The sequence below is a fragment of the Nicotiana tabacum genome, chromosome 18 (genome assembly GCF_000715075.1).
Source record: "Nicotiana tabacum cultivar K326 chromosome 18, ASM71507v2, whole genome shotgun sequence".
Taxonomy (NCBI): Eukaryota; Viridiplantae; Streptophyta; class Magnoliopsida; order Solanales; family Solanaceae; genus Nicotiana; species Nicotiana tabacum.
In genome coordinates this window covers 134,907,143-135,195,500 of record NC_134097.1, presented here as the reverse complement: position 1 = coordinate 135,195,500, position 288,358 = coordinate 134,907,143, and the positions used below count along the sequence as shown (strand labels likewise).

The 288,358-nt window shown below is 39.2% G+C and overlaps 2 protein-coding genes across 6 annotated transcripts; one reads left to right on the top strand and one right to left on the bottom strand.

Moving 5' to 3' along the window:
- Nucleotides 1–27,447: 27,447 nt before the first annotated feature.
- LOC107791324 (dof zinc finger protein DOF2.1) lies at nt 27,448–29,767 on the top strand. The gene is made up of 2 exons (XM_016613363.2): nt 27,448–27,668; nt 28,861–29,767. Exons 1-2 carry the CDS (start codon nt 27,636–27,638, stop codon nt 29,683–29,685), a joined length of 858 nt encoding a protein of 285 aa, XP_016468849.1. The 5' UTR covers nt 27,448–27,635; the 3' UTR covers nt 29,686–29,767.
- A 200,731-nt stretch (nt 29,768–230,498) lies between these two features.
- LOC107802979 (interactor of constitutive active ROPs 3-like) lies at nt 230,499–236,451 on the bottom strand. Of its 5 annotated transcripts, none has more exons than XM_016626568.2 (4): nt 236,250–236,451; nt 234,444–234,547; nt 233,431–233,722; nt 230,499–232,264 (listed from the first exon to the last, which is right to left on the bottom strand). In XM_016626568.2, the coding sequence occupies exons 2-4, from the start codon at nt 234,461–234,463 to the stop codon at nt 230,687–230,689; spliced, it is 1,890 nt and encodes a 629-aa protein (XP_016482054.2). In that variant the 5' UTR covers nt 234,464–234,547; nt 236,250–236,451; the 3' UTR covers nt 230,499–230,686. The 5 variants fall into 5 exon arrangements, with proteins under 5 accessions (XP_016482054.2, XP_016482062.2, XP_016482069.2 ...); XM_016626576.2 differs by having other exon boundaries at nt 236,057–236,260; XM_016626583.2 differs by lacking the exon at nt 236,250–236,451 and adding an exon at nt 235,464–235,964.
- Nucleotides 236,452–288,358: the final 51,907 nt, after the last annotated feature.

The following is a 288,358-nucleotide window of genomic DNA, read 5'->3' as shown; positions in this document are numbered from 1 at the left end:
GCTGCTGGATCAATTGGCCCAATAACATCCATGCCCCATGCAACAAAAGGCCATGGCGCGGACATCGTATGTAATTCTGATGGTGGAGCATGAATCAAATCTCCATGTATTTGGCATTGATGACACTTACGCACAAAATTGATACAATCTCGCTCCATCGTGAGCCAATAATAACCTGCTCGGAGAATCTTCTTTGCTAGAACATACCCACTCATATGCGGTCCGCAAACTCCGGAATGCACCTCAGTCATGATAGTTGTGGCCTGCCGTGCATCTATACATCTCAACAAACCGAGCTCTAGCGTTCTTTTGTACAGTACTCCTCCACTAAGGAAAAACCCACTTGCCAACCGTCGAATTGTTCTTTTCTGATCACCGGTGACCTGCGTTGGATATACTCCCGCTTTGATGTACTCTTTGATATCATGGAACCACGACTTTCCATCGATTTCCTCTTCTAACACATTACAGTAAGCATGCTGATCACGGACTTGAATCTGCAATGGATCAACATAGGCCTTATCTGGATGGTGCAACATTGACGCCAAAGTAGCCAAAACGTCAGAAACCTCATTATGAATCCTTGGAATGTGTCTGAATTATATGGCTTGAAAACGCTGGCAAAGCTCATGCAGACACTACCGATACGGTATAAGCTTCAAGTCCCGTGTTTCCCATTCCCCTTGAATCTGGTGTACCAGTAAGTCCGAGTCACCCATGACCAAGACTTCCCGTACACCCATATCCACAGCTAATCTCAATCCCAATATACACGCCTCATATTCTGCCATGTTGTTTGTACAGTAGAAACGAAGCCGAGCTGTAACGGGGTAATGCTGACCTGTTTCCGAAATAAGTACCGCACCTATTCCTACGCCTTTCATATTGGCGGCCCCATCAAAGAAAAGTTTCCATCCCGACTTCTCAGCTTGTTTTAATTCTTCAATGTGCATTACCTCTTCATCAGGGAAATAAGTTTTCAAAGGCTCATAATCTTCATCAACGGGGTTCTCAGCCAAGTGATCGGCTAATGCCTGTGCTTTCATGGCAGTCCGTGTCACATAGACAATGTCGAACTCTGTAAGTAAGATCTGCCACTTTGCAAGCCTTCCTGTGGGCATGGGTTTCTGAAAAATATACTTCAACGGGTCCAAGCGAGATATAAGGTAAGTGGTGTAAGATGACAAGTAATGTTTCAATTTCTGTGCCACCCAAGTTAGGGCACAACATGTCCTTTCCAGATGAGTATATTTGACCTCGTAAGATGTGAACTTCTTACTGAGATAGTAGATAGCCTGCTCCTTTCTGCCCGTAACATCATGCTGCCCCAGTACACAGCCGAATGAACTGTCCACAACTGTCAGATATAGAATCAAAGACCTCTCTGGTTCTGGTGGGACCAACACGGGTGGTTTTGACAAATACCCCTTTATCTTATCAAAAGCCTCCTGGCATTCATCAGTCCATTTGGCCGCGACATCTTTCTTTAACAATTTGAAAATTGGTTCACACGTTGCCGTGAGCTGAGCAATGAACCTGCTGATATAGTTCAGTCTTCCCAACAAACTCATCACCTCGGTTTTGTTTCTTGGAGGTGGCAACTCCTGAATAGCTTTGATCTTTGACGGGTCTAATTCAATACCCCTCCGGCTAACTATAAATCCCAACAACTTCCCAGATGGCACCCCGAAAGCACATTTCGCAGGATTGAGCTTAAGATTGTACCTGCGAAGCCTTTGAAAGAATTTTCTCAAATCTCTGACATGGTCGGATTGCTGTCTAGACTTCACGATCACATCATCCACGTATACCTCGATTTCTTTATGTATCATATCATGGAAGATAGTTGTCATGGCCCTCATATAAGTTGCCCCAGCATTTTTCAAACCAAACGGCATGACCCGATAACAATACGTTCCCCACGGCGTGATGAATGCCGTCTTTTCTGCATCTTCCTTGTCCATTAGAATCTGATGATAACCCGCATAACAATCCACAAAAGAGCCAATATCATGTTTGGCACAATTGTCGATCAGTATATGGATGTTGGGCAGTGGGAAATTATCTTTTGGGCTTGCCTTGTTAAGGTCTCGATAATCGACGCACACCCTGGTCTTGCCATCTTTCTTTGGCACAGGCACGACATTGGCTAACCAAGTGGGGTACCGTGTAACCTGAATGACCCTTGCCTCAAACTGCTTGGTGATCTCTTCTTTGATCTTCACACTTATGTCTGTTTTGAACTTTCTCAACTTCTGCTTGACAGGGAGGAGTGCTGGATCAGTGGGCAATTTATGAACCACCAAATCGGTGCTTAGACCCGGCATATCATCATATGACCATGCAAAAATGTCTTTGTACTCATGCAATACTTTAATTATCTCCTCCTTGAGTTGTGGCTCCAAATGAACACTTATTTTAGTTTCCCGTACATTGTCTTGGTCCCCTAGATTAACTGCTTTTGTGTCATTTAGGTTAGGTTTGGGTTTTACTTCAAAGTGACTTAATTCTTTACTAATTTCCTAATAAGCTTCATCATTATTACAATCCACCCCATCATCACACTCGATCTCTTGTATTATTACTTCTGAACTAGATTGGCTTTTAAAACTGGGCCGAAGATTCCTCATGCATGTCATGTCATTGATATCAGCATAAAAAGAACTATACAAAGAAAAGAAAAGAAAATGGAAAGAGAATTAAGGACGAAGAAAATTGCATTTCATTAAACGTAAAGACAACAAGGTTTTACCTCATCCAAACGGACGGAACATAACAACTGGATTACAAACCCTGGAATAATCTAGGTGACAAAAAGGAAAAAGAAACCCACTACCACGACTCCCTCTGAACTGGAAGAGGAGTAGCTTCCCAATTGTTGATGTTAGCACGTGGTCCGATGTACTGTATGTCTGCTCTGCTTGACCCTTCCCCGGCCTCAACCATATTTAATTCAGCAAATACTTTCTCAAACACCTTATCCAAATTCCCATCCGCCTCAATTAACGAACCTGACATCTTTGCCAATGACTGTTTCTTAATACTCGGTCTGATGAAGGACCTGGACAATCGAGGAATTGGTTTAGGGAGAACCCAAGCTTTCTTCTTTAACTTACGGGCCTTTCTGACATCTGCCGCTGTTGGTTTGAACAGTAACCCGAAGGTGTCCAGATTTTTGGGCAAAGACACAGGTTGAGTAATGCCCTGCAGTTCAACCCCCAAACCCTTCCCGGGCACGAACACGTTATTCAACATTTCTGACACTACCATGACGGTCGCAGCTGACACCCTGGGACATGTCATGCTTTTACCCTCAGGCACCCTGCTCACCGAAACCGTGTCGAGGATCTGATACACCCATGGCCCCTTATCATCTTCGGTCTCTATAAAGGGTACAATGGCATCATTCATGGCGCATGTGGGATCTTCCCCATGTAACACAATTTCTTGTCTGTCCCACTCGAATTTGATCATTTGGTGCAGTGTGGAGGGCACGGCTTTTGCCGCATGAATCCACGGTCGACCCAACAAAAGATTATAGGATACTGCAGCATCCAACACCTGAAATTCCATCGTGAACTCGACTGGGCCAATAGTCAATTCGAGTACAATATCCCCTACTGTGTTTGTTCCCCCTCCATCGAACCCTCGAACACAAATGCTATTTTTGCGGATTCTATCCTCATCAATCTTTAACTTGTTCAATCTGGATAACGTGCAAATATTAGCGCTCGACCCATTATCGATTAGTGCCCGAGTAACCATTGAACCTTCACATTTGACCGTCAAATAGAGAGCCTTGTTGTGTTCTGTGCCTTCCATAGGCAATTCATCATCAGAAAATGCTACCCTGTTCACTTCAAAGATCTTGTTGGCAATTGTCTCTAAATGGTTTACTGAAATTTTGTCAGGCACATGAGCCTCATTCAATATCTTCATTAAAGCTCGGCAATGCTCATCAGAGTGAATTAATAATGACAACAACGAGATTTGGGCCGGTGTTTTTCTCAGTTGCTCAACAGTGGAATAATCTTGTCCTTTCATCTTTTTCAGAAACTCTTCTGCCTCTTCTTCCGTTACAGCTTTTTTAACTGGCACTGGATTGTCTTTTGCGCCTTTAGCTTTTCTCAACTCTTCGGGGGCGAAACAACGTCCCGACCGGGTCAGTCCCTGTGCTTCACAACTTTCTTCCTCAATTTCCTTTCCTTTGTATGTCACCACTACCTTGTCATATTTTCAGGGTACGGCTTTGCTATCAACCATGGGTAACTGGACTACCGGTTTTATGACAACCGGTTCTACATAGGCTCCTTTCACAACTACCACGGGCGCGGATACTGACCTTGGTACCACTATCTTGACTGGCTCCTACTTTTTCTCGGCCGCAAATGGTCCTCTCCCATTACTAGCACTGGCTTGTCTTTTATTGCTTTTAACTGAACCACTGGCCTTGCACTCACTGTCTTTTCTTTGGTTTCCGTAGAACGAATCACCATAACCACCTGCGAAGGTTTCTTAGGCTCTGCCCCCTTATGTATCAGTTCGATCATGTTGGCCTCATAATGCACTGGTAACGGATTTTGATTGATGTTCGGGGCCTCTGGAGCCTGTACCTCAATACGACGATTATCAATGAGCTCTTGGATTGCATTTTTCAACTTCCAACATTTTTCAGTATCGTGCCCCGGCATCCCTGAGCAATACTCGCAGCTAACAGAGTGGTCCAGGTTTCTGGGAAGAGGATTTTGTGCTTTGGATTCAACTGGGGTCAGCATCCCCAACTGTTTCAACCTGTGGAAGAGAGAAGTGTAAGATTCTCCCAGCGGTGTAAATGTTTTTCTGTTTGGGGCCTTCTCATTTCTAAAAGCTTGGTTTGGGCAGAAGTTGGTTCCTGGTCTGTTAGCCCTGGGAGGTGGATAGGTGTTTTGTGGGTGTGGTTGTGTATTTTGGAGACTTGGTGTACGCCATTGCGAGTACACTGGGGGTTGAGTGTAGGTCTGGGCGTAGTGAATAGAAAAGTGTGGTTCTGGTGGTGGATAATAGTGTTGCGGTGGACCATATGGGGTATATTGATAGTTTGGGTGGTGGGGTCTGGGTTGGTTGTAGTAGAGTGGACGATTATTGTGCCTGGACCAAATATTAGCTTCAATTGTAGCAACTTCTTCTTTCTTCTTCTTCCCCAGCACACCACCAGTACCGCTTTGGATGGCCTGAGTGGTTGCTTTCAACGCCGAGTAGCTCAAGATCTTGTTAGATTTCAATCCTTCTTCAATCATGGCTCCCATCTTTACCACTTCATTAAACGACTTCCCGACAGATGTCACTAGATGACCAAAATAGGTAGGTTCCAATGTTTGCAAGAAGTAATCTACCATCTCACTCTCCCGCATGGGAGGATCAACCCTTGCAGCTTGTTCCCTCCAGCGGAAACCAAACTCTCTAAAACTTTCCCCAGGCTTCTTTTCTAGTTTCAACAATGACAGACGATCAGGGACTATCTCGAGGTTATATTGAAAATGGCCAATGAATGCCTGGGCCAAATCATCCCATGTATACCATCGACCGGGGTCTTGCCTCGTGTACCATTCTAGCGCTGACCCGCTCAGGCTTTGCCCAAAATATGCTATCAACAACTCATCCTTTCCCCCGGCCCCTCTCATTTTGCTACAGAAACCACGCAGATGGACTACTGGGTCACCGTGCCCCTCATATAAGTCAAACTTCGGCATTTTAAACCCCGCAGGCAACTGTACATCAGGAAAAAGGCACAAATCTTTGTATGCGACACTAACTTGGTTTCCTAAACCATGCATGTTCCTGAAGGATTGCTCCAGGCTTTTGACTTTACGAATCACCTCCTCTTGTTCTGCATTCTTAACCGGTTTCTCAACTTCTCCCGGGATTTCAAAATGGGGAGATGAGGTATATGGCTCAGGCGCTTTGAAAGTGGGTTCGGGAGGGTAATATTGGGTGTCGTGAGCTTGGAATAGCGGCTCACTGGATGATCTATGTAGTGGAGCTGAGGGAGGTGCCACAAAGACGAGAACCATGGGTGGTGGAGGGTTTTGTTTGGAGGGTGGAGCTGGGGGAGCGTATGACGTGGTACCATAACCCTGGGCCTGATAAGGGAAAGCTGAAGATGCGTGGGGAGTGATAGGCTCCTGAGCTTGAGCCAAGGGTGGGATGTAATATGGGTTGGCAGGATATAGTGGTGTTGGGTGTCCCTACGACCATGCATGATGCATTTCAGCCATTTGTGCTTTTAATTTCCTCATCTCTTCTTTCATAGCACCCACATCTGTTACCTCAACCTCATTCGAAGGGTCTACGATGCTGATTTCCGAATCCTGCCCTGTCATTTTTACTTGATCTTTCAACCGGATGTTGTATGGATGAGTTGCCAGAATTAACCACCGGCCTGATATCGCACATTTAGACAACCACTTTGTTAGCGATTAGGTCTTAACAGATTTAACAACTACACGTTGGCATGAATGCACCTATACAATTATTCCTTTCTATTATGCGTTTGCCCGATTGCATGCGTCATCCCGACATGCTTATTTGTCCTTTTTAAAGTACTTTGGGAACCCCTGTATTTTTTTTATGGCGGCCGAATCTTATGTGGATTGCCTACGTATCACGTCCCCGCGTGAATCAGACCGGACGTAGTTCTGCCACAATGTAAAGACACACAAAATTCTTTTGGAATCATTTAATTCGTCAAATTTTTTACTATTACAAATTACTTCAAACAAGGAACAACAATAGTACAGATTCCAAAGTTTTTAAACCGACTTGATTAAAAGAGAAAGACAACAGCATATGGGAGGACAAACAAGACAACTAAACAAGACTCGAAAAAGATTAAAATTCCAACTTAGGGGTCCGCAAGGCATCATTCGGCCTTTCCGCGGCTCTTGGTGTAAGGTCTTTCTGCAAGCTCTTCAACTCATTCATGATCCGGTGGACGCAGCCCATGATGGAAACAAGGAGGGTTTTCCGAGGTATTTGCTCACATGCCAGGCATCTCATGTAGATGTAGTGCCCAATCTCATCAATTCTTCCTCGAATGTTGTCCCTTTCAACGAACAATTGCTCTATTTGCCGGTTCTTTAATCCCAGTGCTTGAGCATTGTCGGCAAGTTGATCCTGGAACATCTCCATTTGTCTTTCCATTATGGTCATCGCATCGTAACAACGTCTTCTGTCGGCCTGGGCATCTCGTGCTTGTTTGAAGATCCGTTCCTGAAGCATGGAGTTTGTTTTCCTTAGTATCCCGATGCTCATTTTATAATCCCTTATGACTTGTTGCAGACGCTGCCTCCGGGCCATTGTACCTTTTGCCCATCTGACCTTCATCCTTGCTATGCAAGCTTCTGATTGCTCCAACTCTTCTCGGCTTTGGCTAACCTGATTTCTCAAATCTGCTATCAATCTTTCGTCGAAGCGACGTTTCTGTCGGTCAATGTTACTCTTGCTGGCTTGGAGAATGCGGGTCTTTAGTGTCTGGTTCTCTTGGGCTAACTTGTTCTTTTCACCCCGCTCGGAGGCGACTTGCACGTTGTTATCAAATATAAGCCTTTCAACTTGTTGCTTTAGCTTCCCGATTTCAGCCCGGTAGCCTTCCTCCCTTTTTAACCAACCCCACTGTGTATGTGATGATTCCTCAAAGTCTTGGATGTGAGCTCTCTTAGTTGGTCTTTGATGCTCAAGCTCTCTTCTGTACCACATGAGGTATTTTGGCGACACTTCGCCCTTGGCCCAATCTCGTACACAAGTATCTACCTTCAGGGTTTGACATTCATTCCAGATTCTCCGAACGACCGCTTCAGGGAACTGCCCACCAAGTCCGATTTCGATCACCTCGCTACTGAGATCTTCTTCCTTCAGGATTATTTGGTATCGCCCCAACTGTCTCAACACTCTGCATGGTGCGTAGGGCTGGATACTTTGGAGACCCATTAATAACAAGTAAGATTCGGTGGCTGACATGTGTATGACTTCATCTATGGGTAGCCACCCGAACGCCCACTCTATCTGGTTTGCTGAAACAGAGCGCAGTAGCGTGACCCATTCGGCGACCTCTTCCGGCAAACTGAACCCGTCGATCCTGGTTGGAAACTCTTCTATACAAGTCTTTTGTGATGACCCATATTTCAGAAATTGAGGGCGATGACATAGATGCTCTATCATCCACATTTACAGTAGTATATTACATCCCTCAAAGAAGCTTCCTCCGGTTTTGCAAATAGTGAGTGCGCGGAAAATTTCTGCTATTATCATTGGTGCCAGAGTGTTGTTTTCTTGTCTGAGCAGAGTGTTGACGACCCCAGCGATTTGTATGTTAATTTTTCCATCCCTTCTAGGGAACACCAGAAAACCCAGAAAGGCTATCATAAAAGCAATACATCTATTCCTCTCCCATTTCAACCGGCTTTCCCCACTGCAGATCTTACTCACGGGATTGTTGAACCCTCCCAGATGACTGTACCTGTCGTACAGAAATGCCAGACTGCAAAACTCCTTTGATAACTCTGGGTTATGTACCGTTCTGCGGATCTTTACGATATCCAGGAACTTGTGTATGGTCACGGTTCTTGGTGCAATAAGGTACTGTTCTTTCATAGGGATTTTAGGACATCCAATGTACCCTGCCAACTCCTAAAATGAAATTAAAGCCCTGATAATGTCCCCTCGCGGATCGATGTCCAGCAATCCAACCAAATTTCCCAAGTACATTTTGACTGTATCTCGCCCCGATTCTTCTAGGTCGTTCCACCACATGCGTAAGCCCAAAGGAACTTTGTTTATAATGGCCTCACATGGACTCTTACTCGTGCTCATTCTGCACATTTATTAAGGGATTTAGACAAAAGCAAAATCTTTATTTGACTCATAAACGAATTTTCCTATTTTTCTTTAATTTTTAAAAATACTGACTTTTTTATTTTTATTTTAAAAACACGGCCTTCTGACTCTTCAAGGATGAAGATCTTAAAGCTGTAGGGATTTAATCAGCCGTAAGGTAAAAAAAACAAAGGTGGCTGCTTATGCAGAGTCAGCCTTTCAGCGCCCCTATAGGAAATGTTCGGCAATTTTTGCAACATGGCATAGCCTGACTCTTCATTTATTTTTTGGCATTTTTGTAGATAAATGAATAAATAAATAACAACATTTAAAACAACTTTTTTTTTATTTTTAATGGTAATACAAGCTATTGATTCTTTATTTATTTCTTGGCATTTTTTTTAAATAAATAAATAAATAAGTAAAAACATTTAAAAACAAGACCTTTTTATTTTTATTTTTTGTTATCTTTCACGATAATACAAACTTTTTGTTTTATTTTTTATATATATTTTTAAAATAGGCAATTAATTCTCTACACTATTACTACGTCCCTTTTTTTCACAATTTTTGATATTTCTGATTTTCCAAAGCCGGTCAGCATGCCAGTCTAAATCAAATAAACGCATAAAGTAAACAGGATGCAACAGGATGGTCTTTAGATTTCAGGTTGCTAGTCCTAGACGGACTCAACTCCTGTGTTGAGCCCCCTAAGTCAGATGCAACGTGATGCAAATAACCGTTTTTCCTACTAGGGATTCGGCATGAAGTCATGTTTTACTAAGTTTCAACTGGGCTTTGTTCTAGACCTGGCTTACCCGAGCAGATAACTCGAGTCGAGGAGGGGGCTACGTACCGGGGACCCGCAGGGTCATCCGGTTTTGTAACTTATCCGAGCCTCTTTCTTATTTCGGGTATTGACACTAACAGAATTGGGAATCTCGACCAGCGAGCTTCTCCCCGGAGGTAAGAAGAGAAGGGTTTCAGCACAGTTTATATACAGTTCACATAATATCAAAGCGGTAAAGGCAATTAATTAGCACATTTAAGCCAAAATATGTAAATAAAATTAAATAAATAAAAATTATTCTAAGCTCAACTTCTAACCCTGAACCAGTGGTTCTGGACAAGAATCCCCAGCAGAGTCGCCAGAGCTGTCACACCTCCTTTTTTTGCCCCGCGAGGGTACGAAGGGAGTTTTTTCCAATTAAAGGACGATCGAAACGAGATTTATTTATTATTTTCAGAGTCGCCACTTGGGAGATTTAGGGTGTCCCAAGTCACCAATTTTAATCCCGAATCGAGGAAAAGAATAACTCTGTATTACAGTTCGCGAACCAGAAATCCGGATAAGGAATTCTGTTAACCCGGGAGAAGGTATTAGGTATTCCCGAATTCCGTGGTTTTAGCACGGTTGCTCAATTGTCATATTTGGCTCATTTATCTGATTTTAAACAATTAAGAACTTATATGCAAATTTAACTTTTAAAACCGCTTTTATCATTATTTATTTTATACAAAATTGCAACGTCGCGAAAACACATCTCGAACCACACCACAACCAGTGCACACGCGATTTGTTGACGCATTTTGACTTCGTCAAGATCGTGATTTGGGTTACATAAATGTACACCCGTATTTAAGAAAATAACCTTATTAAATATGCGCAAAAATACTACGCGTTATGGTACTATTAGGTAGGACTGTGAATTTTACTAAATCGCCCATCTCGGAATCTAGATATTTTCTTATATTAAAAAAATAAATAAATAAGATTGGAGGACTGCAATTTTTGTATTATTTATATTTATTTATTTTTTAGCGAGATCCTCCCTTATTTTATGAATACCCTTTAATGACTACATCTTTATTATTACTAAGTTTGTCTATAATTATGAAGTCAATCTCTACATACTTAAAAATAACCTATTAATTACTAATTTAAAACAAATATTAATGGAAAGTAATATTACTAAAATTATAATTACAAACAACATGGAATTGTCAAAAAATAAAAATAAAAACTAATTATCCCATAGTTGGATTAAAATTCATATTGTTAATATGACTTAAGCTTATTGAAATTAATTATTTACAAATACTGAAAATTGAAAAAAAAACTTGATTACTAAACCATATTTCTAAAAATTAAACAATTTAACCTTAACTAACCTTGTTTTAATTCACATCATGTCCTAATACTTGATTCGCAAACTAATTCATGTTTTAACTGAAATTAACTACATGATTCCGATTAACTTAACGTTGACAAAAAAACCTTATGAATAAGGAACTTAGTCAATTTTTGCCAAACTGATTCAATAACGCCATTTTTACGTTATTTCTTCTATTTTGATTATTAAACAGTTTTAATTAGTAATCAGGCTTAAATATATTTTCTAATAATCCGGTTAAGGCGTTATTTAATATATCGCTATAACATGCCTAGTTATGCCAAATGACAGTGATTTACAGAATAATAATACATGAATAATCTAAATACAATACAAAAAAAAATTAAAACTAAATTAAAAATTTAACACTCCATTCTTCATTTCGGCTTACAAAATGCCAAAATTACAGTCGTGTACCTGATATTGTCAATATAAGAAGAAGAAAGTCAGCAACGTAATACGTAACACAACAACAACAACAATAACCAGCAATAACCAGTCAACGAAAGCCCCAGTGACAGATTTGAAAAATTCAAAATAAAATCCAGGAATGCCTAAAATAACGGACAGAAACCAAGGGAAATTTTCAGATTTTTGAAAGGCTAGTTAATCTTCAACCCTTAATTTCTACACCTGTATACCAGAATATTTATCAGGTGTGTACTACTCTCTCTTCTAATTTTCAACTTTTTTTTTATTATTTTCTTTGTATGTTTTTTCTTTTCTTGAGAGTTTCAATGTTTTTTCGGAATAAATGTTCAGCTCTTTTTTTTCCTCTCTAATCTGTTCTCTCTCTATTCTCTGTTTGTGTTTTTATATCTGTCCAAGACCTCCTATATATATCACATTCCCAAACCCTTTAATTAACTAATAACTCAATACTTTTTCCTACCAAACCCATTATTCTTCCCACTCATCCCCATTACATTAAATAAATGTATCAACCCCACCCCATTATATTTTATCCCCCATGCCTACCATAAACAAATACAAGATTCCCCTCCACTACATTTTGTCTTGTCCCCCATTAAATTAAACAATTATATCAAAAACCCACCCCATTATATTTTGTCCCCCATGCTTAACATAAAGAATTACAAAATGTTCAATTACCAAACTACCCCTCCGACCTTATTGCAATTACCATTTTACCCCTGAACGTACTACAAATTACCAAACTACCCCATCAGCTATAACAATCAATTAATCAAACTTAACCAAAATATAGACAATATGATCAATTTCTAACAATGTTCAAACAACAAATCACATGAACATGATTTCTTCAATATTTCAACAACAAATCACATGAACATGATTTCTTCAACATTTCAATAACAAATCACATGAACACAAATTGAACAACAAAGAACAACTAAAATTTGATTGAACAATATTTTAGCAACAAACAAACCTATTTTCAGAATCAACAACAACAACAACAAACAAGTATATTCAGATTTCTAAATTCAATAATATTGAACTTAAAATCAACTTTAACAACATTACAACAAACAATTCCTATATTAAACTTAAACAAGATTATGAGACAAATTCAAGAAATAATCTTAAATGATAAACAAGAAATCAAACTATACAAATTTCGGATTCAAGATCAACCAAACATAATATGAACATGAATTAAATCTATTTTTAAACAACAAAACATGACGGATTCACATGATTAAACCAACATACTTCCCTATTACAAATAAATTATTTTAGGCAAATAACAAAACAAAACTTAAGAAGAAACAATTATGAATTTAAACTTGAACTTAACAATATTAACAATTTCTGGAAAAAATACATAGAACACATGAAACAAATTAATTAAACTTCAATTTTTATTTAACCAACATTAAACTAACAACTTTTTAACTAAACAATAAACAAGAACGATAAAACAAACATGAAACAAACTGAAAAAATGAATTAATCAAAGTTCCATTTGAATCTGAAAATTTAATCAACAAAACATATGAGCAAAAATAGAAAATTATTTCAACGACGAACAAACAAAACAAGAATTGAATCATTTAGGGATTTTGGATCCGGAAAATATCAAACAAAAATATGGACAAAATAAAACTTAGAACAACTAACCGTAAATGACCAACGATGAACATTGAACGAACTCTAAATGAAACCAACGAAATTTTGACATAACGAAGAAGATCAAGCAAGAGCCGAAGCAGAAACGTGAAGCAGCAACAGCTGGTCGACGCCGAACAGCAGCAGCAATGGCGACCATGGCAGCAGCAGTCTGTCGAGGAGGACGACGGGGAGAAGAAGCACCGGCAGAAGCACCGGGGGCAGCAACGGAACAGAAAACAGGAGCAGCTTGCTCGTTTGGAGAACGGAGCAGCAGCGCGACGGGTTGACGACGAAAACACGAAGAAGAAGTAGCAGTTGAACGCAACAAGAAGGAGAAGCAACTGAACGTAGTAGGGGAAGCTATGGATGAGCTCAAACTCGATGATGACGAAGCTTGATGGAGGAGGGCAGCTATGGAGTTGTTGGTGCGTGTGTGTGTGAGTGTGACGGGGTGAGGGGGAAGGGCTGGAGGGGGTGGTCGTTGGGTGAGGGGGTAGGGCAGCCATGGTTGCTAGGGAGGGGAGCTTAAGGAAGAAGATAGGGGGGGTGGCGGATGGCGGATGGTTTAGGGTGTTTTTAGGGTTTTTTTTTTCTTTTGTTTTGTTTTACAAGATAGGGGGTGTTGGGTATTTGGGTTATGGATTAGGTCGACCCAGTTCGAAATAGACTGGGTCGTTTGGGAAGATTGGGCCATTTTTTGGGCCTGTGGCTTGAAATCGAAGAAGAGACCCAATTCCGACTTTCTTTATATTTTCGCTCTCTTTTCTTCTTTTATTTCTCTAAAACTAAATTATAAAAATACTTAAATTATTATTAAGAACTAAATTAAGTTATAAAAGCGCAAATTAACTCCCAATAACAATTAACGCACAATTAAGTAATAATTAAGCATAAAATTGTATATTTGGACATTACATGCTAAAATGCAAACGATGCTTATTTTTGTGATTTTTATTTTTTGTAAAACGAACTTAATTACTAACAATTGTAGAATTAAATCCTACATGCAAAATGCGACATATTTTTGTATTTTTATTAATTTAACAAATAAACATGCACAGACAAAAATACAAATAGTGACACAAAATATCACAAAATATCACAAAAATTGCACACCAAGAAAAATTATTTTATTTTTTTTGAATTTTTTGGGAGTAATTCTCATATAGGGCAAAAATCACGTGCTTACAGATGGAACAGGTCCATCAGGAGGACCATGCAACAATGGAGTTTCAGACCCCCAAGCCCAAAAATACCAAGACTTCTTCCAAGAAGTCTTCCTCTATGTCTGAGGCTGCTAAACCTTCATTGGCCAAGAGGACAAGGTCTGCATTAAAAAGCAAACAAGTTAGAATTTCTGAAGATGAGGAATGGAGTGGTGAAGAAGAAAATGAGTCTGATGGTGAACAAGACGAGCTGGCCAAGTTTTGCAAAAGGAAAATTTTGAAGGGAAGATTGTTGAAAGATTTGGTAGAACCAGGAATGGTTCGTTTGGTTGACACCTTAGCTGCTCAGGGCTGGAAGGACATGGTCCTTCAGATGGATGGGAGATTGGCCAGAAATGAAATCATTGAATTCATGGCACATGCTGAAGTCAAAGATGCAGAATTACAAGCACAGTCAAAAGAGTTCAAGTGACATTTGATGCAGAGAAGCTGGGAGAGATTCTAGACATCCCTACTGAGGGATATGATGATTACACCAGACAGAGATGGCCAAGTCTGGATTCCCTTCCATCTGCCCTTACAATCACTAGGAGATTCTGTGATGTCGAAGAAGTGAATGAGTCCAAGTTTGTCCACAAGAGTGAAATGAAGCCACAACACAAAGTCATTTTTGAGTTTGTCAACAAGTGCCTACTACCCAGGCATGAGAGAAGACATATTGCAAATTATATGGACTTAGATCTGATGGAGTGCCTTGAAAGTAAAAGGCAAATTAACTGGCCTGCATTCATCATCAAGCTACTGGACAAGTTTATCAATGGCTCCAAGGCTCATGCTACCCCCTATTGCTTTATTCTGACTACTGTTCTAGATAGGCGTAATGTGCCTCTAAAGAAATGGGTAATGGCCACAAGCAAGGATTACTTTGGAATTAATACTCTGCTTACTTGTGACAATTTAGTCAATGCCATCCCAAATGAACCTGGTTCATCTAAGAAGACACCAATCAACAGTAAAGTCAGGGCTCTTATTCAGGAAAGTGAAGCCAAGGATGCTGAGATAGCTAGGCTAAAGGCTCGTTTGGCGGAGGTTGAATCTGAGAGGGATGCTCTCAGAATTGAGCTTAAAAAGGAAAAGGAGAAGAATGATGGGATTTTTCACAATATGTTGAATCTTCTCCAAGCCAAAAACCAACCCTCTAGCTCCCCCAAGCCTTAGGAATTCTAGCTTTTATCTCTTGAACTTATCTAGTACCTTCAGTGACCCGGATTAGGGATTTTTCTATCTTTTTGCTCATGGTTTGAATATTTTTGCTTTCTGGTTGGATTGTGGTAGCAACATATCTTCTATCAATGATATCTACTGTATTTGCTCTTGTTGATTGTTAATATTTCATTGATAGTTTAAATATGGTTGCTTGATTACTGATGATTAATCCATGGTTGCACTTGCAGTTGCCCCAGTGGCCATGAGTACTTATTAAAATCTGGGACTCACACTTTTTTATGCAACTTTTAGATGATGCCAAAAGGGGGAAGAGATATTGTGCTTTACATATTCGAATAAGTGATATTTATAACCTAATTTAACCTGGTCCTTGATGATAAGTGAATTTTCTAAACTTTGCATTGATGGTTAAATTGAGTTCTTACAGGGTCTAAGTGAGTAAAAAGCACACCGTTTGTCATCATCAAAAAGGGGGAATTTGTTGGCCCAAGTAAATGTGAAGTTTTAAAGACTGACAAAAGGAACTCAGACATGGACCAGGTCTATTTTGTGAAGCACAGTCGTGATCAACCCAAAAATGTGAGATGCACGTGAAGGAGATAAATCTAACTTATTAGAAGTAATATCTTCTGATTTGATCGAAAAGGTTACATATTGGATAAGAAGAGAAATACTCCTTACACGAAGAGAACATAGATTAGGAAGAGGATAGTGTTAGAGTATGAGATCAACTAGAACTCTTCTACCATACAAGAGTAGCATCTATATCCCAGTCAATCTCTAATTACTAACCCATTAAATATCAGTGTTGTTCTCTTTCACGCATAATGCACATAAGCAGAAGTTAAACGTAAATTGAGAGCAAAATAGCAAGGCAATTTTGCAAGCAATTTATGTGTGATTCAAGCGTGCAATCCTGAAGCTACTTGACCCAAATAGAAGAACCAGTTCCAAGCGTCTATCTTTTATTCTAATTCAATTGTAGTAGATGATTTTATATTGTACCTTTCAGATTTTATAGAAGCAATTGTATTAGGTACTTAGAGTGTTTAAGTTAGAGTTAACTTGAAGTTGTCGCAACAGTTGAGGCTGTGTGCTACAATAGGATTAGAGTTAATCCTAGGTTTACAAAAGATTTTTTGTAAATGCAGTTTTTGGCTCAGTGATTTTAGTGGAAGTTTGGGAAAATCCTATTGAGTAGTAGGTCATGATTTTTTTTCACCTTTTGATCCAGGTGTTTTTCATGTAAAAATCTCTGTGTTATTTATTTTCTTTACTTATTATTCCGCAAACAGTAGTAGTTGGAACACATAGAAGAACCAGGTCCTTCTATAATCAAGTTAAGCGAAAATTGGGTACCACACAAATCACTCCATTTTATATGGTATTGAAGTATAAAACATCAAAAATGGCGGTAGGTTTATGGGAAAACACTATCGTGCAGAGGAGGTGAAGGAATTTGAAAGACAGGACATGACATGCAGACTTTGAAAAGTCAGATGATGTGGCAGTTGAATTAATTTTATTAACCTTTTTGAGAAAGCATGCAAAACAACACATTACTACTAACTTGTGGTACATGAACCTGATGCCCGAACAGTTTTTTGAAAAAGATTTTAGCAGCTCTTCTTTCACAATTCATAATTGTACCTTTAGCTTCTATGATCGTCATGCGTGTTTACCTGCAACGGTGATGTGCTTAGGCTTGGCCAGAAAATACTTTAGCTAGTTTTACCTGAAGAAGATTTTCATAGCTAATTGATGAGGTATCAGGTTATCAATTAAGCTTCAACAGCCCCAGCTTTACCCTGTTTCTTTCGAAATGTTCCTTGCTCAATGCCTTTAGAGAAGATATCTGCAATTTGATGTTCTTGTGCAGCAAACTCTCATACAGATAGGCCCTTTTTATTATTTCTAAGACAAATGTATCTGACATCAATGAGTTTAGTCCTCTTGCTGGACCAGGTTCTTTTCCATGTTAAGAGCGTCTGTTTCAGCTGTTTGAGAGTACCGCTGGGTTGTATTTCCTCGTACCCCATGAGATGATCCAATAGAATGAATCATTGAAGATGTGCTCTTCTTGACTGCCAGATAACTTTGTTTCCTTCAAAATGATGCATTTCCTCATGGTAACTGAAATTTTGATTAGTAGGAGAATTGAGAAAATTAAGTGGATTTCCCTGCACTTCTTGTTCTGCTACTTGTGGAGTCTCTTACACTACATATCCAACTCTTCCTTCAGCTTCAGTTGATAATAATTGAAGTATGAGGTTCCTCTAGAGAAGTTAAAGAAGATGTTGCATTGTTTTTACCTGTCTCCTTCATCTGACTTATCATATTACCCTTGCCATTTGAAACATCACATATTTCTCAGGAACTAAAAGAGGTTCATTATCTTGATCGTTACTATTTCCTCCCTTGTTAAAAGAATGGGTCTTGTTGAATAGCTCATGACCACTTTCTTCCACCCATTGTGCTCTTTTGTTGCAGACTTTGTAGACTTTTTCTTTAAGAGGAATATCTCAGAAGGATTCCTTCATCACTTTTTGCATTAGACTTCTCAAGCTGGTCCTTTCTATTATTGAGATCATAGCATTTGCATCCAAAGATTCTTAGATGAGTTATCTTTGGTTTTCTTCCGTTGAGCAGCTCATGGAGGATTTTGTTTAGGAGGAACCTGATCGTACACCTGTTCACCAAGTAGTAAGCAGTGTTTGTTGTTTCTGCCCAGAATTCTTTGGCGATTCCCCTGTCGATGAGCATTGTCCATTCCATGTCTTCCAGAGTTCTGTTCTTCCTTTCAACAACACCATTTAGCTGGGGAGTCCTTGGTGCTGAGAAGTTGTGAGTGATCCTATTCTCATTACAAGACTTATCAAATTTTGGCTTTGACATATTCTATCCCGTGGTTAGATCTGATACGTGCTTCCTTCAGTTCCATCTCCACTTGGATCTTCCTGAAAAGTGTCGTAAATACCTCAGAAATCTCTTTCTTTGCTCTAACAAACAGTGTCCAGGTGGATCTTGAATTTGGCAGCCCACGAACCAGGTTCTTCTGAATCAGTTCATTGAGAAGTGAGAACTTTGCATGTCCCAATCTTTTAAGCCAAGGTTTTGCATCATTGTCAACTGCCTTTAAGCAGCTCATATCACCAACTTGTAGAGATTTAACGTCAGCAAAGTAGATGTTCTTGTTCTTTTGGTGACTAAGACCACTTCACCTGTTACCAGATTGGTAACTGTGCGCATTTTTTATAAGGACTTTACTTTGCTCCCTTTAACACAGATTTGAGAAACACTCAAGAGACTGTACTTCAGGCAATCCACATAGTACACGTTCTCAATCGAGTGTGACAGAGACTTTTCAACTTTTGCAATCACCGAGAATGTACTTTTTTTTATTTCCACAGGATACATTCCCTTTCATGTAGGGCTTTCAGTGAGAGATAATCCATGGTGTTTCTAATCATGTGCTTTTAGCATCTACTGTTCATGAACCATTGCAGTGTGCTTCCTCTCACTGTTCCCTACACTATAAATCGTGGGATAGATTTAGGAACCCAAATAAGTTTGGTCCCTTGTTATGAGAAAAAGGATGGATAAGAGCTTTTCTAGTCCATGAAGGCAAGATTTATTTCTTGCAAACGATATCCGGTCCCTCTTTAGTAGTCACTTTTTCAGTAATTTTCTGAACAGATTGGACCTTGGTCCGGCAATTTTCTTTGAAGTGCCCATTGTTCCCACAGTGGGTACAAAGCCAGTTATCCGAAACTGTGACATACTTGTTGTGAGGGTTGTAAGGAGTTTTCTCCTTTTGAAACCCTATTCCCTGCTTGTTTCCACTATTGTTGAAGTACATGGCAGTGATAACATCTGAGGACAAGTTCCACTTGAGAGATTTTTCAAGATTATTTTTTACTTTCTTTAGTTAAGCTTGAAGCTGCCTATTTTTCTCAAGTTCACCACATAGACTAGTTTTAACATCATTCAATTCCTTTTCAAGTTTGATGTGTGACTCACTGGCTACTTCTTTCCCTTTCTCAATACTTGTAGGCCTGAGTTCTGATGTGAGTCTCTCAATAGTTTCCTCTAGGTCAGTGATTATCACTAAAAAGTCATCCCTCTCTTGCTCAATAGCTGCAATTTTCTCTTCTAGAGTGTGTTTTTCATTGCTAAAGCCTTCTATGGTTTCCTTCAAATCAACAACCACTACCATGAGGTCTTCTCTCTCATTTTCTACACTATTTATTATTTTTAGTCAAAACTTCCTTTTCTTTTTCAAGATTAGCTATGGTCTCATTTAGATCCACTACACAGACCACCAGATCATCTCTAGATTGTTTAACATCTCCTAGATTTATGGTTAAGATCTCCTTATCATTAATAAGGCTATAATAAATATCAATTAGAACATTTGCTAATGACCTTAACTTCTTAGAAAAGTAGGATTTCAGATTTCTCTAAACATTCCTGAAATTTACCTCATCATTTTCATCCTCTTCATCATCGTCAGACTAAGTTACCAGCGCAAACAGTGAGTCATATTTCATTGCTTCAGTTTCCACTGCCATCATGGAGCTATTTTCTACATCTGGTTCCCTTTTTGATTCACTGAGGAGTCTCCCCAAGCAGCAAGAGCCTGCTTCACAGTATTGTCAGTTGCACTTTTCGACTAAATTGTTTGTCTAGAACCAGGTTCCTTTTTGCTACTTTGTCAGGGTTTTGTTTGTATTGCTCCTATTTCAGAAGTGGACAGTCTTTGATGAAATGCCCTGGCTTTTTGCACCTGTGACGGAGATCATTGTTCCTTGCCTTACTTGAACTGCCCCTCTTTGGTATACCACCATTTCTTCGAACCATCATTTAAAACCTTTTAGTAAGATAGGCCATATCACTATCTTTTTCACTTGAGTCACTGTTTTCAGCCTTGAGCACCAGATTATTTTCCTTCTTTGGCTCTCTCCTTTCACTGTATTTCTTTCTTTTCATCTCGTATGTCTTCAGATTACAAATCAGCTCATCCATGGTTAGAGTTTGTAGATCTTTAGCTTCAATGATGGCATTCACTTTACTCTCCCAAGAACCAGGTAGAACACTAAGAATTTTCCTTACAAGCTTGTTTCTGGGAATAACATCTCTAAGTGAATGAAGCTCATTTATAATGGATGTGAATCTAGTGTGCATATCCTGCATAGACTCATCATCCTTCATCCTGAAGAACTCATGCTCGGTGATGAGCATGTCAATCTTGGACTGTTTAACCTGAGTAGTTCCTTCGTGTACGATTTGCAATGCTTCCCATATTTCTTTGGCAGAATCACAAGTTGAGACTCTGTTGTACTCATCAGGTCCTATACCACATACCAAGATTTTCTTGGCACGATAGTTCTTTTCTACGGCTTTTCTGTCAACATCACTGTACTCTTTTCTGTCTTTCGGCACCATTGGTCCAGTTTCTCTAAGCTTCTTCATAGGAACACGTGGACCATCATAGATGATGTCCCATAGTTCTGAGTCTTTGGCCATTATAAAATCATACATACGAGTCTTCCACCAACCGTAGTACTGACCATTAAATCTAGGAGGTCTATAGGTTGATTGTCCTTCCTTAAAGTTGGGTGGAGCAGCCATTGAGATCCTTTCTAGGTGTTAACCTTTTAGAAAGAACCTGCTCTAATATCAATTGATAGTTTATATGAGTCCCCCAATGATAGAGTGCCTGGTCCTCTATGAGTTTCTACTGAGAATACTAATGACGTAGTAAGTAAAAGAGATACGGGATTTTTACGTAGAAAAATCCCACTCAAGGGGACAAAAACCACGACCTACTTGTAGTCTTTCAAATTTACTAACTTGTAATCACACTATTACAAGCCACTTTGTAATGACTCTATTACAAAGACTTCAATTCAACTAACTTGTGATACTCTTACCACAAGCCACTTTGTCACTCTCTAGTTACAAAGACTTTAACTTATGACTAACTCTAGTCACAACACAAACTTAGAAGGTTTGTAATTTTGGGTTTCCTAAAACACAACTTCTAAGAAAGTAAGATAGGAGTTACAATGAAGAATAAATAACAAGATTACAACTCAACTACGGATACACATAGACTCATTGTAAAACTGATCTTTTAGTGGAGTTGTCTTCTTGTTCTTGAGACACTTGTGACTTCAATGCTGGATCAACACATGCTTGAGTAATAGTGTTAGTAGGTCGTAAGGCTAATTTTAAGCTAGATAGTGGATTGATGTTCACTGTAGCACTATTTGACCTTGAAGGTTAAGTTAGTGTACCATGAACTCCATCTGCTTGAGAGAATATCATTAAATGCTCAATTGAGTATCTTGTGCATTGCACCATGTTGTTATACTACCAAAGACATCATAAGATTGATGTCAATTCTTGGTACATGCTTCTTCCCAGTGGGAAGTGACTGCTGCACTGTCGTGTGTACAGTTGCAGGCAATCACTTTCTGCAATTGCGTTCCAGCTGTATAGTTGACTTGTACTTCTGTCAGAGAACACCAAGGGATCAGGTCCCTGTCGTGTTCCTCTTTGTAGCAGTTCATTAGCTGGAGTACAGACTGAACTTCGTTCATTTGAAATGTATACCAAGTGAGTCAGGTTCCCTATCTGGTTCTTAACAATAAGTTTGTTAGATCATCAAAACATAAAAAGCATAAGGCAAAGACATTGAAAACCCATCAATTCTACATTTCTTAGCTTTTCTGTTATGTGTACCAAAGTCTCACATTCATAGTTAAAAAGATTGGGAGTCTACACATAAGATGTAGGGTTCTCTTAATAGTGTGAGGTCTTATGAAAACCCATGCGAGTTTGGCCCGTAGCAGATAAAATATCACACCATATTAATAGTACCTTTGGGATGGTTGAACTCAACAACTGATATAAGTTAGATTCAGCAGGACGAATATGACGATAGTTGAGTGATGGCGTGTGGCTTAATTTACTTTTCCTTACGAGCTTAGAGACACACATACAAGAAGAAGCTAGTTGGGTGTGCAAATAATGTTCATACTGGTAGTTGGAAAGATTGCGAGCATGCATTTAAGATATAGGGATCTCTTAATGTTATTAATTTTTTTTTGGAAAACGGAACGAACTTGACCTAAAGCGAGCAATATCACGTCATATTAGCTGGTTTAGCCCAACATTTTCCTATACAATTTAGTTAACATGTTCATAAGTATGACGAAATTTCCTATTTCCGATCTCAAATATTATTGACAATTTTTTTACTTAAATATAAATGAAAGACAAGCAAGCTTGCAGAAAAAGAAATGTCCCGATTGTCCATTACAAGGTATGATGGGGAAGCAGTGATTAACACAGAAGAAGAAGAAGAACACATGTCCAAGGATAAGGAAGCACAATATTGAATTTAGGTAGAGCAGTATATTTGTTCTTCTCGGATTCGCCAAGGTTGTTTTGATATGAGTATGATGAGTACTATATTTGTGTCATTTCGTTTTCTTCAAGCACAAACTTGCCCACACCTATATATGCAGCAGCTAGCGTCGTCTGTAACCTTTAACAATTGTACAAGGCAACGTGGCAGTAAATTGAGAGTAAACTTTGTTTGTAAACAATGAGGGGGAACATAATAAAATAAAGAATAATAATTGTGACATGAATTATGTAGTGTTATAATGACAACATTATAATGAAAACATTTATCATGATATATGACACCAATCTCTATGCACGATACATCTCAGGGTTGCTGAGCATGTTTCATGAAAAACATTTATTTGCATCCGTTGTTTATATCGAGTAAATGAATGCATAACAATTGTTATGCATATAAATTATTTATTACTTAATCACGGCTCGATATTTTAACTTAACCTATAGGTGGCCGTGTGGAGTACTATAATCATTTCAAATTGCAACATATCTCTCTTTTTGGTTGGTGCAAAGATAATGTTAGTGTTTATGCACTAGTGTAATACTTCCTCTCTTTTCTTTTTTCTGCTAAGTTGATGAAAAATAATAAAGCCATACGTGCATCCTTGTTTTCTCTGTTATAAAAATATCAAGGTTTAAGATCAAATCACGCATGTGGTAATAGTTATAAAACAATTAATGCTGACAAAGCTAGGAATTTTACTAAGGGTTATAGATATATAAAATTTAAACACATAAAAAATGGGGAGTCAACAGTTATATATACATAAAACAAAATTTCACCTGTCCACAACAGTGTAATTTTCCGGCGAAACGATATCAATAAACACCCCTTAGCATAAGGCGACTCTGCCACTTAATGGAATTGATATGTGTTCGCACTCGCTTTATCACTTAATCATAATAGTTAATCCCTCCGTTTCATATGAAAAAAGAAGAAGACTTTTGAAACTTGTGGTCTTAAAAGTTTAAGGGGTAAAAAGTTTGTGGGGCCATGATATTTGTGTGACTATAAAAGCTTCTTATTAAGGGTAAATGTGTAAAATGAAAGAGTTTAAAGTTGAATTATTTTCAAATTTAAAAATGTATCATTTGTTTTGGAACAAACTAAAAAAAAATGCCTCATTTAATATGAAACGGAGGGAGTACAATATAATTTGATGCATGGATTTGAGAGTAATTTTTTCCTATTTACCATGTAGTAGGTGACATAGTCATAAAACCCAAAGGTGATTTCGTCCCTGCTCGACGGATGACTCTTGCAGTCAAGCTCCCTTTTGCCCTTTGCACTCGAGGGCCAATCTTCGTCCGGCCTGAGGAGAAGATACGAGTTTGATTCCCGCTATCTGTCCAAGATCCAAGATAGTTGGCAGTGAACTTTTAGTGATTCTATCCCTCTCCTATATTTTTTTTTTCTTTTCACTCACAAAAAATGATAGACGAGAATTAATTACTAGTTAACATGTTCAACCCTAAAATAAATTGGCAAAACAAGAAGGTGCGGAGACACCTGTGACTTGTGATCATTTGTCCATTTCAATATTACCAACTTCAAATAGGCAGCCACTATTAACAATATTCTTGTTTTTTATGGACCCCATTATGCGGCCAACAATCTCTTCTTTTTCTAAATTATTTATCTTGTTTATGTCTTTAGTCTTGAAGTGAAACCCATCCATACAAATACGATTGAAAATTCTATTTAGGGAAAAGGATCCGATTTGTTCCGGTATTATTGAAAATTGAGTAACTTTTCTCCTCCATTAAACTTTTATCTAATATTACCGCCGTCTTCCAGGAAAAGTAGTCGTTTTTACCTTTGACTGCTACCAAAGCTCCGAGCTAAGGGTAATTTTAAACCTTGGTCAAAATTTAGGGATACAATTTGATTTTTCTCTCTCGAAAAATAAGACACGTGGATCCATCCATTTAGTTTGAGCTTCATTTACGAGACAAAACTATGAATAGATCAAAGTTTTAATGAAGGCAAAATTCAGCAATCTTGGTTAGTACAAGGGCAAATTAGGATCTTTTCCTCCTTTTTAAACCATTGGGTGCAAATTTCGCAAATTACCATTACAATCCTTGTAATAGATCTATAATTCCTCTGTTTCAACTCTTTTTAACCTTTTCGGAGTACGAGGTTGGAATTGACTAATTTTTGATATAAATTCGAATATGAATTCTTTAAGTTTTTTGAAAAATAATTTACATATTTGGAAACTACATAAAAATTACTATAAATCGCAATAGTTAATAATTTAAAATATTTAAAAACTATTTATGAATAAACTCTCATTTGACTCCCTAAATAGTACTAATATTTTTATTTTCCTTAGACGGTGAGAGTATAATATATAATATATCGCAACATTTTTATATATATTGTTCAAGTCAAAAATAGATCGACGAATGCTAACATATATTCTCTTTACCTTTTCCATTTATTTTAATTAACCATACCCTAAAAAAGTTCTGGGCTCTTCATTCTTTTATCTTTTGGATGGGTTAGGAGAGACCGAGAGGGTGAGGATAGATCAATTATTTAGAGCCAAAACGATGTTCCATCTTTCTGAGAAAAAAATTCAACATCATTTTCTTGTGAGGACTTTTTGACGAGAAAAAGAATCTTGATCGCGCGTTAGGGCTTTTGAAACTTTATCATCACATTATTTGATGAAACACAATAAAATAACATTTATGTACTTTCAGTTCATAAATGTAATTGTTGTACCTGTTTGGGCAATACCGAAAAACTTTAGTTTGAACTATAAACTCACTGTTTTTCCCCCTATTTCGTCACTTTCCATATAGTAAAGCAAAAAAAAAAAAAAAAATTAACACACACACATATATATGCAAATGGATTTTTTTAATTAAAAAAAGAAGAAGATATTCTTAGCGTAACAGAAATGACATGAGCAAGACAAAGAGATCTTTCAAAACAGGACAAAAGATGAGATATACATCGATAACATAGAAACATCATTTCCCTCTTCTTTTAGAAAATTCTTTCCTTTTGTCCCTTTAAACATTACCGAAATATTCTCATTAAATAATCCCAAGAAGAAGATCATAAACCGAGTAATTGGCGTATGGAAGGGATCTAATATCTAATGTAGTGCGTAAGCGGGGACCAAAGAATTGGGCAGCTCCAGGCAAGATTGGCCCCACATATATAGTTGCATTTCACACTCGAGTGGGTCCCATATACGTAGTTGAAATTACGGATAAATATTCCTTTGAGTAAATAACTTAGTATTTAATCGAATACATCATTTATGGTTCCTGAAATATGGGAGCCAACAGATAATATTGAATTAATTCTAGAAAATATGTACATATATAAAATATCTATTGGTGGAAACAGGGGCGGATGCACGTATTCCCAAGCAGTGTCACGTGACACCGCTTCGTCGGAAACACATACTATATACATACAAAGAATACTTAACAACATATATATTTGTTTCCAATGACAACACTTGACAATTCACATTTTGTGGTCCATTGGTTAAGCATGTCTTTCTTTTGTAAAGGTCGGGGATCAAACCTCAAAAGCAACATTAATTCCTTAAACTTTTTAGCCTTTTTTAGCCCCATTGTTTGGAAATAGCATGGACGAAGCTCTCATAACATTCTAAGTGATAAATATTTCTATATTTCTATTTCTATAGATTTACTAATCCTAAACTTTGTAAAGGACTACGTAATTCTATTTCTACAGAAAAATTGTATTGTTCTTTTTTATTTCCTTCAACATAGATGAAGAATTAAAAGATAGAATATTTATGTTTGTGGTGAAATTTCTTTAATTATTTGCTATCTATAATTAGTAGCTTTATAATTCAATATTCGTTTTAGTTTTTAAATGTGACACCGTTTATGAATAATTCTGCGTATGCCACTAGGTGGAAAGATCATGGGTTCATGTGCACCATTATTTTAACAGTAAATCTGCCCCCAGATACCAGATTTCAGCTGAAAAATAAAAGCTTGTTTACCCGTGATTTTCTTAGATGGTTAAGATTTTTATACTCTTAATTAAGATTTTGAGATTGTACTCTGGGAATGGCTGATCTTTTTGTAGGAAATATGCTTTGTCATACAATTTATTCAACATAAATGTAGATGAATGGAGCTATAGTAAATTTTGCAAATCAAATACTTAAAGAAAAAGAAACCTTTGTTCTTAAATTGCGTATGCATGCAATGAAGAAAACAAAATGAAAAATGTAAAAACTCTCACTAGAAATTTCCATTCTCTCTGGCTATCTATGTCTGAATATAGCTTTAACTGCGTGCTAAGATGCCTAGATACACACATTTCTCGTACACTTCCTAGTAATCATTACGCTATTCTATTTCTATTCTTTTTCTCTCACCCACAATCCCATACTAAGACAGGTACTGACCCTCGCCCCCCCTCCTTTAATATCTCTCTGTCCTTCACTTTTTTTTCTCTATATATACACAAAGAGATTGAGAGAGACGGCTACAAGCTTTTCTTTACTTTTGCATTAGTTGTTCTCCTCCTTTTCTCTGTATACAAATCAACCCCTTCTGGTTTTCTTGAAGTTTCATAGATCAATCAATTGTCTATTTCTTTCAAGAAAAAACCAACTTGGAGATTTTGAGTTGTAAGTTCTTTTGATATTAGAGAGGTAGAGCTGATTAATGTGTATGAATGGATCCTTCTAATGCTCACCATCACCACCAGGTAAATATTATAGAGAGAGATGTATAGTAGTGTTACCTTTTTTTGGTTAAACAAATTAGTGTTACCTTAAGTAAACAAAATGATGGTTTCTTTCTTTCATTCTTTGTTTTGCTTATTTTACTAGGACCTTCTATTATTTGCTTTTTTCTTCCTTTTTATTTGTTCATGCCTCTCTGTCGTGTAAGGTAAGACTGCGTACGTTAGATTTTTGTGGCTCAATTCTTTCTGGGACCTCGCATATAACGTAGCTTAGTACAGGATGTACTATCCTTTATCTCTCTTGTGTGTATGATTTTGTATGTATGTTCTTTGTTTCTTTCTATATTTTTTCACTTTGTTCTTGTCTTTTTTAGAAGAATATGGGAAATTGTGGGCAAAGCTAAAATCAGATATGTATACCAATATATGGAGTAAAATTTGTAGTTAAATCCTACAGCAAAAATACTAGCTTTTCTCAAGATTAGAGCACCAATTCTTTTAATTCACTTGATCTCTACTACTCTTTTTGCTTTAATTTTAGTTTTTAAGTTCTCAATTTCTATGAATTTAGTTAGTTTGGAGTTATATCAAAGGGTTAGTTCTAAATGTTTTTTCTAAACGCTTCAGAATTTGGAAAAATATCTAGTGTAAACTAGTACTACATTTTATTTCAAGTAATTTCCTCATAGCTTCAAGGAGAAACAAGAAAGGTTTTCTGAAAATGAAGATTTCATTTCCACAATAATTGTGAAAAGGAAGAAAACTCAAAACTTTGTGCTCTACTTTGCAATTCATGAAGGGAAAGAATAGAAAGATCAAATGAACAAGTTTTCAATTATTTTCAGTTTTACTAGTTTTCTGTTAGAGAGAGCATGCATGTTTCAGAAAATTAAAGCAATGTACAATTTTCGAGTTAAAGTGATATTTTTAATGTAAAAGCAGGTATCCATAAATCCTTGAAAACATGTAAATTTAATTTCTTTGTAGTTCAAATATCCGTACGAACATCTTTTAGCTAGGTATTTCAAATTTTGTTTACTAGTGATTAGGAGTTCGTATATGTTATGTGTTGTAAGGGTTCATCGCAAATTAATTAGTTTTACGATAATTTGTTAACCTAATGCAATCCTCCTTATATTTATAAGCTTGCGATCAACAATGTAAGTAAGTTTAATTAAACTCTAATCTCTCTTTTTAATTTGTGATTTTACAGGAAATGTCATCTCAAACACTAGAAAGCATGTTGGTATGCACAAAGCAAGATCAAGAAAAGAAACCAAGGCCAGGTGCAGAACAAGCACAAAAATGTCCAAGATGTGACTCAACCAACACAAAATTTTGCTACTACAACAACTACAGTCTCACTCAACCTAGATACTTTTGCAAATCATGTAGAAGGTATTGGACCAAAGGTGGTACACTACGAAATGTTCCAGTTGGTGGTGGCTGTAGAAAAAACAAAAGAATATCCTCAAAAAGAAGCCAAGATCAGTCTTTGACTAATAGCCCTAATAATCCAATATCTTCTATCACACCAACTTCTTATGATTCTTCAAGTGATTTAAGTCTAGCATTTGCTAGACTTCAAAAACAAGCAAATGGGAATTTGGGAATTGAAGAAAATGATAATATGTCAATGATGTATAATAATCATGGGAATAATATTGCCTCTACTAGCTTTCTTGATACACTAAGGGGTGGATTTCTTGAAACCCCAAATGGATTTCAGTACCAAAATTTGTACTATGAGAATAATATGGGGCAGGTACAAAATGGAGGAATGGGAATGAATAATGCGAATGAAGAAATGAGAATGAATTATGATCAAGAAATGAGTGGAGGCAAAATTGTGAAACAAGAGATGTGCAATATAGCAAGAGAAGGTGAGAATAATAGAATTTTGTGGGGATTTCCATGGCAAATTAATGGAGAAGTGAACAATATGGCTGATTTTGAAGCTTCAAACAGAGGGCAAAATTGGAATACTGGATTTGGAGGTTCTTCTTGGCATGGACTTCTCAATAGTCCACTCATGTAGTTGTTAGAAGAAGCTCAATCTTTGCAAAGGAGGAAAAAAATAGAATTTCTTTCTTGGATCAGATAGTTTTAATCTTAATTTAAATGTCTTAAGGGTTTTGTATCAAGAGTTTTGATTCAACTGAGTTATTAATCTCTATGTGTTTTTTTTTTGTTTGTTTATGGGCTGTATCTGTTAGGCTTGTTTGTCTAATATTGGTTGACAAATTAATGAAACTTAAAATTTGTTCTTTATTTCGAAATACCTTTTTTCATTTTATATGGTACTATTCTTTAATTTGAGTGTGTTCCAAAAAATAATCTCTCTATATATCTAAAAATTTATTAACTTAGAAACTTTTCATATTACACTTATTTATAGAAGCGCATCCAGGATTTAAACTCTATGGTTCAATTTTTATAATTTTTAGCATTGAACTTATTATATTTTTAAAATTATGGGTTGTATCTACTATTTTTATAATTTTAATGAATTTTTACATATAAATTTTTACTTTGTATCGAAAGTTATGGATTCAATTGAATCCATAACTAGCACACTACATCTGCCTCCGACACTTAATGAAATATTTCTATAACTATAGATGTCATGACATGTTTAATAGCTAACTACACATCTAGGGTAAGTTTGGTATGTGATAAAATTTCATATTCAATTATACAAATGAAATAACTGACATGTTTTGATATGAGTTATGTTGGTTGGGTTAAGGAAAGTGAGAGTGACAGATATAGAATCAGACATTGATGCTTCACAGTTGGATCTGTGGTTAAATCTGAACTCTCTGAACACTAAGCTTTCACTAGCAATTGCTGGTACTATTGTACCTTGTCTTCATATGATAGATTATTAAATGGATAGCTTCTTTTCAAGATATTCTATGATGATTGTGTCTTATTTTTAGGTAGATCCGAGATTATTTTATATAACTGAAAGAATATTATGGAGGAATACTTAATTAATAATAAGGGTTGTTGGGAACTCCTCTCGTCCTTCTAAGCTTTGGAATTTCAGTGTAGTATGAACTGTATGAGTAGATTTTTCTCTCTTGCCAGACCAAATCCTACTTCAAGATTTGAGCGTGACAGGATTTATAATATTTTATGCTATATTTGTATAATTTTTCTTCTGTATGTTTGCTAGTATTTGTTAATTGGAAACTTGCTTTAGACAACTTGACTTCAAGATTTTTGAAATGCCAACTTTATTCTTCATTCTTAGCTTTTTTCCCAACCTGTTAGAACCCAATGAGATTCGAATGTGGAAACAATGAGAAAGAGAAGAAGATCGTCCCACATTAGAGAGAGAAAAATTGGATCAGCAGAATTGATCAGTTCACTCTCTGGAACCTTCTATTAGTTATGTAAGATCCATTTACAAAGAATAAGTTGAGAAAGAAAAAATGATACAAGGCCAACTACAACCCAATATAAATAACGAAGCCCAAATACAACCAAAGCCCAACTAAGCCCAACTAATATTCTAACACCCCCTCAAGTTGGAGGGTGGTTTGCCACACCCAACTTGCTCAAGATGGATCGGTGAGCCACTCCAGGAAGAGCTTTAGTTAACATGTCCGCAAGCTGCAGTCTGCTAGGTACAAAAGATAAAGAGATGAGACCCTCATGAAGCTTTTCCCGCACAAAATGACAGCCAAGCTCAATATGCTTGGTGCATTCGTGAAAAACATGATTTCGAGCTATATAGATGGCAGATTGACTGTCACAATGAAGGGGAACTGGAACAATCGAAGCAACAGACAACTCATTGAGCAATCTGGTCAACCATGCCAACTCCGCAACGACTCTATGCATAGACCTGTATTCTGCTTCAACAGAAGAGAGGGGAACAGTTTGTTGTTTCTTGGATTTCCAAGTAAGAAGGGACCCCCCCAAAGTAGAACCAAATAACCACTAGCAGATTTGCGAGAATGGGGACAAGTTGCACAATCAGAATTGCAGTAAGCTTGAAGAGAAAGATCAGGATCATTAGACATAAGCAAACCTTGACCCAAAGTCCCTTTGACATATTTAAGCACATGAAAGGCAGCAGTGAGATGAGAAGAAGAAGGAGTATGCATAAATTGGCTTAAGAATTGAACAGAAAAAGCAAGGTCGGGTCTAGTATTAGTGAGAAAATTCAGTTTCCCAACCAACTTTCTGTAAAGTGTAGGATCAGGCAAGAGTTCCTCAGAATTGGCTTTGAATTTCATAGTAACATCCATCGGACTAGCTACAGGAGTGCTATCCAAGTAGTTGAACTCAGTTAAGAGATCAAGAGCAAACTTCCTTTGACAAACGATCACCCCTCCAGGTTCTGATAACACTTCCAACCCAAGAAAATAGTGAATAAGCCCCAAATCTTTTATTTTAAACTGATGGTCCAGAAGAAGTTTGAGGGAAGACATTTCTTTTTCAAAATTCTCACTCAACAAAATGTCATCAACATAAACAGCGACAATAGTAATAAGACCATGACCAGACTTAATGAAAAGGGAGTAATCATTTTTAGAGACTGAATAACCCACGGAAATAAGAGATTCACTCAACTTGGAATACCATTGTCTAGAGGCTTGTTTTAAACCATATAATTTTTTTTAATTTGCACACCATATTGCTCCCAGAAACCATCATACCTTGAGGAATTTTCATGTACACCTCTTCATCTAAATCCCCATGCAAAAAGCCATTGTTGATATCTAATTGAAACATATTCCAACCCTTCTTAACAGCTACAACAATGATTGATCTGATTGTGGTCATTTTAACAATAGGAGAAAAAGTTTTTGTGTAGTCAATTCCTTCTTATTGAGTGTCCTCTCTAATGACTAATCTTGCCTTAAATCTTTCTATACTCTCATCGGCCTTATGTTTAATTTTATATACCCATTTATGAGAACGTGTTTTTTGCTTCACGAAAACTACTCCAAAAGAAATCGAAAATAAAATAAATTGCCTTTGGGTACAATTTTGAGAATTTTGCGTGACATTTTGGATAATTATTTTTGTCTGTGAATGTTTACCTTGTTTTAATTAATTGAAAAATACCAAAATACCTGTTGCGTGCATATTTAGGATTTAATTATGCATTTTTTGAATAAATTAAACCATGTCCTATTTTAAAGAATGAAAATCACAAAAATATGAATTTTTGGTAGCTTTGTCATTTTTATTGTTTAATTGTGTGATTATATTTTAATCAATATTTGATCTTGTGTGTTAATTATTGTTAAGGGTTAATTAATATCTTTTTAAAATAATCTTGGTTTTACAATTTAATATAGGAATTTTGGTTTTTAGGAATTAAAAGAAAATGAAAGGAAAAAAGAAAAGAGTGAAAATTGGGCAAAATCGGAACTGGGCCGTTTTATTTTGACCAAAATCAGGCCCAAACAGATGCCCAGACCGGTCCAAATCTCACAGATGTTCGAACGACGTCGTTTCAATGGCAATCAATCACAGCCGTTGGTCCTGCATGATCCAACGACTCAAAAGTCGTCTCCCTTACCCATTCCCTGGCCCGACCCATTACCCGGTTCAAATCGACCCCCTACTTAAACCAAACGACGCCGTATTGGTTAATCCCCTTGATCCTAGCCGTCAATCTTCATTGATCCAACGGATCACATCAATCCCTTCAATCTAATGTACCAAAATACCCAGACCCATTACCCCTCTCTCATTTCCAAACGCCCCTCCCTGTTCAGTCATCTCTCTCAGAGCCGACCCCTCGAAACCCTAGAGCCGCCACCCCACACTTTCGCCTAAGACCCGGCGACAACGACGCCTCCGGCCACCCAAATAACATCCCTGAACCCTCTGACCACCCTCGTTACAGATCCGCTAACCGTTTACCTCGAATCAACCCCCAGCTTCTCGAATCTTCAATCGAAGATTCGAGCAGAACCTAAACCTACCCCAACCAGTCCCAAACTCCTACCGGACATCTCCCTGACCTCCCCCATCACCAAACCACCATTGGTTTGGTTCGAATTAGACCAGAACCGTTCGAACCCCATATCGAACCCCCAAGAACCCTAGAAAACCAAAAGCTGAAATCTGTCCAAATTAAAGGAAGTTGGGTGTCCAGTGGACCTTAGTCGAAGTGTTCTCAGTTGAGAACACTCGATTAAGGTCCGTTCGACCTCAATAAAAGATCAGAGTCAGAGTCCAAGTCAGGGTCGTCCAATTTCTGAGTTCAAAGGTATTTCTTCTGTTTCCCTGTTTGTTTTCATGTTTTGTTGTTTGTTTGTTTAAGATGAGTTCAAATTCATTTTTTTATCGATTACTCTTTTCTTTCTCCAATCAGACCTTTTATTTTGGTCCAATTTTATTATTGCTTCTGTTTGTTGTCGATTGTTATATGTTATAATTTGTGTAATCGATTGAATAAGTGTCGTCGATTAGTCTGGTATGCTTGAATGTTAGATTAGCATAATAATAGTTTAATTTTTGGTTCATTCCAGTAGGTTTACCCTCCTGTTTATTTTCTGTTCTAATTTTGTGTGGAAATAAGCCTGTTGGTATCATTTGTTTCAAAGTGTTCCAATTTCCCTTTCTCATTGTTATTCACCATGTTTTTTTTTCATATAAGTCAGTTTGTTTTCATTCAGTATGTTGACAGTGTTCATTTGTTCTTGTTTAGGTTTAAGCTAGAAGTGTGTTAGTTTAATCATTGAATCTTTATTTTTGATGATATTTGGTCTGAATTGAGTTTCAAGCTTAAATTGTGATTTGAGTTTGATGAATCTTAATGTTGTTCTGATATGAATCTGATCTTGAATGTTGATATGAATCTGACCATGATGAACTGATTCCTAAGTGTTGTCAATCGGGAGTTAGTCTCATATGATTTGATTAGTCAATTGATTAGGAGGATTGGATATAGCTGATGGGGTAGAATGGTAATTTCAGTAATTTCAGGGACTTTAGGAGGGTATTTTGGGATTGAAAGGTTGGAAATTGGTTTAAGTTTAATATTCTAATAGTAGAGTATTAAAGTACCAATAAACTAATGAATTGTTTAGTAATTAGTGGGGAACAAGGTTTAATCGCATGAGAAGTGGATTAAATAAGTTAAGTCACCCATAACCTTGGATTAAAAAAGAGAAAAACAGGTAGTAGTGGCTGTCAGGGAATATCATGGGTACAAATACTTTCCTAATTAGCTAAGTGCTCCTTAGAGCTGGAAAGGGGCTGAGGTTTGGGTATAAATAAGGGTCTGGACAGAATTAAAGGGGAACCTTTTAGTCTGGTCTGGCTTTTCTCTTGGGCAGACTTTAGAAGAGAAAAAGCAATCTGAAAAGAGGGAGTTTTGAGAGTTCTTTGAAGAAGCAGTCTCAGACAGCATTTTAAAAGCTAAGACATTCAGTTTTTTTTTTTAGAATTCTGGGGAGTTTAAGGACAGAAAACCAGAAAAAATATAGGGTTTCATTGCATTCATAGGTGTAAGTTGAATTCTGGACAGTGATTCTCATTACTGCAGTGGTTCAGTAGCCTACTGATTGAGTTTTTTTTTGGTTTAATCCCTGTAAGCACGTGATTTTTGACCCTCCCTGAGAATTTTCACATTTTTTGCATGAATATGTGAAATTGGGTCTAATATAGCCATTTTAACTATTTTTACTTTATTTCGTTGCGAAAAGAAAAATCACAAAAAATACATATATAAATTTTAGTTTATGCATTTCTCATAAACGGGGAAAAAATAAAAAATTGCACTTTATTTTTGTACTTTATATAATTTCGAAAATTACAAAAAAATAGTTTTATTAATATTTTGTAGCTATTTTAAATCTTGAAAAATATTAAGAAAATAATAATATAGTTTTGTTTTAAATAATTTATTTTAGTAGCTATTTTCCTTACATAGGACTAGTTAAGCAACGTGTTTTTATTTCTTGGGTCCGGGCAAAAGAATAATATTCGGGTTCAAACTACCCGGTTTTAGGCCTAATTTCGGACCTGACCCATAATAAACCGTGTCCAGGACACATGGGGAACTCCACCACGCGTGGGGGACATAAACCTTGAACCCCACCACGCGTGGGGCTCATTTTTCTTGGCAAAGCATTACAAAACACGGACAAGGGGGACCAACAAAGGGACTTTTTGGAAATGGGAGAGGGACTACTGTGCATCGTTCTTCTTTCTCTTTTGAAAGAAGAAACAGAAGAAACTTTCATCTTCCTCGGCAAAAAAAACTGAAAAACCAACCAGTCCCTCTCCGTCTCGCCACCTCCGTCGAACAACCAAACAGGCTCGTCGACCACCGCTCGTCGCAACCAGTCCATCACCTTCCCCGTCACCTTCTTCCTCCTTTTGAAAACTAGAAAACCCATACCCCGAAACCACCTGCGTCCACCCCCGTCGTCTTCCCCACCGTGAAACCAACATAACCAAACAGAAACCAATCGCAAACCACCCCCCCTAACGCCTGAACACCACCGGACAACCCCGACCGGAGCTGCTCCACCATTTTCAGCTTCGCTGCATTTCCAAGCAGCTGGTTCTGCATGCTTTCGCGTCGCACCCCCCCCTCCCCCCCGTCGTCAACAAACACCCAAAGCTAAGCCCGTCAGCATCCCCCCTGGCGTCGACCTTACTACTGTCGGCATTGTCGAGCAGCTGTTGGTTGCCTCGATTCGACTTTGGTCCGAGCTTTCTGTTTTTCCGGTGAGTTTGCTTTTGCTCGTCGAGGTGTTTTGTCCGAGGTTTCATCATTGTTCTTCGTCGAGTGAGGTCCGGTTCGAGTTCCGTAGGCGGCACTGTTTGTCGTTTTAGAATTGTCGAGGTTCGAAGGTTGGTGTTCTTCGTCCTTTGTTTCATTTCATTCGTTTTGCATATTATGGTAATAAAAAAAAATGAGAATATTCGATATTTATGAATGTCAACAATGCAATTTTTTGTTGTTGCGTAAAAATGTTTATTCTAAGTTTAGTTACTGCATGCTTAAAGTAAATGTGAGCATATGAATGAGGTTATTCGATTTTTCATTTTTACCATGGATATTATTACCTGTTAGAATCGTTGCTTTTTTTTCTGTTTAACCTCGGATGATTTCATTGGTAAAAAATCGTAGTTGCCTTAAGTTTGCCCTCAAATAATAAAAACGAGATGAGCTTCGCCAAATAAAAATGTACAGATTGTGGAGCCTTCACAAAATATGTGTATTAAATACTTAGATTCTGGGACGGGCCGTTTAGCAAATCCCGCGGCCCTACCAAAAATAATAATGCGCTAGTTGCTTTAGGCGCGCCTTTAATAATGTTATCTCCCTAAACTCGGGTGCACATTTATGTGACCCAAATCCAAATCTCAACGGAGTCGAAATATGTCTCTAGTCACGGGCACATTGATTGTGACGTGGCCCGAGATGCATGTCCATGACGTTGCAAATTCCTTTTAAAAAATAAGAATGAGATGAGCCTCGCCGAATAAAAACACAAATTGTGGGGCCCTCAGTAAATACTTGTTTAAAATTACTTAGAATTCAGGAGGGTCGTTTAGCGAATTTCACGGCCTCCGCAAAATAATAATGCGGTAGTCTTTTTAGGCGCGTGTTTAATAAGATATGTTCCGGATTGTGGGTGCATTTCATGTGACGCAGTCCAAAGACATGTTTTAAGCGATGTTCACATTCTTAATAATAATAATTAATAAAGCGGTTAAAAGATAAAATTTGCACATGGTTCATAATTGTATTAAAAATCAGATAAATAAGCCGAATATAACAGTTGAGCGACCGTGCTAGAACCACGGAACTCGGGAATGCCTAACACCTTCTCCCGGGTTAACAGAATTCCTTATCCGGATTTCTGGTACGCAGACCATAATATAGAGTCATTCTTTTCCTCGATTCGGGATTAAAATTGGTGACTTGGGACACCCTAAATCTCCCAAGTGGCGACTCTGAAATAAATAAACAAATCCCGTTTCGATTGTCCTTTAATTGGAAAAAACTCCCTTGCGCCCCATCGGGGTCGGAAAAAGGAGGTGTGACAGCTCTGGCGACTCTGCTTGGGATTGTAAACCCAGAACCACTGGTTCAGGGTTAAGAATTCGAGCTTAGAATAATTGTTATTATTTGGCTTTATTTATTATCTGATTTTTACATGTTTGAGCCTAATGTGCTAAATGCTGCTTTTACTGCTTTGATATTACGTGAACTGTATATAAACTGTGCCGAAACCCCTATACTTTCTGAGTCTTCTAAATCATGAAGAAGGGCATACTTCGTATGACTTCTTTTCTGTATAGCGTCAAATCCCAATTTAGAACGAGGTTCGGATAAGTTGCTAAGCCGGTGAAACTTCTGTATTCCCGGTACGCTGCCCCCCCCCCCCCCGGCTCGAGCTGTCCGCTCGGGTAAGCCAGGTCTAGAACAAACACCCAGGTTTTTGAACCTAGTATAACAAAGCCACATGCCGGATCCCTAGTAGGAACGTTTATTTGCATCATGTGCATTTGACTTAGGGGACTCAACATAGGGGTTGGATCCGTCTAGGACAAACAACCTGAAAATAATAGACAATCTTTCGGCATCCTATGTGCTACATGTTGTATTTAGTCAAGGGCGTATGGGTCATTGGGTCATTTCCAGCATGATGTTATTTTAATCAAAACATGGGGAACATTTGTGGAATCCAAGAAGCCTTGGAATTCCCTATGTCCCCCACGCTTGCTTTTTGGGAAAGCACATGGGGAACATTTGTGGAATCCAAGAAATCTTGGAATTCCCATATGTCCCCTACGCTTCATATGTTGGGAAAAGCGCATGGGGAGCATTTGCGGAATCCAAGAAGTCTTGGAAATCGTTATGTCTCCCATACCACATTTTTGAAAGAAATAATAAATATAAAAAATAAAATTACAAATAAAACAAAGCATGAAAATTCAAAAAGATTTTGTATGTTTTCATTATTTTCCACAGATTAAAAAAAAATCGTGAAAAAGAGGAGAAAAAATGACAGTGTAGAGATATAACTACTTATTTTTAGAGAAAAATCAATGTCCGAGTAGTATCGAAACTCTGCCGAAAATGAAAATGAATGTCTTATTAGTTTGTTATATTAAGATCAAAGGAAAAATAGAGAAAAAATCATCATTGTTCTGTCTTGTTTTTAAAAAAATATAGAAAAGAAAATAGTTTGTTTTGCCATAAAAATGAAAATAAAAAAAAGGTTTTGTTTTAAAATGGGATTTTATTTATTTATCTGTTTATGAAAATGTCAAAATAAAAATAAAAATAATAAAATAAAAAGAGTTGGGCGTTGAAAGTAGTTTTATTATTTGTTGCAAATATATATATATATATATATAAAATCCAAAAAGTTTTTCTTTATTTCCAAAATATGTATATATATATCTTTATCTGTTGCAAGAACATTTGTCTTACCAAAAGTTTTTAGAATCCCAATTTTCAAAACAAATAATCCAAAAATATTTTCCATTATTGACTTCTTTAGAAAGTCTTTCTAGTTGTTTCTTTAAAAAATAAAATAAAAAAAATAATAAAAAAATATATAATATAAAAAAAAACAAATCCGAAAATATTTTGATTCTTCTTTCAAAAATTGAAAAGAAAATTCAAAATTCAAAAAAAATATTTTAGAAGCATTTCTTATATTAAAGGTAAAATTCCGAAAAATATTTTCTTCTTTTCTTTAGAATAAAAAAAACAAAAATTCAAAAAAAATATTAGTCTTTCTTTTAAAAAGAAAATCAATCAAAAAATAATATTTCCTTGCTTCTTTTAAAGTAGTTCTTTTAAACGAAAATTCAAAAAAAAAGTTAGTTCATCTGCTTATTATTATTTGCCTACTTATTCTCATTTGCCCGAACTACGCGGGTTTGATTCTCACCGGATGTGAGATACGTAGGCAACCCTCATCGGGTCCAACCCCCCCTTTTTTTGCTAAAAAACAAAAAAACAAATAATAATAATAATAAAAAAAAATAACATGTCAAGTTTTTATTCATAAATAAGTCGGGCGATGTCCAACTTCCCCTTTTACAAAAAAAATAGCAAAAATATATATGTCAAATTTCATAAAGAAATCGGGTGACGCTGTTTTATCAAGACATAGCCGAATGTTCCCGAAAGGGACGCCGGAAGGCTGACTTTGCATAAACAACCACTTTTGGGTCATTTTTTAAGACTTGGTCCAGTTGACCCCCCACAGCCTAAAAATCTTCCTCCCCGAGACGTTGAAAGGCCGTGTTTGCAATATTGACTTTTCTAATTTGAAAAAAGATAAAAAAGAGTTATAAATAAGTCAGGTGATGCTGTTTTGTCATAAAAAAGGCCGAATGTTCCCGAAAGAGACGCCAGAAGGCTGACTTGGCATAAACAGCCACATTTGGGTCATTTTGAGATATGGACCCACACAGCCTTAAAAATCTTCGTCCCCGAGGCGCTGAAGGGCCGTGTTTGCAACACCAAGTCTTTATTATAATTTGAAAAAAAAAACAAAGAGTCGGCGGTCAGGTGAATACCGTTTGAATTTTGTCATAATAAGCCGAGCCAGCTTCGGCCGCGTTTTAAACCGTTCTTGCCGAAATAGCCTTAGAGTATCTTTCATTTGTCGAAAGATTATTTTCGTAAAAGAATGGACAAATTTGTAAAGTGTCATAAAATAATCCTCCCCGGCCTCAAAATTTATATGAAATTTGGAAGGGGCCACATTTGCAAAGAATAACCGTCTGGTTGCATTTGGCAAACGGGGAAAGGAACTGGCCGTTCGTTTTTGAGTTTGTAATTGTTGATTAGAGTATGCGAATTATTTTGAGTTTCGAGTCCGTTTGTTGTCTCTTGTCAAAAGTCTGTTAGTTAGTTTTTAAACTTTTGCAATCAAGTTTGTTTTAATTTGAAAGTTGGAAATTCCAAAAAAATGTGTGTTTATTATTGTTTATCTTTTATTGGTCCGAACTACGCAAGGTCTAATTCATGCAGGGACATGATACGTAGGCAATCTCCATAAGATTCGACCACCACTAAAATGAAAAAATAATAAAATAAAATAAAAAGAAAATAAAATAAATATATAATAATAAATAAACAAAAGAGAGTGTGGAAGATTTTCAGGGGGGCACAATTGCCTAACTGCTTGGGTACATTTTTGATATATGATTGTCTGTCCAATGCCCTAATACTAACGTGATGGCTTCCCTTTGATGTGTCCATATCAAAGAGTGGTTGGTTGTGGTAACTCCTCCCTGCAAAGCAAAATTAAAGGACAATGGCTCAGAACCGCAGAACCGAGTGGGTCGGTACTGATGACCGACAACAATTGGTCGAACGGAACAACGGGTTGGTAGAAGAAGTGAAAATGCTGAGACAGCATGTGGCAGATATGTATCAGGCATGGATAACAGGAAAAACACCACCCCCTCCACCGCCAAGTCTCTTGAACTCGGTCAATTCCCAAGCACCCAACACCATAATGGAAGATCCCCCATACTCTCCATCCCAACCCACTTATGGCAGCCTTCCCAGCTACCCGAGTAGCTCCATCACTCCTCAATGCTTCTCCGCTCCCCAACACCACTTCTTTCCCCGCCATACTTCACTTTCCAGGCACCCGGCTCCACAAAATGCCTACCTACCTACACAAGCCTACCAAAAGCCACCTGGATCAGGTTTCCGGCCCTGTCAACATGCAAGAATGAAGAGGTTGCTGAAACGAGGAAAGGCTCTCACCCCCATCGGGGTATCTTATGCCAGTCTGTTTGAAAGGCTAAGGCATGCTGGTTTGATTGAGCCACTCCCCGCATATACTATAAATCCGCTTGCAAGGAGCTTTGATCCGGCAGCACGATGCGCCTACCACTCCAATGTCATAGGGCACAACATTGAGAGCTGTCATAGCTGGAGAAGGGAAGTAGAGAAAATGATCCGAGAAGGGCGGGTTGCGATTAATAACAGTGACATGGAGCACTCGAACCTCCTCGAGAATTTGCCGACGGAGGTTGATGAGGTTGAAGCTGGTAATGGTCTCGGCAGTATTGATGCAAAGCTCAGTGGCTAAGATGCCAGTTCTTGATAAAATCGGAGGCCGCTCCGTTCCTGGTTAGCAAGAGAGAAGCTGTTGGTGGCTTATTTTGTTGTCATTTCTGTTGTTCGGATTATTCTTAGGGTTGTAATCCGAGTATTGTCTTGTGTCAAACCTTCCTATCTTTCCATTTTGTCATATAAGTTTGTTTAAGTTTTGTCGAGGCTGTGTTAGAATTTTATTCTGGTTGTTTTGTTTGTCTTCTCATTCAAACCATTTCACCGGTAATCTAATGCAAAATCCGGTCCTTTTTATTTCCAGTTTTCTTTTGTTTAGTCCTTTTATCATTTTTATTCAATGCCGATTCTAGGGACATGACATGCGCACCCAGTTTGGGCCTAATCTTAAAAGTTAATCATAAAACCCTGGGAAGGTGATCAAAGCATTTAAAGGAAATAAGAACGGTTTGAGATTATTTGGAGCCCGAGTCATGTGGAACTGGGGCAAGTTAAACACAAAGAAAACCGTTAAAGAAAGATTCGCCTAAATTGGCATGAGGGTCATTCATAATAATGAGAATGAGAGTGTCGCCCAACGGTGCTTTAGAAGTGACAAATGACCAAATAGATGTTGAATATAATTGTCAAGTCCAGCACCATCAGAAGAGACTACGAATTTAAGTTGTGTTGTTTGCACTTGGCATGTTTTGAAGACTGGAATGACGAAGGCATTTTGTTCTGTTACCCAAACATTTTATCCTTCGTTACCCCTTTTGAGCCTTATTTATTTTCTTTCATACCCCTCGTTCGGAATTAGTAGCAACGAATAAAATACGCGAGCATGGCAGGTAAGAGAAAAGAAAGAAAAGAAAACAACAAAATGGAAAAAGAAGAATAAAAGAAAAAAGAGAGAAAGAAAAAACGACAAAAAGAAAGGAGAAATGAAAAGAGAAAAGAAAAGAAAAGTGATAACAAAAAAGAAAAAAGAAAAAAAAAGTCAAATGAAAAAGAGGAATTGGGAACTACGTTTGACCTGATTCCTCGAAGAGGATACGTAGGCGCTTCACGACACGGTCATAGTTTTGAAAAATGAAAAAAAAATCAATTAAAATATCCCCAAGCAGGAAACTGGTGCAAAAAGTTGCGTTTGATGTAAATAAATCTAATTCCGAAGGTTGTAACTAATAACCCAAAATTAATGCATTTTTGAGCCTTTTATACCCTTTCTTTCTAGCCCTATCCAAAACCCACATTACGGTCCAAAGAAAGACCTTCCGATCAGTCTTCAAAAGATGCTAAGTCAGACAAATGAAGAGTCTTACCGGCGAACATAACATTCTGTTCCACAGCAGAAAAGACTCTAATCTCCAGCAGAAAGAGTCATACCGGCGACACTCCAAATCCCCAGCTGGAAAGTGATACAAATGAGAGAGTCTTGTCGGTGAAAACCTTCACAGGCACCATAAGGCGATGAAAGCTGAGAGAAAAGCCAAAAATGAGAGAGACTTGATAGTGAAAACCCTTCGGGCACTACAAGTCGAATAAGATTGAGAATCAGAGGGGGAATCGCCAATTGAAGATCTTGAAAGATGATTGACGGTAAAGGATAGGCTCCATATGCATGTCATGACCATTAGAGTCGGTTTCTGCATTTGATATATTTTTATTTATAGTTTCTTTTGTAAAAGAGTCATCGTTTCCTTTGTCTTTTATTTTGTTTCTGTTATCTTTCTCCTTTCATAAAAAATTTCCCCAATAGAGTCTGTCCGGTCAGAGCAAGTATGAAATGACTTCAAAATATGCCATCAGCTTTCCAAGATGAGATCTGACTAGTATATCCAAATGGTATAGTCAGCGAGGAACAAGCGCGAGGCCAGTGTCAAAAAAGATATCCCCAGCAAAGGGAATTGACAAAAGGATTGACGAGCGTCAAGAGAGATATCCTTGCCAAAACCAAGGTTATAAACCTCAAAGGCCAAGGCCCATGAACAGAGCAAGGAGAGCAGTGACCATGATTTGGCGAAATCCATACTAGACTGAAAGGTCGGGGAAAATGCCAGTTTCCAAGCTATGCCACAAAAGAAGAGGGATATCCCCCAGCAGGAAGGGATTATCCCCTGCACATAATATCATCCCAACAAGTTGTTGAATGCAGAGCAAGGAAGGAGAAAGGGAAAGTCATCCCAGTAGGAGTATCACAACCAACCACCATGTTTTAAACTAACAAATTTTGTTCGATTTGAAACAGGTAAAGGAAATGGCATTGATGCCAGAACTGCTTGCCACAAGGGATATTATCAAACTGGGGCAGAAAATTTTCCTTCCATTTAGAAAATTTTCTGGAAGTCAGGTACCCTCAGCTGATAACATTTTACCCCCAACAGGTAAGTAAATAATTCCCCAACAGTATTATCCCTAGCAGTTGCGAGGAGTCCAACACAAGGTTGGAAAGTCGGTATCCTCAGCGGTTCCTTTCGGGGAAAGGCAAAATGACTCTCAAGGGAGGTAGTCTTCGAAGGAAGAAGCTATGAATAATATATAAAAAAAAAAGAAGAATAAAAAGATAATAATGAAAAAAAGAGGGAAAATTCATCCCAATCCCCAGCAAGTATTCGAGGTAAGACATTTTCAAGTCTTAAGGATATTTTGGGTTCATCCGCCCTCAAACAGGATCTGTCGGGTTCATCCGCCCTCAAATAGGATATGTCGGGTTCATCCGCCCTCAAATAGGATATGTCGGGTTCATCCGCCCTCAAATAGGATATTTCGGGTGCATCCGCCCTCAAATAGGATATGTCGGGTTCATCCGCCCTCAAATAGGATATGTTGGGTTCATCCTCCCTCAAATAGGATCTGTCGGGTTCATCCGCCCTCAAATAGGATATGTTCGGGTTCATCCGCCCTCAAATAGGATATTTTGGGTTCATCCGCCCTCGAATAGGATATGTTGGGTTCATCCGCCCTCTTAAGGATATTTTGGGTTCATCCGCCCTCAAACAGGATCTGTCGGGTTCATCCGCCCTCAAATAGGATATGTCGGGTTCATCCGCCCTCAAATAGGATATGTCGGGTTCATCCGCCCTCAAATAGGATATTTCGGGTGCATCCGCCCTCAAATAGGATATGTCGGGTTCATCCGCCCTCAAATAGGATATGTCGGGTTCATCCGCCCTCAAATAGGATATGTTGGGTTCATCCGCCCTCAAATAGGATATGTTGGGTTCATCCGCCCTCAAATAGGATATGTCGGGTTCATCCGCCCTCAAATAGGATCTGTCGGGTTCATCCGCCCTCAAATAGGATATGTCGGGTTCATCCGCCCTCAAATAGGATCTGTTGGGTTCATCCGCCTTCAAATAGGATATGTCGGGTTCATCCGCCCTCAAATAGGATATGTTGGGTTCATCCGCCCTCAAATAGGATATGTTGGTTTCAGTCTTTATTTTCAAGTGTTGAAGTTGGGAGCCCGCCCAGATAACAGAGGCATAAATTCAGTCTTTATTTTCAAGTGTTGAAGTTGGGAGCCTGCCTAGATAACAGAGGCATAAATTCAGTCTTTTTATTTTCAAGTGTTGAAGTTGGGAGCCCGCCCAGATAACAGAGGCATAAATTCAGTCTTTATTTTCAAGTGTTGAAGTTGGGAGCCCGCCCAGATAACAGAGGCATAAATTCAGTCTTTACTTTTCAAGTGTTGAAATTGGGAGCCTGCCCAGATAATAGAGGCATACATTCAGTCTTTACTTTTAAGTGTTGAAGTTGGGAGCCCGCCCAGATAATAGAGGCATACATTCAGTCTTTACTTTTAAGTGTTGAAGTTGGGAGCCCGCCCAGATAACAGAGGCATACATTCAATCTTTACGTTTCAAGTATTGAAGTTGGGAGCCCGCCCAGATAACAGAGGCATACATTCCACGTCTTTACCCATAGGAGATGCATTTCCTCCTAAGTTTGTTTTAGTTTTACCCATAGGAGATGCATTTCCTCCTAAGTTTGTTGTACCCAATAGGAGACGCACTTCCTAAGTTCAATTTTGCCATAGGAGACGCACTTCCTAAAGTCCAGTTTTACCATAGGAGACGCACTTCCTAAGTTCAGTTCTACCAATAGGAGACGCACTTCCTAAGAATAGGTTCACCAATAGGAGACGCACTTCCTAAGTTCAGTTTCACCAATAGGAGACGCACTTCCTAAGATATGTTTCACCATAGGAGACGCACTTCCTAAAGTTCAGTTTCACCATAGGAGACGCATTTCCTAAGCAAGTTTCATCAATAGGAGACGCACTTCCTAAGTCAGTTTCACCATAGGAGACGCACTTCCTAAAGTTCAGTTTCACCATAGGAGACGCACTTCCTAAGTTCATTTCACCCATAGGAGACGCACTTCCTAAGTTTAGTTCTACCAATAGGAGGCGCACTTCCTAAGTTCAGTTTTACCATTAGGAGACGCACTTCCTAAGAATAGGTTCACCAATAGGAGACGCACTTCCTAAGTTGATTTCACCAATAGGAGACGCACTTCCTAAGCTAAGTTTTACCAATAGGAGACGCACTTCCTAGATCCATTGTACCAATAGGAGACGCACTTCCTAAGAATAGTTTCACCCAGTAGGAGACGCACTTCCTAAGAACAGTTATCCCCAATAGGAGACGCACTTCCTAAGTTTATTGTACCCACAGGAGACGCACTTCCTCAAAGTTTAGTTTTACCAATAGTAGACGCACTTCCTAAGATATGTTTCACCATAGGAGACGCACTTCCTAAAGTTCAGTTTCACCATAGGAGACGCACTTCCTAAGCAAGTTTCACCAATAGGAGACGCACTTCCTAAGAATAGTTTCACCCAGTAGGAGACGCACTTCCTAAGAACAGTTTTTACCATAGGAGACACACTTCCTAAGTTAAGTTTCATCGATAGGAGACGCACATCCTAAGTTCAATTTTACCATAGGAGACGCACTTCCCAAGTTAAGTTTCACCGATAGGAGACGCACTTCCTAAGTTCAGTTTTACCATAGGAGACGCACTTCCTAAGTTCAGTTTTACCGTAGGAGACGCACTTCCTAAGTTCAGTTTCACCAATAGGAGACGCACTTCCTAAGAATAGTTCACCCCTAGGAGATGCACTTCCTAGTTTGATTCATTTTAAGTTCGACCATAGGAGACACAATTCCTAGTCCAGTTTTTGAAGTTTACCCGTAGGAGACGCACTTCCTAATCGAGATTTTATTCATAGGAGACGCACTTCCTAGTTCTAGTCACTGAAGTTTTCACCCTTAGGAGACGCACTTCCTAGTTTAGCTCATTCTGATTCAACCATAGAAGACACACTTTCTAGTTTGAGTCATTGAGGTTTTTATTTTAGCAGACACATTTGCTAGCAAGAGTTTTGGTTTTACTCATAGGAGATGCACATCCTAGCCTAGTCTTTAGTTTACTCTCATCATTGCATCAGTAGTGTAAGTGAGTTACGATTTTGCTAACGACTCACAAATCTTCCCAGTACAAACTGGGTTAGGAAATTTTGTTTGTTTTGTTTGTTTTGATTGTCAGGGACCCGCCTGTAGAACGGAGGTTGTTGTGTGTCGAAGATAGAAGAAGTCAGGAATCCGACTGTAGAACGGGAAAACATTTTTCAAGATCAAGCAGTGACCCACTGGAAAGCAGAAGGTTACAACAAAAATCCCCAGCACTCAATCCAAGATAGAAGCAACAAGAAGCTCGCCCCAAGAATGCAAGTCAACAGTCTGGGATGATCAACAGAAGCTGGTCACCAAAAAACAAAAAAAAAAAAACAAGAAGAAAAAGCTAGTCAAAAAAAAAAAAAAAGAACCCAAATTACGGAAGTGGAGAACAAATGTGGTCTGCTCAAGAACTAGCACCTACAACTAGCAAGTATCAAGGTTCAGATCCAAAGTCTGTATGAAGCACCATTCAAGACTCAAGACCAAGTTTCAGAAGACTTAAGAGATAGGAATCCTTGTAACTAGTAGCTGATAGGCTTAGTTAGTCTTTTTTCAGTTTTCATTTTTGTTGTAATGACAGGACCGCGGATCGGAACCTCAACGGAACGGCACCTCGATCGGCTCTCCACCTCGGTACACTTCACTATCTCTCTCATTCCCGAACTACACGTGGCCTGATTCCTGTATAACCAAGGATATGTAGGCAGCTCAGATACCAGGGCTCGGTCACATTCCTTCCCTTTCCTTAAGTGTAGTCCGTCCAAGTAATGGTCGGGTCAAAAACACGTCTAGTCGTTCTTTGTCGGAAAACTCTTCGTGTTTCCAGTCAAAGAGGGGCAGCTGTAAGCACGTGATTTTTGACCCTCCCCGAGAATTTTCACATTTTTTGCATGAATATGTGAAATTGGGTCTAATATAGCCATTTTAACTATTTTTACTTTATTTCGTTGCGAAAAGAAAAATCACAAAAATTACATATATAAATTTTAGTTTATGCATTTCTCATAAACGGGGAAAAAATAAAAAATTGCACTTTATTTTTGTACTTTATATAATTTCGAAAATTACAAAAAAAATAGTTTTATTAATATTTTGTAGCTATTTTAAATCTTGAAAAATATTAAGAAAATAATAATATAGTATTGTTTTAAATAATTAATCTTATTTTAGTAGCTATTTTGCTTACATAGGACTAGTTAAGCAACATGTTTTTATTTCTTGGGTCCGGGCAAAAGAATAATATTCAGGTTCAAACTACCCGGTTTTAGGCCTAATTTCGGACCTGACCCATAATAAACCGTGTCCAGGACACATGGGGAACTCCACCACGCGTGGGGCTCATTTTTCTTGGCAAAGCATTATAAAACACGGACAAGGGGGACCAACAAAGGGACTTTTTGGAAATGGGAGAGGGACTACTGTGCATCGTTCTTCTTTCTCTTTTGAAAGAAGAAACAGAAGAAACTTTCATCTTCCTCGGCAAAAAAAACTGAAAAACCAACCAGTCCCTCTCCGTCTCGCCACCTCCGTCGAACAACCAAACAGGCTCGTCGACCACCGCTCGTCGCAACCAGTCCATCACCTTCCCCGTCACCTTCTTCCTCCTTTTGAAAACTAGAAAACCCATACCCCGAAACCACGACCAAACGACCCAGCTCCCGCTCCACCGTGAAACCACCATAACCAAACAGAAACCAGTCGCAAACCCCCCTAACGCCTGAACACCACCGGACAACCCCGACCGGAGCTGCTCCACCATTTTCAGCTTCGCTGCATTTCCGAGCAGCTGTTTCTGCATGCTTTTTCCGTCGTCGCACTCCTCCGTCGCCTCCCCGTCGTCAACAAACACCCAAAGCTAAGCCCGTCAGCATCCCCCTAGCGTCGACCTTACTACTGTCGGCATTGTCGAGCAGCTGTTGGTTGCCTCGATTCGACTTTGGTCCGAGCTTTCTGTTTTTCCGGTGAGTTTGCTTTTGCTCGTCGAGGTGTTTTGTCCGAGGTTTCATCATTGTTCTTCGTCGAGTGAGGTCCGGTTCGAGTTCCGTAGGCGGCACTGTTTGTCGTTCTAGAATTGTCGAGGTTCGAAGGTTGGTGTTCTTCGTCCTTTGTTTCATTTCATTCGTTTTTCATATTATGGTAATAAAAAAAATGAGAATATTCGATATTTATGAATGTCAACAATGCAATTTTTTGTTGTTGCGTAAAAATGTTTATTCTAAGTTTAGTTACTGCATGCTTAAAGTAAATGTGAACATATGAGCAAGGTTATTCGATTTTTCATTTTTACCATGGATATTATTACCTATTAGAATCGTTGCTTTTTTTTTCTTTTTAACCTCGGATGATTTCATTGGTAGAAAATCGTAGTTGCCTTAAGTTTGCCCTCAAATAATAAAAATGAGACGAGCCTCGCCAAATAAAAGGGACAAATTGCGGGGCCCTCACAAAATATATGTATTAAATACTTAGATTCCGGGATGGGTCGTTTAGCAAATCTCACGGCCCTACCCAAAATAATAATGCGCTAGTTGCTTTAGGCGCGCCTTTAATAATGTTATCTCCCTAAACTCGGGTGCACATTTATGTGACCCAAATCCAAATCTCAACGGAGTCGAAATATGTCTCTAGTCACGAGCACATTGATTGTGACGTGGCCCGAGATGCATGTCCATGACGTTGCAAATTCCTTTTAAAAAATAAGAATGAGATGAGCCTCGCCGAATAAAAACACAAATTGCGGGGCCCTCAGTAAATACTTGTTTAAAATTACTTAGAATTCAGGAGGGTCGTTTAGCGAATTTCACGGCCTCCGCAAAATAATAACGCGATAGTCTCTTTAGGCGCGTGTTTAATAATTTACTTTCTTAAGCTTGGGTGTGCATTTCATGCGACCCAAATCCAAATCTCAAAACATCAAATAAAATGTTCCGGATTGTGGGTGCATTTCATGTGACGCAGTCCAAAGACATGTTTTAAGCGATGTTCACATTCTTAATAATAATAATTAATAAAGCGGTTAAAAGATAAAATTTGCACATGGTTCATAATTGTATTAAAAATCAGATAAATAAGCCGAATATAACAGTTGAGCGACCGTGCTAGAACCACGGAACTCGGGAATGCCTAACACCTTCTCCCGGGTTAACAGAATTCCTTATCCGGATTTCTGGTACGCAGACCATAATATAGAGTCATTCTTTTCCTCGATTCGGGATTAAAATTGGTGACTTGGGACACCCTAAATCTCCCAAGTGGCGACTCTGAAATAAATAAACCAATCCCGTTTCGATTGTCCTTTAATTGGAAAAAACTCCCTTGCGCCCCATCGGGTGCGGAAAAAGGAGGTGTGACAATCCCAACTCTATTGAGTCTGTTCGTTTTGATATTTGCTGTTGCTATTGGTTTTGCAACGTGTTCTGGGCTGTGGTCGAGTTGATTCTGGGTAAAAATGGGTCTTGAACTGTGAGGGTTGCTGTTTGTATTCTTGGTTGCTGCTGTTTGCTCTTCTGTTGCTAACTCCTCCTTCTACTCGATTATATTTCCAGGTACCTTATTGTCTCTAATGCCGTGAAGTTTCATTCGATGTATCTGAACGATTATGAAACCAAATGACGAGGCACTGCTATCATATGAATTTGTTGCTGTATTTCATTATTAGTATAGCTTGTAGTTGTAGATTTCAAATATGCATTAGTATCGATTAGAATTTCTGAAACTTGTCTTGTAATTAAACTAGAGAGATTGTGGATTATTGATTATATGACCTTGAATCTGTATTGGACTGTAGGAGTTGCTCGGATTTGCTATAGTTGATTTAGTTAACTGTTAATAGCCAACTATTATAGCTTCCACATTTAGGGTGCTGGGATCACAAACTGGTACAAAATTAGACATGACTAATTGCGCGAATAATACGGTACAGTAGCTAATCACCCCAACAAGTTAAGCTTTTCCTTGATTGCCCGTGTTAATTCCTAGCATGAACAATGGCTCTAAATCTGGTAAACACATGAACTCAAGCTGGTAATTTTGGTTAGCATAAGGGCTGGGGTAAAAATCAGAATAATTATTCTTTGAGTTTAAGTTAGTTCATCAAACTTGATGGTTTAAAACTTTTAGTGAAAACTTGTGCACATTAAACTGAAGTATGGTTTAATTTAACGGCTGGGGCTTGACAGCCCCTTTGCATAAAGTATAAGCTTCAGGGCCGAAACAAATGGCCCAGGCGTGGGTCTGACATGCATATCCGTTTGGGGCCTGGACCCATGTCTGCGATTGGTCCAGTTTTGTGTTGGGCCTGGATTATGACTCCTTCACGTAGACTGTTTGGAATTTGCAGATCTAGATGTAGTATTTCTTAAAAATATAATAATTAGTTAGGCAAGTAAAAATAGGAAAATCACCATAGCTTTTAGGTTTGCCTTTTGAATAATAAAAATGAGATGAGCCTCGCTAAACAGACAAATAAACTACGGGGCCCTCATTAAGTGTATATATAAAATACTTGGATTTCGGGACGGGCCGTTTAGCGAATTTCACGGTTTTTCCAAAGTAATAACACGCTAGTCTCTTTAGGCGTGTATTTTAATAGTGTTACTTCCCTAAACTCGGGTGTGCATTTATGTGACCCAAATCCAAATCTCAACAGAGTTGAAATGTGTCAATAACCACGGGTGCATTGATGTGACGTGGTTCGAGATGTATTTTCACGACGTTGCAATTCTCGTTAAAAATAACAATGATAAAAGCGGTAAACAGTAAAAAAAAATTGCACATAGGTTCAACATGTATTAAAATCAGATAAACCAGCCGAATATGACAGTCGAGCGACCGTGCTAGAACCACGGAACTCAGGAATGCCTAACACCTTCTCCCGGATTAACATAATTCCTTACTCGGATTTCTGGTTCGCGGACTGTAATACAGAGTCAATCTTTTCCTCGATTCGGGATTCAACTGGTGACTTGGGACACCATAAATCTCCTAAGTGGTGACTCTGAATCTTTAAATAAAATCCTGTTTCGATTGTCCTTTAATTGGAAAAACTCCCTCTGCGCCCTTTAAGGGGGCGCGGGTGAAAAAGGAGGTGTGACAGCTCTGGCGAATCTGCTGGGGAACGAACCCAGAATCTCTGGTTCAAGGTTCAGAATTCGAGCTTAGATAAATTGTTATATTTGGCTTTATCTGATTTTGTTACATGTTTGGGCCTAATGTGCTAAGTGATACTTTTACCGCTTTGATATTATCTGAACTGTATATAAACTGTGCCGAAACCCTTCTCTTCTTACCTCCGGGGATGTGCTTACTGGTTGAAACTCCCTATTCTGTTAGTGTCATACCTTGAAATAAGAAAGAGGTCGGACAAGTTACTAAGCCGGATGGCCTTTTGGTTCCCGGTACGTAGCCCCCTCCTCGACTCGAGTTGTCCACTCGGGTACATAGTCTAGAACAAATACCCAGGTTATGAACCTAGAATAACTCAGCTTCATGCCGGATCCCTACTAGGAACGTTTGTTTGCATCATGCGCATTTGACTTTGGAGGCTCAACACAGGGGTTGGGTCTGTCTAGGACAGGTGTACCAAAACGACGAAAGACCATCCTGATGCATCCAACTTGCTGCCTGTGCATTTGTTTGCTTCGGACTTGCGTGCTGACCGGTTTTTGAATACTTTGAGGAAAGAGAGATAGAGGTAGTTTATCGCCTATTCTGAAAAAAATTAATGTCCAAATAACGTCGAAACTCTGTCGAATTTTTGAGAAAATGAAAAAAAATGGTTTTGTTTATGAAAAATGGTTTTATTTGCCATTAAAAAGAGGCTTGTTTTCAAAAGAAGTTTGTTTTATCTACCCGAACTACGCCGGTTTGATTCTCACATGATGCGGGATACGTAGGCAACCCTCACCGGGTCCAACCTCCCCTTTACAAAAATGTCAAAATTTTAATTTTCGTCATAAATAAGTCGGGTGACGCCGTTTTTGTCAAAATAGCCGAATGTTCCCAAAAGGGACGCCGGAAGGCTGACTTTGCATAAACAGCCACTTGTAGTCATTTTTTTGGATTTTTGACCGGTTGACTCACCCAGCTGCAAAATCTTCGTTCCCGAAGTGCTGAAAGGCCGTGTTCGGAACTGGATCTTTCTTTTAATCTGTGAAAAATTAAAAAATAGCCAATTGTTTGAGTCAAATAAATTTTATTTTTTGCTTAATCACCTTAATAAATGTGCAGAATGAGCACAAGTCAGAATTTACACGTAACAATTGTGAACAAGATTCCTTTGGAGTTGCACATGTGGTGGGATGACTTGGGCGAATCAGGGCGCGACACAGTCAATCTATACCTGGGAGGCCTCACTGGGTTGCTGAAGATCAATCCTAGAGGGGATGTCATAAAGGCCTTGGTCGCATTCTGGGACCCGGCTCACAACGTATTTCACTTCTCGGATTTTGAACTTACCCCAACATTGGAAGAAATAACCGGATATATCTGGGGTCCCAAGGTTCCTCTGAGACACCAGTACCTAATCTCTCCAAGGGTCGTAACCGTACATTGGTTCCTAGACTCTTTGAAAATAAGTAGGGGGTCCACAATCCAAACTTGGCAGCTGGTTTTTGTACTCTGCGGTTTATATACAATAGATACGGCCACATATGGGGGTTAAAAAAGCCGGAAAACAAAATCTGTAGCAAAGGAAACCGCCTTAAGTGGGAAGAACATAAGTGTTTTGCATTCATGGTAGCCTTTCTGGGACTCCTGGTGTTTCCTAGAAAAGACGGGAACATTGACGTACGAGTATCTGGGGTTGTCAGCACTTTGCTCACTCAGGCCAACAGCACCCTCGCACCCATGATAGTAGCTGAAATCTTCCACGCTCTCACAGCCTGCAAAGCCGGGGGAAACTTTTTGAGGGGTGCAATGTGTTGCTGCAGATGTGGATGATTGAACACCTATGTCGTCATCCTCAATTTATGAGTTATGGGTCGACAAAGAAAACATGCATAGAGGAATTTTCTACGAGGATTGACGGAATCAGCTTACCAGAAGGGGTCACAAATTGGATAGCACGCCTCCGTTCTGTCACTGCGGGCCAAATAGAATGGACATTTGGATGGTTGCCTGTAGATGAAATCATATATATGCCAGCCACTGGACCCCATTTCCTTTGATGGGACTCCGGAGTATTCAGCCCTATGCCCCGTATCGAGTCTTGAGACAGTTGGGGAGATGCCAAATAGTTCCGAAAGATGAAGATCTTAGTGGCCAAGTAGTCGAGATCGGGCCCAACGGACAGTTTCCTGAAGCAGCAGTCCGACAAATTTGGAGCGAGTGTCAGTACTTAACGGCCAATACATGTGTACGTGATCGGTCCAAGGGTGAAGTTTCGCCGGGATACCTTGCTTGGTTTAGGAAAGAAATCGAGTTTGGGAGACCGGCCAAAAGGCCCCATATCCAGGAGTTCGTCCAGGCGTCGCAAGAACAATGGGATTGGTTGGCTAAAGAAGAGAGTTACAGGGCAGAAATAGGCAAGCTGAGACAACAGATTAGAGACTTGGAATTTGAAAATAGTCTGCAAATTGATGCCGATCGGGGAGAAAAGAGCAAATTGGCCCAAGAAAATGAGGTGCTGAAAGCCCAAATCCGACAAATAAGGAGAGATGCTGACAAACAACAAAGGAGTCGGTCGGATGAGCGGTTAATAAAAGGATTGAAAAAGGAAATCGGTGAGTGCCGGGATGATTTGAATAAATCTGAGGAAACCATAGCACAACTCCAGGCGCAATGGGCAAAGAGAACGAAAGAGCGCACACAGTACTTACAGCAGGTGAGGAAAGATTATGAAAAGACCATTGTCAGTCTAAAAAGGAAGGTGACCACCCTAGAGAGCAAGGCGGCTAAACAAGCCAAGGCTTTTGAAATCGAGAGTAAACACTGTTATAATCTGATGGCTTCGATGGAAGATGAGATACAGCAGTTACGGAAACAACATCTGCATGATTCTCGGGTTTCGAAGGCTAGAGGGGATCAGACAAAATGCCTACTCCTAGAGAAAGATCGAACCAGGAACAAGATCCTGACTATTGCTCATGCTATTACCAGAAAATGTCGGGAGTGTGAAAACATGACCCGCACTACCTTCTTCTCGGTGGCGATGTTATTTGTGAAGCAGATCATGTATGAATTGGAATAGCTGGAAAGGAACCTTACACCTAAACCCGCGGCGAGGCTGAATGACGCCCCGCGGGTGCCAAAATTCAAAACTCTGAAACATTCATAGTTTGAGCCTGTATTTTCCTTGTCTTCGGAGTCTGTTGTCCGTCGGAGTTTGTATTTCCCTTTTTGGCATAAAGTCTGTAGTCTGTATCGAGTCTGTCAATTTCCTTTCAAAAAATGTTTTGCCTTGTAATAAAACGTTTTGCTAGTAAATGTTGGAAAATCAAAAATGGTGTCTTTATTTTCCACACTTGTGGCAGAACTACGCGCGGTCTGATTCATGCGGGGACATGATACGTAGGCAATCCACATAATATTCGACCACCACTAAAAAGAAAAAGAGAAAGGCAAAGTGAATAAAAGAAAGGAAAAGAAAGAAATAAAAAGAGAGATAAAGAAAGTTTCAGAAACACTTAAACGAGTCACAAACAAAATAAGCCGGAATGATGCATGCGGTCGAAGCAAAGACATGTTAGAAATGGTTAAACTGCTTAGGAACATTGCATCCCCCAACGTGAAATTGCAATATGTGTTAAACTCTGACGCTAACAAGTTTGTTGTCCTTCCAGAGATTTCAAACCAGTTAGTTTGTTAGAACGTTCTGGCAGATTACCATTACCAAACAAGATCCAAAGGGCCCATACTAAAAAGCATGACTAGTTCAGACCAAAGTGTCAAGGATGAGAGGACGGAGAATCAAATGCTGAAGGAGGAAATGGATAAGATGAGACAGGAGATGAAAGAAATGCAGCTGGCCTTAGCTAGGGTACAAAAGGTGCCTAACCCTCCCGTTATTCCCACTCTCCCACCAGGACACACGCCGGAATACCCTCCCCTCGGCCCTTCAACAAACTTCCCCAGTCACCAATACTATCAGGGAAGAAATTCCTATGATCCCCAAGCTTCACAACCCAATCAAAACCCTCCTCCACCAAATGTTCCTGTTTTCGTGGCACCCCCACCAGCCACGCTGCAAAGATCATCCAGCGAGCCGTTGTTTCCGGCTCACAATAACCAATATTACCCCCTGAACTAACCTTCAAAGCACCGAGCCTCATACTTATAATACTCACTTCGAGATCCCGGTAGAGACTGAAAAGCCGGCTAGGAGCCCAGAGCAAGACGAAGTGCTTCGAAAGTTTAAAAGCCTGGAGAAGTCCTTCAGGAATATCCATGGGTTAGGCAACCAAGTCAGTGTGGCCTACAAAGATCTGTGCCCATTCCCCGACATTCAATTGCCGGCGGGGTTCAAGATGCCAAAGTTTGATCTATACGAGGGGCACGATGATCCAATGGCACATCTGCGAGGTTTTTGCAGTAAGATGAGAGGGGCCGAGGGAAAAGACGAGCTGTTGATAGCTCATTTTGGTCAAAGTCTAAGCGGGTATGCACTGGAATGGTACGTAAGACAGGATCCTAGCAGGTGGTACACCTGGGACGATCTGTCACAAGCCTTTGCAGGCCACTTCTAGTACAACCTTGAGATCGTCCCTAACCGTCTCACATTGCTGAAACTTGAGAAGAAGCCCGGGGAAAGCTTCCGAGAATTTGGATTCCGCTGGAGAGAGCAGGCGGCAAAAGTTGATCCTCCGATAAGAGAGGGGGAGATGGTGGACTACTTTCTGCAGACTCTGGAGCCAACTTACTTCGGTCACCTGGTGACGTCAGTTGGGAAATCTTTCAATGAAGTAGTAAAAATGGGCGGTATGATTGAAGAGGGACTTAAGTCCAACAAAATCCTGAGCTATTCGGCGATTAAAGCAACCACTCAGGCCATCCAGAGCGGCACGGGAGGTGCGCTCGGAAAGAAGAAAAAGGAAGATGTCGCAACAGTCGAGGCAGGTACTTGGTCCAGATCCAGAGGTCCCCCCTCACTACCAACCTAGACCCCATCACTCAAATTACCCACACATTCCATACGGCCCTCCACAGCCCTACTACCCACCACAAGAGCCACATTTCTCTATCCATCATGCCCAAACTTACACCCAGCCCCCGGCTCGCCCGCAATGGCGTGCGATGGCTCCCCAAAACACATATCCACCTCCACAAAGTACATATCCACCTCCCCAAAACACATATCCACCACCAAGGGCCTACAGGAATCCTTCGGGACCAGGTTTCCGCGGGAATCAGACTTTCAGGAATGAAAGGGTGCAGAGGCAGAGAACATTCACTCCGCTAGGAGAAACCTATACTACTCTGTTCCACAAATTGAGGCAGTTAGACCTGTTGAGTCCTGTGGTGCCCAAATTACCAAATCCCCTTCCCAAAAATCTGGACCACTCGGTAAGCTGTGACTATTTTTCAGGGGCTCTCGGGCATGATACTGAGAAGTGTTGGAAGTTGAAGACTGCCGTACAAGATCTTATTGACACAAATAGGATCGAGGTCTAGGAGCCAGAGGCACCTAACATCAATCAGAACTCGTTGCTAGCACACCATGAAGCCCACGTGATCGAACTAGTGCACGAAGGTTGGAGGCTCAAGAAGCCCTCACAAACGGTAATGATGATCCGTGCCAGTCCGAAAGAAAAGTCGATTAGTGGAAAAGCGGTAGTACAGTCGGAAAGGGTAGAAGGAAAGCCAGTGGTGGTAATGGGGAAGAGTTCGTCTGATGTTGCCAAGAATCTAGAGCCGGTCAAAGTAACGGTGCAAGGGATATCAAGCAAGCCAGTAGCCATGAAGGGGGCATGCACAGGACCAGTTGTTATCAGGCCAGTAATGCAGTTGCCAATAATCAGCAAGAAAGTTGTGCCATGGAGCTACAGTCAAGTAATGGTAATGCATAAGGGGAAGGAAGTTGTGGAGGAAATATGTGAGACACAGGGGTTAACTCGTTCGGGAAGGTGTTTTTCTCCCACAGAGTTAAGAAGGGCCAATCCAGTAGTGACAAAAAATCCAGTTACCGAGGAAGAGGCGGAAGAATTTTTAAAGAAAATGAAGGCGCAAGATTACTCCATTGTGGAACAGTTGAGGAAGATCCCGGCACAAATCTCATTGTTATCGTTGTTGATCCATTCAGACGAGCATCGCCGGGTATTGATGAAAATTCTAAATGAAGCACATGTTCCGGATAAGATCTCTGTGAACCATATGGAGAAAATAGCAAACAAGATTTTCGAGGTCAACAGGGTCACTTTTTTAGATGATGAGTTGCCCGTGGAGGGTACAGAACATAATAGAGCCCTTTATTTGACTGTGAAGTGTGAAGACTCGGTAGTCACTCGAGTACTGATTGATAATGGGTCCAGTGCCAATATCTGTCCTTTGGCCACATTGAACAAACTGAAGGTCGATGGTGACAGGATTCATAAGAACATCATCTATGTTCGAGGGTTTGATGGTGGTGGTACAGACACAGTGGGTGACATCATACTTGAATTAACAATTGGTCCAGTCGAGTTCACCATGGAGTTTCTAGTGTTAGACGTGGCAGTGTCATATAATCTTCTGTTGGGGCAACCCTAGATCCACGCCGCCAAAGCAGTGCCTTCTACATTACATCATATGGTCAAATTCGAGTGGGATAGGCAAGAGATCGTAGTACAGGGGGAAGACAATGCAAGCGCCGTAAGTAATGCCATCGTGCCCTTCATAGAGACTGATGATGATAAGGGACCGTGGGTTTACCAGGTTTTCGATACGGTTTTAGTGGACAAAGTTCCCGAAGGTGAAAGCATCCCACTTCCCAAAATAGCAGCTGCAACTGTCATGGTAGCCTCAAAGATGTTGAAAAATGGGTTTGTGCCAGGCAAAGGTTTAGGGGCTGATCTTCAGGGTATTGTTTAGCCGGTTTCTTTGCCCAAAAATCTGGATACCTTTGGGTTGGGGTTCAAGCCTACAGCCGCGGATGTGAGACGGGCCCGCAAGTTGAAGAAAAGAGTTTGGGTCCTTCCCAAGCCAATCCCGCGCCTATCCAGATCATTTGTCAGAGCAGGTATCAAAAAGTTGTCGGTCCCGAAAGTTCTTGGACCACTGATTGGGCCAGATGGAGATTTGAATGAGGGCTTTGAAAGGCTGTTCGCCGATGTCAACATGATAGAAGCTGGAGAAGGGTCCAGTAGGTTAGATGTATAGTTTGTGGGGCCTAGGGCAAATATCAACAATTAGATGGCTACTCCCCTTCCTACCCGGAAGGAGTCTTGGTAGTGGGCTCTGATTTTTCTTTCTTGTCTTTTTGGATTATTCCAGGGTTGTAATCCAGTTTTGTTTTGTATTTGGCAAAGTGTGAAACTCTGTTATCCCGTATTTTAATAAAGTGAAAGCTTTTGTTCTTCTTATTTTGTTTTAACTTTGTTTTCTTCTTTTCTCTTTCTGAACAGTTCTCTTTATATTGGTTCTAATGACATGGCATGCACAACGGATCTTCAACCCAGTCTAAAAAATCAATCTGATTCTGAACTAATTGTACAAGAGGTCGATTATGATGATGAATCAGAATACGATGAGGATGAAGCCGTCGAAGAGATAAACAGAGAGTTAAGCCAGTTTGAAGAAAAATCCAAGCCCAACTTAAATGACACAGAAGCCATCAATTTAGGGGATGCAGATGATATCAGGGAAACTAAAATAAGCATCCACATTGCACCGAATATCAGGGAAGAACTAATCAAAGAACTTATTGAGTTCAAAGACGTTTTTGCATGGTCGTATGATGACATGCCGGGGTTAAGCACGGATTTAGTGGTTCACAAATTGCCCATTAAACCGGCATGCCCTCCTGTCAAGCAGAAATTGAGAAAGTTCAAAACAGACATGAGTGTGAAGATTAAAGAGGAAGTAACCAAGCAGCTGCAAGCAAAGGTTATTTGGGTCACTCGATATCCTGATTGGTTGGCTAATGTGGTGCATGTGCCAAAGAAAGACGGGAAGATCAGGGTGTGTGTCGATTACCGCAATCTGAACAGGGCAAGCCCAAAGGATAACTTTCCATTACCCAACATCCATATCTTGATCGATAATTGTGCCGGACGTGAGATCGGGTCTTTTGTGGATTGCTATGCTGGGTATCATCAGATTCTGATGGATGAAGAAGATGCGGAAAAGACGGCTTTCATTACGCCGTGGGGGACTTATTGCTACTGGGTAATGCCATTTGGTTTGAAGAATGCTGGGGCAACGTACATGAGAGCAATGACTACTGTGTTTCATGACATGATACATAAAGAGATTGAGGTATACGTGGACGATGTGATCATAAGATCCAAGCATCAGGAAGACCACGTAGCAAACCTAAGGAGGTTTTTCCAAAGACTTCGAAGGTATGATATTAAGCTCAACCCGGTCAAATGTGCATTTGGTGTTCCATCTGGAAAGCTGTTGGGATTCATCGTCAGTCGGTGAGTCATTGAGTTGGACCCGTCAAAGATCAAATTCATCCAAGATTTGCCACCGCCGAAGAACAAGACAGAAGTAATGAGTCTGTTGGGAAGGTTGAATTATATCAGCAGGTTTATTGCTCAACTCACAACAACTTGTGAACCCATTTTTCGGCTACTGAAGAAAGATGCTGCGGTAGAATGGACGGCGGAATGTCAGGAAGCATTTGACCAAATCAAAGGATATTTATCAAATCCACCTGTGTTGGTTCCACCTGAGCCGGGAAGACCGTTAATTCTTTATCTAACGGTCCTGGAGAATTCGTTTGGCTGCGTACTGGGGCAAGCACGACATTACGGGAAGGAAGGAGCAAGCCATCTATTATCTCAGCAAGAAGTTTACAGGCTATGAGGTTAAGTACACTCAACTCGAGAAGACATGTTGCGCCCTAACTTGGGTGGCCCAGAAATTGAAGCATTATCTGTCATCATATACTACTTATCTCATTTCACGCTTGGATCCACTAAAGTATATTTTCCAGAAGCCTATGCCCACAGGGAGGTTAGCAAAATGGCAGATATTACTCACAGAATTCGACATCGTCTATGTGACGAGGACGGCCATGAAGGCCCAAGCATTGGCTGATCACTTGGCTGAGAATCCTGTTGATGAAGATTACGAGCCCTTGAGAGCGTATTTTCCTGATGAAGAAGTGATGCATATTGATGAGTTGGAAATAACCAAGGAACCAGGATGGAAGCTTTTTTCGATGGAGCCGCAAATGCGAAGGGAGTTGGAATAGGAGCGGTACTTATTTCTGAAACAGGACATCATTATCCTGTTGCGACTCAGCTGCGTTTCTATTGTACCAACAACATGGCTGAGTATGAGGCATGCATTTTGGGTATACGGCTAGCTGCAGACATGGATGTCCAGGACGTCTTGGTCTTGGGAGACTCGGACCTCCTAGTGCATCAGATTCAAGGTGAATGGGAAATAAGGGATTTGAAGCTCATACCGTATCGACAATGTTTGCACGATCTGAGCAAGCGATTTCAATCAGTGGAGTTCAGACACATCCCAAGAGTTCATAATGAGGTTGCCGATGCTTTGGCCACCTTAGCATCGATGTTGCTCCACCCAGACAAAATTCATGTTGACCCGTTGCATATTCAGGTTCGTGATCAGCATGCTTATTGCAACATGTTAGAGGAGGAACTGGATGGCGAACCATGGTTCTATGATGTCAAGGAATACCTCAGGATGGGGATATACCCGGAGCAGGCCACCAGAGATCAAAAGAGAGCCATTCGACGACTGGCAAATGGATTTTTCCTCAGTGGAGGAGTGTTGTACAAAAGAACACCAGATTTGGGATTGCTGAGATGTATAGATGCTAGTCAAGCCACGATAGTTATGACAGAGGTACATGCTGGAGTTTGCGGGCCACATATGAGCGGATATGTATTGGCGAAGAAGATTCTTCGAGCATGGTACTATTGGCTCATTATGGAGCGTGATTGTATCAGTTTCGTGCGGAAATGCCATCAGTGTCAGATACACGAAGATCTGATTCATTCTCTGCCGATAGAATTGTATACAATGTCAGCACCATGGCCATTTTTTGCCTGGGGAATGGATATCATTGGACCAATTGAGCCAGCAACATCCAACGGGCATAAGTTCATTCTGGTGACCATCGATTATTTCACTAAGTGGGTTGAAGCTAAACCTTTCAAGTCGGTAACCAAGAAGGCAGTGGTAGATTTTGTTCACTCCCATATCATCTGTAGATTTGGAATCCCAAAGGTGATCATCACGGATAATGGTGCTAATCTTAACAGCAATTTGATGAAAGAGGTATGTCAACAGTTTAAGATTACACACCGCAATTCCACCCCATATCGTCCCAAGGCGAATAAAGCAGTTGAGGCAGCCAACAAAAATATAAAGAAGATATTTCGGAAGATGGTAGAAGGGTCGAGACAATGGCATGAGAAGTTACCATTGGCATTGTTGGGTTATCGCACTACTATTCGTACTTCAGTAGGTGCAACTCCTTATTTGTTAGTATACAGAACTGAAGCAGTAATACCGGTGGAAGTTGAAATCCCGTCCCTTCGGATTGTCGTTGAAGCTGAGATTGATGATGACGAGTGGGTCAAAACCCGTTTGGAGCAGTTGAACTTGATTGATGAAAAAAGATTGGCAGTTTTATGTCATGGCCAGTTATATCAAAAGAGAATGACAAGAGCATACAACAAAAAGGTGCGTCCCCGGAAGTTTGAGGTGGGTCATCAAGTGCTGAAACGCATCCTCCCACATCAGGCTGAGGCAAAGGGCAAGTTCGCCCCGAATTGGCGGGTCATTCATTGTAACTAGAGTATTGTCCAATGGCGCTTTATGTTTAACAGATATCAAAGGGAAATGCGTCGACATGGCTATCAATTCTGACGCAGTTAAGAGATATTATGTATGATTTCTTTTAATTGTAATTGTTGTTTGTTTGCACTTGGCATGGTTTCGGAGAATGAAATGATGGAGGCAATTTGTTCTTCCATCCAAACACTTCAACTTTTGCTTCCCCTTTTGAGCTTTATTTATTCTTTCATACCCCTCTTTTGGAATCAGTAATGAAAATGAAAGAAAAAGAGAAGAGAAAAATATAAAGACAAAAGAAAAGTCACAAGAAAAACAAAGGAATTGGGAACTACGTTTGACCTGATTCCTCAGGATATGTAGGCACCTCACAGCTCGATCATAGTGTAACAAAAGTAAAAATCCCTAAGCAAGAAACTGGGGCATAAGTTGTGTTTGTTATTTTGGGAAGGAAGTTTGATTCCAAGAGTTGTAATGTTTTACCCATCAAAATTATTTTGAACCTTTTGGTACCCCTTTTCTTTTTAGCCATACACAAAAACCCATATTGATGTCCAAAAAAGACCTCCCGATCAGTATCCAAGAAGTGCCAAGTCATGCAAATGGAAGTTGGGAATAACACTCTGATCCCCAGCAGATAAGAGGATCATAAGTTGGAAATGAATTGATAGCCAAGGGAATCCCCAGTAGAGAGAATCTTATCGGCAACACTCCAATCCCCAGCTGAGAAAGAGAAAATAAAATGAGAGAGTCTTATGGTGAAAACCTTCATAGGCACAGTAAGGCGACGAAAGCTGAGAGAAACAAAATGAGAGAGTCTTATGGTGAAAACCTTCATAGGCACCGTAAGGCGACGAAAGCTGAGAGAAACAAAATGAGAGAGTCTTATGGTGAAAACCTTCATAGGCACCAGAAGGTGACGGGAGTTGAGAGAAATGAGAGAGTCTTATTAGTGAAAACCCCTCAAAGGGCACTATGAGGCGACAAGACAAGATTGGCGGAAAGGATCCGCATTTGGCAAAGAGTTGAGTGCCTGTTTATCCCCAGCAAGATGAGGCCGTCCGAAAGATTGATTGATACAAATAGATTAGGTTGATTAATCCGGAATGCACGACAGATCGTTGGGATCGGTTATGTCATTCAGATAAGTCCTTTTCCTTTTCTTCTCCCCAGCATTCGTTCGGAAAGACTTCTTCTTTTTCCATCTTTTGAAATCATCACTTTTCATTTCTTTTGTTTTAAAATTTTTTCCTCCAGCAGTTTGTTTTGAGAATTTTTTTTCAGAGCTTACTACCAGTTGCCAAAACGGTGCAAAGCAAAATGCGAATAAGACATGCCAAAAGATAAGGAGACAAAGCGAAAAGAAGTTTGTCGCAAGACCAAATGATGAATGGGTCTAGATTCCAAGGGGACCAAATTTCTAGGGGAAGTTGGAGAAAAACAGAAAATTAGGAAATTGAAAAGTTATGGATCAAATTCCAAGAGGATCCCCAGCAGATTTGCGAGATACAGGAACAACTCTGGCAGATTATCGACCAAGTTCCGCGATGGTCGGACAACACAGAGCGGGGAAGGAAGAGAAAAGAAAAATCCTCCCCAGCAGGAATATCATCCCCAACAAGTTTTGTAATAAAATGCAAAGCAGGGAAAGGAAAAAGGGAAAAACCATCCCCAACAGGAGTGGCACGACCACTCACCACATTTTAAACTAACAAATTTTTCTTTGATTTGAAGCAGGGAAAGGAAATGTTACTGATAGCGGGGAGACACGGCCACAAAGAAGATTATCAAACTGGGGCAGAAAATTTTCTCTCATTGCGAAAATTTTCTTGAAATCAGATACCCACTTGGGGAAGATGGAAGATAACACAAGTTTTGAAGGAAGTGGAATGCCCAGCAGTTTACGGGAGAAGGCAATACAAGTTTTAAAGAAAGCAATCTTGGAAGAAGCAAGATAACCCAAGTTTTAAGGGTAGTGGTCTTTGAATTAGTATCATCCCCACCATTGTTAAAAGGAGGAAAGTAACTAGTCTTAAAGAAGGAAGATAATTCCCCAGCAGTGTTATCCCCGGCAGGTTTCAGAGAAGTGAAAACACCAGTATAAGGTAAGTAATTGTTGAAAAAGTCAGGAGCCCACCTGTAGAATGGAGGTTGTTAAATTTTAAGTCGTAATAGAAGTCAGGAGCCCGTCAGGAGAATAAAGGTGTTATATTTTTAGAAGCTATTGAAGTCAGGGGCCCGCCTGGAGAATGGAGGTGTTATATCTCAAATTATAGTTGAAGTCAAGAGCCCGCCTGGAGAATGGAGGTGTTATATTTTTAATTTATAGTTGAAGTCAGGAACCCGCCTGGAGAATGGAGGTGATATATTTTTAAGAAGTAGTTGAAGTCAGGAGCCCGCCTGGAGAATGAAGGTATTATGTTTTGGGAAGTAGTGAAGTCAGGAGCCCGCCTGGAGAATGAAGGTATTACATTCTGAGTTGTAGTTGAAGAAGTCAAGAGCCGCCCGCCTGTAGAACGGAGGTTGTTATGTTTTAAGTTGAAGAAGTCAGGAGCCCGCATGTAGAACAGAGGTTGTCATATTTTCAGTTAAAGGAGTCAGGAGCCCGCTTGTAGAATGAAGGTTGTTATGTTTTAAGTTGAAGAAGTCAGGAGCCCGCCTATAGAACGGAGGTTGTTATAATTTTAAGTCGAAGAAGTCAAGAGCCCGCTTGTAGAACGGAGGTTGTTATAATTTTAAGTCAAAGAAGTCAGGAGCCCGCCTGTAGAATGGAGGTTGTTAAATTTCAAGTTGTTGTTGAAGTCAGGAGCCCACCTGGAGAATGGAGGCTGCTTTATCTTTAAATTGCTGTTGAAGTCAGGAGCCCGCCTGTAAAACGGAGGTTGTTATAATTTTAAGTCAAAGAAGTCAGGAGCCCGCCTGTAGAATGGAGGTTGATATATTTTAAGTTGAAGAAGTCAGGAGCCCGCTTGTAGAACGGAGGTTGTTACATTTTAAGTTAAAAGAGTCAGGAGCCCGCTTGTAGAACGAAGATTGTTATAATTTTAAGTCAAAGAAGTCAGGAGCCCGCCTGTAGAATGGAGGTTGTTAAATTTCAAGTTGCTGTTGAAGTTAGGAGCCAACTTGGAGAATGGAGGCTGCTTTATCTTTAAATTGCTGTTGAAGTCAGGAGCCCGCCTGTAAAACGGAGGTTGTTATAATTTTAAGTCAAAGAAGTCAGGAGCCCGCCTGTAGAACGGAGGTTGTTATATTTTAAGTTGAAGAAGTCAGGAGCCCGCCTGTAGAACGGAGGTTGTTATATTTTAAGTTAAAGGAGTCAGGAGCCCGCCTGTAGAATGGAGGTTGTTATATTTTAAGTTAAAGGAGTCAGGAGCCCGCCTGTAGAGCGGAGGTTGTTATATTTTAAGTTAAGGGAGTCAGGAGCCCCCCTGTAGAACGAAGGTTGTCATATTTTAAGTTGAAGGAATCAGGAGCCCGCTTGTAGAACGGAGGTTGTTATGTTTTAAGTTGAAGAAGTCAGGAGCCCGCCTGTTAGAACGGAGGTTGTTATATTTGAAGTTGATGAAGTCAAAAGCCCGCCTGTAGAACGGAGGTTGTCATATTTTAAGTTGAAGGAGTCAGGAACCCGCCTGAAGAATAGAGGCTGATTTATTTGCAAGGTCGCTATTGGAGTCAGGAGCCCGCCTGTAGAACAAAGGAGTACACATTCAAGTCGAAGTCAGGAGCCCGCCTGCAGAACAGAGGAATACATTTCAAGATCAAGTCAGAAGTCAGTAATGCGGAGGGTTACAACAAAAATACCCCCAGCATGAATCCCATTTCAGAAATCAGAAAGAAGACTACAAGAGCAAGTCGAAGATAGATAAGATTCTGTAATCATTAGTTTAGTCTAGCTTTTTGTTTTCTTTCTAGCAATGGTATAATAAGGAGGTCGGAAAACAGTAGTAACAACATGCAACAACAGTAACAGCAACGTTGCAAGTCCCATGGTAGTCCCAACTACCAAAACTTCCCGAACTACATTAACCTGATTCCCTATTAGCCAGGGATATGTAGGAAACCTGTGAAGCAAAGGTTCGGTTAAATCTTTTCAAAAATGCTTCACACAGAGTATTCCAACGGGCAAAAATCGCTCGTATCCGCTCATTTTATCTTTACACGAAAACTCTTTGTGTTTTCGGACAAAGAGGGGCAGCTGTGAGCACGTGATTTTTGCTTCACGAAAATTACTCCAAAAGAAATCGAAAATAAAACAAATTGCCTTTGGGTATAATTTTGAGAATTTTGCGTGACATTTTGGATAATTATTTTTGTCTGTGAATGTTTACCTTGTTTTAATAAATTGAAAAATACCAAAATACCTATTGCGTGCATATTTAGGATTTAATTATGCATTTTTTGAATTAATTAAACCATGTCCTATTTTAAAGAATGAAAATCACAAAAATATGAATTTTTGGTAGCTTTGTCATTTTTATTGTTTAATTGTGTGATTTTAGTTTAATCAATATTTGATCTTGTGTGTTAATTATTGTTAAGGGTTAATTAATATCTTTTTAAAATAATCTTGGTTTTACAATTTAATTTAGGAATTTTGGTTTTTAGGAATTAAAAGAAAAGAGTGAAAATTGGGCCAAATTGGAACTGGGCCGTTTTATTTTGACCAAAATCAGGCCCAAACAGATGCCCAGACCGATCCAAATCTCAAAGATGTTCGAACGACGTCGTTTCAACGGCAATCAATCACAGCCGTTGGTCCTGCATGATCCAACGGCTCAAAAGCCGTCTCCCTTACCCATTCCCTGGCCCGACCCGTTACCCGGTTCAAATCGACCCCCTACTTAAACCAAACGACGCCGTATTGGTTAATACCCTTGATCCTAGCCGTCAATCTTCATTGATCCAACGGATCACATCAATCCCTTCAATCTAATGTACCAAAATACCCAGACCCATTACCCCTCTCTCATTTCCAAACGCCCCTCCCTGTTCAGTCATCTCTCTCAGAGCCGACCCCTCGAAACCCTAGAGCCGCCACCCCACACTTTCGCCTAAGACCCGGCGACAACGACGCCTCCGGCCACCCAAATAACATCCCTGAACCCTCTGACCACCCTCGTTACAGATCCACTAACCGTTTACCTCGAATCAACCCCCAGCTTCTCGAAACTTCAATCGAAGATTCGAGCAGAACCTAAACCTACCCCAACCAGTCCCAAAATCAGAATAATTATTCTTTGAGTTTAAGTTAGTTCATCAAACTTGATGGTTTAAAACTTTTGGGACCACTTGTGCACATTAAACTAAAGCATGGTTTAATTTAACGGCTGGGGCTCGACAGGCCCTTTGCATAAAGTATAAGCTTCAGGGCCGAAACAAATGGCCCAGGCCTGGGTCTAACATGCATATCCGTTTGGGGCCTGGACCCATGTCTGCGATTGGTCCAATTTTGTGATGGGCCTGGATTATGACTCTTTCACGTAGACTGTTTGGAATTTGCAGATCTAGATGTAGTATTTCTTAAAAAGATAATAATTAGTTAGGCAAGTAAAAATAGGAAAATCACCATAGCTTTTAGGTTTGCCTTTTGAATAATAAAAATGAGATGAGTCTCGCTAAACAGACAAATAAACTACGGGGCCCTCATTAAGTGTATATATAAAATACTTGAATTTCGGGACGGGCCGTTTAACGAATTTTACGGTTTTTCCAAAGTAATAACACGCTAGTGTCTTTAGGCGCGTATTTTAATAGTGTTACTTCCCTAAACTCGGGTGCGCATTTATGTGACCCAAATCCAAATCTCAATAGAGTTGAAATGTGTCAATAACCACGGGTGCATTGATGTGACGTGGTTCGAGATGTATTTTCACGACGTTGCAATTCTCGTTAAAAATAACAATGATAACAGCGGTAAACAGTAAAAAAAAATTGCACATAGGTTCAACATGTATTAAAATCAGATAAACCAGCCGAATATGACAGTTGAGCGACCGTGCTAGAAACACGGAACTCGGGAATGCCTAACACCTTCTCCCGGATTAACAGAATGCCTTACTCGGATTTCTGGTTCGCGGACTGTAATACATAGTCAATCTTTTTCTCGATTCGGGATTCAACCGGTGACTTGGGACACCATAAATCTCCTAAGTGGCAACTCTGAATCTTTAAATAAAATCTCATTTCGATTGTCCTTTAATTGGAAAAACTCCCTCTGCGCCCTTTAAGGGGGCGCGGGTGAAAAAGGAGGTATGACACCATTTATTTCCAATTGGTTTCTTTTCCGGTGGAGGAGGTACAATATCCCAAGTCGCATTAGCTTCAAGAGCCTCAAATTCTTTTAACATAGCTTCCTGCCAGGCAGGATGTAGTGCTGCTTGTTGATAAGTTGTTGGCTCAAGAACAATATCTACAGCTTTTATTAAACCTTTGTTAGTTGAACTTAAACTACTGAAGCAAACTCACTTGAGAGAAGTAGGAACAGAAGTTAAAGTGAGTGGAAAAGGAGAAGAAGTAGAAACACACACATAATCTTTCAGAGTAAGAAGGTTGATGATGGTGCCGAGAAGGATATCTTGGAGGAACTTCAGATGCAGTAACTTGAGAAGGTGCAGAAATGTTAGAGAGAGGAATTGAAACAGGTGGAGAAAGTGAGTTAACAGAAGAGGGAGAAGGTGTAGAAATATTTTGGGAAGGAGGAGAATTGTGCTGATGAGAGGAATTAGTAGGACCAGGTATACAAGAGGTAGGATGATCAAAGTTGGAAGAATAGAAAACATCTGGAAACAATGTTATAGGTGAAGTGGACTCAGAGTAAGGAAAAATATTTTCATGAAAAACAACATCTCTAGAGATGAGGATTTTCCTGTCTAAAAGTTGCAGCAGCTTGTATGCTTTCTTTCCAGGAGGGTAACCAAGGAAAATGCATGGAGTAGATCTTGGAGAAAATTTATCTCTTAAAGACTTAGGGACCACTACATAACAGAAGCAACCAAAACTCCTCAAGTGATTATAGGTAGGTTGGACTCCATATAGAATTTCAAATGGGGCTTTTCCAGATAAAATTGTACTAGGAAGTCTTTTATTAAGTAGGTAGCTGTGAGTATACAATCTCCCCAAAAATGAAATGGAAGTTTGGATTGATATAGAGAGCCCTTGCTGTTTCTAAGAGATATTTGTGCTTTCTCTCAACTATACCATTTTGTTGAGGTATATAAGGGCACGAAGTCTGATGTAAAACCCCTTTTGACTGAAAGAATTGAGTGGCTTCAAAACTCGTACCAAGTTCTAGGGCATTGTCTGTTCTAATGGTTTTAATTTTCAGGTTGAATTGAGTCTCAACCATTGCAAAAAATGATTTTAGGACAGAAAGTGCATTCCCTTTGGTGCTTAGAAGATGAGTCCAAGTACCTCTACTACAATCATCTACCAGTGTTAAAAAATACTTGCAATTTCTGTATGTTGCAGTATAATATGGTCCCCATATATCCACATGGACAAGATCAAAAATATGTAAAACATGTGACTGACTATTTTGGAAAGGAATCCGTTGTTGTCTAACAAGTGGGAACACATCACAAATGAAAGGTTTTCTATCACAAGATGGAACATTGATACAAGTGATTTTCTATAATTTGGAAAAGGGAAGATGACCCAGCCTATTATGCCACAAAATGTGTGACTTATTCACATTGGCATTATTTACATGAACAGAAAGTGAAGAAGAAACCGTGGAACAATCAGATTGTAGTCCTGTGGAGCTAGAATTGAGGAGATAGATCCCTTCAGCCATCTTACCAAGTACCAATGGCTTCTTCAGAGAAGGCCCTGTAGGAAGCATGCAACTGAGGAGAAAGTTAGGAGTAATGTGGATAGATAGAAATAAAATTGTACTTAAATGTGGACAGATAGAGTACTTTTGAAAGAGTAACTAATGAGTTAATATGTACAGTACCAATAGAGGTCACTTTCACTTTATATCCATTAGGTAGGGTGACAAGGATGGGAATTGGTGAGTCAGTTATATTGGTAAGTAAATTTTTATCATAGGTCATATGGTCAGTTGCTCCAGAGTCTATAATCCAAGAACCAGGATTTAAATGAGACTTTAAACACGAACAAGTTCCACAACTCATGTGACAGAAACAAGCAAGAATACCTGCAAAATTTGAAAAGCAGAGGGTACTGATTCTGGCCTTAATCTACAACTTGCACTTGTTGAAGGATGTTGATTAGCTGCTTGTATTGGTCTGCGGTTATGGTAGTGGATGAAGTGAGATTCTCAGAGAAATTGTCAACTTTGCTTTCAGGATTGGAATACACATTAGCAACAATTCTCGCATTTTTATTGCCAAATTTGAAGTTCTGTGGATAACCATGAAGTTTATAACACTTTTCTATTAGATGCCCATTTTTTTTTTTGCAATACCTACAAAATAGTTTCTGAGGATCTGAGATTCCTTTTCCATCAGAATTTCCCTTTCGATATTGATTCTGAGTAGGGAAATTATACTTCTGCGATTGATTATTAAAATTATTTCTTGGATTGTTGAAGGAGTATTTGGGTTTGGAGTTAGATCCAAAAGAGAAGGAAGCTGAATCCGATTGAAACACAGGCAGATTTTGAAAGCTCCTTTGTTTCTCATCTTGAATAATCAAAGAATATGCTTTGCTCACATTAGGAAGAGGCTCCATCATTAAGATGTTTCCCCTAGCATTGTTGAAGATTTCATTGAGGCCCATTAAGAACTGCATTAGTTTCAACTTTTGATCCCTCTTCATCATCTTATGTTTACCCCCACAAGTACACTCACAAATACAATAAGAATCTGTGTTTAAGGACTCCATCTCATCCCAAAGTCTTTTAACTTTGTTGAAATAACCACTCACGTCAGATTACCCTTGAGAAACTGAACTCAAATCCCTCTGAACTTCATACATTCGAGTACCATTGGACTGTCCATACCGCTGGTTCAATTCATCCCAAAGTCCTTTGGCAGTTTTGGAATATATGACACTTTGAGAAATATTCGGGTCTAGAGAATTGAGGATCCAACTAATAACCATATGATTACACTATTCCCACTGTTCAAAGAGTGGGGACTCAACAAGAGGTCAAACATAACTATCATTAATAAACCCTATTTTCTTCTTCGCAGAAAGTGCGATAACATCAAACTCTTTGAAAACTAACATAATACCGGGATTATCAGATGGATGCAAATAGAAAGGATGTGGCGGGGAAAATGGGTTCATTATCAAGTTGGAGATTTAGAGACGAATTCTGGTGAGTTTGTTCGTCATGATCACTTGTATCACCCATCGCAAAAAAAAAAAAGCTACACAATCAGAGAATTTGAAAAAAAAATCAATTCACTTAGAACACCTAAAAACAACAGCAACTTCCAGTCACAATTTACTATGAAATACCTCCACGGAACTCCTGGAAAATGCCTCAAATACCAAAACAATTGAACCGCCGATTCTCATATGAAGGAATTCGATCAATCTCTTGACGTGAACTGAAGGAGAAAGTCAAATTGATAGCAAACGAAATTAGGGCAAAAACAGCAATGAAATTGAGAATTTCCTCGATCTAGAAACAAAACAAAAAAAATAAAGAGAATTAACCAAGGAAATCAAAGACACAGTTGGAAACTAGGTGATTTCCATGGCTCTGATACCATGTTAGAACGCAATGAGATTCGAATCTGGGAACAGTGAGAAAGAGAAGAAGATCGTCGCACAGTAAAGAGAGAAAAATTAGATTAACAGAATTGACCGGTTCACTCTCTGGAACCTTCTATTAGTTATGTAAGATCCATTTACAAAGAATAAGTTGGAAAATAAAAAATAATACAAGGCCAACTACATCCCAATATAAATAGCGAAGCCCAAATACAACCAAAACCCAACTATGCCCAATTAATATTCTAACCCAACCTAGCAACTCCCCCCCCCCCCAACTCTTGCCACCTCAAAAAATTAATAGATAAGAATTAAGGTAAAGGGGGTTGAGGAAGGAAGAAAAAATAAGAAATCCAAACTCGAACTCGAATTTGAGACGTACATTATTTCTTTAATATATGCGTTGGTAAAAAATAAAATACACAAAAAAATGTCTAAATTAATCAGAACACTACCTTCAGTAAAAGGGTTCAAAGTCGACATTTTTTATCTGGTTAAATAAGTTATTATATTTAATTATCATTCGTGTAATTTTTTATATACGTCTAAAAACTTGTGCAATTTTCCTATTCGTGAGAGGTGCATGATAACCCATGTTTATTTTTGACATTCATCTTCAATGATATTAAACGCTGCAGGTTACTAAATCCTAAGCTCTAGATTAGATTAGTTAATCAATGTTTGTTTCAATCTTGTCGGATTTCTGAATACTTGGCTTTCTAGTAATGTATATAAGTACACAATCAATTTGCTTAACTAGTGAAGTGATAATCATCTAGTTTGCTTTCACAATTTTTCTGGCTTGATGCAGTTCATAATTGACTATATACTGCCAAAATTGAATCTCTCTCTGCAGTACTTCATCAACATATGACTTTCGTTTTTCACATCTTTGTTTATATATAAAATGTTTGGTATGACGGAAGCATTTATCATTAAAAAATATTTCGTGAAAATATTTTCTTTGGTGTTTGGTTGATGACCGAAAAATAATAATGAATCAACAACAATAACAATAGCACGCTCAGTGTAATCATATAAGTGGGGTCCAGGAAAGATAACGTGTACATAAACCCTTACTCATATTTTGTGAAAATAGAAAAATTATTTTTGATGGATCCTAGGCTCAAAAAAAGTATAAATAAAATAATTTTAAAAAAGATACAGTAGTGGAGTATATCTAAGCACAAAAATGTTTTTTCCATTTATGTTAAAAAGGTCAATCTCCGCCTAAGCCAGATTGAAAATTTCATTCTCGACAGTGCTAAATCCTGACACACTTTGACGTGCCAAGTTGGATGGATTCAATTATGTCTAGTCATTTTCTCCAGAAAAGCAGTGAAATTGACATCCCTACTTGATTTGGTCTTTGATGTGCTAAAATGACTTGTTTCTTCTGAAGTACTAATAATATAGCAAGAAAAATTCCTGCAATCCACCGTCCCGTTGAAATATACTTATAATAGTTCAATAAATGTTCTAATCTGACAGTTGTAATATGTATATCTCCGAGTGGTGATAGGAATTCAAGCATCTTCCCATATGCATTGAACGGATACAAATGTATTGGTCAAAATTAGATCTATTTTAGCGAATGCATACCAACAAGCTGAGGTCGAGGTCGAAATCGAGCACAGTCCAATGGCGAGGAGTCGTTCAAGGAGAGAGACCAATGTCGAGGTCAAGTAGAGAACAAACGGCTGCAACTGTTAGAATATTCCTAGGATTACGAATAGGAATATTCCATTGAATACTCCCCCAAATTGTACTTCTTTAGGGTTTTTAGGGATATCCCTTATAAATAGAAAGAGAGAGGAAACAGAAAGGAGATTCAGAACTTTTATGAAAGAACATCTTGTAAAGAGTTGACTATCAAGAATATACAAAAAGCTTGTCTTGTCTCATCTGTTTGATTCCTTTACAAAATATTCCTCTTTTATTCACAAGATCCAAGAACACGTTGGTTACTTCCATAGTCTACTGTCACGCGCTATAATCAGAAGAAGGAATCTTGCATCCCCTTCAACAATTGGGTGACAAATTCCTTCTTATTACATATAATGTCATTTATCACATTTATTGCATGTTTTCATTATCATATTTATTAACAATTATTAAGCATTAACTTGGCATTCGTTAACTTGAATACGGTCCCATACCGTCCAAGTTGTTGAACGTCAGATCTGGGAATTGTTATTTTCAACTTGGATTCACCCTCTGTCTATTTATTAAATTGGTTTAACAAAAAGGGCTTAAAACCTTTTGATCTAATAATTTGACGCCGTCTGTGGGGATGTCCTAGTAAAAAAGTTTGGTTTCGTCTAGATCTAGAAAAAAAAAAAAAGCTCCATTTTTCTTGTTTGCACAAGCTAACAATGGCAGGAAAAGGAGAGGAAAGACTGAAAGCAGTGATGGGTGTCACTACCAATCTCCTAAGCACCATCAACGAGGTAGACAAGGAAGACAAGGAGAATGCGACGTCGAGCGCCTCACCCAGGCAAAGCGATTCACCTCTTCCTCATGGGAGTGTAACCGCTTCGCATGAGAAGGGAGCTTCCACGTCCACGACGGAAGAAGCGCCGCCCGCAGTAAAAAAGTTATTGGAGGCGTGACTGACAAGTACCCTAAGCAGTATACTCGACAAACCCACTCAAGGGCGAGTAGGAACACCGCATGAGTTGACACTCCAATAACCATCAACGAGCAACACACTCTTCCACCGACAGCTAACACTCACACCGTTGTTGATGCAGGTAACAACGCCCTCATAGCTATTCTGAGAAAAATGGAAGAAATGGAGAATGAGAATAAAGCACTCCGCGACAAAATGAGGGAGCACCAAGAAAGAGTTGATAAGATACCAAACGCCTCAAAACTTCTGCCAAAACGGGATGTCGGTTGGTTCGTGGAACAACCATACAGCGAGGAGGCAGCCTACCATGCCATACCCAAAACCTTTAAAATGCCGCCATATTTGAAAATATATGACGTCATAACAGACCTCGAAGACCATATCATTCATTACGTCACGACGGTAAAAGGCAACGATCTCTCGAAAGAACAGGTACCGTCGGTGCTGCTGAAGAAGTTCGGCGAAACCCTAACAGGGGGAGCCTTAACATGATACTCACAGTTATCGGCATGTTCCATAACGACATTCGAGGAAATGGCCGACAAGTTTGTCACCGCCCACACCGGGGCCAAGAAAGCAGAAGCCAGAGTGAATGACATATTCGCCATCAAACAATAGCCTAGCGAAGGACTTCGGGACTTCCTCGCCCAGTTCAATAGTGTAAGAATGAGCCTACCAAACGTGTTAGAGGGGATGGCAGTAGTGGCCTTTCAAAACGGGTAGAACAGGAACGGATCAAGCGTGACCACAAAATTATTAAGCAGACTCATGAAATTCCCTCCCACCACCTGGGAAGAAATTCACAATACTTACTGCGGCAAGGTGAGAGCAGACGAAGACGACCTCAATGGTCCAACCCAACGGTTAACGACAGTCCAAATGGAATCAAGGAAAGATCGACAAAATGACAACCGAAGAGATCACGCAGGTCCATGCCTCAGTCGGGAAAGGTACCAACCGTACATCAGAACGACCACCCCGCTAATTCCCCCCAAGCTGAAGGAATGTCTAGACCTCAAACAGGGATTCATCGAAAAGAAATAGGTATGCCCCCACTTATATTTGCTCAGAATTTTTATGTTTCTCCTTCAGAAATAGTTTACACCCTAGAGAAGCTCGGTCCCAAGGTAAAATGACCACAAAAGATGAAGTCGGACCCAAATTCTAGAAAGTCGAATGCCCTCTACGAGTTCCATTAGGAACGGGGCTACAAGACCGAGGATCGCATAGCCTTACGACAAGAAGTAGTGAACATGCTCCACCAAGGATATTTAAAAAGAGCTGATGAGCGACCGAGGGAGAGCCAATTTCGCCCGTGGATGAGAAAAACATCAAGGTCCCCCAAAGCCACCCTCCCCCACCCGCATCGTCCAAATGATCATCGACGGAGGCAATGAAGCAACAATCAACCATGTGAAGTTCACCACCACGCACAAAATTGAAGTGGTCGATCACCCATGAACGGTATGATGACCTCGAAGACAGTATCATCTTCGATAAGTCAGATACCCATGGTTTGACCTTTCCTCATTTCGATGCTCTTGTTATTACTTTACGAATTTCAGATACCGATGTAAAAATAATCATGGTAGATGACGGGAGCAGCGTGTGTATTATCCACCCCAGAGTTCTAACACAAATGAGACTCGAGGATAAGATAATACCATGTTGCATAACACTAACAAGTTTAAACAATGCGGTTGAACGAATCTTCGAAGAGATCATATTGCCCGTTCTGGCCGAGGGCGTCACCTTGGAAACAACATTCTATATCATGAGCCAAGACACAGCCTACAACGCCATTATAGGGCGACCTTGGATACATTCCATGAGGGCCATCCCGTCCAATTTATATCAGGTCATTAAGTTTCCTACCCCATGGGGAATATTCAGCATCCGCGGTGAACAACGCAAAGCTCAAGAATGATACCGCATACACTCAATAATTAAGGGGGGATGACTCAGGAGCATAGCAATTACCGAAGTCGGGACCCAAGTCTGACGAACAAACAAACATTATCAAAGACCCCGACATCGTGGAAGTGTAACGACCTGACCGGTCGTTTTGAGCTCTAGCACGTTGCTCGACTGTTTGAGACCATGAGCAGTTTCACTTCAGGTATTATGACTTGTACGCGTGGTCGGAATTGAATTTCGGAAAGTTTGGAGTTGATTTGGAAAGAAAATTCTAAATTCAGAAGCCTTAAGTTGGAAGAATTGATTAAAGTGTGATTTTTGAGTAAACGACCTCGGAATTAGGATTTGAAGGTTCCAATAGGTTTGTATGATGATTTTGGATTTGGGCGTATGTCTGTATCGGGTTTTGGATGACACGGGAGCGCTTCGGCGCCTATTATGGAAATTGATATTTTGGAAGAATTTCATAAATTTGGGTTGAGGTTTATTTCAATGTTATCGATGTCCTTTTGGGATTCCGAGTCTAGGAATAGCTCCGTATAGTGATTCTGCTGTTGGGAGTTCGTCTGGAAGTGGATTCGAAGGTCTATAGGTCATTTTGGGGTCATTTGGCGAAAGTTAGAAATTTGAAGGTTTTTGAGAAGTTTAACCGGGAGTGAACTTTTTGATATCGGAGTCGGATTCTGATTCCGGAAGTTGAAGTAGGTCTGTAATGTCGAATGTGACTTATGTGCAAAATTTGAGGTCAATCGGACGTGATTGATTGGTTTCGACAACGAATGTAGACGTTTGAAGTTCTAAAGTTCATTAAGCTTGAATTGGGATGCGATTCATAATTTCGATATTGTTTGATGTGATTTGAGGCCTCGAGCAGGTTCGTGTTATGTTATGGGACTGGTTTGTGTGATTTGACGGAGCTCGGGAGGCCTCGGGTGTGTTTCAGGGTGGTTACGAATCATTTCGGGCGGTTTTGCAATAACTAATGCTGGTGTCTAGTGTTGTTCTTTGCATTCGCGAAGAAGGATTTGGTTTCTGGGATTTTGTTCTTCGCATTCGCGAAGAAGAAAAATCTCTATTTCATCGGTCTGAATTCGGAGGTTCATATCTCACAATTTATAAGGAATTTGGAGATGATCCAGACTGAAAGTTGTATCCCCTTGTGTCTAGTTTTCAGAAAGGTAAACCATTTAGCATTTAGATTTGTGTACAAAAAGTTATGGCTAGTACACTATATGATGTCCGGGAAGATGAAGAAGAAATTTGTGTTGCACAGGGCTGACTTTGGCAGCTTATATTTCAAAATTGTAGGGAATTGGGAGATGACCAAAACATGAAAGTTGTAGATCTTGGTGTCTAGTTTACAATATGTGCTTTCAATTGTGGGGAACTATGTACGTACGAGGTGACGAGAGTCCGTACGTAACTACTAACTATGCCTATGCCCGGATAGTCTAGGTCTACATTATGCCTTGTTGATATCGTTGTCGATTTATGTTTGTGGGTTGCCTGAGAAGAAACAAGATTGAGGTTGAGTAAAATAATTTCCTTGAAAGAGTTGAAATTTGAAGAATTTAAGATTTAAAAGATTTCATTTGAACTTCGAGATTTCGAAAAGAATTGAGGAATATTATAATAGCTTAAGAAATCTATATGTAACCGCATCGCACGTATGTTTCGTGAGCGGGGTAATTTCTTTAAAAAGTTTCAGGTTGAATTTCCATTATTTTAAAGAATCAAGAACGAGATATGATTTAAATGTTAAACTTATATTTGGTCGCATCGTAGGTATGATTCGCGAGCGGGGTATTTCCTTAAATTTATATTTGACCGCATTGCATGTATGATTCGTGAGCGGGAGCCGCGTCGCATGTGTGATTTGCGAACGGGGAAATTTATAGATGCATCTATGGTTCGTGCCGTTCGACCCTCGACAGTGCACAATTTACATTTATATTGGATCGGGCCGAACGTCCTCGGTGGAATTTATCTGTGTTAATAGAATTGAAAACCCTTTTATAATTTGTATAAATACGTTGTTTGAAAAATCAAATGTTTTAAATGAAGAAAGTACTTGGGGTTCTGTAATATGATGAAAAAATTGTCCAGTTATTTCTTGTTCCGAATTTTATTGTTATCTCTATAAATCATGCATAATTAGAATCTCACATTATTATATTCGGGCCATAGTAAGTGTCGGAGTCGACCTCTCGTCACTACTTCTTCGAGATTAGACTGGATATTTATTGGGTACGCGTTGTTTTCGTACTCATACTACACTTTTTGTACATTTTATTGTACAGGCACATGTATGTCTAGTGCATTTAGTGGCCTTGTGGACGGAGCGACACGGTTGACACGCGGACTTAGACGAGTTGCATCTTTCCGCAGCCAGCAGAGTCTGCTTCAGAGTATTGGTATTTCCTTTTTGTCCAAATTTGTATTCCGGATAATTATCGTATTTTATTGTATTCTTTAGTAAACGCTCATGCACTTGTGACATCGGATTTTGGGATAATTATGGGTTATTCAATGTTGAAATTGGAAAATATTGTTATTTTTCTGTAAAGTTCATCTTTTAGTAGTTAAATTGAAGGATATTTATGATTTAAAAAATATTAAAATGAGAAATAAATTAACTATTTGGTGTTGGCTTGTCTGACAGTGGTGTCTGTCGCCATCACAACCTTTAACGGATTTGGGTCGTGATTTATTTGGAGTTGTTTCTTTCTTGGCAAGGAATAAGAATGGGCCATAAGGTGGGTCTTGAATCATAGAATTTAGGCCAAGTAATAAGTCATGTTAGCTAGCCTATTTATTCCGTAATAATATCTGGTCCATAAATTCAACATCACATCAATCTCAAAGATTAGAAAAATAATTCAAATGCACTAGTTGCTTTAGGAGTAATTAATAAATAAATCATCGTGACTATGGGTACGGTTCCCATGGCATGGTCACGATACGTAAATCCCAATTCGAGTGTGTATTTCATGTGACTCGACTTTACAACTTCAAATAATAATAAAATAAGCATGTTGTAAATCGTGGGTGTATTTCATGTGGTGCGGTTCACAGTGTGTACCAAAACGACAAGTGTACAACATCATGACTTGTTCTAGAAATAATTCCATAAATAAATAAAAGCAATTATAAAGTTAAATGCACAATAGGTTTAAAGTATGTAATAAATCGGATAATTAGGCCAATTATTAATAGTTGAGCGACCGTACTAAAATCACAAAACTCGGAAGTATCTCACACCTTCTCTCGGGTTAATAGAATTCCTTACCCGATCTTATATGTTCGCGGACCATAAATAAGAGTCAATTTCCTTGATTTGGGATTTTAAAATAAACCGGTGACTTGGGACACCATAAATTATTCCAAATGGCGACTCTGAAATAAATAAATAATCTCATTTCGATTAATGTCACTTCAATTAGAAAAACTCCCTATCCCCTCGGGAAAAGGGAGGTGTGACAGCTCTGGCGACTCTGCTGGGGAACGAACTCAGAATCTCTGGTTCAGGGTTCAGAAATCGAGCTTAGAATAACTGTTATAGTTGGCTTTTTTTATTATCTGATTTTTTACGTATTTGAGCCTAATGTGCTAAATGCCGCTTTTTACCGCTTGATATTGCTTTACTGGAAAAACTCACAAGTAAAATTGCAATAAAAACTGATATGTAGACTTCGGACAATACCAAAAAAAGGTTCATGGCTATTACAACACATTTTATTGATGATTCATAGAGACTTCACAACCATGTTCTTAGATTTGTTTATGTTCCTACTCCACATGATAATGATACTTTGTGTAGTGTGTTGCTTAATTGCTTGTTAGAGTAGAATCTTGAAATAATAATTTCAACAATTACAGTTGATAATTCTAGCACAAACAATGCTATGATGAAAACCTTGCTAGATGAGAAATTTTGTAAAAAAAGATTCATTGTTGATGGGTTGAAAGTTACATGTGCAATGTGCTGCACATATCTTGAATTTAATTGTGCAAGAAGGACTAAAGGTGATACAAGATAGTATTAATAATGTGCGTGACAGTATCTTATATTGGATAGGGTCTTCAGGCAGAATCGAAAGGTTTGAAGAAGCTGCACGATTGCTACATATTTCTTGTAACAAAAAGTTAGAGTATGATTGCTCTACTCGTTGCAACTCAACATATCTAACATTGAGAACAACCCTAGAATACAAAGATGTGTTTATGAAGTTGAACCTAAATGACCTTAGTTATCATTGTTTTCCAATCGAATGGCAATGGAGTGCAACAAAAGAAATTTGTGATACATTAAAGCTTTTCTACCATATTACTGAAGAATTCTCAGGGAGTCAATATCCCACTTCTACTCAATATTTTTCTAAAGTTTGTGATATTAAGCTAGAATTGGAAGCATTGGTGAAAAGTTTAAATCCTTTGATTAGCTCTATGGCATCAACAATGTTGTTGAAATTTAAGAAATATTGGAATGAAGTGCATGTTTCGATGGGTATAGCTGCTATCTTTGATCCGAGGTATAAATGGTAAGTGGGGTTTTTCAATGATTTGTAATGTTAATAGTGACTTTCAATTTTTAATACTATATATATTTCTTTTTATGTTTGGCTTCAACGGCGGACAAAATTTCATGTCCAACATTATTTGACAAAGAGGAAGAGCTAGATTCAAGTTGTCTGACTGGTCGATAGAAGAGGAAGAGATTTTATTTGTTGATACAATTTCTTGTGGTTTTGTAATTTGAATTTGATAGATTTTGTTGAGTATAGACCTTGCTGTTCAGATATGTTTGTCAACTGTAAAGGGGAATTTGGGTGTTGTAATTTGTTACATATACCTCCCAGTTATGTTGGTGTGCGTGGTGGATGTCTATACGGTTTGGGGATTGAATGCAATACGAATTCGAATGTCAGCACTAAAAGCAAGCTAGACTAGAAATATGAATCGTGCTTGTTATACTGAAAAGTAAGCGCAAAATGGCACTAATTGGAAAACCCTACTATCAATGAAAAATCGATTGAGATTTCGTAATAAGGTTTCTTCTTGCTAATAAACTTTATTATTATATTGCTTGGGATCTTAGAAAAAACAAGAATTACCTGCCTCGAATTTAAAAGCAAAAAAAATAAAACGCGAAGTTGGTAGAATCTATTTTTTGTGTCCTTTTAAATCAATACTCCTACTTTTTTCAACGTGTCTTGATTTACATGTTGATTGGGGTTCAATATTGTATTTGCTTGCAAATCTTTACACTCACCAGAAAGGTATACATAAACCTCACTCTGGACATTACCATGTTGCTAACAAATGTATCAGAGGAATTTTTCTGTCAAAATCACAGTCCACAAAATTTAGTCTTATTCGTTTTATAATAACTGAAAGTGTAACACCTCAAAATTTTAATAATATTTGCATTCATGATTGAGCATTTTTATAACGAGGAGATATTTTACTTTGCACTTCCTAAACGTGAAATTAACAATATATGAAAATTTCTTACTTTAGGTTGTGTTAATATTGACAAAGAAGCTCCATGGTGTTGCTATATGTAACACTTAATATTATTTTGATGAATTGTTATTAAATACATTATATAATTAAGTTATTGGGCTGCCAACCTTTTGTATTTATCTAAAGATATTAGTAATTTGGGCAGTCACATTTTTCATACTTATCCAAAGTTTAGATATTACTTTGGAAGACTTGTCTTTCCATATCCTTCTTTCTTGTTTCATTCTTGGAAGACAAAGAAACAAAACCACCTACCCTATCTCCTTCTTAGCCTCTGAAAACTTCATGAAACCACCATAAATTTCTACTAAATCAACCAGCAAAATTCATTTTTTTGGTGAAGATCAAGATGCTCCTCTCTTTTGTGGTAAGTTTCTCAACTCGTTTTTACACTAGACAACTATTAGTATTTTCTACATATCTTTTTGTATAGAGCTCCGATTTAAGTGATCCAGGACTTTTTCTGGAAAGGTATTTCATAGATCTATAATTCTTATGAAGGAATCAAAATCTATTTTTGCTGGTATTTACCCAAAAAGGGATCAGAAAATACAGGGCAGGTACTGCCCAGATTTTCAGTTTTAGAAATACTCCATGTGCTACTGTTAGTAATGTTAGCATAACTTTCTGTACACAATAGATATGAGAATGATTCAAGATGTTCTGAAATGCTAAGACATAGATATACAACTTGTATGAAGACTACACAATCTAGTTTATCTGTTTAGATCTTCAAAATTGAGTCACAACACGAAACAATGATACTGTCAAGAATTTCTGTTTCAAACATTTTTGGATAATTTTCAACAATATCATGTTTAGTTAGACATGTTAAATCACTGAACTTATTTAGATATTTGATTATGTATTTAAGTTATATAAATCCTTGAAAAATCAAAGGGAAAGTGTTTGAGGAAGTGGGCGGATTTGGTTTCTTTACGGCGTAGACGATTCGAACGTCCCCAAGTTGTGATTGAACTGTTTTGTGGTAAAACACCAAGGTTTGTGTATAAAATATGTACTCTTTTTGCTTGCTGAATTTTTTTGAAATAACCTAATATTTATTTTTCTTGTCTTCAATTTATATTGTTATATTCGTAGTATTTCAAGTATTGTCAGATATTTGCTAAATCGCCCATTCGTACGGATTGTTTGATCATTTTGCATTCTTGTTGGGACTTTGTCCTTCTTGTGGTATTGACTTTGTCACTCATCTTGGCATGCCTCTTGATTTGAATCTTTTTCCATCTTGACTTTGGATTTATAGTTCGTCTTAAATTATGGAACTTGTCCGTGTTAAGTACGAACTAGGAAGCCATTTTTAATATGGTTCTTGATTCTCTTGACTATTGGGTTTTGACACTACTTGATTTGGGGATTCGGTCCATCTTGATATCTGATTATGCTTAGTGTGATAGTATGATGTATATTGGGCGAAAAATGGATATTTGGTAATCTCTCTTGGATTGATAGCATACACTTTCTCGACTCTTGAATATTGTTATTGATATTTAGAAACACTTCAAAGTTTGATATTTGATATGTTTGATATATTTGTTCACTTGTTTTAAATTATGTTAAATTGAGCTAACTATGATTGAAAATGGGAATTGTAGAATTTAATGACTCCAAGCCCAAAGTTTATACGCCACTAAGCTTTATGCTTATCGATAGTTGTTTTCTATCGTAGGTAATGTACGAGATGAAATCTGAAGACGACCATTATGAAGTAGTCTTTTGGGATCACTTATGGAGATCACATTTTCATATGCACCTTGGTTTTGCATAGTTTTGGGACATGTACATGATATATATATTTCACATTTATGTATGTTATTTGGAGGCTTGTTGGATTTTAAGACCAAAATCTTGTAACTTGAATTTGGTAACTTGTTGCTGTTTTAGGATGTGTTAATAACTCAAGTCTTGTAATATGCTGAATTTACACTTTGTCTTGTAAATATGTACAAAGGAGAAAACTAGTTTCCTTTTTATATACCCAATAATTTGAAATTTATGTACAATACAAACTTGCAGTGATGTTGAATGAAAGTATAAATTTGTTAGGAAGTTGCTTTAATATGTTGATTGTTCAAAAATGGTTATATCACCTTATGTTGATATCTTGACATTGTATTTTATGTAAAATAAAATTATGAAGTATATTATCAAAAAAAATACATATTGCACTTTGAACCTTTTCGCATGGGCCTATTTCTGCTATTAAATTATTCTGAATATTTTTAATTAATATCTTTTTAATATTTTATAAATAATAAATTAGATTTTTTCCTAAGTAGCACCCTCCCAAAGGGGTTGCTACAGAAAGACTATTCAGTCTTATGATTCGGACATTTCAATAACACAAGAATAAGAAATAAACTATGACGACCCGGCCGGTCGTCTTAAGAATTAACTCCCTGATCCCATATTAACTGCTTTTCCCGTATTTATTTTTGCTATTTTGATTTGCCAGGATGTTCGGTTTTGAGTTTCGGAGAGTTTTGGGACACTTAGTCCCTTAATAAGAGCTTAAGTTTTGGAAATCTAACCGTAGCCGGAACAGTGTGAAGAAGGCCTCGGAATGGGATTCCGATGGTTCCGTTAGCTCCATTGAGTGATTTCGGGCTTAGGAGTGTGATCGTATTGTGGTTTGGAGGTCCGTAGCTAATTTAGGCTTGAAATGCCGAAAGTCAAATTTTTGAAGTTTCCGGTTCGATAGTGAGATTTTGATCCGAGGGTCGGAATGGAATTCCGGAAGTTGGAGTAGCTCCGTAGTATTGAATGTGACGTGTGTGCAAAATTTCAGGTCATTCAGATGAGGTTTGATAGACTTTTTGATCGAACGCGTAATTTGAAAGTTTTGAAAATCCTTAGGCTTGGATTGAAGAGTGATTTGTGGTTTTAGCGTTGTTTAATGTGATTTGAGGGTTGGAATAAGTTCGTTTGATGTTTTAGGATTGGTTGGCATATTTGGTTGAGGTCCCGGGGGCCTCGGGTGAGTTTTGAGTGCTTAACGGAAGTGGAATTGGACTTAGGAAGAATTTGGAATTGTTGAACCTGTCATAACCGCACTTGCGAGTGTGGGACCGCAGGTGCGGCACCGCAGAAGCGGCTATGTGGCCGCAGGAGCGAAATTTGGCCCAAGCTCCAGGATCTACAGGAGCGGCTGGGTTTTCGCAGATGCGGTGTCGTAGATGCAGCCAAGCGAGCGCAGATGCGGACCCAGCCCGTTAAGTGACTTTTTGTACCTGCAATGCATTCTTCTGCGGGTGCGGGATCGTAGGTGCGCTCCCTTGACCGCAGATGCGGTAATCGCTGGGCAAAAATATAAAATTTCGAGGGTTTGGTTCAAAACTTGAAAAAATCAAATTGAAGCTCGGGAGAGGGCGATTTTGGGAGGAAATTGAAGAGGAAATCATTAGGTAACGATTCTTTAACCCTTTCTAGTTATATTCCATCAATCTATAGTTAGTTTCATCATTTATTTTCGGATTGGAGAAAATTGGGGAAAAGTTGGAAGAAAGTTCTTAGACCTAGAATTCGAATTTTAATTGGGAATTTGACCTTAGATTTGGATAATTTTGGTATGTATGAAATCGTGAGAGTATGAGGATTCTCAAAATATAGATTTTACCCGATTTTGAGACGTGTGCCCGAGGGGCGTTTTGGATATTTTACCTAATTTCGCGTATTAGCTTAGAATTTAATTGTAGAATCAGTTACTTGAAGTGTTATTTACATTATGCAATTGAATTGAATAGATTTGGGTCATTTGGAGTCGAATACTCGTGGCAAGAACGTGGTTTCGAGTTGATTTTGAGCTGGTTCGAGGTAAGTGGCTTGCCTAACCTTGTGTGGGGGACCTTCCCCTTAGGATTTGGTATTACTGTTAATTGAAATGTCTTATACGTGAGGTGATGAGTGCGTACTTGTGCTAATCGTTGAAAATCCGGTTTTCATTAAGTAATTACTAGTATGTTTCTTTTCCTGTTTATATTACTTGCACTTAAAGGCTGTTGTTAGCTTAGGAAAACATGTCTAAGTGATTTAATTGTCTTATTTGCTTAAACTACTTTATCTGAATTCTGTGCAGCATGCTAGGCTAGAATTTCTTGTTTGCCTTAATATGAAATTGACATTTGCTGAATATTTTCCTGATGTTGCTATGTATTTTTATTTGGGACTACGGATGTGAGATTCCGGTAGCTCCCCTTTGTCTGTTTATTTGGGATTACGGATGTGGGATTCCGGTAATCCCCCCTGTACAGTTATATGGAACTACGGGACTGCACCCGGTAGATTCCCCCAGTAATGGGTATTTACATTTGGGACTACAGAACGGGATTCCGGTAGATCCCCGCGCACTATGAGTTGGACTACGAGACGGTATCCCGGGAGATCCATTGGATATGTATAAATGGGACTACAAGACGGTATCCTGGGAGATCCCCAGTTGTTATTTTTGGTATTGAGCTGTATTTCTTTCTGTGTTTATTTGGCCTCCGTAATAGTTGTTGTTGTCATTCATATCCTGTGTTATTTTTACTGTTGTACTGATTTACACCATTTATTTCACACTGTTAAACCTTATATCTTATTTAACCTCAGTAGGGCCCTGATCTTCCCCGTCACTACCCGACCGAGGTTAGGCTTGACACTTACTGAGTGTCATTGTGGTGTACTCATGCCCTTTCTGCGCATGTTTTTCATGTACAGATCCATATACTTTGACTCAATCCTATCACCCTTGAGGGGAGGGGACTGTTCCAGAGACTTTGAGGTATATCTACCGCGTCCGCTGACCGAGGAGTCCCTTTATACTCTCCATATTGTATTAGCCCTTCTGTATTTCTTGTCCTTGTTAGATATTCTAGAGTTAGACACTAGTAGACATTCCAAGGCTTGTGGTTTCATGAGATTTCGAATTTTGGGAAATGTTGTTAGTTTCGAGAAGTTGTATTATATTTGCCAAGCGGCATTTTAAATACTGTTTTGTTCGGTTATTTTGGCTTTTAATTATTTCTTCCGCAAGTTTTGTTTATTTTCTGCATTTGTTAGGCTTACCTAGTCATAGAGACTAGGTGCCATCACGACAGTTTACGGGGGCGAACTGGGGTGCTGCTTTAAACTCTTAAAATGAGCATCATATTGTGTTTTTTGCTATGTGTTTACAGCTCCTTCATAATTTATGTAGTAATCACTTGGAACATATGAGACAACAATCAAGATTTCCTTCAGCTAATTTTTATTGGCAAAAAAATCACAAAAAAGATAGAATTTATACTAAAAAAAAGTGCAGGCGGTGAATGCGGGTGGAGTGTGGGACGAGTAAATGCGGATTTAAATCCTATGCGGGGCGGGTTGAAATTGTGCGGGTTCAGACAGAACCCACCCGTGCCGCATACCATTCCTATGCACAGACAGCAATGGGAGCAAACACAAAACCATAACTAATCTTGGGCATACCATCTAATCTAAATATGTAACATCTCCCAAGGATTTCACAATTTACTCCTGAACTCCAAATTAACAGTCCTAGTTTGCCATATTAAGAAAAAAAATTCTTGGAAGATGGGAACCCCAAAAGTACTTGCCACTAGAGTTCTGAAGGGAAAAAGGGGTTCAAGAAGGGACAAACAGCACAAAACGGAGAATCCATTGACCAAGCAGATTTACAAAATATTCAAGCAGATTGAGGATTAGTGGCTCAAAAAAGTTGACATTCATTCTGAAAGGATAAACACTAGAGTTTTAAAGATTAGTTGATGTGGATGGAAGAAGTACAAACTTTAAACTTGGCTTACTGGAAACAAATATCATCATGCATAATCTTAATGTGATACACATTAAAAAGAATGTTCTTGATTATATTTTCATAACATGATGAATATCCAGGTAAAACCGAATGATAATGCTAAATATAGAAATATTTGAAAGAAAACCCAGAATTATATCGCGATAAAAATAACCCAATTAAACTTGCTACATGCTGACAAGAATGCAAAAGAAGTGTAGTGTAGTGGGTGAAAGATTTGAGAATTTCTCGGCGTATATGCCTAACAGGGTCAATATGAATAAGCTTAAACTAATTGGAATGAGAAGTCATTGCTATCACGTGTTATCTAGCGCCTAATACCCAAAGCATTGCCTGCCAATAACTGCCATAAATTTTCTGTTAGTTGTTCTCTAATGCTATGGCTATTAGGCATTGCATAAACACATGACCAACATTGCTATTCATACCAACAAATTAAGCTGGTTCATATGGACACATCTAGCCGTGTTAGGCATATATTCGCTAAAATTCTTAAATTTTTTCATTCTCTTAGCTAGCACTTCTTTTGCATTTTTGTTCAACGTTTAACAAGCTATAAAATAATTTTTCTACTTTCATCCCAATATAACTCTAGACAATGATCAAATTCTTTCAAATTTGCTCTAGTTTTGGCATTATCGTTCGTTATTTCTTGTACATTCACACGATGTTAAATATTAAAAACATTCTTCTAGACATGCAACATACCAAGGTTATGCCTGATAAGATTTGTTTTTCATTACTACAGGTAGTAAAATACACTTCATTTTTTACCCACATGATTCAATACCATCAAAATGTACTTAGCATGCCTACTTTTCCTTATTAGTTCAAATAGTCCTAGCTAGATTCTCAAGCTCTGATAAACCCGCAACAAGAACAGCCTTTATTTTATGCTGTGCCGAAAGGACTAAGAGCTCTTATTCCGCAGTCCTTAGCACATAGCAGTCAACGCAATACCGCTAATCTTTTATTGACTTTCTGGAGTCAATATCGCATTTCGCGTGCTTGGTTAGATTTCTTAACCTAATGTAACGAACGACAAGGTGAAAAATAACTCTTTGTAATTCTAGCACTTTTCCTTCAAAATCAACTTTTGTATGTAACAATTCTTTAGCTCTAAATTCTACTATTTGAAACTCGACTGATCGGCTGATGTTTCCTTTTGTACTAATTAACATTTTCTGAAATGCCTATTGTTCTTTTTTGCTAGCATGGACTGTCGGATTTTCCATATAAGCAAAATAACCAGGAAAAAATTATTGCACTTAACCACCAGAAATTTCATTTATTCCTATAATAATCTTTCTGGGTAGAAAGGCTGCTAAATTGCAAAGTTACAGTAACAGATATAGATGTAATATTCCTAATGAAGCTTTCAAATTTATTACTGCAAAATCATTTTAAATGGCCTGATTAGCTGTTTAACATTCCCTCCTTAGCAGCAACTGATATAACAATACCCAGACACAAAATAGGAAGCAATAGTCATATATAAAACCAAAAAAAACCTTAATTAATTTGACATAATCTACTTTGTTAGCAAAAAAATGAGCAAGAGAAAATACCTCAAGGTGGCTGAGGAAGGAAGTGCGGCGAAGCTGAGACAATTGAATCCTGAACAAACAATATTTAAAGCAACTCTTGGGTTCTTCTTCCTTGTTTGGGCCCCAATTGGTAATTCCTTCCGGGCTTCCGGCAATACAAAATTGGTGCATCGTCAGAATTAATTACATTTGCTAGCCAAAATATATATATATATATATATATATATATATATATATATATATATATAAACACACACACACATTTATTTTTAAAATTGGCTAAATATACATTTCTCAATTCCTCTATATCTATATTTTGACCCCATTTAGAAAAAATTAGGAAAATATCTTGTGTCAAAATTTTAAAGCACTCTGGTTAAAATTTTAATGCATAAGTGTCGGAATTTTAAAGTACCAGGAATCTGACGATCATCAGAATTTTCAACCACAGTGTGAAAATTTTTGGTGATTGGCCAGAATTTTGTGGCCAATTGCACAAAATATAGCAACCGCTACAATTTTATGACGATCAATAATTTGTAATATTATGGCAACCATCATAATTATGATGGATCAATAGATCACCATAGATCTGCTCAAGAATTTCTGACCATCACACTCCAAATTCTGACCAGGGGACTATTTTCCCAAGCCTTCTCTTACGGGGTTTAAATTTAACCAATAGCATCAAATGATCCTATTTGTGTCATTCTCCCAAATCCGTTTTGATGAGTTCTAATTAGGGACTTTTTCATATATATACAAGATTTTAAACTTATTTACTCGATTTTGTCTAAGTTTTCATATTTACAGGAAGTAACAAATATTTTTTTACAAAATATATACAAATTCGGTCAAATCTATAATTTATCAACAACTTAAATACACATTTTTTGTACTGAATTCGGTCAGAAACTACAATTTATATACAATTTGTATACAACTTATATACAATTATGTATGTTGTAGATATTTTGTATACCGTTTCTACACTCGACATATAAAATATATACAATTTGTTTATGTCTTCTTTTTCGAGTTTCAATCCAAATTTTCAACCAAAACCACCTAGAATCTTCACTAAATTGTCTCAAAATTGAGATATAAACTATAACGGATACTCCCAATCATTTGTAATAATACCCAATCCAAACAAAAAATAATTTCGTAAAATTTGATTTTCGAATTAAAACTTCGAAGCTTTTTAATGGTTGTCAATGGAGTTTTTAATGGATTAACATAGTTTTCAATTCAATCTACCCGCTTCTAATTAATACTGTTTTGTTTGTTGATTCAAAAATGCTAAAAGAACGATAAGTAAAATGATTCTCTTCATCAGAGTTAATTTCTTTCTTATTTATTTCCTCGTTTTCATAAGATCTAAAGCAAGAACTTTGATAGGTACTAATCTTCTCTCTTTTTTTCACTTAACATTGGTATCGTTTCTTCAGTTAATCCACATGAAGAAATGAATATAAGAATACTGATAGAGAATAAGAGAGAGAGATCACAGAGAAAGAGAGAGCGAAAAGGGAATTCCCTATTCAATTCCTAATATAAAGAAATACCCATTAATACTAATTTTTATATAATTGATAAATTGTATATTAATTTATAATTAAGTTAAAACCTAAACAATGTTGGTAAATAAGTTTCTAATGTAGTACATATAGGTAAAAATCCTTTCTAATTATGGGTTGGGTTGTTCTGTAACCCATTGCTCTCCAAGCCCAAACTATTTTTTGTCAGCCCAGATATCAAAGAAGGGTTTAGTATGGTATTAAAATGATTTCCCTGTTACCATTAATTTTTCTTTATTTTGACTGTGTTAAATTGTTAAATATATTTTCTCAAATAAGATATTAACCAGTGAGGAAAAACTGATTTATTATCATATGCAGCGGAAACAATCCTAGTATCAAAATCACATGTAATCTAGACAACTAGTATATACGGAGTATCACAGGTTACCTCTTGAAGCGTGAATATATCTCTTCTATCACGTGAGCCTTCAGTTCCATAACTTCTTAATGGAATCTCCATCACCCGCACAATCATGATCCTCGAACGTTTCACGGTCTTCTACTGTGTTACCCAACTAATACTCGAAAATAGTAATTTCGTGTGAGCAAACTTTTCTACGAAAAAGGGACTGAAATTCGGCCACCATCATGCTCTCTCCTCTAGGTGGAAAACCTTATGTAACTATAGCACAATTTTTAAGGGTTAAAACTCTTTTCCCAAACCTGTTGAGTTTTCTTTTCCACCAGAAAAAGTATTCCTTTATTTCCTATTACTTAGGCACAGTGGGGACCACATAATTTAATTAACAAGGCTTCCAATTATGGAATTAATTTGTAATTTTCGAAATTAATATCCACCATAATTAATTACGAATTATTCTACTAAAAATTTGTAATTGGATTTCATCAACTAACTATTATTTTGCCAATGTACACTATTATTATCCAATTTACCAGGCATATTGACGCACAAAAGAATCTCGCTTTTTAATAAATCAAAATAATAATAATGTACACATCTAATAATAATTATATCAAGATTAAGAGTATAAGTACATTTAATGGCTAGAGAGTTTATTTTATTAAGTCAGTATAAAATACGTATCTCTACTTGGTCCGTTCAATACATTTAAAATATACTAGCACAAGAAGTTGGAATTAAACCATTCCCATAATCAAGATAAATTATATTTAATCTTGTACTACAATCATTCCTGATGGTTTGTCCAATTCCATCATTAGATTGTGAACTCAAATTTTATACTTATAAGAACTGATGATTTAATTTTCTGTGTATAAGCTAAACTCTATACACTAAATCATCTACTATATAAGAAAAGGACACAGACTAATATATGATCTATTTAAAACTTTACTAAAATTGAATAAACAATTATTTCATAATAAATACTATACCTAAACCAAACCCATGGTTAATAATATATATCCCAACAATCTCCCACTTAGACTTTTAACCATAACAATTATTAGAATATACTATATTCAAATGTATGGTTAATAGTATATGCCCCAATAATCTCTCACTTAGACTCATAACCATGCATCTACAACTTTCTTAGGCATTCTTTTACATGACTATTAAAAGTCTTCACCAAATAAGGTTTTGTTAAAGAATCTTGCCAAGTTATATCTGATGCAATATTTGTCCAGTAGTGCTTTGTCGTAACTATCTAGTTTGGTATTAAACTCTTCAGGAATCCTGTTACCGAAACTATCCCAAGAGTGTGCAACAAACTATGATTTTCTTTGGCATTCTCCCACTATGACGAAGTACTACTAATATTACCTTCATTACCTTACGACATTGAAATATTAGTGACTTCTACTATAGTGTTCACTGTTCAAACATCACTCCCACTCGATAAAGACATATCATGTCTATTAACGTTCTCCCACTACTTAAATGCAATGGAACGTCAATTCTGACGTGTGGATTTTGATGTTCTTGAGCATCTATTTATTTCTTTGCCCAATTCCTGTAAAAGTAGTTTACTTCTAGGAACATGTTTTATTAAACAGTCCTTATCTAGAAAAATGAATTTGTTTTAACAATTGCCTTATTTTTTTTAGAACAATAAAATAAAACTCCATTTGTTTTCTTGGATATTCAATAAACATGCACCTATCCATTCTTAGTTCTAACTTACATATCCGCTTTCCCTTTCAGCACATATCCGGGACAATCCTATATCTGAACATGCCACAGACTGAGCTTACATTCAGTCCACTGTTCTATAGATGTCCCAGGTACTAACTTAAAAGGAACTAAATTCAGAATGTAATTTGCAATTTTCAAGAAATATTCCAAAAACAAATAAGGCAAATCTGAATAACACGTCATTAATCTATCCATGTCCAAAAGAGACTTATTTCTTCTTTCTACTATACTACTCTATTATGGAGTTTACGGTGCAGTCAATTGAGATGTAATCCTTTATTCTGATAAGTAACAAAAGAACTCTTTAGAGAGGTGCTCGCCACTACAATCAAATTGCAGTAACTTAATATATTTCCTTGGTGCTTCTCTGTTTCAAGTCTTAAAATCTTGAATTACTTAATTCATTAAGACATACGGTGCATCAAATAAATATATTAATATTTTGAGTAATCATTCATGAACGTCACAAAAATACTCAAAACTATCTCTTACCAGTATGTTCATTTAACCATACAAATCAAAAGGGACTCATTCTAACTAATCACTAGCTTTATTTTCTTTTGAAGGGAAACAATCTTTAGTCAAATTTCCTTCCAAACATGATCTACAAGTTGATAGTGTCTCTACTTTCAATGAACCTTAAGGTCCATCTTTGACCAACTTGAAATCCTATTCAAATTAATATGACTTGGACAAAAGTACACAAATAAGTTTTACTCAATTTTGAAGAACATATTCTCTTATGAGGTAGACTAATATTGTTCTGTTCAGGAAAGACATTAATATACAATAACAATGTCATGCATTCATGTACCGCACGAGATAAAATGTTTATCAAGCTCAATAACTCAAGAGTTATTCGAAAATAAAACAAATATCCATCTCTTATTTTGCTCAGAAACTGGAATTAAATTTCTTCTAACAAAAAGTACATATATTGCATCCTTTAAATTAATGTCTTATCACTAAAAGAAAATTTTAACAAGTAATACGACAAATTGCATAAAGTCATCATAGAGTTGAGATAAAAATATTAAATAGATCATAATAAGTCAAAATACTGAATATTAAAATTCAGACTGCATTAATATATATAAACATACATGCATCTCGAATAATAAATTTCGATGGGAAAAGAATCTTTCATGCAAAGTATATTATATAATGCAAGAATTATACAATCCAAAAATAAATAGAACCAACTTAGATGGAGAATATACTATTATTTTCAGTCAATTGTATATAACTTTTTAGTACAAAATTTTTAAACACACTACACATATATGTCATACATCTTGAATAGCAATTTCGATGGGAAAAGAACTACTCATCAAAAAACATACATATGTGATGCCAGATTATTTACTCCAATAATTAAAATAGACCTAACTCAGATGGAGAGTATACTGTTAATTTAAGTCAAGTGAACATCATAATCAATAGCTCTAGTTCCATTGATCCAACATGTATACTCAGGTGGAGAGTAAGTACACGATATCAATTACTAGTATTTCACCTAGTGAGCTTACAATAAATTTATCTGATATGGAGGAAGACCTAAAGTCAACGCGTAAATTTATTACTCACTTAAAATTAATAGTGAAAGACCATAGAAATATATTTTTATCACCACTTAATCATGATTGTATTTGAGTTACAAAATTGATTCAACCTTTTAAACTCAGATAGAGAGTTAATACAGGTTATCAATAACTAGTAACTACATCCAGTGAGTTCATAATAAATTTATCCGATATGGAGGAAGACCTAATGTCAACACGTAAATTTATTATTTCACTATAAATAAAAAATGAAGACCATAGGAGTTAAGTCATATCACCACTTTATCACAACCACGAACTTTTATCTGGATTAAGTATTATAATTAAAAAAATGCTCAATACCCAATTTAAATAGTCTTAAAATGCTAAAATTAACGTTTTTCACCACACAACAGTAAGTATTGTTCACTGGGCTATTTTCGATAAACCTACCAAATTTCAGATCAATCTGAGATCGTTAAAATCACAATCTCCAAAAATTGCAACCAAATTTGGAAAATTACCATTTTAAGCATTTTTTAAGAATTTAAAACATGACCTACATTCTTATCATATACCAATTCATTTCAAATTAGCATGCGTTATCATGTTATAGATTCGACATAAATAAAATGATAGAAATAATTACTTTTCATATGTAAATCACATTTTAATCCGTCAAACCTCCAAAAAAACTCATTTAAACGATCTCGAATTGTCAAAATACGATGTGATTCACTCTTGTCATGACCCTAAATCCAGACCCGATCATGATGGCGCCTATCGTGAAGACAAGGCCAGCCGACACAATACCCAATTCATGTCAACAATTAAACCTAATAAAATTTAAGTCATTAACATGGTAATAATCCCAGAATAAATGTGAATAATACAATTTGCACAAACAACATAGCCCGACATCAGGGTGTCACCAGTCCTGAGCATCTAATAACCGATTAAAAGCAGGAAGAGTCTACATAGTCTTTTACAGAACTAAAACAAGAGAAAATAAGATAGGGGAGAAGCACTAGGCTGCGAACGTCGAGCAACTACCTAGTGAACTCCGTACCGCCTGAGCTGGAAGCAATCAACACTCGCTAGCGGGACCCGATGCTCCTATATCTGCACACAGGGTGCAGGGAGTAATGTAAGTACTCCGACTTAGTGAATAATAACAATAAATGAAGACTGAGCGATAAGAAATCATGTAAGACACAATAATATGCTATAGAGAAGTAGTGTAAAACCAGAAAAAGGCAACGGAATAGTGAAATCTTATAAAAACACCTTAGTTAAGAATAAGCTTCTTTAAAAACACCTTTTTAACAGTTAAACAAGTAAATGAAAAGTAGCTAGAAAAGATAAACACATAAAATTCGCCCCTCGGGCACAATGTCAACAGAATCAGCCCCTCGGGCAATAACATGGAACAACACCAGCCCCTCGGGCTATATCTCATATCACAATGGGTACCCTCACTCACTGGGGGTGTACAGACTCCGGTAGGGGCCCCTTACGGCCCAAGCGCAATATCAAGCCATCTCGTGGCATAATCAATAGGCTCTCGGCCTCATATCAAGCTACCTTGTGGCGTACAACTCAGGCCCTCAGCCTCATAATCATAATCAGTACCACACTGTTGTGGCATGCAGCTCGATTCATAATAATCCTCACAACATAGGCCCTCGTCCCTACTCAGTCAGAAATCTAAAAAAACCACTCGGGCACAGTAAAACATGATGCTCAGCCTAAAATATCATTTAAAGTGTTAAACAGAGTAAACATGGCTAAGTTATGAAAACAGTATAATATAGCATGACTGAGTACAGATATAAAATCAAAACAGTGAGAAATAACAGTAAAAATCCCTTAAGGGTCCAAAACAGTTTGGCATTCGGCCCAAAACATGATGATAGCAAACAATTTTCAATCAAATACGCGGTAAAATAGTCATTCGGGATGGACTAAGCCACAATCCCCAATGGTGTACGACCCCATGCTCGTCACCTAGCGTGTGTGTCACCTCAATATAGCACAACGATGTGAAATCCGGGGTTTCATACCCTTAGGACAATATTTACAATCATTACTCACCTTTATCCGGTTCGAACTCTAGCCCGCGATGCCCTTGCCTCTCGAATCGGCCTCTGGATGCTCCAAATCTAACCAAAATCAGTGCAAAAATATCAAAATATGCTAAGGGAACAAAGCCCACTAGAAAGAGATCAAATTACAACACAAATCTCGAAATTGACCAAACCCGACCCCCGGGCCCACGTCTCGGATTCCGATAAAAATTATATCAATATACTCCTTATCACTCCCCGAGTTCATTCATATCAAAATCACCAAAATCCAACCACAAATGATCCCTCAAATACCTAATTTTAGGTCTCCAGTTACAAGCCCTAGTTCTTCAATATTTAGGCTTAAATTCAACAATTTCCATGATTAATTAGGTAGGAATCACACTAAGATCGAGTATTATGTCCATGAATCTTACCTCTAAGTGTTCCCCCTTGATTCCCACTTGAATCCTCTTCAAAAAGCTTCAAAATCGCCCAAAAATGGTGAAAGTTAGCCCCAAAATCGCGGACAATGATTATTTAAACATTTTGCCCAGGCATTCAAATCCTTCTTTGCGAACGTGGTCACAGCCTCACATTCACGAAGCACAAAATGACGTTGACCAAATTTTCCTTCATCGCGATCGCGTCCCAACACGCGAACGTGAAGACCTAGCTTCCCTACTCACCGCGAACATGACTCCCCATCAACGAACGCGCAGAACAAACCAACCTGAACCCAGCTGCTCAACTTTCTCTAGGCGAACGCGACATAACCTCGCGAACGCGATGACTACGAGCCTCAACCCTTCGCGATCGCGGGACCTCATTCGCGAATGTGAAGGCTAACTTCATAGCCTTCCATCCTAACCCTTCGCGAATGTGAGGACCCACTCGCAAATGCAAAGGCCAAATGTCTGCAACACACACACACAATAGTTTTTGCAACTTCCCACAACATGAAATAGTCTGTTTGACCACCCGAAACTCACCCGAGGCCCTCAGCATGAGGCTAATCCCTGCCTCCCTATTTGCATGATTATAATCCTTGACTCCATCCTGCATGATCCCTGCCTCCATACTTGCATGAGGTTAATATTTGTCTCCCTATTTGCATGGGACTAAGCATTGTCCCTTTTCGCATAACTTTTGCTCTATTTCTAGCCCTACCTATTTGCTCTTCTGTCGGGCTAAGCTCCACCCTCCATTTTACAAGAATAATCCTTGTCTTGTTTACATCATATTATTGCATATCATGGGCTGAAATATCGCCAATCTATCCGAAGAAATCATAGTCTAAAGGCATCATCCTCATAGCCGGAAGACACTATGCCATGGCCTGAGGATCTCTCAAACTTGCATATCATTATTCAAAGGCGTCATGGTTCAGAGGCACCATCTTCATGGCCCGAGAACATCATCTCATGACCTGCAAATCCCTCACTAAACAATTCATGGCCCAGGACGTCATGGTTCAAGGACGTCATCTTTAATCGTCCAAAGACAACCTTCATGGTCCGAAGGGAATCTGCATCATGTTCAAATACATGTTTGTAGCATCTTTTATCTGCAGGTAATCAGTAAACAAGTGCTATCCTAGCAGGAGCGATCTTGCTCCAATTCCTTCAACCGTCCCGAGCTTTAACCGCTCACCATAGCCCCTTCGGCATCGCGTGTCCGTTCTCGCAATAATTTCATCGGCATATTCCGCAGATGAATCCAGAACTACACATGTCCTGATTCCTGTAAAACTAGGGATATGTAGGCAACTCAAAGACCGAAGTTCGACCCCTGTCTTTCAAAGCATCCCGTTTGATCAAAATTGGCAATCATTTCTTTACCCAAAAACTCTTTCATCCTTCCCGGGTAAAGAGGGGCAACTATTGATACCCAAATTTTCCCTATATATTTTTAATATTCATAAATACTTTCTAATCTTGCATATATATGCATATATAAGCATGCACAAGGTTTTTATAATTTTAAAGATTTTAAATTGATTTATTTCCTCCCCTTTTTACTCATAAAGTCACCAATAATTATCCCTCAAATTATTGTTGTCGTAGTTTAGTCATCTAAATTCTATATTTATGCCAAAATATTTTTAACATATTTTTAGTGTATTTTTATAATTGCATTTTGCATTTTTAAAGCTAATTTACATATAATTGCAATATTAGCCTTATTAATGCGCAGTTACGTTTTATATGCATAAAATGATCTTCTATATTTTTAAAATATTAAATATCTATTTCAAATCATTTTAGTACACAAAATTAATTTTTAGAAATTATTTATTATTTTATGATAAATTATATAGGAATAAATTGGCTATTTAAAACTTAGCCAAATTGGATTTCAATTATAGCCTCAATTAAACCCAATACCTAGCCCAATTTCAGGCCAAATTACCCAACCCAAACCCTAAACACACCTATCTGACCAGAACCAATTAGATCATGGCCGTTGATCTTTCAGATTAACGGCTCGTATTGATTCTTGCCTTTTTTAATTCTAAACCACTCCAACCCTAATCATTTTCCATATACCGCCGCCCTAAAATCCTCTCTACTCTCAGTACACTCTTAACCTAACCCTAGCCCTTCAATAACCGACCTATCTTCTCCGGTTATCTCCGGTAACCTCATCGTCTCCTAAGCCTCCAATGGCTTCTCTCATGCCATGCCTGCCTTCTCTAAGGTCTTAAAGGGCCCAAGGCCAGGCCGACTTGCATCTAGGGTTTGTCACCTGCCTGTTCTTGGCTGCTCCAGTGTGATTTCAAGCAAAATCACGCTGTATTTGCAACGATCCTTGGGATTCTAGACATGTTCCTTCATCTCTATGTGGGTTTCTTTTGAAACCATAATTTCTTTCTATATCTCCTAGATCTGTACAGATCTAAGATGATTTGAGTTTTTTCCATTAATGTTTTACACTGTCCTTGAGATCCCTTGCAAGAATCATTTATTTTAAGTGTTTTTCACCTCCTTCTAAAACTAGGGTTTTCGGAACTTCTTTTTAAAACCTTGTTTAATTAATTCTTTTGTGTTTAAACTTCTATTTTTTGAATTATTTTAACTGATTCTATGAGTTTTACTACATCTTCAACTCATCTATGTTGAAAGCCCTAATTTTATAGGTTCCTTTGTTTGGTTCTGTGTATCAGCATGACTGACCGATTCTCATTTGAGTATCTGTGACTATCTTGCCTCGAATATGTTTCTACTGAATTTCTTAACCTAACTTACATCAACTCTATATGCTTGTGTTCATCTTGACTATTCAAGACTTGCCTCTTTCTATCAGTGCTGTTTAACCTTCATGTCTGTCTGGTTATTCATATCTTACTCTATTTATATGCTAAAACATTGACTCATGACTCTCTCTTTGATTGATTCTGAGTTCCCTGTTTCTTGGCTTGATTTGAAAATTTTCGTTCAGACCTTCTATTCTTCCTGTTTAAACTAGGATTATTTGCTTATTCATGGGAACCTATGTTATTTTGAGTTCTTGATTCACTGACTTTCTATATGCTGATTCTCGATTATTTTCATATTCTGCAACCTTATTTAGTTTTCTTACCTTATTTGGGTTCGTGTTATTTGCTGATTTTTCACTAACTGTTTTCTTAATTGAACCCTCATGTATTTACCCCTAATTATCTATTTTGTACCTAATGCCTTACTTGATTTCTTTCCTTAAACATTTTCTTCCCATTACCGTTGGTTAATTACCCCTTAATTAAAGGAGTACTTGCATTGTTTTGATTCTGATTAGTATTTGGTTCCATAATTATTGCTGAACTTTGATTCTTGCCTTATTTTCTGCTTATTTTCAAACTATAAGCACCCTTCTCACGAACACATTGGTTCAAAAAGCTCTCTCGCACTCAAAAATTTCTGCTCTCTCTTTGGTTACTTTCTATTATTCTGAGTTAGCAGGCTGCAAGCCAAGGCTAACTATTGTGCTTTCCTATTACCCATTATGTGTTTACCTATGAAGACCCGGCCGGTCGTCTTAAGAATTTATGCCCCGATCCCCCATTAACTTCTTTCCCCAAGTTTATTTCAGCTATTTTGATTTGCCGGGATGTTCGGTTTTGAGTTTCGGAGAGTTTTGCGACACTTAGTCCCTAAATGAGAGCTTAAGTGTTGGAAAGTTCACTGTAGTTGGAACAGTGTGAAGACGGTCTCAGAATGGAAATCTGATGGTTCCGTCAGCTCCGTTGGGTGATTTTGGGCTTAGGGGCATGTTCGGATTATGTTTTGGAGGTCCGTAGCTAATTTAGACTTGAAATACCGAAAGTTAAATTTTTGAAATTTTCGGTTCGATAGTGAGATTTTGATCCGATGGTTGAGATGGAATTCTGGAAGTTGGAGTAGCTCCATAGTGTTTAATGTGATGTGTGTGCAAAATTTCAGGTTATTCGGACGAGGTTTGATAGGCTTTTTGATCGAAAGCGTATTTTTAGAGTTTTTTAAATTCTTAGGTTTGAATCCGATGAAAAATAGGTGTTTTGATGTTGTTTTGAGTGTTTCGAAGGTTGGAATAAGTTTGAATGATATTTTAGGATTGGTTGGCAGGTTTGGTTGAGGTCCCGGGGGCCTTGGGTGTGTTTCGGATGCTCAATAGGTCATTTTTGGACTTAGAGGATTGTATAAAATGCAGCAGGTCTCTAGTTCTGGTTTCCTTCTTTGCATTCGCGAGTGGGGTCTTGCGTTCGTGAAGAGGAGCTGGTGCTGGTGGAAGCTTAACGCTTCGCATTCGCGATGATGGTCCCGCGTTCGCGAAATGGGGAAGTTTGCTACCGCTTTCGCAACAGGGGCATCACGTTCGCGATGAAGGACATCTGGGCGAAGCGAAGTTGTGCTTTGCGAACACAAGGGTCTTCTGCGTTCGCGAAGAAGGATTTACCTTGGCAGATTATAAAATTTCAAAGTCGAGGGTTTAGCCATTTTTATCAAAACTAGAGTTTGGGTGCTCGGATTTGAGCGAGATTTTGAGGGATTTTCCGAGATATCAATTAGCTAATGATTCTTTACTCCTTTTTGCTTGTAACCCATTAATCTAAACGTGAATTCATCATTTAATTTCGGATTGGAGATGAAAATTGGAGAAAAGTTGGAAGAAAGTTCTTAGACCTAGAATTCGACTTTTGATTGGGAATTTGACCTTGGATAATTTTGGTATGTATGAACTCGCGAGAGCGTGAGGATTCTAAAAATATAAATTTTACCCAATTTTGAGATGTGGGCCTGTCAGAATTAAGCCTGTTGTTAGCTTAGGAAATCATGTCTAAATGATTTAATTGCTTTATTTGCTCAAACTGCCTTACCTGAATTTTATGCAGCATGCTAGGCTAGAATTACTTATTGCCTTAATATGAAATTTGCCAATTCTGGATATTTTCCTGTTGCTGCTGTGTATTACATTGGGACTAAGGATGTGGGATTCCAGTAGCTCCCCTTGTCTGTTTATTTGGGACTACGGATGTGGGATTCCGGTAGATCCCCCTTGTCTGTTTATTTGGGACTACGGATGTGGGATCCCAGTAGATCCCCCTGCACAGTTATATGGAACTACGGGACTTCACCCTGTAGATTCCCCCAGTACTGGGTATTTACGTTTGGGGACTACGGAATGGGATTCTGGTAGATCCCTGGTGCATTATGAGTTGGACAACGGGATGACACCCGGGAGATCCTGTGACGACCCGGCTAGTCGTCTCATGAGTTATCGCTTAATTTCCCCCATTTCTACTTCTTTATGTTTCGTTATCCGTATTTTATGTGATCGGGTTGATTAGATTGAGTTCGGAGAGGATTTGGTAAGAAATGAGACACTTAGTCTCTTTTAAGAAGGGTTAAGTTGGAAAAGTCAACCAGATATTGACTTATGTATTAGAGAGCTCAGATGTGAGTTCTAATGGTTCAGTTATCTTTAGGAGGTGATTTATTGCTTAAGAGCGTGATCAGAATTGGTTTTGGAGGTTCAGAGTAGAATTAGGCTTGAATTGGCGAAGTTGATATTTTGGCGATTTTCGGTTGATAGGTGAGATGTTGATATAAGAGTCAGAATGGAATTCCGAGAGATGCAGTAGCTTCGCTGTGTCATTTGGGATGTGTGTGCAAAATTTTAGGTCATTCGGACGTGGTTTGGTTGGGTTTTTGATCGAAAGCGTATTTCGGAAGATTTTAGAAACTTAGGCCTGAATCCGATGTGATTTGGTAAATTTGATGTTGTTTGAGGTGTTTTGATGATTGGAACAAGTTTTAATAAGGTATTGGGTCATGTTTGTGCTTTTGGTCGAGGTCCCGGGGGCCTCGGGGTGATTTTGAATGGTTAACGGGAAAATTTGGGACTTGAGAGATTTTAGAAAATTATTGCTTCTGGTGTTTTCACACCTGCGGTTTGGGGACCATAGGTGCGGTGCCGCACGTGCGAGGGAGGAGGCCGCAGATGCGAAAGTTGTTTTGGTGAGTAGTTTCTGCAGAAGCGGTCAAGGTGGCCGCTTCTGCGAAGCCGCAGATGCGGAATTTCTATCGCAGATGCGATTCTGGCTATTGAGTGAGGGACAGCAAAAGTAGTTGTTTTGACAGCATATGTGGTACATCAGAAGTGGGTTTTGGACCGTAGATGCGGAAAGGCCTGGGCAGAAGGTATATATTTCATCGTTCGCGATTTTTGAAGGGTTTAACCATTTTTGAACTCGGAATTGGGAGCTTTGGGCGATTTTGAAGAGAGAAATCAAGGAGACTTCATTGAGGTAAGTATTTTGGACTTAAAACACACTTATATGGTAATATTTCATGGATTAAGACTGAAATATAAGGAATTAAAGGATTAAAAATGGAGGTTTAGGGCTTGAGTTTAAGAGATCTTAAATTGAGGATTTGAGGGGTCATATGAACTCCAATTCTTGTGTTTTTGATATGTATGAACTCGTGGAGAGACAAGGAATCTAATGATGTGAAAATTTTCGAGAAGTGGGCCTGGGGCTCGGGTTTTGCTAATTTCGAGATTTTTGGTATTTTTCGATTGTTTTCGCTTGGACTTTGTTCCCTTAGCATATTTTGACATATTCGTTCTGATTTTGGATAGATTCGACGCGCCGGAGGCCAATTCAAGGGGCAAAGGCGTCGCGAGCTAGAGTTAGCCGGTTTGAGGTGAGTAATGATTGTAAATGATGTCCTGAGGGTTTGAAACCCCGGATTTGCACATTGTAGTGCTATATTGAGGTGAGACACGCGCTTGATGATGAGCATGGGGTCGTATACTATTGGGGATTGTGACTTGGTCCATCCCGATTGATGATTTTACCGCGTATTTGATTGTAAATTATGTGTTGTCATCATTATTTGGGCTAAATGCCATAATTGGGCCTAGTGCCAACTATTTGAACCCTTCAGGGCTATTTATTGATATTTCCTCACTGTTTTGACTTCTTACTTGAACTCAGTCATGATATTTTCCCACTGTTTTTACTATTCAGCCATTTCTTCTCAGTTTTCAAGGCTTAAATGATATTTTAAATGATGTTTGGGCTGAAAACACTGTTTTACTATATCCCAAGGGGCTTGTGATGATTTTTGGACTGAGTAAGGTCGAGAGCCTATATTGTGAGGAACATTGATACTGATATGAGGCCGAGGGCCTGAGATACATATATACGCCACGAGGTGGCTTTATTGATATGAGGTCGAGGGCCTAGATTTGATGCCACGAGATGGCTTGATATTGCGCTTGGGCCGTAAGGGGCCCCTCCGGAGTCTGCATATCCCTAGTGAGCGCGGGTACCCATTGTGATGTGAGATTTAGCCCGAGGGGCGGACATTATTGATGTTGTGCCCGAGGGGCAAAATTCTATGTGTTTACTTTATTTTAATTGTCTGTCAATTACCTGTTTATTTGTTGTAGAAGTATTTTATTCTACTTTTCATTGGTTTACTGCTTACAAATTACTTGTTTAATTGCTTCATTATAGAATACCTTGTGTATACGTGTTTTCTTACTTTCAATCATTGTTTATATTTATTACTCACTGGGTCGAAGTGCTCACATTACTCCCTGCACCTTGCGTGCAGATCCAGGTGCCCCAGAGGCCGAATGAGAGATTTTCAGTCGTTCAACATTTGCCGGGGATTTTGAGGTAGTTGCATGGCGTCCGCAGCCCTGATTTCTCCCTTCTATCTTATTACTTTTCCGCATTCCTAGACTATCTATGTAGTAGGTTGTTCAGACTTGTATTAGAGGCTCTAGACTTTTGACACTAGATCAATGTGGGCTGTGTAGTTTTTATGTCTTGTTGACTTCCGCATATCTAACTTGCTGATTTACACACTTATTATGATAATTGGTAATTAAACCGTGTTAGCAAATGATTTATTAAGAATGAAAATGAGTTTTGGTTTGATAGTTGGTCCGACTTGCCTAGTAATGTGATAGGCGCGGTGCCATCATGATCGATATTTAGGGTCGTGACAGATCCACTAGGCATTTACATTTGGGGGCTATAGGACGGTATCCTGGTAGATCCCCGGTTGCTATCTCTGTGTTGAGCTGTGTTCCCTTAGTGATTATTTTGCCTCTGTTCTAGTTGTTGTTGCTCTTTCTATTCTATGTTATTTCTTACTATTGCACTTAATTATATTGTCTTGTTCTACACTATTATAATTTGTATTTTATTTAACCTCAGTAGGGCCCTGACCTTCCTCTTCACTACCCGATCGAGGTTCGGCTTGACACTTACTGAGTACCGCGATGGTGTACTCATACCCTTTTTGCGCATGTTTTTCATGTTCAAATTCAGGTACCTTGACTCAGAATTACCATCCTTTAGGCGAGGCGACCGTTTGGAGACTTCGAGGTATATCTATCGCGTCCGCAGACCGAGGAGTCTATCTCCACTCTCTCTTATAGTTACCACCCTTTTGTATTTATTTTGTTTTAGACTATTCTGGAGTTAAAGCACTATGTAGTGATCCTTAGTTTGTGATTCATGGTTTCCGGGTTTTGGGAGAGATATATATTAGATTTGAGAGTTATATTTTGTATGCCTAGCGACACTTTTAAACGCTATTTTATTATATTATTTCTGTTTTAAATTGTATTCTTCCGCAAATTGGTTTATCTTTCGTGTTTTAGACTTACCTAGTCGTAGAGACTAGGTGCCGTCACGATGGTTCATGGAGGGCGAATCAGGGTCGTGACAAGTTGGTATTAGAGCTCTAGGTTCATAGGAGTCATGGATCACAAGCCAGTTTAATAGAGTCTCGCTGATTGGTACGGAGACGTCTGTACTTATCTACGAGAGGCTATGTAACTGTTAGGAAAATTCCACTTCATTTGATTTCCTCGCCGTGCGATATTTTGACATCACAATTCTAAACTTTTGTCTTCTATTCTCTCATAGATGGTGAGGACACGTGCTACCCGAGATGATGAGGCACCCGCGCCCCCTACTAAAGCCGTTAGTGGCCGGGGCCGGGGTAGAGGCTGAGGATGCACACGTGGTGCAGCCAGAGCACCTGCACAAGCTGCCACCGAGATATTACCAGCAATTCCAGCCGGAGTCTAGGAACCTGACACGCCTACTGCTACTACTACTCCAACTCTTTAGGAGACTCTAGCACAATTCATGAGCATGTATACCACTTTGGTTCAGGCAGGGTTGCTTCCCCTTGCTGTAGCTACATCTCAGGCCGGGGGAGGAGCACAGACTCCTGCCGCCCGCACTCTTGAGCACCGAGTGCATGTTGAGCAGGTCCCTGAGCTTATTCCTGTACTGTCTACAGTGCCAGTTCAGCCCAAGTTAGGGCAGCCACTTCCGAGGAGGAGCATCTGAGGCTTGAGAGGTTCAAGAGGTACAAGCCTCTTGTATTCAGCGGTCTAGCATTGGAGGATGCTCTGGGATTTCTAGATGAGAGTTACCGCATTCTCCGTACCATAGGTATATCAGGATCCAGCGGGGTTTCCTTTACTACTTTCTAGCTTCGAGGAGCCGCCTATGAGTGGTGGCGCACCTATGAGTTAGATAGTCCGAATAAGGCTGCTTCACTGACTTGGACTCAATTTGTGGATCTGTTCCTAAGAGAGTATGTTCCTTAGAGCCTTAGGGACGCATGGCACGCAGAGTTTGAGCATTTGCTCCAGGGTACTATGACTGTCTCAAAGTACGCTGTCCGTTACACCAGTTTGGCTAGGCATGTACCAGCCATGGTTTCTACTGTTCGCGAGAGGGTTCACTAGTTTATTGAGGGCCTTATTCCCAGCATCAGGTCTAGCATGGCTCATGAGTTAGATATGGATATTTCTTATCAGCAGGTGGTGAGCATTGCTAGGAGGATTGAGGGTATGCATGCGAGGGAAAGAGAGGAGTGGGAGGCCAAGAGGTCTCGAAAGTCGGGCCATTTCTCTGGTACCCGTGCCCTAGCAGCAGGTTGCATGGTAGGGGTTATATGAGCCGCCCTATTCATTTTGCTCTTCTAGCAGCCAGTGGTATTCCAGCTCCTCCTAGGCCTCAAGAGCCTTATTATGCACCACCGGTATCTAGCGCGCCTTCTGCGCGGGGTGCTTTCAGAGGTCAGTCCAGAAAAACCTAGCCCGAGCCAGTCACAACCACTACGTCCTCCCATAGCTTGTTTTGAGTGTAGTGGCACACGTCATATGGTGAGGGATTGCCCAGACTTGGGAGAGGTGCACCTCCACAGGCTTCTCAGCCATAACGTGCCCCGCAGAGTTCTCAGGCTATGGTTACAGCTCCAGTTGCTACCCCACCTTCTCAGCCAGCTAGAGGTGGAGGTCAGGGAGGTAGAGGTCTCCCTAGAGGGGGAGGCCAGACCAGATACTATGCCCTTCCTGCCCGTACCGAGGCTGTTGCCTCCGATTTTGTTATCATAAGTATTATACTGGTTTGTCATAGAGATGCATCGATTCTATTCGATCCAGGCTCCACTTACTCTTATGTATCTTCTTAGTTTTCTCCGCATTTGGGTGTACCTCGGGATTCTTTGAGTTCCCCTGTTTATGTTTCTACTCCTACGGGAGATTCTCTTATTGTGGATTGTATTTATCGGTCGTGTTTGGTTGCTCTTAGTGGTTTTGAGACCAGAGATGACTTATTGTTGCTCAGCATGGTAGACTTTGATATTATCTTGGGCATGGACTGGTTGTGCCCCATTTTGCTATTCTTGATTGTCACGCCAAAATCGTGACGCTGGTTATGCTAGGTATACTGTGTGTTGAGTGGAGGGGTACTTTAGATCACACTTCCAGTAGAGTTATTTCTTTTCTTAAAGCTCAACGTATGGTTGAGAAGGGGTATGCCGCGTATTTAGCTTATGTGGAGATGTCAGTATTGATATCCCTTCAGTTGATTCAGTCCTAGTAGTACGAGATTTTCCCGATGTGTTTCCAGCTGATCTTCCGGGCATGCCGCCTAATAAAGATATTGATTTTGGCATTGATCTGTTGCCGGGCACTCAGCCCATTTCTATTCCTCTGTATCGTATGACTCTTCCTGAATTGAAGGAGTTGAAGGATAAGTTACAGGAATTGCTTGATAAGGGTTTTATTTGGCCCAGTGTATCACCTTGGGGTGCTCTTGTCTTGTTTGTAAAGAAAAAGGATGATTCTATGCAAATGTGTATTGATTATCGCTAGTTGAACAAGGTTATAGTGAAGAACTATTATCCTTTTCCTCAAATTGATGATCTTTTGACTAACTTCAGGGTGCACATGTGTTTTTTAAGATTGACTTGCGCTCAAGTTACCATCAATTGGAGATTCGAGAGCCAAATATCCCGAAGACTACTTTCAGGACTCGGTATGGTCATTACGAGTTACTTGTTATGTCATTTGGGCTGACCAATGCCCCAACAACCTTTATGCATTTAATGCACAGTGTGTTCCGGCCATATCTTGACTCGTTCGTCATTGTCTTAATTGATGATATTCTGATGTATTCCCGGAGTCGGGAAGATCATGAGCAGCACCTAAGGACTGTGCTTCATACTCTGAGAGAGAAGAAGTTATATGCTAAGTTCTCGAAATGTGAGTTTTGGTTGGATTCAGTGGCATTCCTAGGCCACGTGGTATCGAGTGAGGGTATTCAAGTGGATCAGAAGAAGATAGAGGTCGTATAAAGTTGGCCCAGACCATCCTCAACTAAAGACATTTGTAGTTTCCTTGGCTTGGCGGGTTACTATCGCCGTTTTGTGAAGGGGTTTTCATCGATTGCAACCCCGATGACCAGGTTGATCCAGAAGGGTGCTCCGTTCTAGTGGACGGAGGAGTGTGAGGTGAGCTTTTAGAAGCTCAAGACAGCTTTGACCATAACCCCAATTTTGATACTGCCTACAGGTTCGGGGTCTTATACGGTCTATTGTGATGCCTCGAGGATTGGCCCCTGAGCGATGTTGATGCAGGACGGTAGGGTGATTGCCTATGCGTCCAGACAGTTGAAGATACATGAGAAGAATTACCCTATCTATGACCTTAAGTTAGCTGCCATTGTTCACTCCTGAAGATCTGGCGCCATTATTTATACGGTGTGCCTTGTGAGATTTATACTGACCATCAGAGCTTGCAGCACTTGTTCAAGCAAAAGGATTTAAATTTGTGCCAGAGGAGTTGGTTAGAGTTGCTTAAGGATTATGATATCACTATTTTGTATCACCCAGGCAAGGCCAATGTGGTGGTCGATGCCTTAAGTCGCTGGGCAGAGAGTTTGGGGAGTTTGGCTTATTTACCAGCATCAAAGAGACCTATGGCGATGGATGTTCAGACCCTAGCCAGCCAATTTGTGAGAGTGGATCTTTCGAAGCCCAGTCGGGTTCTAGCTTGCGTGGTTTCTCGGTCTTCCTTATTTGATCGTATCAGAGAGCGGTAGTATGATGATCCTCATTTGCTTGTCCTCAAGCACAAGGTTCATCACGGTGATGCCATAGATGTGACTATTGGTGATGATGGGTATTGAGGATGCAGGGTCGGATTTGTGTACCCAATGTTGATGGGCTTCAGGAGTTGATTCTGGAGGAGGCCCATAGCTCGCAGTATTCCATTCATCCGGGTGTCGCAAAGATGTATCATGATTTGAAGCATCACTATTGGTAGAGGCGGATGAAGAAAAATATAGTTGGATTCGTAGCTCGGTGTCTCAACTGTCAGCAGGTGAAGTATGAGCACTAGAGATTGGGTGGGCTGCTTCAGCAGATAGATATTTCAGAGTGGAAGTGGGAGCGAATCACCATGGACTTTGTAGTTGGGATCCCACGGACTTTGAGGAAGTTCGATGCTATTTGGGTGATTGTCGATTGGCTGACCAAGTCCGCTCATTTCATTCTTGTCTATACTACTTATTCTTCGGAGCGGTTGGCGGAGATTTATATTCAGGAGATTGTTCGTCTGCATGGTATTCCAGTGTCCATTATTTTAGATAGAGGTACTCAGTTCACATCATGGTTCTAGAGGGCCGTTCAACATGAGTTGGGTACTCGGGTGGAGATGAGTACATCATTTCATCCTCAGATTGACGGACAGTCCGAGCGCACAATTCAGATTCTTGAGGATATGCTTTGCGCGTGTGTGGTTGAGTTTGGAGGGTCTTGGGATCACTTCTTGCCACTGGTGGAGTTTTCTTACAACAACATCTATCAATCCAGCATTCAGATGGCACCGTATGAGGCTTTATATGGTAGGCAGTGTAGATCCCCGATGGGCTGGTTTGAGCCGAGTGAGGCTAGATTATTGGGCACAGACTTATTTTAGGATGCTTTGGAAAAGGGTAAAGTGATTCAGGATAGACTCCGTACAGCCCAGCCCAGACAGAAGAGTTACACGGACCGAAAGGTTTATGGTGTTTCCTATATGGTTGGAGAACGAGTTCTGCTTCGGCTTTTTCTTATAAAGGGCGTTATGAGAATTAGGAAGAAAGGGAAGTTGAGTCCGAGGTTTATTGGCCCTTTTAAGATATTGAGGCGTGTTGGGGAGGTTGCTTATGAGCTTGCCTTACCTCCCAGCTTGGCAGGAGTTCATCCGGTATTTCATGTTTCGATGCTCTGGAGGTATCACAGTGATCCGTCGCACGTGTTAGATTTCAGTTCAGTCCAGTTGGACAAGGATCTATCTTATGTTGAGGAGCCAGTGGCAATATTGGAAAGGCAGGTTAGAAAGCTGCGGTCAAAGAATATTGCACCAGTAAAGGTTTAGTGGCGGGGTCAGCCGGTCGAGGAGGCGACCTGGGAGACCGAGTAAGATATGCACAGTCGTTACCCTCATCTTTTCACTACTTTAGGTATGTCTTTATGCTCGTTCGAGGACGAACGAATTTTTAAGTGTAGGAGAATGTGAGGACCCGGCCGGTCGTCTTAAGAATTTACGCCCCGATCCCCCATTAACTATTTTCCCTAAGTTTATTTCTGCTATTTTGATTTGCCGGGATGTTCGGTTTTAAGTTTCGGAGAGTTTTGGTGCACCTAGTCCCTAAATGAGAGCTTAAATGTTGGAAAGTTGACCGTAGTCGGAATAGTGTGAAGATGGCCTCGAAATGGAAATTCGATGGTTCTGTTGGCTCTGTTGGGTGATTTTGGGCTTAGGGGCGTGTTCGGATTGTATTTTGGAGGTCCGTAGCTAATTTAGGCTTGAAATGATGAAAGTTGAATTTTTGAAGTTTCCGGTTCGATAGTGAGATTTTGATTTGAGGGTTGGAATAGAATTTCGGAAGTTGGAGTAGCTCCGTAGTGTTTAATGTGACATGTGTACAAAATTTTAGGTCATTCGGACGAGGTTTGATAGAATTTTTTATCGAAAGCATATTTTTAGAGTTTTTAGAATTCTTAGGCTTGAATCCGATGAAAAATAGGTGTTTTGATATTGTTTTGAGCATTTCAAAGGTTGGAACAAGTTTGAATGATATCTTAGGATTGGTTGGTAGGTTTGGTTGAGGTCCCGGGGGCCTCGAGTATGTTTCAGATGCTCAACGGGTCATTTTTGGACTTAGAGGATTGCAGAAAATGCAGCAGGTCTCCAGTTCTGGTTTCCTTCTTCGCGTTCGTGAGTGGGGTCTCACGTTCGCGGAGAGGAGCTGGTGGAAGCTTAACGTTTCGGTTCGCGATGATGGTCCCGTATTCGCGAAGCTAAGAGGTCGTATGCCTACGCGTTCGTGAAGAGGGTCCCGCGTTCGCATAGGAGGGGGAAGTTTGCTACCGCGTTCGCGATGAAGGACATCTGTGCCAAGTGAAGTTGTGCATCACAAACGCGAGGGTCTTTCTGCGTTCGCGAAGAAGGATTTACCTGGGCAGATTATAAAATTTAAAAGTCGAGGGTTTAGCCATATTTATCAAAATTAGAGTTTGGAAGCTCGGATTTGAGCGAGAATTTGAGGAATTTTCAGATATATCAATTGGGTAACGATTCCTTACTCCTTTTTTCTTGCAACTCATTAATTTAAACATGAATTCATCATTTAATTTCAGATTGGAGATGAAAATCTGGAAAAAGTTGGAAGAAAGTTCTTAGACCTAGAATTCAACTTTTGATTGAGAATTTGACCTTGGATTTAGATAATTTTGGTATGAATGAACTCGTGAATGCATGAGGATTCTGAATATATAAATTTTACCCAATTCCGAGACGTAGGCCCGAGGGGCATTTTGGTCATTTTCCCTAATTTCGCATATTAGCTTAGAATTTCTTTGTAGAATCAGTTACTTGAAGTGTTATTTACATTATACAATTGAATTGAATAGATTTGGGCCATTTGAAGTCAAGTACTCGTGGCAAGAGCGTGGTTTCGGGTTGATTTTGAGCTGGTTCAAGGTAAGTGGCTTGCCTAACCTTGTGCGGGGGACCTTTCCCCTTAGGATTTGGTATATTTGTTAATTGAAATGCCTTGTACGGGAGGTGACGAGTGCATACTTGTACTAATTGTTGGAAATCCGATTTTCATTAAGTAATTACTAGTATGTTTCCTTTCCCATTTTTATTACTCGCACTATTAAGCCTGTTGTTAGCTTAAGAAAGCATATCTAAGTGATTTAATTGCTTTATTGGCTCAAACTACCTTACCTGAATTATGTGCATCATGCTAGGCTAGAATTACTTGTTGCCTTAATATGAAATTTTCCATATCTGAATATTTTCCTGTTACTACTGTGTATTTACATTGGGACTACGGATGTGGGATTCCGGTAGCTCCACCTTGTCTATTTTTTGGGACTACGGATGCGGGATTTCGGTAGATCCCCCTTGTCTGTTTATTTGGGACTACGGATATGGGATTCCCATAGATCCCCCTACACAGTTATATGGAACTACGGGACTGCACCAGGTAGATTCCCCCAGTACTGGGTATTTACATTTGGGAACTACGGAACGAGATTTTGGTAGATACTCGATGCACTATGAGTTGGACTACGGGACGACACCCGGGAGATCCACTGGACATTTATATTTAGGGGCTACAGGTCGGTATCCTGGTAGATTCCCAATTGCTATCTCTGTGTTGAGCTGTGTTCCCTTGGTGATTATTTTGCCTCTGTTCTAGTTGTTGTTGCTCTTTCTATTTTATGTTATTTCTTACTGTTCCACTTAATTATACTGTTTTGTTCTACACTATTATACTTTGTATTTTATTTAACCTCAGTAGGGCCTTGACCTTCCTTGTCACTACCCGACCGAGGTTAGAGTTGACACTACTGAGTACCGTTGTGGTGTACTCATGCCCTTTCTGCGCATGTTTTTCATGTGCAGATACAGGTACCTTGACTCAGACTTACCATTGGTGAGGTGACCGTTCGTAGACTTCGAGGTATATCTGCCACGTCCGTAGACCGATGAGTCTCTCTCCACTCTCTCTTATAGTTACCGCCCTTTTGTATTTAATTTATTTTAGACTATTTTGGAGTTTGAACACTATGTAGTGATACTTAGCTTGTGATTCATAGGTTTCCGGGTTTTGGGAGATATATATAATAGATTTGAGAGTTATATTTTTTATGCTGAGCGGCACTTTTAAATGTTGTTTTATTATGTTATTTATGTTTAAAATTGTATTCTTCCGCAAATTGGTTTATCTTCGGTGTTTTATGCTTACCTAGTCGTAGAGACTAGGTGCCATTATGATGGTTCATAAATGGCGAACCAGGATCGTGACATTACCATCTCTCTACTGGTATGATCTGATTTCGATTCAAGTCTCAAAACCAATATGTTTCTTTTACTACTTCAGTTTATCATGTTGCTAATTTGTTTCTATCTATGGCTCTGTTTCTCAACATGAAATTGACATGTTTACATTACTGCTTAATCTAGCATGCTAGTCTAACCTTCTTAAGGCTTTTCAGAACATGTTCTACCCCCTCCCCTAGTAGTCTGTCTCAACATGACTTTACCCTGCTTTAAATGCATGTCTATTTGTTATCCAGTTTTGATATGCAAGTTGATCGGTCACTTTAAATGGATGATTCTATGATTGTTTCTGGAACTCCTACTGTATTGGTACCAATAGCTATCCCTTAATCCCTTAAACCTCAACAAGAACTGCTATGCTCCTAATACTATGTGCTCTATGTGTCCCCAATTCCCATTCCCCTGTATGAAGGACTATTATTTGAGTATTGCTGAACTTGTTTGACTGACCTGCTATTTGTTTAATTACACCACTGTTTTCAAAAGCTGTTTACCCAACAACTCTCTTGCTTAAATGTTTTTCAACTAAGTCTCTTTTTTACACTGTTTTCCTACTGAAACTCTTTCAAACTATGTCAAGCACTCTCACTCTACTCCTACATCCTTAGGTACTGCCCCATCCAGTTTGTGTAATGACTTGGGATCCTCTTGAGATCTCTCTGAACTCTGGCACACTGAGGTTGGCCCTTCCACACTGCATTTACACAATCATATTACAAAGTCTAGGTGTGAGCATTGCCTGGGATCCTTGAGATCCTTAGGGGACTCTGACGTACCTAGACAATGATATTGTCCATGAAATTGGCATTTGAGGCCATTGGAGGTTTGGGAAATCACTTGGGCATACTTTAGGCTCTCTATAGTGTAACTTCTTCTTTTTCTTTATCTATGTAATTCATTCATCCGGTTTATAATAATTTATAAACGAATATTAGGGTGATTAGTAAAAAGGGGTGGGTAGTTACATATTTGTGGGGTAATATGGGTAGAAACCATGCCTATAGGGTAAACCTATTAAATGGGCCGGGCTGACCTGTTTTTATCTCGGTTCGGCTCGGGTCAGCCCGGTTCAGCCCGACACTATAACATATAGGGCGGGCTGGGACGGGTTGGATGGGGAGCGGGTTTTAGATGAACACATTTTGGATACCAGTGCACCGGAACCCACTAAGCCCGCTAACCCTTTAGCGGGCTGCAATCCAGTTCAGCCCGTTAACGGGTTAAATTTTTTTTATATTTTTTTTAATTTGTGTACCGTTGCTAATAAAATTTAATTAAAAAAATTAGCACAACCCGCCCGAGCTCGTTAAGCCCGAACCCGGACAGGCCCACAAAAACCCGCAAATTCCCAACCCGCTATCCCTAGCCCGCTACCAACCCGGTCCGTTAACGAACTGGTTGGTTTTTTTGTTCAGCCCATCCCAGCCTGCCCGTTAAACACCTTTAATATAGGGTCTCATATTTGCTATGCCTGCTCTACCATGTTAGAAACCATGCCTATATGATTTTATTTATTTGCTATGTTTGCCTCACCATGCTAGAAATCATGCCTATAAGCTTTACAATCGACTTCACAAATAGATATCATACTTAAGCATGTGATCAAGTTCAAGTTTCTGTTCCAATGGTTGTTTACATTTATTTCCACTAGAAATCATGCCTATAAGTCTCTTAATAACTAGATATCATGCTCATAGTAAACAACATCAAAAACTCTATCTATAAATTTAAAATCAGTTTAGTTTAAATAAGTCAGTCTACTTCGAAGTTGGTCTAATCATTGGTTTGTTTTTCCTGAAATGAATTCTTCCAAATACTGCTCTAATTTACTATTAGAAAGCATGCCTATAGGAATTCAAGAGTCCGTTTTAAAAATTTGTCCACTATTTTACTAGATCAAACGTAGTTATCATGCTCTTAAGACATCACTATTCAGCGTGTAGGAAAGCCTATAGGGCGATTTCAAATCTTGCAACTCTGAAACTGCATTTCTGCTACTTGAAGTTGTTCAGATTTAACAGGTTAAAATCAGTAGGCAAAACTGATTAGGGCCTTACTGTCAAGTTTATAAAGACAAGGTTGCATGTTTCTGTGCATTGACATCCACTTAGACGACCAGTTCAGGCCTTTTCTCTAAACAAAAATCTGATCTTGTTTTTGTTTGAGACGTGCTGCCTATGTATATTACTTGTGGAGGTAAACCTGGGGCTTTTTTTCCCTATATTTAGCTGTTAAGTCCTATGTGTTCTTGCATGTCGCCTAGAATTTTATCCCTTTTAAGCTCCTTAGGGGTCGTCTAGAACTGCCCAGATTTAGTGGTCCTAAAATACCTCTAGAGCCACAAGGAAGGGACGGGTAGTGCACGCATAGGCATTGTCAAGGTTATTAGAACGCTTTAGGCTATGACCTAGGGGAGGGAGTTGGGTAGAACAAGATATGATGACTACGCGCTAATGTCACGTGTATCCCCTCATTGAGGAGTATTTACCGGACATTGTGTGGGGTGATCCTGTAGGCTAACCAACCTAGGACCCCTCATTTCTCAAATCGCTTCTGTTTAAAACTTTGCTTTATATGTATGCAACTTGTTCAAATCTTTTGTCTATTATCTGAGTCATACAATATCCAACCTGCTCTTATTTGCAATTATGTGTTTAAAAACTATTTATTTGTTAATGGACTAATTCATAAGTTAAGTTCGACCGGGACCCACTGTTGGGGACCGCGATGGGTTCCTAACACCTTCCCCTCAAGGTTATTTAGATCCCTTACCCTAAATCTCTGGTAATGTAAACCAATCCAAGAGTTAATCGCTCTAGGTGCCCTAATACACCATAATCCGTTAGGTGACGACTCTTCAAATACCCAAATCCCAAAAGGAAACTAGTTATTACCCCCATGAACGTCGGAACTCGGACTTTCTCCGCAGTGGAAAAAAGGGGGCGTGACAGTATGATGACTCTGCTGGGGATACCTTTTAGGATCTTACCATAACGAACTTATCTTTTTACGAATTAGTCCAAGCTTGATTTATCCCGTAACCTTCTCCTTTATTTGAATTAAACTGTCCGTTTCCTTTTAAGCATTTATGATTCTTTATCCCTGAAACTGACTTGTCTCTTTGTTTTTTTCTTCTTGTAACTATCTTTTAATTATTTAAATGCTGTATTTATTTTTCCCAACGTGCAAATACTTGACTACATGTTATTAATTGCGTCATAAATCATGCTCCACATCATATTCCACTCGTGCGTATCAAATCCTATAGCAACACTTTTATGAGTGGTTGCGCTCTTCCTATTTACTACCCTTAAATTCGGAAAGGCTTATTTGCGGTAAAACCAGTCCATCAGTGGTGCAGTTGAAGGCTCCGTGCCTTCCCCCTCGAGTTGTCCACTTGAGGGTACCAGTCCAAAACCCCATAGAAACCTTACTTTGGATAAAATTGTACATGTATCATGGTCAAACCTAGTTGGATCAATATGCTGTCCACGTAATGATCCTTTAAGATAAGCCTAATCCAAAAGTCCATCAAGTTTTCCATAATCCCAATGGACACAACCATGTTATGTGTATTAATTTGGAGAACTAAATGCTGATATGTTGATCATAAATGTATAAATAGTCGAGTTTGGTGAGGGTACGACATAACCCTTTTGTTTTGCAGAAAATGAGGCACGAGGTCCCCAGCTTTGGTATGGTTAGAGCACCCTCACTCTTGCTAGAATGGTGGAGGAATCTTCCATCAAATGACCAAATCAATGAATGGAAAGAGAGGACCGCCAAATCTAGCGAGAAGCTGGAATATCTGGAATATAGCCTGTTGGAATTGGAAGGAAATGTGAGGAAGAGAGTCACCGACTGCCAGAACACCGAGGGAAACGAAGGAGGACATTTGGCAAAAGTATTCTTACTGGTGAACCTACGCGAACTGGAGGATTTGATCAACGAGAGCATTCAACCTGAGGAAGGTCCTTTTGAGACCAAATAGATTAGGTTTACACGCTTTCCAAATGTAATAAGGCCAAGTGCTAGTAGTGACTTATTTTATTATTATCTTAGTATTGTTTTGAGATTCGTCTATTTTTATATTATTAAATAAAGCATTTATTGGAATTTAAAGTTCTCCAAATTTATTTGTCACTGGGCCTACCTCGGGCACAACGAGGTTTCCAAATTAAGATGCGAAATTACATTTCCGCAATATGTGTTTAAATACTGCAAACATTTCAGGATCCTCACTGACTTGTCACCTTTTTGTTTTTGCTTATTTTTGATTATTCCCATCCCCTTAGGTTGGTTCACTCAAACTGGCTTCGCCAGCATACCATACCAGATCTAGAGGCCCACCACCACATCCTCCTCCAAGCAACACAAAGGGCAAAGGAAAGGCAAAAATGAACGACTTAAGTGGCATCCGAAAGGAGAATATTGAGAATGCAGAAACCTCAGATGGCCATAGTACTCCGACCCCGAATGATTTGGTTTTTAGACGGGAACAAAAGATACTGGAACTACAAGGAGAACTTGAGCAAGCTCACAACTTTGCAAACTTTTCACTCACTCTGAATGTCCTGACATCAACCAACATAACACTAAGAACCCAACACCTCCCCAGAACACACAAAACCAAAATGCTACCGCACTAAATCAATATGCAATTACACCCCAAAATATCAATCCGCTGCCGATACCAACTCCGTCACAACATCATCATCAACCGATTCAGTACCTACCAACCACCACTTACCATACTCCCCAAAACACACCACAACCTATTCCCGATCCCCAAAACTCCACCAATGACCATTATTACACCCAAGTCCCTGGCACCCATCAAAGCAACCCTATATATGTGGAAACTGTACCTCACTCTACCCAACCAATTTCCTATACACCGGAATCTCCCGAGAAGGACCTACTCATTAAAAACATGGTTGAATAATTCAAGAAGTTAACAAGCCAAGTTCTTGGTATTGAAGGCAACCAAGGAATAAAAGGTTTGAACTATCAAAATCTGTGTATACAACCGGATGTCCAACTGCCAGAGGGGTACAAACCACCCAATTTCGAAATGTGAAATGGGATAGGTGATCCCAAGGTTCATCTAAGGACCTATTTGTGACAAGCTTGTCGGGGTCGGGAAAGATGAAAAGATCCAAATGAAGCTCTTTATGAGGAGTCTTACTGGGGATGCTTTGTCTTGGTATACCAGCCAAAATCCCAAGAAATGGTCCAATTGGGTAAGCATGACATCAGATTTCATGGACCGGTTCAGGTTCAACAAAGAAAATGCACCAGATATTTTCTACATTCAGAATCTTAAGAAGAAACCTACTAAGACTTTCCGTGAGTATGCTACTCGTTGGAGGTCGGTGTTGACGCCCCCTTTTTCTATACGTGGGTCGAAATCAGGTATACAACATTGGGAGGACAACTCTATTCCCTTTCGAGAATTGGGTCTTAGAAGTTGAAGAGTCTCCACCTAATGATTATAGTGCATTAGGACACTTTTAAGAAAGGTTTAAGTTGGAAAACCAGAGTTCAGGTAAGGGCTAGAAATTATCTTGAGGGGAAGGTGTTAGGCATCCCTCAAGATCCACTAGTATGGTCCTGGCCATGTTACAATTGTGACTTTACAAGTAAACAATCAAGGCTCAAATAAAGACTCGCATATAACATTGCAATTAGGTTGAAAACTTTTGAAGGCAAGTAGAGAGGGCAGAAATTTATGAAAAAGGATTTGAATAGTTTTACAAGAAGAGATGAAAGCAAATAAAGGGAAGGGGGTCCTAGGTTTACGATTAATATGGATCACTTCAATGCAATATCCAGCAATCACTCCTCAGAAGAGGGGTCGCACGTGATATTAGCGCACCAGTCATCATATCCATATTCTACCCTTCCCACCCCGTTAAGGTATTAAAGCGCGAAATGGTATCATTACTTATTGCATGTTATTACCCGTCCCAATCCTATAAATCTAGGAGGCATTGAGACTACTAATCCTATAGGGTAAGGAGTAGGCTGAACCCTCAGGTTTAAAGGATAAAATGCTAAGCGACATACATAACAAATAGGACTGCACATAAGGGAGCATACAAAGACAAATAAAGGCTCACAGATCCCTCCACAAGTAAACATGTAATCAACACGTCTCAAACGCATTTAAGGTCTCAAAGATGGGAGTTTTCAGAAAACAGGAATAGATAACAACAGTTGAGCTTAGCGACAGATAAAAATATCATTAAAGCATGGTTTTTGAAAATCAGGTAGTGACAGTAGCTTAACGAGGTGCTAGAAAAGTATTCAAAATAGCACGATTCTGGGCAGAGAATGGTAACCCAGTAGTTTGAAAACATAATAGAACAAGAATCAGAAAATTAGTGAGAGTAAATAGATGCACAATTTCAAGATTTTGTTTCCAGATAGAGCGGGAGTTTTTTTTTAAAAAAAAACAGAGTGAATCTTCAGCAGGAATGGGAGCAGAAGAGTTCAAAATTATAAGAGGCTGATTGGTCGTAAACCGGTAAAACATGATTAATCGATTCTTATTAGTCTTAAAGTTTGTCTAGGCGTCGTATGTGTTACCTAATTATCTTAAAAGGTGAACATGCATATCGATTTTTTAGTTGTAAGAGGGATAAACAAACAGTTAACCATACTTGTATTATTAGAGTATGTATGCTAAGGAGGCGTTTAACAAATGCAACTCAGACAAATATAAAACCCTAAACAACATGATGTCTGATGCACATATGAGTTCCTAAAACATGATTTCTAAATGCTAATGATTATGAGAATGCAGCAGTAGCCATTATAACAATTGTTTGCCTATTATTAACTGATCATAGTTACGAAATAAATATAACAATAGGCTAAAAGTAAATAATCTAGAACATGATTTCTAATGTGTGAGATGCATGTCCTATACAGGTTATCTATTGCATAGATAAATAAATAGAGTCTTATACGCATGTTTTCTACTTATTACTTAAACTAAGCATGCATAACCCCCATATTCACTATTCAACCCCAATCATTCGTTTAGAAATTATTACAAACCAATGATATCCGAATTACAGTAATAAAGAATAAAATAAGAAGTTATTCTATAGGGAGCCTTCAATCAGGCCCATTCTTCCAACCTCACTCCTTTCAAGTTTCACAACCTTGACATGGTCAGGGTGAGACAAAGCTCCCTAGGGCCCCTGACCAATATCAGCACCCAAGCACTTACCAGAATGTTGGACATGTGCAGTGTGGAATTACAATCCTTGTGTGTCAAAGTTCAGTGAGTACTCAGGGGTACTCAAAGCAATACTCACACGAAAGGGGTAGGACCTAATTTCTAGGAGTAGTGTGAAGTGTAGGAAGAAGAGGGAAATTCGTAGTTCAAAGAGTTCTTTCAAAAATTGGAGAGTTGCACACAAGGATAATGGGTAAAAGGGACAAATAAATCACATAATATCACCAAGAGATGCAGAGACTTGTACAAATTTAGTAGCATGAGTACCCAAAGTCAAAGAGTTTTAAAGGACCTAGAAATGGTCGAATTTAGGCATAATAGTAAGTAGTAACAGAATATAGTCATAACAGGCAAGATTAGGAGCAAACAGTGGTCATGAGCATGCAAGTATCAACAAGCAATCAAGGGGTCAATTACATGTTGCACAACAAAAGCATAGATAGAAAATAATTAGGAATATAACACACTAAAGTAGTAATAACCACATTGGTTTGGAACTTTGAAACTAATCAGGACATACCAGTAATAAAAGAGCACAACAGAATGGAAGAGCCAAATATGAGCACAATGTTAGTCTTGGCTTTCCAGCCGGCTAATAATAGTCAGGAGTAGGGAACAACAACAGAGCAAGAGAGAGAAGTAGCACAAGAGAGAGAGAGAGAGAGAGAGCAATGTGTATTGCTGTGTGAGTTTGTGATATGCAATGTGTTAGTGAGTGTCATGCAAAAGAGAATGGGGGGTACTTATAGTACTGAAGACGAGTAAACAAACAAGGTAGAAATCCATATTTAAGGAACTGGGTATCAATCATAATCAAATCAGTATAAGGACTCCCCTTTAATTAAGGAATCAAAGTCAAAAGGTAATAAACAGTTGTTTAAAAGGAAAGGAATCATAAAGCATAGTATGATCACATAAGGAAACATAATAGCATAAGGTATACAATAAAGACTAGGTACATGATACTTAATTAGGAAAATATATCAGACAAATCAATCAACATATTTGTGCACACATATAGGGCAGAATACTACCTTAATTCTGGAAAATAGTCTCAAATATAATGAACGAGATTGAAAACCTAGGAGATCAGTATTAATTGAGGAAGGTATCCCATAAATTAAGGAAGCAATTCGAAATTAGTATCAAACTATAAGGAAAATACGCAAAATCACAATTTTTAAGGCAAGTATCACAGTTTTAAAGGGAGTTTGTAAGAATCAGTAAAATATCACCACGTAAACAATCAGAGAAATCTTAAGCAAAGAATACATAAGGGTAGGGGAATGAAACACTAGTGGCAAAATTAAAGCAAAGAGCACGGAACTCAGAGAAGAATCCAGAAGAACACACAAACAAGCAAACGCGACAATAATACAAATATAAACCCTAAAGCTAGGGTTTCATCAGACTTAAGCAAAATGTTTAGAAATAGTGCTGAGAATCATGACTTAGTACTCAAAATCGGAAGATAAAGTATTTTCGAAAAGGGGTTAAGAAACCCTAGTTTCCAAAGGGAACAAAAACGTTTAAAACTTGAATAATCGTAAAGATCGAGTAGAGAATAGTGCAAAACATAAAGGTATAAGTTGAAAATCGTTAAAAAATACAGAGATTTAAGAGGTTTTGGTCGATATTAGGGTTTCATAAGAAACCAGAGGGAGAAGTGAGAGAAACCTGGCTGTGAAACTTAGGAACAATGGTGTTTACAACACTACCGAACAAAAACCCATCGGAGAAAGGCTGGAAACATACCCAGGAAAGGCTTCAATGACCGTCTTGCATGGTGAAGACCCACGGAGTCTCATGAATGAAAGGAACCGATGAGGTAAGGCTTCAAGGCGGCTGGTGGTTGAAAGAGGCGAGGCTGGAGAGATGATGAAGGCCATCGGAAAAGAAGAACCAGAAGGTTCTAGAGAAAAAGAGGAGAGGAAAAGACAGATAGATAGAGAGACCGGTTTCGAAAAGTGAGGGGTCAGGGGGTAGGTGAGAGTTTAATTAAGGAAAAAGGATCTGGGCCGTTGTTCTTATTTGATCAACGACTCAGATTAGTTCGGAGTTGGGCTGGGTTAGTTTAGAGTTGGGCTGGGGCGAATTTGTTTGGGTCTTGGGTTAAATTAAATCTGATGGGGGTGGGGTTAAATTGGGCCTAAAATTGAAATAATAATGGGCTATGTGTTAAATAGCCAATTTCCCCTTTTATTTTATATAAAATAGTTAAAATAATTTTGAAAACAAATTAAAAACACTGAACTAATTAATAATATATAAATATTAATATAAAAATACTGAAAATGATTTTATAATTATAAAATATTGTTAATCGTAAAATAGATTATAATTGCAATTATATGCAATTTAGCCTTAAAAATACCCAATAAATTTGTAAAAATATGTAAAAATCACCTTAATTATATTTTGGTGTAAATATAAGAATGAAAATAAATTATGGTGTAAATATAAGAATGAAAATAAATTATTCACAAAAAATGATAATTTTGAGAGCAATTACTGGATTTTGTACGGCTGAAATAGACAATAAACTAATTTTAAAATCTTAAAAATTAGGGAAAAATACCAAAACTCTTGGACATGCTCATATATGCCATTTTGAAAGTATTTGAGTATATAAAAAAATACCTAGGGAAAAATTGGGTATCAACAGCTGCCCCTCTTTACCCGAAAATGATGAAAGAGTTGTCGGGTAAAGAAATGATGACCAATTTTGACCGAAAGAAACGATTTGAAAAGTTTTGACCGAGCTCTGGTTCTTGAGCTGCCTACATTTCCCTGGTCTTACAGGAATCAGGCCATGTGTAGTTCAGGATCCATTGATGGGATATGCCGATGGAGATTTGAAACGGACGAAAGCGATTTTTAGATTGAGAGAGGTTTCTGAAAATCGATAGGCTGCGGGAACCGGAGCGAGATCGCTCCTGATGAGACGATCGTTGCTAGCCAGTTTACCTACAAATGAGCAATACAAACATATATTGTGCATAAATTTAAACGTGATGCAAATTCCCATTGGACCATGAATGCTGTCTTTGGACGGTTAGGATGACGTCCTTGGACCATGACGTCCCGGGCTATGAAGAGCGTAAATAAAAATTCGTAGGCCATGAAATGATGTTCTCAAGCCATGTAGATGATGCCTTTGAATAATGATATGCAAAATATAAAATGGGGTCCTCAGGCCATGGCATGGCATTCTCGGGCTATGCCAATGGTGCCTCCGAACAATGACGCCTTTGGACAATTTGGCGATCTTTCAGCCCATGAAATGCAGAAGGTGGCGATCTTTCAGCCCATGAAATGCAGGATTTGGCGACATTTCAACCGATGCAAGATGTGAATAAAAGGTGGCAATATTTCAGCCATGCTAGGGAGATAAGGTGGCGATCTTTCAGCCAATACAAGAAAATAAAGTGGCGATATTTCAGCCATGTAGGATGGAGACAGAGCTTAGACTCGGAAGGTAGAAAGGTAGTCTTATGCAATGCAGGAAATGCATATGGAGGTAGATCTTAACCTCGGAAGGCAGAAAGGTAGCCTTATGCAAAATGCAGATGGAGACAAAGCTTAGTCTCGAAAGGCAGAAAAGTAGCCTTATGCAGATGATGATGGAGGTAGAGCTTAACCTCGGAAGGCAGAAAAGTAGCCTTATGCAAAATGCAGATGGAGACAGGGCTTAGTCTCGAAAGGCAGATAAGGTAGCCTTATGCAATGTAGAGAAATACAGGATGGAGACAATGCTTAGTCTCGGAAGGCAGAAAGGTAGCCTTATGCAATGCAAAGATATGCAGATGGAGGTAGAGCTTAACCTCAAAAGGCAGAAAAGTAGCCTTATGCAGTGCAAGAATGTAAAAGGACGATTAGTAGTAAGATCTCTTAGCTGATAGCCGATTACGACAATATGACTGCTGGGGAGATTGTGTACGGATAGCAATTGCGGGCAAGTGATGATTCTGAGAAGTTGCATTCTTGGGAAAGTATGCGTACATAAATATACTTAACAATACTGCAAGTCGAGTGCCTGCATCCAAAGAAAAATTGTGAGTTCTGTAAGGGGAAAAGGTTAGTTCGTCTTCCCCGAGCTCTTGACGTTGTGTGTCATTGGGGTAGTGTCGCTAAACAACAGAAATCCAGATAATAGTTATGCATGATTTAGTAAATATAACGTAAGTATATAATCAAAAATAGTTTTCTTTAGATGAACCAACCACTGCGACATGGTTCCAGACATTGCAACCTCTTTCGCTCCGGAATTTTGAGGGTCCTCCTCAAAATTCTGTACCAGTTTACTGGGCTGGCGCTTCTGGCGATGCATGGACTAAAATCAACTTCGGAATTTTGAGGGTTCTCCTCAAAATTCTGCCCCAGTTCCAATAGCGGGGAAAAATGGAATTTTTTTTTTATTAAGATGTGACCGAACCCATAGGGCTGCCTACGTATCCCTTCTTAAATGGGAATCAGGTCAGGCGTAGTTCAAATTACATCATAAAAAGAATCATAAGCGGTTACACATAGTATCGTTCACTGCATCTGAATTGATTGGCTTCGGCCAGACTTCTCCATCCATTTCTGCAAGAATAAGGGCTCCTCCAGTTAGAACCCGGTGAACCATGTACGGACCCTGCCAATTGGGAGAGAACTTTCCCTTGGCTTCATCTTAATGTGGGAATATTTTCTTCAACACCAGCTGCCCCGGTGTAAACTTCTTTGGCTTAACTCTTTTGTTGAAGGCTCTGGGCATTCTGTTCTGATACAACTGACCGTGGCAAACTGCATTCATCCTTTTCCCATCTATAAGGGCTAACTACTCGTAGCGACCTTTTACCCATTTTGCATCATCCAACTCTACTTCTTGTATGATCCTTAAGGAGGGAATTTCTACCTCGGTGGGGAAGACTGCCTCTGTACCATAAACCAGCATGTAGGGAATTTCTCCGATCGATGTACGAACTGTGGTGCGGTATCCCAATAAGGCGAATGATAACTTCTCATGCCATTGTTTGTGCCTTTCGACCATCTTCATTAGTATTTTTTTGATATTCTTGTTGGCTGCCTCCATAGCTCCATTCATCTGAGGCCTGTAGGCTGTAGAGTTCTTGTGTTCGATCTTGAACGTTTCACACATTGCTTTCATCAAGTCGCTGTTGAGATTGGAACCATTATCAGTGATGATTGATTCCGGAATTCCGAACCGTCAAACAATGCGATCGCGAATGAAATCTGCCACAACCTTCTTAGTGACTGCCTTGTATGATGCTTCTTTGACCCATTTGGTAAAATAATCGATTGCCACTAAGATGAACCTGTGCCCATTTGATGCGGCGGGCTCGATAGGTCTGATAATATCCATTCCCCAAGTAGCGAATGGCCATGGTAAGTTTGTTGCAGTAAGCTCATTTTGATGCACCTTTATCATATCTGCATGTATCTGACAGCGATGGCATTTGCGAACATTCCGGATACAGTCTGTTTCCATAGTCATCCAAAAATACCTTGCTCGGAGTATCTTCTTTGCTAAGACAAAACCATTCATGTGCGGCCCGCAGGTCCCTGCATGCACTTCGTCTAATAGCCTGGATGCTTCTTTTGCTTTGACACACCTTAGTAAACCCAAATCGGGAGTCCTCCTGTACAAGATTCCTCCACTGTGAAAGACGTTGCTGTATAATCTACGAAGTGTGAGCTTCTGAATAGCGTTGGCAAGTTCTGGATATTCCCCTGTTGTCAAATACTCCTTGATGTCATGGAACCATGGCTTTCCATCCGCTTCTTCCTCAACGTGGGCGCAATAAGCTGGCTGATCATGAATCTTTACTGGGATGGGATCAATGAAATTTGTATCTGGATGCTGGATCATGGACGATAAAGTAGCTAATGCATCAGCAAACTCGTTCTGGACTCTGGGGACGTGCTGAAATTCTGTCTTTGTGAACCTTTTCCTCAACTCCTGTATGTGATGCAAGTAGGGAAGTATCTTAGAGTTCTTGGTTGCCCACTCTTCTCGAACCTGATGTATGAGCAAGTATGAGTCCTCGATCACTAGCAACTCCTGAACGTTCATGTCAATGGCCATTTTAAGCCCCAAGATGCAGGCTTCATATTCGGCCATATTATTGGTGCAAGGGAACCTGAGCTTGGCGGATACCGGGTAGTGCTGGCCGGTTTCTAATACTAGGACTGCTCCTATGCCAACTCCTTTTAAATTCACAGCTCCGTCAAAAAACAACCTCCAACTATCATAGGATTCTGCAATATCTTCTCCTATGAAAGATACCTCTTAATCGGGAAAATACGTTTTTAGGAGCTCGTATTCTCCATCCACGGGATTCTCGGCGAGATGATCCACCAAGGCTTGCCCTTTGATTGCTTTCTGGGTCGCGTAAACAATGTCGAATTAACTTAGCAAGATTTGCCACTTGGCGAGCTTGTCAGTGGGCATGGGTTTCTGGAAGATATACTTCAGAGGGTCCATTCTGGATATGAGATAAGTAGTGTAAGCAAAGAAGTAATGCCTCAACTTCTGCGTGACCCAAGTCAGATCACAACAAGTGCGTTTTAAAAGAGAATACCGAGCCTCGTACGGTGTGAACTTCTTACTAAGATAGTAGATGGCCTGCTCCTTTCTCCCTGTTTCATCATGTTGTCCCAGAACACAACCGAATGCTCCATCCAATACTGCAAGGTAAAGCAATAGGGGTCTTCCTGGCTCAAGCGGAACCAAGACTGGTGGTGTTGACAGGTATTCCTTGATTCTGTCGAAGGCTTTCTAACAATCATCAGTCCACTTGGTGGCAACGCCCTTTTTCAACATTTTAAAGATATGTTCACAAATGACTGTGGACTGAGCTATGAACCGGCTGATATAGTTGAATCTCCCCAAAAACTCATCACGTCCTTCTTGTTCTTTGGCGGCGACAATTCTTGGATAGCTTTGACCTTTGACGGATCCAATTCTATTCCTCGACGACTCACGATGAAACCCAATAATTTACCAGCAGGAACCCCGAATGCACACTTGGCGGGATTTAGTTTCAGATTGTACCTCCTTAGTCTGTTGAAGAACTTTCTTAGGTCTTTTATGTGATCCCTAGCTTTCTTGGATTTGATGATGACATCATCCACATATACCTCGATCTCCTTGTGTATCATGTCATGAAAGATGGTAATCGTGGCTCTCATGTAGGTGGCACCGACATTCTTCAAACCGAATGACATCATTTTGTAACAGTACATTCCCCATGGCGTGATGAAAGCTGTTTTCTCTGCATCTTCCTCGTCCATCCATATCTGATGATACCTAGTGAAACAATCAACGAAAGACTATAACTCATGCTTGGCGTAGTTTTCAATTAGAGTGTGTATGTTCGGCAAGGGGAAGTCATCTTTCGGACTGGCCCGGTTAAGATCCCGATAGTCAACACAAACTCTAACTTTTCCATCCTTTTTTGGCACTAGCACGATGTTGGCTAACCATGTCAGATACTCTACTACCCCGAGAACCTTGGCTTTGACTTTCTTGGTAACCTCTTCTTTGATTTTCAAACTCATGTCGAGTTTGAATTTCCTGAGCTTCTGCTTTACCGGCGAACATGTTGGATTTGTTGGCAGTTTGTGAGCTACAATGGATGTGCTGAGACCAGTCATATCATCATATGACCAGGCGAATATGTCTTCATATTCCTTTAGGAAATCCATGTACTCTTTCTTTTCTGATGGTGACAGGTGAACACTGATGCACGTTTCTTTGACATTCTCTGTATCTCCCAGATTAACAACCTCAGTTTCGTCCAAGTTAGACTTAGGTCTATTCTTAAGATTCTCAACCCCTCTGACGACCTCTTCTGGTATATCATCCTCTTCTGAATCCATATCCGTTTGTTGCGTTGTCTCGTTGCAAGTCACAATCGTTGGTTCATCGTCAAGGCAAGTAATAGTAATGCTGTGTAAAATAAAGTGAATGATAGAAAAAATAATAAGAGCGAGATATATAATAAACTGAAATGCTTCGATTGAATTCATAATTATTTTGAATATCAGAGCTCTTTTCAAAATTAAAGACAATGCGGAAATAAAATCAGCTAGTAAAAAGTAAAAATGTGATGCATGGTGCTTTTGTTTAGCCTTGCTACCCCGAAGCTTTCCGAGCCCTGGTGGTTCTGATTGACCAATTGCTGAGGCGTTCTCCTCAGATAGGACTCAGAGGAGGAGGAGGTGGAGGGCCCTTGGATCTTATACTGTATGATGATAGTGCCAGAATGCACGAACTAACATTTGGGGAGGGGAATAAAAATAAAAGAAAAACAAAAAAGGTAACAAGTTAGCGCGAATTATGAGGAAAAATGTTGCAGTATTTAAACACATTGTGCAAGAATATAAATCGCGTCCTAATTTGGGTGCCTCATTGTGCCCGAGGTAGGCCTAGCGGCAAATTAATTTGGAGAACTTATAATGCTAAATGCCTCATTTTATTGATAAAAATAAGACGAATCCCAAAACGACACTAAAATAGTGGAAAGTAAAAATGTCACTAATGGCCATTGGCCTTATTACATCATTAAAGCAAAATAAAAGACTCCTAACTACTTGGTCCCAGAAGGACCTTCTTCAGGTTGAATGTTCTCATTGATCAAGTCCTCCAGCTCGCGCAGATTTTCCAGTAAAAATGCTATCGCCAGACGTTCTCCTTTGCCTTCCTCAACATTTTGACAGTCGATGACTCTTTTCCTCACTTTCCCTTCTAATTCCAGCAAGCTGTACGCCAGGTATTCTAGCTTCTCATTAGCCTTGGTGACTCTCTCTTTCCATTCGTTGATTTGATTGCTCGATGGGAGGTTTCTCCACCAAGTCTGCAAGAGTGAAAGTATGTTTACCATACCGAAGTCAGGAACTTTGTCATTCATTTTATGCAAAACAAAAGGTTTAAGACCTCACCCCCACTGGACTCGACTATTTAATACCAATAATCAGCATAACAAGCATTTAGTTCTCCAAATAAATGCACAAAACATGTAGGTGTCCGTTTGGGTTTCAGGGAAACCCGATGGATTTTTGACAAGGCTATCTTAATGAGTCATTATGCAGACAACATAACTGACTCAGCTAGGTTTGACCATGATGCATGTACAATTGAACAGAGTAAGGTTTCTATTGGGGTATTAGACAGGTAGCCTTGAGCGTACAACTCAAGAGGGAAAGGCACGGAACCGTCGACTGCACCGTTGATCGACTAGTTTTACCGTAAATACGCCTTTGCCGAATTTAAATGGTGATAATATTGGAAGAGCACAACCACTCATTATAAGCGTTGCTATGGTATTTGTTTGGCACGAGTGGAATATGATGTTGAAGATGCAGTTTACAAGAATGAAACAAATTGACATGTATTTCCACGTTCATAAGATAAATGATTACAATAATTGCAGTAATTACAACAGTATTGAAATAAAGCAGTAAAGGAAAGTAGTTAGAGGAAAGAAAAGACATGAAGAGCCAAGTCAGTTTCGTAGTGAAAGAATAAAAGACAGTAAATAAAGCAATTAATGAGATAGTAAAGTCACAAGCAACATGCAATGGTAAAAGCCTAAAGAGTCCCCAGCAGAGTTGCCATGCTGTCGACGCCCCCTTTTTCTATACGTGGGTCGAAATCGGGTATACGACATTGGGAGGACAACTCTATTCCCTTTCGAGAATTAGGTCTTAGAAGTTGAAGAGTCGCCACCTAATGATTATAGTGCATTAGGACACTTTTAAGAAAGGTTTGAGTTGGAAAACCAGAGTTCGGGTAAGGGCTAGAAATTATCTCGAGGGCAAGGTGTTAGGCATCCCTCAAGATCCACTAGTGTGGTCCTGACCATGTTACAATTGTAACTGTACAAGTAAACAATCAAGGCTCAAATAAAGACTCGCATATAACATTGCAATTAGGTTGAAAACTTTTGAAGGCAAGTAGAGAGGGCAGAAATTTACGAAAGAGGATTTGAATAGTTTTACAAGAAGAGATGAAAGAAAATAAAAGAAAGGGGGTCCTAGGTTTACGATTAATATGGATCACTTCAATGCAATATCCAGCAATCACTCCTCAGAAGAGGGGTCGCACGTGATATTAGCGCACCGGTCATCATATCCATATTCTACCCTTCCCACCCCGTTAAGGTATTAAAGCGCGGAATGGTATCATTACTTATTGCATGCTATTACCCGCTCCAATCCTATCAGTCTCAGAGGCATTGCGACTACTAATCCTACAGGTTAAGGAGTAGGCTTAACCCTCAGGTTTAAAGGATAAAATGCTAAGCGACATACATAACAAATAGGACAACACATAAGGGAGCATACAAAGACAAATAAAGGCTCACAGATCCCTCCACCAGTGAACATGTAATCAGCACGTCTCAAACGCAGTTAAGGTCTCAAAGATGGGAGTTTTCAGAAAACAGGAATAGATAACAACAGTTGAGCTTAGCGACAGATAAAAAAAATCATTAAAGCATGGTTTTTGAAAATCAAGTAGTGACAGTAGCTTAACGAGGTGCTGGACAAGCATTCAAAATAGCACGATTCTGGGCAGAGAATGGTAACCCAGTAGTTTAAAAATATAATAGAACAAGAATCAGAAAATCAGTGAGAGTAAATAGATGCACAATTTCAAGATTTTGTTTCCAGATAGAGCGGGAGTTTTTAAAAAAAAACAGAGTGAACTTCAGCAGGAATGGGAGCAACAGAGTTCAAAATTACAAGAGGCTAATTGGTCTTAAACCGGTAAAACATGATTAATCGATTCTTATTAGGCCTAAATTTTGTCTAGGCGTCGTATGCGTTGCCTAATTATCTTAAAGGGTGAACATGCATATCGATTTTTTAATTGTAAGAGGGATAAACAAACAGTTAACCATACTTGTATTATTAGATTAAGCATGCTAATGAGGCGTTTAACAAATGCAACTCAGACAAGTATAAAACCCTAAACAACAGGATGTCTAATGCACATAGGAGTTCCTAAAACATGATTTCTAAATGCTAATGATTATGAGAATGCAGCAGTAGCCATTATAACAGTTGTTTGCCTATTATTAACTAATCATAGTTACGAAATGAATATAACAACATGTTGAAAGTAAAGAACCTAGAACAGGATTTCTAATGTGTGAGATGCATGTCCTATATAGGTTATCTATTGCATAGATAAATAAATAGAGTCCTATAAGCATGTTTTCTACCCATTACTTAAACTAAGCATGCATACCCCCTATTCACTATTCAACCCCAATCATTCGTTTACAAATTATTACAAACCAATGATAGCCAAATTACAGTAATAAAGAATAAAATAAGAAGTTATTCTATAGGGAGCCTTCAATCAGGCCCATTCTTCCAACCTCACTCCTTTCAAGTTTCACAGCCTTGACTTGGTCAGGGTGCGGCAAAGCTCCCTAGGGCCCCCATTGGGTCCCTGGCCAATACCAACACCCAAACACTTACCAGAATGTTGGACATGTGCAGTGTGGAATTACCATCCTTGTGTGTCAAAGTTCAGTGAGTACTCAGGGGTACTCAAAGCAATACTCATACGAAGGGGGTAGGACCAAATTTCTAGGAGTAGTGTGAAGTGCAGGAAAGAGAGGGAAATTCATAGTTCAAAGAGTTTTTCCAAAAATTGGAGAGTTGCACACAAGGATAATGGGCAAAGGGGACCAATAGATCACATAATATCACTAGGAGATGCAGAGACTTGTGCAAATTCAGTAGTATGAGTACACAAAATCAAAGAGTTTTAAAGGACCTAGAAATGGTCGAATTTAGGCATAATAGTAAGTAGTAACAGAATATAGTCATAACAGGCAAGATTAGGAGCAAACAGTGGTCATGAGCATGCAAGTATCAACAAGCAATCAAGGGGTCAATTACATGTTGCACAACAAAAGCATAGATAGAAAATAATTAGGAATATAACACACTAAAGTAGTAATAACCACATTGGTTTGGAACTTTGAAACTAATCAGGACATACCAGTAATAAAAGAGCACAACAGAATGGAAGAGCCAAATATGAGCACAATGTTAGTCTTGGCTTTCCAGCCGGCTAATAATAGTCAGGAGTAGGGAACAACAACAGAGCAAGAGAGAGAAGTAGCACAAGAGAGAGAGAGAGAGCAATGTGTATTGCTGTGTGAGTTTGTGATATGCAATGTGTTAGTGAGTCCCATGCAAAAGAGAATGGGGGTATACTTATAGTACTGAAGACGAGTAAACAAACAAGGTATAAATCCATATTTAAGGAATTGGGTATCAATCATAATCAAATCAGTATAAGGACTCCCCTTTAATTAAGGAATCAAAGTCAAACGGTAATGAGCAGTTGTTTAAAAGGAAAGGAATCATAAAGCATAGTATGATCACATAAGGAAACAGAATAGCATAAGGTATACAATAAAGACTAGGTACATGATACTTAATTAGGGAAATTTATCAAACAAATCAATCAACATATTGTGCACACATATATGGCAGAATACTACCTTAATTCTGGAAAATAGTCTAAAAAATAATGAACAAGATTGAAAACCTAGGAGATTAGTATTAATTGAGGAAGGTATCCCATAAATTAAGGAAGCAATTCTAAATCAGTATCAAACTATAAGGAAAATACGCAAAATCACAATTTTTAAGGCAAGTATCACAGTTTTAAAGGGAGCTTGTAAGAATCAGTATAAAATCACCACGTAAACAATCAGAGAAATCTTAAGCAAAGAATACAGAAGGGTAGGGGAATGAAACACTAGCGGCAAAATTAAAGCAAAGAGCACGGAACTCAGATAAGAATCCAGAAGAACACACAAACAAGCAAACACGACAATAATACAGATATAAACCCTAAAGCTAGGGTTTCATCAGACTTAAGCAAAATGTTTAGAAATAGTGCTGAGAATCATGACTTAGTACTCAAAAAATCGGAAGATAAAGTATTTTCGAAAAGGGGTTAAGAAACCCTAGTTTCCAAAGGGAACAAAAACGTTTAAAACTTGAATAATCGTAAAGATCGAGTAGAGAATAGTGCAAAACATAAAGGTATGAGTTGAAAATCATTAAAAAATACAGAGATTTAAGAGGTTTGGGTCGAGATTAGGGTTTCATAAGAAACCAGAGGGAGAAGTGAGAGAAACCTGGATGTGAAACTTAGGAACAATGGTGTTTACAACACCATCGAACAAAAACCCATCGGAGAAAGGCTGGAAACAAACCCAGGCAAGGCTTCAGTGACCATCTTACATGGTGAAGACCCACGGAGTCTCATGAATGAAAGGAACCTATGAGGTAAGGCTTCAAGGCGGTTGGTGGTTGAAAGAGGCGAGGTTGGAGGTGGCCAGAGAGATGGTGAAGGCCATCAGAGAAGAAGAACCAGAAGGTTCTAGAGAAAAAGAGGAGAGAAAGAGACGGATAGATAGAGAGACCGATTTCAAAAAGTGAGGGGTCAGGGGGGTAGGTGAGAGTTTAATTAAGGAACTGAACAAATTAATAATACATAAATATTAATATAAAAATACTGAAAATGATTTTATAATTATAAAATGTTGTTAATCGTATAATAGGTTATAATTGTAATTATATGCAATTTAGCCTTAAAAATACCCAATAAATTTGTAAAAATATGCAAAAATTACCTTAATTATATTTTGGTATAAATATGATAATGGAAATAAATTATTCACAAAAAATAATAATTTTGAGGGCAATTGCTGGATTTTGTACTGCTGAAATAGACATTAAACTAATTTTAAAATCTTAAAAATTAGGGAAAAATACCAAAACTCTTGGGCATGCTCATATATGCCATTTTGAAAGTATTTGTGTATATAAAAAAATACCTAGGGAAAAATTGGGTGTCAACAGTCGGAAGCGGCCATGGTCAGGCCCTCTTTGGACGAAGAACAGATGAATAAATTCTTCGTCAAGGCACAAGATCCACAATATTATGAAAGGTTGATGGTTATCGAAAATTACAAATTCTCTAACATCATGAAACTCAGAGAAAGAATCGAAGAAGGAATCAAGAGCGGGATGGTAATGAACTTTGAGGCACTACAAGCCACTGTAGACATGTGATTTTTGACCCTCCCCAAGATTTTTCATATTTTAGCGCATAAATATTTAATTTAGGCATAATATAGATATTTTAAGTAATCTTGACTCTTTTACTTTATTTTATTACAAGAAAACAAAAATTACAAAAAATAGGTTCAATAATGATTTGTAGTCATTTTTAATCTTAAAAAAAATATATACAACAATAGTATCGTATTTTTATTTTAATATGATATTTGAAAATACCAAAAATAGATTTGTTTTAATGGTTAGTTTTATTTTAATAATTATTTGAATAGTGGTAATAATTAATAAATTGGCCCGTACTTTTAATCTCGTTCGCAGCGAAAGAATAGAACTTGGGCTCGAGCAACCCATTTTTAGGCCTAATTTTGGACCTAGCTCACAGTTGCCAAGCCCATAATTCCTAGGCCCTTACCCCTTAGCCTAAAAACCCTACCAAAAAACCTACAATATAAAAAAAAGCCTAAGAGAAAAAGAAGAACGAAAAGGGCTGAACAAAATAAGCTGAAGGCTGCGCATCGTCTTCTTCACAACTCAACACCAGAGAACGACCCCCACCCCCTCGCGTCTATCTTCTCCAAACACCCCTCTCCCCACTGCCTTTTCTTCAATGGCCACCCAACGACCCCTCGACTTCTCCTCTCCTCACCAGTGGCGAGCTCGCCGTAACACCTCAAATAACGACCCAACACCCAGCTCCCCACCACCCATCTCGTTGACTTTGACCCGCCAGACCTTCCGCGAGTGACACCATATCCGACGAGCTTCACCTTCACACACACACAGTCACGCACATGAACGGAGTGAGGGAACGAGTGTAGGGCAGGTTTGAGATTTCAGAAAGTTGAAAAACAGTACAAAAATGTTTCGTCTTCCTCATCCTTGGTTTGATTCTTAGTTTCCGAAACATGGATGTTTAGCTGAGGTCTGGAGTCATTTGCGAGTTTGAGTCGTGTGGAAGTTGCCGTACATTGGTTCCGGTCTATGGTTATCGCTGTCCATTTTTTCCCGTCGAGCTCGAGCTGCTGAAACTCGACGTTGCTGTAAACGTCACTACTTTTTCCGGCGTTTCACGAGAGTTCACCATCTCCGACCAGTTTGTTCTTACTATAAAACATAGCAGCTTCAGCTTCTTTAACTGCTGCTGGTCTCTTAAGTCGAGCTCAGGTCGTCAAGGTCGTCGAAGTTTCCGACGAGAATAGACCTATGATTCCGTTGCTCGTTTTCCTCCTCCGACACCGCTGTTCTGACAATAACCACCGTTGAAGTGGTGATTCTGTCTTCACTCGCTCCACCGGCGACTGCACATGCACAGTCGAGAAACACAAATCTTTTTCCACAAAAAATAAAAATAAAAAGGAAACTAAAAATACAGATCTGTTCACTTTTTTTTGACTCCATTTGTTTGGGTTTCAAGGATGAATTTTGGTTAAGATTTAGGTTTGAATCCGAGTTTGGTTGAGTTTCCGATGCTAATTTTGGTTCCGTCTGCAGTTCGTCACATTTTTGAGTGTTAAACATTGAAACACCAATTTTTCGGCTATATTGAGGTCCAATTCTATCATTCTCTATCCGCTTTATTCAAGTTTAATGATTAAATGTTTGTTTGGTGATATGGTCCCGTTGTTTGTATAGTTGTTTTTTTTCGTAGTTTTGAATTTGCTTGCATGTTTGTTCGAATTGATTATAGCTGAACATGATTTTGTCACAGTATAGAAACTGGGTGCTATTCATCAATTGAACTATGTCAATTAGATTAAAAGGGCTCGGGTGTACATTTCACGTGACCCTGCCATGATTTTGGATAATAATAATGAAATAAGCATGTTAAAAACCGGAGTATGCGTTCGCGCAACTTTTGCCAAAATTTTATTAATAAAGCGTTATTAATTGTGGTCACGTTCGCGTGACATGATTGTGACATGCCAAACAAATGGGTACACGTACACGTGACTCATTTCAAGATAATTTTCTTAATTAAAAAAGCGGTACAAAGTAGATGCACATTGTAAGCACATGATTTTTTCCCTATGAAAGAATTACTCCCAAAAAAATTCAAAATAAAATGATTTTCTTTTGTGTGCAATTTTTGAATTTCTTAGCATTTTTTCGGATAACTATTTGTATTTTATCCGCGCATGTTTATTTGTTAGATTAATAAAAAAAATATAAAAAATACGTCGCATTTGCGTTTAGGATTTAAGTTTACAATTGTTAGTAATTAAGTTGGTTTTACAAAAATGAAAATTACAAAAAATATGCATCTTTTGCATTTTTAGCATTTAATGTCCAATTGTACAATTTTATGCTTAATTATTACTTAATTGTGTGTTAATTGTTATTGGGAGTTAATTTGCGCTTTTATAAATTAATTTAGTTCTATATGATAATTTAAGGATTTTTAGAATTTAGTTTTAGAAAAATAAAAGAAGAAAAGAGAGCAAAAATATAAAGAAAATCGGAATTGGGCTCTTCTCCAATTTTGAACCGAGGCCCAAAAAAATACCCAACCTTCCCCATGACCCGGTCCATCTCAACACGGGTCTACCCGGTCCGCCTCATAACCCTTCTTCATTTTTCATTTTTTCCAAAAAAAAAAAAAAAACCTACACTAATCAATCCGCCCCCCACCCTCTCTTCTTCTTTGACTCCATCATCCCAAACACCCCAAAACCCCAAGCAACCATGGCTGCTGCCCTTTCCCCCTCACATCCCCATCACCTTCAAACACAACCACCCCAAACCCTAGCCAACCATGGCTGCTCACCTTCACACACACGCACAACCCCTCCATCGACTGCCCTTTTCCCCCGTCGTCGAACCTCCATAGCCATACCAAACGACCCCGCTGCCACTGCTTCGTCTTCTTTATTGCCTCACCACCACGAAGCTCGTTTTCTCTATGTCGAGCTCGAAGCACGTTCATGGCTGCCCTCCACCACCTTCTCCTTCACTGCTGCGTTGTTTCTTCTTCTCCACTGTTGCTACTGCCATGGTTGCGTCGCACGCTGCTGCTACTGCCTCCTTCACTGTTGCGTCACACGCTGCTGCTACTGCCTCCTTCACTGCTGCGTCGCTGCTGCTCCATCGTGCTGCTACTACCAGCTTCACGTCACCATGGCTGGTGCTGCTTCTTCTTCGTTGAAACCCAGCTCCACCTCGTCGCTACTGCTGCTCCGTCACTGCTGCTGTCCGCTGCTTCCTTCTTCAGTTCTTCGATCGTCCGTTCGTGGTCGTTTTCGGCGTAGAAATTGTTTTGGTGCGATAATCATTTCCGGACAGATTTGTTTTCATTCAAGTTCTTCGTCGTTTCGATCCGGTTAGTGGGTTTGAGTTTCATTTTGTTCGTATTTTGTTTTGATATTCTCGGATCTAAAATCGGTAAATGTTTGATTCTTGTTTTGTTCGTGTTCATCGTTTAATTAATTAGTTTTTCAGTTTGTTCATGTGTTTTATTTATTAAAAGAAATTGTTAGTTTAATTTTAATGTTATTAGATTCAAATTGAAATTTAATTAATTAGTTTTTCAGTTTGTTCATGTGTTTTTATTTATTAAAAGAAATTGTTAGTTTAATTTTAATATTATTAGATTCAAATTGAAATTTAATTAATTATTTCTTCAGTTTATTTCATGTATTTTATGTATTTTTTAAGAAATTTTTTAATGTTGTTAGATTCAAGTTGAAATTCAATTAATTATTTCTTCTTCGGTTGTTTTTATTCGTTTAAAAGAATTTAGTTGTAATATAGAAATATGTCAGTTTAGTCGCTTGAATCATCCATGTTTGTTGTTTAATATAGATTTAATTCATGTTCATTTTTTGTTTGAAGTTCGTTTTTAATCTAGTGATTTAATGTGAGTTTATGTTTTAGTTTTTAATTTTTGATTTAGTTTGAATCATGTATCTTTGTTGTAATTTTGTTGGATTTAATTTGAAGATCAATTGATTATTTGAGTTTAGTGATTTGAATCTGTTTATTTATTTTGTTTAAGTTTAATTTGAATTTGAGCTCATGCTTTGAATATATTTGTTTGTTATTCTTGGTGAATCTGAAAATAGGTTTGTTGTTTTAAAAAAAAAACATTGTTCAGTCAAAATAATTCAAGTTGTTTCTTTGTTGTTCATCATTTAGTTTGAATTTGTTCATAAAATTTGATTAGGAATTGGTTATAGCTGCTATATTTTGGTTAGAATTGATTAGCTGAATTGGTTATAGCTGACAGGTTAGATTGGTAAAATGCAGTATTTTTAGGGGTAAAATGGTAATTTCAATAAGGGTCAGAGGGATATTTTTGGAATTAAAAATCTGAACAATTATTTATTTTGAGTGCTTTGTCCATTAAGATTAAATAATTTTTTTATAATATTAAAATAGTACATGGTGGGGGACAAGACATAATGGTGGAGAATAATGCATTTGTTTAATATAAGCATGGGGAACAAGATATAATGGTGGGGAATAATGCAATTGTTTAATATAAGCATGGGGAACAAGATATAATGGGGGGAGGATAATGTATTTGTTTAATATAATGGGGGACAAAACATTAGGTAGTGGGATTAAAAGGGGGATAAGTGGAAGATAGTGGTTTTTTTTAATTTTTAAAAAATTGCTGAAAGATGGTAATAAATAGGGGGACTTGGACAGATTTAGAAGAGGAAGATAGAGGAAAAAAGGGAGAGACAATTATGAAGAGGATTCAATTTTAGAGGGATTTTGAGAGAACATTTTGGGAAGACATTTTTTTTACAAAGATAGTTTTTAGAGAGGATTATTTTTGGAGAGAGGAAGACATTCTGAAAATCGTAAGAGAGTGTTGGAGAGTTTAAAAAGAGAAAACAAAAACAAAGTGAGAAACGTGTTTAGTTTCGGGTTTAATACACGTGTGGGTTGTTGCTGTTTAGTTTGTTTACATACTTTTGGGTTTGTTCTTTTGAGTTGTTCCGTTTCCTTCAAAGTTTTCTGGGCCTTGAATCTGGGTCGAATTGTTGCAGTTGGTTTGCTGTTGCATTGCTGTGTATTTACACTACTGCTGCTTCTACTGATCTTTATCTTCTTTCCTTGCTTTCCAAATACCAGGTACACAAACTGATACACTGGTTCATCTTGTAAGCCACTCGAAGCATGAATGCAAAAATGAGAAAGATTTGAAGTTGTAGTTTAATGTAGTCTTTTCGTTTTTTTTACTGTCTGTATGTAGAATATTCAATGCGCTGCCTATGTAAACTCTTTAAACGACTCACTTTCGAAACTTAACTATAATAACTCGAAAGTATGTAAATAAAGTAGGACCTTTTCTTCATTTACTTTAGAAAATGAAAAATAGAAAATGTAGTCATGCTAAGATTATCCTTTTAAAAATAATGAGACGAGCCTCGCCAAATAAAAAATGCAAATTGCGGGGCCCTCAATAATTGGTCATAATAAATACTTAGAATTTGAGATGGACTGTTTAGTGAATTTCACTGCCTTCCCCAAAGATAATAATGCGTTAGACTCTTTAGACGCGATTTAATTAAATTACATTCTTAAACTCGGGTGCACATTTATGTGACCCAAATCCAAATCTCAGCGGAATCGAAACGTGTCTCTAATCACGGGCACATTGATTGTGACGTGGTTTGAGATGCGTGTCCACGACGTTGCAAATTCCTTTAAAAAATAAGAATGAGATGAGCCTCGTCGAATAAAAATACAAAATTGCGGGGCCCTCAATAAATATTTGCTTTAAAAATGCTTAGACTTCGGGATGGACCGTTTAGCAACATTTCACGGCCCTACCCAAAGTAAATGATACGCTAGTCGCTCTAGGCGCGCCTTTAATAATTTAATTTTCTTAAACTCGGGTGCACATTCATGTGACCCAAATCCAAATCTCAACGGAGTCAAAGTGCGTCGACGACCACGGGTACATTGATTGTGACGCGGTTCGAGATACATTTTCACAACATTGCAATTCCCTGTAAAATTATAATAATAATAATGAAAGCGGTAAAGAGTTAAAATCTGCACATAAGTTCATATTTGTATAAAATCAGATAATCAAGCCGAATATGACAGTTGAGCGACCGTGCTAGAACCACGGAACTCGGGAATGCCTAACACCTTCTCCCGGGTTAACAGAATTCCTTATACGGATTTTTGGTGCGCAGACTGTTAAATAGAGTCATTCTTTTCCTCGATTCGGGATTAAATTGGTGACTTGGGACACCCTAAATCTCCCAAGTGGCGACTCTGAAATAAATAAACAAATCCCGTTTCGATTGTCCTTTAATTGGAAAAACTCTTTCACCCTCGCGGGGGCGGAAAAAGGAGGTGTGACACCTCTGGCGACTCTGATGGGGAACTACAACCCAGAACCACTGGTTCAGGGTTAGAAATTCGAGCTTAGATAAATTGTTATATTTGGTTTTATCTGATTTTGTTACATGTTTGGGCTCAATTTGCTAAATGATGCTTTTATCGCTTTGATATTATCTGAACTGTATATAAACTGTGCCGAAACCCTTCTCTTCTTACCTCCGGGGAGGAGCTCACTGGTCGAGACTCCCTATTCTGTTAGTGCCAATACCTGAAATAAGAAAGAGGCCGGACAAGTTACAAAGACGGACGATCCCGCGGGTCCCCGGTACGTAGCCCCCTCCTCGACTCGAGTTGTCCGCTCGGGTACACAGTCTAGAACAAATACCCAGGTTATGAACTTAGAATAACTCAGCTTCATGCCGGATCCCTAGTAGGGACGTTTGTTTGCATCACGTGCATTTGACTTTGGAGGCTCAACACAGGGGTTGGGTCTGTCTAGGACAGGTGTACCAAAAAATGAAAATGACCATCCTGAGGCATCTTGCTTGCTGCTACTGGTGTATTTATTTGATTCGGACTTGTGTGTTGACTGGCTTTTGAATAATATTGTGAAATTGAGGAAAAGAAAAAAAAAGAGAAATAGCGGTTAGGGAGTTAATTGTTTATTTTTGAAAAAACCCAATGCCCAAATACTGTCGAAACTCTGCCAAAATTTTGAGAAAATGAAAAAAAAAATATTTTATTAGTTTGTTTTACTAAAAAGTAAAGGAAAAATAGAGAAAAAAAGAGTCGTTATTCTGTCTTGTTTTCAAAAATAGAAAAGGAAAATAGTTTGTCTTCCCATGAAAAATGAAAATGAAAAAGAGTCTTATTTTTGAAATAGTTTTTTTATTTGTTTCTGAAAATGCCAAAAATGAAAATGAAAAGAGTCGTGCTTTGAAAATGGTTTTGTTATTTTCTGCCAAAAATGAAAAAAAAAATCCTGTTGTAAAATAGTTCAGTTAATTACCCGAACTACGCGGGTCTGATTCTCACCGGATGTGAGATACGTAGGCAAACCTCTTCGGTTCTGGCCCACCATATTCCAAAAAAAAAAATATTCTCCATTACTCAGTCTTTTAGACCTCAATTAAAGAAAATAATAATACAAAAATATTTCCTTTTAATCTCTCTCAAAATCCAAAATATTTGTTTAAAATTTCAAAAGATAATTCAAAATTCAAAAATATTTTTTTTTTCTTTTGTAGTACTTCTTTCAGAAATTCAGAGTAATAGTCCAAAAATATTTCCTTTTTCTTTAGAAGATTTTTCAAAAAAAAAAGGAAGTTAAAATCCAAATAAAAAATATTTCTTTAGTCGTCGTTTCTTTTCAAAAATAAATAAAAAAAAATCGAAATTCAAAAATATTTTCTCTCTTCTTTGTAAGTATTTTTATTCGAAAAAAAAAGAGTTAGTTAATTTCTTTACTTCTGATCGGCGAACTACGCTGGTTTGATTCTCACCGGATGTGAGATTTGTAGGCAACCCTCATCGGGTCCAACCTCCCCTTTTGCAAAAAAATAGCATATATATATATATATGTCAAGTTTTAATTTCATGATAAAGAAGTCGGGTGACGCTGTTTTGTTAGACATAGCCGAATGTTCCCGAAAGGGACGCCGGAAGGCTGACTTTGCATAAACAGCCACCTTTGGGTCATTTTTTAGATTTGGTCCAGTTGACCCACACAGCCTTAAAAATCTTCGTCCCCGAGGCGCTGAAAGGCCGTGTTTGCAATATTGAGTTTTCTATTTTGAAAAACAAGAAAAGGTCATAAATATGTCGGTTGACGCTGTTTTGTCAAAACATAGCCGAATGTTCCCGAAAGGGACGCCGGAAGACTGACTTTGCATTAACAGCCACTTTTGGGGTCATTTTTTAGATTTTGACCGATTGACCCTCACAACCTTAAACATTTACGTCCCCGAGGCGTTGAAAGGCCGTGTTTGCAATATCGGGTCTTCTATTTTTGAAAAACAATAAAAAGAGTCATAAATAATTCGGGTGATGCTGTTTTTGTCAAAAATAGCCGAATGTTCTCGAAAGGGACGCCGGAAGACTGACTTTGTATAAACAGCCACCTTGGGTCATTTTTTAGGATTTTGGCCGGTTAGCTAACGCGGCCTTAAAATCTTTGTCCCCGAGACGCTGAAAGGCTTTGTTTGCAACACCAGGTCTTTTATTTTAATTTAAAAAAAAAAAGAGTCAGCAGCCAGGTGAATACTGTTTGGATTTTTTTTAGTCAAGCCGAGCCAGCTTCGGTAGTGTCTTAAACCGTTCTTGCCAAAATAGCCTTAGAGTATCTTTCAGTTGTCGAAAGGCTATTTTCGTAAAAGAACGGACAAGTTTGTAAAGTGTCATAAAATAATCCTCCCCGGCCTCAAAATTCATGTGAAATTTGGAAGGGGCCACATTTGCAAAAATAACCGTTTGGTTGCATTTGTCAAACGGAGAAAGGAAGCTGGCCGTTTGTTTTGGAGTTTGTAAATCTTTTGATTAGAATATGTGGGTTGTTTGATTTTCGAGTTTGTAGGTCATCTTCAAACCTTTGAAACCCAGTTTGTTTTATTATGAAAATTGACAATTCCAAAAAAAAAGGGTTTCATTGTTGTTACCTTTCATTTTGGCCGAACTACGCAAGGTCTGATTCATGCGGGGTCATGATACGTAGGCAATCTCCATAAGATTCGACCACCACTAAAAAAAGGAATAATAATAGAAAAAAAAGAAAGAAAAATAAATGAAAGCGCGGGTGCATTGTATCTCTGACAGAACGGTTTAACTGCTTAGGTGCATTGCATCTCTGATATATGATTATCTGTCAAATGCCCTAACACTAACGTGATGACTTCACTTTGCTGTGTTCATATTAGAAAAGTTGTTGGTTGTGGTAACTCCCCCTGCAATGCAAAAAAAGGACAATGACACAGAACCTCAAAATCGAGTGGGTCGGTACCGATGACCGACAACAACTGGTCGAACGGAACAACGGGTTGGTAGAAGAAGTGAAAATGCTAAGACAACATGTGGCAGACATGTATCGGGCATGGATGGCTTGGAAAGCACCACCCCCGCCACCACCTAGCTTCCTGGAATATGTCCTTACCCAAGCACCCAACACCATAACGGATGATCCCCCGTACTCTCCATCCCAACCCACTTATGATAGCTTTCTTAGCTACCCGAGTAGCTCCATCACTCGTCAACGCTACTTCTCTCCACGAGACTCCCAAAGACATGCTTCGCTTTCCCAATACCCAGCTCCACAAAATGCCTATCCACCCTCACAAGCCTACCGAAAGCCATCTGGATCAGGTTTCCGGCCCAATCAAGCATGCAAGAATGAGAGGTTGCTGAAAAAAAGAAAGGCTTTCACCCCTATTGGAGGATCATATGCCGGTTTGTTCCAAAAGTTGAAGCAATTGGACATGTTGAAGCCGATTCATATAAACATGCCAAACCCTCTGTCAAAGAAGCTTGATTTTTCTAGAAGGTGCGCATATTGCTCAGATGCACCGGGGCATGACACAGAGAAGTGTTGGAGGATGAAGGAAGCAATTCAGAAGCTTATTGATGCAGGTGACATTGTCGTGCAAAATCCGGATGCAACAGACACCAGCCAAAGTCCATCGCCTATTCGAAGTGAGATGCATAGGTCGAATATGATTTGTTTTGAAAAGGAGTATGAGAATTCTTCTGAGATCCTTGGAGGTCCGCGCATGGCAAAGTTTTCAGTGCTATCAGAGGTTGTTCTTAAGAACGAGCCCGCAAAGGGAACCCAAAAGCAATTTGTTAAGAACAGTGAGACGAAAGTTGGTGGAGATCCCAGTAAGGTTGATGCCGAATTCAGTGGCTAAGATGCCGAGCTTGGCAATTGGAAAGACGCTCCATTCCTTGGTCCGCCGGAGTAGAGCTTTTGGTGGTTCATTTTGTTATCATTTCTGTTGTCCGGGTTATTTTTAGGGTTGTAGTGCGGACATTGTCTTGTGTTAAATCCTCTTATCTTTCCATTTTTGTCATAGCGGTTTGTGTAGTTTTGTCCAGGTTTGTTTTAGGATTTTATTCTGGTTTGTTTTTGTTTGTTTTGTTATTCAAACCATTTCACCGTTAGTCTAATGCAAAATCTGGTCTTTTTATTATTTCCAGTCATCTTTTTGTTTAGTTCTTTTCTCATTTTGTTCAACGCAAATTCTAGTGACATGACATGCGCACACAGTTTGGACTTAATCTTAAAAGTTAATCATAAAACCATTGAGAGGTGATCAGAACATTTAAAATAAATAAGGACGGTTTGAGATTATTCGGAGCTCGATTCATGCGGAACTGGGGCAAGTAAAACATAAAGAAAACCGTTAAAGACAAGATTCACCAAATTGACATGAGGGTCGTTCATGATAATGAGAGTGATAGTGTTGCCCAACAGTGCTTTAGAGATGACAAATGAAAAAGTAAATGTGTGAATATAATTGTCAAGTCCAGCACCATCAGAAGAGGCTACAAATCTTTGTTTAATTGTGTTGTTTGCACTTGGCATGTTTTGAAGACTAGAATGACGAAGGCATTTTGTTCTGCTACCTAAACACTTTATCCTTCATTACCCCTTTTGAGCCTTATTTATTTTTCTTTTCATACCCCTCATTCGGAATCGGTAACAACAGGTTAGAAAACACAAGCATGGAAGGTAAAGAAAAAGAAAAGAAAAAGAAAAGAAAACAACAAAACAACAAAAGAAAAGGGGAAATGAGAAAAAGAAAGAAAATAAAAAAAATAATAGGTAAATGAAAAAAGAGGAATTGGGAACTACGCTTGACCCGATTCCTCAAAGAGGACACGTAGGCGCCTCACTGCTTAGTCATAGTGTGCATAGCGTGCACAGTGTGCATAATGTAACAAAAAAAAAACAAGAAACTGGGGCAAGGGTTGCGCTTGTGGTAAACAAATATGGTTCCGAAGGTTGTAATTTTGAACCCCAAAAATGATTTGTTTTTGAGCCTTTAATACCCTTTCTTTCTAGCCCTATCCAAAACCCCACATTACGGTCTAAGGAAAGACCTTTTAACCAATCTCCGAAAGATGCCAAGTCATACAAACGGAAATCGGGGATAACACCCCGATCCCCAACAGAGTAAAGGATCATGGATTGGACATGAATTGATAGCCGAAAAGAATCCCCAGCAGAAAGAGTCATATCGGCAACACTCCAAATACCCAGCTGGAAAGTGATACAAATGAGAGACTCTTATCGGTGAAAATTTTTACGGACACCATAAGGCAATGAAAGCTGAGAGAAAACCAAAATAAGAGAGGCTTGATAGTAAAAACCCTTCGGGCACTACAAGTCGAATAAGATTAAGAATCAGATGGGGAATCGCAAAGGGAAGATCTTGAAAGACGATTGACGACAGAGGATAGGCCACATGTGCATGTCATGATTATTAGAGTCGGTATCTGCGTTTGATAGTCTTTTATTTATAGTTTCTCTTGTTAAAAAGTCATCTTTTTCCTTTGTCTTTTATTCGGTTCCCTTTTTGTTTATCTTTCTCCTTTCGTAGAAAAATTCCCCAGTAGAGTCTGTTTGGTCAGAACAAGTGAGAACTGACTTCAAAATCTACCATCAGCTTTCCAATTATGTAAGACCAGATCCGATTAGAACATCTAAATGGTCTAAATCAAGAAGGAACAACACGGAGAGCAATGAGCATGATTTGGGAAATTCATATGAGACTAAAAGGTCGGGGGAAATGCCAGTTCCACTTGCTATGCCGCAAAAGAAGAGGGATATCCCCAACAGAAAAGGCCGCTTTCAGTGACACGAATAAACAGAGATTTGGAGTGTTATCCCCAGCAGATCATCTCAATTAACATGCACGATCTTCAAGTTACATCGGCTGTCATGAAATGCGTGAGGTCAGATAAGGAGACCGGAAAAATGGTTAAGAGGTTTGGGAATGATGAATCGTCAAGAAGGGCGGAAGGTATCAGCCCAAGCTTCAAGATGGACAGACAATGCATAGATAGAGAATGGTTGATGGCATCCCCAGCAGGAGTATCGCAACCAACCATCACATTTAAACTGACCAAATTTTCTTTGATTTGAAGCAGGGACAGGGAATGCTACCGATGACAAAAAGATGCGCCACAAGAAAGATTGGCAAACTGGGCAGGAAATTTTCGTTCATTTCGAGAATTTTCGGGAAAGTATAACACAAGTTTGGTGAAAAGTGGTATCCCCAGCAGTTTTTCGGGGAAAGGCAAAACGAGTTTTAAGGGAGGTAGTCTTCGAAGGAAGAAGCTAACAAAATAATAATAAAAAAAAGGAAAAATAAAAAAAAACAACCAGTTCTGCAAAAGGAAACAGTTTGCAGAGGAATGAAACATCCTGCTTAAAGGAAGTAGTTTTGGAAAGAGTAAGATAACATATTTTACTCAGCAGAGTTATCCTCAGCAGTGTTATCCCCAGTAATGGTACTCAGCGGTTTGCAGTGTTATCCCCAGCAATGGTACTCAGCGGTTTGCAGTGTTATCCCCAGCAGATCATCGAGATGAAGAAGCATCTTCGACAGATTTTCGACCAAGTTCCAAGAGGGTCGGACAACACAGAGTGGGGAAGGAAGAAAAGGAAAATTCATCCCCAACAAAATAATCCCCAGCAAGTTTTGATAGCATAATGAAACATAGAGCGGGGAAGGGAGAAAGGGAAAAACCATCCCCAGCAGGAGTGGCACGACCACTCACCATGTTTTAAAAACTAACAAATTTCCTTTGATTTGAAGCAGGAAAAGGAAAACTTATTAATGGAGAAAAACATGCCACAAGTAAAAGCATCAAAACTGGGGCAGAAAAGTTTCTGCCATTGTCGAAAATTTTCTCGGAGGAACGAGGAAATCAATTCAAGTTTTAAGGGATAGCAAGACAGCACGATTTTTGAAAAAAAACAGTTGGAGGTAAGTCAATTTCAAGTTTTGAGGATATTTTTGGTTCATCCACCCTCGAATAGGATATTTTGGGTTCATCCGCCCTCGAATAGGATATTTTGGGTTCATCCACCCTCGAGTAGGATATTTTGGGTTCATCCGCCCTCGAATAGGATATTTTGGGTTCATCCGCCCTCGAATAGGATATTTTGGGTTCATCCGCCCTCGAATAGGATATTTTGGGTGCATCCGCCCTCGAATAGGATATTGAATTTAATCCTTCCTCCAAAAGACATTTAATTTATTTCGACCCGAGTGGTCCTGCTTGTATAAATATTGCCAAAATATATATTTTCATGTCTTTACAAATTAGGCGCCCACATGTATAACAAGGGAATACATTTCATGTCTTTACCATTAGGCGCCCACCTGTATAACAAGAGAATACATTTCATGTCTTTACCATTAGGTCCCCACCTGTATAACAAGGGAATACATTTCTGTTTTTTCATTTCATGTCCTAGGTCGCCCACCAGTATAATGCGGGAATACATTTCTGTTTTTCATTTCATGTCCTAGGCGCCCACCAGTATAATGCGGGAATACATTTCTGTTTTTCATTTCATGTCCTAGGTCGCCCACCAGTATAATGCGGGAATACATTTCTGTTTTTCATTTCATGTCCTAGGTCGCCCACCAGTATAATGCGGGCATACATTTCTGTTTTCATTTCATGTCATAGGCGCCCACCAGTATAATACGGGAATACATTTCTATTTTTCATTTCATGTCCTAGGTCGCCCACTAGTATAATGCGGGCATACATTTCTGTTTTTCATTTCATGTCCTAGGGGCCCACCAGTATAATGCGGGAATACATTTCTGTTTTTCATTTCATGTCCTAGGCGCCCACCAGTATAATGCGGGAATACATTTCTGTTTTTCATTTCATGTCCTAGGTCGCCCACCAGTATAATGCGGGTATACATTTCTGTTTTTCATTTCATGTCCTAGGCGCCCACCAGTATAATGCGGGAATACATTTCTGTTTTTCATTTCATGTCCTAGGCTCCCACCAGTATAATGCATGAATACATTTCTGTTTTTCATTTCATGTCCTAGGTCGCCCACCAGTATAATGCGGGAATACATTTCTGTTTTTCATTTCATGTCCTAGGCGCCCACCAGTATAATGCGGGAATACATTTCTGTTTTTCATTTCATGTCCTAGGTCGCCCACCAGTATAATGCGGGAATACATTTCTGTTTTTCATTTCATGTCCTAGGTCGCCCACTAGTATAATGCGGGCATACATTTCTGTTTTCATTTCATGTCCTAGGCGCCCACCAGTATAATGCGGGAATACATTTATGATTTTCATTTCATGTCCTAGGTCTCCCACCAGTATAATACGGGAATACATTTCTGTTTTTTCATTTCATGTCCTAGGCGCCCACTAGTATAACGAGGGAATACATTTCTGTTTTTTCATTTCATGTCCTAGGTCGCCCACCAGTATAACGAGGGAATACATTTCTGTTTTTTCATTTCATGTCCTAGGCGCCCACCAGTATAACGAGGGAATACATTTCATATTTTTGCATTCAGGCGCCCACCTGTATAACGAGAGGAATACTTTTCAGTCTTATACTTCAGGTCTGGAAATCAGTAACCCATCGGAAGGCAGAAGGTTACAACAAAAATCCCCGACATAACAAAGCTTAATGAAGGAAGCCATATCCCCAGTAGACCTAGCAAAATGATGAAAACTGGTATTCAGAAAAGCAAAAGGCCAGTGTCATCCCCAAATTCTCGGAAGAAAAGCATCGGAAGAAACACAAGCCGACAAGAAAGCAAGGCAACAAGAACAAGTTGAAGATAGATGAGATCTTATGATCCGTAGTCTAGCCTAGCTTCTTGTTTTCTTTTAAGCACAGTGTAACAAGAAGATCGGTAAGCAGTGATAACAACATGCAACAATAGTAACATTGCAGTCCCATGGTAGTCCCAGCTACCAAAACTTCCCGAACTACATTAACCTGATTCCCTTCTAGCCAGGGATATGTAGGAAACCTTTGAAGCAAAGGTTCGGTTAAATCTTTTTAAAAAAAAATGCTTCACACGGAGTACTCGGATGGGCAAAAATCGCTCACTTTATCTTTGCACGAAAACCCTTCGTGTCTTCGGGCAAAGAGGGGCAGCTGTAAGCACGTGAATTTTGCCCTATGAAAGAATTACTCCCAAAAAAAAAATTCAAAATAAAATGATTTTCTTTTGTGTGCAATTTTTGAATTTCTTAGCATTTTTTCGGATAACTATTTGTATTTTGTCCGCACATATTTATTTGTTAGATTAATAAAAAAAATATAAAAAATACATCGCATTTGCGTTTAGGATTTAAGTTTACAATTGTTAGTAATTAAGTTGGTTTTACAAAAATGAAAATTACAAAAAATAGGCATCTTTTGCTTTTTAGCATTTAATGTCCAATTGTACAATTTTATGCTTAATTATTACTTAATTGTATGTTAATTGTTATTGGGAGTTAATTTGCGCTTTTATAAATTAATTTAGTTCTATATGATAATTTAAGGATTTTAGAATTTAGTTTTAGAAAAATAAAAGAAGTAAAGAGAGCAAAAAAATATAAAGAAAATCGGAATCGAGCTCTTCTTCAAATTCAAGCCACAGGCCCAAAAATATCCAACCATCCCCATGACCTGGTCCATCTCAACACGGGTCGACCCGGTCCACCCCATAAACCCTCTTCATTTTTCATTTTTTCCAAAAACAAAACAAAAAAAAACAAAAAAAAACAAAAACAAAACCCTACACTAATCAATCCGCCCCCACCCTCTCTTCTTCTTTGACTCCATCATCCCAAACACCCCAAAACCCCAAGCAGCCATGGATGCTGCCCTTTCCCACTCACACCTCCATCACCTTCAAACACAACCACCCCAAACCCTAGCCAACCATGGTTGCTCACCTTCACACACACGCACAACCCCTCCATCGACTGCCCTTTTCCCCGTCGTCGAACCTCCATAGCCACACCAAACGACCCCGCTGCCACTGCTTCGTCTTCTTCATCGCCTCACCACCACGAAGCTCGTTTTCTCCATGTCGAGCTCGAAGTTCGTTCATGGCTGCCCTCCACCCCTTCTCCTTTACTGCTGCGTTGTTTCTTCTTCTCCACTGTTGCTACTGCCATGGTTGCGTCGCACGCTGCTGCTACTGCCTCCTTCACTGTTGCGTCGCACGCTGCTGCTACTACCTCCTTCATTGCTGCGTCACTGCTGCTCCATCGTGCTGCTACTGCCAGCTTCACGTCGCCATGGCTGGTGCTGCTTCTTCTTCGTCGAAACCCAGCTCCACCTCATCGCTACTGCTGCTCCGTCACTGCTGCTGTCCGCTGCTTCCTTCTTCATTTTTTTGATCGTCCGTTCGTGGTCGTTTTCGGCGTAGAAATTGTTTTGGTGCGATAATCGTTTCCGGACAGATTTGTTTTCATTCAAGTTCTTCGTCGTTTCGATCCGGTTAGTGGGTTTGAGTTTCATTTTGTCCGTATTTTGTTTTGATATTCTCGGATCTAAAATCGGTAAATGTTTGATTCTTGTTTTGTTCGTGTTCATCGTTTAATTAATTAGTTTTTCAGTTTGTTCATGTGTTTCATTTATTAAAAGAAATTGTTAGTTTAATTTTAATGTTATTAGATTCAAATTGAAATTTAATTAATTAGTTTTTCAGTTTGTTCATGTGTTTTTATTTATTAAAAGAAATTGTTAGTTTAATTTTAATATTATTAGATTCAAATTGAAATTTAATTAATTATTTCTTCAGTTTATTTCATGTATTTTATGTATTTTTTTAGAAATTTTTTAATGTTGTTAGATTCAAGTTGAAATTCAATTAATTATTTCTTCTTCGGTTGTTTTTATTCGTTTAAAAGAATTTAGTTGTAATATAGAAATATGTCAGTTTAGTCGCTTGAATCATCTATGTTTTTTGTTTAATATAGAGTTAATTCATGTTCATTTTTTGTTTGAAGTTCGTTTTTAATCTAGTGATTTAATGTGAGTTTATGTTTTGGTTTTTAATTTTTGATTTAGTTTGAATCATGTATCTTTGTTGTAATTTTGTTGGATTTAATTTGAAGATCAATTGATTATTTGAGTTTTGTGATTTGAATCTGTTTATTTATTTTGTTTAAGTTTAATTTGAATTTGAGCTCATGCTTTGAATATATTTGTTTGTTATTCTTGGTGAATCTGAAAATAGGTTTGTTGTTTTAAAAAAAAAACATTGTTCAGTCAAAATAATTCAAGTTGTTTCTTTGTTGTTCATCATTTAGTTTGAATTTGTTCATAAAATTTGATTAGGAATTGGTTATAGCTGCTATATTTTGGTTAGAATTGATTAGCTGAATTGGTTATAGCTGACAGGTTAGATTGGTAAAATGCAGTATTTTTAGGGGTAAAATGGTAATTTCAGTAAGGGTGGAGGGGTATTTTTGGAATTAAAAATCTGAACAATTATTTATTTTGAGTGCTTTGTCCATTAAGATTAAATAAATTTTTTAATAATATTAAATAGTACATGGTGGGGGACAAGACATAATGGTGGGGAATAATAATATTAAAATAATCAATAATGGGGGGACAAGATATAATGGTGGAGAATAATGCAATTGTTTAATATAAGCATGGGGAACAAGATATAATGGGGGGAGGATAATGTATTTGTTTAATATAATGGGGGACAAAATATTAGGTAGTAGGGATTAAAAGGGGGATGAATGGAAGATAATGGGTTTTTAATTTTTAAAAATTGCTGAAAGATGGTAATAAATAGGGGGACTTGGACAAATTTAGAAGAGGAAGATAGAGGAAAAAAAGGGAGAGACAATTATGATGAGGATTCAATTTTAGAGGGATTTTGAGAGAACATTTTGGGAAGACATTTTTTTTACAAAGATAGTTTTTAGAGAGGATTATTTTTGGAGAGATGAAGACATTCTGAAAATCGTAAGAGAGTGTTGGAGAGTTTAAAAAGAGAAAACAAAAACAAAGTGAGAAACGTGTTTAGTTTCGGGTTTAATACACGCGTGGATTGTTGCTGTTTAGTTTGTTTACATACTTTTGGGTTTGTTCTATTGAGTTGTTCGGTTTCCTTCAAAGTTTTCTGGGCCTTGAATCTGGGTCGAATTGCTGCTGTTGGTTTGCTGTTGCGTTGCTGTGTATTTATACTACTGCTGCTTCTACTGATCTTCATCTTCTTTCCTTGCTTTCCAAATACCAGGTACACAAACTGATACACTGGTTCATCTTGTAAGCCACTCGAAGCATGAATGTAAAAATGAGAAAGATTTGAAGTTGTAGTTTAATGTAGTCTTTTATTTCTTTTACTGTCTGTATGTAGAATATTCTATGCGCTGCCCATGTAAACTCTTTAAACGTCTCACTTTCGAAACTTAACTATAATAACTCGAAAGTATGTAAATAAAGTAGGACCTTTTCTTCATTTACTTTAGAAAATGAAAAATAGAAAATGTAGTCATGCTAAGATTATCCTTTTAAAAATAATGAGACGAGCCTCGCCAAATAAAAAACACAAATTGCGGGGCTCTCAATAATTGGTCATAATAAATACTTAGAATTTGGGATGGACTGTTTAGTGAATTTCACTGCCTTCCCCAAAGATAATAACGCGTTAGACTCTTTAGACGCGATTTAATTAAATTACATTCTTAAACTCGGGTGCATATTTATGTGACCCAAATCCAAATCTCAGCGGAATCGAAACGTGTCTCTAATTACGGGCACATTGATTGTGACGTGGTTTGAGATGCGTGTCCACGACGTTGCAAATTCCTTTAAAAAAGAAGAATGAGATGAGCCTCGTCGAATAAAAATACAAAATTGCAGGGCCCTCAATCAATATTTTCTTTAAAAATGCTTAGACTTCGGGATGGACCGTTTAACAAAATTTCATGGCCCTACCCAAAGTAAATGATACGCTAGTCGCTCTAGGCACGCCTTTAATAATTTAATTTTCTTAAACTCAGGTGCACATTCATATGACCCAAATCCAAATCTCAACGGAGTCAAAGAGTGTCGACGACCACGGGTACATTGATTGTGACGCGGTTCGAGATACATTTTCACAACGTTGCAATTCCCTGTAAAATTATAATAATAATAATGAAAGCGGTAAAGAGTTAAAATCTGCACATAAGTTCATATTTGTATAAAATCAGATAATCAAGCCGAATATGACAGTTGAGCGACCGTGCTAGAACCACGGAACTCGGGAATGCCTAACACCTTCTCCCGGGTTAACAGAATTCCTTATCCGGATTTCTGGTGCGCAGACTGTTAAATAGAGTCATTCTTTTCCTCGATTCGGGATTAAATTGGTGACTTGGGACACCCTAAATCTCCCAAGTGGCGACTCTGAAATAAATAAACAAATCCCGTTTCGATTGTCCTTTAATTGGAAAAACTCCTTCACCCCTCGCGGGGGCGGAAAAAGGAGGTGTGACAGCTCTGGTAAAGTGAGTAATTAGACAATTTAATAAGCCAAGTATGATCAAAGCGACCGTGCTAGAACCACAGAACTCGGGAATGCCTAACACTTTCTCCCGAGTTAACAGAATTCCTTACCCGGATTTCTGGTTCGCGGACTGTAATACAGAGTCATTCTTTCCTCGATTTACATTTAACCGGTGACTTGGAACACCATAAATTATTCCAAGCGGCGACTCTGATTTTTATAATTAATCCTGTTTCGATTGTCCTTTAATTGAAAAAACTCCTTTACATTTATTCCCTTTACGGGGTATAGTAAAAAGGAGGTGTGACAGTTCTGGCGACTCTACTGGGGACCGAACCCAGAATCGCTGGTTCAGGGTTCAAGAATTCGAGCTTGTTAACATGATTTTTACTTGGCTTTATTTATTGTTGATATTACTGTATTATGTGAACCTTTTGTGCTAAATGCTATATGCTTACTGCTTTGATATTGTTTGAGTTATATATAACTGTCTTCTTATACCACCCATTTGAGTCTTCTGGAAATGGTGCATACGTTCGTGTAGCCCACTTTTTCTGTAGAAATTATACTAAATAGAACGAGGCTGGGAAAGCGACAAGGCCGGGTAGACTTCAGTGCTCCCGGTACGTCGCCCCCTCCTCGGCCCCAGTTTTCCGCTCGGGTACCCCAAGTCTAGACAAAAACCCTAGGATTTAAACCTAGAAAAACACAACCTCATGCTGGATCCCTAGTAGGAATGTTTGTTTGCATCATGTGCATTTGACTTAGGGGACTCAACATAGGGGTTGGGTCCATCTAGGACAGGTGTACCTAAAATAACAGATCATCTTGATGCATCCTATGTGCTACATGTTGCATTTATTCAAGGGTAAAAGGGTCATTTGGCGGACCAATGATAACTGAGGGTAAATGAAGAAGTGAAAAAAAAGGAAAAAAAACAATAAAAAAAGAAAGAAAAAAGAAAAAAAAAAGAGAAGGGGAAGTGTGAAAATAATGCAAGTAGGGTCTAGTTATGTTTTTGTTACATTTTTAAGAAAAAAACAAAAAAAAACATGAAAAATTCAAAAAAAAAAGAGAGAAAAAGAAAATCCAAAAAGATTTTGCATGTTTCATCATTTTTCAAGAAAAAGCAAGAAAAAAATGTGATTTCTATGAATTAGTTGTTTTTTTATTATTCTCGCCCGTATCCAATTTGCCCGAATTACGCGAACCTGATTCTCGTCTCTCGGGGCGGGATACGTAGGCAACCCACATAGGGTCCGGTCTTCCTAGTAAATCTTAAGTTCTTGTCTTTGCGGGGTCTTAGCCAAATTTTGCACTTCTAGCCACCTTTTGGCCAAATAAGTTATTTTGCAAAAATAATCCCTATTATGTCTTGCATGTGTCTAATAGGGAGTGTTATTATCTCACATAGTGTTGGTTAAAGTTTTCTCATATAGGTGTGGATTTATTTACCGAAGTTTGAGCATGGCAGACACCCCGTGACCATCCGGTCAGGATCGCTCAGTCAGAAGTTGCTTAAGGAGATTTGTTTTATTTTTATGTTTTAAGTCTGTTCTTCATTTTATGTCATCTTTTACTTTCTAGTTTTGTACAGTAATGTCAAGTCTTTTGTTATTGTATTTTCTGCTTTATATTTGAAAAAATGTGTTATAACTCAAAAATCGAAAAAAGAGATGTTGCATTTATATTTCCGTTATAAGTTTTCTTTAGAATGCTAATTCTAGAAATGAATTTTTTTTTGAGGTTATTTTTCCTTTAGGCAATTAATATCTAGGATAAAATGAGTTATTTTCATGTTTCCTTTAGTATATTAGGACCAAAATTCAAAAAAGAGAATTTTATTTTAGTACTTCTTTAAAAGCTTTCTTTAAGGTGTTAATTTTAACATCCAAAAGATTTTCTTTTGAGATGTTTCTTTGGGAAATTAGTGAAAATGAAAAAAATCTTTTTATTTTCATTAGAACTTTAGGATATTGTACATAGAAAAATACTTTATCTTTTGTTTATCATTAGAATTTCCCCTTTAGGTAATCAAAAACTGAAATCCAAAAATATCTTTTATCTTGCTCATTTCTCACTTCGAAATCCTTCTTCAGGGATATCAAATGCAAGTTCAAAAAAGATTCTCTTCTAGGGTTTGTTCCTTAATAATTTCCGTAGAGTATTTGTTTCAAAAAGAAGAAAAATTCAAAAAAAGGGGTTTACTTCTTTTATTTCTCTTTTCTCACCAGATTGTCAAAAAAAGGAAAAAAAGAACGTTGGTTTATTTACTTTATTTTCGATCTTCCAGAACTACGCAAAGGTCTGATTCATGCGGCGTCATGATACATAGGCAACCTACATAGGGTTCGATCGAATCATTTTTTTTATTATTAAAAGAAAAAAAAAGAAAAAAAGGAAAAAAGGTGTAATTATTGGATGTGAGATATGATAGAAGAAAGGGTGATGATTTAAAAAAGGGAAAATGGGCAAGCCAGCAAATGCTGGAAAGGCAAAGAAAAGAGAGGTTGAAATGAACAAATTGGGATGATACCAACTGATCTTTGTACCCTCGAAGTCATTTTAGAACCGATAACTGTGGCTAGGTGCATTGCACATAAATGTGAGATTATCTTATGTTAAATGCCCTAATGCTAACGTGATGACTTCATTTTGTTATATTCATATCAGAAGGGTGGTTGGTTTGTGGTTTTAAAGTGGTAACTCTTCTCTACAACACAAGTTCAAAAGGCAATGGCAGACAACAACATAACTGAGTTGGTTGATACCGGCGCTCGAAAACAGTTGGTTGAACAGGACAATGGGTTGGTTGAAGAGGTGAGGATGTTAAGACAACACATGGCAGTCATGTATCAAGCTTGGATGACCGGGAAGGCACCACCCCCGCCACCACCTAGATTGCTAAATACTACCCTTACCTGAACACAGGTCACAGTGCCAGATGATCCCCCATACTCTCCATATCTACCCGCTTATCACATCTTTCCCAACCGTCTTAGTAGCTGCATCACTCATCCTCCAATTACCTCTCCCCAAAATCGCCCTCCTGTCACATCTACTATCCCCGATGATGAATACTCATTCAAAGCTCATGATGCCCAATATTACCCCTTAGAGGTTGCCCACAAGGTTCCCAACTCATACAAACAGGGTCCGCGGGATGGATCTCATTTTGTAAATGAAGAGTTCACAGGAAGAAAAGGGCGAGATGGGATACCCAGGAGGCTGAAAGGCATAGAACGGTCTTCAAAGAACAAGCAAGGAACAGGAGACCAAGGTAGCATGTCTTACAAAGAATTGTCTATGTCCCCCGACGTTCATCTGCCTGCGAGGTTTAAAGTGCCAAAGTTTAACTTATATGAAAGGTGTGGGGATCCGGTAGCCCATTTGAGGGATTAGTGCAATAAAATGAGAAGTGTTGGCGAGAAAGATGATTTGTTGATGGCGTACTTCAGTGAGAGCCTGACTGGGGAAGCCTTGGAATGGCTAATTGTCAAGATATTGGTAAGTGGCCTAAATTGGGTGACATGACTCAAGATTTTGTTCGATACTTTCAATACAGATCAGGTGTTACACCAGACCGCTCCTCCCTATCTAAAATGGAAAAGAAGCTGGAGGAAAGCTTTAGGGAGTTTGGGCTCAGATGGAGGGAGCAAGCTGCTCGAGTCAATACCCCGATTGGTAAAAAAGAAATGGTTGAGCTTTTCCTACAAGCCCAGGGGCCCACCTACTTTAGTCATTTGATCCCGGCCTTGGGAAAGCCTTTCAAAGATGTGTTAAAAATAGGGGAGCTAGTGGAAGAGGAAATCAAGTCAGGCAAAATCATGAGTTGTTCGAAATATATTTAGAACACCCAGTAAGCTTGGGTAGAGGAAAGAGAAACAGAAAAGATGATCCGATTGGCTTTCTCGATCAACACTTCCAGCCTCAACATCGTCCCCATGGATATCTTGATGCACCATATGATCCTCTCCAATGCCACTTCTCTCCACGGAACTCCTAAAATCGTACATCACTCTCTCAGTACCCAGCTCCACAAAATGCCTATCCACCCCCACAAACCCATCGAAAACCCCCTGGATCAGGTTTCCGGCCCAATCAAGCATTTAAGAATGAAAGGTTTTTGAAAAAAGAAAAGACTTTCACCCCATTAGGAGTGTCATATGCCAGTTCGTTCCAAAAGTTGAAGCAATTGGACATGTTGAAGCCGATTCATATAAAAATGCCAAACCCTCAGTCAAAGAAGTTTGATTTTTCTCAAAGGTGCGCATATTGCTCAGATTCCCCGGGGCATGACATAGAGAAGTGTTGGAATCTGAAGAAAGCAATTCAGAAGCTTATTGATGCAGGTGACATTGTCGTGCAAAATCCAGATGCAACAAACATTAACCAAAGTCCATCGCCTGTTCGTAATAAGACGCATATGGTGAGTATGATTTGTTTTGAAAAGGAATATGGAAATTCTTCTGAGATCCTCGAAGGTTCACGCATTGCGAGGTTTTTAGTGCTATCAGAGGTTGATCTTAAGAACGAGCCAGCAAAGGGAACCCAAAAGCAATTTGTTAAGAACAATGTGATGGAAGTTTGTGAAAGTCCTAGTAATGTTGATGCGGAATTGAGTGGTTAAGATGCTGAGCTTGACAATTGGAAAGACGCTTCTGTCTTTGTTAGCCAGGGAGGAGTTTTGGTGGTTTATTTTGTTATCATTTCTGTTGTCCGGGTTATTTCAGGGTTGTAATCCAGATACTATCTTGTGACTCAAACCCTTCTATCCTTTTATTTTGCTTAGTTTGTTTAGTCATAATAGCCCGTTTAGTGTTGTCTAGGTTTGTTCTATGTTTGTAACCCCAGTTTAGTTTGTTTGTTTCGTTGTCTAAACCCTTTCACCATCTGTCTAATGCCATTTTCTGTTTTCCGTGATGTCTAGTCATTTTCGTTTAGCTCTCTTTTCTTTTTATAGTTCTTTTCCTATTGACTCTAGTGACGTGACATGCATGCGTAATTCTTAGCTTGGTTTTAAAAGTCAGTTTAATCACGAAACAATGAAACAATATTGAAGATGTAGGGACATTTGAGGGAAATAAGTAAAGGCATTTTGAGATCACTTCAAGCCCCAATTGTGTGAAACTGGGGTAGATAGAACATAAAGAACCCCTATTGAAATGCATCCTGCCGCATCAATTTGAAGATAAAAGCAAGTTTGCCCCAAATTTGTAGGGGGCCGTTCGTTGTAATGAGAGTGAGAGTATTGTCCAATGGTGCTTTGTATATAATAGATGTAGAAGGCGAATGTGTGGATACGGTCATCAAATCTGGTGCAGTCAAAAGATGTTACAAATATTTTCCTTGATTTGTTTAATTGTGTTGTTTGTACCTGGCATGTTTTGAAGATTAGAATGAAGAAGGCATTTTGTTTTGCTATCTAAACACTTTATCCTTCATTACCCCTTTGAGCCTTATTTATTTTTCTTTCATACCCCTCTTTCGGAATTAGTAGCAAAGATCAGAAACGCAAGCGTGAAAGATGAGTAAAGGAAAAAGAGAAAGGAAAAAGAATGAAAAGAGAGAGAAGAAAAAGAAGAAGAAAGAGAAAAGAAAAAGAAAAAAAAGAATAAGAAAGAGAAGAAAAATAACAACAAAAGAAAAGAAGGAAAGAAGAGAAAATGAAAAGAAAAGAAAAATCACATCAAACAAAGTAATTCCTATAACTTGAACTACGTTCGACCTGATTCCTTTTTAAGGATATGTAGGCAGCCTTACGATTCGGTCCCATCAAAATATAAATCCAAAAGTCTCCAAGCAAGAAACTAGGGCAAAAGTTATGGTTGTTGTAAGAAATCTTATTCCGAAAGTTGTAATTTTGAACCCATGTGAATTGTTTTGAGCCTCTGATATCCTTTCTTTTTAACCCTATCCAAAAGCCCATGTTACGGTCCAAAGAAAGACCTTCCGATCAGTCTTCGAGAGATGCCAAGTCAAGAAAGTGGAGGTGATTCATATCAAGGGCAACACTCTGTTCCAAGCGGGAAAAATTATGAAAATGAGAGTCTTATTGATGAAAACCCTCACGGACACCGAAAGGCAACGAGAGCTGAGAGAAGTTAAAAATGAGAGAGTCTTATTGGCGAAAACCCTCACGGGCACCGCAAGACGACGGTAAGTTGAGAGAAAGAACAAAATGAGAGCGGCTTGATGGTGAAAACCATTTAGGCACTACAAGTCGAATAAGGATTGTGAATTAAATTGGATAATCGGAGCATTAAAGCCCATTTTCACGGTTCAGGGGTATAACAAGAGTTGAACATCAGATTTGTTTTGACAGATTAGGCCACTTAATCAACATGTGTATGTCATGGTCATTAGAGTTGGTATCCACATCTGATAGGTTTCTACTTTGTAGTTTTATTATTAGGAATCATCTCTTTCCTTTGTCCTTTACTCTGTTCCTTGTGTCTTGTTTACTTCCTCTTCCTGAGTCTGTTTGGTCAGAACAAGTGAGAAATGACTTCAAAATTTGCCACCAGCTTTCCAATTGCACAAAACGAGTCTGGCTAGCACATCACAATGTCATAAGTCAGGAAAGAGCAACAAGCGCACTGAGTTGGTAATGACCAACATGCTTTAGGGTCCATCAGAAATACAAAGACTTGGTATATTTCAATTCGTAAACAGTGCAACAGATTGAGGATGTTGGGTGAACGGGTCCAAGGTATTCCCTGTGATGAGACAAATAAAGTGGTTAACCAGTGACAAGCGAGGTCTTCCAAGCAGAAATCAAAGTTAACGTGACAAGTGAGGGAATAGTAGACTTCAAGGCCAGGGCCAGTGACTTAAGTCAGGAAAAACAACACGCGCACTGAGTGGATGGAAATTAGCATGCTTTGGAATTCATGAGAAACACAAAGGTGCAGTACACGTCAACACAAGAGCACAATGCAACATATGGAGGGTGTTAGTTGGACGGATCAAAGGTATTTTCGGTAAAACACAAAGGTTGGTAAATGTCAGTTCATGAGCAGTGCAACAGATAGAAGGAATTGGGTCTAAACGAAGAGGGGCATTTTCTGTGATAAGGATGGCAGAGAAAGTGGCTAGTCCAGAAGCAAGCAAGGTCCTCGAGGGGAAATCAGTTATCATGAGAAGTAAAGGAGCAACCGCCCTCAAAGTCAAGGCCACAAACCAACCACCACATTTTTAAACTGATAAGATTTTTCTTTGATTTGAAACAGGGGCAGAAAATTTCGGTTGTTTCGGAGAAACCCTCCGTGGAGAAAGGCAGTCACCAAACAGGTTTGGCTTTTGATTTTCAGGACCCTCCTGGAAAATGGGACCTAGTTTAAAGTTTAGAAATAGCATAATCTAGCATAAATGTATCCCAAAAGAATATAAGTTAGCTTAGAAGTTTGCATGTTTGAGATAGGATTCAATTAGGAGTTTCCAGGACCCTCCTGAATAATGGGACTTAGCTTTAAGATTTCGATTAGATAACAACATTTAGCGTAAACTCTACTGTAGGGTAGTATAATTCAGACATGAAAGTTGTCACCCTTAAGATAAAATTTGACATTTGATTTTCATGACCCTTCTGGATAATGGGGAGTAGTTTAAAGATTCTCTTAGATAGCAAGATTTAGCAGAAGTCACACTTGTAGAAGATATAACTTAGATTTAAAATTGTTGTTCAGTTAAGAGTTTTTAGGACCCCCATGCATAATGGGACCTAGCTTTCAAATTCTTAGTAATATTTGGTAATATGATTTAGGTTAACACTCACATATGTGCCTAGTTACCAAACTGGGGCAGAAAAATTTTCTTTCTTTTTGTCTATTTTGTTGAAATCAGGTACCCGCTTGGAGAACAGGGAGAAGACATCCAAGTTCAGAAGTCAGGAGCCCTCCTGGAGAGCAGGGAATATATTTCAAGTCAGCAGTCAGGAGCCCGCCTGGAGAGCAGGGAATACATTTCAAGTTAAAATCAGAAGCCCGCCTGGAGAACAAGGGAGTACAATTTAAATTTTAGCTTTCAAATTCTTTATTTTGTCTATGTTGAAGTCAGGAGCCCGCCTAGAGAGCAGGGAATACATTTCAAGTTGAGATCAGGAGCCCGCCTGGAGAGCAGGGAATACTTTCAAGTACAGCAGTCAGGAGCCCGCCTAGAGAACAAAGGAGTACAATTTAAATTTTAGCTTTCAAATTCTTTGTGTTGTCTATCTTGAAGTCAGGAGCCCGCCTGGAGAGCAGGGAGCACTTTCAAGTTGAAGTCAGGAGCCCGCCTGGAAAGCAGAGAATACTTTCAAGTCAACAATCAGGAGCCTGCCTGGAAAGCAGGGAATACTTTCAAGTCAACAATCAGGAGCCCGCCTGGAGAACAAGGGAGTACAATTCAAGTTTTAGCTTTCAAGTTCTTATTGATATTTGGTAATGTGATCCATTTTACACTTACATCTGTGCCCAGCCACCAAACTGGGGCAGAAAATTTTCTTTGTTTTGTCTATTTTGTTGAAGTCAGGAGCCCGCCTGGAGAGCAGGGAATATATTTCAAGTTGAAATCAGGAGCCCGCCTGGAGAACAAGGGAGTACAATTTAAATTTTAGCGGTCAGGAGCCCACCTGGAGAGCAGGGAATATATTTCATGTTAGCAGTCAGGGATCCCCGCCTGGAGAATAGGGTCAGTTTTTACTTTAGTCAAGCTTAGTTTACAGTTTTCCTTGTCTATTCTTTAGTTTAATTTCATTATTGCATCAATAGTACAAGTGGTTTACAATTTTGCTAACAACTCACAAATCTTCCTAGTGCAAACTGGGGCAGAAAAAATTTCTTTTTTTTTTGTCTATTTTGTTGTAATGAGGCGTCCACCCGGAGAACAAGGGGAGACAACTCAAGTTTCTAGGGAAAGCAGTTTCGAAGGAAGACGGTTCAAGTTTCAGGGGAAAATGGTTCAAGGTGCAAGGGAAAACAGTGTCAAGTAACAAGAGAAGACGGTTCGAGTTCAACAAGCAGGTGTCCACCTGAAGAAAAGGAAAAGCACCTCAGATTGCAATTCAAGTCAGCAACCAAAGAATCTCGCGGCAATAATGCGAGTCAACAGTCCGAGGTGATCAACAGAAGTTAGTCACAATAAAGGAAAAAAGAAAGGCAAGAAGTGAATCCAAATGCACAAGTTGATGAAAGATGTGGGTTGCTCAAGACATGGCCGAGGTAAAAAGCATTGCATACCTGGTCTTGATCCGAAAAGTTGAAGAAGGATGAACTAGCACCTGCAACTAGCAAGCATCAAGGATCAAATCTAAAGTCTGCATGAAGAACCATTCAAGACTCAAGATCAAGCTTTAGAAGACTTATAGATAGGAATCTTGTAACTCGTAGTTGATAGGCTTAGCTAGTCTTTTATTTTCATTTGATTCTTGATGTAATAACAGGGACCGCGGATCGGAACCTCGGCGGAACGGAACCCCGACCGGATCTCCACCTCGGCATACTCCATCATCTCACTCATCTCTGAACTACACGTGGCCTGATTCCTTTATAGCCAAGGATATGTAGGCAGCCCAGATACCAGGGCTCGGTCACATTCCCCTTTTCTCTTAGTTTTAGTCTCTCCAAATAAGGGTCGGGTCAAAAACCTGTCTAGTCAGTCTTTGTCTGAAAACTCTGTACGTTTCCAGTCAAAGAGGGGCAGCTCTAGACATGTGATTTTTGACCCTCCCCAAGATTTTTTATATTTTAGCGCATAAATATTTAATTTAGGCATAATATAGATATTTTAAGTAATCTTGATTCTTTTACTTTATTTTATAACAAGAAAACAAAAATTACAAAAAATAGGTTCATTAATGTTTTGTAGTCATTTTTAATCTTAAAAAAGATTATACAACAATAGTATCATATTTTTATTTTAATATGATATTTGAAAATACCAAAAATAGATTTGTTTTAATGGTTAGTTTTATTTTAATAATTATTTGAATAGTAGTAATAATTAATAAATGGGCCCGTATTTTTGATCTCGTTCGCAGCGAAAGAATAGAACTTTGGCTCGAGCAACCCATTTTTAGGCCTAATTTTGGACCTAGCTGACAATTGCCAAGCTCATAATTCCTAGGCCCATACCCCTTACCTAAAAACCCTACCAAAAAACCTACAATATAAAAAAAAGAAAAAGTCTAAGAGAAAAAAGAAGAACAAAAAAGGCTGAACAAAATAAGTTGAAGGCTGCGCATCGTCTTCTTCAAAACTCAACACCAGAGAACGACCCCCCACCCCCTCGTGTATATCTTCTTCAAGCACCCCCCCCCCCACGTTCTCGTCTTCCTCCCCACCCAACGACCCCTCGACTTCTACTCTCCTCACCAGTGGCGAGCTCGCCGTAACACCTCAAATAACAACCCAACACCTAGCTCCCCACCACCCATCTCGTCGACTTTGACCCGCCGGACCTTCCGCCAATGATACCATATCCGGTTAGCTTCACCTTCACACACATACAGTCACGCACATGAACGGAGTGAGGGAACAAGTGTAGGGCAGGTTTGAGATTTCAGAAAGTCAAAAAATAGTACAAAAATGTTTCGTCTCCTCATCCTTAGTTTGATTCTTAGTTTCCGAAACATGGATGTTTAGTTGAGGTCTGGAGTCGTTTGCTAGTTTGAGTCCTGTGGAAGTTGTTGCACATTGGTTCCGGTCTATGGTTATCGCTGTCCATTTTTTCCCGTCGAGCTCGAGCTATTGAAACTCGATGTTGTTGTAAATGTCATTGCTTTTTCTGGCGTTTTGCCGAAGTTTCACCATCTCCAACCAATTTGTTCTTACTATAAAACATAGCAGCTTCAGCTTCTCTAACTGCTGCTGGTCTCTTAAGTCGAGCTCAGGTCGTCAAGGTCGTCGAAGTTTCCGGCGAGAATAGATCTATGATCCTGTTGCTCATTTTCCTCCTCCGACACCGCTGTTCCGACAATAACCACCGTTGAAGTGGTGATTCCGTTTTCACTCGCTCCACCGGCGACTGCACATGCACATTCAAGAAACACAAATCTTTTTCCACGAGAATTAAAAATAAAAAGGAAACTAAAAATACAGATTTGTTCACTTTTTTTTGACTCCGTTTGTTTGGGATTCAAGGACGAATTTTTGGTAAGATTTGGGTTTGAATCGGAGTTTGGTTGAGTTTTTGGTGCTAATTTGGGTTCCGTTCGTGGTTCGTCACATTTTTGAGTGTTAAACATTGAAACACCAATTTTCCAGCTATATTGAGGTCCGATTCTATCATTCTCAATCCGCTTTATTTAAGTTTAATGATTAAATGTTTGTTTGGTGATATGGTCCCGTTGTTTGTGTAGTTTTTTTCGTTGTTTTGAATTTGCTCGCATGTTTGTTCGAATTGGTTATAGCTGAAACTGGGTGCTATTTATCAATTGAACTATGTCAATTAGATTAAAAGGGCTCGGGTGTACATTTCACGTGACCCTGCCATGATTTTGGATAATAATAATGAAATAAGCATGTTAAAAACCGGAGTATGCGTTCGTGCAACTTTTGCCAAACTTTTCTTAATAAAGCATTATTAATTGTGGACACGTTCACGTGACATGATTTTGACACGCCAAACAAATGGGTACACGTACACGTGACTCGTTTCAAGATAATTTTCTTAATTTAAAAAGCGGTAAAAAGTAGATGCACATAGGTTTTAAAACGTGTAATTAGACAATTTAATAAGCCAAGTATGATCAAAGCGACCGTACGAGAACTACAGAACTCGGGAATGCCTAACACCTTTTCCTGGGTTAACAGAATTTCTTACCCGGATTTCTGTGTTCGCAGGCCGTAAATAGAGTCAACTTTCCTCGATTCGGGATTTTTAACCGGTGACTTGGAACACCATAAATTATTCCAAGTGGCGACTCTGATTTTTATAATTAATCCCGTTTCGATTGTCCTTTAATTGGAAAAACTCTCTTACATTTATGCCCTTTACGGGGTGTAGTAAAAAGGAGGTGTGATAGCCATGAATAAGGCACTACAATTAGGTGGCATATCGAAGAAGAGAGATGTTGGGGTGGTAATGGTGGCCTAGGGCTCAAAATCTCCACTCACCTATCAAATACCTCCACCCACATATAAAACACCTCGACCCACATATCAAACACCTCCACCCACATACCAAGCATCACTGCCTACATATCAACCGTCATCTCCCAGATATTTCCTACCAGCCACTGTCCATCACACATATAACTCCCAACCATCCCACTTCCAATCACCACTAGCACACCAAAATTATCCAAGACCAAGACCCAACTTCGACTGTAAGCCACCCAGATAGTACACTGTCATTGCTGAACCCATCGACCAGTTATATGAAAAGTTGAAAGTCGCGGGTTACGTCACTTCTGTTCCCGCTGTGGCATTAGAAAATCCATCCTAATGGGTCAATCCTAACAAAACTTGCGCGTACCATTCCGGTATGAAAAGGCACACCACTACTGAGTGTCGAACATTGAAGGATAAGATCCAGATGCTAATTGACAACAAGGTCATACAAGCAAAGGAAGCCACACCTAATGTTCGCAACAATCCCCTCCCTGATCACAGAGGTGATAATGTACATGTGATAGAGACAAATGAAGAATGGGACCCCGAGGGGTCGATCGGGCTTATTCGAAAGGTGATGACTCTAAGGTTGCAGTCACACTTACTCCCATTGTGGTTCAGACTCAGGAACCAGTCAAGGTTGAGGTAACCACATCAGTTCCATTTGAGGTGGAAGTGGCTCTGCCCGCAGCCACCTCCGCTCCATTTGAAGTAGAGGTGGTCACATCTTTTACTGTGATAGTATCAACCATACCCCCATTTAACTCAAAAGCAATACCCTGGGATTATGTTGTCGAGGCTTTGCGGAAAGGGAAAGCCAAGGTAGAGGAATCTGGTGCTACACAATGAATGACTAAAACCAGAAGTCTATACACCTGAACACCTAGAGGTTCAAGTAATGAGGTCACTACTAGGCAGCCTATCATTGAGACCGTGCCAGATGACCAGTGGAGGAAAGTACATGCAAAGGAGTACTCTATTGTTGACCATCTGAACAAAGTCCCTGCTCAAATATCTATCCTATCACTATTGTAGAATTCAAAGGCATACAAGAACGCCTTAATGAAAGTGTTGAGCGAGGCTTATGTACCCAATATCATCACCAGCGGAGAAATGTCCAACATGGTTGGGAAAGTACTCGAAAGTCATAAGATCATCTTCCACGAAGATGAGCTACCAAACGAGGGACTAAATCCCAATCGAGCATTGCATATTACAGTGCAATTTGAAGACAAGTTCATTGCCAAGGTCTTGGTTGATTGAGGTTCAAGCCTAAATATTTGTCTATTGGACACTCTTAAAAGGCAGGACAAAGGTTTCCATGATATACGGGTAGGAAGCATAAATATGAAGGCTTTCGATAGGTCCCAGAGGGCCATGATGGGGGAAATCAACCTTTGCTTGAATATGGGGCCAACTTGATTCGATGTTGAATTTTAGGTGCTTGACATACTAGCCTCATATAATCTTTTGTTGGGTCGGCCATGGATCCTTTCCGCTGGAGTCGTGCCTTCCACAGTACATCAAGCCGTGAAGTTTGAATGGAACCGCTAGGCGATAATCATTCATGGAGATGGAAGTAACCCCATCTACACTAGTCAAACCATCCCGGCCATTGGATATAGAAGAAGGCTAGGAGGGGAAACCTATCATCACATCGAACGGGTCAATGCCATCGAGAAGGATAAGTGGTGGAGTAACGAAATAGAAAACATACTAGCATGGTCTGGATATGAACCCGGCAAAGGATTGGGAAAGAACCTCCAAGGTATCACCAAATCAATACAACTAAAAAATTATGGTACCACCTTTGAGCTCGGATACCAAGATACATGGCAAGAGTACAATGATTGGTCGCCTCTATGGCGTGGACCGTATTACCCTCTTTTGCAGCCAGTGCCACGTTTGGAACAAGTGTTCCACCAGGCTGACACAATATGGGGAACTGTAGAAGAAGAAGCACTAGCTGGGTTGAGGAATTCGTTCTTGGAGGATTAGGACATGGACTGCAGTGCCATAATCCCGAGCCCGCCGAGTCCCTGGGTAGCTTGGCAGAATTTACTTCTATAAGCCATTCTAGGCATTTATGATTTCCCGTAATGTTGTTTTAAGTTTTACTTGTTCCAAAATAATTGCTCGATTCATCGAGTCATACTTTGTCTGGACAATTTTTCAAGTTTTAATCAAATGCATTTGCTCTTTTTTATTCACTACTATCTTTACATTTTTCTTTCCTATAACATTATTATTACTTTTCCTGATGAACCAGTGACTGTGACATGTAATGAGGCAATGCAACATGAGAATAGTGATTCAAAGGAAGAAGATGAGATACCCGAGGAAATCGTCAGGGAGGATGAAAATTTTGAGAATACGCCTAAGTCGAATCTGGACGAGACCAAAGCAGTAAATTTGGGAGACGTCGATACTGTCAAGGAAACCCGCATCAGCATTCACTTGTCACCAATAGAGAAGGGAGAATACATTCATTTCCTAAAAGAGTATGAGGATATTTTTGCATGGTCATATGAGGACATGACCGGTTTGAGCACTTCCATAGTGGCTCACAAGTTGCCTACTAATCCCATCTGTCCGCCAGTAAAACAGAAACTCAAAAAGTTAAAACCAGACATGAGCCTGAAAATCAAGAAGGAAGTTAACCAAGCAGATAAAAGCCAAAGTTCTCAGGGTGGTTGAATATCCAACCTGGTTAGATAACACTGTGCCAGTTCCGAAGAAGGACGGGAAGGTCATAGTATGTGTTGACTATCGGGATTTAAACAGAGCAAGTCCCAATGATGACTTCCCGCTACCGAATATACACATCCTGATCGATAACTGCACCAAGCATGAACTCCAATCCTTGGTAGATTGCTTCGCAGGTTATCACTATATTTGGATGGATGAAGAAGATGCAGAGAAGACAGCTTTCATCACACCTTGGGGTGTCTATTGTTACAAGATGATGCCATTCGTCTTGAAGAACGCTGGGGCCATTTACATGAGAGCCATGACAACCAACTTCCATGATATGATACACAAAAAATAGAGGTGTATGTGGATGATGTCATTATCAAATCCAAGAGGGCCACAAATCACATAGCAGACTTAAGGAAGTTATTTGACAGGCTAAGGAGGTACAACTTGAAGTTGAACCCCGCAAAATGTGCATTCGGGGTTCCTGCAGGAAAATTATTATGATTCATTGTCAGTCGTCGAGGGATCGAGCTGGATCTATATAAAGTCAAAGCTATTCAGGAGTTACCACCACCTAAGAGCAAAAAGAATGTGATGCTTCCTAGGACGTCTCAACTATATCAGTCGCTTCATAGCATAGTCCACAGTCATATGTGAACCCATCTTCAAGATGTTGAAGAAGGATGCCGAAACAAGGTGGACAAAGGATTGTCAGAAAGCTTTTAATAAGATCAAGGAGTACATGTCCACACCACCAGTTCTGGTTCCGCCAGAACCAGGATGACCTTTGCTACTCTATCTATCTATATTAGATGGAGCCTTAGGATGTGTTTTTGGGACAACATGACGAGACATGAAGGAAGGAGCATGCCATATACTACTTGAGCAAGAAGTTCACACCTTATGAAGCATGGTACTCTCTACTTGAATGCACTTGCTGTGCTTTGACCTGGACAACTCAGAAATTGAGGCATTACTTCTGTGCCTACACTACATACCTCATATCTAGGATGGACCCTCTGAAGTACATATTCTAGAAACCCATGTCGAATGGAAATTTGGCCAGATGGCAGATATTGTTGAGTGAATTCGATATCGTCTATATAACTCCAAAGGTGGTTAAAGGACAAGTATTGGCAGATCACCTTGCTAAAAATTCGGTGGGAGGAGCATACGAACCTTTGAAAACATATTTTCCTAATGAAGAAGTGTCATTCGTAGGGGAAGACATTACCGAAGCATACGATGGTTGGCGGATGTTCTTTGATGGAGCCGCAAATTCTAATGAAGTGGGCATTGGAGCAGTTTTGGTATCAGAAATGGGTTAGCATTATCCGATAACTGCTAAACGCAGATTTTCTTGCACTAACAACATGGCAAAGTATGAAGCCTTCATACTAGGACTCAACATGGCAGTCAACATGAACATTCAGGAGCTACTGGTAATCGGAGATTCAGATTTTCTTGTGCACTAAGTACAAGAAAAGTGGTCCACCAAGAACTCCAAGATATTTCCATATCTGCACTATGTTCAGGAATTAAGAAAGAGGTTCGCAAAGATAGAATTCCGACATGTGCCCAGAATTCAGAACGAGTTTGCCGATGCATTGTCCACCTTATCATCTATGATACAACAACTAGATAAGAATTATATTGATCCCATTCCAGTAAAGATCCATAATCAGCTGGCATATTGTGCCCATGTTGAAGAAGAGGCGGATGGAAAACCTTGGTTCCACGACATCAAGGAGTATTTGTCGAAGGGAGAATACCTAGAACATGCAAATCAAAATCAGAGATGCACACTCCGGAGATAGTCGAATCACTTCTTCCACAGCGGAGGAAACCTGTACAGAAAAACTCCTGATTTGGGTTTACTAAGGTGTGTCGACGTGAAGGAAGCTTCTAAGCTACTTGAGGATGTACATGCTGGGACCTGTGGCCCACACATGAATGGTTTCGGCTTAGCTAAGAAGATACTCAGGGCAAGTTATTTTTGGATGACCATGGAGACGGATTGCATCCAGTATGTTCGCAAATTCTTTCAATGTCAAGTGCATGCCAATATGATAAAAGTGACGCCGAGCTACTCAATGCAACAAGCTCACCTTGGCCATTCACCGCCTGGGGAATGGATGTTATTGGTCCAATTGAGCCCACTGCTTTAAACGGATACATGTTCATTCTAGTAGCCATTGATTACTTCACAAAATGGGTAGAAGTTGCATCTTACAAAGTTGTAACAAGGAAAGTCGTTGCAGATTTTGTCAAGGATCGTATTGTTTGCCTATTTGGAGTTCCCGAGTACATTATTACTGATAATGGCGCCAATCTGAATAGTGATCTGATGAAAACTATGTGTGAAGCTTTCAAAATCAAGCACAAGAATTCTACAACCTATAGACCTCAGAGGAATGGAGCCATAGAAGTGGCCAACAAAAACATCAAGAAGATATTAAGGAAAATGGTGGAGAACCACAAATAATGGCATGAGAAGTTACCTTTTACTTTTGTTGGGATACCGCACCACGGTTTATGGTACCGAAGCTGTCATCCCAGCTGAGGTATAGATTCCTTCTTTAAGAATCATACAGAAAGCTGAACTCAGCGATGCAAAGTGGATACGGATCCACTATGAACAACTGTCCCTTATAGATAGAAAGAGGATGAACGCAGTGTGTCATGGCCAACTTTATCAAAACAGAATGTCCAGAGCTTTCAACAAAAAGGTCAAACCAAGGCAATTTGCACCAGGGCAGCTGGTATTGAAGAAAATCTTCCCGCATCAAGATGAAGCCAAAGGGAAATTCTCCCCCAACTGGCAAGGTCCGTACATGGCTCACAGGGTGCTAACAGGAGGAGCACTCATACTTGTAGAAATGGGCGGGAGAATCTGGACAAGGCCAATCAATTCAGACGCAGTCAAGAGATACTATGCTTAGATTATTTACATTTCTTCATTAGATGTAATTGAACTACGCTTGACCTGATTCCCGCTTAAGAGGGGATACGTAGGCAGCCTTATGGGTTTGGTCATATCATAATAAAATTTTTATTTCCCCCAAAGTTTAGAAACTGGGGCAGAATTTTGAGAAGGATTCTCAAAATTCGAAAGAAGGTTCAGCAAAGCCTATTATCTGCAAATGGTTAAACATCATCCACCAAACTGGGGTAGAATTTTGAGGAGGACCCTCAAAATTCCAATATAAGAAAGTTGCAATGCCTTTGAGATGTGTTATAGTCACTAGTTCATTTAAAATTACTCGATATATCAATACGTTTCTATAATAACTCTATTTTTTTTATCTATGGTTGCATATTTTTTGAAAACTCTATTTCCATAACAGTCAGGTGTTACCCAGGGGAACTCAAAAGGGCTTTTAGAACGGAGCAAAGCAAGGCCGGCAGACGAAGCACGAACCAACCTCCCCTCACAAAACTTATAATTTTTCTTTGAACACAGGCACATCTGACATCACGATAACATCCGCAAATATATCGACATAGCAAGATTACTATCAATTAGGCCATCAAACACTGAATATATGTCCAACTAAGACAAACACTACCCTTACTTGCTACTCGCTCTTTGCATAGGACTAATACCTTGTCCTCCATACCTGCATGAGGCTAACCCTTGCCTCCATACCTGCATGAGGCTAATCCTTGCCTCCATACCTGCATGAGGCTAAACCCTGCCTCCATACCTACATGAGGCTAATCCCTGCCTCCATATCCGTATGAGGCTAATCCTTGCCTCCATATTTGCATGAGGCTAATCCCTGCCTCCATATTTGCATGAGTCTAATCCCTGACTCCATACTTGCATGCGGATAATCCCTGCCTCCCTATTTTCATGAGTCTAATCCTTAACTCTATGAGGCTAATCCTTGCCTCCATACTTGCATGAGGATAATCCATGCCTCCATTCTTGTATGAGGCTAATCCCTGCCTCCCTATTTGCATGAGTCTAATCCTTGACTCCATGACGCTAATCCCTACCTCTATACTTGCATGAGGCTAATCTCTGCCACCCTATTTGCATGAGTTTAATCCCTGACTCCATATTTGCATGAGTCTAATCCCTGACTCCATACTTGCATAAGGCTAATCCCTGCCTCCCTATTTGCATGATTCTAATCCTTAACTCCATGAGGCTAATCCCTGCATCCATACTTGCATGAGGCTAATCCCTGCCCCTATTTTCATGAGTTTAATCCTTAACTCCATGAGGCTAATCTCTACCTCCCTATTTGCATGAGTCTAATCCATGACTCCATGAGGCTAATCCTGCCTCCATACTTGCATGAGGCTAATCCTTGCCTCCCCATTTGCATGGGACTAAGCACTGTCCCTTTTCGCACAAATTTTGCTCTATTTCTAGCCCTACCTATTTGCTCTTCTGTCGGGCTAAGCTCTGCCCTCCATTTCACAAGACTAATCCTTGTCTTGTTTACATCATATTATTTCATATCATGACCGAAATATTTCCAATCTATCTGAAGGCGTCATAGTCTAAAGGCATCATCTTCATAGCCGGAAGACACTATGCCATGGCCTGATGATCTCTCAAACTTGCATATCATTATTCAAAGGCGTCATGATTTGGAGGCACCATATTCATGGATCGAGAACATCATTTCATGGCCTGTGAATCCCTCACTAAACAATTCATGGCCCAGGACGTCATGGTCTGAGGACGTCATCTTTAACCGTCCAAAGACAACCTTCATGGTCCAAAGAGAACTTGCATCATGTTTAAATTTTCACAAATACATGTTTGTGGCATCTTTTATGTGCAGGTAATCAGTAAACAACCGCTATCCTAGAAGGAGCGATCTCGCTCCAGTTCCTTCAATCGTCCCAAGGTTTAACCGCTCACCATAGCCGCTTCGGCATCGCGTGTCCGTTCCCGCAATAATTTCATCGGCATATTTCGCAGATGAATCCAGAACTATACATGGCCTGATTCCTATAAAACCGGGGATATGTAGGTAGCTCGAAGACTAGAGTGCGACCCCTATCTTTCAAAGCATCCCGTCTGGTCAAAATTGGTCATCATTTCTTTACCCGAAAACTCTTTCATCCTTCCCGGATAAAGAGAGGCAGCTGTTGATACCCAATTTTTCCCTATATATTTTTAATATGCATAAATACTTTCAAAATAATATATATATGCATATATAAGCATACACAAGGTTTTTATAATTTTTCTATAATTTTAAAGATTTTAAAATTATTTATTTCCTCCCTTTTTACTCATAAAATCCCCAATAATTATCCCTCAAATTATAGTTGTGGTAGTTTAGTCATCTAAATTCTATATTTATGCCAAAATATTGTTAGAATATTTTTAGTGCATTTTTATAATTGCATTTTGTATTTTTAAAGCTAATTTGCATATAATTGCAATATTAGCCTTATTAATGTACAATTATGTTTTATATGCATAAACTGATCTTCTATATTTTTAAAATGTTAAATATCTATTTTAAATCATTTTAGTACACGAAATTATTTTTTAGAAATCATCTATTATTTATTATAAATTATATAGAGTTAAATTGGCTATTTAAAACTTAGCCAAATTATATTTTAATTTTAGCCTCAATTAAACCTAATACCCGCCCCAATTTCAGGCCAAATTACCCGACCCAAACCCTAAATACATCAACCCGACCCAGAACTAATTAGATCATGGTCGTTGATCTGAAAGATCAACGGCCCGCATTGATTATTGCCTTTTTTAATTCTAAACCACCTCCAACCCTAATCATTTTCCATATACCGCCACCCTAAAATCCTCTCTACTCTCAGTACACTCTCAACCTAACCCTAGACCCTTCAACTGCTGACTTCTCTTCTCCGGTCATCTCCGGTAACCTCCCATCGTCTCCTAAGCCTCCAATGGCTTCTCTCATGCCATGCCTACCTTCTCTAAGGTCATCAAGGGCCCAGGGCCATGCCGACTTGCATCTAGGGTTCGTCACCTGCTTGTTCTTGGCTACTCCGGTGTGATTTCAAGCAAAATCGCGTCGTATTTGCAACGATCCTTGGGATTCTAAACAGGTTCCTTCATCTCTATATGGGTTACTTTTGAAACCCAAATTTCTTTCTATATCTCCTAGATTTGTACTGATCTAAGACGATTTGAGTTTGTTCCTTTAATGTTTTACACTGTCCTTGAGATCCCTTGCAAGAATCATTGATTTTAAGTGTTTTTCACCTCCTTCTAAAACTAGGGTTTTGGAACTTCTTTTTAAAACCCTGTTTAACTGATTCTATGTGTTTAAACTTCTATTTCTTGCATTATTTTAATTGATTCTATGAGTTTTACTACATCTTCAACTCATCTATATTGAAAGCCCAAATTTTCTAGGTACCTTCGTTTGGTTCTGTGTATCAGCATGACTGACCGGTTCTCGTTTGAGTTTCTGTGACTATCTTTCCTCGAATATGTTTCCACTGAGTTTCTTAACCTAACTTATATCAACTCTATATGCTTGTTTTCATCTTGACTATTCAAGACTTTCCTCTTTCTATCAGTGCTGTTTAACCTTCATGTTTGCTATGTCTGGTTATTCATATCTTACTCTATTTATATGCTAAAACATTGACTCATGACTCTCTCTTTGATTGATTCTGAGTTCCCTGTTTCTTGGCTTGATTTGAAAATTTTCGTTCAGACCTTTGATTCTTCCTGTTTAAACTAGGATTATTTGCTTATTCATGGGAATCAATGTTATTTCGAGTCCTTGATTCACTGATTTGCTATATGCTGATTCTTGATTATTTCCATATTCTGCAACCTTACTTAGTTTTCTTACCTTATTTGGGTTATCCCTGTTATTTGCTAATTCTTTACAAACTGTTTCCTTAATTTAACCCTCACGTATTTACCCCTAATTGTCTATTTTGTACCTAATGCCTTACTTGATTTCACTCCTTAAATATTTTCTACCCATTACCATTGGTTAATTACCCCTTAATTAAAGTAGTACTTGCATTGATTTGATTCTGATTAGTACTTGGTTTCATAATTATTGCTGAACTTTGATTCTTGCCTTATTTTCTGCCTATTTTCAAACTATAAGTACCATGCTTTTTATTAACACAACACACGAACACATTGGTTTAAAAAGCTCTCTCACACTCAAAACTTTCTACTCTCTCTTTGGTTACTTTCTATTATTCTGAGTTAGTCGACCGCAAGCCAAGGCTAACTATTGTGCTTTCTTATTCCTCACTTTGTGTTTACCATCTCTCTATGGGTATGTTCAGATTTCGATTCAAGTCTCAAAACCAATATGTTTCTTTTACTACTTTAGTTTATCATGTTGCTAATTTGTTTCTATCTATGGTTCTGTTGCTCAACATGCAATTGATATGTTTACATTACTGCTTCATCTAGCATGCTAGTCAAACATTCTTAGGGCTTTTCAGAACATGTTCTACACTCTCCCCTAGTAGTCTATCTCAATATGACTCTACCCCACATTGAATGTATGTCTATTTGTTATCAAGTTTTGATATGCAAGCTGATCTGTCACTTTAAATGTCTGATTCTATGATTGTTTCTGAAACTCCTACTGTATTGGTACCAATAGCTATCCCTTACACCCCACAAGAATTGCTATGCTCATGATACTATGTGCTCTATGTGTCCCCAATTACCATTCCCATGTATGAAGGACTGTTATTTGAGTATTGCTAAACTTGTTTGACTGGCCTGCTGTTTGTTTAATTACACCACTATTTTCAAAGGTTATTTACCCAACAACTCTCTTTATTACAAAGTTATTGCAACTAAGTATCTTTTTACACTGTTTTCCTACTGAAACCCTTTCAAACTATGTCAAGCACTCTCACTCTACTCTTAAATCCCTAGGTTCTGCCCCGTCCAGTGTGTGTAATGCTTTGGGATCCTCTTGAGATCTCTCTGAACTCTGGCACACTGAGGCTGGCTCTTCTACACTGCACTTACTCAATTTGGTTACAAAGTCTAGGTGTGAGCACTGCCCGGGATCCTTGAGATCCTTAGGGGATTCTAACGCACCTAGATAATGATATTGTCTATGAAATTGGCATTTGAGGCTATTGGAGGTTTGGTAAATCACTTAGGCATGTTTCAGGCTCCCGATAGTGTAACCTTTTCTTTTTATTTATCTATGTAATTCTTTCATCCAGTTTGTAATAATTTGTAAATGAATATTGGGGTGAGTAGTAAAAAGGGGTGGGTAGTTACATATTTATGGGGTAATATGGGTAGAAACCATGCCTATAGGGTCTCATATTTGCTATGTCTGCTCTACCATGTTAGAAATCATGCCTATAGGATTTCATATATTTGCTATGCTTGCCTCAGCATGCTAGAAATCGTGCCTATAGGATTTACAATCAACTTCACAAATAGATATCATACTTAAGCATGTGATCAAGTTCAAGTTTCTTTTCCAATGGTTGTTTACATTTATTTCCACTAGAAATCATGCCTATAAGTCTCTTAATAACTAGATATCATTCTCATAGGGAACAACATCAGAAACTCTGTCTATAAATTTGAAATCAGTTTCGTTTAAATAAGTCAGTCTACTTCGAAGTTGATCTAATCAATGGTTTGTTTTTCCTAAAATGAATTCTTCCAAATACTACTCTAATTTACTATTAGAAAGCATGCCTATAGGAATTCAAGAGTCTGTTTTAAAAATCTGTCCACTGTTTTACTATATCAAATGTAGTTATCATGCTCTTAAGACATCACTATTCAGCGTGTAGGAAAGCCTATAGGGCGTTTTCAAATCCTGCAACTCTCAAACTGCATTTCTGCTACTTGATGTTGTTCAGATTTAACAGGTTAAAATCAGTAGACAAAACTAATTAGGGCCTTACTGTCAAGTTTCTAAAAATAAGGTTGCATGTTTCTGTGCATTGACATCCACTTAGACGACTAATTCAAGTCTTTTCTCTAAACAAAAACTGAACTTGTTTATATTTGAGACATGCTGCCTATGTGTATTACTTGTGGAGGTAAACCTGGGCCTTTTTTCCCTGTATTTAGCTGTTAAGTCCTATTGTTCTTGCCTGTCGCCTAGAATTTTATCCTTTTTAAGCATCTTAGGGATCGTCTAGAGCTGCCCAGATTTAGTGGTCCTAAAATACCTTCAAGGTTATTAGAACACTTTAGGTTATGACCCGGGGGAGGGACTTAGGTAGAACGGGATATGATGACTACGCGCTAATGTCATGTATAGCCCCTCATTGAGGAGTATTTATCGGACATTGTGTGGGGTGATCCTGTAGGCTAACCAACCTAGGACCCCTCCTTTCCCAAATGCCTTGTGTTTAAAACTTTGCTTTATATGTATGCAACTTGTTCAAATCTTTTGTCTATTATCTGAGTCATACAATATCCAACATGTTCTTATTTGCAATTATGTATTTAATAACTATTTATTTGTTAATGGACAAATTCATAAGTTAAGTTCGGTCGGGATCCACCGTTGTGGACCGCGAGGGGTGCCTAACAGCTTCCCCTTAAGGTTATTTCGAGCCCTTACCCTAAATCTCTGATAATGCAAATCAATCCAAGAGTTAATCGTTCTAGGTGCCCTAATGCACCATAATCCGTTAGGTGGCGACTCTTCAAATACCCAAATCCCAAAAGAAAACAAGTTATTACCCCCATGAAACGTCGGGACCCGAACTTTCTCCACGAAGGAAAAAAGGGGGCACGACAGCATGGCGACTCTGCTGGGGATACCTTTTAGGGTCTTACCATTACGAACTTATCTTTTTACGAATTAGTCCAAGCATGCTTTATTTCGTACCCTTCTCCCTTATTTGAATTAAACTGTCCATTTCCTTTTAACCATTTATGATTCTTTATCCCTGAAACTGACTCGTCTCTTTGTTTTCTTTTTCCTATAACTGTCTTTTAATTATTTAAATGTTGTTCTCAACACAACCTGAGTACCCAACTCTCGCTGCACAGACATCCAAAACTTCAAAGTAAACTGAGTGCCCCTATCTGAAATGATGAAAACTGGGACACCATACAAACGAACAATCTCCCGGATATAGATCTCTGCCAACCATTCTAAAGAATAGGTAGTACACACAGGAATGAAGTGCGCAGATTTGGTCAGCCGATCCACAATCACCAAAATAGCATCGAACTTCTTCAAAGTCCGTGGGAGCCCAACTACAAAGTCCTTGGTGATCCGCTCCCACTTCCACTCTATAAATATCCATCTGCTGAAGCAAGCCACCCGGTCTCTGATGCTCATATTTCACCTGCTAACAATTGAGACACCGAGCTACAAATCCCACAATGTCCTTCTTCGTTCTCCTCCACCAATAATGCTGTCTCAGATCCTGATACATCTTCGCGGCACTCGGATGAATGGAATACCGCGAACTATGGGCCTCCTCCAGAATCAACTCCCGAAGCCCATCTACATTAGGCACACATATCCGGCCTTGCATCCTCAACACCACATCACCACCAATACTCACATCTCTGGCATCATCATGCTGAACTCTGTCCTTAAGGACAAGCAAATGAGGATCATCATACTGGCGCTCTCTAATGCGATCATATAAGAAAGATCGAGGAATCACACAAGCTAATACCCAACTAGGCTCCGAAATATCCAACCTCATGAACCGATTGGCCAAAGCCTAAACATCAACTGCTAGAGGTCTCTCCCCAATGGGATATATGCCAAACTCCCCATAATCACCGCCTTCCGGCTCAAAGCATCGGCCACCACATTGGCCTTCCCCGGATGGTACAATATAGTAATATCATAATCCTTTGGCAACTCCAACCATCTCCGCTGCCTCAAATTGAGATTTTCTGCTTGAAAAAGTGCTGGAGGCTACGATGATCAGTAAAAGACTCACAAGACACACCATACAAATAATGCCTCCAAATCTTTAATGCGTGAACTATGGCAGCCAACTCCAAATCATGAACGAGGTAGTTCTTCTCATGGGGCTTCAACTGGCGAGAAGCATAAGCAATAACTCCACCCTCCTGCATCAATACACACCCAATACCAACTCTCGAAGCATCACAATACATGGTATATGAAGCTGAAGCTGATGGCAAGACTAACACTGGAGCTGTGGTCAAGGCTGTCTTGAGCTTCTGAAAGCTCTCCTCACACTCATCTGACCACCTGAATAGGGTGCCCTTTTGAGTCAACTTGGTCAAGGGCGTTGCGATAGATGAGAATCCCTGAACAAACTGGCGGTAATAACCTGCCAACCCAAGAAAGCTGCAAATCTCTATGGCTGAGGACGGTCTAGGCCAACTCTGAACCGCCTCTATCTTCTTCGGATCAACTTGGATACCCTTGATGGACACCACGTGCCCCAAGAAAGCCATTGAACTGAGCCAAAACTCACACTTGGAGAACTTTGCATAAAGCTTCTCCTCACTCAATCTCTACAACACAACTCTCAAATGCTCCACGTGCTCCTCCTGACTACGCGAGTATACCAGAATATCATCAATGAAGACTATCAAACTAGTAGAGATAAGGCTGGAACACGTTGTTCATCAAATGCATGAACGTTGCAGGGGCATTGGTCAGCCCAAAAGACATCACCAAGAACTCATCAATGCGAGGGAAGGGATATTTGTTCTTAACTGTTACTTTGTTCAACTGCCTATAATCAATGCACATCCTTATCGTGCCATCCTTCTTCTTCGCAAATAGAACCGGCGCACCCCAAGGTGACACACTAGGCCGAATGAACCCCTTATCAAGGAGTTCCTGAAGCTGCTCCTTTAACTCCTTCAACTCTGTTGGTGCCATACGATACGGCGAAAAATAAATAGGCTGAGTGCTTGACACCAGATCAATACCAAAATCAATATTCCTGTCCAGTGGCATGCCCGATAGGTTTGCCAGAAACACATCGGGGAAATCTCACACAACAGGAATAGAATCAATACTAAGAGTCTTTCCACCGACATCCCTCACAAAGGCTAAGTAAGACAACCCTTCCCAACCATATGTTGGGCCTTCAAGAATGAATCACCCTACTGGGAAGATAATCAGTTGAACCTTGCCACTCAATCCGTGGTACACCCGGCATAGCCAATGTCACTGTCTTAGCGTGATAGTCTAATATAGCACGACATGGAGATAGCCAATCCATGCCCAATATAATATTGAAATCCACCATACATAACAACAAAAGATCCACTCGGGTCTCCAAGCCCCCAATAGTCACCACACATGACCAATACGCACCGTTTACAACAATAGTATCGCCCACTAGAGTAGATACATGAACCGATGAAACAAGAGACTCATGGGGCATATCCAAATAACGAGCAAAATATGATGACACATAAGAATAAGTGGAACAGGGATCAAATAATACAGAGGCATCTCTATGGCAGACTGAGACAATACCTGTGATCACGTTGTCTGAAGCAATAGCATCGGGTCTAGCTGGAAGTGCATAGAAATGGGCCTGACCACTACCTGATCGACCTTCCCCTCTAGGGTGACCCTTAGGTGACTGACCTCCACCCCTAGCTGGCGGGTGGGTGGTGGTGAAGTAGCCGGCGCTGAAGCTGATGACTAACTCCTCTACTGAGTTGAACCCCCAAGACGACGAGGACACTGCCTCCATATATGACCCATCTCTCCACACTCATAGCAACTCCCGGGTGCTGGAGACAGGGACTAAAGGGAACCCCTAGCACCGAAATGACTAGCAGATGCACCTGGCATAGAAGAACCCTGAACTGACGGAGCACAGGATGAACTCTAAGCTGGAAGGGCACTGAGTGATGACTAGCGCTAATGACGCCCCACGATAACCTGGGCGAGCTGGCTGAGCATGCCTGAATGGACGACCTCTACCATGCTGAAATTGACCTCTCGAAGGAGCACCAACATAACTACCAGTTCCTCGAGGCCTCTTGGCCTCCCTCTCATCTCGCTCCTGGTGATGAATTGACTCAATCTCACGAGCAATGTTTACAACCTCCTCAAACGTAGCACCAGACACCCTCTCCCTAGTCATGAGAATACGAAGCTGATAAGTGAGGCCATCCACAAACCTCCTAGTTCTCTCTCTATCTGTTGGAACTAACCAAATAGCATGATGAGCTAACTCTGAGAACCTCATATCATACTACGTCACAGTCATCTCTCCCTGACGTAACCACTCGAATTGCCTATGCAGCTCCTCTCTACGAGACTATCGCACATACTTCTCCAAAAAGAGAACGGAGAACCGCTCCCAGGTAAGGGGTGTAGCACCAACAGGCCTACACCTCTTATAAGCCTCCCACCAAGTGAAGGCAGCTCCAGAAAATTGAAAAGTAGTGAAAGCGACCCCGCTAGTCTCCAGAATACCCGTTGTGCGAAGAATCCTCTGACACTTGCCCAAGAAACCTTGGGCATCTTGCCATCTGCACCACTGAAAGTCGGAGGCTGAAGTCTACCAAACCTCTGTAACCTGCATTGCACGTCCTCTGGCATGGCAGGAGCTACATAGTCCTGAGCAGTTGTAACCGGCTGGGCTGGATGTGCCCCCGATGTCTGAAGTCCCTGCACGACCTGCTCAAGTGTGCGAGCGGCAGGAGTCTGAGTACCTCCCCCGGCCTGAGAAGTAGCTGCGGCTGTAGTAACTAAAACCGCCTAAGCTAGGCCAGTGCATACTGATAGAATCTGAGCCAAGGCCTCTTGAAGTCCCCGAATCACAATGGGCACAGCTGGTGCTGCTGAAGCGTCCACAACTGGGACCTGATCTTGAACTGGGGCGGCTGGTTGATTTGTAGGTGCTTCCCTAGCTGCTGTGCGGGCCACACCCATGCCTCTACCGCGACCACGATCGCATCCTCGGCCTCTCATGGCCATAGCTGGTGGAACTGGTGGTCGTCCATCCTGACCGGTAGCGCGTGTCCTCACCATCTCTGAGAGAATACAATAACAGAAGTTTAGTACTCGGATCAACAGATTCGCACGACAAGAATTTAAAGAATATGAAGTTTTTCCTAAAGGTTCTGCAACCTCACGAGGATAAATACAGACGTCTCTGTACTGATCTTCGAGACTCTACTAAACCTGCTCATGACTCATGAGACCTATGCAACCTAGGTTCCGATACCAACTTGTCATGACCCTAAACCCAGACCCGGTCGCGATGGCATGTCTCGTAAAGACAAGGCCAGCTGACACAATACCCGATTGATTTCAACAATTAAAAGAAATAAAATTTAAGTCATTAACATGGTAATAATCCCAGAATAAAGGAGAATAATACAATTTGCAGAAACAACACATCCCGACATCAGGGTGTCACTAGTCATGAACATCTAATAACCGATTAAAAGCTGGAAGAGTCTAATAGTATATTACAGAACTAAAACTAGAGAAAATAAGATAGGGGAGAAGCACTGGGCTGCGAACACCAAGCAGCTACCTAGTGAACTCCGAACCGCCTGAGCTGGAATCAATCAACTCTCGCTAGCGAGACCCGAGGCTCCTGTATCTGCACACAGGGTGCAAGGAGTAATGTGAGTATAAAAAAGATAAGCTTCTTATAAAAACACCTTAGTTCAGAATAAGCTTCTTTAAAAATACCTTTTTAACAGTTAAACAATTAAATGAAAAGCAGCTAGAAAAGATAAACACATAAAATCTGCCCCTCGGGCACAATGTCAATAGAATCAGCCCCTCGGGCAATAACATGGAACAACACCAGCCCCTCGGGCTATATCTCATATCACAATGGATACTCGTGCTCACTGGGGGTGTAAAGACTCCGGGAGGGGCCTCTTACGGTCCAAGCGCAATATCAAGCCATCTCGTAGCATAATCAATAGGCTCTCGACCTCATATCAAGACACGTTGTGGTGTACAACTCAGGCCCTCGGCCTCATAATCATAGTCAGTACCATACTACTACGGCGTGTAGCCCGATCCATAATAATCCTCACAACATAGGCCTTCGGTCCTACTCAGTCAGAAATATCTAAAACAACCACTCGAGCACAGTAAAACATAATGCTCAGCCCAGAATATCATTTAAAGTGTTAAACAGAGTAAACATGGCTGAGTTATGAAAATAGTAGAATATAGCATGACTTAGTATAGATATAAAATTAAAACAGTGAGGAAATAGCAGTAAAAATCCCCTAAGGGTCCAAAACAGTTGGCACGAGGCCAAATATGGCATTCAGCCCAAAACATGATGCTAGCAAAGCGTTTTCAATCAAATACGCGGTAAAATAGTCATTCGGGATGGACTAAGTCACAATCCGCAATGGTGTAAGACCCCACGCTCGTCATCTAGCATATGTGTCACCTCAATATAGCACATCGATGTCAAATCCGGGATTTCATACCCTTAAGTCAACATTTACAATCATTACTCACCTCTATCCAGTCCGAACTCTAGCCCACAATGCCCTTGCCTCTCAGCTGCCAATGGGGTTGATTTTGCTATATTTCGCCTGTCTGGATTCGCCAAGACTTGGTGGAGGGATTATTGCTTAGCGAGACTAGCCGGATCGCCATCTTTGACTTGGGAGCAGTTTACAGTGTTGTTTCTAGAGAAGTTTCTCACCGTTACTCATAGAGAGGCCTATCGGAGGCAGTTTGAGCGCCTCCAGCAGGGTTCTATGACTGTTACCCAGTATGAAACCAGGTTCATCGACTTAGCTCGCCATGCTCTTGTCATACTTCCTACCGAGAGGGAGAGGGTAAGGCGGTTTATTCATGGTCTGATTCAGCTGATTCGTCTTCAAATGGCCAAGGAGGCCGGGAGCGAGATCACATTTCAGTAGGCGGCCAATGTGGCCCGCAGAGTTGAGATGGTTCTGTCACAGGGGGGTGGTCATGGGTCGGATAAGAGGCCTCGTCATTAAGGCAGATTCAGTGGTACCTCGTCTGGAGGTAGAGATTCGTATGGTAGAGGCCATCCTCCTAGGCCCTTTCAGTCATCTCTCCAGGTCTCTCATGGTACTCCAGGTGGTAGTGGTTCTCAGCCATATTATTCTGAGCAACAGTCCATCAGTGCACCACCACTTCAGATCTTTAGGGGAGGACATTCAGGTCGACAGGTTTAGCAATCTCCGCAGCCGAGGGCTTGTTAGAGTTGTGGTGACCCGAGTCACATTGTTAGATTTTGCCCTCAAGCTTCGGGTAGTTCTCAGCAGCAGGGTCCTTGTCCTATGATTCAGGCACTAGTTGCTCCACAGCCTGCCCAGCCAGCTAGAGGCGGTGGTAGAGGACGTAGAGGTGGAGCTCAAACTGCCAGAGGTAGGGGTCAGCCAGCAGCCGATCGTCCTAGGGATGTGATTTAGGGAGGTGGGGTCCAGCCCCGATGTTATGCTTTGCCAGCTAGGCTAGAGGCTGAGTCATCCGATGCTGTTATTATAGGTACTATTTTGGTCTGTGATAGAGATGGTTCAGTGCTATTTGACCCTGGATCTACGTATTCATATGTGTCGTCCTATTTTGCACCCTACCTGGTTATGCCTAGTGAGGCCTTGAGTATTCCTGTGTATGTATCTACACCAGTGGGTGATTTTATAGTGGTTGATTGGGTTCATCGTTCCTGTGTTGTGGTGTTTAGGGGACTTGAGACCCGTGTTGATTTGTTGCTCTTAGATATGGTAGATTTCGACGTTATATTAGGGATGGATTGGTTGTCCTCGTATCATGCGATATTGGATTGTCATGCCAAGAGTGTGACTTTAGCCTTACCAGATTTGCCCCGTTTAGAGTGGAGAGGGACTCCTAGTCGTTCTACCCGCAGTGTTATTTCGTATGTGAAGGCACGAGTATGGTCGAGAAGGGGTGTTTGGCCTACTTGGCTTATGTTCGTGATTCCGGTGCTGAGATTCCCTCTATTGATTCTATGCTCGTGGTTCGTGAGTTTCCTGAGGTTTTCCCATCAGACTTGCCAGGTATGCCACCAGATAGGGATATTGATTTTTGCATCGATTTGGCTCCGGGCACTCAGCCCATTTCTATTCTGCCATATTGCATGGCCCCACCAGAGTTGAAAGAGTTGAAAGAGCAGTTGCAAGACTTGCTTGAGAAGGGTTTCATTAGACCCAGCGTATCGCCTTGGTGTGCGCCAGTTCTGTTTGTAAAGAAAAAGGATGGCTCGATCAGAATGTGCATTGATTACCGGCAATTGAACAAGGTTACAATTAAGAATAAGTATCCACTGCCAATGATTGATGATTTGTTCGATCAGCTTTAGGGTGCCAAGGTATTTTCAAAGATTGAATTGAGATCTGGCTACCATCAGTTGAGGATTAGGGCATCCGATGTCCCTAAGACAGCATTCTGCACTCGGTACAGGCATTATGAGTTCTTGGTTATGTCATTTGGGTTGACCAATGCCCCAGCAGCCTTTATGGATTTGATGAACCGAGTGTTTAGGCCTTATTTGGACTCGTTCGTGATAGTCTTCACTGATGATATTTTGATATATTCCCGCAGCCGGGAGGAGTACGAGCAGCATCTTAGAGTGGTTCTTCAGACCATGAGGGACAATTGGTTATATGCTAAGTTCTCTAAGTGCAAGTTTTGGTTGAGCTCAGTTGCATTTTTGGGTCATGTTTTATCAGCAGAGGGTATTCAGATTGATCCAAAGAAGATTGAGGCAGTCAAGAACTGGCCTAGACCAGCATCAGCCACAGAGATTCGGAGTTTCTTGGGGTTAGCAGGTTACTATCATCCGTTCATGGAGGGGTTCTCATCTATTGCAACCCCGATGACCAGGTTGACCCAGAAGGGAGCCTAGTTCAGATGGTTGGACGAGTGAGAGGCGAGCTTTCAAAAGCTCAAGACAGCTCTGACTACGGCACCGGTATTGGTTTTGCTCACAGGTTCAGGGCCTTATACAGTCTATTATGATACATCTCGTATTGGACTTGGTGCGGTATTGATGCAGGATGGCAAGGTCTTTGCTTATGCTTCGAGGCAGTTGAAGGTTCATGAGAAGAACTATCCAGTGCATGATTTGGAGTTGGCAGCCATTGTTCACGCATTGAAGATTTGGAGGCACTATCTGTATGGCGTGGCGTGTGAGGTGTTCACGGATCATAAGAGTCTTCAGTTTTTGTTCAAGCAAAAGGAGTTGAATTTGAGGCAAAGGATGTGGTTGGAGTTATTGAAATATTATGACATCACTATCCTATATCACCTGAGAAAGGCCAATATGGTGGCTGATGCCTTGAGTAGGAAGTCAGCAAGTATGGGCAGTCTTGCTTATATTCCGGTCAGTGAGAGGTCGCTTGCTTTAGACGTTCAAGCTTTGGCCAATCAGTTGGTGAGGTTGGATATTTCTGAGCCTAGTAGAGTATTAGCTAGCACGATCGCTCGTTCTTCATTATTAGAGCGTATCTGTGATTGGCAGTTTGATGATCCCCATTTGTGTGTACTTAGAGACACGGTACAACGTGGAGGTGCCAAGTAGGTTACCTTAGATGCTGATGGAGTTTTGAGATTGCAGGGTCGAGTTTGTGTGCCCAATGTTGATGGGATTCGAGAGTTGATCTTAGCGGAGGCCCATAGTTCTCGGTACTCTATTTACCTGGGCGCCGCAAAGATGTATCAGGACTTGCGATAGCATTATTGGTGGCGTAGAATGAAGAAGGATATCATTGCCTATGTGGCTCGGTGTTTGAATTGTCAGCAGGTTAAGTATGAGCATCAGAGGCCTGGTGGTTTATTTCAGAGGATTAAGCTTCCCAAGTGGAAGTGGGAGCGGATCACTATGGACTTCGTTGTTGGGCTCCCGCAGACTCGGAGGAATTTCGACGTAGTTTGGGTCATTGTTGATAGGCTGACCAAGTCAGCGCATTTCATTCTTGTGGCAGTCTCCTATTCATCCGAGAGGTTAGCTGAGATCTATATCCAGGAGATTGTTCGCCTTCATGGTGTGCCGATATCTATCATCTCGGATCGAGGTACGTAGTTTACCTTGCATTTCTGAAAATCATTCCAGCGAGAGTTAGGCACCCAGGTTGAGTTGAGCATAGCATTCCATCCTCAGACGGACGGGCAGTCCAAGCGGACTATTCAGATATTGGAGGATATGCTCCGAGCTTGTGTCATTGACTTTGGAGGTTCGTGAGATCAGTTCTTGCCTTTAGAAGAGTTTGCCTACAACAACAGCTACCAGTCGAGTATCCAGATGGCTCCTTATGAGGCTTTGTATGGTAAGCGATGTCGATCTCCGGTTGGATGGTTTGAGCCGGGAGAGGCTCGGTTGTTGGGTACAGATTTGGTCCAGGAGGCTTTGGACAAGGTCAGGATCATTCAGGATAGACATCGTACAACTCAGTCCAAGCAAAAGAGCTATGCAGATCGAAAGGTTCGAGATGTGGCTTTCATGGTTGGTGAACGGGTATTGCTCCGAGTGTTGCCTATGTAGGGAGTGATGAGATTTGGAAAGAAGGGCAAGCTTAGCCCTAGGTTCATCGGTCCATTTGAGATTCTTGATCGAGCGGGAGAGGTGGCTTATAGGCTTGCAATGTCACCGAGCTTATCAGTAGTACATCCAGTGTTTCATGTGTCCATGCTTCGAAGATATCACGGCGATCCATCCCACGTGTTAGATTTCAGCACTGTCCAGTTGGACAAGGACTTATCTTATGAGGAAGAGCCGGTAGTTATTCTAGACCAGCAGGTTCGCCAGTTGAGATCGAAGAGTTTTCCTTCGGTTCGTGTTCAGTGGAGAGGTTAGCCTCCTGAGGCATCGACCTGGGAGTCCGATTCCGATATGCGGAGCCGTTATCCTCATCTATTCCCCGACACAAGTACTTCCTTCTTATGTCCGTTCGAGGACGAACGATTGTTTTAGAGGTGGAGAATGTGATGACCCAAAGGGTCATCACCGGTTTTCTCCCCTTTTCCGTGCTTCCGAGTCCTTGAAAACCCCACCTTTAGTTTCCTCGATTTGCGTGTGCAGTCCGGGCGCGTAGCCGGAAAAGCTTATGTGTTAAATTATGTGAAATTTGGTAAATTGTGGCTTTAAAATTGTTAAAGTTAACTTTGGTCAACAGTTTGGGTAAACGGACCCAGACCCATGATTTGACGGTCCCGGAGCGTCCGTAGAAAAATATGGGACTCGGGCGTATGCTCGGAATCGAAATCCGAGGTCCCGAGCCCGAGAAATGAATTTTTAAAAGAAATTGTTTTTCTAAAATTTATTTGAAAATTTGAAATGAAAATGGATTAGAAAGCGTTGGTATCAGGCCCATATTTTTGTTCCGGCGCCCGGTACAAGTCTTATATTTGGTTTAAGCGCTTTCTGTGAAATTTGGTTGAAAACGGACGCCGTTTGACGTGTTTCGGACTTAAAACTCTAAATTTGGAAGTTTATGAAGTTTGAACAAAAATGATGATTTTGAGGCTTGATTCATTGATTTTGATGTTATTTTGGCGATTTGATCGCTCGAAGAAGTTCGTAGGATGTTATTGAGTTAGTGTGTGTGTTTGGTTAGGAGCCCCGAGGGCTCGGGAGTGTTTCAGAGGGGTGTCGGCGTGTTTTAGAACTTGGAATAATTGTAGAAGTTTTCAGTTCTAGTATTCTGATACCCAGTGCTATGCGATCGCATAGGCCTTCCTCGATCGTATAAGGTTAAAATCCCAGGTACCCCATTTGTTCAATGCGATCGCATAAAGTCTCCTGCGATCGCGTAGAGTAGCCACCCTTCGTTCAGTGCGATCGCGTTATCTGTTTCGCGATCGCAAAGTATAACAGCCAAAAATCTGGAAGGAGGCCTGTTTTTTCTATGCGTCTGCAATAGAAGTACTGCGATCGCAATAGCCAATTTTCCTAACCCTATGCGATCACATTACCTCTTACGCGATCGCATAGAGCAAATTTCGCCCAGTTAAATTTTTAAAACTTCAGAAACAGTAGCTACGAGACTCATTCAAAAACTCACGAGCTTTCTTCTTCCCTAAAGCACTTAGGAGTCCATTGAAGCCCCCATTCTTCAAGACCACTTGCGTTAGTAAATTCCCACTTATTTTCTTCATTTTCCATCTTTAACTATCGAGTTCCTAAGCTTAAATCATGTAATTTAGAGTAGAAATTAGGGGTTTTGGGTGGAGTTAGGTTTTTGGGAATTTTGAGTGATTCAACCTCAATTTGGGGTCGGATCTTAAAATAAATTATATATTTGAACTCGTGGGGTTATGGGTAATCGGGTTTTGGTCCGAGCCTCGTGTTTAGATCGTGTGGGCCCGGGGTCGAATTTTGGTATTTTTGGAAGAATGCTAGGAACTTCATATCTAAGCTATGGGATTTTGTTATCGAGTCTTCATTGATATTATTGAATTAATTATGCCTAGATATCGTTGTTCCGGAGTCGGATTATAAAGGAAAGGCGGTATTTGAGGATTGATTGCTATTCTTTGGACTGAGGTAAGTGTTTGTTCTAACTTTGGCTTGAGGGAATAGGATTAGAGTGTTGTTTGCTATTTTCTAATTGTCGAGTACGGTGTATAGGCATGGTGACGAGTATCTATACACCGGAGTCTAGCATGACCGTGAGTCTTATTTGTGTTTATTCGGATTTTGTGATATCTCTTCCTTGTTAAATTGATAAATTTCATATGATGTGAAGCGTTTGAGGAAGAATTATGATTTGTACATTCTTGGAGCATTGGCTCGAGTATATTATAAAGCGTGAAAGTATATGAAATGATTGAACCCCTTTGGAGCGTTGGCTCAGGTGGTAAAGTGAGATAAGATGCGAAAGTGAAAGAAAGATAAAGAATTATCTAATTGTTCCCTTGCCAGAATGTTTGCTATTCGTTGATTATCTCCCTTGCCGGGATGCTGAGATTATTGATATTGTTCCCTTGCCGGGCTTTAATTGTTTAATTGTGCTCCCTTGCGGGGATTTAGCTGTTTAATCTTATTCCCTTGTCGGGATTTCCTATCATTATTTGTTCACTCCCTTACCCCCTTTGTTTGTGATTGTTGTTGGGTGAGGAAGAGCGATAAAGCACGAAGGGTGATGTCGTGCATTGTTTGTTATTGTGAGGAAAGAGTGTAAAAGCACGAAGGGTCATTCCGTGCCATGTTTTGAATAATTATGCACGAAGGGTCATTCCGTGCCATGTTTTGAATGATTATGCACGTAGGGTCATTCCGTTCCATGTTTTGAATATTATGCACGAAGGGTCATTCTGTGCCATGTTTTGAACATTTATGCACGAAGGGTAATTCCGTGCCATGTTTTGAACATTTATGCACGAAGGGTCATTCCATGCCTTGATATGAGAGTTTATGTGAGGAAGAGCATGAAGGTTGATGTCGTGTACCTTGATAGTTTTGGTGAGAACGTGAGTAAAAGCATGAAGGTCGATGTCGTGCAACTGTTGACTAACCTGTTCTCCTTAACTGTTGCTATTGTACAGTTTCACTTCTCTATTTGTTGACTTTATATTTGAACTGATAAACCCCCATAGTATGATTTCCCCCTCCCCCTCTTAGCTGTTTAAATTATGTATATTTCCTTTTATTGCATATATCTGCACAGGTTGTTTTTGGTAGGTCCTGTCTAGCCTCGTCACTACTTCGTCGGGGTTAGGCCAGGCACTTACCAGCACATGGGGTCGGTTGTGCTGATGCTACACTCTGTGCATCTTTTTGCATAGATCCAGGAGAAGTTTTTGGACCTCAGCAGTAGGATTTGATCGGGAGCTGACTTCAGTCCAGGGACTTTTGAGGTAGCCTAGCTGACGTCCGCAGGCCGGAGTCCCTTCCTATTTTACTTAAATTGTTTCCCTTTTTATCGGAACAAAGCATTGTATCTTTTATTTAGACCTTGTTTGTAGTACTCTCTAGTAGTTCGTGAGTTAGTGACACCAGACTCTAGGTACAGGTGTATTTAGACTTCCGCATTTGATTTCCGTTAACTAAGTTTAAAGACTTCCGCTTTTATGTTATTGTCTCGTTTTATTTATATTGTTGCGAATGTTATCAGCAATGTTTTAATACTTTGCTGGCCTAGCTCCAATAGTAGGCGCCATCACGACTCCTGATGGTAGGAAATCCGGGTCGTGACACTTAACAAATAGGATTTAGTAGTTCGATATCTTACGTGATTACTTCATAGCTCAAAACACGAAACATTATCGTGATCCAAGCTTAATTTTTTTTACTTTGCTCAATGGACCAGCATCACAAGGAAACTAGATACAACATGCTACAAATTCAACCTATTCACAAAATTTGATCTGTGATTTCATTTTACTTAGTTTGAATATTAAAAACAACTCAGTGTAAAAGAGTTTTTATGTTATCATGTATAAAGACATACTCTTACGAGTGTTATGGATTGTAGAAAATATACAAACAACAAGAAGGTTGAAAAATAGGATTGAAAAACTGTCTCTGAAATTTTATTAATCATAGGGCTTTAAATAACGAAATAAATAAAGTAGTAAACTCCTCATACAATTAAATTACTAAACTCTTACTATAATTAAAATTCTGAATCTCTAACAACCCGACCGGTCGTTTCATGAGTTACCGCTCTGTTTCCCCCATTTATTCTTTTTATTGCCTTGTTCAATTGTATTTTGTGTTACCGGATTGGTTGGCTCAGATTCGGAGAGGTTTTGGTAAGGTTTGAGACACTTAGTCTCTTTTGAGGAAGCTTAAGTTGGAAAAGTCAATCGGATGTTAACTTATATGATAAAGGGCTCGTATGTGAGTTCCGATAGTTCGGATAGCTTCGGGAGGTTATTTGGGAGTTAGGAGCGTGGTCGGAATATGTTTTGGAGGTCCAGAGTAGATTTAGGCTTGAATTGGCGGAATTGGAATTTTGGCATTTTCCGGTTGATAGATGAGATTTTGATGTAGGGGTCGGAATGGAATTACGAAAATTGCAGTAAGTCTGTTGTGTCATTTGGGATGTGTGTGCAAAATTTTGGGTCATTCAGAAGCGTAATTCAGAAGATTTTGAAACCTTAGGAGTGAATCCGATGTGTTTTGGTTGATTCGATGTTGTTTGAGGTGTTTTGAAGATTGGTATAAGTTTGAATGGTAGTATGTGACTTGTTTGTGCTTTTTATTGAGGTCTCGGGGGCCTCGGGGTGATTTCGGATGGTTGACAGAAAGATAGGAATTTGGAAATGGTAGCTGAAGTTGAAGGACTGCTGTCATAACCGCATCTGCGGTTGGGAGGCCACAGGTGCGACACTCGCAGATGCGGAAGACCAGTCGCAGAAGCGGAAGGAGCCAAGGAAGGAAGAAACTGCAGAAGCGGTTGAGGAATTGCACCTGCGATGGCACAGGTGTGGGTTGTGCATCATAGATACGAAAGTTGAATGTTTAAGTGATGACCATAGAAGCGGCGCTTGGGACCGCAGAAGTAGTTGCGCAGGAGCGAGTGCTAGACCACAGGTGCGAAAAACCTAGGCCAGAAGGTATAAATGAATTCCTTCGCGATTTTTGAGTTGTTCTTCACCATTTCAAGTCAGTTTTGGAGCTTTTTGGGAGATTTTGAAGAGGGATTCAAGGGATAACGTCTGGAGGTAAGATTTTGAGCCTAATAATCGATCCTATGGCATTATTTCATTGATTTGGCCTAAGATTAATGGAAATTAAGGGTTAAAAATTGGGGATTAGGGCTTGATATTGGAGACCTTGACTTGAGGATTTAAGGGTCCATTTGTGGTCGGATTTTGGGACTTTGATATGTATGAACTCGTGGGGAGATAAGGAATCTATTGATGCAAAATTTTATCGAATTTCAAGATGTAGGCCCGGGGGTCGGGTTTTGGTTAATTTCAGGATTTATGTTGTAAATTGATTAATTTCGCATGGGCTTCGTTCCCTTAGCATATTTTGACGTCGTGATTTTGATTTTGGATAGATTCGACACGAGTTGAGGCTGATTCGAGGGGAAAAGGCATTGCGAGCTAGAGTTTGGACCGGATCAAGGTGAGTAATGATTTTAAATGTTGTCTTGAGGGTATGAGACCCCGGATTACACATCGTTGTGCTATGTTAAGGTGACACACACGCTAGATAACGAGCGCGGGGTCATTCACCATTGGGGATTGTGACTTAGTCCATCTCGAATGCCTATTTTACTACGTATTTGGTTGAAAACTATTTGCTATCATCATATTTGGGCTGAATGCCATATTTAGGCCTCGTGCCAACTGTTTTGAACTTTTAGGGGATTTTTATTATTATTCCTCACTATTTGACTTTATACTTGTACGCAATCATGCTATATTCTACTGTTTTCATAACTCAGCTATGTTTACTCTGTCTTAACACATTAAATGATTTTTAAATGATATTTTGGGTTGAGCATCATGTTTTACTGTTGCCCGAGTGGTTTATGAGATTCTGACTGAGTAAGGCCGAGGGCCTATGTTGTGAGGATATTTTGGGTCGGGCTGCACACCGCAACAGTGATACACTGATTTATGATTATGAGGCCGAGGGCCTGAGATTGTATGACACAAGGTGGCTTGATATGAGGCCGAGAGCCTATTGATTATGCCACGAGATGGCTTGATATTGCGTTTGGGCCGTAAGGGCCCCCTCCTGGAGTCTATACACCCCCAGTGAGCACGGGTACCCATTGTGATATGAGATATATCCCGAGGGGCTGGTGTATTCCATGTTATTGCCCGAGGGGATGATTTTGTTGGTATTGTGCCCAAGGGGCGGATATTATGTGTTTACTGGTTTTACTCTGCCTTTTTATACCATGTTGTTGTGTTTTTACGTGATTTCTTGCGGCTCAGTCTTCCTTTATTGTTATTACTCACTAAGTTGGAGTACTCACTTTACTCCCTGCACACTGTGTACAGATTCAAGCACTTCAGGTCCTGCTAGCGAGGGTTGATAGCTTCCAGCAGATTTTTCGGAGTCCACTAGGTAGCTGCTCGGCGTTCGCAGCCCGGTGTTTCTCCCTCTTATCATTATTTCTTTCTCTTGTACTGGATTTTGTAATAGACAGTGTAGTCCCTTTTCTGTATTCCTAGACTTATGTTAGATGCTCATGACTAGTGACACTCCAATGTCGGGTTGTGCTTGGCTTTCCGCAGTTGTTATATTTCACTCTATCATGGAATTTATCATGTTTTATGACTTAATTATGAATTATTATCTGTTAATTTAATTGGGTGTTGTGTCGGCTGGCCTTGTCTTCACGAGAGGCACCATCACGACCGAGTCTGGGTTTAGGGTCATGACAAGTTGGTATCAGAGCCTAGGTTACATAGGTCTCATGAGTCATGAGCAGGTTTAGTAGAGTCTCGCGGATCGGTATGGAGACATTTGTATTTATCCTCGAGAGGCTGCAGAACTTTTAGGAAAAACTTTATATTCTTGTCGTGCGAATCTATTGATCTGAGTACTAAACTTCTGTTATTCTATTCTCTTACAGATGGTAAGGACATGCGCTACCGGTCAAGATGGACGACCACCAGTACCACCAGCTGTGGCCACTAGAGGCTGAGGACACGGTCGTGGTAGGGGCAGGGGTATGGCTCTCACAACAGCTAGGGTAGCACCTGCAGATCCACCAGCCGCCTCAGTTCAAGATCAGGCCCTAGTTGTGGATGCTCCAGCAGCACCAGCTCGGGCACCAGTTGTGTCCATTGTGATTACGGGTCTTCAGGAGACCTTGGCTCAGATTCTATCAGTATGCACCGGCCTAGCTCAAGTGATCTCAGTTACTACAGCTGTAGCTACTTCTCAGGCCGGGGGAGGCGCTCAGACTCCCGCCGCTCACATACTTGAGTAGGTCGTGCAGGTACTTCAAACACCGGGGGCACATCCAGCCCAACCGGTTGCAGCTTCTCAGGACTATGTAGCTCCTACCATGCCATAGGACGAGGAGCGCAGGTTGGAGAGGTTTGGTAGACTTCAGCCTCCGACTTTTAGTGATGTAGAGGGCGAGGATGCCCAGGGTTTCTTGGACAAGTGTTAGAGGATTCTTCGCACAGCAGGTATTCTGGAGACCAGCGGAGTCACTTTCACTACTTTTCAGTTTTCTGGAGCTACCTTCACTTGGTGGGAGGCTTATGAGAGGCGTAGGCCTGTTGGTGGAGCACCCCTTACCTGGCAGCAGTTCTCCGTTCTCTTTTTGGAGAAGTATGTGCCATAGTCTTATAGAGAGGAGCTGCACAGGCAGTTTGAGTGGTTGCATTAGGGAGAGATGACTGTGACGCAGTATGATATGAGGTTATCCGAGTTAGTTCTCATGACCAGGGAGAGGGTGTCTAGTGCTACTTTTGAGGAGGTTGTAGATATTGATCATGAGATCGAGTTAGTTCGTCTCCAAGACTGAGATGAGAGGGATGCCAAGAGGCCTCGAGGATCTGGTAGTTATGGTGGTGCTCCTTCGAGAGGTCAGTTTCAGCACTGCAGAGGTCGTTCATTCAGGCATGCTCAGCCAGCTCACCTAGGTTATCGTGGGGCATCATCGGGTCATGGCTCTCACATTTCTCATCTGGGCCAGTCATCATTCAGTGCCCTTCCAGCTCAGAGATCGTCTCGTGCTTCATCGGTTCAGGGTTCTTCTATGCCAGGTGCATCTGCTAGTCATTCCGGTGCTAGGGGTTCCCTTCAGTCCCCATCTCCAGCACCTAGGAGTTGCTATGAGTATGGAGAAATGGGTCATATGTGGAGGTAGTGTCCTCGTCATCTTGGGGGTTCATCTCAATAGAGGAGTCAGCCATCGGCTTCAGCGCTAGTTACTTCATCATTACCCACCCAGTCAGCTAGGGGTGGAGGACAGTCAGCTAGAGGCCGTCCCAGATTGGGAGGTCGATCAGGTGGTGGTCAGGCCCATTTATATGCACTTCCATCTAGACCAATGTTATTGTTTCAAATGTCGTGATCATATGTATTGTTTGAGTCTTCCACAGAGATGCCTCTATATTATTTGATCCCGATTTCACTTATTCTTATGTGTTATCTTATTTTGCTCGTTATTTGGATACGCCCCATGAGTTTCTTGTTTCACATGTTCATGTATCTACTCCGGTGGGCGACACTGTTGTTGTAGACCGTGTGTACCGGTCATGTGTGGTAACTATTGGGGGTCTGAAGACCCGAGTGGATCTATTGTTGTTATGTATGGTAGACTTTGATGTTATATTGGGCAAGGATTGGCTATCTCCATATCGTGCTATTTTGGACTGTCATGCTAAGATAGTGACATTGGCTATGTCGGGTGTGCCACAGATTGAGTGGCGAGGTTTGATTGATTATGTTCCCAGTAGGGTAGTTTCATTTTTGAAGGCCCAGTGTATGGTTAGGAAGGGTTGTCTATTGTATTTAGCCTTTGCGAGGGATGTCGGTGCAGAGACTCCTAGTATTGATTCTGTTCCTATTGTGAGGGATTTTCCCGATGTGTTTCCTGCAGACCTGTCGGGCATGCCACCCGACAGGGATATTGATTTTGGTATTGATCTGGTGCCGGGCACTCAGCCCATTTCTATTCGGTCGTATCATATGGCACCATCGGAATTGAAGGAGTTAAAGGAGCAGCTTCAGGAACTTCTTGACAAGGGGTTCATTTTGCCTAGTGTGTCGCCTTGGGGTGTGTCGGTTCTATTTGTGAAGAAGAAGGATGGCACTATGAGGATGTGCATTGATTATAGGCAGTTGAACAAAGTAACAATTAAGAACAAGGATCCTTTGCCTCGTATCGATGATTTGTTTGACCAGCTTCAAGGAGTGAGGGTGTTCTCCAAGATTGATCTTCATTCAGGTTATCACCAGTTGAAGATCAGGGACTCGAATATTCTTAAGATAGCTTTCAGGACCCTATATGGTCATTATGAGTTCTTGGTGATGTCTTCTAGGCTGACCAATGCCCTAGCAATGTTCATGCATTTGATGAACAGCGTGTTCCGGCCTTATCTCGACTCATTTGTCATAGTCTTCATTGATGACATTTTGGTATACTTGCGTAGTCAGGAGGATCATGTAGAGCATTTGAGATTTGTGTTGCAGAGATTGAGGGAGGAGAAACTTTATGAAAAGTTCTCCAAGTGTGAGTTTTGGCTCAGTTCAGTGGCTTTCCTGGGGCACGTGGTGTCCAGCGAGTGTATTCAGGTTGATCCGAAGAAGATAGAGGAGGTTCAGAGTTGGCCCAGACCGTCCTAAGCCACAGAGATTTGCAGCTTTCTTGGTTTGGCGGGTTATTACCGCCGGTTTGTTCAGGGATTATCATCTATCGCATCGCCCTTGACCAAGTTGACTTAGAAGGGTGCTTCATTTGTATGGTTGGATGAGTGTGAGAAGAGCTTTCAGAAGCTCAAGACAGCCTTGACCACAGCTCCAGTGTTAGTTTTACCATCAGTTTCAGGTTCATATACCGTGTATTGTAATGCTTCGAGAGTTTATATTGGGTGTGTGTTAATGCAGGAGGGTAGAGTTATTGTTTTTGCTTCTCGTCAGTTGAAGACCCATGAGAAGAACTACCCTGTTCATGATTTGGAGTTGGCTGTCATTGTTCACGCATTGAAGATTTGGAGGCATTATTTGTATGGTGTGTCTTCTGAGGTGTTTACTGATCATCATAGCCTCTAGCACTTGTTCAAGTAGAAGGATCTCAATTTGAGGCAGTGGAGATGGCTGTAGTTGCTAAAGGATTATGATATTATTATATTGTACCATCCGAGAAAGGCCAATGTGGTGGCCGATGCTTTGAGCCAAAAGTCAGTGAGTATGGGGAGTTTGGCATATATTCTAGTTGGGGAAAGACTTCTTGCAGTTGATGTTCAGGCTTTGGCCAATCAGTTTGTGAGGTTAGATATTTCGGAGCCCAGTCGGGTATTGGCTTGTGTGATTTCTCGGTCTTCCTTATATGATTGCATCAGAGAGCGTCAGTATGATAATCCTCATTTGCTTGTCCTTAAGGACAGATTTCAGCACGATGATGCCAGGGATGTGACTATTGGTGATGATGAGGTGTTGAGGATGCAGGGCCGAATATGTGTGCCCAATGTGTATAGGCTTCGGGAGTTGATTCTGGAGGAGGCCCACAGCTTGCGGTATTCCATTCATCCGGGTGACGCGAAGATGTATCAAGATCTGAGACAACATTATTGGTGGAGAAGAATGAAGAAGGACATTATGAGATTTGTAGCTCAGTATCTCAATTGTCAGCAGGTGAAATATGAGCATCAGAGATGGGGTGGCTTGATTCAGCAGACGGGGTGATTCTGGATCGGCTGACCAAGTCCGTACACTTCATTCCTGTGTGTATTACCTATTATTCAGAGCGGTTGGTAGAGATCTATATCCGGGAGATTGTTCGTTTGCATGGTGTCCCAGTTTCTATCATTTCAGATAGGGGCACTCAGTTTACTTCGCAGTTTTGGAGGTCTGTGTAGCGAGAGTTGGGTTCTCAGGTTGAGTTGAGCACAACTTTTCACCCTCAAATAGATGAGCAGTCCGAGCGCACTATTCAGATACTGGAGGACATGTTGCGTGCTTGTATCATTGATCACGGTGGGTGCCAAACTATTTACTGTGAAAATGGTAACAACAATTAAATTTGTAAATGGGATTCCTAAAATACATGACCTATTTTTATGCTAGTTGTTAGAGCAGATGATGCTAGGAATATGAAGTTTAATAATGAAATGCAAGCTAAAATGAAGCAACAATCAAACCGAGAGCCTGCTGCCCGGGTATAGGACTGGTCGATGGGGGACCTCGGGGTCGATATCCGGGTCGAGCTCAAGCTATCGAGGATAGTAGGTAATGGGATAACAGTTAGGTTATTATCAAATAAAGCTCTATATGGCCAAATCCAAGCGATAAATAAAGAACAAGTGAGAAAGCGATAAATGCTAAAGTGGCCTCAGGCCACTGAGAGCAAGCGAGTTAGAGAGTAGAGAGAGAGATATTATTGATCTTGTGGAGAAATAGTTGGAGCAACATCAGCCCTTTACAAGGTGGTGTGGGTTCCCTTTATATAAGAGGGGAACCCGTCTATAGTACATGAGCATTAATTGTAAAGTATGGAGACGAGACCACTAGATGCGACGCTTTGACATAGGCCCTGGATAGGCCGACCCTGTCAGACTTAGTCATGTTCCTAGGGAGCTTCCCCTTTTGTTCTAGCCTCGTCCTTCGTCTTTTTCGAGTCAAGCCTCAACGAACCCCGAGGGAGGGAACTCGGTCGTGGATTCATGTCCTCGGGGTCTCGAGTCATTCTTTCGAAGTGGCTTGATAGCGAGAAATCAAGTCCTCTGATTTCGCTGCATACAAGTTTCTACCGCTCGCAGAGTTTGCTTATAACAACAGCTATCAGTTGAGTATTCATATGGCTCTGTATGAGGCTTTGTATGGGAGGCAGTGTAGATCTCCAGTTGGTTGGTTTGAGTTGGGTGAGGCTAGGCTATTGGGGACAGACTTGGTGCATGATGTTTTAGCAAAGGTGAAGGTAATTCAGGAGAGGCTTCGTACAGCGCAGTCGAGACAAAAGAGTTATACTGACAGGAAGGTTTCACCGATGAAGGGTGTTATGAGATTTAGGAAGAAGGGTAAATTGAGTCCTTGGTTTAGTGGGATTTTTGAGGTGCTTCGGAGGATTGGGTAGGTGGCTTATGAGCTTGCTTTTCCACCCAGCTTTTCAAGTGTGCATCCGGTATTTCATGTTTCTATGCTCCGAAAGTATATTGGGGACCCGTCTCATGTTCTGGATTTCTGCACGGTTCAGTTAGATGATGATTTGACTATTGATGTGGAGCCAGTAGCTATTTTGGAGCATCACGTTCGAAAGTTGAGGTCAAAGGATATAACTTCAGTGAAAGTGCAGTGGAGAGGTCGTCCTGTGGAGGAGGCAACCTGGGAGACCGAGCGGGAGATGCAGCGTAGATATCCTCACCTGGTTGAGGCTTCAGGTATGTTTCTTGACTCTTTCGAGGATGAACGTTTGTTTAAGAGGGGGAGGATGTAATGACCCGACTAGTCATTTCATGAGTTACCGCTCCATTTCCCCCATTTCTGCTTCTTATTGCCTTGTTCAGCTGTATTTTATGTTAACTGGATTGGCTGGCTTGGATTCGGAGAGGTTTTGGTAAGGTTTGAGATACTTAGTCTCTTCTGAGGAAGCTTAAGTTGAAAAAGTCAACTGGATGTTGACTTATGTGTTAAAGGGCTCGGATGTGAGTTCTGATGGTTCGAATAGCTTCGGGAGGTGATTTGGGACATAGGAGCATTGTCGGAATGTGTTTTGGAGATCCAGAGTAGATTTAGACTTGAATTGGCGGAATTGGAATTTTGTCATTTTCCGGTTGATAGGTGAGACTTTGATGTAGGGGTCGAAATGGAATTCCGAAAGTTGCAGTAGGTCTGTTGTGTCATTTGGGATGTGTGTGCAAAATTTCAGGTCATTCGGATGTGGATTGGTAGACTTTTTGATCAAAAGCGTAATTTGAAAGATTTTAGAACCTTAGGCTTGAATCCGATGCGTTTTGGTTGATTCAATGTTGTTTGAGGTGTTTTGAAGATTAGTATAAGTTTGAATGGTGGTATGTGACTTGTTTGTGCTTTTGGTTGATGTCCCGGGGGCCTCAGGGTGATTTCGGATGGTTGACGGAAAGATAGGAATTTGGAAATGGCAGCTGAAGTTGTAGGACTGCTGTCATAACAGCATCTGCAGTTGGGAGGCCGCAAGTGCGACCCCCGCGGATGCGGATAACTAGTCGCAGAAGCAGAAGGAGCCAAGGAAGGCAGAAACCGACCGCACCTACGATGGTGCAGGTGCGAGTTATGCATCGTAGATGCGAAAGTTGAAGGTTTAAGTGATGACCGCAGAAGCGGCGCTTGGGACCGCAAATGCGGTTGCGCAGGAGCGAGTACTGGACCACAGGTGCGAAAAGTCTGGGCCAGAAGGTATAAAAGAATTCCTTCGCGATTTTTGAGTTGTTCTTCAGCATTTTAAGTCGATTTTGGAGTTTTTTGGGAGATTTTGAAGAGGGATTCAAGGGATAACGTCTAGAGGTAAGATTTTTGAGCCTAATAATCGATCCTATGGCATTATTTCATTGATTTGGCCTAAGATTAATGGAAATTAAGGGTTAAAATTTGGGGATTAGGACTTGATATTGGAGACCTTCACTTGAGGATTTAAGGGGCCATTTGTGGTCGGATTTTGGGACTTTGATATGTATGAACTCGTGGGGAGATAAGGAATCTATTGATGTAAATTTTATCGAATTCTAAGACGTGGTCCCGAGGGTCGGGTTTTGGTTAATTTTGGGATTTATGTTGTAAATTAATTAATTTCTCATGGGATTCAATCCCTTAGTATATTTTGACGTCTTAATTCTGATTTTGGATAGATTCGACGCGAGTTGAGGCCGATTCGAGAGGCAAAGGCGTTGCGGGCTAGAGTTTGGACCGGATCGCGGTGAGTAATGATTTTAAATGTTGTCCTGATGGTATGAAACCCCAGATTATACATCGTTGTGCTATGTTGAGGTGACGCACACGCTAGATGACGAGCGTGGGGTCGTGCACTATTGGGGATTTAGACTTAGTCCATCCCAAATGACTATTTTACTGTGTATTCGATTGAAAACTGTTTGCTATCATTATGTTTTGGACTGAATGCCATATTTGGGCCTCGTGCCAACTGTTTTGGACCCTTAGGGGATTTTTACTACTATTTCTCACTGTTTTGACTTTATACTTGTACTCAGTCATGCTATATTCTACTATTTTCATAACCCAACCATGTTTACTCTGTTTTAACTTATTAAATGATACTTTAAATGATATTTTAGGCTGAACATCATGTTTTACTGTTGCCCGAGTGGTTTATGAGATTTTGACCGAGTAAGACCGAGGGCCTATGTTGTGAGAATACTTTTGGGTCGGGCTGCACGCCGCAGCAGTGATACACTGATTTATGATTATGAGGTCGAGGGCCTGAGATTGTACGCCACAAGGTGGCTTGATATGAGGCCGAGAGCCTATTGATTATGACACAAGATGGCTTGATATTGTGCTTGGGCTGTAAGGAGCCCCTCTCGAAGTCTGTACGCCCCCAGTAAGCACGGGTACCCATTGTGATATGAGATATAGCCCGAGAAGCTGGTGTTGTTCCATGTTATTGCCCGAAGGGCTTATTCTATTGGTATTGTGCCTGAGGGGAGGATATAATGTGTTTATCTTTTCTAGTTGCCTTTCATTTACTCGTTTAACTATTAAAAAGGTGTTTTATGAGATTTCACTATTTTATTGTACTTTACTGGTTTTACTCTGCCTCTCTATAGCATGTTTTTGTGTTTTTACGTGATTTCTTGCCGCTCAATCTTCATTTATTGTTATTACTCACTGAGTTGGAGTACTCACTTTTGCTCCCTGCACCCTGTGTGCATATTCAGGCGTTTCAGGTCCTGCAAGCGATGGTTGATAGCTTACAGCAGATTTTTCGGAGTCCACTAGGTAACTGCTCGATGTTCGCAGCCCAGTGTTTCTCCCTCTTATCATTATTTATTTCTCTCTACTGAATTTTGTAATAGACGGTGTAGTCCCTTTTCCGTATTCCTAGACTTATGTTTGATGCTCATGACTGGTGACACCTCGATATCGGGTTGTGTTTGGTTTTCCGCAGTTATTATATTTCACTCTATCATGGAATTTATCATGTTTTATGACTTAATTATGAATTATTATCTGTTAATTTAATTGGATGTTATGTCGGCTAGCCATGTCTTCACGAGAGGCGACATCACAACCAGGTCTGGGTTTAGGGTCTTGACAGAATCTTCTAGCAGACGCCTCCTAAAACTGAGCAACTAATTATTCTAGAAAACAGTAGCAGTAACAGATGCAAAATCCAACACTCCTCCTTGCTTCTAATGCTGCAGTCTAAAGAAGGTCATCCTCAATTCCTTCTTCTGCTATTAGTGCTTGTGCATGAGCATCTTTGAACTTGCACACTTTTGTAACATGACCTTTTTGTTTGCAATTTCCACATAATGCATCAGGTCTCCACCAACAAAAATTTTCTAAGTGTGTTTTCTTTTTGCAATATTTCAATAAGGATAGTCGAGTTTTTCTTCTTGATGTTTCGCATAAAAAATACCCTCAGTAACTTTATCTTGTCTGAAGGCCCTTCTTTGCTCTTGTGCTTGAATAGCACTTATTAATTCTGCAACAGAGATGGTAGAGATATTTAGACTCTTCAGAGAGGACATTTTGGATTCAAATCTCTCGAGAATTGTCACAAGAATTTTTTCAACTATCATGTCATCTTTGAAATCCTCATCAAGCAACCTGATTTTATTGACAATTAAAGAAATTCGGTCAGAATACTTAGCGATGATCTCATCATCTTGCATTCTAAGATATTCAAAATCTCTTTTCAAATTTAAAATCTGATTTCGTCTTCCTCGTTCACTTCCTTGATACTCTTGTTTGAGTGTTTCCAAGATTCTTTTGTTGTCTCACATGCAATGATTTTAGAGAAGATTGAATCTGAAACTGAATTTTGAATTATAGTTTTGGCTTTGTATTTTTTGGTTCTCATCTGAATGAGCTTTGATTTGGGCAAGGGTAGGATTTGCAGGAAGTGGTTGTATAAGTCTGTCTTCCATAACAACTTCCCATAGATCATAAGCTTCAAGATAAGATTTCATCTTCACTTACCAAATTTGATAGTTTTCACTAGTGAAAGTTTGTGGGGTATTCAAAGAGAGACTGTTTCTTGTCATTGTTAAAAATTTGGTTAAAAATCTGTATGGGTAAAAATGCGTATGGTTTAAAAGTGGTTGAAATTAGTTGTTTTTCAGCAAATTCAGAGATCCGTCAACATCAATCAATGGAGGCTCTGATACTACTGTTATGGATTTTAGAAAATATACAAAGAGCAAGAAGGTTGAAAAATAGGATTGAAAAATTGTCTCTGAAAGTTTATTAATCATAGGGCTTTAAATAGAAAAATAAATAAAGCAGTCGACTCCTCCTACAACTAAATTACTAAACTCTTACTATAATTAAAATTCTGAATCTTCTAGCAGACTCCTCCTAAAACTAAACAACTAATTATTCTAGAAAATAATAGCAGTAACAGATGCAAAATCCAAAAACGAGTTACTCACCAGTCCACCACTGGAAACACCACTTCTTCTCTGGCTTGTATGTTTACAGATAACCATTTATAATAAGTGATATTATTGGCCTAAAACAAAGAATATGTTACTTGCTACAACAATTTTAAATAGAAGAATAGTATTAAAAATTTTGCATTACCAGTGCATAAAATTCTTTTTGAAGAACTTTGTGAGCACCAAATTTTTGCCCTATATGAAAATAACTCCTAAAAATAAATCAAGAATAATTTTAATGAATTTTAGGAGTTTTTCTTTATTTAGTTGCATTTCATGCATGTTTAACATTTTAAAAATCATAAGAAAAAATCATAAAAAATTGTCACATTTTAATTTCATGCATCTCAGGTTCAATTTTTATTTAGGAATTAATTACATTGAGTTAATTGCATTATTAAGGAAAAATTCACAAAAATGGTCATTTTTACATATTTGGCTTTTAGTCTGTAGAAATTAGTGTTTTTATTAAATTTTAAGTTAATTAGTTCTCTTAATAGATAAATAATTTTAATTTTTACAAATTAGATTGATTTAGGATTAATTTAGAATTTTATTAGATTTTAAAATCAAAGAAGAAGGAAGAAAATATGAAAGGAAAAGGGGCTTATTTTTGAATTAAAATCGAATTCGGCTAGCTTCAATTGGCCTAATACCATACTAATACCCACATGGCTCAAACTCTATCTTCATTAAAACCTAACCCTTCTCTCATTTTCTAACCTAGACACACATTAAAAGTCCTAAGGAAAATCGTACTCCTCGAGAACGGGGAAAACCCCTTCTTCTAAAAAAAACGCATTCCACATTTTCATTATGCTCACTCCCTTCCTCTTCTCGGAATCTTTCTCTTCGTCTCAAATCTTGTCTGTTCCCCTCTTATATTCTCCCACCGTTTCACATATCTCACCAGATAAAATAAAAAAATTTCTTCTTAGTGCTAAGAATCTGTAGGTAAATACAGCTCTTTCTGAATGACACCCATTTTTGCAAATAGAAGAATGAAGCCTTTCATTTGACCAATGGAAGGTGGTTGTTGAGCAAATATTTTAGAGATGATCCTTCCAAAAACTCTGTCAAGGCAATTTCATCTCATATTATTAAGCTATTATATGTTGAAGCATCGCCGAACCTCTGCTGTTGATTGCTAAAAATTTTGTTGAGCTTCATCCGAATTGGGATTTGCCTTCATTTGGCTCATCTCAGTTATCTCATTGTTTAATTAGCATAGCCGAACCTCTGCTTTTAATTGCTAAAATTTCTGTTGAACTTCATCTGATTTGGGATTTTCCTTCATTTGGTTCATCTCAATTATCTCATTGTTTGATTAGGTAAGTTTTAAACGACTTGAATTATGCTTTCATTTGAATAATTGAAACTGTTGATTCCTGATTAATTTATGTGAAATTGTTTGCCTACTGATTTTCTGCTATTGGAATATGTAATTAATGTAATTTTATGCAATTTGGAAAGTGATAAAACTGGGAAGTGATTCAAAACATGATGCTTGTATGAAGTAATTTAATTCTTACTTTTAATTAGGACTCCTATTGTAGGTTATCTGCTCATTCTAGGTTTTAAAATGTATGTTTTCCAGTCCGAAATTGTTTGAATCTTCATTGAATTTCTTCCGATTTGTTTAGTGCTAAGTAAGTAAACCCGGACCTTTTAAGAGTGCTATCTGTCCAAAGAACAGGTACTAATACATTAAGAGCAAGCAATGTAATAGGAACGAAGTTTTCTTAGCCTGCAAATCAGAAGCCATAATGGACATCAGATATTCAGTTCCTCGGTGCAACTCAAAATTCCAACAAAGGAAATACTTTTTGCAGTAGAAACGGAAAGAGCTAGATAGCATAAATTATAAATGATTAAACAAATCTTATATTGTAGAAGTCCTTTTTTTCCTCTCTTTTCAAAAACTGAAACTCGTAAGGCCACCTTTCATAAGAACGGAGAAAGATAAAGAAATCAATACATCTGCCTCATCTCCTACTCTCCTTCTCATCACTTTTCCAAGTAAAAGGAGAAGAGATTATTGCAAATATATGCTTTGCTCAACATTCATGCTTTAACAAGATTTAAGCCAGAGATATCGTGATGACCGCATAGAAAAAATTAGTCAAGATACTACATCTGTATTTATCCTTTTCTTTCCCTTTGCATTTAGCAGGTCCATATTCTAAAGAAATAATTATGAACATCGTAGCTTGCTTTTGGCGCGATTAATAAACCATTGTGACTACGGGTACGGTTCCGGTGACATAGCTACGATGCCTAATTTCAAAATTCGAGTGTGCATTTCATGTGACCCGATCATAACAACTTCGAACATTAATAAAATAAAACATATCGCGAATCGCGGGTGTATTTCATGTAGCATGGTTTGCGGTGTGTTCCAAAACGGTAAGTGTACGACAATCGTAACTTGTTCAAGAAAAATTCCATAAATTTTAAAAGTGGTTAAAATAATTAAAGGTAGTTATAAAGTCAAAAATGCACAATAGGTTTAAAACATGTAGTAAATCAGATTATAAGCCAATTATTAATAGTTTAAGCGACCGTGCTAGAACCACGGAACCCGATAATGTCTAACACCTTCTCCCGAATTAACATAATTCCTTACTTAGAATTTCTGGTTCGCAGACATTTAAATAAAGTCAAAAATTTCCTCGATTTGGGATTTAAAATAAACCGGTGACTTAGGACACCCTAAACTATTCCAAGTGGTGACTCTAAAAATGAATAAAATAATCTCATTTCGATTAATGTTATTTTAATTGGAAAAACTCTCTTTATATCCCCTTTCGGGTGGTAAAAAGGAGGTGTGACAGCTCTGGCGACTCTACTAGGAAAAAAGAACCCAGAAGATTTTGTTCAGGGTTCAAGAATTCGAGCTTAGAATAACTATTATACTTGGCTTTATTTATTATTTAATTTTTGCATGTTTGAGCCTAATGTGCTAAATGTCGCTTTTTACCGCTTTGATATTGCTTGAACTGTATATAAAAATTGTTACGAAACTCTCTCTCTGAGTCTTCTAAATCATTTTGGAAGTGTTCCCTTCATGTGACTTCTTTTCTGTTAGATTCATATCCTAATTTTAGAACGAGGTTAAGACAAGCTGCAAAGCCTGTGAAGCTTCTGTATTCCCGGTACACTGCCCCTCTCGGCTCGAGCTGTCCGCTCGAGTAAGCCATGTCTAGAACAATACACCCAGGTCTTTAAACCTAGAATAACATAGCCTCATGTCTGATCCCTGGTAGGAACACTTGTCTGCATCACATGCATTTGACTTTGGGGACTCAACATACGGGTTGGACCCGTTTAGGACAGGTGTACCCCAGATAAAAAAGATCATCCTGATGCATTCTACGTACTACTTGCGCATCTGTTTGTTTTGTCTTGCTTGTTGACCGGCTTCTAGAATAGGGAAAGAAAATCAAAAAAGAAAAGAAAGAAAAAAAACAAGAGTGAGGTAGGTATTTGAAAATCCTGAAACTTTGTCGGATGTGAGATACGTAGGCAAACCTCATCGGTTCCGATCCCAATTTTCAAAAATCCAAAAAAAATTTCCTTTAGTTACTTCTTTAGAAATCATTCCTTAGAAAATTCAAAAAAAAAAGAAGTTTTTAAAACTCAAAAAAGGTAGTTTCCTTCTTTCTGAGTCAAAAAATAAATAAGAAAAAAAAAACAAAATCAAAAAAATCAAAATCCAAAATACGAGTTTCCTTTATTTTGAAGTATTTTTTCCAAAAATAAAAAAAATCCAAAAAAAAAATCTTTTCCATCTTTAGAAATTTTTCTTTTGTAAATGTCAAAAAGAAAATTTTGAAAAATTGAAGTCCAAAAATATTTTCATTTTTCTTTTGGAAGTACTTTTGTAAATTGAAAAACAAAAAAAAACTCATAAATCCAAAATATTTTTCTTAAAAAGTCCCTCTTTCAAAAATTAAGAGTCAACATCCAAAAGCCCAAAATATTTCTTTTCTTCTTTAGAAAAAGAAAAAATTGAAAATTCAAAAGAAAAAAAATATGTTCCTTTTACTTTTAAAATTCCCAAAGTTCCAATCAAAAGAAAAGGAATTTTTAGAAGTCTTTCTTTCAAAAATAAAAGAGAGATCAAAAGCAAGATCAAAAATCCAAAAAAAAAAATCCCTTTCTTCTTTTAAAGCATTTTTTTAGAAAATTCCAAAAGAAAACAAAAAAATCAAAAATATTTTTCTTTTGCCTTAAAGCTTTCATGGTCTGAGTTTTATAAAAACTAAAAAAAAAAGAGTTAGTTTATTTACTCCATTCCGAATCTTCCCGAACTATGCAAGATCTGATTCATGTGACGTCATGATACGTAGTCAATCCTCATCGGATTCGATCATAGCTATAAATAAATTGATTGAAAAATAAACTGGAAAAAAAGTTGAGTAGAAAAGAAAGAAGAGAGTGAAAAAAATAAAAGAGTGACAGAAACGAAATGAAAAAAATTCAAGAGTGATTAAAGAGAGGCAGAAATAAAAGAAAAGAGGTACATATTGAAAGGGTTAGTTAAGGCCGGGATGAAACATGCACCTCGTTCAAACACATGGTAGAAGCATTTAACTGTTAGGTGCATTGCATCCCAACGTGTGATTTCCTATATGTTATATATTTTGAAACTAAAAGGTTGTGGTGTGAACAAATTAGCCAGGTTCTGTTCAGGTGGTTGGTTTTGTTGGTAATTTGGATTCCCATCCTTCACAAGATCCAAAGGAAAGGTTCCTATGGCCTCTGAAAGCCATTTACAAATCATCGATCCTGAGGATAGCCTAGCACCGGCTGTTCCACAACTAGAATCAGCAGCTGCTGAAGAGAATAAGGTGATGCGTCTTCGTATATTGGAAATTTGGGACGCTTAGTCTAATGGTAGGGAATCGCCAAGTGCAATCCCTAGGTTCCCTGAGTTGATCCCTAGGCCTGGTGAGGTTACCAATGCCTCTGTGGCCAACCCGCTCATCCCATGCGGGCACCCTCCAATGTTGTCCAATGTTCCTGGCATGCCTGCTATGGTTCTCCCCCAGGTGCCAGTTTCCAGGGCACCTCCAATATTGTTCTCTGCAGCACCAGTCTGCACCAGAGCACAACAACCTTTACAACGACCGTACATTGAGCCTCCATTGTTAACCTTTCAGGGTCCACATCTTTAATCAGAAATAACATATGTGACCCCGTACTCTTTCACCCAACCTCCGCAATACGATCTCTCAGTAGAGCAAGAAAAGGTGGTTAAAATCCCGAGCAAGAGGAAATGGCTCGGAAGATGAAGAGCCTGGAACAAAGCCTGAAAAACATGCAAAGTCTAAGTGGCCAAAAGAGTGCCTTATATTCTGACCTCTATATGTTTCCCAATGAAAGATGCCAAAATTTGAAAAGTACGATGGGCACGGAGACCCGGTCGCTCACCTGAAATGAAATTGTAACTAGTTGAGAGGCGCTCGTGGAAAAGAGGAGCTGATAATGGCCTATTTTGGGGAAAGCCTCATCGGAATTGCTTCTGAGTGGTATATGGATCAAGAAATTACCCATTGGCATGTGTGGGATGATATGGCTCGAGATTTTGTCCGCCAGTTTTAGTATAATGTGGACATCATTCCCGACAGAAACACTTTGTCAAATTTGAAAAAACAAACTACTGAAAGCTTACGCGAATATGCTATCAAATGGAGTGAGCAAGCTGCCAGGGTAAAGCCTCCAATGGACGAAATTGAAATGGTCACGATTTTTCTACAAGCCCAAGAGGCGGACTACTTCCAGGACATGATGTCTGCTATGGGAAAGCCGTTTGCCGAGGCTATCAAAATTGGGGAGATAGTAGAAAGTGGGCTAAAAACGGGTCGAATCTTGAGTCATGCTGCTTTTAAGGCCACATCACAGTCTGCTCAGTATGGTTCGGAGGGCTTGATGAACAGAAATAAGAGTGAAGAGGGAGCCATGATGGTTTCAAGCTCGAGGGGGCCTGCAGGTCATTCAGCCAATCATATGTGCCTCATATCGTCCCACCACACTATTATCCCCTTCAAGGTGTTGCTTATGTTGTGGCACCGCCTCCTTATGCGGTGATGAACATGCAACCTTATACGCGACCACAACATCATACACAAAACCGAGCTCCACCTCAACCAAATGATCCCCAATACAATCCTCGCCCAAGAGAGCCTCTCAGAAAGAATCAGTTCACCCTTATTGGTGAATCGTATTCAAGCTTGTTCCAAAAGCTAATCAGGATAAATCTATTATAGCCAGTAGCCCCGAACCAGACAAACCCCAAGTCCCCCCCTCACACCGAGCTGATGCTAGATGTAAATACCACTCTGGAGTAGTGGGACACAGTACAGAGGACTGTTGGACTCTCAAAAGGGCAGTTGAAGATTTGATTGGAGCTAAAAGAATTATTTTTCGGGATGAAGAAGCTCCTGATGTGATGAACAATTTGTTGCTTGCCCGCAACATCGGGCCAATAGTCGAAATGATTTGTAAAAATGAGGAATTTGATCCGGCATTGAAGGCCATTGTAGCCATTGCCAGAATAGAAGAAAAGCCAAAAACTTATCGCCAAGCACAAAAGTTCCCCGTCAGATGGGAGTCTTAGTAGCCAGTCTTGCTATCCTTTCTGCGCCCGGATTATCTTAGGGTGTGATCCGGATGTTTTACTTTATTGTCTTACTTTCCAATGTAAACCCTTCTATCTTCAAAAATTGAAAAAAATCATCAAAAATAAAAAATAAAAAAAATCAAATGAAATTAATATTTCATTGTCCAAGAATGTCTCTTTTCTTAATCTTGTCACTTTTCTTATTCTCTTTTTAGTTCTGTTGAATGCAGATTTCAACAACATGACATGCTTGTGGACTTCATGCCTAGATCCTAAAACGTTGTCAGACTTCGAAATTATGAATCAAGAATTAGATTGCATTGAAGAAAAGTTTAAGGAAATAAAACAAAGCGTTGGAATAACTAAAGGAAAATTGGCTCCAGATTGGAAAGATCCATACATGATAACAAGGGTACTGCCAAAGAGAGCATTGTACCTGGAAAGCATCGAAGGAAATGTCCTGAAACAACTGTCAATGCAAATACAGCCAAAGGTACCATGCTAGATCCTCTATATAACATAAATATTCTCCGGTTGGGATGAAGAAGACTTTTATTCTCGCTACTCAAACACTATCAACCCTTTGCAAATCCTTTGAGCTGGTTACTCTTCTTTGATTACCCTCTTTGGAACCCGAAAGTGTTATTGAAAAATAAAATGAAAAAAGAGAAGAAAAGAAAGATACAAAAAGGGGGGGAAGAAAAGACAAAGAAAATGAATTGAAAAAAAAAAAAGAAAACATGAGAGGAAAAAGGAAAGGAAAAATAAAAAGAAAACAAAATAAAACAGAAGAAAAACAAAAGAAAATCAAAAACAAGATTCCCTGAACTACGTTCGACTTGATTCCGAAAGGATATGTAGACAACCTCTCTTTGGGGTTCAAGTAATGACCCGACCGGTCGTTTTGAGCTTCTGCACCTTGCTCATCAGTTCTCGGGCATGATTTGCCGCTTATGATGGATTATGACTTATGTGAATCGTTGGTCTGGGTTTTCAGGGTAATTAGAATGAATTTGGAAGAACAGTTCTCAGTTTGAAGCTTGAAATTTGAAATGTTTGACCAAGATTTGACTTGTTGGTATATGATCTCGGATCAGAATTTTTATGATTTGGTTAGCTCCGTTAGTTGATTTGGGACTTAGGAGCGTGATCGGAATGCATTTTGGAAGTCCGTGAAATGTTTAGGCTTGAATTGGCAAAATTGAGATTTTGGCATTTTCGGGTTGATAGGTGAGATTTTCATATAGGGGTCGGAATGGAATTCCGGAAGATACAGTAGCTCCGTTGTGTTATTTTTGATGTGTGTGCAAAATTTTAGGTCATTCGGACGTGGTTTGCTTGGGAATTTTGATGTAAATTGAATATTTTTGAGTGGGCTTTTTTCCCTTAGCATATTTTAATAGTTATATATTGATTGTGGCTAGATTTGGAGCATCTGGAGGTCGATTCGTGAGGGCAAAGGCATCGCGGGCTAGAGTTTGGATCGGATCGAGGTAAGTAATGATTGTAAATGCTGTCATGGGGGTTTGAAACCTCGGATTTCACATCGTGGTGCTACTTAAGGTGACGCACACGCTAAATGACGAACATGGAGTCGTGCACCGTTGGGGATTGTGACTTGGTCCGTTCCGTACGACTGTTAAGTCGCGTATTTGATTTGAAATTTTATGATATTCTGTATTTAAGAGACTGATATTATATTTTGGGATGTATGACATGTTTAGGGCCTTGTGCCGACCTGTTGAGATCCTTAGGGGCATTGTTACTATTTTTCCTCACTCTATTTGTTTTGAAAGCATATACTCAGTCATGATTTACCTGTTTATTGTTTAAACATGGTTTTATCACTTAAATTCTTAAAATGTGAAAACTGATTGGGCTGAGTTCCCTGTTTTACTAATGTTCCGAGTGATTGTAAGGTTGATGGCTGAGATAGACCGAGGGTCTGGTTGTGAGGGTATTGACTGAGATAGACTGAGGGTCTGATTGTAAGGTTAATGACTGAGATAGACCGAGGGTCTGATGGTGAGGTTAATGACTGAGAGAGGCTGAGGACCTGGTTGTGAGGATTAAAATAAAATTAAAAATTAGAAAGAAACACACACACACACACACACACACACACATATATATATATATATATATATATATATATCGGGCTGCACGCCGCAACGATATATTGGATCGGGCTGCACGCTGCAGCGATATAGCGCTTGGGCTGTAAGAGCCCCTCTCGAGTGATCGGGCTGCACGCCGTAGCGGTTACTATATGGTACATATTGAGTGTGAGTGTTGAGTGAGAGCATTGATTGGTAAGAGTTGAGTCACGAGTGACTGAGAGGCTTGGCCGAGGGGCAATAGATATATATATGTACATGAGTGATGTTTTGCCTGAGGGGCCTAAATTTATGAACTTACTGGTTTTCACTTCTCCTTAAAGTGAGATTTTATCGAATATGTTGATTTAGTTACTGCTTTCACTCATCTTTAGATCGAGCATCTATTGAAAATGTTGAGCAAACACTTTAAACAACTTTCATTCAAACTGAAGTTTTTAAGTTATAAAATGGGTATAAATTTCTGTTTTGCCCGAGAGGCCAATTATGGTTTTCATCTCTTTTATTATAAATGGAATTGAACCCTTACTAAAACTGTTAGAAAGCATTTTCAAATGATTTTTACCAAAAGCTGGATTTTAAATGAGACGATTGACTCGTATTCTGATTGAAAGCCTATTGTGCTTATTGAGTTATCATAATTGTGGATTCATCATTTCATACTGCTCAGTCTTTATTTACTCTTATTACTTATTGGGTTGGAGTACTCATATTACTCCGTGCACCTCGTGTGCAGATTCAGGTATTTTGGAACCTAGTAGCAGGTGTTTATTATTCAGACGCGGAGTCATCAGAGTTAGCAAGGTGGTTGCACGATGTTCGCAGCACTGCTTCCTTCTTCTCATTTTTATTACTGTACTTAGTACACTTTTGACTGTTTTTGTTGTATTTAGACCTTGATAGATGCTCTTGACTAGTGACACCCCGATGTTGGGCTTGTATGTTATTTCCGCATTGTTCATTCAGATTTATATTATGAAGCATTTGTTAAATTGAAGGCTTAAAAATGACTCTTAATGATTAAAGGGTTAAAGTAAATGTTGTGTCGGCTGGCCTTGTCTTCACGAGAGGCGTCATCACGACCAGGTTTGAGTTTTGGGTCGTGACATGTTGGTATCAGAGCCTAGGTTACATAGGTCTCATTAGTCATGAGTAGGTTTAGTAGTGTCTCGTGGATCGGTACGGTCTGCATTTATCCTTGGGAGGCTGCAGAACCTTTAGGAAAAGCTTCACATTCTTGAATTCTTATCGTGTGTCTTTGATTCATCTTGAAAAGTAACTCTTTGAATTCCCTCCATGCGTTCGTATGATCGCATGAGCGCTCAGTATCATATAAGCATTGATGGCTTGTGATTCCCTGATCGAGGGGCGTGATGTGATCTGTGTGCGTTGATGTTGGGCCAGTCTGGAGGACTCGAGGCTGGATTTTTGCCTATAGCTTGAGCTTTGATCTGATGATTGCGTGAGCGCGTGCTTCTGGACCTATATGTTTTGTTGTGTCCGTATTAAGGGGAGTAATGACTGGATAGCTACGTGATGAGTATGTTATGACTGCGAGATGTGTTCATATGAACTGAATAAAGCGAGAAGGGTCTGCTTTGGGGCAGCAAGGACTATTTGGTGCTTGATTTCCATTTTGATTCGAGGTTTAGCCCTGAGTTATGGGCGTGTGAAGAATCTTTTCATGTTTCCTAGTTGGGAGTGAAGCAAATTTCATGTTGCGGTATGAGTTCAGACTCAGGAGGACTAAGTGACTGTGTAATGTTTATGACGGTGGATGGTATACAGGAATGTTAGTTGGAGGTAAAGCAGGTGGGTTATCTCCTGCGGAGTGTTCTAAGGAGGTGTGATCCTCATGTTATCTGTTAGAAGATCTCATTTACAAGTGAAATATAAGTGTTGAAATTTAAATTTGGGCCGCTTAAGAGAGTGGGCTTGACTGTTGCGAGAATGAGTGTGAGTTTGTAGAAGATTTAAAGTACCAGATGGTATATGTTTCACGAGCTTATGAAGGGTTGAGTTTAATCTCACTATGGTATTATGGCAGCAATAGAGTATATGTGTTATGAGCTATTGAGTGTGTTTTGATCTATGGCTTCGAGCCAAGTGGGAGAGTCTGCTATTAATTAGTCAATCACACGATTATGTGCTATGTTGGTTCCAGTTTGAGGCGTGCGGGTGAATTAGTTATGGCTTACGGAGATTGAGACCGAGTATGACTCGAGTAAAGGAAAATTTTGACAAAGGTTATGTTATGCTTCATAGGTGTATAAGAATCACGGAATGTCTTGAGTAGTTGTTAGTAATAGATGCTCGGTATATCGAGCAGGAAGTTGCTTGGTTGTTCTAGGATGAGGTTACACTCTGCGGTGTCGGAGTGCTATTGAGGCACGGGTGGTTCTGTTCATTTGATCAGGCTAATTACAGTTTGAATAGAGTGAATGACTATCGAGAATGGTTCTAATATGTTCAAGATTTTACATGTAACAATTGGGTATTTTCAAGTTGTATATGTGGCTAGAAACTGAGTTTTCATTAGAAGATGACAAGACTTGTGGTACTTCTATATCAATTATGGAATTCTATATATCAGTATCAGGAAGGTCAAGGTAATGGATTTGGATTCGTAGGAAGTCTCTTCAGGGTAAGCATTTTGAACGTGGTGCTATTGGGAATATCTAGAGAGTGTTCAGTGGCTTATGGACCGTACGACGATGTGGCTTTATGCTTGGGTCTTGTGTGATAAGTCTGGATTTAGAAATTGAGATGTTACAAAAAGAAGGAGTATCAAGTTGAAGGTAAATCAGAAGGGAACTCGAATAGATGGAATAGCTTGGTAGTAGGCCAAGTCACTATGGTAAGGATATGATTAGTTCTTGGATGCGTACGAGATAATGAGTTTCTACAGGTGTTTTGCACAATTCTTTTGGGTTTTAGTGACCTGCGTATCTCGGTTGAGTTAGAAGGACTCAGTCCTGACAATTTAGAGTTGTGCAAATGGAATTCGGAGAGTTCTAGATGGTTTCCACCACAGTTAGAGGGGTATATTTTTCCTATTGGTGTGAGAAACATGGGATGTATAGTGATTTTCTTCTAGATGGGATCAATGGGAAGTTCTTGGCTAGTGGAGTACATAGTTGTTTTATGGCCCGAAAGGGATATGAAGTTCTTGTGGTTATCCTAGGATGGTACAGTTTATGCAGAATGTTGTGTAGGATTGAGATTTGCATGTGTAAGGACACGGTTCTGATTTGGAAGGAAGGTCACAAATTCTTAGATAACATGGGCAGCTTCAGGTGACTAGATAAATGAGATCACTGATTGGTGTAGCTTGATGAGGGTATAACATTTCAGAAAGGGCGATGTATTTGAGTTACAGATGCTTTATTGGTATTGCGGCACTATCTTGTTGATCGACGGATGATATTTAGTTTGCTTAGTGGCTCAGACGAATTATAGGTGTACCTCTCATGAGATGATTGAGTATTAGAGGTGTGTTGTATATTCGAGCGGCAAAATTGGGATCAAATATGGTAATTCATATGCTTTATGGACCGAGAGACTGAAAGTTCTCATAAATAGGTTAGCTCGTGGTTGTGGATGGTAAAGATGTGGGTAAGTAGATAGATGATAGCATGTGCTATGATTCAATCATTGTGAACCTTCGGAGGGTTATTTATCTATTGTGTGTGACTAGAATTGACGTGCGGTTCACTGGTAGACCTATATGGATGTGTGTTTTTCATCGAGATAACTTTGTTGACTTCGAGTTGCCATTGGTGAGGGATGTGTTGATTCGGTTGTTATTGAGCTATTAGTAATTAAAGGGATCTATGAGTTACATTTCCGTGTTGCGAGCCATTAGGATTTGTTGATTATAGGCACATGTGGTGCAGTGTTATTAGGGCCTCTCAGTGGAATTCGAGTGGGAAGAGTACTGGGTATTGCTCAGTGGATGACGTATCGGTTATGTCCTTTCGAGTTGTGTGGAGTTATGTAATTGCTTCACGGTGGTTATGTTGATTGCCTTAGCTTTAGACATCGTATTGCGCATGGTTGTCGATTTTGAGCATAGTGACTTAAGGTGTTTCATGCGGACCAGTGTTTGGATGAGGTCGCGCATTGGAGCGAAGCTATATGGAGGTATGATCCTGCAGGTTAGATTCGTGTGTTCTGTTTCTACAATGTGTGGTGGGTTCTCAACCTTGTGTTGTGGTGGTACTAGTGAGCTTGCGGTACATCTCTTTCATTTGAGTCGTTTTCATGATTTAGGTATGTTCGAATTGTTGCTTATCGGTGTGCGGATTTCACAAGTCGTGGCTTTAGTCTGTATTGATGTGTCATGTTACCAGAGTAGTTGTGTTGGATTAGATGAGATCGTGGGGATCTTTAATGAATACAAACGGATTCGATTTCAACATGTTGGAAGGATAATATCGAGGTTCGGCTTAGAAATTTGCTATGGTCCTTGCCAAAGGAGAGTTGGCTTCATGAATGGTTGATCTGGGAAATGGTTATGGCTTACTGCATGTTTTATTTATTATTGGCAGTATATGAAAGTGTTGGAATGAGACTTTAGTTGATAAGAGGTTTCCTATCGATATTCGGTTGTTGTGTGCAGCTACTGTGATTAGAAGTTATCGCTGCAAGCGTTTGAGTTATGTGGTATATCATGTAATCGCACTGAGGTTGCGGGTATGGGTTATTACAGCTTGTTCGGGCTTAGTCAGAGTATAGATGTGAGATTTTGATCGTGTGGATGATTTCAGAAGTGGAAATGTGGTTCTAAGGTTTATGGGATAGGATGGATTGTGAAATTTCAGTTATATTGTGTTATCGGACCTATATTAGATAGGGTGATGCGGGATCACCCCCGGGTATATGCATGGTAAGGTTATTCAGCGGTTGGTTGGCTTTTGGAACAACTTTGGGCACGTTCAAGGACGAACATATGTTTAAGTGGGGGAGGATGTAATGACCTACCGGTCGTTTTGAGCTTTTGCACCTTGCTCGTTAGTTCTCGGGCATGATTTTCCCCGTGTAATGGATTATGACTTATGTGAATCGTTGGTCTTGGTTTTCAGGGTAATCGGAATGAATTTGGAAGAATAATTCTCAATTTGAAGCTTGAAATTTGAAAAGTTTAACCAAGATTTGACTTGTTGGTATATGATCTTGGAATGGAATTTTTATGATTTGGTTATCTTCGTTAGGTGATTTGGGACTTAGGAGTGTGATCGGAATGCATTATGGAAGTCCGTGGAAGGTTTAGGCTTGAATTGGCGAAATTGAGATTTTGGCGTTTTCCGGTTGATAGGTGAGATTTTGATATAGGGGTCGGAATGGAATTCCGGAAGTTGCAGTAGCTCCGTTATGTCATTTGTGACATGTGTGCAAAATTTCAGGTCATTCGGACGTGGTTTGGTCGGGAATTTTGATGTAAATTGGATATATTCGAGTGGGCTTTGTTCCCTTAGCATATTTTAATAGTTATGTACTGATTGTGGCTAGATTTGGAGCATTCGGAGGTCGATTCGTGAGGAAAAAAGTATCGCAGGCTAGAGTTTGGACCGAATCGAAATAAGTAATGATTGTAAATGTTGTCCTGAGGGTTAGAAACCCCGAATTTCATATCGTGGTGCTACTTGAGGTGATGCACACGCTAGATGACGAGCGTGGAGTCATGCAACGTTGGGGATTGTGACTTGGTCCGTCCCGTACTACTGTTAAGTCATGTATTTGATTTGAAATCTTATGATATTCTGTATTTTAGATATTGATATTATATTTTAGGTTGTATTCCATGTTTGAGGCCTTATGCCGACCTCTTGAGAACCTTAGGGGCATTTTTACTATTTTTCCTCACTCTATTTGTTTTGAAAGTATATCCTCAATCATGATTTACCTGTTTATTGTTTAAACCTGGTTTTATCACTTAAATTCTTATAGTATGAAAACTGATTGGGCTGAGTTCCCAATTTTACTGATGTTCCGAGTGATTGTGAGGTTGATGACTGAGATAGACCGAGGGTCTGGTTGTGAGGGTATTGACTGAGATAGACTGAGGGCCTAATTGTGAGGTTAATGACTGAGATAGATCGAGGGTCTGATGGTGAGGTTAATGACTGAGAGAGGTCTAGGGCCTGGTTGTGAGGATTATATATTTATGGATCGGGCTGCAAGCCGATATATATATATATATACACACATATATAAGGATCGGGCTGCACGCCGCAACGATATAGCGTTTGGGCTGTAGGAGCCCCTCCAGAGTCCCCCAGTGAGCGCAGTCGACTATATATATGGATCGGGTTGCACGCCGCAGCGATATATGGATCGAGTTGCACGCCGCAGCGATCACTATATGGTACCTATTGAGTGTGAGTGCTGAGTGAGAGCGTTGATTGGTAAGAGTTGAGTCACGAGTGACTGAGAGGTTTGCCCGAAAGGCTATAGATATACATGTACATGAGTGATGCTTTGCCTGAGGGGCCTATTTATGAACTTACTGTATTTCACTCCTCCTTAAAGTGAGTTTTTATCGAATATGTTGATTTAATTACTACTTTCACTCATCTTTAGATCGAGCCTCTATTGAAAATGTTGAGCAAACGCTTTAAACAACTTTCATTCAAACTGAAGTTTTTAAGTTATGAAATGAGTATAAATTTTTGTTTTGCCCGAGGGGCCGATTATGGTTTTCATCTCTTTTATTATAAATGGTATTGAACCCCTACTAAAACTGTTGGAAAGCATTTTCAAATGATTTTTACCAAAAGATGGATTTTAAATGAGTCGATTGACTTATATTCTGATTAAAAGCCTGTTGTGCTTATTGAGTTATAATAATTGTGGATTCATCATTTCCTACTGCTCGGTCTTTATTTACTCTTATTACTTACTGAGTTGGAGTACTCACATTACTCCGTGCACCTTGTGTGCAGATTCAGGTATTTCGGCGATGGGTTCGCCTGAAAGGTTCCAAGGTTATAATTCAATCCAAATGCTTTTTACCCCAAAACCTTGTTCAAGTCCTTCTGATCAATCGGCAAAGAGGTTCAATATGAAGGATACAGTTACTTGGATCTGACACATAAGAATGAGAGAAATAAAATGAGAGAGTCTTATTAGTGAAAACTCACACGGGCACCATGAGGCGACAGTAAGTAGAGTAACTAAATTGAGAGAGTCTTATTAGTGAAAACTCGCAAGAGCAATACAAGGCGATGGTGAGAAGATAAATGAGAGAGGTCAGCTCGTGAAAACCCGCAAAGGGCACCACTGATCGAAAAAGAGGATCTTCAGTCACTGACATTGATGTAGTCCTAGGCAAGGTTTCTCGGTTTCGAGGCAAAAGTTGTGATGAATTTCTGAGAGTCGAACAGTTCGCAAGGATCAGGCATCCAGTCCAAAAGGCATATCATGTTCATTAAAGTCTGCACGTACTCTAGATAAGTCCTTCTTTATTTTCCCCGAAAGGGATATCTCTTGTCTAATTTTGTTTATCCATTCCATTGTTTATTTTTCCTTTGAATCCCTTTCGGTCTAACTCTATTCCGAAACTGAGACAAAGAAGGGATGGCAAGATTGATTTACAGGGTTATCATTCGACACGAGCTAATGTGCAATAAGGCACCCAGCCTCATCAGGGGGCATCAAGTCGACCTCGACTGGCCATGGCGGTTTAGGCTTTGAAATTAAAAGTTCTCAAAAGAAAGAAATCAAATTGAAGTGTCTATAAGGGCGAAGTGAAGTTGAAAAAGGTTGAGTCCCACGTGGCTAACCGTCTCAGCAAAGGTTTGAAAAGCCAAGGTACCCCAAATGCTCTGAAATTGAAGTCGGAAGAAAGAAGCCAGAAATGAAAGGCCTATAAAGGCGAAATAAAGTTGGAAAAGGTTAAGTCCCATGCGACTAGCCGTTGCGACAAAGTTTCAGGAGCAAAAAGTTCCTCAATGCTCCGAAGTTTTAAAAAAATTGAGTGAAAAGAAAAAGAAAAACAAAGAGAAGAAAAAAAAAGCAACAAGTTAGAAAGGAAAGGCCCACAAAGTCAAAATAAAGTAAATATTGCACAGGGCGCCCTATTAGGTCGCCCCCATTTAACCTATATCTATTTTTTTTAAACTTTTAACTTGTACCCACTTTTTAAACAACTTCAGCTCCTTTTCTTCTTCCCCTTCTCCTCCTTCATTTTCATTTTTCTTCTTCTACAATGATGACTTCAACATTGTTCTCTTTGATTAATGAAGCTAAATCAAATATACTGAGGACTTCCATTTAGATTATTATAACATTAAAAATCAGTTTCCTCATTGTCTTGAAACACAACTCCGTCATCCATTGCTGGAAATTTACTTGATACCGTGAATGTTTCTGCACAAGGAACCCAGCCTTCAACAGTAAGTTTCAAATTCATTCTTTCCCATGCACATGGAGTTTGTTCTTCTTTTTCTTTTCTCTTTTGAGTTTCTTTTTTTTGGCTATGAAACATAGCTCTTGATATATTTAAAACATGAAAGTTAATATAGTACACAGTAGATGGAACTGAACGATGGATCCGATTACATAAAATCTATTAACGGTAAACTAAAGTTGGGTGAGTTATCAAAAACTAGAACATCTTGATAGTGGATTCCCCCATTAAAAAGACAAAAACTTCAGATCTAGAGCTGAAGTTTCTCAGTTACAACATAAAAACTTCAGCTCTAGAGCTGAAGTTTCCCAGTTACAATACAAAAACTTTAGCTCTAGAGCTGAAGTTCGCCAGTTACAAAACAAAAACTTTAGCGCTAGAGCTGAACTTCAGGCCCAGCTGCTAGAATGCTGAAGTTTTGCGTGATTGCCTTTGTTACTTCAGCCCCGTGTGTTGAAGTTATGCAAAAAAGCGGGTACGCTTGCAATTTTATTTGTAAAGCGGATACAAGTTAAAATATGACACAAAAAGCGGGTATAGATGCAAATTCCCCCAAAATAAAGTTGAAAGCTTAAGTCCCACGTGACCAAACGTCATGGCAAAGTCTGGAAAAGCTAGAGGTTCTCTAGGGCCTGAAATGAAATCGGTCCTCAGGGAACAAGCAGTTGCAGTTGAGATCCTCATCAAAGAAGTCGGGTCGAGATCGAGTGATTGAAACAATCAAGGCCACAAAACCAACCACTGTTTCAAACTAACAATTGTTCTTTGTTTGAAAACAAGAAACAAGCGCAATCCAAAGCAAACTTGAAAGAAGCAGGTGCAACCAAAAAGAAACTGAGAGGGCTAGAAACAGCTTTGTAGCAATAATCAATCCAAAAGGGAAGTCTCTTCCAAATTCTTTCCTGCATTTTTACTCATTTTCTTAAAAAATGAAATGAAAAGAAAGAGGAAAATTCAAAATCAGAGTAGAATAGGGTCCCACTGTCTAGCTGATGCCAGCATAACCTGGTAATCTTTTCCAACTTAGGGTCCCACTCCCTAGTTGATGCCAGCATAACCTAGCATACCGTCCCGTAGTCCCAAAGTAAACACACAGCAACAACACGAAGAATACTCAATTCAATTCAAATTTCATACCAAGGTAAAACAGGTATTTCTAACCTAGCATGCTACACACAATCTAAATAAGGCAGTTTGAGCAAATAAAACAATTAAGTCAATTAGACATGTTTTCCTAAGCTAACATCAGGCTTAAATTGCAAGTCAAATAAGCAGGAAAGGAAACACAATTAGAGTTACTTCATGAAAACATGATTTTCAACAATTAGCACAAGTACGCACTCGTCACCTCACGTACAAGGAATTTCAAATACCAATAATACCAAATCCTAAGGGGAGTTCTACTACATAAGGTTAGGCAAGCCACTTACCTCGAACCGGCTTAAAATCAACCCGAAACCACGTTCTTGTCACGAGTACTCCACTCCAAATGTTCCAAATCTATTCAATTAAATTGCATAATGTAAATATAACTTCAAGTAACTAATTCAACAAATAAATTCTAACCAAATACGCGAAATTAGGTAAAATGACCAAAATGCCACCAGGCCCACGTCTCGGAATCGGGTAAAATTTATATTTTCAGAATCCTCATACTCTCACGAGTTTAATCATACCAAAAGTACCAAAATCAGACCTCAAATGGTTCCTCAAATCAGCACTCAAATCTCTCTAATTAACCAAACCCTAACCCCCAATATACTACTGATTTTCCTTCAAATTTCATGCTTACAATGATAAGAATTACTATAATAACGAGCAGGGACCAGGTACCTTACCTCAATGAACCCCTCTAAAAATCTCCCTTGAAATGGCTCCCAAAAGCTTCACCCCGAATGAAATTTTGAGAAAAATGGCCAAAAATCGCGAAGGGTGAAGTATATACCTTCTGACCCAGGGATTCCGCACCTGCGGTCATTTCTCGCTTCTGCGGTCGAACCAACCGCACCTGCAATTTTCACTTAAAGGTCTGTGACCATACCTGTGGTCACTCTCTCGCACCTGCGCCATCGCAGATGCGTCCATATGTCTGCTTCTGCGGCTCCGCCTAACTCACCTCTTGGCCGCTTCTACGGCTTGCTTCCACATCTGCAGGGGTCGCACCTGCGGCCTCCGAAACACAGATGCAGTTATGACAGCAACCATAAAACTTCAGCTGCCAAACTCAACTCCAAACCTCTCGTTAACCATCTGAAATCATCTCGAAGGCCTCGGGACCTCAACCAAAAGCACGAACAAGTCATATACCACTATCCAAATCTATACCAATCCTCAAAACACCTAAAACATCATCGAAACATCGAATTAACCACGGATTCAAGCTTAAGAACTCCAAAAACTCTCAAATTACGCTTTCGGTCAAAAAGTCTATCAAACCTCGTCCGAATGACCTGAAATTTTGCTCAAATGTCACATTCAACTCTATGGAGCTACTCCAACTTCCGGAATCCCATTCCGACCCTTAGATCAAAATTTCACTATTGACCCGTAAACTTCAAAAATTCAACTTTCGGCATTTCAAGCCTAAATAAGCTACGGACCTCCAAAACACAATCTAAACACGCCCCTAAGCCCGAAATCACCCAACGGAGCTAACGGAACCAACAAAATTTCATTCCGAGGCCGTATTCATACTGCTCCGACTACAGTCCAAATTCTTAAACTTAAACTCTCATTTAGGGACTAAGTATCCCAAAACTCTCTGAAACTCCAGATAAATCTTCCCGTTAACTTACAATAGCAAAAACAAATATGGGGAAAGCAGTTAATAGGGAATCGGGGCGTTAATTCTTAAAACGACCGACCGGGGCGGAGTACTCGTAAAATGCCCCTGGGCTTATGTGTGGAGCTTAGTTCCGTGAGACTTAGGCCTCGGCCATCAGGGCTTACGCTCAGGACACGCCCAAAGCACAGCGTACTGGGCTCGCCTAATAGAACTTTATGCAATTGTATGTAACTAACCTTGTAAATTCTCAAATATTCTTAATAAATCGTTGACTAATCAGAATTACTTTTTGCTTAATCATAAATAATTAAATTGAGAGTATTAATAAAATTATTGCACGTTATCCACTAAGATTGCTATAATAGTTTATTTTAAATAAATATTTCATTTAAAATTATTTATTTATTAACTTTTTTTATGTCTTTACTATATAATAATCCATAAAAAAATTATAATCATTTTTCTAAATATTATTTTTTTCACGTTTATGAAATACAATACTTATTAATTTAATAACTCAGAATTAGCTAGTTACTATTTACAAAATAATTAGTTATCATGTTATTATATGGTGAATTATGTGTCACTTTATTAACTTGTTGAAACTTTAAAAACATTATGCTAGAGAATCTTATTTAAATTATAAATTATGTTTTTATACAAATTCTCTTTCAAATAGAAAGCATATATTAAATAAAAGGAGTATTTTAAGAAAAATATCAAATTATTATATCAAAATTCTTTCAAGATTCATTACTCCTTAAGAGATACATATAAGATTTCATATCAAATACATTACTTTTGATGTTTGAGTTGTAACGACGTTGCAGCTAATTTGCATATTATGATATATGTCATACTTTTCGTATTATTCATAGTTGAATTATAATTTATAAATATTTTAAATAGATTATTTGTTATAATTTTGTGATTTTAATGTAATTTTTATAATTATTTTTAGTTTATACTATCTTAAAATTCTTGAAATTAGTAAAATTTAAACATCAGTGGGACTTACGTCCCATGTCTCAGGGTTTACGTCTCGCCTCGTCAGATATAAAATGCCCCACCTCACGCCCTTGCCTTTTAAAACATTGACTCCATCCTATAGAGAAGTTTCAAATAAACAAGATTAAATTATTCTTATGAATAAATGACACACACTATAGGTACCCAAAGAAGGGGGCATCGGAGCAACAGTTAAGTTGCCGCCATGTGATCTTTAGATCACGGGTTCAAGCCGTAAAATCAGCCACTATTATTTGCATCAAGGTAGGCTACCTACATCACACTCCCTTCGGTGCCAGAGGCGGATTTGTAGGCATTTACATGGGGCACGTGAACCCATGGTCTTTCCGTCAAACTAGGTATTTTATGCATATTTTTTAGAATTGGTCTAATATTATCTGCCGGTACTCATGCTCTAAATAGGCTAAATGGTGCACTTGGTTGAATGTTGATTTATTTACCTAGAGAATTAGGGATCAAATCCCACTTAATACTTCTTCTTTTCTTCTTTTATAGTGGTGCACCCATGTCATTAAAATCCTAGATCCGCCTTTGTTCGGTCGGCCTCTTCCCAAACCCTACGTGAACGCGAGATGCATCGTTCATCGGGCTACCCCTTTTACTATAGGTACCCAAAAAAAAGACCAACACTTGCTACAACGTTCACCGGGCTATCCCTTTTACTATAGGTACCCAAAAAAAAGGCCAACACTTACTACAACAGCACTATATGAATCATCCAATCCAGTTAAAAGATCGGAAAAGGGTTCAAAATGCCCCTAAACTATTAGAAAAGATTAAAAAATACCTTTCATCCACTTATTAGGTTAAAAATACCCCTCCATCCACCTTTTTGGTTTACTTACGCCCTTTGACCGTTAGATCAATGTTGAATTAAAAATAGTTACTTAAAAAAATATTTTGCAAAATATTTTCATTTCTTTAAACTAATGCAACAGTAGTCCACTAATTTAGTAAAGTCTTCTTATTCTTTTTTTCAGTTTTTACAAAAAAATAATTCAGTGTTTACAAAAAAAAATCAATTTATTTAAAGCATTTTTTGTAAAAACTGGAAAAAAAAATATTTTTAATAAAATATTTCGTTTTTTAAAAATTGATTTTCTACAAAATATTTTCGTTTTTGGAAATTTTTTCATTTCATTTTTTCGGTTTTTTAAAGCATTTTTTTTAAAACATAGAAAAACAAATTTGTAAAAACTAAATTTTTTTTTTGTAAAAACTAAAAAAATATTTTCGTTTTTTAACAAAATATTTTTGTTTTTTAAAAACTGAAAATTTTAAAAAAAAAGAAAAAAAATATTTTTCAAAAACGAAAATATTTGTTTCAGTTTTTTAAAAATGAAAATATTTTTGTTAAAAACAATTTTTTCCTGTTTTTACAAAAAAAAATCCAATTTTAAAAAAAATGCTTGAAAAAAAAACTGAAAAAATGAAGAAAAAAATATTTTTTGTAAAAACTGAATTTTTTCTTGTAAAAACTGGAAAAAAAAGGAAGACTTTACTAAATTAGTGGACTACTGGTGCATTAATTAAAAAAACAAAAATATTTTTTAAGTAATTATTTCTAATTCACATTGACCTAACGGTCAAATGACATTAGTGAACCAAAAAGATGGATGGGGGGTATTTTTAGACCAATAGGTGGATGAAGGGTATTTTTAAACCTTATCCAATAATTTAGGGGCATTTTGAACTTTTTTCCGTTAAAAGATTCATTTCCCGATGTACTAGAAGATGATCTATATGATTTTTTTAGGGGACCACAAGTGCAATTTGGCATAGGGTATATGAAGATAATTCATCCCAATATCATTTCAATGTGGTATTGTACAATGCAAGGGTTGATGTACTTTCCTAGGTTCAAAATTTTGTTGTGCCAAATTCCAGAACAAAAATTTGGTGATCAAGAAAATAACTGACTCTTCGGCATGAATCAACAACAACAACAACCCAGTATAATCCCACTTATTAGGGTCTGGGGAGGGTAGTGTGTACACAGACCTTACCCCTACCCTGGGGTAGAGGCTGTTTCCAAATAGACCCTCGGCATCCTTCCCTCCAAGAACTTCCCACCTTGCTCTTGGGTAGACTCGAACTCACAACCTCTTGGTTGGAAGTGGAGGTTGCTTACCATCAGAACAACCCCTCTTGGTTCGGCATGAATCAACAACAAGAACAAACCCAATGTAATCCCACAAGTAGGGTCTGGGAGGGTAGTGTGTACGCAGACCTTACCCCTATCGAAAAAATTGGTTATGGAAAATAAGAATTAGCTTGAGGTGTGTCAAGGACATTGTCCTTAAGGATATTTTAACCACACAATAAAGAATAAAATTAGGCGTATCCCCCAGGATTCAACAAGTTCTTCTAGTTATTAAACTGGGAACATAACTAGCAGAAAACTCAAAAAAGAAACCCAACATATAGGAGGAAAAGAGGATTCAGAAAGTTGTATTAGAAAGTGTCTTTAGCTCTTCAAAGACATGTTTATATAGGTGTTGCTCCAACGGCTAGTTTACGGCTAGTAACGGCTTTTTTGACTCTATTAATTGTAAAATAACTTACTCAATAATAAGTAGATGTAAATAATATTTCAAAGAGAAGTTTTCCCAAACCAAGATGGACATTACCTTTTGAGACATCACTAATTTTCCAACAACCTCTACCTACCTTCAAGAAGGTAGAAAGGTTGTTTCCGGTAGAAACTCGATTCAGCATGAATCAGAGTAGCTAATAATTAGTAAGAACATTCAGAAATCATATTAATAACTGCATAGATACATCACATTAAAACATGAAAGAGCAATGGAATTGAACAATCATTAGACTCAGTTCTAGACTGAGCAGAGCTTCTATATGATTACAATAACAAGAACTCCATTTGATTTTGTTTCAAATACATAAACTAAGAGGTTAAGTACACAAGGATCAGAAATAACCTGATTTTCCTATTTCACTGGCTTCTTCCATAACTCACCGATCCTTTTAAGCACATTTGGATTTTTCCTCTTCATTAAATCTTCATCCATGTCCTCAAAGTAAGGCGAGCTAATCTTGCCGGGACTGTAGTGACTATCCATTGATCCAGTTCTTTCCATGAATTTCCCGTTATTGCCATTTGATAACATAGCAGTCGCAACTTCTGCAGCTTTTCTCCATTGGTTAGACTGAACCTTTAGCTTCCTTAGTTCGGCTTCCATTTCTGCATTGGAAGCTTGAGCTGCATCCAACTGCTCAGTTACCCTAGCTACCCGCCGGTTACTCTTATCAACTTCCTCTTTCATATACCCGAGCTTCATCTGAGCTTCTCGTTCTGCAGTCTTTGCGCCCTCTAGTTCAGCAGCAACTTCATCCTTCACTTTACCTCTATTGCTTTCCTTTTTGTTAGTTTCTAGTTTCAGGATCTCATTTTCCTCTAAAATATTCTGCAGTTCGGTTTCCTTGTCCATCAAATTTGCCTTCAGATTTTCAATATCAAGTCTTGATCTCTGAAGCTCCTTTTCAAGTTCATTTTCTCCTTTTCCAGATTTGGCATTCTCTAGTTTCATGGTAAGATTCTCATTCTCCTCGCAAATACCCTGCAATTCAGTTTCTTTATCCATTAAATTTGCCTTCAACTCATCTATTTGTGTTTTGAACTTCTGTAAATCTCCCTGCAGCTCATCTTCCCTTTGCCTCGACATTTCCTTGATTTGCTCCACCAACTCATACGCACTTCTAATTTCAAGTGTGCTTCGAGTTTTTTCTTCGTTGTATTTGATTTCAGCTGCTACCAGATCAGCTCTCAGACGTTCAACTTCCGATTTCAGAGAAGACAGTTCCGCCTCAATTGTTTCCTTACTTTCATCAACTTCGACAATTTCAGTTTCACCAACATTGCTAGCATCAGTTTGGAGTTTGCAAACAACGTCTTCCAACAAATTTGCACGTGCCCTCGACTGATCCAACTCAGAAGATATAGTGTTGTATGCCTCCATAACTTTATTACCGTCGGACCTGAGGGTCTCTACAGTCTTCTTTGCTGATTCCAGTTGCAACAGAGTTTCAGTAACAAGTGCTTGAGCTTGAGCTTCTGAATCTTTGCTATCCTTTAGTTGTTTCTTCATGTCTTCCATAAGCGAAAGAGTATCCGCCAGGTTTTGTTTCAAGTTTTGGAGCTCAGTTTGTGCTGCTTCCGCGTTCTTTGTTTTGGTAACCTCGGATTCAGCAACAGTCTCAAGCTGAGCCTTTAGTTCTTTGATCTCAATCAAGGCAGAAGTCAATGCAGCTGAGTCAACCGAGTGCTGTTTTTGGATTGTCTCAAGTTCTGAACACAATGTCGGATTCTCAGAAGAAGGTTGCTCCAAAAGCTGTTTCGGGGACTGATCCAGTTCCGCGGATAATATTGTACAGTGTTCCTTCGACCCCTCGGCCTCTACTTCAGCTTGCTTTTTGCATGCTTCTGACGAGCTTATCTTTCCCTTAAGATCATTTTTTAGCTGAGTGATTTGGGACTCCAATTCAGATACCCTGCTCGGACACTTCTTCTTTAAAGTTTAAAATAACCCCCATTCCAACAACAGAAACAAAAACAAAATAAAGAAAAAGATTTAGAATATAGATAAAACATATTGAAACAAACATTTATTTTACAAATTAACCGTCATAGTCAAATGAGGACAGCAAGATGAAGAAAAAGTTGCAGAGTAAAAAAAGATTAAACACCACTAAAGGATATCTACAAAAGAGCGTGAGCTAGAATAGAAATTCGATTATATTTGTATTAAGTGGTTAAAGGTTCTTTGAAATATAACAAAAGCAAAGATGAATGCTAAAAGTTTTGCTCGGTTTGATTCCTGTAGAGGATCAGTCTGAGAAAGAAATCAACAACAAGGTAATTGCACTGAATCGGTCCTGTTTAAAACCAACCCTGAAGTATTAAAGATATTGGAATTCTAAACATGAAGAAAAGCCTAATAAGGGCATAACAAAAGCACCAGTAACCTTGAGGCAAATGAGAACTGAGATTATAAATTCATGATAAAGAGTTCCTTCCTAGCAAATGGACACGAACCTGGACCACAAGGTTCATAATCAATGATTATGTGCTAGCAATTCAAACTGAACTGGAATTTGGAAAACATCTTCGAACTTTTACCGTGGTTTTTTAGTTAAGAAATAAAAAGGCACAGACAAGAAAGAAAATGGAACATCTGGAGGAAACAAAAGTAACGGGAAAAGAAAGCACCAGATTGTTTCCTGTTTGGTTTAACTAATAAGTGGAGGAAGGGTAGTGTGTATACAGACCTTACCCCTACCTTGTGAAAGTAGAGAGGTTGTTTCCGATACAACCTCGGCTGAAGGAAGTTTGGTTTAACTAGCAGAATGAGTTAATTAGGAATTGCACAGTAATGTTAAATCTAAATCTTCCATTCATAATAGCAGATGTTCTTTTGGCTCTATGAAAACTTCAAATATCAAAGATTTTCATTCACAAGAGCAGGGGTAGTTTTGGTACATAAAAAACTTAATTACCACAGTAGAGTTTCCTTATTAAACCCCTCTTCTTCTCTTAATTGCCCTTTTTATCACTCTAAAAAAATCATCCAGACATAAACAACACCTTTCCTTGCTGTTATTTCTATTCTTAAATCCAAAGATACTATTCTAAAAAAGGTTCAGAATAAGATAAGTCATTTTTGTAGAATTTTACCTCTGACTCCAAACTTTTGGGAGACTTCTGCTCAGTGACTTTAGGCCTTCTCTCTTTTGGTGTCCTACTATTACCATGAGGAGAAGATACAGAGTCAGAATCTAGTGCACCCGTCTTCAGGCGGCGCGCAACTCTGGGCGAAATCTTTTGGGGCACATCTTGAGAAGCCGCTCGAGGTGAAATCTTTTGAGGAGCTTCTCGAGATCTCACAGCTCGCGGAGAGATCTTTAGAGGCACTTCCGTGGTATTGCCTCGTGGCGATTTCTTTTGTGGCACTTCAGAGGAACTGTTTCTGTTATCAAATTTTGTATATAAAATAAAAGGTCAGAACTCAGTTTACAAAATAGACAACAATTCACCAAAGAACTGAAGATCATAGCAAATATGATAGAAGATCAGAAAAGAAAGTAGACTGAGTATAAAATATTTCATAGACCTTGAGTAAAAGAAAATAAAGCTGAAATAGATATTTTATCATATCAAATATGCAATGTTCACATACAAATTTGTGCAACATATTTACTACTACTATCAGATATCACTAAACCACAAATGGAAACATCTTAATATCTTTCTGATTCTTTATTAAATGGCATAACGTTAATAGCTTTTGTATCCTTTAATGGTATGAATGCACACCACATTTAAAGCACAAACTTTTCCAGTCATAAAATTCAAGATTTATGGTCTCACACGCACCCTTTCATCCTTATCCTTGACAGAAGACACACATTAAGAGAAACTCCAGAAGAAACTATCAAAGAATTTAGCTGTCATTTTTCCTATAAACTACAAGCAGTTAAGAAAATTAACATGTCAACTTCAGTGGAAATAGCTCTTTTTAAGTCATAGCAAACAAAAAGAAACATTTCAGTATAATAAGTAGAATTCAACATTAAACTCAAACTGAACTAGGGACCCAGTCCATTACCGTTACAAGAACAACTGCATGAATTCCAGCTATGACCAGTCTATTTAATTTACTAAATACTCATAAATGAGACTGAACTTACCTTGCTTTTGGGGTCTGCATATCTCAACAACCTTTTGGCCCACAAAGTAAAATCTTGGTATTAAGAAAAAATTTCCTGTTTCAATGCCCTCTGCCCCACTAACTCTGCAAAGATTACATAAATATCACATTACTAGCAAATGGCCAATAATATAGTAGAATGAAACATGGGGAATCCAATGTGAGGAAACAATAAATGCACACAAGAAGACCATTATATGGTTCTAAAACAAAAGGTACTCCAGTACACTAAGCTCCCGTTATGTGCGGGTTATGTGTGGGGCCTCGGAAAAGGCCGGACCATCAGATTTTATTGTACGCAGCCTTATCTTGCAGTAATGCAAGAGTCGGTTTCCACAATTCAAACCCGTGGCTTTCTGGACACATGACAATAATTTTACATGACCACAATTTTACCAGTTACGCCAAGGAGAAAAATAGATCAACAAACAAAAAAGGAGAAAAATAAAAGGGGTCTAAGTTCATTTAGCCACATTGAATGCATAACAAAATAAGGTGAGTTTGGTACCTATCTTAATTGCATTCACAAGGACTATATAGTGATCAGTATAGGACAAGTTGCATGGTAAGATTGTTACCCTTCATAGACTGTTCAAAAAATAGGAGTATTTGTTTAATGAGACATAAAAAGTGGGCCATGGGTTAAAAAATTGACTCCTCAATTACAGGCAATCTTCACCAAGAAAGAGATCCTCCATTTTAGCCTGAATGAATGGCACTACAGTATACTTTCATGAGTTGTAAGTTTTTTAAACAACAACAAAAAAAATAAATCAAGTATAAGATCTAAAAAATTGATTTTCAATAGACCCTTAGCTCAACAATAGATTAAAAAAAAGCACTAGTACGTATCAAGTAATAACAAGAGCGAGATAATAAAAAAACGAAACTAAAGGAACAACGAGTAGTAGTAGAATTCTACCAATAATAGAATACAAGACTAACACCAATATTATTGGTACGGGAAAGAAACACTCTCTGCTACCTAATACCTTAATACCTTAATTCTCTGCCTACACATCTTGTCGAGAGTCGTATCCTCGATAAATATTTGAACATAAGCAAATAATTGCTGAAAATACTTTCCCATAAAACCCCACCTGAGTTTTCTTTGCAAAATCTCTAAAGTCAGATTCAGATAAGCTAAAGATAAAAGCTTCAAATTAAAATGAAGAAAAATGGTTCAAAATTTTAAAACCTGCAAGAAAGAACCAAATGCATCTAAAGTAGAAGCAAAAAAAAAAAGGAATAAACACACGACTCCAAAAAAAGCTTAAAACACAACGTAAAGAGAGTCCATCAAACTCTTCAAGATTCGACTTTTCCTTTTTACTTTTAAGCAAAAAACCTGCATTCTGTAAAGCTGAGAACTTTAGGAGACATCAAGCTCAAAACACAGACCAAACACTGTAGAATCTTGTAAAAAAAAAAAGTAAGATTAACCATAAAACTACATTCCAAAAAGTAGTTCAAAAAGTTGCTATCATCACATTGTACACTCCATCAACAGAAGAACAAAAAAGAAAAATGAAAGAAAGAGGAAAAAAGAAAGAAAATAAAGAGAAAAAATGTGGAATTGAGTTTTGGTCTTACCAAGAAAAGGTTACAGGAAGGATATCAGAAGGGGGTGGTTAGAATATCAAGAATTTAGCACAGTAGAATTTGAGCTGAATTTTCCATCATTTATTAGAGAAACAAAGAAGAAAAAAGAAACCATTTTTTTGTAGTCAGTTTCCCAAAGAGATTATATTAAGTAGTGATAAGAGTACACATTTCTCAAGGCTACCTGCTTTGCTTGAAAAGTAACTAATTTTTCTGACTTTGGCCACTTCTTTAGCTGTGTAGTGTGGACTGCAAAGAGAGTAGAGCAGTTTTATTGGTAGCTTTTGAAAATAAGATCTGAGAAAATTAAAATAGAGCTGTTTATGGTGGGAGGAGACGTTATCTTGGATAAAATTTTGATTTTAAGATTGAAATGTTAGTGTGTGAATGTGGGACCTTTTTTCTGCACAGATTCTCGTACTATTTGATGTGTGTTCTTCAAATTTTTATCTTTCTTTTTTTGGACACTTGTGTGTTTTGCTTAAGATTTTTATCAGGCGAGTTGCTAGAGTATTTTAAGAAATCTTTGTCATTTGTGTAACAACTTCTTTGTACGTTCGTTTTTGAATTTAAAACTAGTGACCATCTATTGGTAATTAGAATAAAATAGGTAAATGTTAATTTGAGTGCCCGTATGATTTACAAAAGAATTTGGTTTTTTAAGTGTTTCTTAAACTTGAAGAAAAATAAGCAGTAAGGTAAATACAACGATTTTTACGTGGAAAATCACCCGGCTCAAAAGGTGTGTTGGTGAAAATACAATTACAGTTGAACTTTTTTTTCACATATGAGAACATGGGATAATTAGTGGTAGAACATGGGAGAAGAGTTACAAAAGAGTTATGGTCATTTCTACATCATGGAATAATGGGAATTATGTCAATTTTCTACATCATGGAGTAGTGGGAGTTATGGCATATTTTATTTTAATAATAAAATGCTAAAATACTTACAAGGTGCAAAAACTACGATCTACTACATAGAATTTTTAACATCAACTCCACTAGAACAATGAGCCAAAATGTATCAATTACAAGACTGTAATTCAATACTCTCCAGTACTCCTACTACGACTATTTGGTTTACAAGTTACTCTAACTTGTAACGCAAACACCCACTCCAACTCAGTAATTGTTTGTGATACTTAATTACAACTCGATTTCCTAAAACACATTCACTAGACCGACTCAAGAAGAATACAATACTGATACTCGACTAGAGTGAACAAAATGTAATTTTTCCAATTGATGGGTAAAAGGATAAATTCAGAAGTCCAAAATAGATGGTATGTTATAGATGGTATTCAGAATAACATTTATCAGTTTATTCAGCGATTAAGCCCCTACATAGCCTCAATCATGGCTCAAATAGTTCATAACAATGTCACAAATGTGCGAAGAATTATAGCTTAAGGTTTAACAGTTAAATTCTAGGCTTATAAGAGCCCGATCGCAACTCGAACATGAATAAATGATCATGTGCCCGCACATGGGTTCATTCCCATGCATGTGCGCACCCAATAGCATGTAGCTATCACAATAATTCAGGCAACTAGTGCCTCAACCAAGTTTAAATAAGATATTTACCTCAAACACATCAAATTACTCTGCTAACAAGCCCTTCCCACGCGTATCGACCTCCAGAAGGCTCGAATCTAGCCAAAAATAATATAATACTATCAATAAAAGCTACAGGAATTGGTTCCAAATGACAAAGTTAAGATCTTTAACTAAAGTCAAAAAATCAACCCAAAGATGAGGAATGCATGAAAAGCCCTCGAACTTCTATTTCAGCCTAGCGATTTTCGCTTTTGCGGACCAGCAGCCGCTTCTGCGGCTCCGCACCTGCGGAAAATCCATCGCAGGTGTGGCTTTAACTCAAGCCAACAGTCTTTGCTTCCGCGGTCCACAAGCACACATGCGCTTCCACTTTGCGGGCCACAAGCGCTTCTGCACACACGCACATGCGGACCAAGTCCGCTTCTGCGCCCCCAGGCCATCTTGGCCAATTCCGGATCTGCGCTCCCAGGCCATCTCCAAAAATCTCACACCTGCGACCACTCCCTCTGCAGCTGCGATGATACTAGACTTCAGCAGCAACAACAAGTCTCCAAGTCAAAGTTCCAATCCATTTTCAATCTGAATCTCACCCAAGGCCCCCCGGTACCCAATCCAAACATACCAACAAGTCCTAAAACACGATACAAACTTAGTCAAAACCTCAAATCTCGTCAAACATCATCAAAAACATGAATCGCACCTCAATTCAAGCTTATTGAAACTAATAAATTTTCAACTTCTACAATCGATGTCGATACCTATCAAACCAACTCCGATTGACCTCAGATTTTGCATGCAAGTCATAAATGATATGTCAGACCTATTCTAACTTACGAAACCAAAATTTGAGCCCGGTAACCACAAAATCAACTCTCGGTCAAACTTCTCAACTCTCTAAACTTCAATTTTTCCAACTTTCGCCAATTCAATCCAAAATCATCTACGAACCTCCAAATCAATATCCAGACATACTCGTAAATCAAAAACACTATACGGAGTTATCAGAACCATCAAAACTCCATTCCGGAGTCATTTACACATAAGCCAATATTCGGTTAACTATTTCAACTCAAGCTTCTAACCTTGGGACTAAGTGTCCCAATTCATTCCGAAACATCCTCGGAACTAAACCGACCACCCCGACAAGTCACATAGCAATAAATGAGCATAAAATAAGCAATAAATGGGGTAATGAGGTTATAATACTCAAAATAACTGGTCGGGTCGTTATATGGGAGAACTTTCTTGTGACCACAATTCCAGTGTAAACATCATTGCTATGGCTGGACACTTTTTCTTCAAGTAATTGTCAAATTCCAAAAAAGAAATATTCAAAGGTATCCCAACTCTTCAGCATCAAACTCCATTTCAAACCCCTTACATTACTTTTGACTACCTTTCTATCAAATTGAAAGTTTGCATTGAACTCCACAACAGCATGAACACATACAAGAGGGAAAACTTTGACAAACATGTGCTTCCATCCCTGTAGCTCAAGGTTTTCAACCAGTTGAGCCATCCCTTTTTCGTCAGTGTTGGCAAGAATCTTCCTATTAAGCAGTTTTCTGTTCTTGAACTCTGTGAGTCTATCAACTACAACTGGCACATTCTTTATCTTCTTTCCCCTACTAGCCCTTGCATATGGGGTAGTAGTTTTTGTAGCTTTGGCAACCTTTCTCTTTTGTGTAGAGGACTTTTCTGGCAAAGCAGACTCAGACTCATCTTTTCCATCCAACTCAACCATAGGTTCCACAATTTAAACTTCCTTCCTTGGCTTCTTGGCATCTTTAGACTCCTTAATGATTTTTTCATCACCAACCTTTCTTTTACTTCTTGTAAGAGGAGTCCTGGCAGGAGGAGCCACTTTTTTCCTTATTGGGACTGCAGACTCTATTGCTTTCACAAGAGTCTTCCTAGGTTTCTTCCCTACCTCAGACTAGGGCAAGTTATCTTTATAACTGCTGATCTCTTCATCTCTAGTGAAAGAAGTTAATAAGGGTCGAGGTTCTTTAGTCCTTTTCTCTCCCCTTGCTTCTTCTGAAGGGGCTATGACACGGTTCCCAATGGTCATAGAGCCTTCATATTCCTCACTCATATTCTCATTCTCTTCCTTACTTTCTTCATTCACTCCTTCACTCTCACTGGCCTTTTCTTGATCCTCACTTTCACTCTCAGAATTATCCTCTTCTTCACTATTATTTTCTTCTTCTACAAAATTATTTACTTGTTCACATATCCTATCATCCATCTCACTCTCCTTCTCTTCTCCATAATCTCCCTCATTCTCACTTTTCCCTCTTTATTAGCTATGTCTTGAGTAGTATGCTCCTCATGCTGTCCACAACTCCTTCTTCCCTTTCACCCCATTATTATCCTCATCCTCCGTCTAGATGAATGAAAGACCATCAGATGTCTCCTTTTGTAGTGGTTATTTACTCCATTTCCTCTCAATCACAGGCATCATATTAGTGGTATCTACCTCTTTCTTCAGATTATTTACACCTTTTTCTACAGTGAATTCCTCTACTTGTGGTTTCTCACTTGTGGGTGAAAAAGTGTCTAAGGGTGCAGTATCTATAGTGGATACCACAATATCTAATTTTGAATGAGGGAGTTGTAACTAACTTTTAATGACTGACACTGATTCCCCTTGAACCGTAGCTTTCTTTACCACGGTGTCTACTTGAGTAGTAGCATCAGGCACTACCTTGACATTCTTGACAGATTTTCTTGGAGTAGACTTGACCTTGGTTGACTTAGATGTATTTTTTCAGTAGGAACAGATGCACGAGGTGAAGTGGACGTGGGGACGGTGAGACTAGCAGGAATAGGGAATGATGGTGTAGGTACAGTAGAGGATATCGTTAGAGAAGGAGAAGGTGTTGGTGCGGATTTACTTGATGGCTTGACATTTTTCTTTGACTTGGGCTTCATACTCTTGGATTTTACTTCAGTTTTGGATGATGATTTGGCTTTAGAAGGGGTTTGGATGGATTTAGGCATGGGTATCAGAGAAGAGAAACGATGAAGGGAAAAGAAAGAATTGGTTCTTGATATTTATTCTTGGTTCTTGCTTGGGGTTTGAGAGAAACTGTAAGGTATACGAAGCTGATCATAAGGGGATTTTAAAGACGTTACTCCTGATTTGACTGGAAGAGAGAGGGTGATCGAATTTGAGTTCTAACGGGACTCTTATAATTGTTACTTTTACTGTTAAGATTTCAGGAGTAATTAAACTCTAATTGCTCTAGGATTCCCCCTTTCTCTTTGACTAGAAGACAACTAGAAGTGATGCTAACAAGATTAGAAGTTTGAGTATATCAATAATTTAGGATATAAATGCAATGAATTAAGACAAGATGGCACCTACCTGAGTCGAAGAACCAAATTCTTAGTAACTCCTTACTTGTTTTTTGCAATAAAGCTTCAACACTTCATATTAGTATCATGCAACGTAGTTATCACCCAGATTTTCTAAGCAGGTGTGTGTGCTTAATACAAGCACAAGTTTGAATTAAACACATTGTACTTTGACTATCTACATCTAATTATACTTTTTCTAACCAATCATTGGGGTTCAACTAGTTGGAAGTATTGATTGACCTAGTTCTAGTATGTTCCTTTCAAAGTGATCCCTACTTATAGCTTTAGTAAAAATATCAGCAATTTGATCTTTAGTTTTACAAAATCTAATTGAGATATTCTCCTTTTCAACATTGTATCTGAGAACTGGTGTCTAATGTTAATGTGTTTGGTTCTGTTGTGTTGACGTGGATTTTTAGCAATGTTTATGGTACTAGTATTATCACAAAAAATGGGAACATAATCAACAAAATACCATAGTACCTTAGCTGTTATCTTATCCATGGCAACTAAGCACGGCATGATGTTGCTACCACATATTCAGCCTCAGCTGTGGATAAGGCTACTGAGTTTTGCTTCTTTGTTCTCGAAGTACTTTTCTTGTCAACATGAAAACATGCATAATCAGCATCAACATAACCAACTAGATTAAAAATATACCCTCTAGGATATCATAGGTATAGGTCAGGGGTCCACTTGAGATATCTTAGTATCCTTTTGACAGCCTTCAGGTGAGATTCCTTGGGAATTGCCTGAAATCCTGCACATAGTCCCACATTGAATACAATATCAGGCCTGCTTGTTGTGAGGTACAACAATGACCCAATCATTCCTCTATATAGTTTATATTCAACACTTTTCTCATCTTCATCAAGGTACAGTTTCGTTGCAATGGAAATGAGAGTGCCCATTGACTTAGAGGAGTCCATGTTGAATTTCTTCAGTAGTTCCTTGATGTATTTCTGTTGATGTATCATGGTTCTAGTAGGTGTTTGCTTGATTTGCAGCCCCAAAAAGAAGTTCAATTCACCCATCATGCTCATTTCAAACTCATTTCCCATCATCTCAGCAAATTCCTTACACATTGCTTCATTAATAGCCCCAAAGATAATATCATCCACAAATACTTGTACAACCAGAATGTTCTTGCCTTTGCTCCTTAGAAACAGAGTGGTTGTCCACCTTTCCTCTTACAAAGTTATTGGTTAAGAGGAATTTTGAGAGTCTTTTATACCAAGCTCTTGTAGCCTGTTTTAATCCGTACAGGGATTTATCTAACTTGAACACATAGTCGGGAAATTCTTCACGTGCAAACCTAGGAGGTTGTTTGAAAAACACTTTCTCTTACAAATAACCATCCAAGAAAGCACTTTTTACCTCCATCTGATACAAGGTGAACTCCATGTGTGAAACAAAGGCTATAAGCATTTTTATAGCCTCCATTCTAGCTACAAGTGCAAACATCTCATCATGGTCAATTCCCTTCTCTTGATTGTATCCCTGAACTACCAGTCTGGCCTTATTCCTTGTGATCATTTCTAGTTCATCCATCTTGTTTCTGAACACCCATCTAGTACCTATGACAGCTGTTCTTGGGTCTTTGTACCAATTGCTAGACCTTGCTTCTATCAAACTGATTTAGCTCCTCTTGCATAGGGATAATCCAATCTGGATCCTTTAGAGCTTCCTTGATGGTCTTAGGTTCAACCTATGAGAGAAATATTGTGAGTGCACATAGATTTTTGAGAGATGACATGGTTTGCACTCCTGCATTTTGATCAGAGATGATATTCTCAAGAGGATGTGAACTTTGATGTTTTCATGGCCTGATCTGTATACCCAGAGAAGATTCACCCAGGGAGTGACCTACCAAAGGAACATGTTCAGTAGGTATGGCTTCATCAGTCTGGTTAGCAGTAAGAGTAGTTTTCTCTTCTTCTTGTTCCTCATGATCACTGTCAATTTCCTTGTGGTCTCCAGGTCCATCTTCATATTGAGGTTCAGATTCCTTTGGGACTCCATCACCAGTGAGTCCTATGTCATAGTCTTCATCTTGTAGACCTTTCTCAGTCAAATTGTTAGATTCATCAAAGATAACATGAATATATTCTCCTATACATAGAGTTCTTTTATTAAAAACTTTATAGGCTTACTATATAGAGAGTAATCCAAGAAAATTTCTCATCACTTCTGTCATCAAAATTACCTAGAGCTTCTTTACCATTATTATACATAAAACATTTTGTACCCAAATGCTCTCAGGTGAGCGATTTGGGTTTTCTCTTTGAAGTAACTCATAGGGAGTTTTCTCAAAAATATGTCTGACCATGCATTTGTTCAGCAGGTAATAGGCAGTATTGACTGCCTCATCCTAGAAACTCTTAGGCAGTCCACTACCAATCAACATGGTCTTCCCCATGTCTTATAGGGATCTATTATTTCTTTCTATAATCCCATTTTATTATGGACTTCTAGGTGCAGAGAAATTATAATCAATACCATGTGAATTACAAAACCAAGGAATTTGGAATTTTCAAACTCAGTTCCATGGTCTTTTCTTATACTTAATACATTACACCCCAATTTTTGTTGAATCATCCTAACAAATACACAGAAAGTATCAAAGGTTTCATCTTTAGATCCCAAAACAGAGTCCATGAATAATTGGAGAAGTCATCTACAATCACAAAAACATAACTTGTACCTCCTCTACTCATCACTCTTATTGGTCCATAGAGGTCCATGTGAAGGAGTTCCAGAGGTTTGGAGGCGTTGACAACCTTTTTAGATTTAAAAGGTGACCTTACATGTTTTCCTCTAACACATGCATCGCAAACCTTTTTTGAGGAGAACTCAAAGGTTTCATCTTTAGATCCCAAAATAGAGTCCATGTATACTCACAAAAACATACATCGTACCTCCTCTGCTCCTCATTCTCATTGGTCCACATAGGTCCATGTGAAGGAGTTCCAAAGGTTTGGAGGCGCTGACAGCCTTTTTAGATTTAAAAGTCGACCTTACATGTTCCCATCTAACACATGCATCACAAACCTTGTCTGAGGAGAACTCAACTTTTGGTAGACCAAGAACCAAGTCCTTTGCCGCCAACTTGTTGAGTTGAGAAAGACTGACATGACCCAGTCTTTTATCTTATAGTAGTGGATCATCTTCCACTACAATTAAGCATGTGTGCTCACTCTGAGGAAGTGACGTAATCGATATCTTGCAAACATTGTTATGTCTCTTACCTTTTAACACAACTTCATCAGTATCAAGCTTAGTGACTGCAGATTTTTGAATTAAATTTTACTTTATTTCCTTTGTCACATATTTGAGAGATGCTAAGAAGATTGTGTTTAAGGCCTACCATATAATACACATCTTCTATAGCATGAGAGAGTGACTTATCAACCTTGTCAATACATGTTATCTTGTCTTTTTTCCCATTTTCAAATGATACATTCCCTCCTTGGAAGGCTGTCAGTGAGAGAAAGTTTTTCTTTTCTCCAGTCATATGTATTGAGCATCCACTATCGAGATACCAGTCTTGATTGTTACCTCTCACTTTAGCCTGCACCAGAAATCACAAGTTAGTCTTGGGAACCCAGATAAGCTTGGGTCCCTTTTTGTTTGAAAAGGGATGAATCAGATCTCTTCTTGCCCAGAAGGGAAGAGGATTAGAAGCTATTTTCTTATTAACCTTGATCCACTTAGTATGGACAAGAGGCTTGGATTTTGGCTCATATTCCTTCTTCACATTTTTAGCAATACCAAAGGTGTTTCTAAACTGGGCATGACTTAAGGCAGAACAAGTGTCTTTAAAGTGTCCTACCTTTCCACAATGAGTGCACATTTTATTATCAGAAATTCCTACATACTTTGGATCAAACTTGGGAACAGGTTCTCTATAGCCAATTCCTGATTTGTTAGAGATACAGTTTTCATTCAGTCAATTCAAGGCATCAGAAGATCTATGCCATTTTCTTATTCTATATAGTTCATAATTAGCCTTCTCAAGATTTTCTTGCATGACTTTATTCCTATATTTAGCATCACAAAGAATATCTTTAGCCCTTTTTAATTTTTTTTCAAGCTTATCCTGCAGATCACCCATTTTTTCCTTACCATGTCTATCAGGAGACTTCTCATTCTTATAAGTAAGCTCAAGAACCTGGTTCTTAAGGTCTTTGACTTGTCCCTCTAGATTAGCTTTGTCAAATTCTTCTTTGAGATCAAGTTTGACACATGAAAGATTACTTATTAATTAATCATTTCCAGCACTCATTTTATCCATTTCACTCATCATGGTCACAATTATGGCCATCAGTTATTTTTTAGACATAGCACGAATGTTTTCTTTCAAGTTACAGATACTTACCTAGTTTGTTTCATCTTCGGTTTCTGAATCACTCATTGCCACCATTCCTATCACTTCTTCTTCTGTTTGGGTTTCTTTAATCTCCATCAATGCCACTTTGATGTTTTCATATCCAAAGTCAGCTTCTAAGGTCCTCCATATATCATGGGCAGAGATGCAATTAGGCACTTTGTAAATAATATTTCTGGACAAGCTTCTGTAAAGAAAGTCCTTTGCTTTAGCCTTTTTCTGGATTAGCTGACAATCTTCATCATCGTATTCCTCTTCTCTCTTATTGTATTTGTTCCCTTCATTATCCATTTTGGTCGGTAGAATTGGTCCATGACTGACAATTACCCATAGGTGAAAGTCAGTGGCCGAATGAGTGTTTCTATATGTCGCTTCCGTTCATCATAGTGGTGTTTATCAAACAAATGAGGTCTTCCAATGTGCATTCCAAGCTGTACTGGAGGCTCTATTTCCACAGCCCGGTGTTCATCAATTACAACATAGAGACTTATAGCCTCATCCTCCTTTTCTTCCTCTTTATCACTTCCACTATCCTCATATGCTGCCAAGAAGGCCTGCTTCATTGCTTCAGCGATTCCTTTACCTAGGATGTATCCTTTGTTGTAACCTTTTTTTCTCTCATCTTCTCTCGTTTCTCCTTTTTAGCTCATTCTTTTCTCCATTCAATTTTCCACATTGGGCAGTCCTTGACCATGTGATCTAGCTTGCTATACTTTTAGCACCCATCATAATTAGCTTTGTGAATCTGCTTAGGCTTGCTGTTGGTCTCTCTCTTAGATGTATTTTTGGAGTTATTCATGAACCTCTTGAACTTAGCAAACATTGCTAGGTCAGAATCATCATTATCAGATTCATCTTTCTCAAACACTTTAAGAACCAAGGCCATATCTCTCTTGGGTTCTTCCTTGCATAATTCTATCTTTCTCATTTCATGAGTTTTTAAGTTTCCAATCAATTCATCAAGTGAGATTTTTTCCGGCTCTTTGGCTTCTTGGATTGCTGTGACTTTTGATTCCTATGAAACTGGAAGGATCCTTAGAACTTTGCTGACCAATTCTTTTGAGGCAAACACTTTTCCAAGTGATTTCAGTTCATTAGTTATTATGGTAAACTTAGTCATCGTCTCCTGAATGGGCTCAGACTCCTTCACAGAGAAGAGCTTGTCGCGCCCCCTTTTTCCCCTTTTGCGGGGAAGTTCGGGTTTCGACATTCATGGGGGAACAACTTGTTTCCTTTTAGGAATTAGGTTTTTGAAGAGTTGACACTTAACGAATTAAGGTGTGTTAGGGAACCTAAAGCAATTAACTCATGTAACTAGCTTGCATTACTAGAGATTAGGGTAAAGGCTCAAAATAACCTTGAGAGGAAGGTGTTAGGCACTGATAACTAAGGATTTTAATACATTTTATACTCCTTCTTGCTTAAGTTTTGATTAGAAATTTGTACAAAATAGTCTCAAAAAGCTCACAAGTTGTGCTTGATTGCAGGTTTGATCAACAAAGTGACAAGATATCAAAGATCAGCTCAAAAGGAGTGAAACTTGCACGAGTGCCAAAGACAAGACAAGCTTAGGCAAAGCAGGCTTAGTGCGGCCGCACACCATTCTGTGCAGTCTGTACTAGGAGATTCAGAGAGGTTGATTTCCAGGCAAAGATGCAATGTGGCCGCACTGAAGGCAATGCGGCCGCACTCGATTTAGTGCGGTCCGAAGAACCCAATATCATAGAGGTGCCAGATTTGAGGATTAAAGCCTATGCGGTCCGCGGTCCATTTTATGCGGACTGCACTAGAAGCCTATGCGGTTGCAGTTCATTATGTGCGGTCCGCATTGCCCAAGTTCAGAGAGCTGTATTTTCAAGTTCAAAGCCTTAGTGCGGCTGCACACCATTTTGTGCGGTCTGCACTAACCCCATAGGGGCATTTTTATCCAGAATTTTCAGGTTAGTATAAATAGTTTCTTTTCCCATTTTTAGGGTATCGGATAATTTTGTAACGTAGCTGTACTCGTGGGTTTGACTTTCTTAGCCACTTTGGGCAATTTTATCTACTTTTCATTATTGAATCTTGTTATTTACCTTAGTGATTAATTAATATGAGTTGTTCTTCATCTATTTCTTGCTTTTCTTCTTTAATTATGAGTAGTTAAACCCATAATCTAGGGTTGTGGCTCAACCCTAGTGTAGGTAATTGATGGGTCTTATATTTTAGGGCTAGATTGACTATGTGTGTTTGATATTTGGGCCAATTTCATGGTTAATGGCTGAATTAGAGGTTGAAACCACTAGTTTGTATTTAGTTGACTAGGGCTCTTCTTGAGAAAGAGAGCCTAAGTCTCCGAAATTGGTCCAACAAGGAGTTGGGGCGTACTCAAGAAATTGATAGCCCCAATTAAAGAGTTAAACCTCGAGAGAATAATACCCGACTTGAACACTAGTTGCTTGTACAAATTTGCATACCCAATTGTTCTTGAGAAAGTCAATTCGAGCAAAGTCTCTCGAACCACCGAGAGGTGTAGAGTGGGTAATATCGTGCAACAGTTATATCATACTCCCCAAATATATCAATCGTGTCTTAGATTCAATTACCTGTCAATTTACCACCTAGGTGAAAGTCATTACCCTAGTGCCTTTTAAACCATTTGAACAACCCTTTTTAGTTTAACTCTTAGCTTAATCTAGTTGCATTTATCATTTGTAATTGATAATAGTAGAAGTAAAATGAAAACCCCAAAATGATTAGAAGTGTAATTTGGAACACATACGCAATCCTAAACTAGATAGATACTCGATTCCAAATTTTAGCTCTCTTTGGAAATCGATCCCGACCCTAAATCGGGTAAAAGCTGATCCGACCCTCTCTCGCTACTCAATAGTAGTGCGGAGTAGGCCGCAATCAGGAACTCCCCCCACGGTCCACAATGGTGGGTCCCGACCGAACTTAAACTATGTGAATTAGTCATTTAACAAGTAAGCAATCTTAGCACATATTTGAAAATGAAGTAGTTTTTCCCATCTAAATGCATATATGATCAAGGAAGTTCAGATAGTAAAAGAGGTTTGGATAGCTTAAACGCATATACATGTAAAGAAAAAGAGCAAGTTTAAATAATTTAAACACATATAAGAATGAGGAAAGGGAAGTCCTAAGTTGATTAGCCTACAGGATCAATCTGTGCAATGCTCGGTAATCCTCCTCAACTAGAGGGGCTACACGTGACATTAGCGCGCAGGTCATCATATCCTTTTACTACTCATTACCCTCACCTTAATAGTTATATAAGCGAATTTGATTAGCGACCTCTAAGTGTGTTGTTACTCGTCCCTTTCTTGTGGCTCCGGAGGAATTTAGGACCTCTAGACTTGTTCTAGACAATCCTAAGGTGCTTAAAAGGGAAAAGTCTAGGCGACAACAAATAACACATAGGACTGTCAATTAAGGAAGCATGTAAAAGGCTCATAATTACCTCTACATATACATAAGCAAATAAACAGCACGTCTCAAATAGCTGATTTTGAAGAAGTTCAGAAAGCCTAGGAACATGATATCTAGATGAATGTTACAGATACAGGATATGCATTGTATGTTTTAAGGGAAGTAGCAGAATCCTAACCAATTTGCCTACTGGTTTTATAGCCTATGAAACTTAAGCAGTTTAAACATGATCAGAACACAGTTTCTCATTTTTACAAGGAGATTAGTTACCTAAGGTTTGCCTAGGTATGGGATTCTACACAATCACAGTTGCAGGAGCTGTTTAAATAGTTTGAGATTATTCAACCTATAGGCATGAGGATCTAGGTGATACAGATTATAACAGGCGATTTATCAATTTGTGTTTAGAGACATGATACCTATGCGTGAGTCTGTTTTAAACCTTTTCATGGACAACTATTGATTTAATCAAAATAGACGTGGTTCAAATAGATGCAAACATAGTTCCTAAGAACATGGTATCTAATGCATACAGGAATGACAATTTTATTAAGATTATTAAATAGCAGGATGTCTATGTGACAGTACTTGCGTAGAACCGGGAATTGAGCATGAAACATGCTGAAGCAATAAACGTGAAGGCCCTAAAAATAGGATATCTAATGCAGAGGTTCGTGATTTAAATGTAAATGAACACATCAATCCTAGAACGTGGCTTCTAATGCAGATTTACAGAATATAAAGCCTATAGCATGTTTTCTACCCAGTTTTACCTACAGTATCATACAACTACCCTCCCTTTTTTATTAGTTACCCCAATACCTGTTTACAAATAATTATTACATACCCAGATTGAATAAATTACATAGATGAAATGTAAAATGATACTATAAGGAGACTAAAACAGGCCCAAAATAAACCTAGGAGTACCAGGCCTTCAATGTAGTCTCAAATACTCAGAAATCTCATATCCAACAAGTGTCTAGGTGTGTCAAAGTTCCCTAAGGACCGCAAAGATCCCGGGCAGTGCTCACTCCCAGACATTTTTCAAATAGAGACTGGTTATGTGCAGTGTGGAAGGGTCAGGCTTGATATGCCATAGTTCAGAGAGATCTCAAGGACCCCTAAGCAGTACACATGCTAGAGGGACAGAACTTAACAACTTAAGAGTGAGTGAGAGTGCTCGACATGGTTTAAAAGACTTAGTGAAAACAGTTTAGGAGTAAAAAAGATTTTTTGGAATAGACCAGTTTTGAAAACTAGTTTTTAGAAGAATACCGATAACATTTTGAAATCTGTTTTGAAGAGAGCAAATTCAATAGACAACCAATCAATCATAGAAGGTTTAGATTCACAGGCATTTTAGCAAACAGGTTTGCACATAGGGGGAAGGGATTGGGCACATATAGGAGTCTCATTGGGGGTGCATGAATAGGGTGCAGGGAGACATGTAGACAACAATATGCATAGAACACTTAGGAGCTTCATAGCCTTAGCAGATTAACCAGGATAGTATGCAATTAAGACATAGAGCAAAGATATAGAGGACAGAACTAGACACACATGTAGGATCAACCATATTAAGTAACCAACATGATCACATAGTTAAAGGATTAATCATAAGTCAACAAATAGGCTGGTCAAGCATCAGGTAAACATGTAAAGTGTAGACATACTAGTTGTACATTGAACATGGTAGAATTTAGGCATGCTTAAACAAAGAAGTAAATAAGAAGATAGGTCAAATTCATAATCAATGAGCGAATGCAGGAATAAAACACATAGAGTTTGGGTTTCAAATTTAACTAGAGACATACCAGTTGAGGAAAAACAAAAGAGAGCGAAAGATAAAGAAAGTATAGTCTCAATATCTAGCCTTGGCTTTCAGCCGGCTAGACCCACAATAGCACAAGTAGCAAAGAAGGAGAATAGTTTGAGTGTATGTGTGTATTGTGAACTGATGTCCATGTTGAGAAGTAAAATAGAAGAGTCTATATTGTAGTTCAAGAGTAGAGCCAATAAGGTAAAGAATCAACTTCAATTAATCAAGGGAGGATCATAGAACCAATTACACGAAAAATCAGCATAATCTTCACTTAATTAAGGGTAATTAACCAGCGGTAAGGACAAGAAATATTTCGGAAAAGAATTCAAATTAGACTTAGGCAAAGAGTGAAAATTAAGAATCTAATTAAAGAAATAGTCGTGCAAAGAATTAGTAGATACTACAGGTAACTAAATAAGGCAAGAAAACTAATTAAAGTCATCAACAAGGTAATAATCAAGAATCATACACATGAACATTAACAGAGCAAATCACTCAGCAATTCTGGAAAGAATATATCAATTTCCATAAACGAAATAGGCTGAATAAAACTTTAGGGACACGGAGAAATTAGGCGGAAAATAATTCAAAACCCTACTGGAGGTTAATTAGGACAAAAATCACAAAGTAAGGAATCCGACTAAGGAAAGGCATGTAAATTAGAATGCAGAGTGAACCAACATGACTGATAATTTTGAAAAGTCTAGAATCGAAGCAAATCATTAGAAAGTTAGAGCTTTAACACAAATCAACTTAGGGCTTAAATAACTTTAGCATAAATCAGTCAAAACACTTAAGAACAAACGACTAAACGTTCAAAAGTCCAAAAATCTTTTAAGAAAATGACTTAGGGTAAACCCTAGTTTAGGAAAACGGGGAATTAGTTAAAAAAACCAGAAACTTTCAAGGAAAACATGTGAGATATGTTTGATTCATCTTAGATTTATACAAATCTAAGAAGATCAGAGATAAAAATTAAGGTTTTTAGAAAGCATGACAGAGACGAGAACATAGGTCTAGAAAATCATGGATTCATATCAAAATAAGAGAGGCTTCTTGTCACACCTCCTTTTTCACTACCCCCAAAAGGGTATAAGGAAGTTTTTCCAATTTAAGTAACAATCAAAACAGGATTGTTTTATTTAAAATTTAGAGTTGTCACTTAGGATAATTTATTGGTGTCCCAAGTCACCGGTTTAAATCCTGAATTGAGGAAAGATTAACTCTGTTTTACAATCCGCAAACACAAAAATCGGGGTAAGGAATTCTGATAACCCTGGAGAAGGTGTTAGGCATTTCCGGGTTCCGTGGTTCTAGCACGGTCGCTCAACTATTATTATTGGCCTAACTATCTGATTTTAAAATACTTTTAAACTTATGTGCACTTTTAACTTTAAAACCACTTTCACTTATTCAAAGAATTGATTCAAGGTTATTTAAAACACATCACAAGCCACGCTACATGAAATGCTTCATGGTTTACGACACTTTCTATTTAACCTTGTTGGAAATTAAGACCGGGTCAAATGAAATTCACCCCCAGATTTTAGTACCCATGATAATTATATATTCAAAGCGCCTAAAGCAAACTGCGAAGTTCATTTTTAATATATAAATTAATGTTTGTGAGGGCCATAGATGATTTAATTTACTTATGGCACGCCTCAAACCTATTTCCTCAAGTGATGTCTGGATCTAGTTTTTTGAGGGCCATAAATTATATGTCTTGTTTGATACGGCATACCTCAATCTAATTAAAAGAATTACTCTAACCAAACGTAATCTAATGTTTTATTTGCACAACTATTAATTTAAAAGGGCGCGCTGGGCTTTTAGGCGTTTGGGCCAAGCCTGTTGTATACATCATCCGCAGCAGCCTTTTAAATGGGGATCTGGGTTCGAACGTAAGCCCAAAGGATGGGGAAATATAGGAGAGTGATCATAATAGATTTGGTTAGGCTAGGCATCATGCTCAGCCTTTCAGAGTTAAAGCTCCAATATAGGAAGCTCATTTCCATTATACTAACTAAAAGCAAACAATGGATAAGCTAGTAAAGGCTCGTTGGGCTTGAAACTGAGCGTAAATGTGGACAATGAGCAATAAACGAAAAGCCTCAGGTCAAAACTTGACCAGGCTACCTCGCCTTGACCAATGTTAGGCCCAATTGAGGTTCCTATTCTTTTGAATTAAAATATAACCCAAAGTGTTAGGAATCCAACAAAATCAAAGGCTAGATATCTATGTCATAAGCCGTCACTATTGATAAAAACAAAAGAGATTAAACATCATTAATTCATACCCCTTTTAACTTAAACTCAGAATAAAACAAGACAAACAGTATGCTAGCAAGGAAAAGGTCACTATCACTTTAATGCAATTGCTTATATTGCCATCACCACACTTATTAGATTGAAATAGCAAAGACTCATTTCCTTAATTCATGCGTTTCCTTAAACCTACTATTAACCTAACAGTTTTGGAACTCAAAGTGATTCAACTGGCAGATACACATGCATTCTGCTATTAACAACTACCCATCACAAACTGAGTAACTTACAAATGATCATAAGAACTTTAAATGTTTAAATTATGTAAAAGAAAGATATTAAAGAGCAACTCATTAATGTTAAACCTAGTCAGCATTGAAATCAATAATTACAAACCCAAACACAAGGGAAATGATATACAAAAGATCTAGAAATTCAGTTCCCCACATCAAATATATCAAGGCTTCAGCTTGTCATTTCAAGGCTCAGTGAATATACCTGGATACAACAACAGAATAAAAGAGAAATTCAGCCAAAGAGATAGAACAGGAGATCAGTAGCAGGCTAGTAGTGATCAGCAACAATACAAACAATTCAGTCCATGTTTGGAACCCAGAAATAGCAAAATAGTGAAAGCTCGTTTGAAAAAAAAAGAAAATTGACAACCAATTGACCAATAGAACAGTACCCAGGATCCCTTCTGTGTTTCTGATCCTGAAACTTTCTCAATGTGTGTGTATTTTAATGTTCTAGATGAAGAATGTAATGCTGAAAAATATTTCAGTTGTTTCTAGCTCTAGGTATTCTAATCTACCCCCAATTTCATTGAAAATAGGCCTTATATAGAAGACCTTAGGGTAGCAAGATCTGATTCTTAACTTCATCAATTACCCCTTCCCCAATTTTCATTTTTCACTTCAGACCCGAAGTTTTAGCCTGTTTGTTAAACCAACCTCAATCCCACCTTCATGGAAATTTCCCAGGCAGTTGTGAAAGATTCTTCTAATAAAGAATGCCCTAAATACCCTTTGAACTCCTTTTATTAACCCTCCTATCCTAAACCAATGCAGGCCACCTGATTCCCAAACTTGGGCCCAAATGAGTGGGCTTCCAATGCCCAGGTTTGCCTTACCACAAACCCAAAATATGGTCTCAAATCAGTAAAGAACTGAACAATTCAAACAAAACCAAACAGAAACTGAGCTACTAATAATATTGATAGAAGATTCATGAAATAATCCTAAATCAACAAACAGCCCTAAAATGCTAAAAGCCCTAAATTATGCAACTAAAAAAATAATTTCGAGAAAGGGAAAACAAAAAATAAACAAAAAAAGAAGGGCAGGCAAATACATACAGTCACGAATCAATTTTACAAAGTAACTTATGGCTAACAAAACGAAAGGAAACAGAATTAAACGAAACAAAAAAATACCAAATGAGACAGTGGCCTAACGACACGTTTTTCTTTTTATTTTCAAAACATGAATCAGAAAAGAAAAGTGAAGAAAAGGTTGTACCTATTTAAGGAATATGAAAAGAACTTGAAGCGGACTCGTACTTGGGCTTCAATACATCTCAAAACTTACCCCAAATGATTGTTCTTTGTCAAGGACAATCCATTTGGGGTGAGTTTTGAACTATCGAATGGAAGAAACATAGACGAGGAGTGACCATGCAGGAGACAATGTTCTTCTTTTTTTTTCTCTTTTTCTTTTGATTTTCAGATTCAATTTTGGCTTGGTTTGAGGCGGATTTGGGGAAAGAGCTCATGGATTTGGCAAGGAGGGGTGAAGGTGGTAGTATGGCGAAGATCTGACAGTGTTTGGAGATATTAGGGTTTGGGTTCTGATCTTTGATCTGAAATTCGAAGAGCTCGATGACGATTTAAAGGAAATGGGTTGTGGATTTAGTATGAGGTGACGAAGGAGATTTTATGGTGTAGTTTTGGGGCCGGTTGGGGCTGCGCCGCCGGTAGACATGGCGGAGGTTTTGGGGGCGGTAGGCTCTAAGGTTCCTTGATGTTGGAGACGAAGATGGGAGTGAAGGGGTTTGGACAGGGGGTCCTAGATTCGGACACTTAAAAATAGATAAAAACTCCAGTTCCCAGCCGTTGGATCGACTTAGAACGACGACTGGGATTGACTTATGGAAACGGGGTCGTTTTGGTTAGGACGGGGCTGGACCGGGTTTGAGGGTTGGGCCTAGGCGGATTGGATCAGAACTTGTTTTGGTTTTCCACCAAATCGGCCCAATTTCGGGCTTTAAAACAAATTCAAACTTTCCTTCTCTTTTATTTTATAATTATTTTCTTTTCCTTTTCAATTTTTTTTCTTTCTAAATTAATAAAAATCCTAAATTACCCCAAGTTAATCCAAGTTGTAAAATTAAACTAATGATCAAATTACAAAAATTATAAAAAATTATTTGATCCCAAATCAAAAGAGAAATATCAATAATCTAAAATTAAAGACAATAATTGTAAAAATGAGCTAATTTTGTGATTTTTTAACAAAACAAATAACTAACTAATTAATTCTGGAACTGTAGGATAAAACCTAAATGCGATGCATGATATTTTTGTACTTTTTCATGATTTAAATAAATAAACATGCACAGACAAATGCAAACAATTAACAAAAATTCTCACAAAATCCTATAAAATTTCAAATAATGGAATTTTTTTATTTTCTTGAATTCTATAGGAGTAATTCATATAGGGCAAAAATCACGTGCTCACAGCTGCCTCTCTTTGCTCGGAAACACGAAGAGTTTTCGTGCAAAGATAAAGTGAGCGGATACGAGCGATTTTTGCCCATTTGAATACTTCGTGGGAAACAATTTTTAAAGATTTGACCACACCCTACTTCCGAGGTTGCCTATATATCCTTGGCTATAAAGGAATTAGGTTAGTTTAGTTCGGAATGTTTTGGTAGTTGGGACTACCAGAAAGCTGTGATTTAACTGTTGTTGCTGCTGCTACTGCTTGCTGAACTCCTTATTACACCAAGACCAAATAAAAGAAGCTAGACTAAACTATGATCTATGAATTACAAGAATCCTATCTATATCTTCAAACTTGGTCTTGCAGTTTTTATTGCTCTGTTGACTTGTACTCTCCAGGTGAAATTCCTTTGTTGTTGACTTGAATTGTATTCTGAGGTGCTTTCCCTTTGTTCTCCAGACGGGCACCTGATTGCTAAACTTGAATCGTCTTCCTTTGATCACTGTTGCTTTCCCTTTGTTCTCCAGGTGGGTTCCTGATTACCACCATTTGCACTAGTTTTCCTCGAAACTTAAACTGTTTCCCTTTGTTCTCCAGGTGGGTTCCTGATTACCAACATTTGAATTGTTTTCTCTTTGTTCTCTAGGTGGGCTCCTGATTACCAATACTTGAATTGCCTTTCCCTCTCTAGGTGGGCTCCTGATTACCAACACTTGAATTGATTTCCCTTTGTTCTCCAGGTGGGCTCCTGATTACCAACACTTGAATTGCTTTCCCTTTGTTCTCCGGGTGGGCTCCTGATTACCAACACTTAAATTGCTTTCCCTTTGTTCTCCAGGTGGGCTCCTAATTTCCAACACTTGAACTGCTTTCCCTTTGTTTTCTAGGTGGGCTCCTGATTACCAACACTTGAATTGCTTATCCTCGGAACGTGAACTATTTCCCTTTGTTCTCCAGGTGGGCTCCTGATTGCCAACACTTCAACTGTATTCCCTTGCTTTCCAGGTGGGCGTCTGATTGCCAAAACGTTAATCGTATTCCCTTGCTCTCCAGGTGGGCGCCTGATTTCCATAACTTTAATTGCTTTTTCTCGGAACTTGATTTGTTTTCCCTTTATTCTCTAGGTGGGCTCCTGATTGCTGAACTTGAACTACTTCCTCTTGCGATTGCTTTTCCTTTGAACCGTCTTCCCTTGTTTCTCCATGTGGGTGCCTGATTCCTTGAACTTGAACTGCTTTCTATTCTTGAAACTCGTGTTGTTCTCCCTCGCTCTCCAGGTGGGCACCTGATTACAACAAAATAGACAAAACAAGAAATTTTCTGCCCTAGTTTGGTAGCTGGGCACATCTGTGAGTGTTAATTGAATCATTTTACCCAATATCTCTAAGAATTCGAAAGCTAGATCCTATTATCTAGGAGGGTCCTGAAAACTCCTAGTTAAATGACAGTTTTAAAGCTAAGTTATATTTCCTAAAGGTATGACTTCCGCTAAATCTTGTTATCTATGGAGGTCTTAAGACTAAATCTCATTATCCAGGAGGGTCCTGAAAGTTTCCAACTGAGTCTCGTCCTAAGAATGAAAACTTCAAAACCAAATTATATTTCCTCAAATTAAAGCTTGTGTTAGATCTTGTTACTCATGAATGTTTTGAATTTTAACTAAGTCCCATTGTCCAAGAGGGTCCCGAGAATTTACGGTCATACCTGTCCGGTACTTGATTTCCTTACATAGGGTTTCTCCGAAATAAACGAAATTTCTACCCCTGTTTCAATCAAAGAAAAATCTTGTCAGTTTAAAAATGTGGTGGTTAGTTTGCGGCATTCTTGCTGAAGTGGCCCTTTCGCTGTCGTGCTTTGCTTTGACTGTTCGCCTTGAACTGGCCAAGAATTGTTTGCCTTTCTGACTGAATTTCAACCATAGGACCCTGAATGACCCAAATGTTCTACACTCAACCCGTCGTTTTACATTTCTATCCTTCCAATATGACCTCTGTATTTTCACAAAACTCACAAACCATTCGACTGTTTGAACTTTCATTAACACATTATTTTTCAACTTTCGCATCATGCTATTTCTAGTATGCTTTGGCCGCACTTTGCTTTATGCAATTTTGGAAGTTGGTAGTAAGCTTTGTGATCCTTTCTTTTGCTTTGCAAGGCTAACATTGAATGAGCCTTAGAGGAGTAAACCAAAAAGGAAATGAAATTCAATGACTTCGGGAGTTATGAGTAAAGAAGAAGAAGAATCAAACGGAAAAACTATTTGAGGAAGAAAAGGAAAAGGGACTTATCTAAGTGAAGCTGCTGACATCAATGATCATGATATGTATTTCTGATTAATCAACCCGGCCTATTCAACCAATCTTCTTTCAACCTTCACACTTTTATGCCTGGGGTTCCCATAATCTGACTCCCTTGCCAAGTCAACCACCTTGTTCGGCTTGCGGTACCCTGAAGGTTTTCACCAGCAAACATCTCTCATTTATTCATCTCTCAACTCATAGTCACCTTACGGTGCCCGTGAGGGTTTTCACCAGTAATACTTTCTCATTTTTAATTTCTCTCAGCTTTCCATCGCCTTACGGTGCCCGTGAGGGTTTTCACCAACAAGACTCTCATTTTTGTTTTCTTGCTCAGAACGGAGTGTTGCCCCTGTTATGAATCACCTCTGCTTGCTTGACTTGGCATCTCTCGACGACTAATCGAAAGATCTTTCTTTGGACCGTAATGTGGGCTTTTGGATAAGGTTACAAAAAAAGGGCATCACAAAAGTTCAAAACAGCTTGAATGGGTTCAAAATTGCAACTTTTGGAATCAGATCTCTTACAAAAACCACAACTTCTGCCCAAGTTTCTTTGCTTGGGGACTTTTGAATTTTTATTTTGATGGGACCGAACCGTGAGGCTGCCTACGTATCCTTAAAATGAAACAGGTCGAACGTAGTTCATGTCATGGGAATTACTTTGTTGTTGTGATTTTCTCTTTTCTTTTTCTCTCTCTTTTTACTTTTCTTTTCTTTTCTTCTTTTTTTTCTTTTTTTTCACTCTTTCCATTCTTTTCTTTCTCTTTTCTCTTTTATTTTCTCTTTTTCTTCTTTACTCACCTTTTGCGCTCGTGTTTCTGAACATTGCTACTAATTCCAAAAGAGGGTTATGAAAGGAAATAAATAAGGCTCAAAAGGGTAACAAAGGATAAAATGTTTATATAGTAGAACAAAATGCCTTCGTCATTCCAATCTTCAAAACATGCCAAGTACAAGCAGACACAATTTAAACCAAAGAAATCATACATAATATCTTTTGACTGCATCATAATTTATAGCCATATCTACACATTTGCCTTCTATATCTGTTAAATACAAAGCACCATTGGACAACACTCTCGTTAAGATGAACGACCCCTGCCAATTTGGGGCGAACTTGCCTTTTGCTTCAGCCTGATGTGAAAGGATTCATTTCAATACTTGCTGAGCCACTTCAAATTTCTGGGGACGCACCTTTTTGTTGTATGCTCTCGCCATTCTCTTTTGATACAACTGGCCATGACACACTGCTGTCAATATTTTGTCATTAATCAAGCTCAATTGCTCTAGACAGGTTTTGACCCACTCATCATCATCAATCTCGGCTTCAGCAACAATCCGAAGGTATGGAATTTCAACTTCCGCGGGTATCACTGCCTCAGTTCCATACACCAACAAATAAGGAGTTGCACCTACTGAAGTGCGAACAGTAGTGCGATAACCTAACAAAGCAAAAGGCAACTTTGTATGCCATTGCCTGGACCCTTGTACCATTTTCCGAAGTATCTTCTTTACATTCTTATTGGCTGCCTCAACTGCTCCATTCGCCTTGGGCGGTATGGGGTGAAATTGCGATGCGTAATCTTAAACTGTTGACACACCTCTTTTATCAAATGACTGTCAAGATTAGCACCATTATCTGTGATGATCACCTTTGGGATTCCGAACCGACAAATGATATTTGAATGAACAATATCGACCACTACCTTCTTGGTCACAGACTTGAAAGATTTAGCTTCAACCCACTTAGTGAAATAATCAATGGCCACCAGAATGAACATGTGCCCATTGGATGATGCTAGATCGATTGGTCCGATGACATCCATACCCCAAGCAACAAAGGGCCATGGTGCAGACATTGTGTGCAATTCAGATGGCGGAGAATGAATCAAATCTCCGTGCACTTGACATTGATAACACTTGCGCACAAAACTGATGCAATCTCGCTCCATGGTGAGCCAATAATAACTTGTTCGAAGAATCTTCTTTTCCAGAACATACCCATTTATATGCGGCCCGCAAACCCCAGAATGTAATTCGGTCATGATAGTCATGGCTTGATTTGCATCGATGCACCTCAACAATCCGAGATCTGGATTTCTTTTGTACAAAACTCCTCCACTATAGAAAAATCCACTTGCCAACCGTCGAATTGTTCTCTTTTGATCACCCGTTGCCTGTACTGGATATACCCTCATTCTGATATACTCCCTGATGTCATGAAACCATGGTTAACCATCAAGTTCTTCTTCAATCACATTACAGTAAGCATACTGATCACGAACTAGAATATGCAGAGGATCAATATAAGCTTTGTCCGGATGGTGCAACATTGACGCCAAGGTAGCCAAGGCATCAGCAACCTCATTATGGATCCTTTGAATGTGCCTGAATTCTATAGATCGAAATCGTTGACAAAGATCATGCAGACATTTTCGATGCGGTATAAGCTTTAAATCTCGTGTCTCCCATTCTCCTTGAATCTGGTGCACCAGAAGGTTCGAGTCTCCCAAGACCAAGACTTCCTGGATTCCCATATCTACAGCTAGACTTAAACCTAAATGCATGCCTCGTACTCAGCCATGTTATTGGTACAATAGAAACGAAGATGAGCCGTAACAGGGTAGTGATGCCCTGTTTTAGAAATGAGTACAAATCCTATCCCAACACCTTTCATGTTAGCAGCCCCATCAAAGAAGAGTTTCCAACCAGGCTTTTCCTCCTTCTCGACCTCGTCAATGTGCATTACTTTTTCATCAGGAAAATAAATCTTCAAAGGTTCATATTCTTCGTCCACCGGATTCTCGGCCAAGTGATCAGCCAAAGCTTGGGATTTCATCGTCGTCCGAGTCACATATACAATGTCAAACTATGTGAGCAAGATCTGCCACTTTGTGAGCCTTCCTATGGGCATGGGCTTCTGAAAGATATACTTTAAAGGATCCAGACGAGAGATGAGGTAATTAGTGTAGGATGACAGATAATGCTTCAACTTCTGTGGTACCCAAGTCAGGGCACAACATGTCCTTTCAAAGGGAGTATACTTGATCTCATAAGATGTGAACTTCTTGTTGAGATAGTAGATGGCTTGCTCTTTCCGACCAGTGATGTCATGTTGACCCAACACACAACCAAATGATTTATCCAAGACTGTCAAATACAGAATCAAAGGTCTCCCGGGTTCTGGCGGGACCAACACAAGTGGGTTTGACAAGTACCCCTTTATCTTATCGAATGCTTCCTGGCACTCATCAGTCCATTTGACCGCAACATCCTTCTTTAGCAGCTTAAAGATGGGCTCACAAGTTGTCGTGGGCTGAGCAATAAACCTGTTGATGTAGTTCAGCCTCCCTAGTAGACTCATCACCTCGGTCTTGTTCTTTGGTGGTGGCAGTTCATAAATAGCTTTAATCTTTGATGGATCCAATTCAATGCCCCATCGACTGACTATGAATCCCAACAATTTCCCTGATGGAACACCAAATGCACACTTTGCAGGGTTAAGCTTAAGATTGTACCTACGGAGCCTTTGGAAAAACTTTCTCAAATCTTTGACTTGGTCAGACTGCTTCTTGGACTTTATGATCACATCATCTATGTAAACCTCAATCTCCTTATGTATCATATCATGGAATATGGTGGTTATTGCCCTCATGTAAGTTGCCTCAGCATTTTTAGGCTAAAAGTCATGATCCGGTAGCAGTATGTGCCCCATGGCGTGATGAATGTCGTATTTTCCACATCTTCCTCATCCATTAAAATCTTATGATACCCCGCATAGAAATCCACAAAAGACCCAATCTCATTCTTGGCATAATTATCAATCAAAATGTGGATATTCGGCAATGGAAAGTTGTCCTTTGGACTTGCCTTATTGAGATCACAGTAATCAACACACACTCTGGTCTTACCATCCTTCTTTGGCACAGCCACAACATTGGCTAACCACGTGGGATACCGCGTGACCCGAATGACCTTCGCATCAAGCTGCTTTGTAACCTCTTCTTTTATCTTCACATTCATATCAGTTTTGAATTTTCTCAACTTCTACTTGACGGGAGGGAATGCTGGATCAAATGGCAATTTATGGACTACCAAATCAGTACTTAAGCCTGGCATGTCATCATACGACCATGCAAAAATATCTTTATACTCAAATAATGCTTTAATTATTTCCTCTCTGATTTGTGGTTCAAGATGGACACTTATCTTAGTTTCTCTGACATTATCTGGGTCCCCTAGATTGATTGCTTCCATTTTATTCAGATTAAGCTTGGGTTTTCTTCAAAAATGACTTAGTCCTTACTAATCTCGTCAAAGGCCTCATCCTCATCATATTCTGATTCGTCATCACACTCTATTTCTTGGATTACTATTTCCGAATTACATTGACTTTTAAGATTGGGCCAAAGATTCCTCATGCATGTCATGTCGTTGAAACCAGCATAAAAATAACTGTACAGAGAAGAAAAGAAAAACAAAAACTATCCGGAATGATGAAAAAGGGAAATTACATTTCATTGAAAATAAAGGATAACAGGGTTTGTACATCAACAAAAAAAAATAAAAGTCTGGGTCGCAACCCTGGAATGACCCAGATAGAAAGGAAAACAAAACAAACTACCAAGACTCCTTTGGGGTAGGGAGAGGAGTAGCCTTCCAATTGTTAAGCTTTACATTCGGCTAGACGAATTGCACTTCCGCTTTGCTAGAACCTTCTCCACCTTCTACCATGTTCACATCATCAAACAACCTCTGGAACCTTTCAATTAACTCCTCATCAATGTCAACCACAGAACTTGGGACTGTCGTCACTAGGCATTTCCTGGCACCTGGCTTGACAAATGACTTGGAGAGACGCGAAACGGGCTTTGGAAGTGCCCACGCCTTCTGTTTCAACCTTTTAGCCATTTTCAAATCTACCGCCGTAGGTTTAAATCAAAGACCGAAAGTACCCAAATTTTCAGGGAGGGACATTGGTTGTATGATACCCTGCAGAGATGCAGCCAGACCTTTACCGGGCATAAAGCCATTTTTCAGCATTTCAAAAGCCACCATGACTGATGCGGAGGTTATCTTTGGAGTTGGAATACATTTCCCTTCTGGAACCTTCTCGACCAGCACTATTTCAAAAACTTGATAGACCCAAGGCCCTTTGTCATCTCCAGCCTCAATGAACGGGACAGAGACATCACTGTAAGCACACAAATTATCTTCACCATGCACGACGATCTCTTATCTATCCCATTCGAACTTGACCATCTAGTGCAGAGTGGATAGGACTACTTTGGCAGCATGAATCCAAGGCCGACCTAGCAGCAAATTATAAGAGACAGCTACATCCAGCACCTGGAACTTCATGGTGAATTCCACCGGTCCTTTTATCAACTCAAGCACTATATCATCAACTGAATCTTTCCCTCCACCGTCAAATCCCCGAATACAGATGTTGTTCTTGTGAATCCTCGCATCATCCACTTTCAACTTGTTCAGAGTAGAGAGATAGCAGATGTTTGCACTGGAACCATTGTCAACTAACACCCTGGTGACCGCAGAATCTTCACATTTTACCGTAAGATAGAGAGCTTTGTTGTGTTCAGTACCTTTCACAGGCAACTCATCATCAGAGAAGGTGACCCTGTTCACCTTAAATATTTGTTGGCGATCTTTTCCAGATGGTTTACTGAAATTTTGTCGGGAACATGAGCTTCGTTTAGAATTTTCATCAGTGCTTGGCAATGCTCATCTGAGTAGATTAACAATGATAACAAGGAAATCTGAGCAGGAGACTTTCTCAACTGCTCCACGATGGAATAATCTTGTACCTTCATCTTTCTCAGAAACTCCTCCGCCTCTTCTTCAGTCACTACTTTCTTTACTGGGACTGGATTATCTCTGGATGTTTTAGCTTTTCTTAACTCTTTTGGGGCAAAGCATCTTCCCGAACGAGTTAATCCCTGGGCATCACTGACTTCTTCTTTCACTTCATTTCCCTTATAGGTCACTATCACCCGTTCATATTTCCATGGGATGGCCTTGGTGCTGATTACCGGCAATTGGGTTACAGGTTTAATGATGACAGGATCCATACGGGCACCCTCTATAATTATGATAGGCTTGTTTGCCACTCCTGGCACAACCACTTTTAACTTTTCTTGTTTTGCCGCAATACCACTTGGGAATCCTTCTTTGACTACCACAGATGGTTCACCATTTGCCATGCTCAACTTGTTCACTGATCCTTCAACCATTGGTTTTTTGAATGGATTGACCTCGCTGGACCGAATCATCATAACAGATTGTGAAGGTATCTCAATCATGTTCGTTTCATGATAGGTTGGCAATAAGCTTTGGTTGATGTTGGGTACCTCTGGGTTTGGACTTCAATTCGGTTTGTGCCAATAATCTCCTGGGTGGCATTTTTTAAGTGCCAGCACCTCTCCGTATCATGCCTTGGAGTACCAGAACAATATTCACAACTTACGGAGTAATCAAGATTCTTTGGAGGAGGGTTTGGCAATTTCGACTCAATGGACCTCAGCATATCCAACTACCTCAATTTGTGGAACAAACTGGTATAAGACTCCCCCAACGGGGTGAAAGTTTTCTTCCGCTGCAACCTTTCATTTTTGAATGCTGAATTGGGCCAGAAACCTAGGCCGGCAGGGTTTAGGTAGGCTCGCGGGGGTGGGTAAGCATTTTGTGGAGTTGGGTAGGTGTTTTGTGGGGCTGGGGCACGCCATTGTGCGTAGGCGGGAGGTTGAGTATATGTCTGGGCGTGATGGACAGAAATCTAAGGGTCTGGTGATGGGAAGTAGTGCTGGGGTAGATTATATGAGGTTTGGGTATGGCTTCGGTGATGGGATCAAAGCTGGGTATAATGGTGTGACGGTCCTTTGGTCCAAACCATGATCCTGAGTCAACTATTGCCACATCTTCTTTCTTCTTCTTTCCAATTACTCCTCCAGTATCGTTCTGAATGGCTTGGGTAGTTGCCTTGATAGCCGAGTAACTCATGATTTTGCTTGATTTAAACCTTTCTTCTACCATGCCACCCATCTTCACTAACTCGTTGAAAGACTTGCATATGGTCGATATCAGATGGACAAAGTAAGTGGGCTCCAAAGCCTATAGAAAGTACTCCACCATTTCGCTCTCATCCATCAGAGGTTTGACTCTTGCCACTTGTTTTCTCCAGCGAAAACTATATTCTCTGAAACTTTCACTAGGTTTCATCTTAATCTTAGTCAAAGACAATCGATCTGGAACAATCTCGATATTGTATTGGAAATGACGAGCGAATGCTTGGGCCAAATCATCCCATGTATACCATATGTTGTGATCCTGATAAGTTTACCACTCCAATGCCGAGCCACTCAGACTTTGGCTAAAGTATGCCATCAATAGCTCATCTTTCCCACTAGCTCCTCTCATTTATTGCAGAATCCCCTCAAGTGGGCCACCGGGTCTCTATGCCCATTATATAGATCAAATTTAGGCATCTTGAATCCCACAGGCAACTGAACATCGGGAAATAGACACAAATCTTTGTAGGCTACGCTCATCTGGCCTCTCAGTCCCTGCATGTTTTTGAATGACTGCTCCAGGCTTCTTACCTTCTTGAATATCTCCTCCTACTCTGGGTTTTTAGGTGGTTTCTCAGTCTCGACAGGGAGGTCGAAAGGAGGAGTATAGGAGTAATGCTCCGGGGACTTGAAAGTGGGCTCCGTGGGATAGTATTAGTTATCTTGGGTCTGGAATAAAGGCTTACTGGAGGATGGTAGAGTGTAGCGGGTGGGGATGCCACGAAAACAGGGGTGGCTGGTGGAGGAAGGTATGTGACTGGTTTGGTGGTGGTGCTTGTGGGGTTTGGGAAGTGGAGCCTTGGTAGTAGTGGTAAATGGGGAAGCTTGGAGATAAATCAACAGTAGGAGGTTCTTGGGATTGAGCCAGCAGCGGGACGAAAACAGGGTTGGCAGGGTATAATGGTGGTAGATGCCCTTTCACCCATGCCTGGTACATCTCTACCATTTGGTGTTTCAACTTATATAACTCCTCTTTCAGATTAACATCAGACTCTTCCCCTTCTCTTGACAAATCAATAACACTTGCATCCAGTTCTTGGTTAGCCATGATCAACTCGTCTTTGGACCTGGTGTTGTACGGGTAAGTTGCCAGAATGACAAACAAACTAACCACCTACCTGAACTTGATGACAACAACAAACTTGTTAGCGATTAGAGCTTAAGAGATAGGCAACCGCACGTTGGGATGCAATGCACCTAAGCAGTTAACCATTTCTATTATGCATTTGAACGGCTGCTTGCGTCATCCCAGCTTTCACTAATTTTCATTTTGTAATTTCTCTCTCTTCTTTTTTCATGCATGCTTTTCTTTATTCTTTTATTCCCTCATTTTTTTCCTCTCTTGTTTTACCATTATTTCTTTCCCACAGCCTTTCTTATTTTGCTCTCTCTTTTTTTACTTCTTCTTTCTTCTTTTTTTTTTCATTTCACGGTTATGATCAAATCTATGGGGATTGCCTACGTATCATGACGCCGCATGAATCAGCCCAAGCATAGTTCTGGGAATAAGCATAAAATAAAAACATTTTTGGGTTTTCAATTTTTTTCATAAAACGTCTTGATTACAACGACTCATCCTACAAAATTTAATCATAAAATTAACAGACTTCAACAAAACAGACTCGAAAAAGGACTAATAGACTCTGGAAGAAAGGTGAAAATACGAACTCGAATGAAAATCATGAATACATAAGTGCCTCAATTTCTCTAAGGGACCGTGGGACATCAGTCGGTCTCGCCACGGGCCTATGCACAAGATCCCCTTGAAGATACTCCAGGTCACTCATTATTTGGTGAACAAAGGTCATTACCGCGGTAAAGAAGGTGGGTCTAGTGATGTCTTCACATTCATGGAACTTCATGACAATGTAGTCAACAATTGCTCTAACCCTATCCTTGATGATAGCCTTTTCTTGGAGCAAATGCTCTATTTGCTGAGACCTAGCTTCTACCACCTGGGCATCATGATGGTTTTGACCCTGCAACTGTTGCATATCTTCCTCTAGCTGAGACATTAATGCATAGCAATGCTCCCTTTCTGCTTTAAAGTTCTTAGCTTGTTTGGTCATCTCATATTCGAGGGTAGTTATACTTTTCTTCAAATTGGTGACCACTCCCTCATATTTCCTTTTCAACTGTCGGACAAACTCTGCTCGTCCCTCTGCATTCTTCGTTAACTATGCTCGGGCCCTCGCCAGATTACCCTCGGATATTTCTAGATCATTCTCACACTCAGCCATTTTCCTCCTAAGACCACTTATGAGTTTTTCATCCTTTAGGCTCTTTTCCTAATTCTTAGCAGCTATTTTCATTTTTTGGATATATGTTCGAAGGGCCTTGTTTCTTGAGCCAATTTCTTTTTTTCCCCTTTATTGGCAGCGGCCTGTACACTTTTGTCAAATTTAAGATCCCGGATTTGTCCCTCCAATTTGCTTATTGTGGCTCTGTAGCTTGCCTCTTTTGCCAACCAATCCCATTTCTCTTGCGCTTCATCAGTGAATTGTTGGACATGGGGCCTTTTTGCGGGTCATTCGGGTTCTAGATGGACTTGGGACCTTTTACCGTACCAAGTAGTGTAACTAGGCTCCAACTCGCATCTGGATATATCTCGTACCTGAGTCTTTGGCTCTAAGAACCTACATTGATGCCAAATATGACGCATCCTTTCTTCCGGGAAAGCAACTTTTGGTTCCAATTCGATGACCTACCGACTCAAATCCTCATCATGTGGGATGGTCTGGTACCTGTCTAACTAGCGTAGAACTCTACGCAGGGCGTAAGGCTGAATGCTCCGGAGACCCATCAATAGAAGAAAACATACTTCAGTTGACATATAAATGACTTTACTGACCGAGAGTCACCCGAATGTTCATTCAATCTTGTTTGCAGTCAGGGAACTCAAATGTTCAAACCATGATTCCGTACCATCCGAAAACTCATAGCCCTCCACCCGTTGTTCATGTTTTTCAATGCATTTAAGATCGGTCATGCCACAGTTCATGTACCCCGAACGGTGGCAAAGATGTTCCTCCATCCAGAGTTGTAGAAGCATATTGCATCCTTCAAAAAACTTCCCTCCTTCTCGGCAAACAGTTAGAGCTCGGTAAATCTCCGCCAAGATCAACGGTACAATGGTGCCATTTGCCTTTTTAGTCATGAAGTCGGCTATTCCGACAAGCCCCAATTCTATGTTTCCATCTTTCCTTAGAGAAATCAAAATACCTAGGAATGCCACTTTAAAAGCCAGTCCGCGTCGAGCTTCCCACTTATCTTTATTCCCCGAATGAGTAAGACCGGTGTCTAGCATCTCAAAATCGCGGGGATTCCCATAACGTCGGTACAAAAGGTAGAATGTGCAGAATCCCTTGGCCAAATTTCCATCTTGAATTTCCTGAATGATGCTTAGAAGATCCAGAAACTTATGAGAAGTCATTGTTCTAGGTGCAACTGGGTATTGATTTCTGAGATTCCCCCTGAAACCAGCGTAACCCGCTATTTCCTCAAGCGTAGGGGTTAGCTCAAAATCAGCAAAATGGAACACGTTATGTGCTGGGTACCAGAAGGGTATCAAAACCTCAATTATATCCTTCCTCGGCTTAATCTTCAGAAGCCCAACAAGACCACCTAAAGCTTTTATCACAGTATCTCGGTTGACTTCCCCCAAATCATTCCACCACATATGTAGTTCTAACGGGATTTCCTCGAGGACTGTGAAAGGTTCATTTTCAATCGTGCTCATCCTGCACATTTATTTTAAAGTGATTGGTTAAAAGACTGTGATTTACTTTGACTCAAGAGAGACACACCAATTTTCACAAAATTTAAACAAAAACATTTTTTCGCATATAGCCCTTCAACAGTTCAAGAAAGAAAATTTTAGGGTTGTGTTTGTTAATCAACCAAGATTTGAAAAAGGACCCTAGGTGGCTATTCTTGCAAAAACAGCCTTTCGGCGCCCTTTTGGGGCATTTTGGCTATTTTGTCAAGAATGGCGTCACCTAATTTATTTATGACAAAACAGCGACACTTCATATTTTTTGGGTTATTTTTGCAAAAAAGGAGTTGGACCCGATGAGGGTTGCCTACGTATCCCACATTCGGTGAGAATCAAACTTGCGTAGTTTGGTCAATTTTGACGCAATAGAAAACATAAAATTTTTTAAATAGCTTTTTTTTAAAAAAATTCGGCAGAGTTTTGGGGTATTTTGGACACCAGGTTTTTCACAGGCGGGTAATTTCCTCTCACTCACCTCAATTGGTTTTTTCTCGATCAATTTTTCTTATTCTAGAAGCCGGTCAACATGCAATCCAAGTTAAATAAATGTACAAGTAGCAAGTAAAATGCATCGGGGTGGTCTTTTGATTTTGGATGCACCTGTCCTAGACGGACCCAACTCCTGTATTGAATCCCCAAAGCCAAATGCACGTGATGCAAACAAGTTTTCCTACTAGGGATCCGGCATGAGGCTATGTTATACTAGGTTTGAAAACCTGGGTTTATTTGTTCTAGACTTGGATTACCCGTGCGGACAGCTCGAGCCGAGGGGGGCAGCGTACCGGGAATACAAAAGCTTCGCCGGCTTTGCAACTTGTCCAAACCTCGTTCTAAAATTGGGATATGACTCTAACAGAAAGAGAAGCTACACGAAGTGCACCCTTCTCAAATGATTTAGAAGACTCAGAGAGAGGAGGGATTCATAACAATTTATATATAGTCCAACAATATCAAAGCGGTAAAAAGCGGCAATTAGCACATTAGGTTCAAACATGTGAACAAAACCAGATAATAAATAGATCCAAATATAACAATTATTCTAAGCTTTAATTCTTGAACCCTGAACTAGAGATTCTGGGTTCTTATCCCCAGCAGAGTCGCCAGAGCTGTCACACCTCCTTTTTCACTACCCCCGAAAGGGTATAAGGGAGTTTTTCCAATTTAAGTGATAATCGAAACGGGATTGTTTTATTTAAAATTCAGAGTCACCACTTGGGATAATTTATTGGTGTCCCAAGCACCAGTTTAAATCCCGAATCAAGGAAAGATTGACTCTGTTTTACAGTCCGCGAACACAAAAATCCGGGTAAGGAATTATATTAACCCGCGAGAAGATGTTAGGCATTTCTGGGTTCCGTGGTTCTAGCTTGGTCGCTCAACTATTATTATTGATCTAACTATATGATTATAAAAAACTTTTAAACCTATGTGCATTTTTAACTTTAAAACCGCTTTCATTTATTTAAAGAATTGATTCAAGGTTATTTAAAACACATCGCAAGCCACGCTATATGAAATGCCCCTGTGGTTTACGACACATTTTATTTAACCTTGTTGGAAATTAAGACCGGGTCACATGAAATGCAACCCCGGATTTTAGTACCCATGATAATTATATATTCAATGCGCCTAAAGAAAACTACGAAGTTCATTTTTAATATCTAAATTAACGTTTGTGAGGGCCATAGATGATTTAATTTATTTATGGCATGCCTCAAATCTATTTCCTCAAGTGATGTCTGGATCTAATTTTTTTAGGGTCATAAATTATACGTCTTGTTTGATACGGCACACCTCAATCTAATTAAAAGAATTACTCTAACCAAACGTAATCTAAAGCTTTATTTGCACAGCTATTAATTTAAAGGGGGCGTTGGGCTTTTAGGGGTTTGGGCCAAGCCTGTTGTATACATCATATGCAGCAACCTTTTAAATGGGGATATGGGCTTGACCGCAAGCCCAAAGGACGGGGCAATATAGGAGAGTGATCATAATAGATTTGGTTAGGCTAGGCATCATGCTCAGCCTTTCAGAGTTAAAGCTCCAATATAGGAAGCTCATTTCCATTATACTAACTAAAAGCAAACAATGGATAAGTTGGTAAAGACTCGCTGGGCTTGAAACTGAGCCCAAATATGGACAATGAGCAACAAACGAAAAGCCTCATGTCAAAACTTGACCAAGTTGCCTCGCCTGGACCAATGTCAGGCCTAATTGAGGTTCCTATTCTCCTGAATTAAAATGTAACCAAAATTGTTAGGAAGCCAACAAAAGCAAAGGCTAGATATCTATGTCATAAGCCGATATTATTTATAATAACAAAAGAGATTAAACATCATTAATTCATACACCTTTTAACTTAAGCTCAGAATAGAACAAGACAAACAGTATGCTAGCAAGGAAAAGGTCACTATCCCTTTAATGCAATTGCTTACATTGCCATCACCACACTTATTAGATTGAAATAGCAAAGACTCATTTCCTAAATTCATGCGTTTCCTTAAACCTACTATTGACCTAACAGTTTTGGAACTCAAAGTGATTCAACTGGCAAATACACATGCATTCTGCTATTAACAACTACCCATCATAAACTGAGTAACTTACAACTGATCATAAGAACTTTAAATGTTTAAATTATGTAAAGGAAAGATACTAAAGATCAACTCGTTAATGTTAAACCTAGTTAGCATTGAAACCAATAATTACAAACCCAAACACAAGGGAAATGATATACAGAAGATCTAGAAATTCAGTTCCCCATATCAAATATATCAAGGCTTCAGGTTGTCATTTCAAGGCTCAGTGAATATACCTGGATATAACAACAGAAATAAAAGAGAAATTCAGCCGAAAGAGATTGAACAGGAGATCAGTAGCAGGCTAGTAGTGATCAACAACAATACAAACAATTTAGTCCATGTTTGGAACCCAGAAACAGCAAAATAGTGAAAGCTTTTTTGAAAAAAACAGAAAATTGACAACCAATTGACCAATAGAACAGTACCTAGGACCTTTTTTTGTGTTTTTTGATCCTGAAACTCTCTCAATATGTGTGTATTTTAGTGTTCTAGGTGAAGAAAGTAATGCTGAAAAATATTTCAGCCGTTTCTAGCTTTAGGTATTCTGATCTCCCCCCAATTTCATTGAAAATAGGCCTTATATAGAGAACCTTAGGGCAGCAAGATCTGATTCTTAACTTCATAAATTACCCCTTCCACAATTTTCAATTTTCACTTCAGACCCTAAGTTTTAGTCTATTTGTTAAACCAACCCCAATCCCACCTTCATGGAAATTTTCCAGGCAGTTGTGAAGGATTCTTCCAATAAAAAATGCCCTAAATACCCTTTGAACTCCTGTTATTAACCCTCCTAGCCTAAACCAATGCAGGCCACCTGATTCCCAAACCTGGGCCCAAACGAGTGGGCTTCTAATGCCCAGGTTTGCCTTACCACAAACCCAAAATATGGTCTCAAATCAGTAAAGAACTGAACAATTCAAACAAAACAAAACAGAAACTGAACTACTAATAATATTGATAGAAGATTCATGAAATAATCCTAAATCAACAAACATCCCTAAAATGCTAAAAGCCCTAAATTATGCAACTAAAAAAACAATTTCGAGAAAGGGAAAACAAAAAATAAACAAAAAAAAGGGCAGGCAAATACATACAGTCACGAATCAATTTTACTAAGTAACTTATGGCTAACAAAACGAAAGAAAACAGAATTAAACGAAACAAAAAATACCAAATGAGACAGTGGCCTAACGACACGTTTTTCTTTTTATTTTCAAAACATGTATCAGAAAAGAAAAGTGAAGAAAAGGTTGTACCTATTTGAGGAATATGAAAAGAACTTGAAGCGGACTCGTACTTAGGCTTTTAGCATGAAAAGGTTGTACCTATTTGAGCTCGATGACGATTTAAAGGAAATGGGTTGTGGATTTAGTATGAGGTGACGAAGGGGATTCTATGGTGTAATTTTGGGACCGGTTGGGGCTGCGCCGCCGGTAGACATGGCGGAGGTTTTGGGGGCGACAGTCTCTAAGGTTCCTTGATGTTGGAGACGAAGATGGGAGGGAAGGGGTTTGGACAGGGGGTCCTAGATTCGGACACTTAAATATAGATAGAAACCCCAGTTCCCAGCCGTTGGATCGACTTAGATCGATGGCTGGGATTGACTTATAGAAACGGGGTCGTTTTGGTTAGGACGGGGCTGGACCGGGTTTGGGGGTTGGGCCTAGGCGGATTGTATCAGAACTTATTTTGGTTTTCCACCAAATTGGCCCAATTTCGGGCTTTAAAACAAATTCAAACTTTCTTTCTCTTTTATTTTATAATTATTTTCTTTTCCTTTTCATTTTTTTTCTTTCTAAATTAATAAAAATTCTAAATTACCCCAAGTTAATCCAAGTTGTAAAATTAAACTAATGATTAATTTACAAAATTTATAAAAAATTGTTTGATCCCAAATCAAAAGAGAAATATCAATAATCTAAAATTAAAGACAATAATTGTAAAAATGAGCTAATTTTGTGATTTTTTAACAAAACAAATAACTAACTAATTAATCCTGGAACTGTAGGATAAAACCTAAATGTGATGCATGATAGTTTTATACTTTTTCATGATTTAAATAAATAAACATGCACAGACAAATGCAAACAATTAACAAAAATTCCTACAAAATCCTATAAAATTGCAAATAATGGAAAATATTTATTTTCTTGAATTTTATAGGAGTAATTCATATAGCGCAAAAATTACGTGCTCACACTTCTTACTCATGGTCAAGCAAATAGCCTGAAACAGGCAAAGAGATCGAAGGTGCAAACCAGACTGCCTAGGTCCCTTGAGATCTTCTTAAGGATCCAAGAAACTGATGAACCTTAGCAAATAGGAGGCCAACATAGGCATGAGACGACAGAGAAACATCATAGAATGGAGGGCTAAGCCGGTGATGGCACCGGAAGATTAGGGTTTAGGTAGAGAGCATTTGATAGAGAAGGGAACGGGTGACGGCGGGGTATGGTGGAAAATGATTTAGGTTTGGAGGGGGTCGTTTGGAGTTAAAATTGGTATGAACTAATATGGGCCGTTGATCTTAGAGATCAACGACCAGGATTAGAGAGGATTGGGTCGGGTCTAATTGCATTTGGGCCTGGGTGAATTTGGGTTAGGGATTTGGGCTGGTTTTTGGGTCCGAATATTAGGGAGATTAAAAGGCTATTTGTTAAATACCCAAATAATTGAATAAAATTATTTTATAAAATCATTAACAATGAGAAAAAATAATTTTGATGCATAGAAGTGTCTCAAAGTAATTATTAAATATTTTAAAACTATAAGGGACCAAATTCTAGCAAAATTATGCAGTGGTGTGTACATGGGCTATAATTGCAAAATTAGTGCAATTGTAACCAAAAGGTATAAATCTGGCTATTTGCAAAATAATTGAAACTCAATAAAGCCATAAATGGTCATATTAAATTAAGAAATATTTTAAAATTGTCTATAATGCAATTTTATAATTATTTATATGAAGAAAATATTGAGATAAATTAATTAAAAATATAAAAAATATGGAAAAATACCCATTGATGCCAATGCATAGTTTTAAAGATCTATATGCATTTCAAAAAAAATATTATAGGAAAATTTTGGTATTAACAGAGCTCATAGTTTCTCATAAGTAGTTCTATCCTTGATATCTTCACTTGGTTTGTTCCTTCATGAGCAGTTTGGAGTGCATCTCATATCTGTTTTTCAATAGAGCACGCAAAACTTTTGTTGTACTCATCATGACCAAGTCCACAAATAAGGATTTTCTTAGCATTTGCATTCTTTTGCATAATTTTGAAATCTGTTGCACAAATTCAGAGGGGTCCTTAAGAACTGTTTCATTTTGTATATTTTGTTTAGTAGGAGTCAATGGACCTTCGTTCACTATGGTCCATACTTCATAGTCTTCGGCTGTCAAGAAGCTTCCATTCTTGCTTTCCACCAACTGTAATATTTTCTATTGAACAAGGATGGTCTGGTAATTGATTAATGTTCTTTCATTAATTCCGGGTGGCACTCATCTTGATTCCATGATCTCTCTAGGTGTTAGCCGTGTCTGTGAAAGAACCTGCTCTGATACCAATTATTAATTTGAGTACCCATATGACTTGCTAAAGAACTTGATTTTTTATCGTGTTTCTTAAACTTGAAGTGAAATAAGCAGTAAAGTAAACACATCAATTTTACGTGAAAAATCACCCGGCTCAAAAGGTGAAAAAAACACGACCTACTACATAGAATTTTCAACTTCAATTCTACTAGAACAATGAGCCAAAATTTATCAATTACAAAACTGTAATTCAATACTCTCCAGTACTCCTACTACGACTATTTGATTTATAATTTACTCTAACTTGTAAAGCAAATGTTCACTCCAACTCAGTAATTGTTTGTGACACTTGATTACACCTCGATTTTCTAAAACGCATTCATTAGACTAAGTCAAGAAGAATACAACACTGACACTCGACTAGAGTGAACATAATATAATTCTTCAGTTGATGTATAAAAGAATAAATTCAGAAGCCCAAAATAGATAGTATTTAAACGCCTGAACTTTGAGATCTTCTAGGAGTCCTATGCATAGTTAGCTTCTCGTTTGATAGGACTCCTACTGTTCCAAGGACTCCACAAGTTTTGGGACTTTTGTCTCTAACTGAATTATTCGTATCTTCTTAGGCAGTAACCTTTATCACATGTACCAGCCTTCTTCCACCAAACTCGGGCATGGGTAACTTTGAGACAAGTTACTGTCTTTCACATATGTACAATCATCGATCAGAGGTGGTCATTTGCCACGAGAAGTTGATTCTTAGAACAGTAAAGTAGCTTCATTGAGGATCTGATTCTTCAAACATTGCATCTGTTACACTCCGTAAGTTTAACAATATTGACACCGTTATATGCGTATGAAACAATAAAATTAGAATTATTAGATGAAATAGAACTGTAAAATATTCCAACGGATTATACCAAATGTATATTAATTTTTATTAGTAGATTCTACGAATTATAATCTTTCAAAGATTTGTAGTCCCTTAACAGAAAATTTGGCATGTTATATGAATTCATTAAATTAAAAAAAAAAAAAAAATTAAAGGGGATTCAATAAAAAAAGAAAACTTTTTTGAAACGGTAGAATAGTCTATGTGGGAACATGGAGAATAGGAAAACAAAATTGTAGTTTTCATTGTTCAACAACATTAATCTTTTAAAGATCCTTGAGTAATCAATCTGTAATCACTTTTCACTTTTCTCCATTTAAGAAAAATTAAATTATATTTTTTGGTAAGTTCAATGAGATTATTTGTACCTATTGAATCATAATATTTTTGTAAAAAAGTTTTAAAAAAATATATATGATTTTATATAGTTATTAATATTACTACTTTCGAATATTTTTTAAATTATACACCTAATATGAGAAATGTTTATGAGATTTTCTTTATTGTAAAGATATGAATTATTTTCTCACAAGAAAATAAGGTTATCTTTTTATTTTATACCATTTTAAGAATTAAACATACGAAAATTTGTACTCTTATATGAGATTAGAAAAATTAGAAGTTGAGAAAATATGTGCATTTTTTTACATGGATGTTTTAATGAAATAATAAGTATATGTATTTATTTTGTATGGTACCACATGACCATGATAGTAACATATATTATAGTATGATATATAAAGTGTATTAAAAGTGAGTAGTATTTTGAGTAATTTGGGATAATTTTTAATAATACGGGTAATTGATTAATTACCGGGAAACGAAACACTACCTAATTACCTAATAAATGGATAAATATTAAAAATTTCCACCACACACCCCATGTGGCAGCAAGCCACTACTAAGACCTATGACTCTTAGTCATATTGGCTTAGGTGGACAATTACGTGGGACATCACAAATTTGGTCCCAAAAGTGCAAGAAGTAACTTGCTTAAATTAATGCTCATTTTCTATTTTCTTTTCTTCCTTCTCAGAGAAGCATTGGCCTTAATGTCATGATCCTGACCCCGAATCCGGTTGTGATGGCGCTTTTCATGAAGACAAGGCCAGTCAATTCAACCCAACTCAACTTTTAAAGCAGTTAATTAACATAAAAATAGTCTAAACATGATTTAAACAATACTAAATAGCGAAAATATCGATAACAATGCGGAAAGTCCAACCCGATACAACCTTAATCGGGGTGTCACAATTCACGAGCATCTCTAAACCATAATACTAGTCTGCTAAGTCCTAAACTACTACAAGTATTTGAAAGGAAACAGAAATGTTAGAGAAGTAGAGACACGGGGCTGTGGATATCAACACTTACCTCGTAGTCTCCGAAAAACCGCCTGAAATTGGAGGAATCAACACTCAGGAGCGGTACCAGCTACGCCTGAATCTGCACACAGGGTGCAGGGAGTAAAGTGAGTACTCCAACTCAGTGAGTAATAAAGATAAATAATGACTGAAAGTAAGAAAACACGTATACACAGGGTATTCTATAATGAAGCAATTAAATAGGTAATTTGTAAGCAGTAAACCAATGAAAAACAAAATAAAGTACTTCTACAACAAATAAATAAGTAATTGACAAACAATTATGATAAAGTAAACATATAGAAGTTCGCCTCTCGGGCACAGTATCAACAATTTTCGCCCCTCGGGCTCAATCTCACATCACAATGGGTACTCACGCTCACTAGGGGTGTGCAGACTCCGGGAGGGGCCCCTTACGGCCCAAGCGCAATATCAAACCATCTCGTGGCATCAAATCTAGGCCCTCGGCCTCATATCAATCAAGCCACCTCATGGCGTATATATCTCAGGCCCTAGGCCTCATAAATAATATGAACAAGCCACCTCATGGCGTACATATCTCAGGCCCTCGGCCTCAAATCAGTATCAGTGTTTCCTCACAACTAGGCCCCCGGCCTTACCCAGTCAAAAATACTCACAAGTCCTTCGGGCATTAGTAAAACAGTATTTCTCAGCCCAAAACATCATTTAAAATATCATTTAAGTCTCACAACGGAGTAAAAATAGCTGAGTAGTAAAACAGTGGAAAATAACATGATTGAGTTCAATTAATATGTCAAAACAGTGAGGAAATAGTAATAAAAATCCTTGAAGGGTTTAAATAGTTAGCACGAAACTCAAATATGGCAATCAGCTCAAATCATGATGATAACATATAAGTTTTAGTCAAATACGCGGTAAGATCATTAGTCATGACGGACCAAGTTATAATCCCCAATAATACACGACCCCACGCTCGTCATCAAGCGTGTGTCTCACCTCAATATAGCACTACGATGTGCAAATCCGGGGTTTCAACCCCTCAGAACATCATTTACAATCATTACTCACCTCGAACCAGCTAAATCTCTAACTCGCGGCGCCTTTGCCCCTCGAATCGGCCTCCACGCGCGTCGAATTAATCCAAAATTAGAACAAATATGACACAATATACTAATAGAACAAAGCCCAAGTGAAAATAATCGAATTACCACAAACTTCCAGAAATTGGTCAAACCCGACCCCCGGGCCCACATCTCGGAATTTGACAAAATTCACAAAACTAGAATCCTTATACTCTCATGAGTCTAACCATATGAAAATTATCCAATTCTGATATCATTTGGTCCTTCAAATCATCATTTTACATTTTTGAAAGATTTCACAATTTTCTTCCCAAATTCCATCCCAAATCATGAATTAAATGATAGATTCATGTACTCTAGCCAAATCTGAGTTAGAATCACTTACCCCGATGGATTTCTTGAAAAACCTTCAAAACATCGCCAAAATCTGAGCTCTCTAGGTCAAAATATCAAAACAAAACCCAAAACCTCGTATTTATAGAGTACCCCACAGATTTCCACCTCCGCGGATCGCACAAAATCGACCGCGGTCCACACAAAACCAGTGCGGTCCGCAAACAAATAACCGCGGCCGCACAGGCTTTCCTCTGCAGTGACAGGCTTTAGTATTTTGGCTATGAATTTTGCTACAGATGCCCAAATTGCAATATCTTTACCTTGTTAGAAACTAGACACAAAGGGCTACACGTTTCGTATTTGAATCATCTTAAAATTCATTGTAGATCAAAATATATGAGCTTCCGAAGTAGGACCAGTGAAATGTTCCCCACCGCGGCCCCGCTGCATTTTGTGTGGTCCGCACAGCACCTACCGTGGCCGCACTTCATTTTGTGCAGTCCGCACAGCATATAACGCGGCCGCACTTCTTTTTGTGTGGACCGCGCGGGTGGGTTTCGAGGCCTGCAACCCTTCTGGACTTGCTACAGCTATGATTTTCAGCCTAAAACATCCCGTAACCTACCCGAAACTCCCGAAACTTCAAACCAATTGTACCAACACATCCCATGACATCGTTCAAACTTGTTCAAAACTTCGGAACGCTCACAACAACATCAATCACCAATTTAACATAGGATTCAAGCCTAAGAACTCCAAGAACTCTTAAATTATGCTTTCGATCAAAAAGTCTATCAAATCTCGTCCGAATGACCTAAAATTTTGCACACACATCCCAAATGACACAACGAAGCTACTATCACTCTCGAAATTCTATTCTGACTCTTATATCAAAATCTCGTCTTTCAACCGGAACCGCCAAAATATCAATTTCGCCAATTTAAGCTTAAATCTTTTCTACAACTCCAAAACTCATTCCGATCGCGCTTCTAATTCACAAATCACCTCCCGAAACTAACCGAACCATCGGAACTCACTTTCGAGCCTTCTAACACATAAGTCAACATACGGTTGACTTTTTCAACTTGAGCCTTCTTAAAAGAAACTAAGTGTCTCAAACTTCACCAAACTTAATCCGGACTCGATTCGACCAACCCTATACCACAAAAACACGGATAAAGAAGCATAAAGAATCTGAAAGGGGGGAAACAGAGCGGTAACTCATGAGACAACTGGTCGGGTCGTAACATCCACCCCAACTTAAAAAAACGTTCGTCCTCGAACGAGTCAAAAAACATACCTGAAGCCTCGAATAGGTGAGGATATCTGCTCCGCATATCCCGCTCGGTCTCCCAGGTAGACTCTTCCACGGGACGACCTCTTCACTGCACTTTCACTGAAGCTATATCCTTTGATCTCAACTTTCGAACTTGACGACCCAAAATAGTTGCTGGATCCACATCATAGGTCAGATTATCATCTAACTGAACCGTGGTGAAATCCAAAACATAAGACGGATCCCCAATATACTTCCGGAGCATAAAAACATGAAATACCGGATGCACACTCGACAAGCTGGGTGGAAAAGCAAGCTCATAAGCCACCTCCCCAATCCTCCGAATCACCTCAAAAGGCCCAATGAACCGAGGACTTAATTTTCCTTTCTTCCCAAATCTCATAACACCCTACTTGGGTGAAACCTTCAACAGAACCTTCTCGCCCACCATGTAGGACACATCTCGAACCTTCCTATCAGCATAACTCTTATGCCTCGACTGTGCTGTGCGAAGCCTCTCCTGAATCACCTTCACCTTCTCCAAAGCATATTATACCAAATCAGTCCCCAATAGCTTGACCTCACCGGGCTCGAACCAACCAACTGGAGATCTGCACCGCCTCCCATACAAAGCCTAATATGGAGCCATCTGAATACTCAATCGGTAGCTGTTGTTATGAGCAAACTCTGCAAGCGGTAGGAACTCATCCCATGATCCTCCGAAATCAATAACACAAACACGTAACATGTCCTCCAATATCTGAATAGCATGCTCAGACTGTCCGTCCGTCTGAGGATGAAAAGCTGGTGCTCAACTCAACTTGAGTACCCAACTCTCTATGCACGGCTCTCCAAAACTGCAAAGTAAACTAAGTACCTCTATCTGAAATGATGGAAACCAGAACGCCATGCAAACAAACAATCTCCCTGATATAAATCGCTGCCAATCGCTCTGAAGAATAGGTAGTACACACAGGAATGAAGTGCGCGGACTTGGTCAGCCGATCCACAATTACCCAAATAGAATCAAACTTCCTCAAAGTCCATGGAAGTCCAATAACAAAGTCCATAGTGATTCTCTCCCACTTCCAGTCAGGAATATCCATCTGTTGTAGCAAGCCACCCGGTCTCTGGTGCTCATATTTCACCTGCTGACAATTGAGACACTGAGCTATAAATCCCACAATATCTTTCTTCATTCATCTCCATCAATAGTGCTACTTCAAATCCTGATACATCTTCGCGGCACACGGATGAATGGAATACCGCGAGCTATGGGCCTCCTCTAGAATCAACTCCCGAAGCCCATCCACATTGGGCATGCAATCCGGCCCTACGTCCTCAACACCCCATCATCACCTATGGTCACATATCTAGCATCATCATGTTGAAATCTATCCTTAAGGACAAGAAAATGCGGATCATCATACTGGCACTCTCTGATGCGATCATATAATGAAGACCGAGAAACCACACACGCCAATACCCGACTGGGCTACGAAATGTCTAATCTCACAAACCGATTGGCCAAGGCTTGAAAATCAACTGCAAAAGGTCTCTCCCCAACTGGAATATATGCCAAACTCTCCATACTCACTGCCTTTCGGCTCAAAGTATCGGCCACCACATTGGCCTTTCTCGGATGGTACAATATCGTGATATCATAATCCTTAAGCAACTCCAACCATCTCCGCTGCCTCAAATTAATATCCTTTTGCTTGAAAAAATGTTGAAGACTGCGATGATCAGTGAACACCTCACAAGATACGCCATACAAGTAATTCCTTCAAATCTTCAATGCATGAACTATGGCAGCCAACTCCAAATCATGAACGGGGTATTTCTTCTCATGGGGCTTCAATTGACAAGAAGCATAAGCTATAACTCTACCCTCCTGCATCAATATACAACCAATCTCAACTCTCGAAACATCACAATACATGGTATATGAACCTGAAACTGATGGTAAAACCAACACTGGAGTTGTGGTCAAAGCTGTCTTGAGCTTCTGAAAGCTCTCCTCACACTCGTCCGACCATACAAATGTAGCACCATTCTAAGTCAACTTGGTCAAGGCCGATGCGATAGATGAGAATCCCTGAACAAACCGATGACAATAGCCTGCCAAACTAAGAAAACTGCAAATCTCTGTGGCTGAGGATGGTTTGGACCAACTCTGAACTGCCTCTATCTTCTTCGGATCAACCTGAATACCCTCGCTGGACACCACGTGCCCCAAGAAAGCCATTAAACCAAGCCAAAACTCACACTTGGAGAATTTTGCATAAAGCTTCTCCTCCCTTAATCTCTGCAATACAACTCTCAAATGCCCTGCGTGCTCCTCCTGACTACGCGAATACACAAGAATATCATCAATGAAGACTATGACGAATGAATCGAGATACGTCCGGAACACGCTGTTCATCAAATGCATGAACGTTATTGGGGCATTAGTCAGCCCAAAAGACATCACCAAGAACTCATAATGACCATATCGGGTCCTGAAAGCCGTCTTAAGAATATCCGAGTCCTTGATCTTCAACTAGTGATAACCTGAACGGAGATTAATCTTGGAGAACACCCTCGCTCCCTGAAGTTGGTCAAATAAATCATCAATGCGAGGCAAAGGGTACTTGTTCTTAATTGTTACCTTGTTCAATTGCCTATAATTAATGCACATTCTCATTGTATCATCCTTCTTCTTCACAAATAGAACCGGCGCACCCCAAGGTGACACACTAGGCCGAATGAACCTCTTATCTAGGAGTTCCTGAAGTTAATACTTCAATTCCTTCAACTCCGCTGGTGCCATACGATATGGCGAAATAGAAATGGGTTGCGTCCCGACACCAGGTCAATACAAAGATTAACATCCTTGTCCGGTGGCATGCCCGACAGGTCTGCAGGAAACACATCGGGAAAATCCCTCACAATTGAAACAGAATCAATACTGAGTGTCTCAGCTCCAACATCCCTCACAAATGTTAGGTATGAAAGATAACCCTTCCCAACCATACGCTGGGCTCTCAAGAAAGAGATCACTCTACTAGGAACGTAATCAGTCAGACCTCACCACTCGATCCGTGGCACACCCGACATAGCCAATGTGACTGTCTTAGAATGACAGTCCAGAATATCACGACACGGAGATAACCAATCCATGCCCAAAATAACGTCAAAATCCACCATGCTCAATAGTAATAGATCCACTCGGGTCTCTAGACCCCCAATAGTCACCACATATGACCGGTACACACGGTCTACAATAATAATATCTCCCACCGGGGTAGATACATGAACAAGTAAAGCAAGAAACTCACGGGGCGTACCCAAATAACGAGCAAAATATGATGACACATAAGAAAGGTAGAACCGGGATCAAATAATACAAAGGCATCTCTGTGACAGACTGAAACAATACTTGTGATAACATTATCTGAAGTAATAGCATCGGGTTTGCCTGGGAGTGCATAAAAACGGGCCTGACCGCCCCTAATCAACCTTCCCCTCTGGGTCGACCCCTAACTAACTAACCTCCACCCCTAGCTGGCTGAGCGGGTAGTGGTGAAGAAACTGGCGCTGAAGCCGAAGACTGACCCCTCTGCTAGGATGAACTAGCAACACGAGGAGGACATTGCCTCCACATGTGGTCTATCTCGCCACACTCATAACAACTCCCAGGTGCTGGAGAAAGGGACTGAAGGGAACCCCTCGCACCGGAGTGACTAGCAGATGCGCTCGGCATAGAAGAACCCTGAGCCGATGAGGCACGAGATGAACTCTGAGCTAAGAGGGCGTTGAGTGATGACTGGCCCTGCTGAGATCCATGATGACCATGATCTGAAGATGCCCCACGATAACCTGGGCGGGCGGACTGAATGGCCTCTACCATGTTGAAACTGGCCCCTCAAAGGAGTACCACTATAACGGCCCGATCATCGAGGCCTCTTGGCCTCCCTCTCCTCTCGCTTCTGACAGTGAACAACCTCAATCTCCCGGGCAATATCAACAACCTCCTCGAAGGTAGCACCTATCACTCTCTCTCTAGTCATAAGAATACGGAGCTGATAAGTAAGACCATCAACAAACCTCCTGATCCTCTCTCGATCTGTCGGAACCATCTAGATGGCATGACGAGCCAACTCAGAAAACCTTAACTCATATTGTGACACAGTCATATCCCCCTGTCGTAACCACTCAAACTGTCTACGCAACTCCTCTCTGCGGGAATGCGGTACATACTTCTCCAGAAAGAGAATGGAGAACTGCTGCCAAGTAAGGGGCGCTGCACCAACAGGCCTACGCCTCTCATACGCCTCCCACCAAGTGAAGGCAGCCCCCGAGAACTGAAAGGTGGTAAATGCCACACCACTAGACTCAAGAATCCCTGATGTACGAAGCATCCGCTAGCACTTATCCAAGAAACTCTGGGCATACTCTACCTCTGCTCCGCTAAAAGTCGGAGGCTGGAGTCTACCAAACCTCTCAAGTCAACACTGCTCATCATCCGGCATAACTGGTACTACAAACTCCTGAGCTGGTGCAACCGGTTGGGCTGGAGGTGCCCCCGGCATCTGAAGTCCCTACACTACCTACTCAGGTGTGCGAGCAGCGGTGGTTTGATTGGCTCCCCCAGCCTGTGAAGTAGCTGCTACTGTAGTGGCTGAAATTGTCTAAGCCAGGCCAGTGCAAACTGATAAGATCTGTGCCAAGGCCTCATGAAGACCCGAAATCATGATGGGCACAGCTGGTTCCTGAACTGGTGCTATTGGAGCATCCATAGCTGGAGCCTGATCCTGAGCTAGGGCGCATCGTGGGTCTACAGGTGCTGCCCTTGCTGCTCTGCCTCTTCCATGACCGCGACCGCGTCCATGGACTCTGGTGGCCTCCGCTGGTGGCACTAGTGATCGTCCACCCCGTTCGGTAGCTCGTGTCCTCACCATCTGTGAGAGAATAGAATAACGGAAATTCAGTAATCGGATCAACAGGTTCGCACGATAGGAATTTCAAGAATATGAAGTTTTTCCTAAAGGTTTTGCAGCCTCTCGAGGATAAATTATGGGTGTTTATCGGGCGGGCTGGGATGGGCTGAACGGGAAAAACTCCAGCCTGTTCGGTTATCGGGCGGGCTATTAGCGGGCTGGGGATAACGGGTTGTCATAGAGCTGTAATTTTTTGGGTTTTTTGTGGGCCCGTAGGGGTTAGGGCTCGCACGGGCTCGGGCGGGCCGGGCTTCAATTTTTTTCTTTTTTTTTAAATTTAAATTTTATTTTTCTTATCCAATGTTATTGATAGTTAAGTATTTGCAAACTTTTAAGGGTTAGAATTAAACTTTGAAGTTTAAACTTTAAAGTTTTAAATTTAAAATTTGTATTTTAAAATTATAAAATTGAAATTAGAAAGTAAGTGGCTACAAAAAATTATTTAATAAGAGTATAAGACAAATAGGAAAATGTAAGGAACAAACTCCGAAGGCTTTCATTTATATTTTTAATACTTCAAATTAATTTGCAAGTTCTTTTTTGATTTTTTTTATTTTTGAACTTTCAAATTAAAATTTAAAATTTAAAATTTTACAATAATTATAAAAAATAAGAAATAGTACATCACATGCGTTGCATTATTTTTGTAAGTTCTTCCATGTCAACATGAGGTTCTTGGTCTCCAGAATTGGTTGAATTGGAATCATAAACTATTATATCTCCAATTTCTTGGTCCTCCTCTTCGTCTACCTCGTCACGCCCTTGATTTCGCCGTTCTGATCTTATCCAATCTTTGAAGCACACTAGAATTTCCAAAGCCTTGCTGCCCAATGAATGACGGGTATCTCCCAGCTGCTACCTTGCTTGGCTAAATGAGCTCTCTGATGCGACTGTTGAAATCGGCAAATTTAGCACATCTCGAGCCATGGCCGAAAGAACAGGAAATTGATTTGAGTTTCTCCTCCACCAACTCAGCGGTAGAAAATCCTTTGTGAGGGGCTCTGGTGACTTTTGCAAGTAGAATTATAGTTCATCAATATTCCTGCTACTGGTTTGTTGATTCTCTCCTAGTGTAGACCAAAACTGATAATCTTGAACACAATCATCCTCATCCATAATTGTTCTAGATGTAGAAGGATTAGTTGAAGGAATATTTGCATCTACAACTGAAGAAGCATCAACAATGTTAGCATAATAATTATATAAAGTTTGTAAATGTGTGTGTAGCTCAGAAATACAAGTGTCAATATCAGGAGTTTCAGTTGGGCTAATATCCATATAAGTATATAAAGCTCTAATTAATTGGCGACACTTTATCATTTTGACAGTAGGGTTTAAAATAGCACAAATTAGGTAAATATAGGGAATTGGGTAGAAATATTTTTTAAACTTATCTAGCATAGATTTAACAACAGTAGCATATCCTTCTTTCTGCTTCAAATTATGTAGTAAAAGAGAAATTTCAGCAATATGAACTAAAACATTTTAAATGGTAGGATAATAAGCTCCAGAAAACTCATGTGTAGCCACATAAATTTTTTGTAAAAATTGTATAACATCATGAATGAATTCCCAAGTTCTAGATGTTAACAAAAGGTTAGGATCGGTACAATGAGAATTACCAACTTCAGTTATAGGCATTCTATATTTATAATAACATCTTAAGAACAAATAAGTATAATTCTACCTAGTAACTATTCTTCAGGCATGAGTCTTGGTTTTAGTCCATAGTGTACACATTTTTCCTTAAATGCATTTAATCTAGCACTTCTATTATTTCCTTGAATTACACCAACAACTCTCCTAACTAAAGTAATTTCATCTCTAAATAATTCAAGGCCACTCTTCACAATCAAGTTATAAATATGACATGCACATCTAACATGAAATATTTCAGGAATTGGTGGGTGTAGATGCAATTTTAATATTGTAATAGCATCAGTGTTGTTAGAAGCATTATCAAATGACATACACAAAACTTTTTCTGCAAGATTATAAAATATAGCAACTTCATGTATAGTATTACTTATAAATGTACCAATATGACTTTGATCTTCATCATATTTAAAAGAAATAATACGTTTTTGCATACAAAAATTATCATCTATCCAATGGCATGTAACAGTCAAATAATCATTTCCATTCACAGCACGCCCAATATCAGAAGTAAGAGAAACTTTACAAGGAAGACTTGCGAACAAATAACGTATATATGTCTGATATTGTCCAAAAGACCTAAAGATATCAGCTCTACAAGTACTTCTAGGAATACCTTTAAACATAGGGTTATAAATTCTTTGAATATAAGTAACAAGATACGGTGAAGAAGCCAAACTAAAAGGTAAACAACCTAAAACAATTATTTTAGCTAATTCTTCCTGATCTTTCTTAATATCGTATTTACCCAATAACCCCCTAGTACTCGGGTTAAGTTTTTGTTGCCCAGATTCCTCACCTACTCCCCAATCAAGAGAGTGTTTATCTTTCATATGCCTACGAAGTTGACCCGTTCCCCCTCCTTTACCAGGCTCATATTTATAATGTTCACTACAAATTTTACATTTTACATAGTTTTTTTGATCTTCTAGTCTTTCAAAAAACATCCAAACACTTACTTCTTAATCGTCGATTCTTCTTAATATGGAGAGGAGGCCTACTTGTTGCACCCCTAACATTTTGAGTTTGACTAGCATTACCAGGTGTAGGTGGTGGTGTTTTAAGATTATCGGGTGATTGAATATCATCTAACAAAGCATCTAAATCATCATCTATACCAAAATTTTCTTGCATTCGATCATAATCTACATTTAAATTCCCAGGTGAACTTTCAGAAATATGTGTAAAGCTACTAGAAGAACCAACACCACCTCTTGTTATTTTTGAAGTTTTCTTAATACCAACTCTACTAGTGCACGCTTTTTTGGTCGCTTTAAGTAAATCCATTATATAAATTAAAGTAAGTAATTAAAGTAAGAAATTAAATTAGGAAATTCAAGTAAGAAATTAAATTAAGAAATTAAATTAAGAAACTAATTAATAAAATAAGTGTACACCAAATAAGAGAAAGAGATGGAACGAGTGTACCGGGATTCCTTATGCCGCACTAATTTTGAATTTTTGATATCAAAATTCAAACTTCAATTGATAGACCAAAACTTGATAGTTGATAATACTTGAATACTTGATAATTGATACCACACTTCACTTGAATAATTGATATTTGATAATAATAATTTTGTAATGGCTAAACTAAATAATTGATGAAACTTGAAATAATAAATAATTGAGAATTTGAGATTTGAGAATTTAAGAATTATAATATCAAGAGAGAATTGAGAGTTTGATTCTTGAAAGAGAATTAGAGTAATAAGAGAGTGAATTTGTGAGAAAAAATGAAGAAGAAAGGGGGCTAGTTATAGATTTTGGGGTGGGAGGGCTATATTATTAATAGGGGCGAAATTGGCCATTTCTGCAATTTCTGGTCGTTCCCCAACGGTCATTTCTGAATTTGACCGTTGGGAACGGTCCAATTTAATTA

Bases quoted from the DNA above. Each gene is read 5' to 3' on its own strand.
- LOC107791324 (XM_016613363.2), top strand. From the start codon at position 27,636: ATGGATCCTTCTAATGCTCACCATCACCACCAG. The intron at 27,669-28,860 runs GTAAATATTATA...GTGATTTTACAG, and splicing joins ATGCTCACCATCACCACCAG to GAAATGTCATCTCAAACACT.
- LOC107802979 (XM_016626568.2), bottom strand. From the start codon at position 234,463: ATGCAGACCCCAAAAGCAAG. The intron at 233,723-234,443 runs GTAAGTTCAGTC...ATTTGATAACAG, and splicing joins ATGCAGACCCCAAAAGCAAG to AAACAGTTCCTCTGAAGTGC. The intron at 232,265-233,430 runs GTAAAATTCTAC...TAAACTTTAAAG, and splicing joins CCAAAAGTTTGGAGTCAGAG to AAGAAGTGTCCGAGCAGGGT.